This window comes from Hakea prostrata, chromosome 2, assembly GCF_041222555.1.
Source record: "Hakea prostrata isolate BN-2017 chromosome 2, UWA_Hpros_2, whole genome shotgun sequence".
In the NCBI taxonomy this organism is placed as follows: Eukaryota; Viridiplantae; Streptophyta; class Magnoliopsida; order Proteales; family Proteaceae; genus Hakea; species Hakea prostrata.
This window is the reverse complement of record NC_142601.1, coordinates 56,651,897-56,928,106: the sequence shown is the minus strand read 5'-3', so window position 1 is coordinate 56,928,106 and position 276,210 is coordinate 56,651,897. Positions and strand designations below refer to the sequence as shown.

The 276,210-nt window shown below is 38.0% G+C and overlaps 28 protein-coding genes, 1 long non-coding RNA gene and 6 pseudogenes across 52 annotated transcripts; 15 read left to right on the top strand and 20 right to left on the bottom strand.

Moving 5' to 3' along the window:
- The first annotated feature begins 3,960 nt into the window (after positions 1 to 3,960).
- Positions 3,961 to 5,395, top strand: LOC149025126 (glyoxylase I 4-like). Its single transcript, XM_089145344.1, has 3 exons — positions 3,961 to 4,477; positions 4,595 to 4,700; positions 4,872 to 5,395. The coding sequence occupies exons 1-3, from the start codon at positions 4,323 to 4,325 to the stop codon at positions 5,181 to 5,183; spliced, it is 573 nt and encodes a 190-aa protein (XP_089001470.1). The 5' UTR covers positions 3,961 to 4,322; the 3' UTR covers positions 5,184 to 5,395.
- Positions 5,396 to 11,732: 6,337 nt separating this feature from the next.
- Positions 11,733 to 18,270, top strand: LOC149025125 (uncharacterized). Of its 3 annotated transcripts, none has more exons than XM_089145343.1 (8): positions 11,733 to 11,905; positions 12,003 to 12,214; positions 13,283 to 13,344; positions 14,834 to 14,959; positions 15,719 to 15,804; positions 15,961 to 16,025; positions 16,598 to 16,680; positions 17,881 to 18,270. In XM_089145343.1, the coding sequence occupies exons 4-8, from the start codon at positions 14,879 to 14,881 to the stop codon at positions 17,971 to 17,973; spliced, it is 408 nt and encodes a 135-aa protein (XP_089001469.1). In that variant the 5' UTR covers positions 11,733 to 11,905; positions 12,003 to 12,214; positions 13,283 to 13,344; positions 14,834 to 14,878; the 3' UTR covers positions 17,974 to 18,270. The 3 variants fall into 3 exon arrangements, with proteins under 3 accessions (XP_089001469.1, XP_089001468.1, XP_089001467.1); XM_089145342.1 differs by having other exon boundaries at positions 13,267 to 13,344; XM_089145341.1 differs by lacking the exon at positions 13,283 to 13,344 and having other exon boundaries at positions 11,738 to 11,905.
- A 1,314-nt stretch (positions 18,271 to 19,584) lies between these two features.
- LOC149025124 (putative cellulose synthase A catalytic subunit 1 [UDP-forming]) lies at positions 19,585 to 28,861 on the bottom strand. The gene is made up of 14 exons (XM_089145340.1): positions 28,542 to 28,861; positions 27,455 to 27,650; positions 27,120 to 27,289; positions 25,711 to 25,822; positions 25,444 to 25,630; positions 25,018 to 25,284; positions 24,464 to 24,809; positions 23,621 to 23,758; positions 23,414 to 23,539; positions 22,068 to 22,280; positions 21,696 to 21,960; positions 21,269 to 21,465; positions 20,831 to 21,181; positions 19,585 to 20,609 (listed from the first exon to the last, which is right to left on the bottom strand). The coding sequence occupies exons 1-14, from the start codon at positions 28,617 to 28,619 to the stop codon at positions 20,022 to 20,024; spliced, it is 3,234 nt and encodes a 1,077-aa protein (XP_089001466.1). The 5' UTR covers positions 28,620 to 28,861; the 3' UTR covers positions 19,585 to 20,021.
- A 3,608-nt stretch (positions 28,862 to 32,469) lies between these two features.
- On the bottom strand, positions 32,470 to 41,120 carry LOC149025123 (cellulose synthase A catalytic subunit 1 [UDP-forming]-like). Its single transcript, XM_089145339.1, has 14 exons — positions 40,242 to 41,120; positions 39,259 to 39,454; positions 38,924 to 39,093; positions 38,389 to 38,500; positions 38,122 to 38,308; positions 37,696 to 37,962; positions 37,151 to 37,496; positions 36,275 to 36,412; positions 36,067 to 36,192; positions 34,954 to 35,166; positions 34,586 to 34,850; positions 34,137 to 34,333; positions 33,699 to 34,049; positions 32,470 to 33,322 (listed from the first exon to the last, which is right to left on the bottom strand). Exons 1-14 carry the CDS (start codon positions 40,320 to 40,322, stop codon positions 32,735 to 32,737), a joined length of 3,237 nt encoding a protein of 1,078 aa, XP_089001465.1. The 5' UTR covers positions 40,323 to 41,120; the 3' UTR covers positions 32,470 to 32,734.
- Positions 41,121 to 44,195: 3,075 nt separating this feature from the next.
- HY5 (Basic-leucine zipper (bZIP) transcription factor family protein) lies at positions 44,196 to 46,495 on the bottom strand. Of its 2 annotated transcripts, none has more exons than XM_089143077.1 (4): positions 46,312 to 46,495; positions 45,802 to 46,000; positions 45,479 to 45,635; positions 44,196 to 44,578 (listed from the first exon to the last, which is right to left on the bottom strand). In XM_089143077.1, exons 1-4 carry the CDS (start codon positions 46,406 to 46,408, stop codon positions 44,513 to 44,515), a joined length of 519 nt encoding a protein of 172 aa, XP_088999203.1. In that variant the 5' UTR covers positions 46,409 to 46,495; the 3' UTR covers positions 44,196 to 44,512. The 2 variants fall into 2 exon arrangements, with proteins under 2 accessions (XP_088999203.1, XP_088999204.1); XM_089143078.1 differs by having other exon boundaries at positions 45,802 to 46,017; positions 46,312 to 46,381.
- A 4,781-nt stretch (positions 46,496 to 51,276) lies between these two features.
- On the top strand, positions 51,277 to 52,920 carry LOC149025121 (Dynein light chain type 1 family protein). The gene is made up of 2 exons (XM_089143076.1): positions 51,277 to 51,827; positions 52,191 to 52,920. Exons 1-2 carry the CDS (start codon positions 51,447 to 51,449, stop codon positions 52,341 to 52,343), a joined length of 534 nt encoding a protein of 177 aa, XP_088999202.1. The 5' UTR covers positions 51,277 to 51,446; the 3' UTR covers positions 52,344 to 52,920.
- Positions 52,921 to 56,101: 3,181 nt separating this feature from the next.
- On the bottom strand, positions 56,102 to 56,476 carry LOC149025120 (uncharacterized protein At1g15400-like). The gene has a single exon (XM_089143553.1). It carries the CDS (start codon positions 56,474 to 56,476, stop codon positions 56,102 to 56,104), a length of 375 nt encoding a protein of 124 aa, XP_088999679.1.
- Positions 56,477 to 59,496: 3,020 nt separating this feature from the next.
- Positions 59,497 to 66,988, bottom strand: OCP3 (overexpressor of cationic peroxidase 3). Its single transcript, XM_089145338.1, has 4 exons — positions 66,753 to 66,988; positions 63,678 to 64,028; positions 61,241 to 61,549; positions 59,497 to 59,960 (listed from the first exon to the last, which is right to left on the bottom strand). The coding sequence occupies exons 1-4, from the start codon at positions 66,966 to 66,968 to the stop codon at positions 59,811 to 59,813; spliced, it is 1,026 nt and encodes a 341-aa protein (XP_089001464.1). The 5' UTR covers positions 66,969 to 66,988; the 3' UTR covers positions 59,497 to 59,810.
- A 742-nt stretch (positions 66,989 to 67,730) lies between these two features.
- On the bottom strand, positions 67,731 to 72,222 carry LOC149025118 (zinc finger CCCH domain-containing protein 32-like). Its single transcript, XM_089145336.1, has 3 exons — positions 71,957 to 72,222; positions 71,129 to 71,239; positions 67,731 to 69,694 (listed from the first exon to the last, which is right to left on the bottom strand). The coding sequence occupies exons 1-3, from the start codon at positions 72,026 to 72,028 to the stop codon at positions 68,114 to 68,116; spliced, it is 1,764 nt and encodes a 587-aa protein (XP_089001462.1). The 5' UTR covers positions 72,029 to 72,222; the 3' UTR covers positions 67,731 to 68,113.
- Positions 72,223 to 74,753: 2,531 nt separating this feature from the next.
- LOC149025116 (uncharacterized) lies at positions 74,754 to 84,221 on the top strand. Its single transcript, XR_016171693.1, has 3 exons — positions 74,754 to 74,958; positions 78,619 to 78,839; positions 83,720 to 84,221. It is a non-coding gene; the product is annotated as an uncharacterized LOC149025116 (long non-coding RNA).
- On the top strand, positions 74,967 to 78,612 carry LOC149025117 (pentatricopeptide repeat-containing protein ELI1, chloroplastic pseudogene; annotated as a pseudogene).
- A 1,237-nt stretch (positions 84,222 to 85,458) lies between the features above and the next one.
- On the top strand, positions 85,459 to 87,500 carry LOC149025115 (tail fiber). The gene is made up of 3 exons (XM_089145335.1): positions 85,459 to 85,830; positions 86,739 to 86,970; positions 87,200 to 87,500. The coding sequence occupies exons 1-3, from the start codon at positions 85,739 to 85,741 to the stop codon at positions 87,494 to 87,496; spliced, it is 621 nt and encodes a 206-aa protein (XP_089001461.1). The 5' UTR covers positions 85,459 to 85,738; the 3' UTR covers positions 87,497 to 87,500.
- A 322-nt stretch (positions 87,501 to 87,822) lies between these two features.
- On the bottom strand, positions 87,823 to 99,845 carry LOC149025114 (NADH-cytochrome b5 reductase-like protein). The gene is made up of 13 exons (XM_089145334.1): positions 99,520 to 99,845; positions 99,024 to 99,066; positions 98,650 to 98,725; positions 96,466 to 96,525; positions 94,943 to 94,993; positions 94,230 to 94,284; positions 94,028 to 94,098; positions 93,870 to 93,921; positions 90,092 to 90,169; positions 89,196 to 89,285; positions 88,985 to 89,098; positions 88,002 to 88,070; positions 87,823 to 87,911 (listed from the first exon to the last, which is right to left on the bottom strand). Exons 1-13 carry the CDS (start codon positions 99,685 to 99,687, stop codon positions 87,855 to 87,857), a joined length of 984 nt encoding a protein of 327 aa, XP_089001460.1. The 5' UTR covers positions 99,688 to 99,845; the 3' UTR covers positions 87,823 to 87,854.
- An 8,923-nt stretch (positions 99,846 to 108,768) lies between these two features.
- On the top strand, positions 108,769 to 111,899 carry LOC149025113 (aspartate-glutamate racemase family). The gene is made up of 2 exons (XM_089145333.1): positions 108,769 to 110,392; positions 111,298 to 111,899. Exons 1-2 carry the CDS (start codon positions 109,667 to 109,669, stop codon positions 111,586 to 111,588), a joined length of 1,017 nt encoding a protein of 338 aa, XP_089001459.1. The 5' UTR covers positions 108,769 to 109,666; the 3' UTR covers positions 111,589 to 111,899.
- Positions 111,900 to 112,792: 893 nt separating this feature from the next.
- On the bottom strand, positions 112,793 to 116,099 carry LOC149025112 (Pentatricopeptide repeat (PPR) superfamily protein). The gene has a single exon (XM_089145331.1). It carries the CDS (start codon positions 115,790 to 115,792, stop codon positions 113,852 to 113,854), a length of 1,941 nt encoding a protein of 646 aa, XP_089001457.1. The 5' UTR covers positions 115,793 to 116,099; the 3' UTR covers positions 112,793 to 113,851.
- A 1,270-nt stretch (positions 116,100 to 117,369) lies between these two features.
- On the bottom strand, positions 117,370 to 120,852 carry LOC149025111 (Zinc finger (CCCH-type) family protein). The gene is made up of 2 exons (XM_089145332.1): positions 119,696 to 120,852; positions 117,370 to 118,030 (listed from the first exon to the last, which is right to left on the bottom strand). Exons 1-2 carry the CDS (start codon positions 120,477 to 120,479, stop codon positions 117,783 to 117,785), a joined length of 1,032 nt encoding a protein of 343 aa, XP_089001458.1. The 5' UTR covers positions 120,480 to 120,852; the 3' UTR covers positions 117,370 to 117,782.
- Positions 120,853 to 128,353: 7,501 nt separating this feature from the next.
- LOC149025110 (RNA-binding protein csdA-like) lies at positions 128,354 to 130,663 on the bottom strand. Of its 4 annotated transcripts, none has more exons than XM_089143074.1 (4): positions 130,575 to 130,663; positions 129,428 to 129,791; positions 128,825 to 128,933; positions 128,354 to 128,715 (listed from the first exon to the last, which is right to left on the bottom strand). In XM_089143074.1, the coding sequence occupies exons 2-3, from the start codon at positions 129,784 to 129,786 to the stop codon at positions 128,840 to 128,842; spliced, it is 453 nt and encodes a 150-aa protein (XP_088999200.1). In that variant the 5' UTR covers positions 129,787 to 129,791; positions 130,575 to 130,663; the 3' UTR covers positions 128,354 to 128,715; positions 128,825 to 128,839. The 4 variants fall into 4 exon arrangements, with proteins under 4 accessions (XP_088999200.1, XP_088999201.1, XP_088999199.1 ...); XM_089143075.1 differs by lacking the exon at positions 130,575 to 130,663 and adding an exon at positions 130,282 to 130,528 and having other exon boundaries at positions 128,863 to 128,933; XM_089143073.1 differs by lacking the exon at positions 130,575 to 130,663 and adding an exon at positions 130,282 to 130,525 and having other exon boundaries at positions 129,428 to 129,795.
- Positions 130,664 to 138,524: 7,861 nt separating this feature from the next.
- On the bottom strand, positions 138,525 to 139,675 carry LOC149025109 (early nodulin-93-like). Its single transcript, XM_089143071.1, has 4 exons — positions 139,227 to 139,675; positions 139,074 to 139,135; positions 138,899 to 138,974; positions 138,525 to 138,771 (listed from the first exon to the last, which is right to left on the bottom strand). The coding sequence occupies exons 1-4, from the start codon at positions 139,315 to 139,317 to the stop codon at positions 138,683 to 138,685; spliced, it is 318 nt and encodes a 105-aa protein (XP_088999197.1). The 5' UTR covers positions 139,318 to 139,675; the 3' UTR covers positions 138,525 to 138,682.
- A 3,219-nt stretch (positions 139,676 to 142,894) lies between these two features.
- Positions 142,895 to 144,305, bottom strand: LOC149025108 (shikimate O-hydroxycinnamoyltransferase-like). The gene is made up of 2 exons (XM_089143070.1): positions 143,895 to 144,305; positions 142,895 to 143,781 (listed from the first exon to the last, which is right to left on the bottom strand). Exons 1-2 carry the CDS (start codon positions 144,303 to 144,305, stop codon positions 142,906 to 142,908), a joined length of 1,287 nt encoding a protein of 428 aa, XP_088999196.1. The 3' UTR covers positions 142,895 to 142,905.
- Positions 144,306 to 145,019: 714 nt separating this feature from the next.
- On the top strand, positions 145,020 to 146,611 carry LOC149025107 (shikimate O-hydroxycinnamoyltransferase pseudogene; annotated as a pseudogene). Its single transcript, XR_016171443.1, has 2 exons — positions 145,020 to 145,095; positions 145,221 to 146,611. The product of XR_016171443.1 is annotated as a shikimate O-hydroxycinnamoyltransferase pseudogene (transcript).
- Positions 146,612 to 148,539: 1,928 nt separating this feature from the next.
- Positions 148,540 to 149,927, top strand: LOC149025106 (shikimate O-hydroxycinnamoyltransferase pseudogene; annotated as a pseudogene).
- A 4,530-nt stretch (positions 149,928 to 154,457) lies between these two features.
- LOC149025105 (shikimate O-hydroxycinnamoyltransferase pseudogene) lies at positions 154,458 to 156,022 on the bottom strand (annotated as a pseudogene). The gene is made up of 2 exons (XR_016171473.1): positions 155,558 to 156,022; positions 154,458 to 155,447 (listed from the first exon to the last, which is right to left on the bottom strand). The product of XR_016171473.1 is annotated as a shikimate O-hydroxycinnamoyltransferase pseudogene (transcript).
- Positions 156,023 to 165,743: 9,721 nt separating this feature from the next.
- Positions 165,744 to 166,616, top strand: LOC149025104 (hydroxycinnamoyl CoA quinate transferase pseudogene; annotated as a pseudogene). The gene is made up of 2 exons (XR_016171442.1): positions 165,744 to 165,774; positions 165,873 to 166,616. The product of XR_016171442.1 is annotated as a hydroxycinnamoyl CoA quinate transferase pseudogene (transcript).
- Positions 166,617 to 169,508: 2,892 nt separating this feature from the next.
- On the bottom strand, positions 169,509 to 171,244 carry PID2 (AGC (cAMP-dependent, cGMP-dependent and protein kinase C) kinase family protein). Its single transcript, XM_089143069.1, has 2 exons — positions 170,641 to 171,244; positions 169,509 to 170,514 (listed from the first exon to the last, which is right to left on the bottom strand). Exons 1-2 carry the CDS (start codon positions 171,207 to 171,209, stop codon positions 169,662 to 169,664), a joined length of 1,422 nt encoding a protein of 473 aa, XP_088999195.1. The 5' UTR covers positions 171,210 to 171,244; the 3' UTR covers positions 169,509 to 169,661.
- A 2,819-nt stretch (positions 171,245 to 174,063) lies between these two features.
- On the bottom strand, positions 174,064 to 192,017 carry LOC149025102 (uncharacterized). Its single transcript, XM_089145330.1, has 10 exons — positions 191,707 to 192,017; positions 190,329 to 190,454; positions 190,095 to 190,182; positions 187,962 to 188,047; positions 187,660 to 187,875; positions 185,886 to 186,070; positions 178,089 to 178,247; positions 177,902 to 177,982; positions 177,748 to 177,802; positions 174,064 to 177,015 (listed from the first exon to the last, which is right to left on the bottom strand). Exons 1-10 carry the CDS (start codon positions 191,815 to 191,817, stop codon positions 176,806 to 176,808), a joined length of 1,317 nt encoding a protein of 438 aa, XP_089001456.1. The 5' UTR covers positions 191,818 to 192,017; the 3' UTR covers positions 174,064 to 176,805.
- Positions 192,018 to 196,295: 4,278 nt separating this feature from the next.
- LOC149025101 (uncharacterized) lies at positions 196,296 to 197,283 on the bottom strand. Its single transcript, XM_089143067.1, has 3 exons — positions 197,026 to 197,283; positions 196,788 to 196,922; positions 196,296 to 196,679 (listed from the first exon to the last, which is right to left on the bottom strand). Exons 1-3 carry the CDS (start codon positions 197,266 to 197,268, stop codon positions 196,554 to 196,556), a joined length of 504 nt encoding a protein of 167 aa, XP_088999193.1. The 5' UTR covers positions 197,269 to 197,283; the 3' UTR covers positions 196,296 to 196,553.
- A 1,058-nt stretch (positions 197,284 to 198,341) lies between these two features.
- Positions 198,342 to 199,200, top strand: LOC149025100 (uncharacterized). The gene is made up of 2 exons (XM_089143066.1): positions 198,342 to 198,474; positions 198,552 to 199,200. The coding sequence occupies exons 1-2, from the start codon at positions 198,421 to 198,423 to the stop codon at positions 198,972 to 198,974; spliced, it is 477 nt and encodes a 158-aa protein (XP_088999192.1). The 5' UTR covers positions 198,342 to 198,420; the 3' UTR covers positions 198,975 to 199,200.
- A 2,459-nt stretch (positions 199,201 to 201,659) lies between these two features.
- LOC149025099 (uncharacterized) lies at positions 201,660 to 209,241 on the top strand. Its single transcript, XM_089145329.1, has 9 exons — positions 201,660 to 203,770; positions 203,892 to 204,133; positions 204,250 to 204,348; positions 204,479 to 204,625; positions 205,227 to 205,390; positions 206,837 to 206,984; positions 207,152 to 207,274; positions 207,375 to 207,462; positions 208,725 to 209,241. Exons 1-9 carry the CDS (start codon positions 201,703 to 201,705, stop codon positions 208,889 to 208,891), a joined length of 3,246 nt encoding a protein of 1,081 aa, XP_089001455.1. The 5' UTR covers positions 201,660 to 201,702; the 3' UTR covers positions 208,892 to 209,241.
- Positions 209,242 to 211,588: 2,347 nt separating this feature from the next.
- Positions 211,589 to 219,802, top strand: LOC149025098 (WD repeat protein). 6 transcript variants are annotated; one of them, XM_089145326.1, is made up of 12 exons: positions 211,589 to 211,826; positions 212,390 to 212,494; positions 212,588 to 212,703; positions 212,939 to 213,093; positions 213,202 to 213,287; positions 213,366 to 213,855; positions 214,688 to 214,816; positions 217,834 to 218,066; positions 218,206 to 218,288; positions 218,646 to 218,757; positions 219,026 to 219,100; positions 219,183 to 219,801. In XM_089145326.1, the coding sequence occupies exons 1-12, from the start codon at positions 211,737 to 211,739 to the stop codon at positions 219,363 to 219,365; spliced, it is 1,857 nt and encodes a 618-aa protein (XP_089001452.1). In that variant the 5' UTR covers positions 211,589 to 211,736; the 3' UTR covers positions 219,366 to 219,801. The 6 variants fall into 6 exon arrangements, with proteins under 6 accessions (XP_089001452.1, XP_089001453.1, XP_089001451.1 ...); XM_089145325.1 differs by having other exon boundaries at positions 211,590 to 211,826; positions 218,643 to 218,757; positions 219,183 to 219,799; XM_089145324.1 differs by having other exon boundaries at positions 211,590 to 211,826; positions 217,825 to 218,066; positions 219,183 to 219,794.
- A 4,135-nt stretch (positions 219,803 to 223,937) lies between these two features.
- Positions 223,938 to 227,639, top strand: LOC149025097 (MAP kinase kinase kinase, putative (DUF1644)). Of its 2 annotated transcripts, none has more exons than XM_089145312.1 (2): positions 223,938 to 224,148; positions 225,756 to 227,639. In XM_089145312.1, the coding sequence occupies exon 2, from the start codon at positions 225,827 to 225,829 to the stop codon at positions 226,916 to 226,918; it is 1,092 nt and encodes a 363-aa protein (XP_089001438.1). In that variant the 5' UTR covers positions 223,938 to 224,148; positions 225,756 to 225,826; the 3' UTR covers positions 226,919 to 227,639. The 2 variants fall into 2 exon arrangements, with proteins under 2 accessions (XP_089001438.1, XP_089001437.1); XM_089145311.1 differs by having other exon boundaries at positions 225,807 to 227,638.
- Positions 227,640 to 229,405: 1,766 nt separating this feature from the next.
- LOC149025096 (deSI-like protein At4g17486) lies at positions 229,406 to 233,276 on the top strand. The gene is made up of 4 exons (XM_089145322.1): positions 229,406 to 229,931; positions 231,104 to 231,391; positions 231,874 to 231,954; positions 232,083 to 233,276. The coding sequence occupies exons 1-4, from the start codon at positions 229,775 to 229,777 to the stop codon at positions 232,220 to 232,222; spliced, it is 666 nt and encodes a 221-aa protein (XP_089001448.1). The 5' UTR covers positions 229,406 to 229,774; the 3' UTR covers positions 232,223 to 233,276.
- Positions 233,277 to 233,581: 305 nt separating this feature from the next.
- Positions 233,582 to 240,732, bottom strand: LOC149025095 (alpha/beta-Hydrolases superfamily protein). 9 transcript variants are annotated; one of them, XM_089145317.1, is made up of 13 exons: positions 240,062 to 240,732; positions 239,882 to 239,929; positions 239,667 to 239,739; positions 239,498 to 239,525; positions 239,293 to 239,390; positions 238,909 to 239,029; positions 237,823 to 237,859; positions 237,653 to 237,722; positions 237,425 to 237,529; positions 236,938 to 237,088; positions 236,671 to 236,753; positions 234,428 to 234,521; positions 233,582 to 234,191 (listed from the first exon to the last, which is right to left on the bottom strand). In XM_089145317.1, exons 5-13 carry the CDS (start codon positions 239,321 to 239,323, stop codon positions 234,107 to 234,109), a joined length of 777 nt encoding a protein of 258 aa, XP_089001443.1. In that variant the 5' UTR covers positions 239,324 to 239,390; positions 239,498 to 239,525; positions 239,667 to 239,739; positions 239,882 to 239,929; positions 240,062 to 240,732; the 3' UTR covers positions 233,582 to 234,106. The 9 variants fall into 9 exon arrangements, with proteins under 9 accessions (XP_089001443.1, XP_089001445.1, XP_089001444.1 ...); XM_089145319.1 differs by having other exon boundaries at positions 239,498 to 239,515; XM_089145318.1 differs by having other exon boundaries at positions 239,911 to 239,929.
- Positions 240,733 to 245,409: 4,677 nt separating this feature from the next.
- On the bottom strand, positions 245,410 to 247,347 carry LOC149025094 (putative receptor-like protein kinase At5g20050 pseudogene; annotated as a pseudogene).
- A 3,885-nt stretch (positions 247,348 to 251,232) lies between these two features.
- Positions 251,233 to 256,329, bottom strand: LOC149025093 (Rubredoxin-like superfamily protein). Its single transcript, XM_089145310.1, has 6 exons — positions 255,976 to 256,329; positions 255,801 to 255,880; positions 255,636 to 255,686; positions 252,382 to 252,448; positions 252,087 to 252,166; positions 251,233 to 251,921 (listed from the first exon to the last, which is right to left on the bottom strand). The coding sequence occupies exons 1-6, from the start codon at positions 256,145 to 256,147 to the stop codon at positions 251,859 to 251,861; spliced, it is 513 nt and encodes a 170-aa protein (XP_089001436.1). The 5' UTR covers positions 256,148 to 256,329; the 3' UTR covers positions 251,233 to 251,858.
- Positions 256,330 to 258,671: 2,342 nt separating this feature from the next.
- LOC149025092 (Cyclophilin-like peptidyl-prolyl cis-trans isomerase family protein) lies at positions 258,672 to 274,238 on the bottom strand. The gene is made up of 14 exons (XM_089145309.1): positions 274,130 to 274,238; positions 273,279 to 273,361; positions 273,051 to 273,105; positions 271,940 to 272,028; positions 271,600 to 271,624; positions 270,032 to 270,070; positions 268,076 to 268,196; positions 267,711 to 267,871; positions 267,245 to 267,611; positions 266,251 to 266,366; positions 265,291 to 265,495; positions 264,187 to 265,215; positions 263,996 to 264,073; positions 258,672 to 259,413 (listed from the first exon to the last, which is right to left on the bottom strand). The coding sequence occupies exons 2-14, from the start codon at positions 273,354 to 273,356 to the stop codon at positions 259,089 to 259,091; spliced, it is 2,688 nt and encodes an 895-aa protein (XP_089001435.1). The 5' UTR covers positions 273,357 to 273,361; positions 274,130 to 274,238; the 3' UTR covers positions 258,672 to 259,088.
- Between the last annotated feature and the right edge of the window lie 1,972 nt (positions 274,239 to 276,210).

Here is a 276,210-nt window from a genome sequence, read left to right as displayed (position 1 = left end):
AACCCTAGTTAAATATTAACCCCAACATATACATCCATTGTGGTGTTGGTGCAAACTAGCTAGTATTCCACTGGCTTCCACCCGCTTGTCTTTTCTGCTCCTTTACTTTTGTGTTCTTTGCTTTGTAGCGACCCCACAAACTAGTCGGTGCTCCGTGTGTCTGGATCTGTGACGTGGATGGGTGTGTTCTCCGGACACTTCTGGACCACAAAATAAAGGGAGGCCATAAGGTATTGGGGTAGGTCCTGCTTCCACTTATTCTTATTTTTTGTCCGTAAACTCCACTTGATTATATGACTGAAAAATGTAAGGAGAACAGGAGTGATGATCCAGACTCGTGCTTCTTCATCAGCATTTCGTCAAACACATGGTGGACAAATTGTTTTTTAACGGAAAAGCCAGTGGATACATTTGATGAGACTTGAATCAGAAAACTTTTATAAATGTTACATGTTGGGCATCTTACTAACATGCATGCGTGCATGCAAAAATGGACAAAAGATTGAAAAAACGTCCAAGGATTTGTTGTTAATGAAGTGTTGTAATCTAATGATTTGTCTTTTCAAACCCTCTTGAGTTGAAGTCATTTATCATTTGATCACCCATCCGGATAAGGAAGATGGCTTAGAGTCCAAATAATTAATTAACAGGAAGAGGATAAGGTGATCAGGGTACTTAATGAATTAATTAACCATATAATTACATGATACCTATATAAGTTGAAAGGTGCTAGCCTGCTAGGACTGTAAAGAGAATTCTGATGCTCTCTATCTTGTACTACCCTATATTCAACCATTGAAATTTTGAGTTCATGCATGAGAGAAGAAGATTTCGATCCTGTCACTGTTGGATACCTAGTAAGCTTATGCATTTCAATGACTACTTTTGACTTTGCATTCGCTGATCAAACGCAACCAACTGAATCAGCAATGGATCGATTCCGTATCAGTCAATGCTTATGCAACAAGATAAGATAGCCCTGGACTTTGTTGCACAGCAGTGAGAGAGACTTGTGCGGATAAGATTGCACCATTGATGCCTTCTGTTGATATATTCGGCAATGGTGGAAAATAATTTCTCTTCCTCCCTCAACAGAATCTCCCCATTACCTGCTTCATTCCATTTTTTTCTGGGTTTGATCCCCTCTGCTGAGCTCTTAACTTAGCTCATCACCCACAGAAGAAGATGATAGATGACGATGGAATTAAGTTATAATAATAACTTGAATGAAATTCATCGTGATGACATATTTATTACTAGATATCTAGTCATGCTTCACGCGCATTACAAACCCGTCTCTCTCTCACTCTCTCTCTACACCATTGAAGCTTCCAAGGATTTGAATATCTCTGCGTGTGATGTGGGGTTCTCAAATCAAAATGTGTTAAAATGTGAGAAACGTGTAAGATCTGTACACAAGCTTTTGATGATAATTGATAATATCCATGTTTGGCAAAAAAAAAATGGTAATATCCGTGATTTGTGAGGATGGTCCACTGTGTATTTATTCTTTGGCTTCACACTTCTGCAACTGATGGTTTCAAGCATGGCCCATTTCTAACTTCATTTTCAGAGTTTGTATCAAAACAGCTTTATTTTCATAGTTGATCAGCATCTTTTACTACGTTATTTTTTGTCAAATTTTCTTTTACTACTACTTTTTCTGATGATCGATGACCTTTCCCTTGTCCCTCTGTCTCCTTTGTCACACTCGTCCTTATCAGTGACAGCTAATTTTCACATATTGTTTTCATGGATCTGGTTCTCTGCATGTTAGAGATGTCAGGACCGGAATTTTGTAGTTTCTTCATTGAATAGGATTTATTGCTTTCACCTAAAAAAAATAAAAATTATTTATTGTGTAACCTAAAAATTGAGTGAAGCTTCATACATGGATTTGAGCTCCATGCACAGCACTGTGCTGCCAACAACAAGATCAAAATCTTGACCGTCCATCTCACTTTTAACCAATGGCAAGATGGACGGTCGAAATCAAAACATCTGGCAGAAGATGCGTGCAGCATTCAACTCTCCCCCATCAATTTTTCATGTGTTCTAAATTCTCAACACAATTTATCAAACACACTTGATAAAGTGGTGTCTCCATGGTACTAGAACCTTCCACCTTGCGAAAAAGCTTTTATGCTGAGCATTTACAGAAATTCCGATCCCACTGCCCAAAGTGCATGGCTTGATGGTCCTGCGCATTTATGGCGCAGGACCCAAGCAAGGTCGTCCACTCTGATACCAATACAAAAGAAACAATTAAGAAAATTCAAAGCTATAAGCTATCTTATTAACATTAAAAAGTAACCATTAAGAATCTGATCTACCATTGTCGTTTTATGGACTGAATAATAATTTTCGTTTAGTTAGCTGACTAAATAACTCTATATAATAAGGGAAAGTGCCCAATTATGGTCCTAGATACAGGCGTTTTAAGCCACATTTTAACATATTAAAATTCATGACGAGACACTTGGACTCAAAAGAGTGTTTTGTGATAAAATAGTTAATAATAATAATAATAAAAATGCACTTAAAGATACTGATCTTATTTCACTTGTAACAAAAACGATAAGAATCTAAAGTACAATAAAATTCTGGGGTTTAATTTTATGTGATTTCTTTACAAGGAACAAAGGTTGGTCTAGGGTCAATTTATGTAGGCCTTGATTATGTGTAATTTTATAATTATTTAAATATAATGTAGGGTTTCGTCTTAAATTTCAAAAAGATACGAATAACTTTGACATTTAGTTTCATGTAATTTACCTAAAAGCTAAATACTACTTAAATTCATCATGAAGGAGACCAAATACAATCTTAAGTTGATTTTACCATGATACATCAAAGAAAACTAAACTAAAAAATTACCAAAAGATTCCTGATTATTTCTTAACAATTAGGCGTTCATGTTCAATCATGTCGAATAACTCAACAACAAATTAAATTCTATTGGAATATTTTTTATTTTCTAAAGTCCATATCCTCTCCAAGGACTATAAAGTACCAATTACCAAAGTCTCCAACCATCATCAATGATCATCAATGAATTAGGACAACAAGGTTGGTCGGACAAAACCACTTGGACCCAAAAACCAAACCTAAACCCATCCAATGAGTCCGTCTAACATGCCAAAAGCAGTTAAAACCAATTCGGGCTTCTTGCCTTCGATTAAATCTGGATCTTACCTCTGTTTTAGCGGACAGTCCATTAAATGTATAGCACCTGCTGTCAACCATCGACCATCTGTCTCGCAAGTAGTTGAAGGTGAGATGAAAGGTCGACCATTGATAGTATAGTAATAAATGCGCCGCACTGAAATTGAACCCCTGCATTAATTAGCATTTATTTTATGTTGGTATAAATTAATTTAAAAAAAAAAACAAAAGAAATTATTTTTATTTTTTCAGAAAAGGTATTTCCAGCCTGGCACAGAACCCGTTCCGGTCCATCCTGCCTGAGTTGTACCTTGGAATCATATTTCCTGGATAGCTTGCGTGCTATATCGTGCAAATTCCCAACAAGGCACTAAGATAATAAGAACTAAAATAAGTAAATAAATAAATTGGAAGATTTTATCTGGTTTATGTATTTCGGTCTCTTATTTCGGAACGTATATCTACGACACCACGTCACTCTCGTGGCCTACTTCTACTTGTCGAAGGTTATATGATATTACAAAAATACCCATAGATACTCTTCGATTGTCGATATTGATAACACTGGCCGTAACGTAAATTTAGGGTTGTACCAGGTAGGAAAAAATAATTTTGTTGACAAAGTCATCGATGTGGCATCTACGTGTAATTTCACCGTCGCTATCCTAAAATGAAGGGATTAGTAAGGGACGATATTAGATTACGTGGCGTCCAGGCGAGGCCGAAACGGATAATGACACCGGAATCGCGTCTATAAAACGGGAACCATCTGCTAAAGTAAAGGAGTGCCATAAGAAGCTTTGTGCGAAAATAGCTCCCTTCGTCTTTGCTTCACTCTCCGTTTTAAATCCCAAATCCCTCCGTTCAAAATCGTTGTCTCGCTTCTCATATCCTTCACGCTCGATCTTTCGTTGAGTTGGCGAGAAAAAACCCGTTCCTTTCTTCCCAGATTTTTAATCTGAATAATCTTCGCCTGTAATCCTGTAATCCTGTAAACCTGTAATCCTGTAATCCTGTAAAAGATTGAAAACATAACCCTAGTTTTTTTAGGAGATTTGGGTGGATTTTTGTTGAAATTTGAGACTTTTTTTGGGTTTTGGTTTCGCTGTCTCTATCTCTATCTTGATCGCTTCCAATTTCGACTTTGAACTTCGAAGATGTTGAAATCATCCGCTAGTGCTCTGCCTCTGACGTCCTTGAATCACATATCAATCGTATGTAGGTCTGTCGAGAAATCGTTGAATTTTTACCAAGACGTTCTTGGGTTCTTCCCTGTTAGGAGGCCTGGTTCTTTCGATTTTAATGGCGCATGGTAATTTTTTTTTTTTTAATTTAAACCCACTCTCGATTGCGAGAAGATTAAATCTTTTCACCCAGAATTTCAAAACAAACATGATCTTGATTCTGATCTGTGGTTTATACGATTTAGGTTATTCAATTATGGAATTGGGATTCATCTTCTGCAATCTGAAGAACCTGAAAAGATGACCAAGAAAGGAGAAATTGATCCCAAGGACAACCATATCTCCTTCCAAGTAATTCGCTAGCTGTTCCAGGCCTAATTTCAGTTTTGGTTTCCTCTTTTAGTTGACATTATCACGTGGAGGGTTGTGGGCTCATATTAATCTTGTCTCGGTGTTTGGTACTTGATCTCCTGAGCTCATCAAATGTTGTTTTTTGGTTTGTGTTTGTGTTTGTGTGGACAGTGTGAAAGTATGGCTGCAGTGGAAAAGAAGCTCAAGGAGATGCAGATCGAGTACGTGCAGAGGGTTGTAGAAGAGGGAGGAGCCCATGTTGATCAACTGTTCTTCCATGACCCAGATGGTTTCATGATTGAGATCTGCAACTGTGACAACCTCCCTGTTATCCCACTTGCAGGGGAAGCAGTTCGTATGTGTTCCAGAATCAATTTTAAGCAGCAACAGAAACAGGTGCAGCAGCAAACTCCGGCTCAATGCTTTCCATCTACCACCCCGGCGGTTCATGTGAAGGAAGATGAGTATCTTTCCTGTGCCTAGAAGAATCAAGAGTACCTTTCTCTTGCCAGTTTTGAATGATCTCTCTTATTTTATTTAATCTTGGTGTTCCCATGGTACTGTAACTTATAATAAGGATGACCAAGAAGCCTTGTTTTTCCTACCTGAAAAAAAAAAAAAAAAAAGTGGAAAAGGAGTCATGTTATCAGTTTCATTGCTTGCAAATTCAATAGAAACTTCACTCTTTTTTTCAATCCTGATCTCTTCAGTCATCCTTCAAGCTCATGATTTCACTAACATACATAAGCATTCATCGTTGAATTTTAGGAGAAAGGAAAGATTAATCATTCAGGGTTCACAGGTGATGTTAGCTTTTTTGTTTGTTACTAAATGCACTGCACATGAGTGGTTCTGAAGTCCCCAATTGGAGCCACTCATCTGTTTTTCATGGGTAGGGCCTGGGCCGCCTTCGGGCCGTAACCACTTCAGCATTAAGTGGGCCCATCTCAAAAGACTTGTTTGAGCATGTTTTGTTTCAATCTGGGCCCATTTGATTTGTTTTTTTCCCTAAGAAAAGAGTTTTTAAGCAAAACTAGCGTTCCCTTGCACGGTAGAGTTTCCCCATAAAAGAAAATTGAACAAGTTGAAATTTGAAAACCCCTTTTTTCTATTTTCTTTTTTACTATAACAAGTTGACAACCTAAGCCATGAAAAAAGGTTCCAACAAATTAAGTCCAATATAAGAGTGACATGTGGGCCCTTTTGGCAATGATCATTTTTTGATGATAATTTCATTGTTCAAGAATGTCCAATAAAGACCTATAAATACAAAGTAGCTAGAATTGATTGAAATGCACGAATTTGTGCAGCAACACTATTCGTTGTTATTAGAAGATTCAAGAACATATACTTCACTAGAAACAAGCATGAATTGACCATATGACAAAAAAAGCTTTCACTTTGATGTGATTTCAAACGCTTTATATGTAGCAAAGCCAAGAGAATTGTCAAAAATCTTTTGATAAATAATACAAGTAACTCAATATCAACCACACAATAGCATTCTCTACTTTACAACTTCAATGAAAAAATAATAATTTTTATCTTAGAACCCTTTATTTGGTTTGTTGGTGGAATCTTTTTATAATTATTTTTCAGATTGTGGTTAGGTATGGCACTTTTTGAATGCTATAGATGATTAGTATTGAACAAAATAATTAATTCTTGTAATCCGATGACTTAATTACAATTTGTAAAAGACACTTGAGACACTCAAGAGTCATCAAGACGACAAGTTTGATAACTATGGACCATCGAGACCTTTATTTAAGTAAGATAAGTACAATTAACTGGTTAATTTATTCATATTAGATTCTTTTAATATATAGTTGTAGTCTACAGGTGTATCGCACCATCTTAATAATAATACAAAACCAGCCAAGAGAAGATGTATTTAATTTATCAATATTTGTTGTAAGTGATGATGACTTAGTTGTCTACTTATCTTCAAAAATAAATAAAGTAAAGAAGAAATATTTCTTTTGTTTATTTATTTACGGTAATGCAGAAGAAATCCTGATGTAATCTTGGTTGGTGATAAAGATATCGTATCTTTTTTATTTTATTTTATTTTTTATAAGACGTAAACTCATTTTTAAAATTATATATCATTATATATATAATAATAATGTTAAACTCCAAAAATTCGCTGATGTATAGGTGACACCATGCTTATAGAGTCTGGATCGTCTCCCCCGACAATTGTTGACTAGGAATTATAAGGGGCCTACAGGGTTTGGAGTTTTTTATATATATTTATTTTTATTATTATTTGTAGGTGTCACATAATTGGTGGTTATAACATTATGGGAGCAGTACAAAGTGCTCCTTGTCAGTAAAGATGATCCATTCTCGTCCATATACGACATCTCACCTTTTATTTTCTGGAATTTTGAGTGCGAAAGTTTGTTAAATGATGAGTTTTGTTTGGTATTGACACACTTAGGACCACAAGAGGATGCATGCAAAGGACCATGCAGATGAGGACTAAGAGAAGGTCAATAATGCGATAAACTCCAAGTGCCAACATCTCATAAGTAAAAAGTTAACCATTGAATTCTTCATTGGGGCTAGCAACCCATGCTTCTTCCCTAACATGTATATAAGCTCACCCTTGAAGTGGATGACATGAAATCTCAACCATAGAACCCCCAATATAAAGAACAATTTTGCTGAGCTTATAGTGTTTTGATGCCTATTTTAGTGTCTAAACAAGCATGGATTATAAATTTGCTAACATCTTTATCTTAAAATTGTGTGTTGAGCTAAGATCTTGAGATGACTAGAGGCTCCTAAATTTTGACAATTGTCAAAAAACTTTTTTTGCAAGGACGTTTAAATGATCTTTTGAGTTTAGGATTTTATTGAGGTGCGTAGTCTCGGTGAGATTTTGCCTTTCATTAGTTGCCGAAACCAACGAATCGGCAAAGATATATGCTGCACAATTCATCGAAAAGTTGAAAAATATGATAAAATAATAAGCCAAAGACTTAACTGTCAAGTCATTTTTACTCTTACATGTGTGGCTAGAAATGCCTAACGTCAACTTAAAATTTTCACCTGGGTGATGGAAGACAGCTACTTAGCTAGACAAGATGAGCCTTTTATCTCTTTTGATTATGAATTTATAAGACGACACTTGATGGCACAAGCACTCGTCTTCATCAGTTCTTTTTCAAAGCCAAGGATTTGGACCATCAAGCTCAACATGGAGACGAGTTGCTTCAAGAACACGGAAGCTTTGTTAGGTTGATCAAACCGAAGAGGCAAAGAAGAATACGTAACACGAATGTAGTATATAGTAGCAGCAGATCTAGGTGGCAATCATTCCGTTTCCGACAACATTTTCTAGGTTCTGTGGCAATTTTCACGGGTTTGGCATTTTTTTGGAAATATTCCTACAATTTTCCGGCAACATTGATTATTCTCATTTTTCCAGTGGGTCTTTCGATTTTTCAAATCAACTCCATTATAGTAGTCCAACAGATTTATTACAAATATGATTTAGTGGGGAATATTTTGTTGGACGAAATAGGAAAGTTATTTTCAAATAAATAAGTTTTACCGAGAAAATATAAAATTAGCACAACTCACACAAACTATGCCATGATCACATGGAAAGACCTTGTGATACGAGGCAATGGTGTAACCTTCCCTTCAAAAAAGGAAAAAAAGAAAAAAAATAATTAGCCAACTTATTTCAAACGCAATCTAATTAATCTTCTTTCATATAATTTGTATTTATTTGTGTGGGAATCCAAAAAACTTTAAAAATAATAATATTATATTGAATGGGCCAGATATGGGCCTTGGAGCTCAAGTTCAGGCTAAGCCTTGAATGGCCTAGAAAGAAAGAGAGGCCCAAACCAGAAAACAGAGTTACCATCACAATTCCACATTAGATTAGATCAGATCAGATCATTATCGAAACAGATTCCAACAAAATATAAACAACCACCATTCATGAATTTAAACACAGAAGGAGACTTAATTGAACAGGAGTGGAGTAGTTTTAGAGTCCCCTGGTCAACATTTGTTCATAATTTTCTAAGGACTGGAGACGTTGGATCTGAAGCTGCTTCCTGAATCTGCTGATAAACTCCTCAGCGCATTCATCTATGTTTTCTGGTGGAGGCCTGCAATCATCCTTCTTTTCATCCATGAGCACCAACTTCTTTTTCTCTTTGCTGCTTGTAATCACATGAGATCTCAATCCTCCAACATCTTCCACTCCTGACTCTGCAAATACCACCTGCTCCACAGCTTTCTTGCCTTCATGATCATCAAGCTGAGACCTCCCAGGTCTTTCTTTACTGATGGAAGGTGAGGGAGATTGCTCCTGAACACCTATTTCAACTACTTCTCTTCTTCTATCATTGAGGGTTGACATGATTGAAGCTTCTCTCTTTCTCTCTCTAATCTTTCAGGTTGATATGGCTGGTTTACTCTGAGCGAAAGTCAATATTTATAGAGGTGATTAGAGAAGGTGATCAAGGTCAAAGTGGAAAATGAGGATATTTTCTTCAAATCGAAGATTGTGAATAATGGCTTTATTGTTAAAGAAGGTCTAGATCGACTCAAGTTTGCCTTTCTACGTTTCCCTCACATGGCAGAAGCTAGAATTGAAGGAGACTTTGACTTGATGGTAGCCATGGATGGGTTTTGACTCAGCTTAGATAATTAATTTCAATAATAGCGTTGAAATAAAGGAGGTAGGAACCTGGAAGCAAGGAACTTATTTTGCCAAAATTCGGTGACTTCACCCCAGGCGAATCGAAACTAGGGGGCGAAACGATATATTGCAGATGTCACCGAGAAATCCGTGCGATATATCGAAAATTTTAATTTTAATTTTTATGTTATTTCTTACACTTTTTGGACGATTTCTCTCGCAATTCTATCCCAATGATTCAAGACTCAAAATTTAATGTGCTAAATGTAATTAAGAGGAGAATCTACATAGAATAATTTATAAATAGGAAGACATTTTATAGCAAAATCTTCAAGATTAATGAGCAAACTTACCAACTATATTCAAATGATCTAGTCTTCAAAAGTCAACATGCCAAATGTGGTTAGGGAAGAGTATATACATGAAATAATTTAAATTATGAAGGGATTTTGTAATAGAATCATGGTTAATCATTCCAACTATGTTCGAATGATTTAGGCCTTAGAAGGTAACACGTTAAATGTGGCTAGGCAGGAGATTTAAATGGAAGAGTGTATACATGAAATAATTTATGGAAACAATTTAAATTATTAATGAATTTTGTAATAAAATCTTCAGAGTGAATGGATAATCATATTCCAATTATGTTTGAATGATGTAGGCCTCAGAAGGTAACATATTAAATGTGGTTAGGTAGGAGAATTTAAATAGAATAATTTTTATGAAATAGTTCAAATTTACCACACATTTGCATCAGATTAGGATAGGCATCAAATTTATCAAAACTATCGAGTAAAAATACTAAAAAATCAGAGGCGGAATTTTCTATATGGGGAGTCGCCGAGATCTCGACGATATTTCGCCAGTTAGCAAACTCGGCGAACCGGGAGAAACTTTTTTTTTGGGTACAAAGGCGCTTTTTATATATAGGGATAGGGATATTACATATGCCGTCGGTAGGAGTTGAACCCATGACCTCTCCACTGAGAAGCAAGTTCCTAACTAGGGGTGTCAGCGGTGCGGTTTGGGGCGGTTTTGGGGCTTCGGTTTCGGGTGAACTGGCCCATTTAAAAGATAACGGTTTCGGTACGGTTTCGGTTTGGTGGGGTTTGGGTTCGGGTTGACTAACGGTTTGGAAATGAAATGGTGAAAATGAAATTTGAAACCCTGATGCCTGATTTCTCAAAAGCGAAAATGTTAAAGACTGAAAGTCTGAAACTAAAAACAACGTTAACGATTAAGACTTAAGAGTTAAGAGTTATCAATTAAGACTTTTAAATTTTAAAATAATAAAACTAAATGAAATTTGAAAATTAAAAAGTTAACAATTAATATTAAGACTTAAGAGTTAAGAGTTATCAATTAAGACTTTTAAATTTTAAAATAATAAAACTAAATGAAATTTGAAAATTAAAAAGTTAACGATTAAGATTAAGACTTAAGAGTTAAGAGTTATCAATTAAGACTTTTAAATTTTAAAATAATAAAACTAAATGAAATTTGAAAATTAAAAAGTTAAAACTTAAAACTTAAGCAACTCTCAACTACTCAAACTCGAGTCCCAACGCCTCAAACACCGAAATTTATGGATCATTAATTACATTTAAACAATTCCAAACAAAATTTAATTACATTTAATATTTTAATTTTATTTATGTAAAGACTAACGGGCTGGACATTACATATGCCCAGCCCAAAACCGTTCAGGCTGAGGACCTCAGCCCAATTACGGCCCATTAAGGATCGGTTCGGGCTGGTTCGGTTCGGTTTTAACGGTTTGGGTTGAAAATTGACACCCTTATTCCTAACCATTCTACTACTCCTCCATTGGCACCGGGCGAAACTTCATTCCTTGCTTGGAAGAAGGATGGATTGCTAGCTAGATTTTTTTTTTTTTTTTTTGGTTAATAAGAAGAACTTCATTAAGAATGACAGGATACAGTTTAGGAATCCAAGACAAGTAGGTCCTGGATCCAAGGGTTCGATATATGCAAAAACAGGGCTTTACTACTAGCAAGAGAGTCAGTACAGCTCTTAATCTCCCTGAGAACATGACTAATTCTACTCTCGATAAACATAGAGATAAGAAATTTAATATTCCCAAGGTTAAGTTTCAACTGCTTGGACAATTCCAGGCAGTCTGATTCACCCACACTCCATCATGACACTCTCCCCAAGATGCATTTTCTACATATTTTCGGTTAGGAAACCCAGTCCGGTTCCGTGATGCATCGGTATTAAGCTTCACCCATCCATCCATCCATCTTATGTGTGTTTCTTTGATCGTATGGTGCAGCAAAAATCGGATGGAAGATGTCGCTTGGAGTAGGTTAAGCAAGAAATCGAAACCCCTTAATCCGATTCGGTTCGGTTCGGTTCGCTTAGAATAGATAAAAGGACGAATAGGTTTTGATGAAACGGTTCATTCTTGTGTGTCCCAAAAACGAACCGATTGTAATTGTCGCTCAGATCCCAAATCAAGCCCATTGTCTTTGGCGACTGAGCTCTCTGCAACCCCCGGTGGACAGTGAAGGTAATGCTCTTTCCCTCTCTCATTCTGCTTAGGTCTCTCTTCTATATCTCGATCATCCTCTGCTGCATCTCTGAAACCCTATACTCTCTGATTTTAGGTATTGGAACCCCAAACAGAAGGTAAAACGTTGGTGCAAGTTACCAATTCCGTGATCTTCCAATCGCAAGGTTAAGCGCGGTCTCGGTTTCGCAGTAGGAGCTTACACTCAACTTCTTCTCCCTTCCTTGGTCAACCGTTTTCTCTCTTTTCATCCCGTACTTCGTCTTCGTTGCCATTTTTGCCTTCTACAGTTCTTGGTTTCTGCTAAAGGTAATATTCAAGCTGTCTCTTGTTTCAATGGGAAATGCATGGATCTGTTCTCGGTTTTTAATTTACATTGATTTCAATCGTGAATCTTCTTTTCTCAGACTACATAATTCTTTTGAAAATTTTGTCGTTTTCTTATCTAGATTACATAATGAATTTTCTATCACTTAGAGCACATTGAGCTCTTCGTTTTTTATTAGTAACTGAAAATTTTTAGTTTGGTCCTCATCTTGGCGATTTTGGGCCGTAGCATCTTAGTGTAACAGGTTATAGGGGTAATGATTGAAGAAAAAAATGATTATCAATGAAAAAGGAAGAGAACATTTGATATATAAACGAATTTAGGGGGGGGAGGGGCATTTAATAAAATCTTTCATCTTGGCATAAAGAATACACATTTCACTAGAATTCATCTTTTTTCTATAGTAACCGGTGATTACTTGGCTTAGTTGAAAACCCATAATCCAAAGTCAAGTGGTATCTTACTACAGATCAACAAGCTTGATCTTGCTAAACTCTTGTTGAAGGAGCCTACTACGAGGATTTTTTACACCTCAAAAGGTTAGGGTCTGCTTTATGGCACGCAGTACGAACTTCAGCAATTTGGAGCCCAAAAACAGGGTTGCCACCAACTGTTATTTGGGAATCTGTTGCTATGATTTAATCTCAATAGAATCTGAAACGCAGTACTAGTTGGTGAATACCCCTTCCAATATCAAACTCAAGCAAGGACAACAACAGTAGATAAATTTGTACTTTATTGAGAGAAGGAAATAGTATACACAGAAATGGATAGGATGTTTGATTATGAACCAATAGGCCTAGATCAGAATCTGATGTAAATAAGAAGTTGTTTGACCTGAAATATGTTAAAAGGAAGAAAACCTGTGCTGGTACTTCTCCAATTCATGAAGCAACCCCTTGGGCCATTGGACCAGTAAACCTTGAAAGGGCCAAGCCTATTTGGGTTGGGAGTATTAGTTTCTTTATTGGATTTTCCTTGCTATTGTATTTGCAATCTAGACTGAATGGGATACTTGTCTGTGTTGTCTAAGTTGTAGTTTGCTGCAGATTTTACTTTTGGAAGCTAGTTTCAGCCTTTCAGGTGCCTTTGATTTACCCTCCAAAAAAAGGTGACTCTGATTATTGTGTGTTGTTTGCTATCTTGAAAAGTTTTATCTGTTTGGAGTTTTGAAAATTTTAATCTGTTCAATAAAAGTTTTATCTTTTAATAGGAATAGGATTAATTTACTAATTCATCAACACCCATCATCTTTCTAGTTAGGATTTCTTCTACACATACATCACTTAATATACATAAGTGTTACACTACTTGTTGATTCATTTCATCTCACATTACTAAGTGTTTGGAATAGGCACTAAACTTTTACCCAAAAAAAGGCACTAAATCATTTATATCTCAAACTTGGTACTTTCATTATATTACCAATCTTCTTGTTCATTAAATATTTTCAGTACTTCTTTTTGTTTACTCTTTAGTAGGTTCAAAACTACATCTGAGGGTGATAGGGACAATATTGATCTTTCTCTCTGAAATACCTTAGGTGTGACTAGTTGTATTTAGATGATAGAGTTGCCCAAGATTTTTGCAAATGGGCTAGCATCAATTCGAATGTGGTAAAATTGATGTCATTTGTATAGGACTAGCTACCTGAAATACACCACTTAAATCATATCACTAACGTCGATCCTTTTAGTGAATGATATGAATAGTCAGAATTTGTTTTGGAGCCTACTGCTACCATTTTCTTCCATGGTTTTTCTGCTTCTTCTCACTTAATATTTTTGTTAGTTTATCTATTTACTGTTCTTTCAAAAGATATATGAGGCCAGCACTTGAAAATTCAAAACCAATTCATACTGTTTTCATATCGAAATCATACAATACCATTTTGTCACACCATACTATATAGAAATCGGTACGGTACAGTTTCTGGTATTGAAATTTGGTGTGGTACCAATACCTTCCTGAATTGCTGATACCATATCAATTTACACCCTTTGGATCATTGCTGGTGTTTGTTGTTTGACATGCTACTCATCCCTACCCTGATCCATGTCTTAATTAGATGATACTTATGTCTGCACCTATAATAGAAGTTCAGTTCCTTACCGTAAGTTAAACTCCCTTCCTCCAATTTAATTGAACGTTTAAGGAACCAATGGTTGACAATAGGGAAATATGTCTTTTTGTTTTTCTTTTCTAAGAACATTTTTTTTAGCTCAAGAATTGCTAAATTGAGTTAGACTTACTAAATGGAAAATTGAGTTGGGACGTAATGGTTAATCCCTGCTTAATGATTTATATATTTATTATTATTATTATTATTATTATTTTAAATTGTAGAGAAGGAGCCTGTAAAAAATTATTGTGATTTTATGTATAAGTTGACAAACTATTTATTGGGTTCTTTCTACTGCAAGTAAAACATTGTACTGACTATACAAAGGAGTTGATAAACTATTTATGTGCTACCATTCATATTATTTGAGAGAGCTTTTCACATTAGAATAAGTCTGTAACTTTTTCTCAGTTACTACTTGATCTTGTATCTTTTTGTTTGTGCAAAATCTCTGACTTTGCTTTACTTTGTTTTGAAGTTTGAAGCCCATCAGAGTGTGAAAGTTTTTCTGGTATAGAAGAATATGGCAGGTACAGCATGCTTCATTATTGTCAGCAGAAATGACATTCCTATATATGAAGCTGAAGTGGGCTCTGCACTTAAGGTACGCTTTCCTTTTTGTTTTTTTGTTTTTTTTCCTGTGTTCATTATCTCCATGTGTACTTTGCATAGGCATCTCCTTTGCCATATTTAATTTGACATCCTTATTCTAAAGGGGAGTGGTGTTATTTTTATGCGGTTTTGAGATGATATGGTGTCCAATACTTTGCTTGAGACTTTTTTCAGTTTCCTTTTTCATAGTTATAATACTGAATGGCTTTCCTAGTGAAATACTTAAATTTTCAGCCAGTTTACAAGTGGGGAAAGCTGACATTAATTCACCTTGCCTACCTGTGAAGAGTATGATAATTATTTATACCTGTTAGCAATTGAATTTGTGAATTTGAACTTTCCCTACTTACAGTCCAGTTTGTGGATTTGAATTCTTTTTTCAGTTGTTGGATGTATTAGATATGTTATTGAGAAATAATACCCAAACCTCATGCATTACATGGGAATTATGCAAAGTTCACCAACACAGTTTAAAATTCCCTACTAGGCTCTTCTAAGAATTTACATTTGAGTCTCCTAACCATATATTGTTCTAGATAGCACTGTGGAATGTTAAGTTATTATGTTCCTGTTGCGTTTTGTTGTCATTCAACTGTATCTCAACCAAAATGTGTTAGCAGTTTCACCATTATAATATGTGCTACTCCACTGCAACTTAGTATACGTTTTATCTTCAGTATGCTGATTTTTAGTAAATGCTGTTTTACTTAGTAATCATTAGGATTGATACTGATCTTTAGCATTGTGATAGAAAGAAGAAGCTGCTCATCAGCATCAATTCATACTGCATGCAGCTTTGGATATTGTTCAAGACATTGCATGGAATACAAGTGCTATGTGAGATTCTGTTGCTGATTTTATTTTAAATATTACTTAATTAAGAGGTTCATGTTAGCCACATTAGTTTCCTCTTTCAATAAAAGTGATGGTCTCATGGATTTCATAATCTTCTCCCCTTTCTGGTAATTTTTTCTTGTGATATTCTTCATGCAGGTTCTTGAAGGCAGTAGACAGGTTTAATGATTTGGTGGTGTCAGTTTATGTTACTGCAGGTCATATCCTTCCTATATTAAAAATTGATATGCAGAGAATAAATATTGTTGGGATGAGTTTCTGTCTGAGAGGGTGGGTGGGGTGCATGGCCTGTACCAGTGCCACACGAGTTCTGTTTCTCTCATCCCCTAAATAGGGCAGAGATGTCATTCATTAATCCGGATCCTCACCCCGTCGGGGTAGCAGAAAGTGCTCCCCCACGGGTTCCCGACCACACAAAACAGTGGGGCCCACGGATGAAATTAAAAAATTTTTTTCCAAAAAGTGTTTTTCACCGTGGGCCCCACTGTTTTGTGTGGTCGGGAACCCGTCGGGGGAGCTGATCCGGACTCGTCATTCATAGAGGGGAGGAAACCGACAGACAGAGGGGCACTGGGGTAGGTCATGTTCTGGGACAGAAAACATTTGCTTGTATTTTACTATTTGTCAGAACGAACGGATGAACCAGAGAGATTGTAATTCTCTTCCATCTGAGAAATATTTTGTTAGGGGTAATATTGTGCCATTGTGGCCTGTGTGCGTGTGTATTTTCACATATGACATTCTTTAATTTCTTTGACTGATCTTATCATACATACACGACTTATGCTACTTCATGATTCCCGTAATGATGATGGAATTAAGAGTTTCTTCCAAGAGGTTCATGAGCTTTACATAAAGGTATACTACTAAGCCCTGCTTTTCTTTTCTTTTTCTTCTTTTTTTCCATTCGCTTTAAAAATGTACTTCCACATATTTTCTTATTCTGTGTATGGAGAACGAGTTGCACTGTAGGTCTTTGCTGAACATGAATGCTGATACTTCATATAATGGGTTGCTGAAAGTTTATATTCCTACAAATTTTTTTTTCTTAATCTGATTCACTAACTTGTACTGAAGAAGGGGGTATTCACTAGTGATTCTATCATAACATGTCTGCCTCATTTCTCCCTTTTCTCTGCTTCTATAATTCCAGAACTCCAGACTTGGGCTGCTGAATAACAGCATGCCCAGATGACTGCTAGTAATAGGCTATTGCTGAAAATTTTGGGAAGGCTAGAGTATTATTTCAGGAAAACAAGTTGAGTTGTTGATCGCGATGATTGATCTTTAGATTGGGTAGAGAAAATCCTTGGATCTTCCCTCAGGTTTTCAGGAAGGCTTTTTGTTAGGGAGGACATCTATCTCAATTGAAGTTGCATCATATCCATGTGTGCATTACAGGAGAAACCCATCAAGTAGGGGTTCCTAATTGACACTGTTCTAGGCAGTTCACTGTCATGCTAATTTTCGAATGGAAACCATAGGCTACCATAATAAAAATAAGAATACCTTGAGGTGCCTTTTTATATTATCTTGACTTTGACATGTCTTTAAATTGCCCAACTTAGTCAGGAAGCTTCATCCCTGCCTCCCCCTTCTCCCCTCCTCTCCCATCTCTCTCTTTTCCCTTATCATTTAGAAGTAAATATGACCTGTCAATGGTTTCTAGAACCCAATTGTAGGGGACCTTCACGTAGAAAATTGGTTCCTTCAATTGTATTTTGTGCATTATCATTGAATATAGTTTCATTTATTTGAAAGGGGCGGGCCTTGGTGCAATGGTTAGTGGATCACAGTTATAGCCCCAAGGTCACGACATCGAAACAACCTCCTAGAAAAAATTGTGGGGGTAAGACTGTGTAGGAAAACTAACCCCCGATACTCTGTGTGGAATCCTTTGGCACCCAGTTCCCTCTTTTTTAGTTTCATCTATTTGTTTATAGTGTGTCTAGGAGAATTAGTGGATTTCATTTCCTTAATGTGAATACTTATGTTAGTTTGTGCAGTTTTTCTTTCTTTGCTAACATACAACAAAATTCACATTTGAAAATTTGGCAGATTCTTCTTAATCCCCTCTACTTGCCTGGGTCCCGAATTACATCTTCCCATTTTGATACAAAGGTTCGAGCGCTTGCCAGAAAATATCTGTGAAGCCATCATCCTAGCATCTTGGGCGAAGTGAATTAAGCTCCATGGAGACAACGTGAAACAGCTGTTACTTTCTTGCAGTCAGCATCTGATCTTGGTTTAGAAAACACAGTCTTAGGTCACCTTTCTATGGCCTGACGTGACGTGAAATGGTGTATTAGACAGTACCATGATCAGCTCCTCGAAGTGGTATGTGAGAGGGTGTTCATGGTATGATTGAGTTACTTGTGTGATATATTTGTAATACTTTTATGTTACGTTTAACATCGTCATTTAGTGATGGAAAAAACACGCTTAGAGTTTTAATGGTCCTCTAATAGGGCTTCTTTCTTGCATTCTCATCATCAGTATACCTGGTTCAGGCTAGTTGGTCATGAGGTAATTCCTCATGAATGCCATAGGAATTTAACTTTGAGGGAGAGCCCTGCTCATAACACGATCAACCATCAAGGATGGTGCAGTACCACTGATCTGTTGCAAGGAGAGGGATCTACTATGGGATTTATAGTGAATGAAAGAGAAAGATGACAGGTGAGACTTGCAGCAAATGCGTCTTCATTGGTGTACCGAGGAATCAGTGATCCTATGACGAAAAGCTGCATTCCACATGTGTGAGCAGAAGAGATAAGAAGCATTTAATGTGAATTTGTGGTCCTCTGTTTCCACCCTGTATCGTTCAAGGACTATAGTCAAACCGAAAGTATGGTTCTTAACTAATTTGGCAAGAAACCACGAACCCAGATCTTCTAAAACCGCCCAGAATATTACTTACAGTTGTCCAACTTCAAGTTAACGTCTCTTTTTTTTTTTATTATAAATATATTAGTTAAAATTAATACCTTAATCACCGTTTTGACTAAAAGTTTGTTGAGGAGTCTGCATAAACACTTGAAAGGTTATAATAATCACAAACTTAGAGGTATTTAGACACTTTGATTGTGTAATATTAGTACTAAATGTGTCTTCACCCCTAAGATTAGTCAGTCCAAATATGTTTAATCGGTTGTTTTCATTGCTTACCAGAAAGACAATAGAGAGAGGAGGGAAAAATTCATTGTAAAAATTGAGCTCAAAAATGAGTTTATAAATGACCACAAACGCTGTGGGTGAAAGGGTAAAGTTATTTCCCTTTCCCTTTGTGAGGGTACCTATTCAGCTCAACTCCCTACGGTAAAGTACTTATTTATTTGACTTCCCTAAAAGAAAAATGCACCTCTAATGGTATCTCCACACTTCCACCCAACAGTATTTAGCTCGACTCCCTACAATAAAGTACCTATTTAGCTAACCTCCCTAGGGGAAAGTGGGTCACACCAGGGTTCAAGCATGGTTCGCATTGCCTGTGACTGTGAGTTCGCATAGTAAGTCCCAAGTCCCAAGTAATATAGAATTATTAATATTAATTAATATATAACTATGATTGGATTATACTATGGTTCAGGCTTGGTTCGTGTGGCACATAAGTTCGCACTGTACAACATAAGTGCGATCGTTAACTCCAAAAATATATTACATAGATTCTTACAATATATAAACGAAATAATCAGCTCATTTCGGCCCAAATATAGGACAAAATTTTCCATTAGAAATCATAACATAAAAGACATATAATTGAAACATATATTTAAATAAAAAATAATATTTATAAGTTTTAAACATTTTCAACAAAATTCGGATCCAGCCTTCAAAGTTTTCCACTCCTTCAATCCACGGTACAAGAGAGACACAGTAATGAATGATTTGTATCTGTCTATCAGCAAATAAAATACAACCAACAAATAATAAAACTGAACCCATACATTCTGACTTCCATGGCATCTTACCTACAAGCCAATGAAAGCCAGATTAATAAATAATGGTGATGAAGCAGATAAGAAATTAATCATCTGATGCCATCACATCCCTCCCCAAAAACAAGAACAGGCCCCCCTATTCCCTTTTACAAGAAATTACATTGGAATAACACAAACTTCAGAGTGGGTTCCTGTTATTTACACAAATGTGAGCAAAGGGAGGCAATGTAGCTGTCACAACAAATGATTTTCCATGGATTAGCAGTCGATGCCACATTGACTAGTTGAACCAACATTGGCATCAGCAGAAGCGAAGGGATCAATTCGCACCCATAGCAAGGAAAAGATGGAAGCAAGAAGAATAGACCAGACTATGACAATCGTTGGGGTACGGTTTTGGCGACCCAACAAACCTTTCAGGAAAGGATAGAGATGGAGAATAACCCATATGGCGAAGAAAAGTTTGCCAAAGAGAGGCCCCCAGGTCTGGTATCCACTGTTCACTGCATATGAGACACCGGCCACAATGCCCACCAAGTTCACGATGATGAGTGTTGTTGGGGGTATCAGAAGTGAAGTCCACTTGAACACATAAAGTTCTGCAAAGTCTCCATCTTCATCATTAGCCTTGGACGTGACAGTGAAATTGGTATCAATCCCACCAAGCACCTTCAACAGCCCTTGGAACACAGCAAAGAAATGGGCAGATGTACCACCGATGACCCAGAACTGTTCATTTCTCCACCAATCCTCAATCCCAACTCCACTCCATCTGAGCTCTAGAATTCCAGTTGCAAAAATGGAAATGAAAAGCAGGATGAACCACATGCCTGCAATGTTACTTATCTGCATGTAGTAATTGTGACAGATCAGAAAGATTTTCAGAGTTCACCCAAGGGCCTAAAAGAACATAATCAAAGAAGTGCAATATCAAACATCCAAGCCATACCCGATAATATGCTAAACATTTAAACAAACATATGCCCCAGGATGCTGCCATACACCCTGGAGTAGGTATGCATGCACAAGAATAAAATGGTTTATACTCTTGGAAGAATTCTACTCACCTCTGGGATGATGAATTTATTTGTGAGAAGGCAAACAGCTGGAAGAACACAATATGCAATCAATGGAATGGAAGTGAGAGGGTAAACAATGGTATTTATGTAGGCCAGCCTCTCCAACAGCTTCAATCTTCCACTGTAACCATACCAAATAGGGCAATGCCTGCTCAGAAGAATTTCAACTGAACCCAATGCCCATCGGAGAACCTGATTCAGACGATCAGAAAGATTGATGGGTGCAGACCCCTTGAATGCAGGGCGGGGAGGCATGCAATAAATTGATATCCATCCTCGGGCATGCATCTTGAATCCAGTCAAGATATCCTCAGTCACAGAACCATAAATCCACCCAATCTGAAAGAAGAGAGAAGCTTTATGCAGTGGTGGAACAAACAAAACCCACTAAACTAAGAAGTGAAATGTGCTTGGATTTTGACTTACCTCTTTTCCCCATTCAGACTTGTCCTCGTAACCACAGCTAATTACGTGGATTGCTTCTTTTAGCAAAGTCGCGGGGTTGGTTGTTGGAGGAATGCCCCCCTGCTCCATGAAGGTGGATGCAATAAAAACTGGGGACTGACCAAATCGCTTCTCTAAGCTCTTTTGAGACATGAGAAGTGACTTCTCATCATCATAACCTGAAGAACATAAATAGATATGATAACCACATCAGGTCAGGTAAGTCTAGACAGATTTATATTAGAATAGGCCCATATAGGTAGGAATTTTGATATGTTAGAGAAGCTGAGATGGTGTTTATGTATGTATATGCTCACTGGACTCCATCTAACATTAACAGGATTAGCAACTAACATTCACTTTAAAAACAAAGAGGAAGGCTTGATGTATTTTGACCAAAAAAACACACCTTCTACACCCTCTTCAATGTCTTCCATATTGAAAATAGGAATTTGCGACTCAGATCGATTCATTGCTTGCTTCTTATCGTTGTATTTTTTATTCCCGCCCCTGCCCTTCTTTCGTGAACCACAGCAACCCCTCACAATGATGTTGGGTTCCAAGTCTTCCTCCGTCAAGACAGGATCATATCCATATAAAGCTTGTCTGTTGAAACAGCATCCTGTTCCCACATACTGTGGACCCTGAATGCCATCCAACCCCTTCAAATTGATCTGCAAGTAAAACAGCATAAAGAATGAATTCTTCACCTATAGTAAAAACAAATATAGTAGGCACTCGTAAAGTTTTTTTGATGATGGGACAGGAGATGATTTCATACATCAAAGAAGACAATATTGCGATTAGCATATCGATCGTGCAGATCAATCCCATCAAATCGCTGAGGGAATTGAACGTAGCAAGTTTTCCTCCCCAGGGCAGGATCCATCATGAAGCACATAGCCTCCCGAAGAGCTTTGCTGTTATTGAAGTAATGATCACAGTCAACATTCAAAAGGTAGGCGCCATTGGTCAGGACAGCTGATACTCTGATCTGAAAACGCAAGTTTAAGCCATGTCATTAAAACAGTAGTGCAGCTAGGTGGAAGCACATTTTCTGCCTTGCAGAATTGCTAACCAACAACATTTTCAGTTTCTAGAAGCCTCAAAACAAATCAAGGGGTCTATTTTATAGGTATACCAGGTTTAGGCTGAAACTTCAGCATTTTGGCACAAATTTCAATCTCATTTGACCATACAAAGCAAATATTCAACCTTTTAATCCAAACTGGTTAAAAGTTTGACCCATTTCATCAGTTTCAACAGATTCAGCAGTAGGAAAGAAACCAAACAAACCACCCCCTGCCAAAAAGAAATAATAAAAAGAAGATCCTCCATGCATGTTTTTTGGCAAATCACCTATATTTCTTGGTGGAACGTGCAAAGGTACTAACCAAAATCAAGGTTTTGAAGAATTTAAGCAAAAAAACAATTACCAAAGAAGGTGTTGGAGATTAAAATGACATTCTGGAACATGTACCATGCAAAGTTATTGATACCATATTATGCTTTTCATTTCTACTGCATGTTTTAGTTATTCTGATAGATTTTTGTGCCTTCCAGTATGAAATTATGTCTAGCATAAAAAATAATCAGAGTAAGTGTACAGTAGGGTATGGTACAAAGTCAACTAGCCAAACTACCAACTTGATTGCCCCCACCCCCTTTTTCTGTATTTAATAATGTAGAGGTACTGTAAATAGACGCTTAATAAGGATTTCTTAAACATTTCTACGGAAATTATCACCATGTAAATGGACAACCAAATTCTGACACACAACTAAACCAAACTCTGGTTGAAATTCAACCAAAAGCCAGAACATTTTGATTTCGAGACCCGGGTTGAGAGCGAATTGATCACATTTCAACCAAAATCCAAAATATTTTGGTTTCTAGAGTCAGGTTAAAACTTAGTTGATCACCTCAGGTCCTCAAGTTTGCAGTTCGTACAAATTAATATGATCAGTAAATGCAATTGAGACCATTAAACACAATTTATTGGCAATCTATTTAAACTGTAGCCCATTCAGATGCTAACCATTGAAGCATGACCAAGCTAGACTAAAGGCAGCATCAATTACTCCTAAAGATGTATTTATGAAAAACAAATTTTCAAAAAATGCATACCAAAGCATTCATAGCACCAGCCTTTTTGTGATGTTGGAAACCTGGTCTTTTTTCACGGGAAACATAAACAAGCCGAGGCAGTTCATTTCCATCGGTGTCAAGCCCTCCACTATGGCCTAAGAACACCTGTGCTTCCACAAAACAAAAGAATAAGCAGACAACAATATAATGATGGTGTCAAAATATATTTAAACAGCAAAACAATACCTGGATCATGCCTGGGTGATCCCTAGGATTATTGCCTGGCCAAGCAGTGCCATCCTGCATTGTCCAACCCTCTTCAGGCATTTTCTGAGCTTTGGCAACTAAAGCATTGATTCGCACCTTGAATTCCTCATATTCCCTCTGCGAACAAAAGGACCCCCATATAAGGTTGCAAAAGCCAGAAAATCATGTTTAAACTAGTTCCACCTACATATAGAAACAAAAGAAAGTTCCAAAGGTTTTTATGTAATGATTCAGGCAGTGGTGCAGCGGATATGCTAGTTGGATAAACTGCACACCTAAAGGTAGACTAGCAAATCAAAGGTCTATCCAGCCAACCTTTGCCACAGCAATCAACAAAATCTTCTATGAGCTATCCTAGTTTGCTCACCTGAAGGTCAAGATTCCTCCGTAATTTTTCGAAATGTCCAATTAAAATAGAGACTAATTTCAGTATTTGGTGACTTAACAAAGGGTAAGATCTAACAAAGGGCAAGATCCACAGAGACTGATTATCCAGGGACCCTAATATCGCAGCATCACCTATGAACTTTAGAATAATCCAGCCACATGAAATATACATACCTAAAGTTACAGTTATGGTGCCAAGGTGACAGCACATTTTCATGATGACTAGGTGTCTAATACATTCCAGAGTACTTTAGTTATTTAAGTATGTTCTCTATATCTATTATATAGTGATTTCTCTTTCACCAAAAAAATATAGTGATGTCGTTTAAGGTCCATATTTTATACGTTGATCTTTTTAATTTAATATTTTATAGTTATCGATTGCATCAAAACAACCAGGACAAGACTCAAACTAATGCACCTAGTCTAACTTACCTTCATTGCCCTGCGCTCTTTCACAAAAGATGGTTGTATCTTGTCCTTCAAATAATCAATCTTCTGAGCAAAATAGAACTCAGGGGCACGAGGTTCAATACTGTGCTTCTTACAGAAGGGAACCCACTTCCTTGCAAACTCTGCAGTCTCGGACAGAGCTTCAAAAGTCAACATGGCAGAACCATCATCAGATACATAGCATGAGACCTTTTCAACTGGGTAATCCACAGCAAGTATGGACAACACAGTATTGGCAGTCACAATAGGCGGCTCTTTGAGAGGGTCCACTGTACTGACAAAGATATCTATTGGAGCAAGCTGTGATGGCTCTCCTTCCCGATCATATCTGCAAATTTGAACCATGGATTATTAGAATTTCTGAAAGTTGGAAAAACAAATAAAACAGAATAATTTTCCATGCCCACCAGAAAAGGAGGAACAGTTGAGGGAATTAAGCATTTGTTAAGCGTTTAATCCTTTATCCCATATACAGAAGTTTCAATATGTTCAGAGTCTGCAGTAAAAGGGAAAAGCACACACAATATAGCACCAACCTGAGAGCAAGCCTGTCAAGGTATGTTTCACGGTTGACAGGATACCATTTTGGGAACTGATCCAGAAGCCAAGACAAGGCAAACCAAATCTCACAGATAACTGATGTCAGCCATAATGGATAAGCACCACTCACAGGGTGTGTCAGACGGTATTGCAAGAAGAAACCCAGGATAATAAGCCGTAGTATGATCACAACGCGATAAGGGGTGAGGTGAGAAGAATCAATTGGCACCACACGACTCATTGGTTGACGAGCATCATCAGCCCTGCATCAGAGGGATGAGTTACTGGTTCAAATGTTTGAATCAAATTGCATACACAAAAGATTATGTTAACTGAGTGTAAAGACATTCAGTACACTCCAAATAGACATCATTAATAAACAAGATAAAGAATTTTGTAATTTTGAACAATCCAGTGCTCACATTTGGAGCTCTTCACCATTTGAACCAGTGCCTTCCATTTCTCCCTTTCCTTCGGTGTATCTGTTGGTCATTTGCGTCACATTCTTTTCCTGTTTGAGTTTCCAACCTTCCACCCTTTCCTTCCAGTCAACACTCCCAAGCCCATACGAATTCAAATCCTTTGAAGGATCAACAATTCTCACTGGAACTGTTATCATTTAGAACACAATCATGAGATGCTCCAAAGACATTAACAGACTCAATAAGCAAGTATAAGTTCATTCATACCTGGTTGACATGGATCAATATAGTGGCCACGCTTCTCACCAGTATATAGAGGACCTGATGTAGTTCTGACAGATTGGTTGTCAGGTGTAGCACTAGGCACTTCTCCAGAGACCTGAAAAGAATTCTGCAGGGTTAAGCAGACAATGGCATTGAACAATATGTTCATATTCACAAATCTACCAAGCACTACAGAAGCCAAGATAGATATTCCAAACTTTTACAGAACAACAAATGATCCACAAATAATTGTAAGGATCTTGTCTTACTATGGGTCAATATCATTTTTCCAAATTCCAAAAGGGGGGGGGGGGGGGGGGAAGGACAAGGAATTGGGACATTTTAGCATAAAATGGGCTAGACAAGCTCCAAGGCACATGGAAAGTTTTTCTTAGAAAAAAATAACCAGAACACTTCATCGACAAGGCAGAACCAAATCTAGTTGTAGCCTCTACATGTAATTTTAAAAGACTAGTAAATCTTAAATGTTGACAGCAATTGGTGCAGTTTCCCAAGTGGCCAAAGTTTCAGATTTCCAGTAGACTAATGTCCACAAGATCCTCATTGATCAAAACCTGGCTGAGTCAAATACGTTGGCCGGGTTCAGGATCAGAGTCAGATCATCAAAGAATTGCCATGTGAGCATTACGTTCACCCGATAAAAGAATCAACAGAAGATCCAATAACCAATGCTTGTGTGGTTAACATGATCTGAAAACTTATTTCTTGATAGGGTGTTTCATAACCAAAAGGACACCACAACAGATCTATGCTTGTGGTTTGAATCAACCCAAAAATAAAAAGCTGGTGAAAGTGGAGATAGCCTGAGCTTGCTGGTGAGGGAATTCAACAGGAGGAAAATGGATTTTACAGCATAAAGATGAGAAATTTAGAAAGATGACATAAAAAGAGGTGTAACTCAACAAATATTGGGGGGGGGAGAGTAAAGAAGAAAAAAACCCAAACATTGGGGGGTGGCACCTGACGGATGAAAATTGGCATTCTGAATGCCCAATTAATGGTGAGCATATATTATAATCACCATTCAAGAAATTTGTGAATTGTATCATTTGCAAATATGCTCAACTTTGAAACAAGCATTGCAAATAGCATATTCTACGAAGAGAAGAAAAATGCATGTACTTTATATCTTGCCAACGATACTAATGGAAGTCACCAGTATGTTTCCTCATTATTCAATCCTCTGCAGTATTTTTCATTTCCAAAAGATACTTTTTTTAGACAAATTAGAAGTACACGTCAATAATAAATTAAACTACATCAATATTTAAAATCTATATCATATTTTCCATTAAACATAAGTTCCAGAAGTTGTTTTCTAACTATTATAATCAACCATTTTAATTCCCATTGTCCATTTTTCGGTTGAGGTAAGATATACTTTAACCTACCGGAATCCCACTAGTTAGCCGAGGAATTGGATGTTGAGACTCATGCCTTGAAGATGAAGAGAGTTCAACATCGTCTCCCTGCCACTGATGCTTTCCATGGGTGTAATTGAATTCATTGTCCAGATCATCAACATCCTCCTCTTCATCATCTCCCTCCACTCGAGGACTCCCTGGAATTTGTGAAGTCAATAACATGCTATCCAAAATTTGAGTTCCAAATCATCAACAAGTTACTGACAATATCAATAGAACTTTTGTTGCTCATAGTTGCAAAAGAAGTATAATTAAGAATCAATCAAAGGAACAGCACATTGGTACCGAGAAATGGAGCTAACCTTTGTGTCTCTTGTACCTAGTCTTGCACTGGGGACAAGACTGGTTACCATCTTTCCGTTCATACTCATAACAAGGCCGACACACAGGGAAACCACACTCATTGCAGGCAACAAAGACATCGCCGCTAGCATTATGTCCAACAGTATCTCCACAGATCTGACACACTTGCCCATTCAAATTCTTCAGGGGCTTGGGCTGCATCATCCACAGAGAGGAAGTGATGGGTGTTAAACAAGAGGAACCAATAAAAGACGCAAATCATTTCCAACCGGGAAAGTATCCAATTCATAACAACTAGTAGATCAGAACAACATCATCACGATGCAAGCAAGATTCACTTGGTAATGCGTATACGTGTCTGATCTTCATGTCTCAAATCTCAACAAGAAAATCTTCGAAATTGAAGAAACCCATTATTACTAGAGGCTAATTACAGAAGGGAAAACATAATTCCTTCAGAAGAAAGAAAGAAATATTCCAATGCACGAAGTAAACTTAACCCATACAGCTCAACACTAAAGCTGGAACTCTCACACTGTGTTGCAACTAGATTCAGTCACTGTAAGTAGATCTGAGTCAACCCACCACAAAACAGATAATTTAGCCATCTCCGCTAATAACACACGTAAGAACTATGAAAGAGAAAGAGATCCAAGCAAAAAAGAAGCAATAAGAGAAACGGAAGTGGGTGGGGAAGAAATTAATACAACTCTCGAAATTCATGTAATCGCGAATTGGAGGTAAACACGAAAACAGTAAGATTTATCAGAATCCGATGATCAAAAATAGGAAAAGAGAGAGAGAGGATGCAATTACTACATGAAATATACATCTACAACAAGATCACCACAACTGAAATCCAAAAACTGTGTCTTTTAGTAAAATTGTACAATGGGTATTGTAGTTCAACGAGAAAAACCCAAGATCAGATGTCCAATCTCAGTAAACAGAGTTAACAGGAACTCCAAACACCACATTCATAACGCATACCAACTAAAATGAAATCAGGAAGAAAAAAAAAAAAAAAAAAAGGATTTTGAAATAGGTGGGTTGGGGAAGCAAAATAAACTGAGAACACAAACACACCCCAGCTTCTCCTTGTCGAATCAGCACAAGCTCGTTCCGTTTGTGCGAACCAGCAACCATTCCTGCATTTGCTTCCATGGCTTCTCAACCCAAAGAGAAACAAAAAAAGTGAGAGCTTTCTTTCCCGTCCTATCAATAACTTTTGGATCTTATGAGTTTCATAGGAAGAAAAGGAAAGACAAGCTCAGATCTCTTTCTCTCACAATCTGAAAATCATCCGTCACTTCGTCCAACAAAATCCCAAACCCCTCATTTTCTCTCTCTCTCTCCTTCTCTCCCTTCTTAGAAGCTCACTTCATCTTCTGCCTCATTTTAATCTTTTCCTGCCTTGTTTTCTTTATTATTATTTTTTTGTGTATTTTTAGATTCATTTAAAGATTATTGCCCGATGAACCAGTAATGTGGGTCCCACCTACTGTCGGCGGCCTCTCTTCAACTTTTTTCAGCTTCTTTCTTTCGACACCATTTTCTCCATCTGAGTCCTAATTACTTTACAAATTAGTTGTTATTTACCTAATTTATTGACTAATTTTTTTATTTATTCATTGATCTAACAATTGGTGGTTGGTTAAATTACAAAAAAAAAAAAAAAAATGGTGGTAGGTGCTACTAGCTTATCAAGACAGCATTTGCATGCATGGAGTAATAATATATTAGTTGGATTTTAATTTGATAAGTAATTTTTCTTTCAGATCTCAGAGTAATTTTTCTTTCAGATCTCAGAATTATTACTCTCCTTTTCCTGACTTTTTCATTATTCTTTAAAGAAGAGTTCTTTTCTTGTAAGGAAAGCCTTCATCTTCTGTTTTTATTTTCTATTTTTCTGGGTAATGACAAAGGGTTCATTTTTGAGTTGTAAGGGCATGCAAGCTTGCACCTTTATGCCTCATTTTCTCATATAAATCAAAATTTGTTATTTTCATGTAAAAAAATACCACTTTGATGTATTCTGTTTTTTTTTTTTTTATACTGTCTACTCAAATAATCTTATTGTTGGAATTCTAGATATGATTTCAAGATTTCTTATTGTCGTGATTTAAGGATTATTAGGATGTTGACTCTCATTGAAATCCAATGACCAAGTGAATCTCAAAAGAATCACACATAGAATCAAATTTTCTATCAAATTAATAAAATGCTAAACTTTTTTTGGATAAGAGATAAAATGTTAAATTAGACATTTAAAAATTTAATTGCAAAAAGGGTACATGAAACAATATTATCAAAGTTTATTTCATAAAAATTAACACATGACAACCTCTACCATAACCTAGAAATTGTTTTTTTTACTAATTTTTAGGCTTGTTTTTATTAATTTTACTTATTTTTAAGATGATTGGAGATGATTTGTATTATTTTACAATCAATTTTTTTAATGATTTTTGTGGATTTTCCATATGGGTCTAAACCATCTTAAAATATATTATTTTGATTATGATGAATCTCATAAAAATAATTATATAAATGTTTGACAACCACAATAGTGGTTGCAACATCACTATAGGCATTTTTTTTATATTTTTTAATTATTTTAAAGTAATAATCACTTTCATGAAAGAGACATATAAAAGGAAGATTGTTGAATAGGACTTTAGATATTACCAATATCACTAGATGATCAATACATCCATCTTTTGATGTGTGTTTAGTTCCTATTAAACAGTTTAGTTGTTTCAATCGATTGCAAGACAGGTTAGAATATATAACTGATTTCTTTAAATACGAAATTAAATCATAAATTTGATAATAATATTGCAATTACAAAAATAAGAAATAAGAACCACTAAATTAAGTAATTAGTTTTGCAAATGAGAAAAAAAAAATAAAAGTTTAATCAAATTTTCGAATCAGATTCTTAATAATAACCCTATACAATTTGGTTATTAGTCATTGTCATTCATTGATGGAGACTAGATGCAACTACTACCAAAAAGCAGAAAAAGGCAAAAATAGAGACTGATGCAACACTTGTGAGAATTGAATTACAGTTACAATTGAATAACAATGACATTTATTTCTATCATTTGATGTATTGCATTGATACAATTAATATATATTTTTTTCAGGTAGAATGTTAGTTAAGTTTACCAAAAAAATGTATGTTAATTATGAATATCATTTATGAATCATATTATGAAAAAGAAGGTTACTTAATGTTTTAGGTATTAAAAAACTTAAAAATATGGTTTATATTTGATGATTCAACTTCTGATGTAATGGTTATATTTCTAACATAGTGGTGACAGCCTCTTATATAAAGATAGTAAGACTAACGAGGTTTCAAACATTTTTTTTTCTCTCTCTTTCTCCCCCCATCCGTCCCCTCCCCTTGAGTCCGGATCCTCACCCCGTTGGGGGAGCACAGACTGCTCCCCGACGGCTTCCCAACCACACAAACACGTGGGGCCCACAGGTGAAAATTTGAAATTTTTTATTTCCTTTTCAAAAAGTGTTTTTCACATGTGGGTCCCACGTGTTTGTGTGGTTGGGAAGCCGTCGGGGAGCAGTCTGTGCTCCCCTGACGGGGTGAGGATCCGAACTCCCCCTCCCCTCCCGTCTCCTGGGCCTATGGGTTCCCAGTCCTTGAGAGTAGGTCGATGATGACCCAAAAATAAATTCCCATGTTTATTTTTTGGGTAGAAACTTCTCAAATTCATTATGAGAAAGATTCTAGCTGGCTTTTAGCCTCTTACCCCACTGCTACCATCATGGACTAGAATGGTAGATGTGTGTTAGGTAGCTTTCAGTGTCGTTCTTTTGTGTTTTTTTTTTTTTGGTCAAAGTGTCGTTCTTTTGTTATTTAAGAATGAAACGATACTGGCGTTAAGGCCAACTAGGGGGCCTAACCAGGTTGTTGGTGGCCTAACCAGGTTGATTGAGAGCATCAAGGCTATCGCTGGGTTTGATGAGAGCATATGGTTTAGCCATGTGTGCTGGATCGCAAACATCGCTGCTAGTTGAGTGTCAAAGGTGCATTCCAGGTAGGTTATTCATATTTATTCTTTCAGGGTTTACATTCGGAGTCGATGGAGATTGTTCAGGCAGATCTGGCTAATTTGATGGTGTAGTTTTTCTTTTATTTCATTGGGCGTTGGCCCAGTTCATGTATCCACCCAAAAAAAAAGCATGAAATGGTGAGAAAAATTATCTTAAGTAATGGGTTTTACAAGATACATTTGTTGGGGAATAGAAACTTGATAAAATAATTCAGACAATGAAAGTCTCTCAAGACCCCTTCAACCCCTCTGTTGCTCGCAAACCTTTTACCTTGCCATCCTGCCCCATGACCTAGCTCAAATATTAAAATTCTACATTTTTTGGGGGGTAGAAATTAGAAATTTTACATTACAAGCCGAATTGGAAAGCTTCCAAAACAGGAAAAGCAAGAGAAAAACAAAGAATTGACAACTATACAAAAGCTATTAAGCTTGTGACAGCCCATCTCCAGTTGGTTCAATTGTCCTATAATTTTCTTCTTCAATTGTCCAAGAATTTTCTTCCATCTATATACACTAATATAATCCTGTTAATAAATAACTAATTTTATGACCTTGGATTATGCCAAAATTTTATTTATTTTTTATTATTTTGTCATAAATTTTTTTTTTCTGAAAAGCCAAGCAGTGGGAAATGGTTACATTGGGTTTTCTTTCTTGACACTGATTTCAACCTGTATTGGTGAAGAACAGATGATTCCAAACATTTTGCATTTGCTGGGATCAGCCTTTATTATAGAGGTATAAGAAAATGGAGGTGCACGCCAACCTGGAGAGGTGAAGAACCGCTTGACCAACCTGAAATCTAAAGTGAAGTGCCTATAGATTTCGTCCCATAGGAAACACAATGAATGGTGTCTGTATATGCTCTCAAAATATAAAATATAACAAAGAGAGAAAAAAAGAAAGATAAAGAGGATACTAATACATCATATCAATAGCATCTTAGTTAATCTAGTAGGAGCCAAATAAATTAAAAAATGGGGATGAGGAGGCAGGTAACAAATTAATAATCATCTGATGGATGCCATCACATCCCTTCCCCTCCCCAAAACAAGCTCCCTACTCCTAACTAATTCAGGAACTAAAATTAGATTGCAATACATACATACATACATACATACATTACATTATGTGCTCTCTTGATATTTACACAGAAGATAGGCATTGTGGCGAATCCAAATAATTTTCCAAGAACTAGCAATCGATGCCACATTGGCTAGTTGAACCAACATTCGTATCGGTAGAGGCGAAAGGATCGATTCGCACCCATAGTAAGGAAAAGATGGAAGCAAGAAGGATAGCCCAGACGATGACGATCGTTGGGGTACGGTTTTGGCGACCCAACAAACCTTTCAGGAAAGGATATAGATGGAGAATAACCCATATGGCAAAGAAAAGCTTGCCAAAGAGAGGCCCCCAGGACTGGTAGCCACTGTTCACTGCATACGAGACACCGGCCACAATGCCCACCAAGTTCACGATGATGAGAGTCGTCGGCGGTATCAGAAGTGAAGTCCATTTAAACACATACAGTTCCACAAACTCCCCGTCTTCATCATTAGCCTTGGACGTGACGGTGAAATTAGTATCAATCCCAGCAAGCACCTTCAACAGCCCTTGGAAAACAGCGAAGAGATGGGCAGATGTACCACCGATGACCCAGAACTGTTCATTTCTCCACCAATCCTCAATTCCAACCCCACTCCATCTGAGCTCCAGAATTCCAGTAGAAAAAATGGAAATGAAAAGCAGGATGAACCACATGCTTGCAAGGTTACTTATCTGCAGGACAGAAATGGTGACAGATCAGATCAGAGAGAGATTCAAAGTTCACCCAAGGACATCTAGTTATGAAAGAAAAAGCTGACAAATAAATATTTCTGTAATCAGACAAATGCAAAACATAATATGCAAGACACTTAGGGGGATATCTAATTCACTTTTTAACAAAATCTATTTTCCCAAATTCTCAGAGCTGGAATATGATGTCAAGTAAATTATGCATCACACATTCAAATATGTCAACATGACAAGCGGCTTTTGACCCCCCCCAAAGCGGCCATATGAGCAAATACCCTAGGATGCTGCTATACACCCTGGAGTGAATATGCATGCGCGAACATAAAACGGTTCATGCTCTCAGAAGAACTGTACTCACCTCTGGGATGATGAATTTATTTGTGAGAAGGCAAACAGCTGGAAGAACACAATATGCGATCAACGGAATGGAAGTGAGTGGGTAAACAATGGTATTAATGTAGGCCAGTCTCTCCAACAGCTTCAGTCTTCCACTGTAACCATACCAAATAGGACAATGCCTGCTCAGAAGAATTTCAATTGAACCCAATGCCCATCGGAGAACTTGATTCAGACGATCTGAAAGATTGATGGGTGCAGACCCCTTGAATGCAGGGCGGGGAGGCATGCAATAAATTGATATCCATCCTCGGGCATGCATCTTGAATCCAGTCAAGATATCCTCAGTCACAGACCCATAAATCCACCCAATCTGAAAGAAGAGAGAAGCTTTATGCAGTGGTGGAACAAACAAAACCCACTAAACTAAGAAGTGAAATGTGCTTGGATTTTGACAAACCTCTTTTCCCCATTCAGACTTGTCCTCATAACCACAGCTAATAACATGGATTGCTTCTTTTAGCAAGGTTGCAGGATTTGTTGTCGGAGGAATGCCCCCTTGCTCCATGAAGGTGGATGAAATAAAAACTGCGGACTGACCAAATCGTTTCTCTAAGCTCTTCTGAGACATTAGAAGTGACTTCTCATCATCATAACCTAAAGAACATTAATAATATATGATAAACACATCAGATTGGGTAGACAGATAAACTATAAATTCTAGACAAGTTTATATAGATTAGACACGTATTCAGAAGAATTTTGATACATTAGAAGTTGAGATTGCGCTTATGTATGTGTACATTCTTACAAGGAAACTGGACTCTGCCTAACACAAGTGGGCTTAGCAATGAATATTCGCTTTAAAGCAAGTAAGGATTGATGATATTTGACCAAAAAATAACACACCTTCAACACCCTCTTCAATGTCTTCCATGTTGAAGATAGGAATTTGCGACTCACTCCGACTCATTGCCTGCTTCTTATCATTGTAATTTTTATTTCTGCTCCTGCTCTTCTTCCTTGAACCACAGCAACCCTTTATTATGATGTTGGGTTCTAAGTCTTCCTCCGTCAAGACAGGATCATAGCCATATAGAGCTTGTCTGTTGAAACAGCATCCTGTCCCCACATAGACCGGACCCTGGATGCCGTCCAACCCCTTCAAGTTGATCTGCAAGCAAAACAGCATTAAAAATGAATTCTTCACTATAATAAATTCAAATATGGTAGGTACTAAAAAAAAATTGTTCATGGGACGAGAGATAATTTCATACATCAAAGAAGACAATATTGCGATTAGCATATCGATCGTGCAGATCAATGCCATCAAATCGCTGAGGGAACTGAACATAGCAAGTTTTCTTCCCCAGGGCAGGATCCATCATGAAGCACATAGCCTCCCGAAGAGCTTTGCTGTTATTAAAGTAATGATCACAGTCAACATTCAAAAGGTAGGCGCCATTGGTCAGCACAGCTGAAACTCTGATCTGAAAATACAAGATAATCCATGTCATTACCACAAAATAGGAAAACGAGTTGTGTGCTGCTACTAGGTGGAATCACATTTTCTGCTTGGCACCAACTGATGTCATTCATTTTCTAGAAGCCTCAACTCAAATTAAGGGTTGATTCTATAGGCATACCGAAATTCGACCACAATAGCATTTCAGCTCAAATATGGGTCTCATTCCAACCATAAAAAGCAATGTTACCTATACTAGTGGAAAAGCATTAGGGACTGCCATACTGCATGCACATCAACAATTTGAAGGATTTAAGCAAATACTAAAATTATGGAGCAAGGTGATAGGGCTACCATGCCAGTGTGGAACATGTACCATGTAATTTTATTGATACCAATAACAGATTTTTCATTCCTAATAATGCATATATAATTATTTTAATAGACTTTTCTGTGTTCTGGCAATAAATTATGTCTAGAGTAGAGTATATTTGAGAAAGTGTATATATGGCAGCGTATGGCATAAATTAGACAAAGCTATAATTTTGAGTGTTTTTCCCTCTTCTTTTGAACAGTCCATTGAGTATGGATAGGAATGCTTGATTAGGATTTTCCCAAAGTTTGTCAGGAAAATATAGCCATCCAAATGGCCAACCAAAATTTACAACAGAATCACACCAGATCTCCAAAATATTTTGGTTTCCAGACCCAGGTTGAAAGGTAATGATCACCTTGACTTTGCAGAAATGAATATGATCCGTGAATCACACAGAACCATCAAACTCATTTTATTAGGAATTGACTAGTTAATGCCTACCAATTCACACATGACTCAGATAGACAACCAGCAGCACCGATAACTCCTAAAGATGTACTTAGGAAAAACAGTGACACATCAAAACTAGAATCTTTAGAGAGTGCATACCAAAGCATTCATAGCACCAGCCTTTTTATGATGTTGGAAACCTGGTCTTTTCTCACGGGAAACATAAACAAGCCGAGGCAGTTCATTTCCATCAGTATCAAGCCCTCCACTGTGGCCTAAGAACACCTGTTCTTCCACAAAACAAAAGAATAAGCAGGCAGACAATATAATGACGGTGTCAAAATATATTTCTAAAGCAAAAGAATACCTGGATCATGCCTGGGTGATCCCTGGGATTATTGCCTGGCCAAGAAGTGCCATCCTCCATTGTCCAACCCTCTTCAGGCATTTTCTGAGCTTTGGAAACTAAAGCATTGATTCGCACCTTAAATTCGTCATACTCCCTCTGTGAACAAAATGACCCCCATATAAGGTTTCAACATCCAGGAAATCATTGTTCCACCTACATACAGAAACAGAAGCAAGTTCGAGTGGTTTTTATGTGGACTGGTTTGGTATTCACCATGCACCCATCTACCATATTTAGCACTAGTGATGTAATGATTAGGGTTTTTTTTAGTAGTGCAGCAGATATGCTACTCGGATAAACTGCACAACTAAAGGTAGACTATGGCACAAGTCAAAGATCTAACCACCAGCCTTGAAGTTAGCCACTGGAACTGACATATTCTTGCATGAGTTGTTCAAGTTTACTCCACATCTGAAGCCTGAAGGTCAAGATTCCTTTTTAATTTTTCGGAGAAGTCGAATTAAACATAATGATCAATTTCAAAATCATCATTCAGTGGCTTAACAAGGGTAAGATCCATTGAGACAAATTATCCAAGGACCCTCATACCGCCTATGAAGGTAAGAATAATCCAGCTATATGCAATATACATATCCAAAGCAATAGTCATGGTGCCAAGGTGATGACACATTTCCATGATGCCTAGGTGTTGACGGAAGCATCATATATTACATTCCAGAGAACTTACTTTAGTTATTTTGCTATGTCCTCCATATCTATTAGTCATTTATTTAAGGTCCATATTTTACATTTGAATTTTTAACTCAATATTTTATATTCTTCTGTGCCCCAAGCCAGGACATTGTTCAAACTAAAGCACCTACTCTCACTCACCTTCATTGCCCTGCGCTCTTTCACAAAAGATGGTTGTATCTTGTCTTTCAAATAATCAATCTTGTGGGCAAAATAGAACTCAGGGGCACGAGGCTCAACACTATGCTTCTTACAGAAGGGCACCCATTTCCTTGCAAACTCTGCAGTCTCAGACAATGCTTCAAAAGTCAACATAGCAGAACCATCATCAGATACATAGCATGAGACCTTGTCAACTGGGTAATCCACGGCAAGTATGGATAACACAGTATTGGCAGTTATAAGAGGAGGTTCTTTGAGAGGGTCCACTGTACTGACAAAGATATCTATCGGAGCAAGCTGTGATGGTTCTCCTTCCCGGTCAAATCTGTGAATTCACCCATAGATTAACAAAATTTCTAAAATATGAGAAAACAGAACAGTTTCTACTCCAAGCAAAAAAAGAGGAAACAGTTTTGAGGGAATTAACCTTTTATCAAGCATTTAGTGTTTACTCCAATCTAACAGAAGTTTTAATATAATTAAGATCACCAATAAAATGGAAGAGCACACACAGCATGACTAACCTGAGAGCAAGCCTATCAAGGTAAGTTTCACGGTTGATAGGATACCATTTTGGGAACTGATCCAGAAGCCAAGACAAGGCAAACCAAATCTCGCAGATAACTGATGTTAGCCATAATGGATAAGCACCACTTACAGGGTGTGTCACACGGTATTGCAAGAAGAAACCCAGGATAATTAGTCGTAGTATGATCACAACACGATAAGGGGTGAGGTGAGAAGAAGAAATTGGCACCACACGACTCATTGGTTGGCGAGCATCATCAGCCCTGTAATGGAGGAATAAGGATATTGTTCAAATGTTTATTTCAAATTGTATGCACAAAATGCTATGTTGACTGAGAGCTCAGACATTCAGTAAACTCTAAATAGACATCACTAATAAACAAGCAAAAGGAATTTTTAGTGTTGAACAACCCAATGCTCACATTTGGAGCTCTTCACCATTTGAACCAGTGCCTTCCATTTCTCCCTTTCCTTCAGTGTATCTGTTGGCCATTTGCATCATGCTCTTTTCCTGTTTGAGTTTCCAACCTTCCACCCTTTCCTTCCAGTCAACATTCCCAAGCCCATAAGCATTCAAATCCTTTGAAGGATCGACAATCCTCACTGGAACTGTTATCATTTACAACAGAATCATCAGATGCTTGAGAGACGCAAACAGAATTAATAAGCAAATATAAGTACAAAGATACCTGGTTGAATTGGATCAACATAGTTGCCACGCTTTTCACCAGAATAGAGAGGACCTGATGTCGTTCTGACAGATTGGTTGTCAGGTGTAGCACTAGGCACTTCTCCAGAGACCTGAAAAGATTTCTGTACGGTTAAGCAAACAATGGCATTGAAGTCATACACAATTTTTTTTTGAGAAACACATGTGAAAAGCATATTTTACAAAGATACAGGAAAAATGCATGCATTTTATATCAAGCCAACACTACTAGTAGAATTTAGCAGTGTGTTCCTTATTATTCAATCCTCAGCAGCATTTTTCATTTCCAAAAGATGTTAATATTAATCAAATCAGGAGTACATATCAATAATAAATAACTACATTAATATTTTAAATCTGTGTCATATTTTGCATTGAACATAAACCATCATCCTATTTTTCCTGTTCCAGAAGTTTGTTTCTAACTTAATATAACCAATCATTTTGATTCCCTAATCCTTTTCCAATTGAGTGAGTGTATGTGTGCGCTTGTGGTAAGCTATATTCTATCCTACCGGAATCCCACTAGTAAGCCGTGGAATTGGATGTTGAGACTCATGTCTTGAAGATGACGAGAGTTCAACATCGTCTCCCTGCCACTGATGCTTTCCATGGGTGTAATTGAACTCATTCTCCAGATCATCAACATCATCCTCTTCGTCGTCTCCCTCCACTCGAGGACTCCCTGAAATTTGTAAGTCAATAACTTAGCATCCAGAATTCAAGTTCCAAGCTCACTAACGAGTAACTGATGATAGCAATGAAACTTTTGTTGTTCATAGTTGCAAGAGAAGTAAAATTAAGAACCAATCAGAGGAACGGCACATTGGCATTGAGAAATGGAGCAAACCTTTGTGTCTCTTGTACCTGGTCTTGCACTGGGGGCAAGACTGGTTGCCATCTTTCCGTTCATACTCATAACAAGGCTGACACACGGGGAAACCACACTCATTGCAAGCAACAAAGACATCACCACTAGGACTATGCCCAACAGTATCTCCACAGATCTGACACACTTGCCCATTCAAATTCTTCAGGGGCTTGGGCTGCATCATCCACAAAGAGTAACTAACGAGTGTTAAACAAGAGGAATCAATAAAAGATGTAAATCATTTCCAACGGAAAAATAACCAGTCAAAGCAAATTCCCTTCAAAATACAACTATGATATCAGACTAACACCATCAAGGTGTACACAATATTTACTCAGTGAAAAAAACACACACACACACACTGCAGTTCTTCATGTCTCAACTCCCAACAAGAAAATCTTACGAAATTAAGTTAACTCATTGCACACAGCTCAACACTAAGGCTGGAGCTCTGACACAGGTATGCAACTAGACTCAGTCAAAAGTAACTAGATCTGAGTCGAACACCCCCCCCCCCCCCCCCCAAAACAAAGGAGAGAACTTAGCCATCCGCAGTAATAATACACGTAAGAACTCGGAGAAAGTCAGCAGATCCGAGCAAAGAAGAAGCAATAAGAATCATGTAACCGGGAATTAGAAGTGAACACTAAAACAGTGAGATTTGCCAGAACCCCGATCATCGAAAGAAAAATAAAGAACATGCAATTACTTCCATGAAGTATGCACATACAATAAGATCCCCGCAGCTGAAACCAAATACCAATGCTCTCTTGAGGAATTAAACGATACCCATTATCTAATTCCACGAGAAAACCCCATGATTAGATTTCCAACCTCAGTAACAGGGTTTACGAGAAACCCAAACACCACATATCATGCCAATCAAAAAAAAATTCAGCTAAAAGAAAGGATTTTGGAATGGGTGCGTAGTTCGGAAAGCAACAAAGGCTAAGAAAACACACCCCAACTTCTCCTTCGTGTCGAATCAGCACAAGCTCGTTCCTTTTGTGCGAACCAGCAACCATTCCAGCATTTGCTTCCATGGTTTCTCAACACAGAGAGAAACGAAAAAAGTGAGACCTTCCCTTCCCGTCGTATCAAATATTTTTGGGTTTTATGAGTTTCATGGACAGAGAGACAAGAGGGAAGTCCCCGGCAAAAGCAATTAATCTTCTCTCTCCTTCACAACCTAAACATCATCTGTTTCTTTTCTTTGCTGCCCACCAAAATCTCCGATAGCTGGAGCCTGATAGTAAAGCTATTCAGCTGTTGACAGCCTGTCTTGATGTCTCCGGTAAATGCCAGTAAGAACGATGGATTCTCTGTTTGTCCGCAACTTCACTATTTGTCGGTGAACGCGACAGGGAAGCTTTCCGACTACAATCACCACTTTGATTATACTTTATTGCTATTTAACAGTGTTAAATGGTCAAATTTTGACCTTAAAAAGGTATTAATGGTCAATTTAGTAGAAATCAATTTCTGATACAGAAAAAGATACAGAGGTCTCTAGTCTCCAGTCTCTCTAGTCTCTCCATCAGCACATCAAGATCCAAACCAGACCCTTCTTGCAAGTCACGAGCAAAGAAGAAATCAGAAGACGACTTCAACGCTGAAAATGGCTAAAAGGAGAAATGGGGTTTAAATGGGTTGGAGATGTATGGAAGCGCTTTGCTGTAGCTTCTCACAAAACGGAGGTTCCCTTCCCATTTCCCATAATGCATGTGCTTGTAGAAAATCCATTTTTTTGGCCCAAATGCAGCCATCGATTTTATTCTGTAGTGGTCGTCAGTTTGTCACTCTGGTAGAGAAAGAAAAACAGAATTATTCTCATTCTGGCTCTGCGATTTTATTAGTTTTCTGTTGTTGTCAGAGAGAGAGAGAGATTTTATGGCCGTCGGTGAGAGCAGAATGATGCCCATGGAATTTGTTTTTTTTTTTTCCTGGGTAGAAACCATGGAATTAGTTAATTAGGCAAATTCTCTTGAAGCATGTGATCATTAGTTTTATTTTTTTATTTCTTTTTCAGAAGATGAAATACATAAATTAGTAAATAGTGAAAAACAAATGGTAGAGTTGCATCAAAATTCAAACCATTAAGGCAAAATAGAACATTACATATAGTAAATCGGGAACACAAAGGTACATTATCATAACATGGCATAACTAAAATTATGTCTTGCACTTCCCAAATCGTCGGCAGTCATGCAACTAATGCAACTAATTGACCACCGTTAACTTTTTCCAGTAACTAACCACTGAAAACTTCCAATGGTATTGCAACGATGGTGTACTAGAATCACCATTTTTTTACAACTTTCCTTACCATCTTGTGATCATAGATGATTCAAATTCTACTTTACAATGGGAAAGATGACAATGTCTTAGTGACAGAAATATACTTTAGGAAGTAGAACTATGATCCATCTTGCAACAACCGCAAAAGATTAGACTTTCACTTGTGTCCTCACAAGAATGAGTGCCTCTCAAGCGCTGAAATTGAACAAATAAAAAAAAGGAAAAATGCATAAAAAATAAATAAGAAAAAAAAAACTTAATAAAATGACAAAGGAAAATAAGATTTACTTCCACCGCCGGAGAAGACCGACCCCAATCTCTCAGTGGTCATTAGTTTGACTCCTTATATCTTGAAGGTCATTTAGAAAGTTGAATAATTCTAATTTGATGTTAGTCAATGTAAGGGGTTATGCTTATAATCCTAAAGAGATTCAAACTAATGTCTAGAAATGTAAGGGGGTGTATCCTTATAATAATCAGTGTTTGAAAAGTTTTTAGTGACAAATTGGACAAATATATCCAATAAAAATCCAATTTTGGGGTCTTTGTGCTTTTTAAACATAAGTGGGGGTGGGTGTTAATGCTTTAAGGCCTCCATTCTAGGGTGCATGGGCAATTTACTCTATTATTTATCCTACTCTTTATTTCTGATTGATTATAATAAAAAAAAAATGTTTTGGAATTTGATTAAAAAAAAAATTTCTATCATATATAGATCTGATAACAACTTAATAATATAAATTTGAAAAAAAATATTTAGAAATACTCCAAAATGAAATAGTGAAACACACACCCCCCACAAATATGTCAAAATGGCAAATTTGTCCCCTTTTTCATTTGAGTTATAAATTGATTAAAGGAAAAGACAATATATCCTAAGCAATATTTGTGTACTAAAAATAAAAAAATATTAACTACACTGTATTCTATATATTGTAATTCCAAAATAGTATAGTTTTACCAAACTTAGATATTTTATCTCACTAATGACAACATTGTAAAGTTACAAAAAATTAAACACAAGGGATTAAGGATAATATTGTAAAGTCATAAGATATTAACGATTAACTTAGAAATTATGAAATTATCTAGTTACAACTTGACAAAATTTACTAATGGAACGTGCCATTGTGCAAAATTAAGAGACCCTTTTAATATTCAACCAATTTAAAACATTTTAGAAATGTCTTTGCTTTTTACCAATTATTTTGGAGTGTCCTACAAATTTTCATCAGATTATTTGTGCTTGTAGCAATGATGCATATTATTATCTTCTTTGCTTAAAGTAATAGGAGCCTCACTAAAAATTATCGTTTTCTTTTGTTAAATAATAAATAATAAATAGATAGTGATAATTGGTGATGAATGATTTAAAACAATCATGTTTCTGTTGAATCCTAAATTCCTAATCAAAAGTCACTTTGATGAATGAACATCCAATCAGCTCATTTCAAATCCTCAAATCCTCTCATAGATGGTGACCATACTTAACAATATGTATTTGATTGACATTACAAAACATATCCAAACTTTCGAAACCCAACCTCCAAAAAAAAAAACCTTCCACTAGAAGAGGGGAAACAATACCGTACCAAATTTATCAGACGGTAGGAAAACGATACGGTATGAAAACAATATAAAATCGGTACAAAAAACTGCACGATTCGGTATATCGTTCGGTTTTGTTACGGTATGAAAATCGATATGAAACTCATTCTTTTATTATAGATTTCTTTAAGCACAACAGTTGATGAAACAGAACAATTGACCATATTAAGAACCCATAATTTTGTTTAATATGGACATATTAAGGTCACAATCACTACATCTCCCCAAACCCGAGGACGGAGGGAATGTAATGGTCTAGAAATGATCGGTAAACACATCGATTCCTTTGCACTACCAGCATGATTGTATTGCATTTGCACCAACAAGTTTTAAAAGAAAAAGGAACGATTTTATGATTTAGCTCTCTTATCAGATATTGTTAAAACAAAGGCAATACTCTATGGAAATATTCACCACAAAAGCTTAGAGTTTAGTGCTTCGAAACAAATGGTGGGTTTCTATGGTTGAATCCAACAACTCTCATAAACTTATAAAAGTTGTTTATTTTATCTGGACCCACTAATGCTAATTTAGTATACAATACATAATTCGATACTCAATTCTGTATTTGGTAATGATGCGGTATATACCAACAATATGATACCTTATGAGACACCCCCCGGGGGCTATCCAACACGTAATCAAGTTTTCTTTTTCTTCCGACAAAGCCGTCCAGTCGGATTCAGAGGTGTGAATCTACGGAATACCCAAATTCGATTTCAGTACAAACCGTACTGAATTTTGAAACAGCACGGTTTAAACAGTTCAATATGCTACAGTAAACAGTTATGGTACCAAATTGCCACTCTTGGCCCCAAGTTTTCTGGGCGGCTTGGTTTGGCTCATAGGTTGGGGTATTGTTTCGGCGCCCGCCCGTGCCCGTGCTGCACCTGAGATGTTGCGCCAACCGCATCAAGCATTCATGAAAAATTCCCGACTCGCCTGGAATTTCCCATGGGGGGGGGGCCCCTTTTTTTTTGGGCCCCCGGGCCCCGGGCGTGTTTTTCTGTGCTTATCCATTGCCCATAAGAAAAAGGCAACAAACTGTGAGATTTACAGGAAATACGAATAGGATAAACACATCACATTAGCCAATAATAATGACACCATTCATTATCACAACTTATGACTAGATTTTTACATCAGTTAGCAGAACCCACCTCTATGCTTTTCCCCTTATAATTCTAATTGTACCCACTTAGGGTTTTTTTTTCTTCCTTTTTTTTTTCTGGGGTATTTGAAGAAGAACACTTCAGATCTTTCGCTAAATCATTATCACCTCAACATGGTCTAGGGAAGAAATAAAAACTAAAGAAGCAACTCTCTCTCATCCAGAAGCATCAACAGTGCCACTACTTCCGGTTCTCCTGCCCACGGTTGTGTTCTTCAGTATCTGCAAGTTCACAAAGCAAGGCAAGCAACATTGTAAGAAAATACTACAAAACAGGAAGCAGAAGACAGAAGACAGAAGACAGAAGACAGAAACACTAGCAGATGGGCTCTGTAAATTCTTCCCAGAATACCCACCCAATGACCTCTCCTCTGTTCTTAATCTTATCTATCTACACTTTCGGATATTGTAATACACAAACAAAATTACAAAGAGAGTGTCAAAGATGCATATGGCTGCGTTTGTTTTAATCCATTCTAGGGGGTATGCTTACATGAAGTTACAATTAAATCAATTCTAAAACAAACAGAAAAACACAACCAAGGAAGGAAGAGAAAATGCTTTATTGACAGCAAATTACTTAAGGGGACAAGAGGTAGCCTTCTGCAGGGGCAACTTCAAATTTTCCCTAATTATATTTTGTTCTGGGGGAGAGTAAATTTCTAACTCAGGTACAGTACCAGAACGCCAACTAGAGTAACAAACGGCAATCTAATTTTAAGGCTTGTACAGAAAATTTTCCATGGAAGAATGAAAAAAATATATTTTTGTGTCAAAGAATTCTTCCTCTGAGAGATTTTTTTCGCCTCAATTTGAGAATAAAATTTGATGATTGTGCACATAGGGTTCTAAGTATCAATAGCCTAATACTTGGAAACTAGACTCCCCACATATATTCTCTGTCTCTTCTTATTTGTGGACTCAGTTCCTCGTAATTTATCTAGAAGCTCTTGCTTTTAATTGAGAGAGAAAAAAAAAATCTGTTTCTGTCATTTTTCTACCCAAAAAATCTAGAAGGGTCATTTTAATAATCTACTAGGTCATGATGATGGATATTGGATAGTATGATGTGATGGTGCTGAGAGTGAGAGAGAGAGAGAGAAGGCATGGATGAATGCGTACATGTCTGAGCATCTGGTTCTCATTTTGCAACGTGGAGAGCCTCTCTTCCAGCTCAGAGTTCTTTTTCTCCAAACCCTTAACCCTCTCCTCCAAGTCAGTTAAGTAGGCCTTCTTCCTCTCCCTCGCCTGTTGAGCTGAAACCCTGTTCCTCAGCAACCTTAAATATCCCAACAACAAATGAACAAAGAAAAACAAAATTACCAATTTATTTTTTTCAGTTGAATTCAGGTATATTTGAATAACAATATTAAGGCAAAAGCAATATAATTGGGAATACTAGTGTAGAACAATGAAATGAAATGGAGCAGTGACCAAAATCAAACCTTTTTAATCTTTTGTTCTCTTTGTCAGCAGGGCTTCTACCCCTCTTCCGCTGAGCGCCATCTGCTGCTGAGGCCTGAGCTTTATCCTGATACCCTCCACTCCCTCCCACTGAACTAGCATCTCTGCCTGAAACGGACGGGCCAGCGCCCTCGCCGCCGATTTCTGGCACTCTTCTTATCTCATCGTCACTCTCCATCCCTACTCGATATATCACACTATCGATTCAGTATCAATCCAAGCAAGTAAAGATCGGATATCCCAAAAGCACAATCGGATTTTCGAGACAAAATTAAGGGAAATCCTTGATTACGAATATCTAACACTACCAGAGAAACACTATTTTATCCATTCCAAGGACTTATGAAGAAAACCCACATTCATCAAAATTAACTTCTAATTAGCTGAAAAACAAATCAGAACGATAGAAAAGAATCAACGAAAAACTCAATATATTGATAAGAAACCATGCCAGTCCATTAAGATCAACAGAGAGAAAGAGAAGATCCAACCTTCTATGACGCCGAGATGGAAAGCAGAGCTCGAAGACTTCTCGCTACTCGAAGGTAGCGAACTCGCCGCAACTGAACTCGTCGCCTGCTCTTGCATTTTGGTCCTCAAGGGGGCAACGTGAGAGGAGAGCTTGAGAGTAGAGAAGAAGCGTTGAAGCGGAGATCTTTAATTTTGTCTTTTCGAGAAGAGTAGAAAAAGTGGCGGGTTATTATTGTTAATGTTAGTTAATATGGATTAATGAAGCTGTTTCAGCCGTTGGTTTTCATCTAATCCAATGGTAACGAATCAGTGAGCGTGGAAGAACGAGAACCATAAAGAGTTAAATTATCCAAAGGTGAGGAAGAAGGAAGCGTGGTCAATCTAGAAACCGGTCGATTAGAGAGAGAGAGACGGTATTAGATTATGAGAAAGGACTTAGGAGGTGGGTGCAATGAATTCGGACTAGTCTCTGCTGAGCTGTCTAAAACTGTAACTTTCGATTTCCTGTTTCGCCACCGCTGTGGGGAATCTCCCACGCCACACCAATCATAGTGGAGAAAAGGGCATCTTTTAACGAATTTCGTCTAGATGGTTCACATGAATTTCAATTCAATCCGTCAAAAAATGGCGAAGACAAAGCACGTGGATTTGGGGAACTCGTAGGAATGCTTCACTTATTCTTGCAATGACAACGGAGAGACACAGGGGCCATGATTTCTCTCAACTGTGTGGTATCCCATGAAATCACTAAATGGGCTTCACCAAGACAAAAAAAATTGAAGGATTCACGGAGAAGGTGGGCCCCAACTTCCCATGCAACGTTACTTCTGGTATAAGGACTGGGCTCTTTGGGCCTGGTTGAGCTAGCCCATTCATCTTCTATCTAATTTCAGTGGCCCCATCAGGGTAGCCTCGATAGGTAGGGACCCCATGTCCTGGCCGAAGAGTACACAACTACCCAACGTGAGAAACAGAAAAGCCGAAGATTCAAACCTGAGATACATAAGGACTATCAAATCATTTGAAAGTAGGCTTAGGACCACAAGACCACTACTCCGGTGCTAACAAAATATAACTGAAAAGAAAAAGAAGCAAAAACAATGGGGGAAGGACCAATTAGTGAATAAAACCTATTAATGATACCCTAGCTTGTTTTTACAGTGTTTGTGAAAAAATTTGAAGGATCTAACCCAAAAATTGGCATTTGATTAATTCTGTCCTGGTTTCACCTACTTGAAATTTGGGCTTCTCTAACTTCATGCTATGATCTGCATCCTCTTGGAGAATTTCAGATTTCAAGTGTCAATCTGTCTCAAAATTCTTTGGGTTGTATAGCTGGTGATCTTCTTTGGGCTTACAAGCTGATTAAGAAGTTAAGACTAAATTTAAACTTTGTTAATTGGACTGGATCATGGAAGCTCAAGGATGTGCCACCGGATTCAGCTTCAGGGTGGATTATGGAATCTGAAGACCCAAAATGAGCCATGGAACCCTAAGTGGGTAACCCAGTGGCCAAACTACCAACACCTAAAACTGAAAATATGTAATAGGGAGTAAACAGAAATTGAGCACCCAGTCTTTGTTGTGTGCGCGATGGTTTGGCCAAATTCTGTTCCTTGGCTTTAAGAGTTATGCCCTCTTGATGTCTTGGCTGTAGCACCTTCTTCTTTTGAATGAAAAGTATCCGTACCCAAAAAAAAAAAAAGTACAATGAAGGGAAATACTATGTGATGCTTGAGAGCAAAATGAATGAACATCTATTAAAGGTAACAAGATATGATCAGCTTGACAACACAAAAGATGAACCTAAAACCTGAGCTTCAGTGTTTCATTTAACTCAACCATGATCTTCACTAGATGGTAGGTCTGTGAGTAGTGTTCATACATAATGACTCGAATTCAGTGCTGGCTTCAATTCACAGCTATATACTCCACTGAATCATTTACCTGCTAGACTGATCAAAGAAAATGATAACTGCAAATAATGACTTAAATAAACAATCTTGAGCATTTTGTTGGTAAAGTAGTAACATGCATGAAAAGATTTCTACTACTTAAGATGCAATTAGAAAGGTGAAATGAACCCCACAAGGATTTTAAGGCTCTGCTGGTCATTACAAGTGCAAATACTTGTCCAGGCCAGCTACCCCAGCAGCCCATGAGGAGCTCAATGAAGGAAAAGAGAAGAATTAGGAGCTCCCTTCAGTCCAAAGCAGCTGGTGAGATGATCATAGACTGCTTTGGGCTAAAAGGAGCCCCCATTTCTGCAATTTTCTAATTCCAACACAGAGGAGTGACAGACTTAGAGGGATACATCCATGGAAGAGAGAACTTCGAAGTAAGAAAAGAACGATGAGAATTTGTATTTTATATGGAGATTGGTTAGTTCTATAACCTAAGAAAGAGCTGCTTTGCTCTTTCACACTCTCTACTGTTAAATCAGATGTAAAAGTTGCTATTAGCCATTAATGGAAATGTGGCCAGAGACATACATTTCCATGGCTAAAGATAATCATGCAGTTGCATGGCCTGCTGATAATGCTATATTAACATGGCCTCACTGGAGGAAACCACAGAAACACCACCATCTCAAATTTTTGGATCTTAATGCAAACCTGCATCGTTTAGAAGATGAAAATCAAAATTGCATTTGAAATGAATCCATATTTTACTTTCTCTTTTATTCACGCAAAAATAAAGATAGAGAGGTGGTGGGAGGGGTTAGATTTTGCTAATAGAAGACATGGTAGCTATCAGAGTTAGGTTTCTCTTCATCAGCTGTGGTCCATTAAATCATCAATAGTGCCACACAATTTTCTTTAAAACCTACAGGACTTGTGTTGTTTCTTTCTTCCATACTAAGAATCTCCTCCTCCTTTTGATAAAAGTGACTATTTCCTTTGTTCCCTTTAGTGGAGGTATGCTCTCTCTCAAAGTCTAAAGGATTGCTTTTTCTTCATGCCCCCCATTTATGTTCCAAGTGATAGTGATTCACCTTTCTCCCTCTACCATGTAAACTTTTCTCCCTTTTCTCAATCCAATCTTTCTAAGTTGATTCTGCAAGGACCATCTTACTCCCATTGCTGTCAATCCATGGCACTATATCAACACTGGCTGGGCCAAAGTCTACTCAAGCTCAAGCTTAATCTAAAGGCTAACATAGGCCAAGAACCTAGACATCTGTAGTCATAAATGTTCCAGGTCCAGCTTTGCCTTTCAGAGAATCCAAGCATGCTCTTATAGCTCAAATCTATGCTGAGCTCTTGAATTGATGAAAATGCTATTGACCCCAATCTATATTTACTGTGATTTTCTTCCTGCGTTGTCCTTTATTGTTGCTTTCTTCCTCACCCCCAAGAAGCCAAAGAGAAAGCAACTAAGACCTATAAACCCCACATATATGACAGTAGCTAGACCATTCATCCTCATCCATATATATATTGGGTGGAAAGATACAGAACACCAGTCAACCTCAACCATGAAAGAATGCTCTTTCATGCTCTTATAGCTCAAATCTAGCAAACTTGTCGGCCCCACTGTTTACATCTTTCATTTTTTGTTTGGAGTCTCCATTGGAATATTAAAGATTTTATATTTTTTGAGTCCCTATTCTTGTTGGGTTTTCCCAGAGTTCTATCCACAACCATGAAAGAATTGATGGGGCCAATCCAATAAAGACATTCATTCCTTCTTCTACTTCTTCTTCCTTTAATGTCAAAAAGAAAGACATTCATTCTTAAGGATAGACATCGGTTGTGAAGCTCATGACATCCCATGATATATCAGAAGAAATAAAACAGAAGGCAGAGGAGAAGCCAATGACAGATCAATCAACAATGAGAACTTGAAAGTCCCAAACTGCACAGGTGAAAGTGAAACATCAGGCTGGAGCCAACCTGAACCCAATTGAACTTATGCCATCTGAAATTTGATTACTTTCTCAACTGTAACTTATTTCAAGAAAGCCAGAAATATTTCAGCTAAGAAGCCTTGTGCCTCTTCACTCATACTCTTCTTCTCTCTGCCTCAGAAACAGTAGCACCTTGCTACGATGTGAACTCTAGAGGTGTTAATAATTAAACAAATCTAACTAATAATATATTACAAATTCACATGGAAACCATCTGTGACTTCACTTCAAAAGAAGATAAGCTACCCTCTGCTTGCAAATCAAGTCCCTGGAAAATAATTTTCTAATCCCCAACCCTTGACCTTCTAAATAATAAACAAACATCTTACAAGCACTACTGTAATTGTAGATTCATAATTGCATACAGTTTAATATTAGGTTAACATAAATGAAAATGAAAATGTCAGTGTCATGACAATAAATAAATTCCAAGTCTAGATTCCAATTAGATGGCATTAGGTGGCCGAATAGCCAACAAGTCGCATACATTATTGGGCAAGTTTACATCATCTGAATAGATGGTAATGAATGTTATACATCATGATGTACTCTTGATTCTTAGCACCAGACAAGGGAGTACAGTGGTGTTGTGATAGAAATCTTATCTTACTGTCTACATTCATCTAATCTCAACAGATTTGAATAATTGAGATGTCTAAAAGATCCAAGCAGAACTTCACAAACCTGTAAACCCGAAAGTGATATGCTATTTCCACTAATTTTGGGGTTGAAACAAGTACATGAAACCATTAAAGCATTCCTATTTCCTAGAAGTGATGCTAATTTACCTTTCTAGATCTCAAATTCTACTTACCCTTACCATCATTAATTAACTAGATGGGAATCACAGAGAGGAACAACCCTGTGGGGTATTCAGTTAAAAGAGACATTTCTGGTGGAGTTGTCCCATATGCTGACTTTCTACTAGAAAATGATTTGAGGACAATCATGCTTTAGAGTCTAGACCAATTATCACCACAGAACCTGTTACTAATTCTGAACCAAGCAACAAAATATATCAAATATTGCCCAAGCACCTCCCACCATTTTTTATTTCATAGACCAGAAGCAATAACACATGGGTTGTTCCTCTGAACTATACAATCCCGTTCTACAAATTGATATTATCTTAATGGGTATATCTGCCCTGTATGGATTCATGATTCCAGGAAAAGGACCTTCACCTATTACATACTCTGTGAACTAAATATTCCAACCAACCTACCCATGTAAGAGTTTCCAGTAATGGACTCTCATGATAAGCAAAGAAGAGGCTTCTTCGGTTCTTACCGTTCCGGTGCTCCGGAATCAGATGCAGCAGCAGCCAAGGCAAGCAAACCTGTTTCACGAAATTGGGGTCTGAGGAAATCAAAGACTCATCATGAGAAGGAGAAAGCTGGCGCTGGACGAGGTGATACAGCCACTGTGGTGAAGCTGGAGGAGTCTAGGAAATCTGTATCACATGTGGAAACAAACCTATCATCTGTAGCATCATTTCTTCAAGTGGAAGTTCTTGCTACAGACATGCCAGGATACATGCAAGTTCATGCCTTCAGGTGTGCTAGAAGAACCTATGACAGCTTAGAGAAGTTTAGTGCTAAACATATGGCTTACAACATTAAGAAGGTGAGTCTCTTAAAAATCTTTATTATTAATCTCTTCCTTCAAAAATTTCTGAGAGTTTAATCAGCAAGAAGCATACATGGGTTCCTTTTAACTTGCCTAATTTGGATGGTTATTATGAACCACAGAGGACACAAGGTGTCTGCAACAAAATCTATTTCTGTTGGGTTCTGAATTTTTTCAATGAATACCACAGGGAAGAAGACATGATCCAAGATTTCAGATCTTACCCTGTTCTCTTCGTTCTTCCTTTTGGCCTGAACTTGGACCAACCAATACATGATGAACCAATCAAGCTTTTCTCTGTCTTCATTAATTATAATAATGAGGCTGACCATGGGTGCATGTGGGTTTGCATGGTTGCAGGAGTTTGATAAAGTATATGGGCCTGCCTGGCACTGCATTGTGGGTTCAAGTTTTGGATCCTTCGTGACACATTCGACAGGTTGCTTTCTTTATTTTTCAATGGAAAAAATATTTCTTCTGGTGTTCAAGACAAAGGTTCAGAGAGCACAGTGACTACAAAGGAACTTACATAATATAGGCCATAAGATAGGTTTGACATCTTTATGGTTTCATTACTATATAATGTCTCAATCGTAATAAAGCTTTATGATTTATATACGAAGATTTTAAGATCGGTAGATTTTTGTGAAATCACTCAAAACTGATTGTTTTCACAATTTTGATATCATACTTCCATGTTCCTAAGTATGATGAGGTATCAATAATTTTTTTTTGGAACATGAGCTTTTTATATATGTCATCCGCAAAGATCAAACCCACAACATCTCCATTGAGAAATATAGATCCTACTACTCTATTAACCCTACATTCGCAGTGAATTGATGATACAATAATTATGTTAATCAATCTATTTCTTTTTCTTTCTTCAATTCTTAATGGTTTGCAATTGCAATTGATTCCTAAAACAACTTTTCATTCATATGATCATGTTGATGAATGGAAAAATCAATTTGGACAGAAAACTAGGGCACTTAGGAATGATTTCAATCTGCAAAACCAAATACTAAGACCCACAGAAATACCTGAAGTTTCTGAACTATAGCCCATCACTCGGGTTAGAATGGAACTGACCAGTAATGACAAACATTGACAGCTGGTCTTCTTCTGTTTTTTTTTTTTTTTTTTGATAGAACAAAAATTTATTTATTTAGAGGGAGAATCCCCTATTACAATCTAGGCCTAATGTATCAATAGTAAAATCCAATGGAGGTGGGGGGTAGGTAATAGTTAATAAGGCATCGTGTGAAATGGCATTTTCCATAGCAAATACATCCGCTACCATTTTAGCCTTGCGATATATATGGCGGAACGTGAGTGAGGCAAATGACGCCTTAAGTTGCAGAATATCCGAGAGAATTGGGAATATCTTCCAAGGAACTTCATGTGGGTGGTGTTGCAAAATGTAAAATAGGGTTTGATTAGCAGTTTCTACTTTAATGTCAGTCAGATGAAAATCGCATGCCCACTGTAAGGCTTGACGTATTGCCATAGTTTCTATAGTGAGAATGTCTTAGAACTCAGTTCCTCTTCCAAAACAAAAGAACATGGAACCCCGATGATTCCGAGCAATATTGTCATAGCCTGTTGTCATGCAGTCTTTAAAAAATGATTCATCCACATTCAACTTCCTGTCTGTAGAATTGAAGACTTTTCCAAAGTTGAAAGGTTATCTAAGATGGCGAGTGACAGTGTCTTAATGAGACTAATATATGCTCCACTAGTAGTGTTTTTTCTTTCTTTTTCCTTCTTGGTAAACAAATAGCTCCACTTGTGTCAGTCATGGCTTATTTTAAATTTTGCAGACGAACTACAACCATGGAGAATGGTAAATGGTAATAAATCAATTCTTAATTTCTCCCTAGGTTCTGGGTATCACGACCATGAGAGAAATGTTTGTGTTCATAGATCATTTGAAGTTAAAATATTATGAGTGAAAGAAACCAAATCAAAATAAAAAGAAAAAACACCACCGCCCACCGCCCAGCATGTGTGGCTGTAGACTTGTCAGTGCTTCTGAGTTTGATTTTGACTTTCTACTGTAGATTCTGGTTGGCCAAAGATTAAACAGGAATTCTATTCAATCTTGACAACCTTAGTTGATCTATGACCTTTAGGTTCAAAAGTCAGGTTCAAAAGTCAGGTTCATCAGCTTGGACCAAACTTTGTGCAGGTATGATCTGATTCGATTCCAGAAGAATTTATTAACACCATTCAAACGTTAGAAACAATGATGGTTTGATGTTGAAGATACCAAACAAAATTCTAGACAACTTTTGTTAGTCATCTTAAACTAAACTTGTTAGTAGTTTAGGTTACTATGGAGAACAACGTTTACCATTGAAGAAAACCTGCCTAACTCTGCATATATATAAACATTTCTGTGCATTCATATCTTCCATGATCCTATGGAAAGGACGTTTTACCAAATGAGATTGCAAAAATGAATTTTCATGGAAATGACTCACTACCAATGTGTCATATGTGATTCCTATCTTTCTTGACTTTATTTCTTGACCAACCACGTGTCTCATAAGGTTAGATATTGATAATTTCCTTTTCACCAAAAAACTAAGAAAATAAAAAAATCCCCTCATTTTCCTTAATGATTTAAAATTGTTCATATTATCAAATTCTCAATGTAATCTTCAAAGAAGGTTTTAAATTTCGATACCACATCGGGATATCAGAGAATATGACATGGATCGACAATGGATTAATCCAATATCAATTTCAATATCAACAGTGATCAACAATATGATTAAAACACCTGCCTATATTGAAAAGGCAAACTTGTCGACAAGAATTTTCCATACAATCAAAGTCTAAGAAGGCAATTTTCCTACGTAATCTTATCTTAAATGCTTTTATTAAAAAATAATTTTGATGTCTTAATCTTAGACTATAATTATGATTCAATGACATAATCACCATTACACCAAGATCTATCTCTACCTACTTAAAAATTACTAACACCTTTATAAAATCTAAATAGAGAACCATGCTTTTGGAATTTGCCATGAATTGTCATTAATGTATGGCCTAACTGTAGTGAAAAATGACATATGGTATGAAGCACGGGTATCTAGCTTTACCTGATTTTCAAATTTAAACAATAATTAAAAGGATATTATATATATATATATATATTATCATTATTGTTATCCAATAGAAAGAAAAACAATGAAACTGATTCTTGACAGGCACAAAACGTCACCATGATCCAACTCCACGCCTGAAAACTGCTAGGTTCCACCACCTCTTATCTCTAATTAATTATCTCTAATAAATTAATAATTATATTACTTCTCTCTCCACCCATGCTCTAGCTAACATGCGCCTTCTGTCATATTAGATTTCAATTGTCTAATATGTATTATACAGAGAATACTTCAATTCCATCACTATACATTTAGGAGGAAAATTTATGTTGAAACACTGAAAATTTCCTTACACATATTCATCATATATTTAGAAAAAAAGAAAGGTTGATGACCCGTGAACAAGAATAAGGTAGACAAAGGATGAATCTATCTTTTAAATATGTAATGGGCAAGTATGATAAAAACATAATCATCCCAACTTGATTTTAAGATATTGGTATCAGATTCATTTGGTATTAAGACATACACATACCTTGTTGGTAGTAGAATGCCTGATTCGTAGATGTGCTTTTGGCACAGTGAAACACAACCTCTTATGTAAAGATAGTAAGAAAATTTTGATTTAAAGTTCCATTCCTCTATACCTTCCTCCCTCCCTTTTATTTTCCATGGAATATGAGCCCCATTCATGTGGAAATGGCTGGTTTGATGATGAAAAAAAAAAGAAGAAAAAAGAAACCCAATAGAAAAATGAAAATTTTGCTGCACAAAAAGAGAGAGAACCTCAATTCGCCACTGGTATTTGTTTATACATCAAAATCATTTCTGCAGGACCCAAAACAGAGACAGACACTCATATGCACAAGCATGACAAGTCCAGAAACATGAAACAGAACAGCAAAACCATGTCTACAAAAGAAACTAAGAAGGAGAGAAGAAAGAAGAGAATTGCAGTGATTTTTGGTATGTTTACATGTAGACCTGCATGTCATTCATCATCTCATGTCCTTCAGGAGCTTTGAGATGGATTGGTCTAGTCTATCTCTCTGTGTATATGCAATTGAGAAAACCAGAAAAAAGAAAGGAACAGATGATGGATCTCCAAGCAAACAAAGCTGGCCGGCCAGGCACAGCATCTAACAATTAATCCTAAGACCTGCGCTTACGAGGTGAATGTTTATTATCATTCTCTGGCTTTTTGAAGACAGTACAGAAACCACAGAAAGATACCTTAGGAGATGGTGGGTCTGCAACAGGTAACACCTCTTTTTCTGTCCGGTGCCGGCGCCGCCCTCGGCTGCCCTCGGATTGACTTCGCTCCAACTTTATCTCACTGGATTGGTGGTGATCTATTCTTGTTCTCCCTGCTCTTACACTTCTGCTTGTTCTCAACTCCCTGTTATCTGTTCCATCTTCTTTCTGCTTCATCTGATCTAACTCCCCAGAAACAATTTTGTCATCCCATACCAACCCTGATGAACCTTGCCTCCTAAAAGATATTGTAGACCTTTGCAGACCAGCCATGCTCACAGCCCTTCTCTTCTCTGATCTATGGATTCCTGCTGTGAATTATGAGAGAATTGAATTAAAGGCTAAGCTTCTTGTTTAGACAGCCTTTATATATGTAGAAAGGAACAGAGAGAGAGAGAGAGATGGGGGAAAGGGGAAGAGGGGAAGAGGGGAAGTGGGCATGTGTGATGTCTCCACTAATATAGTAATTTCCTACTGCTAATGATACAAATATGACTTTGCTATGCATAAGAAATCGTTTTGTAAAAAAAAAAACAATTTCCAGTTTTCTTTGATTTATTCCTTGTTGCTTGTTTGACTGGTTATCAGTACTGATCCATAAACCTATCTTTAGGTATGATGAAGATTTTTACCAAAAAAAAAAAAAGGTATGATGAAGATATCTACTAACCCAGATATATCCAGAGAATTCCCCAATAATTTGGATCCGTAAGTCAACTAGTTTTATTTATTGAATCTGTAGAAATTTCTAAACCAGAACAATAGTTAATTTTTTAAATTTTTTTTTAGTGTCTGGGCCAATGTGCACACTTCGATTACATCCTCAAAGGAAGCTTTGTCATCCGCAAAGATCGAACCCATGGCCTCTTCACTGAGAAATATGGATCTTACCAATCTACCAATCCTATATTGACAAATTCAATAATTAATTTGTACAACTTAGGTTTACAATCACAATGGGTTCCAAAGGAACAGAAGAGGACCCATGGGAGGGAGTGAAAATCGTCAATTTCTTGGGAAGTTTGAAATCGATTGATGTTATGTCAGGTAACCGTTTTAAATATCGGTGTCAAGCATGGCCGATATCGATACAATAAATTAATACAGAAGGGTTATATCCGTCCATGGTAGATGATATTGCACTCATCTTCTATTAGGTAACATGAACTCATGAGAAGAGATCTATTGAAACAGGACTGTTATGGCAAGTTGGGGATGGAAAGTCTATCAACCCATGGATGGATAGATGGATCAATCAATATCCAACGGATGTGGGATGCCTACCTTTTGCAATGTTAGCACCAAAAAACCTTTCATCTTTTATTGACGAATGCACACATAATTGGAAAAGGATGAGTTACTAAAATGGTGGCAACCAGAGGTAGTAAATAAAGTGTTGGAAATTCCACTTCCTGTATCTTAGATTAAAGATTGGAAAATATGGCAATGGACAACAAATGACAAATTCACAGTTAGATCGGCTTATTTGATGGCGACAAGTATCACTTCAGATACTCAGCAACCACCTCTCAATTGGAAAGTTTTCTAGAAAGTACCACTTTTACCTAGAGTTCAGCATTTCCTATAGAAGTCACTTCATGGAAAATCACCCACGGCATCCTTATTGGAACAGAGGGGTTGCAGCTGCTCCATGCTATGTCTCCATTGCGGTGAACCACAGACAACTCCTGATCACATCTTGATCAATTGTCAGCTAGCACATGCAGTGTGGGAATAACTACAGTTTCCTGTCTTAGCACAAACAGGTAATCTTGTGGACAAAATCATTTCACTTATCACACAATGGAAACAAGACCAAAGCAATCAAGAACCTCTGACAATACTTACAACAATATGGCTCATGTGGAAGGCTTATACTAGTCTCTTTGATAGGCAGGAAAGACCGTCACCTGATTCTATAACTTTCGGTATTTGGAAAAGCTTGCACTTCTACAATCAGGGGCATACCAACAAGGAAGATACATAGGCCATACCATCCATTATAAGATGGGAGCCTCCGCAGCCAAACTTCGTGAAATTAAATGTAAATGGCTCTTTTCTTGAACAACGCAAACTTGGAGGCATTGGCGACATAGCAAGAGATGATAAGGAAAGATGATCTTCTGTTTTGGAAGGAACACAACTTCAAAAAATTCTCATAATTGAAGCGTTAGCAGTACGTCAAGCGCTAATATGGGCCCGTGACTTTAAGTTGACGAATATCCAACTAGAAACGGACAATCGTGCATTAGCACATATTCTGAATCACGACTCAACCACAGCTCCTTGGAAACTCTTTCCCATCATGGCTGATATCAAGGGGATCCTACCATCGTTCAATGAAAGCGCACTTACTCAAAATGCCTTTCTTAATATTGCAACCCCACCCCCTAATATTCGATGATTACTGTAGTTTGATCAATTAGCGGTAGGATGTAATAGAGGCTTTTCCTTTTAGTTAATAGAATTAACTTTCTACCCAAAAAAAAAAAAACATGAACTCTAAATCCAATTTTACCCTTGTTATGAACTGTCATGCTGGTAGCAGATTGTTGATATCTGACCGATGGAAGGCTTGAAAAAAAATATCTATAGTACTCAAAGAGGATTTAAAATATAATTAACTTCACAAGTTATATTTTTAAGAAATATTTTCTTATCTATATCCCTTATTAAGGTGTTAAAGAATTTGTAATATATTTTTCAAGATATTGCTTGGTCGCTTGGGTTGGCACCTGGTTGCGTAATCCCTGTCGTCTTGTATCTAAACCCCCTCCAACACCTTGAGTTATTTAGACTTTCTCTCTAAACTATCATTTCAGATGTATACTTTTATATTCACAAAATATCAAAAAGATAATAAGAACTATTTACACCTAAGCATAATAAAATAAGAAACATGGAATTCCCTCTAGCATTTAGAAATTAGAAGGAAAAGGAGGAAGAAAAATAAAAAAGGATCATCATCAAACGAGAAACTAAAGCTTTTGAGTTTTTAAGGTTTAGGTGGTCTTCTCCAAGCAAGCAGGATTAATAAAATGGCAGCTCCAAAATGGGTCAGCAAAGTTGCTAAACAACTACTTCCATACAGCAGCTTCGTCCACCAAGTGGCAGAAAGATAGCTACTTCTTTGTACTATCTGCAGAAAAAATAACTCTAAGAAAATTAAGGAAATTTTTCAAAGACTATAAAATATCCAAAATTTTCTGGGCAATCTTCATTTGGAAACTCTTAGAGGGCCTCCACTCAGCTCCCACATTTTTAATTTCGGTTCTTGTTTTTGTATTTGGTGGTAATCCTACTTAACATCATGGGTTTAGGTTCCAACATATTGTACATGGAACTAGATGAAGGTAAAATCTGGAATTCTGGACAAGGATGACATTGTCAAGCATAATTAAGCATTTTATGACAGAAAATTTGTGACCTGAAAGATGGGAAGCTAGTGCTTATGAAGAGCTAGAATCTACCCTATTTATGTAGTCATTTTAACAGACAGCAATAAATCGGCCAAACAAGAGATGAAGATACAAAGTGATGTATAGAATATAAACAAGACATTATGTTTATTGTTTAGATACATCTAAGCCAGTTTTTAAAGGTAAATTTAACTGCTAAAGACAGTTTCAGGAGCAGACCGCTTGTATGGGAGGTAGTGATCAGGTACCCCTTCCTCCGCACGCTTGTCCTCAAACCACTTCAGCACCCTTTTGCGTGGCAAGTTGGTCAGATGAACTATGCTGCTGATCATTGTATTCTGCATGGTCATTTTTGTGCAAGGTGTAAGGATCAAAGGATGATAACCATACAGCTAATGCATGTTTCAGAAAAACAGCATAGATTGGATAATAGCCACATCACAAATGTAACCCATTGAAAATAGGTGTAGCAGAAAAATAAGAGGGAAAAAGGAGGGTTGGGAAGAATCATGGAAATGCATGCAACTACATTGAATCAGTAAAATAACTGATAGGAACGCCAAGGGACCCAAGACAAGCCCCACCATCAAAACTTGCAACATGAAAAGATGAGTCAACTGAGAAACATCTACTTCTGTTCTTGAGATGGGGGGCTTTTTGGCCTCCCTTACCATATTCATGCAAGGTAATGGGCTAGTCCACTGAACTTGGATGTCCAATTATGAGAGTCATCCTACTATTTAATATTACAGAATATGGATAATAAGAGCTTGTACTAAAGCAGGAACAAGCAACCTTACAAAATCCACTTAGTACGACTACACTAATACATGAAGATATTGGAAGAGAATAAACATATCCTGCATAAAGCAATTGAACATTCAAATTGACAAATACAGGGGAAAAAAAGAATAAGAAGATCTTCTCAGCACATTTACAGTGTAAAAACAGAAGCTGCAAGGGAGTTAAAAACTACGGTTGTAAAACTTTTACTTTAACTCATCAACTCGCTGTAAAAAATTAATAAAGAAGAACAAATCAGAGACCGTGGATGTGCTTCTAGCACAATGGGTGGCAGCCTCCATTTAGAGGCTTAAAGTCCAAGGAGGTCAGTGGTTCAATCCTCCATTCCTACCACACCTTTCCCTTCCCTCTCTCCATCCCCTTGGGCCTGTGGGCACCCAGTCTTATGACTGGTATCAACAATGCCACCCCCCCACCCCCCCCCACAAACACACACCAAAAAAAAAAGGGGAGAACATATCAGGGATCAATTGATGTTTTCAGTCAAAGCAAGTCAATCCAAAAAAAAAACTCATCAATTTTTTATGTACCCACTTGAACACTAGCTTAAAGTTTTTTTAGAAGGGTTTCAAATTCTTACAGTTGAATATTAAATAGCCAACATGAATTTCTGTATTGTTTTTCAGCTGACTAATGATTTGTGCTATTTATTCACATAATTTCTTAGCAACAAGCAATAATTCCATAAAGAACATACTGGTTTTCAGCTCCTTTTTTAAATTTCCTTCTTCTTTATCCAATGTTTTGACTGACATGTTTTTTTTCCTCTACCACCATGCAATATTTGTGTGTAAAGGAAAAGAAATTTACTCACAGAAGGACGTTTTGTGCGTCTATAAACTCTTTCAAAAGTTTCAACATGCACTTTCTTCAGCCTCTTCTGCGCGGCCCATCTACTTTGAGTAGCATGTACTGGTTCTCTCACCTTGGTCTCAGGTTTTACAACATCAACCTTCTCTTCTACAGAAGAAGGCTCCATGCTTTCAGTTTCAGGCTCTGAAATTGCCGTTGCAACTTTATCAGGTAAAGCAGCAGACATCAATACAAGGTTGGGAGGGGGTTCACGAAGCAATTGAAGGACAACTGCCCTGTCAAGACATAGCTCAGCTGCAAGTCTTTTGATCTGCAACAAAAGAAAATTTCTGATATAGAGTGTTGAAGTTAGAATGCATTAACTAGATTCCCATGGGATGAAAAGAAGACCCATATATATATATAGGAAAAACCATGCATTTAATCATGGAACTAAGTCTTGGTTGATGCTGACCAAAATCCGCAAATTGTTTTGGTCTTGGGCCTGGCTCAAAACAAAAGACAAAGTAGTAACATTAAACAAGATCTCGTAGATCTTGAATTCAGGCCTGACCAAAACCAACCTCAAAACTGAGATAAGAACTTGTCTTTAACAATTACCAACCTATGCATAATAAGAAAATGCAGCAAATGAGGAATTTAATAATTACCAAAGTATGCACCTCAAGATAACATATAATTCCATGGGACCAAATAATGTTTTCCACCTTTGCTACTCAGGACCATCCATACAGTATTTTATTCACACATGTTCATATTTAGATTATTTAGCATCTGGAAATGCGTAGACACGTAAAGAATAAATAACACAAAAAACCACTGCTACCACACTTACACTCACCCAAAACCTGTTTTTCTCTATTATGATTTTTCAAGAAGGCTGGCAAATCTTCTGTTTGCAGAACGGAGGTCAAACATGAAATATGCAGTAACTTCTATTAGGCTAGCCAGGTGTTCAATTTCTGGCAAGGATGCTTGTAGAATCAAGTTTCATAGTGTAGTGCTTATGGAAGAAGTCAATAAGTGTACATTCTCCTCCTCCTACCTCATTGAAGATCAAGTCTTCTGAAAGATTTTAGTCATGTGATATTTTGATCAGTAATTATAAGCAGTTACAAGGGTGCATATCATCCGCCATTCAAAGGAATGTGGAGTATCATCTTTGACCATGTATAATTGTATATACTAGAGTAAATTAGATTGAATTTCACAGATCCCCACATTGTTGACTCATTCATCATTTGCCGTCTAAATTTTTAAATCGTTGGCAGATTGCATCATGATGATTTCCAAAACCAAAATTCACATGATCTCATGAGACCAACCAACAACTACATCCCCAGGGCAAATGGCCCAAGCAGAAGGAAGCTTACTGCATAAGGATGGAATTTGCACTCATCAGTACTTTACTAATACTACACATGAAGCTTCTTAATACACCACCTCATCTGAAAGTCATCAGAGAGAAGACGTATCATTTTCCCATGTGAAATGCTTCAGTGCTGGAAGTCATTACATGTCTATAGGCAATATGGATACTCTGCCCAAACTCCTTAGGCATGCCAACTGAACTGAAAAATAAATTTGATCCCAATTTTCTTGCTAGATATGACCACCAGCATAACAAGGGTGAACCCAGTACCAAAGGCCTCCGCACAAGCAGAGTCTGAGGGGGGGGGGGGGCACAGTTTTCCAATGCATTCTTACCCAAAAAACTATTGCTGAGAGGCTGTTTCAATGCTTCGACCTCTGGATACCACTAATGGTCCACTAACCATTGCACCAAGGGACAAGTCAGCTCCAAAAAGGATCCACAATATCCAAACTATTTTACTCTCTGGTGAATTTCATCACAAAAATGCTTCAACCATGAGGCAAAAAGACAACCATGTTTCTTTCTCTAGTTTATGACACATCCACATAGAGCTTCAACAGATACCAATAAATTTTAATGCTTGATGCCCCCTCCCTTGTAACAGGTATCTTGCTCATCAAACATCTGCCTGTGTATAAACCAGATCACTCCTTAGAAGAATACATACAGCAGCTTAATTGGGCAGACAAAAGTCTCTCCAGTCACCATGCAATAATTTAACCCCGAATAATACCCTATCAAGTTGAATTTCTAGATTTTTTTAAACCAGCCCTCATGGTAGCAAACCTTTTAATAAACAGGACTTCAAAGCCTTAATTCCATATTGCTCTAAAAATTAGTGTGTTCTAGTGCTCAGAAACCATATGTTGTAAGAGATTACAAGAATAGTTCGGTCTAAAGGGAGCTTGGAGGAGAACAGCCTCCGAATTTTGCAAGGCACGTAGCCAGACATCGAGTCTGGCTGACAGATGCTCCAACACCTAGAAATCCCATGCAAAACACTAACAAACAAACAAGATTCACTAGATCACCAAATTTAGAAACAAAGTATATCAGGTCTTACATTTGTTTTACGTCGACCAATCTTTAAAGCAGAAGCCAACTGTCGAAGCTGCCAATTTTTAAGCTTCAATGGTTCTTCCTCTTCCTCTTCCTCCTCATCGTCCTCATTTTCCTCCTCAACAATATTACCACCTGTTGCTTGGTCCTCAGCCAAGTCAAGCAAACCCGACAATTCACCATCTTCACCAAGTGCCTCTTCCAATTCAAGTTCCAGCCTAGCTAGATCTTCCTCACTTATCTCATCATCACCATCATCCATGGGTAGGTCATCATTTTTAAGATCTTCTTCCAGCTGACGGAAAAGAGCCTCGATAGCATCTTCGTCCTCCAGATCTTCACCTTTAGGCATAGACTGTTGGGGAAAACGAAGTGAACAAGTTTATGTAGTTTTGAATACTAAAACCGCCACCATTTCAAACAATAAAAAACACTCAGCAAGTGTCCAATGTTAATTTTTTTAAATATAGAATCCAAGAAATTAGAGAAACCAAAAGGCTTCAGCAATAACCTAACCAAGCATGTGATAAAATGACAAGAAACTAGTAAGCCATTCATACATGGTATCCAGAAATATGGAGAATGCCCATTATCAAGCAACTAAGATAAGGATATTGAATTTCTTTTATTCAGTCTACATGTCTGTCTAACTCAGGAAATAGCAGCTTAGAAAGAAAATCAGATAGTTTTGAATGCTGGTTTCTCGTCCATAATGAAACCGCAAGACAGGGAGCAAACAAAAAAATCTTAATTTTCCAACTCATTGAGGAAAATCCCCCCAATATAAAGCAAATAGGTTAACATTCAACCAACTATTTGGAATAAAATAAGTATTATTTTGTCCAATACCATACTGAAAATTCGTTTATACACAAAGAACCTAGACTTCGAACCAAGAACACAATTAGGGACATCCAAAACATACATGTTTAACAACTCAGCAACTCTAACAGGGACTTGGAATCCTGGAACTGGATCAGGATTGGGCTTTGGAGAGAGATCATCACCTAATCATAGTTATCAAGGCCCATTTAGGCAGCAATTTTTTTTGGAGGCTTGGGGGGGGGGGGGTATGTGGTTGCCACCTTAGTCATATTGAACAGCTACACAATTATTTATGGAAATATTATCTAAGCATTCATTTCAGATATTTTCATTACCGTCCCACCCTCTTGACCTATTTCAGGTCCAATTAAAAAAGTTAAAAAATCAAAATCCAAAAAGGATGAGAAGTGTTGCCCCACATTAATTATGAAAACTAGATTTTTAACAGTATGTGAGATTGCAACCCTCGAATGAGGTTTTTCTCAAATCTAAAGATTCAATAAATCCTAATATGGTATAACAATGCTAAAATCCAAAAAGGCGGTAAAGCATTCATTTGTTTTAGTATTTAACAATATGCCTTCATTCAATGCAATTTTGATAGCACCCGCATTCACCAAACCAAATAGAGTTTGACTAGAATATAAATCCTTCAAGATAAATCAGACTTAAGCAATCTTAGATTTAGTGGAAAGCTTGTTTGGTGTTCTACCTAACACAGAGATCCTCGTTTAGAGAAGAAAAAAAACATTTGACTATTAAAAGTTCTTAGAGAAGAACATTTACTTTAGATGAGATCATCTTTCCTGAGAAAATCAAAGCCAAATGTGAGACTGCGTATATCATGATAGTGACCAATTCCAAGAACAATACAAACCTACTGTATATTTTAATTGTTTCAAACTTCCAATACTATGCTTCTTCAGTTCTGTTGTCTTCTAGCCCCATGTTGATTTTTGTGACTTTATGTATCATAGTGACGATTTTGATGATTTGAAGTAGATTTTTTATGATACAAGGTATTTATTGTAACATGCTAACTTCAGTGGAAATGAGGAGAGAAAAAAGAGGGGGGGGGGGGGGGGGGAACACTATGAGCCCTTGATTACCTAAGCAGATGCCTTGTTGCCTAAGCGCTTATGGATCCCCTCCACCTCCTTGGATCGCCTTAGCACAGTCATAATATGAACCTAACAAAAGACTCCACCTGATGCGAGGATGTCACCAGGACATAACATCCACAGATCACAGTGTGGAAGACCCAGTCAGTGCTCTCTTTGACACCCTGCAGTTCATGGGGGACTTTGCCAAGGTAGTCTACAGTAATGGTTGACTTCACTTTCAAAATCATTTCACCATCAAACATGAAGCTAATGGAGAGCATAATGATGGAAGAGTTACTGCGATCAGCTCCAAATGAGAGACTTAAAGGTATTCATTATTAAAATGCCCTCTCACACACTTATGTTGTGTGTTTGCTCAGGAAAGAGCTTGTCTGTTCTCCAGGGCCAGCATAGAGTAAAATCCTGAGATTTAAAGTGTACTTAGGAAATAGTTACCTTTTGGGGCCTAGCTTCTAAGGGATTAGAAAGATTATCAGCAAGTTCTGCGGCCTCCAGTTCGTTCTGCGTATTGCTTTGAATCTTCAGAGTCCTTATTGTTTCTTGTATTAAGCTTTTTGCCATCTTTCTTCGTCTAAACCTCTCAATACAATCATTTACACCCCCCCCCCCCACGGGGCCAAAAGAAAACCAGACCACCCGGCCTCAAAAAAGATCAAAGCATGAAGAATGTTGGTTTCAGTTTCCTTAGAAGGGTAGTGAAATTGGTATACAATTTGGAAAATCTTAGTATTTTCCGTCTTACTGCATACGGCATACCACAATGGCTCCTCCTGTAAACGATCATTCATCAATAAACCTACTATAGTAACTTCATGTTCTTTATTCCCAACTCTCATACCCGCCGAACCCACAAAATAAAAGAAATGTGGACACTTCATTATCTACAAAAAGAGACAATTGAGGAACACTAATCCTCAAGCAAATCAAAGCATTGCCCACTAAGCCCTTTCCAAACAATGAACACGGAAACCAGAAAAGAGGTTACGTAAATTCGCAAAACTAAACCAAGCGAACACAGAAAATAGTAGAGCGAATCTAATTGCCGGCTAGGCAAGCGTCGTGTGAGATTAGTAGTTAAGAGCAGATATAGAAGCAAAATTTCCATAATATGAATTGGAGGAGCTCATTACCTTCTTGTTGTCGTTGTTTTTCTTCTTCTTCTTCTTCGAAGATGTTACCACGGAACCATCGTTTCTACGCCGGGAGAAAACGAGAGCAGAGCGAGGGAACTGGAGACGTGGGAGAGTCAGGTAGGTTCTGGGCTGGTTCGCCAAGAAGCGTTCGCTGAGTCGGGTTGCCGTTAGACCCCCAAGTGACGAAGCAGAAGTAGAGCTCGCAGCAGCCATTGCTGCCCTTCGCAAACTAATTTGCGCTTCCGAAAATCGGAAAATACAATAACGTGGAAAGGTAGGGGTATTTTAGACATTCTTAATTATGATTACTAATATTTTTTTATTTTTTTTGGTAAAATTACTAATAACTAATGTAACAAATCGCAAATGTGCGCCGATACGGCGCCGTTCCGTTCCGTTACGCGAGTAACACCGCCGAGAACTTGAGTTGAGGCAGCATCCTACGGTGGGATTGAGACCCATCTCATAAGGGAGACACGATCCTACGCTTACTTTATCCTTTTCAAGGTCGAGGGCTTATCGGATGGGCCGGGGCCCAGGCCCAGCTCATTCCGTTTGAAGATGCAAATGTCTTGCAATAGTGGACCAACGGCCAAGGAGTTCTAACCTTTGCCTTGAAGCTTAAGCTGCAGAGTTCATGCCCCAAAGGGCACCAAAAACGTTTCAAAACTTATACTTGATGGTTTATCTCAACCTCATGGTGAAACCACTGGAAGAGGCCACACCAAGAACTGCAAGTGTTGAGAAGCACATTAGCTACATTGTTAAAAGATGCTTTGAACTAGAACCCAGAGTGACATCCCAGGTGAATGACCATCAAGATTACAGAGAACAATACGAGAACCTTATAAGATAGCTGACTGGCTCTAATGCAAAAGAAAATTTGGTGTGTTTTGATTGAAATGGAACCCAAAATTTAAGGGTCATCAGAATGGAAATCTCTTTCGCCCTTCATTTACTTAAGGTTGGGAGGGGGATTGGGGGTGGCTTGTATAGACAAAGAAAGATTTCTTCCATGATGGTACGAGGAAAATTAATCTTCGTTTTACCCAAATTTTGTTATGCAGGAGAACCCTGCAGGGACCATCAATTGTCAAAAGGTTCAAAATTACAATTTTCATATGAGACTCCAAAATGAAAACGGCACTGTACACAAAATGAGGAATCCTGATGTAATTCAGTAAATGTTGTAAATCTAAACTGCAGCCAAACTACACTATGATAAAACTCTTTAATACTAATAGGAACCAAAGAGCCCACGCTGCCAGGCATGGCGTGGGGGACTTCCCATTAATCCGCAACAGATTCTGCTAGTCCTCAACATCATCAGGCCAATTAAGTAATGGGGCTCAAATGATTCAAGAAAATATGGCAGCAATCTTCTTCTGAAGCCCATCATCATCTTCATCATCCCCGTCTACATAGTTCTCATCTTGATTAATATAATCATTCCTTCTTGCAGGCTCACCATTGCCATGCTTTGACCTGCTTCTGGAATCTTCGTTGTCAGCTGACCACACTTTCCCTTTGTCCTTGAGGATTTCACTGAGAGGTTTAGGCCCCTGGAAGTCCACAGATGTACTTCTATTAGAACGAGCAGTGCCCCCGAAGCCATTTTTGCTTTCCCTCGCTTTTCTCTTATCTTCTTTGATTTGGTCAAGGGTTTTTGGTCCACTGAACTTGGAAGAATCCTGCATATGTCTCCTATCCCTAGGAGCTGTGCCCCTCACACCCTCAGAGGCAAGAAATTCTGGCCTTCCCTGCCTCCTCCTTTCTCTGTCTCTTTGCCTGGACCGGACATGCCTAGGTTGTGAATGCTTAACTCCGCCACCTCTGAGGTAATCATTTGGCCCAGCAACGTTATCACCATGTGATCCTATCATGTTCTTCCCCACTTCTGATGCTAGTCTTCCATGAAGAGGAGGATCACCCATTCCATTCCTTCCGGGTCGTTCCCTCGTACGGTCATTCAGGTGAGATGAGCCATGCCTTCTTGGGTTTCTGCACATAAGACGACCATCCATCCTCCTGCGTTTCCTCAGGCGGTCTCTAAGATCCATGCTATTGTTTCCATCAATTTCTGGATCCCTAGGCAAGAATTTCCTCTTCTGGAATAATAGAGGATCTATCATCCTCTCCCTTGAACAGTCAGAGCCTCTACGTATATAATCAGAGACATGATCATCCTCCAAAGGTTCATAAGATACATGGTGACCATGTTTGTACAAATTTCCAGCATCTGTGTATTCCATGGGATCATAAGCAGCTGGATCTTCATAATCATACTGAAGCAAATGTCCATGCAGATCCGTTGCATCCCTATCATGGGCAAGTAAGTACTCAGGATCATCCTCATAGCCCAAATTTTCTGATCCATCATCTACAAGTACATCAAATCCAGGAGAAGACTCCCACCACTCCTCTGGCACAATGGAACCAGCAGCTGCGTGCTCCTCAGAACTTTGTTCTTGACATGAAGGGGATCTACCTTCAATAAAATCTTCGGCAGGAAGTGGGATTTCTGATTTAGTTGTTGCCACTTCACACTCAGGCACAGGTATATTGGAGGATGGGATTTGCTCCACAACTGCAGTAGGGACTGATTCTTGATTATCACGTCCAGACTTTATGCTTGACACAAGCTTAGGAGTGATTTCAGATGGGTTAGGAAGGGCCAGTATTGATCCTGGACCAGCATCACTTCCTGTAGATGTCTTATTGTCAATATGATGGACATCAGTGACCACACCAGTAGTCTTTGTAGATTTAGAACCAGAATTAGCACCACTAGGAGGACCATGCAAGAAAGAGCATCTGTCACCTTTGTTGCAATACCCACTGAAATAAAAATAACAGGGGACACTCTTGTTTGCCGGCACAGATGGCTGATGCAGTGAGGGAGCAGGATCTGATAAAGCTTCAGTATGCGCTTCTAATGGCTGTGAAAGCATCGTCAGGAAATAGGTCAACACAAGCTAAACCAAATGATCCCAACCACAACCCCCCCCCCCCACCCACCCACCCAAAAAAAAGAAAAACAAACAAACACCAAACACACACACCTCAGTGATTTCAAAACATTAAAGCCAAGAATATTATCATGCTTAAAGAATGTCATCCTTATCATGTCTCAATGAGCAAACATGAAGCAGAAGTAACAATTGTTCGCAGGCCTCAACCAGGAAGATATAACATTCACAGGTGAAGCTCCAGAGATACATTCCAGAAAGCTTTTGCAGCATTTATTTGACTAATAGACCAGTCAAGAACCCTCTTGGATCTATAGTGAACCGTTAAGGCGTACATTTGGGGTGATCATCATTGGATTGCACAAGGGACAAGTATCATCACCCAACCCTGTGTCTGTCTCCCTGGGGTGGTTGGTACCTAAACCTCCATTTTGTATCCCTTTCATTATCTGTTTCCTTCTGTTTTTTAAAAAGGGGGATACAAAAAAAAAGGAAAATTGGTATGTCTTGTTCCATCCATGAAATCTGTTTTGGTCTATTTGATAGATCTTTTCAGCCTCATCATTTGCATCGCTGTTTCTGGAGCTTTCCCTCTAGTTAAATCCCAATACCAACCCTCCTTCCCCTGCTCCTTGTGGGCTACTATTGATCCATAAGGATTTGGGAGTGCAATCTTTCTCTCTTTAACTATTTAAGAAATTAAATGCACTTAACAAAAAGTTCCATCAGATTGCATCATTAAACACTAGAAAACAACCTTTAGAAGGAGGTGGTACATTAAGTAGAGAGGCAGCCTCTCTGGAAGTAGAACCTAAGCCTCTTTGTCCTTAGATTAGCCCCAGTAGATAATCTCCAATAGATTAGTTTCAATTAATCAAAGGAAATATGTTAACCCAAGTGCACCCTTAATGCATGTTGAGAAATGAAAAAATAATAATAATAACAATACTAAATCAAACCAGATGTTTTGTAGCCAAAAGAAATGTTCTCTTAGAACACTTTTCTGTGCTCAAACAAGGAAATACCATGCTTATCAAATTACATAGACTACAACGAAGACTAATAAACCTTCCTTGAATCCTCCGGAAGATACCGTAAATAGATATCAACTCAATAGAAGATACCAGTCAAGCTAAGAAAAAAATTCCACTTTTTGGCAACATCAGATTGTTAAATGCCATCATTTCATTTTATCTTATTTTAAAATGATCTTACATTTAAGAAGGAAAATATATTAAACATTGAAGAAGGAAGATACTAATACCATGAAAGTGGCCAGTTAGAGAATGAAGAAACAAATTCAAACTCAAAGTTATCTAAATCCAGTACAACTTTGAGAATGTAGACAGGTAACCTACTGATACTAACACATAAAACATGAATAAAATAGAATGAATATCTTACCGGATGTCGAAAAGCACAGGTTGGGTTGAGGCAATTCCCAGTTAACCAGTACCAGCAATCCCTCGGATTGAGCCTTGCAATATCACTATGCCTATACTCACACTCAATCCCCTGTGAAGGAACAAATAGGAATTCAATATGCATACCGCATAAAGATATCATAGAACCCTAAAATTGACATGTAAACACAAAATTTGAACTGGGCAAAAGCAGGAACCGGCAGAAAACAACCGGGCTGAACGCCCAGAATCTGCGGCTATTTAAGTACGAAACACAGTTTAACATCGGGGAAGTTAAACAAAGGCGTTAACAGGAATAGTACACACAATGCGCGAATAAATGCGTTTTAAAGGCCTCAAAAAAATATTCAATTACCGAATCAGAAAAACCAAACGAGGCATGGTTTCACAATACTTGTAAATTTTCATATCATTATTAAATTTTTTTTCGACAAAAAAAAACCTAGAAACAAAGATGCCTATTCGATTAAAATACAAATGATTAATTAAACGATAACTCGAGAAAGCAATCTCTAAAGCATCAAAAGGCAGAATGTTCAAATTTCCCAGCATTCCATCCAATCTCGTTGGAGAAACAAAAAACCCACATCATTCCATAAAATAAAAATAAAAAAATGGGACATAAACAAGATCCCTAATAGGGTTCCAAGAAAACGGAGACAAATCAAAGGGGAAAATGCGCAAAAATTAAAACAGAACCGGTTACATTCATACAATTAGTACTAGAAACGTAATCTCACTGATACGCGTGTAATAATCAAAGAAGAGCCAGAAGACTAATAGCGATACGATTTCAGAGAAGACGAACCTTCTTGCAGGTAAGGGGAGAGGCCAAGAAGTATACGCAGTCAGTGTTGCGCTTCTGTAATTCATCTTCCATCTCGAAAGGAAAAAGGGTATTATTTCAGAAAGAGATTGTACCCTGGAAGCTCTTCGAAACTGCATTCATGGCGGAGACATCAGATCGCGAAGAGAAGGAGAGAAAGCCTGGTTCTAATCGTGAGTTTTATGGTTCCATGGGGTTGGCTCTCTCTGGTTATTGCCATCACAAGCCTCAAAGGGTAAGGGGTTTTTCAGTATGAACAAACCAAGTGCAATTGATGCACTTGTCCACACAAGTCGCTAATCTACGCTTTGATGCCCTCTGCTATGAAATATTCCAATCCAAGCACTGGAAAGAGTTTAATCTTTTAACCGTTGGATCTATGAAGCCATAAATATGCGCCGTTTGATCAATAGATCTCCAATAAATGTTCCCTTCCAACTTAGCCTAGACCTGTAAGCTGGTGGGCTTCTTCTGTAGGCCTTTTAAGGACTTCCTCTGTAGGCCGAAAGCTTTACCAAACTAAGAAAAAGGTCATGGCCTAACGGCCCACTGCGGTGTGATGATGTGATCATGATGTATGGTGTATGTGGTGTTGCTTTAGCTAGATGGATTAGAAATTGGGGATTTGCTTCAATCCTCACACATTTTGGTCCGTTGGATCGAAATCTCGGTTGAAATGAGATTTTAGATCTAACAGACCAAAATCTCGCTGACTCTCAAGTGCATTTAATGTGCTTGATTGAAGCAATTTCGTAGAAATTGAAGTTACAGAAGATGAGTCTGATTTAGGGTAGAGGATACCATTATTCTAATTATCTTCGTTTGTAATATTTTGAGTGGGTTTATCTTGTCAGGATTTAGAGGTAGGTTTCATTCCTGAATGTATGGTAGAGTGAGGATACAAACCATTAAGATCAAAATCACTACAACAACAACAGACGTTGTATCAACTAAATGAGGTCGATTTTACATGGACTCTTGCCTTCTAATAAGTAGGGGTGTAAACGGACCGGATTCGGATCGAATAGTTGTATATCCATATCCGCATCTTATTATGTTCGGACGGATTCGGATAATATCCTATCGGATTTTAAACGGATTCAGTCGGATTCGGATGATAATCGGATAGTTCTTTTCTTAAGTAGATTCTTGTAAACATACATTAATATAGATTGAATACAAGTTTTCGACTACCTGTTTACATCTTTAACTTTTTATTTGTGAGGGCTAGGTTTGAAAGTTAAGAATTTAACAATTTTGATAGCTATTTCAGTAGAAAATCTAGAAAAATAGTTACATACATAAGCAAAATTTATAAAAATAATAATAATAAATCTAAATAAGTAAATTAATCGGATAATTTTATCGGACGGATAATATTCGATAAAAAAGGGGTATACCATATCCGCATCCTATTAATAATCGGACGGATTCGGATATCCCTAAACGGATGCGAATTCATAAACGGATTTCGGTTATCCATTTACACCCATACTAATAAGCTCCATTTAAAACCATCATAGATACAAAACCAAAGCTTTGCATATATTTTCTCACCATTTCTCTTAAGTTTATCTTAGGTCTCTGCCTTTAGTTATTTTAATGGGATTATTTTGAAAATCTTAAAGAAATAAAAAAATTGTCACGTCATTACTTAAATAACGGAATTAAATGGTAAGAGACAATAGTAATACAAGTAAAGCCTAAGAGGTTAGATTAATAATTTTAAAAAGTATAGAAGATAAATAATAATTAAGTCATAGTACATAAGATAACAATAAATGCCCCTACTAATAATAATAATTAGTGGAAATGTTGTGGGTTCCACCCTTGCCGACAACACATGTAATATCCCCAATTTCCCTATATGCCTTTGTATAAAAAGAAAATCTGATCGTACTAGAACCAATTATCTAGTTGGAACCCAGGATTTTCATTAGGTCCATTTATGACATTGACTACGATTGGATAGGGTATTTAGTCCTATAATTGGGATAGGACTTGGTAAGATTTGGATCTCTCTTTCATTGCTTGAAATTTTGAAATTTATCGCACTAGAAGCAATTATCTGGTTGGAACCATAAATTTTATTAAGTCCATTTATGACCTTTAGATAAGTGATACGTATTTGAAATTTATCACACTAGAACTAGAAATTTTATTAAGTCCATTTTTGACCTTTGTATTAGTTATACGTATCTATGAGTCACATCAAAGGGCTAACATGAAATTAAAATAAAAAATTTGTATATTTTAAATTTGGACTCAACCTTTCAATGTGATTGATGGACATGTGTCCCCCAATCACAAGGAATCAGAAAAATGATCTAATAAAATTTCGTTGGAACCATGTGGCCTGTATCAAATGGTGCGCACTGCAAGCACCATCAAGTTTAATGCACCACATAAGAAAGAAGACAAAAATTTGTATTTTAAGTCTGAAAATTTATATTTATTTCCCTAAAAATCTTCCTGCTAATGTAGGGTTGCGAAGTTGTAGGTCCGTTCTTCGTTGATGGTATATGTAATATTTCCATTCCATATAGGCTGTACATTAAAAACTCCCTTACTGAAAAAAAAAAAGACTAAAGAAATTGGTTTGAACATGTAAAATATGTTTTTTTTCTTTGACCCAGAAGCCCAAGCCCAACCCGATAAAATAGAAGCCTCCAACTCAATTGTGGGCTTAAAACGTTCTGCCCGGTTGCGCCTACTCGGAGCGTTCAAAAAGTCTCAAACCCTAGACCGTCTTGTATTGGATTGGGCTTGGTCTTGGTCTTGCTTCTTGCGTTGGCTTCGAACCGCTCGTGCTATCACCGATCACCAGGTTCCAGGAGCCATTAAACGCTCTAATGCTCGTAACCTAATCGGTGCAGAATCAATGTCTTCGTCGGCTGTTCTCTCCCCAAAACAGCTACTTTGAGCATCATTCTACGGACTCCGCTGACCTTCCTATCGGATAAAGTATCTCTTGTTTATCCAAGGTACTTTTGACATATTTTCGTGGAATTGAAACTTTTGTTTGTGAGTTTGTATTCCAGTTATTTTCATTCAGTCGAGATTCAAGTTAAGAAGTTTATAGTTTTGGTGTTTCGTGAATTTGAATGGTATTGATGTTCACTTCTTGCTCCTTTTTTCGTTTTTTATTTCGGGGGTTGGGGTTTATCCTCGTTTGCGATTTGGGGTTTTAGATAGTAATCACAGTGGTCTTACTTTGTCGTAGCTTTACGTTTTTCTTGATCAATGTCATGGTCAGTGGTACCCATCTGTGTTTGTTTTATTTGGTTAAATTGATGCTCTCGTATGACTTGTTATAGGTTTGTTTATCATAGTGTTCACCCGGCTTCACTATGAATCTTCTATCAGTCTATGCACCTGCTTTTTACTCATCGCACAGCTGGTGGATAGTGGACCTATCTTAAATATCATAATCCAGAACCTAGTTTTTTTAGCTTATTAACGCTGCTTACGGCCTGATGCTGTTACATCCTCTCGGTTTTGAAATTGTACAGGGCCTTTTCAGTCTTTGAAATTGTACCAGTCACTAGTATCACCTTCGTCATGCATGGCATACCTTTCCACCAACTAGGTAGGAAGGGGAACCGATTGGTAGTGTGCCTTAGGAAAAAGGAAATCAGCACTTACTATTCTTGCATTTTCTCTCATTTTTATTCTCTCTCCCTTTCACTACGAATTGAAACACCTCCTAAATGGCATTGTAGTGTCCAAGATGCAAACTTGCGCTCCCTTTTGGGGCCCATTGGGGAAAGCCCTCCCCAGTTGCTTCTATATGTACCAATATTCCAGTTCTTAACCGGTGCCAGTCTGCTCAAACTAGGCCAGCAAGTCCATGCCCACTTGATTCTTCGGGGCCTCCAACCGAACGCCTTTCTTGGTGCAAAGATGGTTGCAATGTATGCCAGCTCCGGTGATATTGATTCAGCTGTTGTGCTCTTCAATCGAATTCAAAGTCCTTCAGTGCTTCTGTATAATTCAATTATTCGTGGGTATTCTCGATCTGGGTACCCTGAGAGGACACTTATCACTTTCCTTCAGATGCTCTTCATAGGCCTTCAACCAGACTACTTTACCCTCCCCTTTGTCTTAAAGTCATGTGCTGATTTGTCGCTTCTTCGAACGGGAAAATGTATCCATGGGCAGAGTTTAAGGATTGGTTTGGAGTACGATTCCTATGTTGGGACTTCATTGATTGATATGTACGTAAAATGTGGTGAGATAAGGGATGCTAATCAATTGTTTGATAGACTGCCTGTTAGGGAAATTTCCTCTTGGAATGCACTTATTGCAGGTTATATGAAAAATGGAGTGGTTGATGTTGCTGAGGCATTATTTCATTGGATGCCAAAGCGAAACATTATTTCTTGGACGTCCATGATATCTGGGTACACCCAGAATGGGCTTGCAGACCGGGCATTGTGCTTGTTTGAAGAAATGCAGAGGGAGGATTTAGAAATTAAGCCCAATTGGGTGACCATATTGAGTGTCCTCCCTGCTTGTACCCACTCGGCTGCTCTTGAGCAAGGGAGAAGGATACATAATTATGCACGTCGGATTGGTTTGGAGAAGAATCCTTCTGTACAGACTGCACTTGTAGCAATGTATGCTAAATGTGGAAGCCTTGCTGATGCACGCAGCTGTTTTGATAAGATACCTGAGAATGAGAAGTCTTTGATTGCCTGGAACACCATGATAACTGCTTATGCATCTCATGGGTATGGTATGGAATCTGTGTTAACTTTTGAGGACATGATAAGAGCAAAAGTTCTACCTGATTCTATTACATTCACAGGTTTATTATCTGGTTGCAGCCATTCAGGTCTTGTTGATATAGGCTTGAAATACTTCAATTCTATGAGTGTTGTTTACTCTGTTGAGCCAAAAGTGGAGCATTATGCTTGTGTTGTGGATCTTTTTGGCCGGGCTGGTCATTTGGTGGAGGCAAAGGAACTCATTGATCGAATGCCAATGAAAGCTGGTCCTAGTGTATGGGGAGCTTTGTTAGCTGCTTGCCGTACACATAAGAACTTGGAAATTGGCGAAATTGCAGCCAAGGAACTCTTTGTGTTGGAGCCAGAGAATACTGGAAATTATGTTCTACTTTCGAACATGTATGCTGAAGTTGGGAGGTGGGAAGCAGTGAACAATTTGAGATATCTTTTGAAGAATCAAGGTATGAAGAAGAACCCTGGATGTAGTTGGACCGAGATCAATGGGAAAGCCTATCTATTTCTTGGAGGAGATACGTCACACTCACAGACAAAGGAAATTTACATGCTCTTGGAAGCCTTGCCTAGCCAGATCAAGGCAGCTGGATATATGCCAGATACTAGTTTTGTGCTGCATGATGTTAGCGAAGAGGAGAAAGAACAAAGCCTCAGTACACATAGTGAGAAGCTGGCCATTGCTTTTGGGCTTCTTAATACCCGGCCTGGAACAATTCTTCGGGTTACAAAGAATCTTCGCATCTGTGGTGACTGTCATACAACTGCAAAGTTCATATCAAAAATCTATGATAGAGAGATTATTGTGAGAGACGTCAACCGATTCCACTGTTTCAAGGATGGCTCTTGTTCATGTGGAGACTATTGGTGATTACCATGGTTATATGTAAATGCTCTGATACACGAAGAAAATTACTGCATCAATTTCCTGAAATGACTTGCTGATCAGAAAAGGAACACAGAGAAAACTGGATTTGACTCGATCAAATGTTTTATTGAATATCCAGAATTGCCTTTGTGGGTGGGTAATGCTGGGTTTACTTCAACTATTGCGATGGCTTATCCATCAGTTGTGACTGGTTTTTCCCCAAGTTTGACCTTATGTAGCAATTTCTCTTAATGCTATTGAGTTGTATGACATTGCAAGGAACAATATTTTGACCAAATTGCTAATTTTGTTTTGAAATAAAAAAGAGAATTTGTAGGATTAATTAGCTTCCAGTAAAATGATCACCCGGGTGTCCAAGGTCCTTCACTCTAATATGAACTTTTAGATACACACTAATTTACAAGTAGACTCTTGATAAAGCATTCCTTGCCCATTTGATGCACCACTTTGAGAAACTCAATGCTGAATAGTGTCTATCCAACAGTTTACTTTTGCTTAGTAGTAGTTACTCCAAGGAAGTTTTTTCTTATGCATCTTTATTTGGGATAATAAATGCAAGATCTCCGTATTTTATTTGTGAACTGTTTTCTCGAAGCGCTGTTTAGTGGCCCGTAGGACTATCTGGCTATTTCAGTACACCTACCTTTTTAAGGTTTCAGTATAAATTTGCAAAGAGAGTTTTTCTCTGTAATCAAATTCTGAGAGGGTAGTGAGGAGGATGAGCAGTTGTGTCTCTATTCTCCATTGGTTTGATACTCATCTGGATGTAAGCAATCTTGGCGATCCTTTGTGTGCATTGTGTGATTGTGTGTTTGCGGTTTGTTTGTTTGCTGCATTGTTTTGTGCACTATGGTGTCCCCAAATTTCAATTCTTCTATGTTGCTTTTGTTGCCGTGTGCAAAACAGGATTTTTGTAACACCCGGATAAATGGTATGCATTTTAGTTGAGTAGTTGACTTTTCAAGACGTCCAACTTTTAGTATAGTTGCAATTAATTGAATTCTGACCTGCAGTGGTAAAAGAGTTCAACAATGGCAAAGTCAATGAGATCAAAGAGGGAGAAGAGATTGAGGACTCTCAGAAGAGAGATTGTAGAGCCCTTCTTATGAAAAGAAAGATGTTGCTAAGCTTGCTGCTCAAGAAGCAGCTCTAGCTGCTCCGAAGCTTCCTGTCCGTCCCATCAAGAGCAACAGTACTAAGATGGAACTCACCACAGATTCGAATGTGAACATGGGTACTTCGATTATTCTTTATATTCCATTTTACTTTGGGATTAAATTCTATGATGTTTTCTGTAATAGGAAATATGCCTTCTATTTTCTTTTTATTGCTTTTGCTGTCCTATTTTATTTGTTTCTCATCATTCTGCTGCTTCCACTCAGTGAAAATGGCTACTCAGGTATTTAGTTCTATGAACAATTCCATTTTAGTTTTAAATATATTTTATAAAAATTTCCATTTATAGTTTTAAATATATTTTATAAACATTATTTACATTTTGGAATTGCTATACTTCTTTTTCCATCGGAAGTCAAGGTGACCAATATGATATGGCTGATATCATGGCCAAGAAAGTGATGTGAGAAGTGAGAACTAGTTGGTTAGTTGGTATTTCTGACCTTCATGATCTTTTCCGTTGTAATAGAACAAAAAAGAATTTCTAGCTTTAGATTGCTTCCTTTTTTTTTTTGGTTGGCATTCTTTACTTATTTATTTATTTTGGGTGGTGAGTGGGGGTTGGGGGGGTGGGTGTTGGGGTTAGATGATGAAGCAGTTAATCACAACCCTGAAGAAGGCCTGAAGGCCCTAAACAGGAGGGGTGATGTTCTTGTTCTTCCATGGAAAAGAAATGGTTTTAGAATAAGAAGTATGCTTTTCTGTTCTTCTCCTAATCTTATAAGGTATCAACCGTAGCTTTCTCTAGGTTTTTTGTTGTTCCAAGATCACAGACCATGCCCACTATCAGAAAACAGCCTGTATGTTGATTGATATCTTTGCTTATAATGTAGGACTGCAAACCCAAGGGTAGCAAACCCAAAAAATTGTTCAAACTCCAATGATTTAATAGGGCTCACCTTGGCATAATTTATATTTATGTTTAGGATCTATTTATGAATAACCAATTATGATAATAGGTTATGAGTGATAAACAATTTTCATTTGGTTACTATTAAATTTAATATATTATATAACAAGAAATAGGTTTGGTTCCATTGGGTGAATAATATACTATGTATCATCAGTTTGTTTTTTTGTTAGTTTTCGTTTACCTCGTAAAATATGTCAGCTTTACTTTTGGTTTTATCTTGTTTTTATTGGTTTTGGGTAGTTTTTATTTTTAAAATATTGTTAAATGGAAATGGGAGCAATGTGGAGGGTAGAGAGAAAAAAACAAGGTTTTGTTCTAGTTTTTTGTAATTTTATCTTTTTACCCCTAAGTAAATAGTAAATATGCTTATGTTCATTAATGGCACCTGCATAAATGGAAATTAACAGTTTATGGTGATAAATCATAAAGAGCTCCTGACCTATTTGTGAATTTATGTTTAAATAGATTTATTTTAATGAAAAATAAGGGCCATAAATCATACCAAGTACATCTATTTTTATTATAGGTCAAATAATCATAAATTTAAATTTGAATTGTACCAAATGGAGCCTAGGAAAACAAACTTTCAAAACTAAAATAGAAGCAGATCAGAGTTAGCAACTTTAGTTCTCTTTGGTACAGCTTAAATTTTATGTTTATTTGACACAGACATAAGTAGATGTGTTTGGTATAATTTATGACTCTATGTCTAATTTAATATAGATTGATATAAATTCATAATGATTTTGGGCCCCACAACCACCTCAAGACTCAAGAGGACCCCCAAGGGCCGAAAGGGAGCATCGGGTTGCTGCCCAGCAACGTAGAGTGTTTTTCAACAGCAGGGGTATTTTGGTCATTGTGGGCAGTCCAAGTCAGGCCCAATTGGGTCTAGTTACAGTCTGAATTTTATTTTGAGTCCAACTAAGTTTTTGGTTTGTTTTTTGAATCAGCCTATGTTTATTTACGTAGCAGTTGTACTCTAGTTAGGAATTCTATCTAAAATAGAAGTCCTTTTAGTTGCAGTCCTATTCTTTGTTAGGAGATCTACTTAAAACAGAATCCTTTTCTTTTGGGTTTTGCTTTCAAAGTTGAGTGCTGTTGGCAGTTTTAATAAGTGCTATAAATACATAGCCTATTGTCACGGCCTTAGTAATCGACTAAGCCAACCATGCTGGCACTTAGCGCCAACTTGTACTAAGTCAGACCTTAACCCGGAAGTGAGTGAGTAGGAGAGAACTTAGAGAGAACCTTGAGAGAAATAATGACTTCTATTGATCTAAAGAACTTGTACAACTTGAGTGATTGTTTCATGGTTTGTACAAATGAAGCTCACCTTTATTTATAGGTGAGGTCCTATACACCGAATGGCTAAGAGTATGTCCACGTGTCCCATCTAATGGCTGAAAAACTTCTACTGGTTCTAGATATTTCTAAGGTAGTGTTTTGGACCTAAGATATTTTACAAGACTAGGATTCTTCCAGATACCTCCCCCTTTCTAGAATGTGCACTAAGCTTGGCCCATTAGTAATCTCTAGGCCATGTGTGGCCCTCCCATGCTAGACCTTTGGTCCTATGATGAACCGGGCTGTGTCATTCTCCCCCGCCTAGTCTGTTGACTTCCTTGTTGAATCATCTTTGTGGAATCTCCGGATTTGCTCTTGGAACTGCCACACTCTAAGACAAAGACACAAGGAAGATGAAAAAATGGGCCGACAAAGATAGATGGTCCGCGACATTCGAAGTTGGGGACAATGGTCATGGTGAAACTACTACCTCAACAATTCAAGTCCCTAAGGATGGTGCACAAACAATTAGTCTATCGATATGAAGGCCCATTCAAGATCGAGAAGAAGGTGGGCTAGGTTTCATATCAGGTGAGCCTACCACCCAAGTTGAAGATACATCCGATCTTCCATGCAAGCATGCTCAAGCCTTATCGTGGAGACGTGGAAGATTTGAGTCGTGGAACATCCATAAGGGCACTAATGAGCGTAACAACAATACAACATCCTATGACAAGGAGGGGGAGTACATAATGGCGGATCGAATTATGCAAAAGGGAGGAGTACCTCATTGTTGGGAGTATTTGGTGAAGTGGAAGGGATTGCCTGAGAGCGAAGCAAGTTGAGAACTAGCTGACTCTTTGTGGTAGTTCCAAGAGCAAATCAAGGAGGTTGCATGAGGACATCGGCAGATTAGGCAGGGTAGAATGACACGGCCTGATTCATCATAGGCCCAATGGTCTAGCATGGGAGGTCCACACATGGCCTAGAGGTTACTAATGGGACGACTTTAGCCACATTCTAGAAAGGAGGAGGCATCTAGAAGAATCCTAGTCTTGTAAAATATCTTAGGCCTAGAACACTCCCTAGAAATATCTAGAACCCGTAGAAAATTTCCAACCGTTAGATGGGAGACGTGTACATAATCTTAGCCATTTGTTATATAGGACCTCACATATAAATAGGGTGAGCTTCATTTGTACAAATCATCGAGCAATCACACAAGTTGTAAGAGTTCTCAAGATCAATAGAAGTTATTCTTTCTCTCAAAGTTCTCTTCTACTCACTCACTTTCATGTTAAGGGCCGACTCAGTACCAAGTTGGTGCCAAGTGGCGGCATGGTTGGCTTAGTATATAACTATGCTTGTAACCAGAACAGTTTTTGATGAATGAAAATGAGTTGCAGACTTGCAGCAGAGAGAGTTGTTCAATTGAGTTGTCTAGGTTTTTAATTCAGGAGAAATCCTGCAACAGCCTGGTTTGGTGTTTCTTCTTCAGCAGATATTCATCTCCTAGCTTTCTAAAGCCACTAGGTGCTCATCCCTAACCTCCCCCACTTCTACCATCCTCATTGTACCCTACTACTCCCCTTGCGTGTACATCTTCTTCCCCAAGCCCTAAAATCCATCTCTCTCAATTCCCCCGTGAATTCCGGTCCCCTTTTGAATCATCCTCTCCGCACTCCCCTAGCACTCAACTACAAGTATCAGCCCTGAGCACTCCACAGAAAGCCTAGAAACTGAAACTCTAATTTTGCCAGAATGCTAACCCATCTGAACTGATTTAAGATTCAGGCATCCTAACCCTATACCCTTATAGCTGAAGCTTGTATACCCATTCAACCCTAGAACCTCCTAAACCCTTAGAAAACACTAGCTGCAGGGTTTTTGAAGCCATAATTTATCTGCTGTTTCCTTGAATGATCTTGGATTTTGACCCTCACCTGAGTGAGGTACAACACAAACAACTTTAGAGTTGTTTTTGATTTACCACCATGAACTGTAAAACTTCTGTTTATGTGGATACCATTGATGAACATGTGCAGAATTGCTATTGTTGTAGGGGGTAAAATGGTAAAATCAACAAAAATTATAACAAAATTTTCATTCACTCTCTGACCTCCACCCCTCCTACCTTCTCTTTGATCATATTTTAGGGTGTCAAAACTAGCCTGAACCAATGAGACTGAGCCAGACCTATAAAAAGAAGAGGTGAACCAGCCAAAGTGGGATGAAACACCAAAACTTAACCAACAGAACTTATTGGTTCATGTTCTGATTAAAGATTTTGTTAGTTCAAAACCGTATGGGACAGCACCAAATCTTGAGGATGCCGAAAAGAACTTAAAGAATTGAGTCAAAAACCTATGTAGTCCAATTAGAAACTAAAACCAGCTTAAAATTCATTATTACCATTTTTCTTCATGCTTCTAATATATTTACCAAGTAAACCGAACCAAACCACATTATCAGAAGAGATTTTGGATATATTTTTTAAAAAAAACTTGTATTCTATATTTTATTGTCCATACGAAATAATGAAATATCCATATCGTATTAGCTCATTTACTAGTTTGTCATGTCTGTAGTGCAAGTAACGTCTATGTTATTTCTAGCTTCTGTTCTCTTTAAGCACAGCATTCGTAAAACTGCTATTTTATTTTTATTTTTTATTTTTTGGGGTGGGGGGTAAACAGTGCTATTTTTCTGTTGGAATCTTATGAACCCTGTTTCAGCAGATGTGGAGATGATGGATGAGGGAGAATCAAAGAATCAGAAGTTGGGCTTTTTAAAACCCGTTGGTGGTGTAGGGAAGAAGTTGAAAAAGAAATTGAAGATAGGTAAAGGCAAGCGGTATGGAAAGGGGAAGAACAGGAGGAAGAATAAATAATTATGGTATTCTACCGATGATGTTTCTTTCCTCGTTTTATTTGAGCTTAATTTTTGTAGGATATGACAGTTTCAATCCAAATGTTTGTAATATTTTTGGTTTGATTTCAGATGTAAAAAGAAAGTTTTGTCCTTGAAAAGACGCTACATAAAATTTCTGTGATCAAGTTAGCTAGTAAATTTAGTATTTTGTGTTGTCTTTGTCTCGATAACATATCTTCTCACCTAATTCCCGTGAATAGATTTCTGGAATCAACATCAGATGTTTTGAGTTTTGTTGCTGCTCTAGAGAAAGCCTCTTCCAGACTAAATTTGTAAGGCAAGGACATTCTGGATCTTCATAATCTCTACATGTAGGGTTATCGGGAAATTGGACTTTGTTTGGGTCTTGCGCATTAAATGTGCAGACCGTCAAGCCACCTGTTGGATCGGAATTTTGGTCAAAATTTTAATATTGACCATGGAAATTCAACAGTTGAGATTCAATTTCGATCGAGATTTTGGATCTGATGGTCTGAAATCTCGGCTTGATGGCGCATTGACCCAAAAAAATTATGGGAAATCGTAGTGGTGGATGAGAGAGTTCAAAAGCTAGTTGGGCGACTTTCGTATTTAGTGGAGTTGTTTGGTGATTTATTAATGGTTGCAAGGGAAGTACAGTCGCAAATTTCCCCAGCAGGAACCGATTTGTGGCTTGATTACAAAACCATTGGCTTTGCTATTTTTAAGTTGTTGTCGAGGCCTGATCAAAAGAAGCTGCAGGGAAGAAGTGAGTAAAGTCTAGGGTTAGATTAGAAATTAAAAAAAATATTGAAAATAAAATATTAAGTTATAATACAGAAAACAATGATAATTATCTAATAATAATAATACTAAGCATTCTAATTTTTCTTTATAAATTTTTTTTTTCATTTTGGTCCTGATTGCAATGGAAGGACTAATACTTGGAAACACTTCAAAAGAATGGAACCCATGTCTCTCACTTAAATATTAGTAACAAAATGAAAGAATCTTTTTCTTATTTAGAAAATTAATGATTGCAATATGTTTTTGTTTTTATTTTTTTTTTTTGATAAGGAAATAAATTTATTCAAAAACCTTATGTTGAAGAAGGCAAGAATTCCCAAACACAAAGAACAGGGATCCATGAAATATAAATGGACTAAGATGTCTCATATGAATAAGACAATGCCCTTCTGCCACTAAGGAATCAGCTATTAAGTTCTATTTTCTACAAACAAAAGAAATGTCAGCAACTTATAAACCTGGGGATAAGCTGTCTAATAATATCACTAATAAGAGATCTTGGCAAAAGCTCTTCGTTGATCAGAGTTACCAATTCTTGGTTATTCTACAGTATATAACATTGTAACATTCTCCAATAGCAGTATTGTTAAAATGGATTAATAAAACCAACATTGAAAGATGTAAGGGTTGAAAAAGGGGCAGAAAAAAGAGGGAGAAACGAAGAATTTTTTTGTATTTTTGGGTAAAGAGAAAAAAGAGGGAGAAAAAAGAGGGAGAAAAATAAGGAGGGGGTGAAAGGTGGATTATTTTATTTATTTTAAAATTTTAAATGACATGGTGTGGAACATGATTAGCATGGGAGTAAAGATCGAGACTTCGACAGAGAACAGGGGGACATTGAAAAATCTAGGGTTTGAAAACCTAATGTTGTTTTTATTGCCAATTTCCCAAGATCTACACTACAATCCACAAAATTTCTGATAATTTCACCCAATCTCATTTGTCATATGACAGAACTAGACATCCGAAACAAGTTGTATACCTTTACGGGCTGACCAGAGAGAAACGCAAGCCTGAGAAGAGGAGGAAGGGAATCTCTGTTTCTCTCTCTCTGTGTGGCAATGGCTTCTTCGAGCAGATGGATGGGCAACTTGTACTCGATTGCTTCTCGCATCTTTTTCTTCCTCATCATCCTTCAGATTCCTCTCTTCAGGTGAGTTCTCTTCCTCGTCAATCTACAAAACATTTAACCAAATCACGTCCTGTTTTTGGATCTGTATATATTTCCTCATGGAATGTTCTACAATCTGGGTCTTCTATTCGGTCCGTATACTTCATGTTCTCGTCACACTGGAGTATCTCAATTTCCTTCAAATTTCTGAAATTTCAACTTTTCATATTTGATCCACCATGTCACCCGTGCCCAAAGAACTTTTTTTTTTTTTTTGCCAACCAAACATTACGTGTTACTCTCCTTAATCGTGTCCTATCTCTCATGATTTTGGGTATTTCGAATCTAGTTGAAACAAGAAGCAGCAAATTCACCTGTTCTTGTTCTCTATTAACCTTAGAAATGTCTGGGTTTCCTTTTGTCTTGGGATTTCTTTTTTCTACCAGGCTTAACTCGATCTAACAATCAACTCTGAATAATTACTGGGAAACATGCAATTCGCTTCATTCCTTTACTGTCTAGTCTCATTATTTTGGAAATTCCACTTCCAACCGATCTTAGATTGATTCTGGGCAAGGCATGGCACCATGATGTTGTTCCTTGATGAAACAAATTACCTGGGTTGCATCATTTCTTGGTTTCAAGATGTGTGCTTCTTTCACTCTCAGAATTTTCACTTTTGTTGCCCTTCATTAATTTCAAATCAATTTTTATATAGAGAATTTCCCCTTTTTGGACCTTGTTAGCTTGATCCATCCATTGATTACCAACATTATTTTGATCCATTGTAGATTTTGTTTCCCCTGGAACTTAGGCCTCAAATTTGATCTTGAAATTCAGGAGTTGATATTTGACCTGGGCTCTTGAGTGTGTTCAACTCCAAATATTCGTCTCCCTTCGTTTAAGTTGCTTTGAACTAACGATTAAATTCTCTCCTCTTCAATTCACAGGGTCCCATGTCGATCGGGGATGTGTACCACGCCAATTGAAGCGACTTCTTCACAGTTGATGGCAACTGAAGCATGCCCTGTAGCTCTAGTGAAGGCTCTTCTTTACCCCGGTGCTGTTGCTAATGGCATCATCAACAATAGAACCATTCCTAAATGGGATAACATACTAAATATCTACAACCTGACTAACGTGAAAGAATCCTCTCCCATGATTGATCTCAAGCGCATTGAGGTTTTACATCTCAACTTTTCAACCCTCTTTCAAATTTCCGGAAATACTAATCAGTGCATTTGAAGAGGCCACTCTCTATTAATGAACAGATAACAAGAAAGCCTTCTAAACAACTCAACTGAAGAGCATTTTCTCTTGTATATCTTTCATCAAATGTGACAGCCTCGACCAAATTCTATTTTCTTCTTATTTGTGTTTCATCTCAGAAACCGTCTTTCCCTCTTGCCAGGTCCTCGCAGGGAGCTACTTTGCTGTGGCAGGAGCAATTGCGGGTTTGCTGAAACCAGGAAGGATGAGCATGTTTGGGACACTTCTTATTATTTGGGGTCTTGTAAAAGAAGGGATCTTCGGAAAACCTGTTAACACAGATCCTACACAAGGAGTTTATATGTACCCAACCATGGTAATCGCGCTGGTCTGTGCATTTGCATCTGTTAAGTATGATTTGAACAAGATAACCAGAAGTGCACCAGCTCGTCCCGTTGCCAAGCCTCTGAAGAGCTCAGCAAAGTCAAAGCTGCAATGAGTTTGCTTTGTTACAAAATGTATCATCTTCTCTAGGAAGCACTTTCTTTCAAGGCCCCTGTTTTGGAACTATTTTCATATGCTTGTTGTGTGCATTGCAAAATTTTTCTTCCAACATCACCCCTCTTTATTTAATCATTTTGTCATTCTCAGCTGTAAAATTTTACATAAGATGCGCAATGGACTACAGGGGCAAATTCTATTCCCCCTTTTTTGTGCTGTCACAGCATTTCCAGACAATTAGACTTCGTTCAATACCACTAGAGGAAGGGCTAAATTCCAAGTGTCTTTCATTACAACCAAATATCGCCATTACAAAATTTTGAGATTAATGGGAAGGCTTTGGCATTTTAGTAATGTTAAAACTTGTATACCATCGGCTCTGTGTAACCAAGCTCTTTCAATAAACCTGAGACCTGCGCATGTAGGGGATAAACGATAAGCACATTTAAGACATTTTTAGAACCTAAGAATCACCAGGTAAAACCATAAAACGTCCTTAATACCTCCCCTTGTGAACGGTCTTTAGCTTTGTCTCCAGAGATGTGTTTCATCATACCAGGGGGGCCGCATACCTGAAAGGAAGAGTAGCAAAATTGAATATCCTTAATGGAAGAATACAACACAACGTCAGTATTTTTGCCTGCAACCCACTAATCGTATAAAAATTTACAAACATAACTTCAAATACAGGATTTGGGGGTCATGGTATTTGTCCGTGTTTCTCATTCTTTTCTACCGGATGCCATCATTTTTTACCCTTCTCTGGAGTCAGGATGTCACAAATTCAGAAAATCAGAAAAGCATATTTTTGCAGGAAAGGAGGGATGTTTCTCATTAGCAAACCGTCCTGTTGGCACGTATTTCATCAATGTCAATTCTGGAGGTTTCTCTCTGAAAGCTCATAATAACCATGCACACATAAGCTGAATCTCCCAGAGCGGGACGAAGGATGGTTTGGGACTATGGGTAAGATGGTAATCCAATGCAGCTGTCTATCCTTCTCTTTGGATGTTGAATTGAACCAGTGAATGTGGAGAAAATGTCCTATTGCTTAAATGCTCACAACCTTCCATTTTTCTCAAAGCTAAAAGAAAATATCTTGTAATATGAGGATTTATCACAAAATACCAATTCAGCAAGGCCAGGCTATACATGGGCAGTTTAGCCACCTGGATGATCCCTGTGGCCAATCTGAATCATTAGTAATGTTGAGCCAGAATTGCTTCATTGCAACACAGTGGTCATGGGTTAGACTTTGGTAACAGCCTCTCCAGGAAGGAGGGATAAAGCTGCAAACATTATGAACCTCCCCAGAGCCTGCACTGAGAGGAGCCTCATGCAGGGGGGTATACCCTTTATTGAGAGGAGTGAGAAAACAAAAAGGGGGGGGGGGGGACTTGCTTAAAAAAGGTTATGATGCCAAATATTGTTGAGTTAATGAATAACGGCAAAGCTTTGAGCACAAAAGGTGAAAATTACTACTCACAAGGATCAATGTGTCTTCACCAGGGCCAGGCAAGCCTTTCACTATCATATCCTTTGAAATGTACCCTTTACCTCCCCTCCAATTCTTTGAAGGATTATCTACTGTGTAAAATACCTGGTATTTCCAGAAACATCAGTTAAGAACTACTTGTTTAAAATAAGCAATGCCAATGGCTCCAAACCGGAACCAGCATTCTGGTAACTATAGCTACCTTCAGATTAGGATGGCTTTTTGAGAGAATGTCAAGTTTTTCTTGTAGTAGTATGTCATCTGGAGATACGTTAGCATAAATCAGAGACACCTGAAAAGAACAGAAAGCTATCCCCCTTAGAATGCTACTACTCATGCATCACACTAGATATTTTGGAACTCCACAAATAATTGAAACATCAGATCTACAAAACTCTTGGGCAGGACCAGTGCCAAAGAAAGCTCAAAAATGTGGACATATTACGATGAACAGTAACAATCATCAAAGATAACAAATTTTTTTAACATTTCACCGGTAAATGCAAAATCAATCACTAATGCCAGATATATGCCCATTGTTGTTCACAAAACATCCAACTTTATACGGACATGCTATTTTACTGACTAGAACGAATTTACTCAGCCAATCCTACAACGGACATGAAGTTATTATCAGCTGTAGATAAAAAATGATAGATCTCCAACCCACCAAAGACTTCTCAAATTTCAACTCAGCCACATGGATCCCATCCCATTCCCATCATTCAAATATGTCTAAGAACATTGAATTTGAAACATCATGGTACTCTAGTTAATAAAGAGGGAAGTGGGAGTGGTCATAAAATGGATCAGTTAAGATGAACCTCAATCAAGATTGACCAAACAAGCATTGACAATTTTGTGGAATTGGATCTTAATCAGGATTAGGTGATCCAGACAAGGGTGAATCACCCAATGAGATTTGAGTTTCTCATGCAAAATGAGTATATCTTCCTACATCTCCATTGACTGTAAGATTTGCCACTGCAAAGTTAAAGTATAACAAGAAAAGGTAAATGTGTTCTTAAAAATATCCTGAATGGCCAACAAGAAGTACCATCCCTATTTATACCTCTGTAGCAGAGAAAAGTGGCTTACCTGTGTGTTGTCATCCGGGTTCTTTAGAATAGCATCAATTATCTGCAGCATTGGTGTAATGCCAGTACCACCTGCAATCTGCAATGAAAAAATCTCTAAGTATTACATGGCCATGTCCATCAATTTAATTTTCAGTTGGTACATAAATACTTATATCCTAGATTGCTTTATATTTAGTTGGTAGGTTCCCTAGTTTGGTTACAAGGTCTAAAACCTGTCACATTGAACTAATATGTTCCCATGAAAAGGTCCACATATAGCCAACCTCACCTTGTACTCAGCTGTGAAGTTTCAGCTTGGACGCAATTTGCCATGTGGCGGGATTAAGCTTTGGAAAATGGATGTTAAATCATCATGTTGAAATGGAAAAGGCTTTTGGACGAGCATGCCTCTTAGATGGTAGGCCATACAGTAGAGGTTGCCCCCAATTTTTACCAAGAAGAAAATATAGAAGGTTTCCCTATCAATCCATCTTGATCCACGGAGCTCAAATTAATAGTCCAAAGGAAAAATGTTGGCTAAGTGGCCGCTAGTGAAATAGTGAACTGGACAATACTAGAGGGATCATGTAGCCATTCCATCTTGGCAATATCTGGCCCATTTCATCTATATGATCAATCATGTGATTGAGTTTTCCTCTTGTGGTAACTGTTGGAGAGTTTACATTTTCTTTGATAAGAAACAGTCCAGTAAGGCGTATTTAAATACTCCTAAGTCCATTAATATCTATTGCAAGTCACAACTTTCTGAGGAGAAATTCAGTTCTATTGCAAGTCACAACTTTCTGAGGAGAAATTCAGTCCTTAGCAATTCCTTGTGATTGTCCCTTAGTTTAAGAGGTTTTAGAGCAATTTACGGGATGGATGAGAGCAAAACTAAGAAGGATAAAGGAAGGAATGGTCATGTAAGTGCTGGCATCAGCGTATCTCTGATACAAGATAAGCAACGAGAAAGTCGGTTAAAGTGGCATGCCCATGTTTAATGGAGGCCTTTGAATGTTCTAGTACGGGAGAGTGATCTAATCTAGATTGAAGGAACTAAAAGAGCTAGGAGCAGAACTAAAATAACCTCAAGAGAAGCGGTGAGAAGATATGCATGGCTTAGGCCCAACATCTAGTATGATCTCAAATAGAACTGATTGGAAGGCATGGATCAATGTAGCAGATCCCATTAAGGCTGAGCTTGTTATTGTACAGACTTAAGCTGTGTTGAGCACTTAGAGATCCAATGACCATCTCGGTAAATTAGGTAAGCTGGCATTTTTTTTAATGCTGGCCTACAAAAGCAAGAACTTTGATTTTTCAGTACTGGCAGTGCATCATGGCTTGTTGATCTGAAATGGAACAGTTGATTTTCGAGAGACAGATGAAACCAGCAAACAGGGAAGCCCAAGAACTGAGAGAGAGAAGAACTCAAAATTGAAAAAAAATCAAAAACTAAAAAAATGCAATATGTAACTCACAACTGAAAGAACCTTTTGTGTAGTTACAGGACTACAGTTTTACAGATCACATATTTACAGCAATTATATGGTATATCATATACTTATAGACTTATAGTTGGGAGAGCTTTTTTTGTAACTATGTGACCAAAGATAGGCATATTCATATGTTTGGAGATCTCTTGGACTTCTGGTCTGGAATGAAACAACCAACTTTTGAGAATCAGTAGGTTGTGAGTCCTGATCATAAGGCAGTGCAAGAGTTGAGGAATCACTGGGATCTTAGGCCTTGCAAAGTGGTATGTAGGTCATGATTGGCAAAGCATCTTGTGTGGTTGTGACCATAGGCTGGCATGGTTATAGCTTATATAGCCCCAGTAACTGTCCTGATGATGTATGGCAGGCTGAAACAAGTCAATTGCTAACATATCTAGGCAGTCACAGAGATCAATATGCACAGAATATGTGGGTAGGATATAGAACAACAATAACTCCTAATCTGGATAATGGATAAGGCTCATGTCGCAATTGAAGGTAGGCCTTGTCGGATTGCTTACATGCATAAAATTCAGAATCATTCAATGGAGAAATAGGGAGAAAGGAAAAAGGGTGAATCCAGTGGTGAAGGTTTCTGCACAAGCAGAGTCCCGGCAAGGGGGGGGGGGGTGCAACTTTAAACGCAAACTAACCCCAGCAACTAATGCTAAGAGGCTGTTTCAACTCCTTGTCCTCAGGCTACAACTGTGGTCCACCGACCATTGCGCCAAGACCCGCCCCTTGACATGGGGAGAAAGAATCAGGGATAAAATAGGAATTAACAAGAAACTAATGCAGCTTTGAATCCAAAAGTCAGATGGTTAGATCTTCTGACATCAGATCAGTCAGATGATTAACAAGAATCGGTGAATTCCAGACTAGGATTGAAGGGAGTAAAGAAGGGAAGGACCAGCTTATCAGAATATCAATACAATCAGATAGTCGGATCTTCTGAAATCAGATCAGACACGAAAATTTAGCAGATACTGGTCTGACCTGTCGCTGGCACCAACAGGACTAATAACTATATCAGAACTGATTAGAGACTGAAAGGCAGGAATAATCAATGAATCAGCAGGAATAATCAATGAATCAGCACTAATGTTACCTATGGGAACCACAAAAATGAAAGTCAGTATGCTATAGTACCACAGGACAGAAAATGAGTAAAACAGAAAGAAGAAAAGAGAGAAGAAAAGGGATATGACCTTTGCTTCACCACAATAGGGGCGCAGCTACTACTTCACCCTAGCGCACACTTGCAAGAGCATACTTTTGACAATATCAAAATTGTTTGGTAGGGTGTCTCCCTTCTTCCTTGATAAATGATAATAGAAGCAATCTTACACAAGGGATAGAAAGGGGGGGGGGGGAGGGATTGAATCCTCCCTCCCATAGGCATGCCCTAGCCCGTACGAAAGCCGCCAACTGAACATAAAATCACTGCCCTCTTCTTACAATTATAAAGGACAGAAAATACAGAGCCAACATAATAGAAACTCTACTTTCCTACTACTACAAAAGGATAGCATAAAAAAAATAGACTAATTCAAAGAAACAGAACGAATTTCTCCAAATACCTCATCAAGTCTCTTTCATTTGGGCCCTACCAAGTAGTGCACATAAGACAAACTCATGGATTTCCTTTTCCACGCACTGGCCTATGCCTATGGGAGCTGCCAATTCTGCGGAAAAAGATATCCAGAATCCACTGATAGTCAATCACCACATAAGGGCAGAATATGGGGCTAAGAATAACCCATATATCCCCAAGAATGGCCTGCCTAGGAATTAAATTGACTGCCTTATGCAGCATCAACTCCCTTGACACCCCACAATCCCCTCCCTGCTAAAAAAAGGAAAAGAAAAAATACATAGGGGAAGTTCTAAATATCAATATCTACCACTATCTACTAGAGAAGGAATTAAAAATTTGTTTTACCAAGCCATGTAAAGTTTTTCTTCAAAAGTTTTATCATATATCAGATGTTTGTATCCTCACATCAGGTTTGCTTTTAACTCTAAGAAGTTTGATTTCTGCTGTATTTTTGGTTCCCAACTCCCCTACATATCTCACCACGCATAGCAAAGAAAATGACAGTCAATTGACTCTTTCCATGCTTCCACCCTGATGCAGTAATATGTGAGGTCATTGTTGACTGTGATCACCTTTTTCTTTGTTTATTTACTAATTTATTTATTTTTTTCAAGAATTCTTTCTTTCTTGCACTTCCTTTCCTTCAACCTTTGAATGATGAAACTCAGAAACTGATCTTAGATCCGCATATACCAGTCCCTTACCATGCCAATGTTTTTCTTCATGTTTGGTGTGTATCTGAGTTTTTCAATTGGCCTGCCAATAGAATGTCCACAAATAGTAAGAATCAGAGGAGGAGGAGAAGAAGAAAGAGGGAAGAGGAAGTTCTCCAGATAAGAACACTGTACAGGAAGAGGGTTACCCTTTAACTTCTAACAAATCGCCTGGATTTAGGCTTGCTAGATGCTGACTCATTTTACCTTCAGGATAAATCTGCACCATTTTATCGGAAAAACCAATCAAGATACACGAATTAAAAGGGCTTTGAGGCAAGAACATTATTAAATAGGCATAAGCAGAACTGGAAAGTAATAGAAGTTAAGTTTCCATCGATAATGGCATACCTTAATCAATAAATCAAAATATCCCTTCGCATCTGGGTCTGATATGGGTGTATACCTGAATATAAATCATATCATATATAAGAAAAAATAAGTTTGTTTTGCAAGCCACCCATCTCCCTCAATTAAAAAAATGTTCCATGGAGCAAAATATATGACTTCTTTGTAACATAAAAAAACAGAAAAGCATTACAAATTTACAACCAACAGGAATGAACAATTGTTCCCAAACAAACACGCTACCCATGCACATCATGTGAGAGCATGCACAAAGAAATTTATGTAAAATCCTACTCTATACATTCAAACTAAAGGACCACAAAAAGATTTTATGACTACTCCTCACTTGAGTTCATATACCCATAATTAATAAAAGATACATAAGACTATCAATATCATATGCTAACCAAAGTATCAACTTGACAACTAATTAGAAGACACATAGCTATTTCACTCCCCTAAAAGATGAAACGTACATTTACCTTCATTTTCAACCCTTATAAGGCCCCAGGAACAAAGCTAACTTGTCATGGTTTGGTTCCATATAAATTTAGACCTTGCTCATCTCTAATCAACAAGTGGCAACATCAACAGGCAAGCAGTTGGCTAGTGTGTTAGCAGTTTTCTAAGAAAGTGTGGTTTAAACCCAGATTAGTGGCATCAGAGACACAGACATGGTCACATCAAGAAGGTACGATTTGAATAGAAAAACTTACGGCCGAATCACATATTTCGTTTTTCCTTCATCATCTTGTCCTTGAGGAGCCCTGCAGTAACAGGAAAACATTAAATATGATCAGACCATTCAAGAGATTCCAATCATATAGGCCATCTTTTTTCTATAAAGGGACCATTTACATAGACTATAATCATTTGTTTTTATACAGGGTAAGAATGTAAAAGGCCAAAACTTCCTTAGGGTTTTATCCCTTTGGGTTATACTACATAGCTTTGAACTCCATTATCATAAATAAAGATGAACTGCCAACGCAGGGTTGCTCGATTGGTAAGACCAACACACCTTCATGAAGAGATTATGGGTTTGACTCTTGCTGATGCATATGTAATATCCCCATCCCCTATATATAAAAAACACCTTTTTACCCCAAAAAAAATAAAGATGCAGTGGTGTTGCAAAGACAAGTCACAAATTTCCAAATTCAACGTGGCATCAGAGCAGAATTGATCTCAGGATCCCAAAACCTAATGACCTCTCCCTCTTCCTCTCGATTTTTTCCAAGCCACCCCCACTGCCTCTCCTTCACTTAGGATGTACACTTTGGATTTGCTATTTGAGACTGGCATGTTGGGAAGTAAACCATCAGATGCTCCTCTTAAAACAAATTACTTGCTTCTTGGGAACATTGGTGACCTTGTACACAAAATAAATATCAAAGGTTGGAAGGGAAACTGATCAATTTGTCTTGTACACATTTGCAATTAGCATGTCAGCCAGTATATGCATGAACCCTATGCTTCCCATTGGAAGGTTGGGATCTGCATTTTACATTAATTGAATGCTACCCCTAGGACAGGGATTTTGCCTTCTCCAGACAATCTTTGCATGGGGACCTTTATTGACTCAAATTGGGCAACTTCTCCCGATGATAGATGGCCAACTTTTGGATACAGCACTTCCGTTGGAGGCAACTTGGTCATTGGCAAAATAAGAAACAGACTTGTTGCTTGATTAAGTGCTAAGCCAAGTTCGTGCGATGACTCATGACGTTCATAAATTAATGTGGGGGGTCCAGAGACTGTTGAAAAATTTGGGACTTCCTACATCGCGGTCAATGATGCTTTACCGTGTAAACAACTCTGCCATCAGCATTGCTCATGATCCAATCCAGAATGACAGAACCAAGCATGCAGAAAGTGATCTCCATTTTATCAAAGAAAAGTTGGACAAGGACTGACCTGAATTCCTTTGGTCAAGCCCAGAGAGCAGTTGACTGATGTTTTCAGGAAGCGTTTTAAGTAGTAAAGTTTTTTATCATCTCATATGCAGGTTGGGCATATGTGATTTTGATGCACCAACTTTAGGGGAAGTGTTATAACATGGGCTAGAAAGGGTAAAATTGTACTAAGGGTTTTATTCATCAAGGTTTAACTTGGGACTCCATTATTACAAATTATAATTAAAGGTGGAGTGATGTATCAAAGTCACAAAATGCCAAATTCATCCAGGAAAAATTCCTCCAGTTAAAAGGCAAAGTGGCTCATATTCCATGTATAGTACCTTGTTATAATGCATGAAGCAATATCCAGGCCCAACTTAGCAGTGGGATCAAATGAGAACCTGTGAATGTGAAACATCAGTCAGGCTCACAAATTGCTGCTTAGAATTCCATTAAAGTTCAGATGATTAGGATGAAAAACGTAAGGAACCACAAATATCAGAGATGTTAGAATTCTGAACAACTGATACACAATAATAAATAGGACGCTGTAACCATTTAAGGGAATTCATGGAGCAAGGTCAAATCCGCCAGATTCAAGAACATCATCTATAAACCATTTAACCACTACGGAGAACTTCACAATACAAGATCCCCAGAACATCTAAAATTGGTATTACCTCTTTCTTTTCATGCATCTTCCAGGCTTTCTGAAAGAAATACCACACAACCCTAAATATTGATCCAACCACCTGACTTTCAAATTCTATTACATAAGTCTCTCAGAACCAGTTTAAATGCATTTTTGCTGCTATTGATCTTATGAAGTGATGGCACCAAGAATTTCATATGCCTCACTGAGTTGCCCAAATTTGTTTTAAGGTCTTCCATAAGATTGGGAAGCACTGCATACAGCTTCTTTGTATATCATAAACCTCAGACATCTGAGAGAATCACTTGGCAATATTTCTCTCTCCTCAAATTAGGTTTAATAAAGTGACACGTCATACACTCAATCTTTGATATACTAATCTTAAGGCTTCCTGATCTATCTTCAATGACTCAAAATTGCACCATATCATCCCCATGATAACCATTAAAGAAATAAATATACCATAAGGGTGTTTTAGTCTTTCTACTTTATTGTTTTATTGTTTTATGTTCTTGTGAAGATATACACATGGAATTTTGCACGCACAACTCCGGTTAGCAGAGATATGCACTTATTTCAATTTCAATCAAAACAATCCAACCTCAACCATTGGTTCCACCAAGTATTCAAAAAGAAATCAACACCTACTCCTACTCCTACCTTGAAACTGAAACAGAGTTTGACAGTATCTTGGCCTCACACTGAACAAAACTCTAGTTCTCAATGCACAGCTCCATCAAGAATAGATTAAAGGGATAATTATTGTTGCCCCCCTGTACTATAGCTTAATCACTACTTTATCCCTTCTACTTTTTGAAATTACTAATCCAACCTTAGCCTTTACCTGTAATTATTGTTGCCCCCTACCATTAAACTCTATTAGTTAAGTGATAAAATGGCCATTTTTTTATATTTAAAAATCCCAAAATAACCTGAGGTTTTATTCTACTTATTTACACTTTATATTTAAATTACATTGTTACCTTAGTAATTAGGAAAAAATTAACCCTAATTTGGTAGCTCCATTTTTTAGCTTTACAATTTGGTGTTAATTTTGAGTTTTTGTTAGTTACTTTCCAATTTGATGTTATCAATTTTAAGAAGTTCCTACTTCCATTAGGTTTTCATTTATTTACTATCTGATTGGGCATGATAGTTCCTTTTCCTAGCAGAAAAATAATAATTTAGGTAGTTTTTTTTTTTGGAATTCAAAATAATAAGAATACAACTTTAAAATTGGTACTTGATATGGGATTTTTTTTTCTTAAATGAGAATAATATTGTGTTTTGACTTCTTAATTTTAGAAGGACGAAATAGACATTAAACATTCAACTGTAATAGTCTCTTAACACTGTTAGAACTTGGGGGGGGCAACAATAGTTTCATAAAGAGCAGGGTCCTTTTAGTAATTAAGCTATAGTACAGAGGGGCAACAGTAACTGCCCCTAGATTAAAATAAGATAATTACGAAGTATAACTCAAGATAAATCCTAATTCCTATGAATAACTGCATCTGACCTCTTCCCTATGTCTTCTTGACGATTTTTCTTATTTGTGTTGCCACAGTGAAATTAGCCAGAGATTTTAAAAAATTTGCAGAAGCCCATGTATTACTACCACATAATGGAAAGTCACTGTCACCCAGGTGAGTAAGGATATTAGTGATTGCAGAACTCAGCCCGAGTAAGACAAAATTTTTGCGCTTTAATGAACTGCTGACCTTTAAACTTGATAAGCTTAAAACTCAGTCGTTCAATCAAGGTCAAAAGGCCATCAGTTCCCAACATTTTCATATTATCTTTAAATGATGCAGCATAATCTGTGGCTTAATCACATCTAATGGAACATGAGAAACATGAGCAGAGAATTAACCTGAATAACTTTGTGTTGTGGCTGACCCTTGCAGTATCTTGCAGCTTAAACTCGACCCACTTATTCGGATTGAGTGCTGGAAATGGAACAGAAGCACCTAATAAGTCATAATCTAATCTCCGGAACATATACAGAAGGTTAGGACAAGGATAAGGCAAGATAAGAAAGCAGAAACATGGCATGGGAGGCACACACATTTTGCCTTTATGGACTTCTATTAGCATAAAAAAGTATACAACAAGTAAAAAATAAATGACTCAACCATTTTCATATTCATTTTACACATTCTGGGGGTGCCTAACATTGGATTCATTTTAAAATAAACTAACAAACCCAAAAACAGATGAAGGAATCTGAAAGGAGAAAGAACCCACCAATTTTTGCACCACCTTCTTCTTTACTGTTATCGAGTTGAACCTGAAACCAAAATAACTCTCACCTATCAACACGTAACCAAATAACAAGTATAAAACCAAATAACAAGTATAAACATAATAAATAGAAATTGGAGAACATGAACTATCAAACTGGATACGAATAAAAGTTATGATGCGCAGAGGAACCTAAACTTCTCACATAGCTGTGGATCAATGACAGTAAGAAACCAGCGTAACAGTTGAAACAGGGCCATAGACCTAAACTCCTGCAACTTTTATTGATGTAACCGGTATAAAAAAATAAATGTCCCACACATAAAACAGACTAACACGAAACCCAGATCAAGATTACATGGGTTAACCCAAAAAAAAATATAATAAAATAAAATAAATAAATATATAAATAAAAATCAAGATTACATGAAAACGATAAACTTGAACCCGATATTTCCAAGTCGTATGCAAAGAAAGGAGTAAAGGGTGCAGGAGTTACCATCTCAGGCGAAGAAAAGTAGTAGTAATACGAAATTCCACCGGAAACAGCTGCAATTGCCCCATAAGGAATTCGAAAACCGCCGAAATTCGATTTGGATCCACCTCTGAATGCATTGGACAGTGCTACGGGAGCAGCCTTTGCTAATCTTCTTAGGAAGAGTGACATTTCGATATTCGATCGACGAGAAAAAATAGGCTACCTTGCACAGACTCCTCTCCTAGTGCTTCTCAGACTCTCAGTTGCTCTTTTCCTGTCGAAATCCGAGTGGCTTTCGAAGGGAAAACAAAAGTTACAACACTATAAAAGAAAACAAATCAGAGCGAGGGAACGACACGTAGAGCAGTGTGGTGGCATGTTAGCAGTTGCATTCGCCATTACATCCGCCCGATTGGGATCAAGACGGTGTTTCGGTTAATCTACTGTCGTTTTTACCGAATTCAACCCTATCCAGAACATTACCCAAACGACAAAATTCCTTTTTTTTTTTTCAAAATATTCCTTTTTCCTTGTACCCTGGCCTTTTTTTTTTTTAAATGTACCCTGGGCTTTGGTGAATACGTTTTAATGATATTCTTTTATGTAAATAATTGCAAAACAAGTTTTTTTTAAGCTGCCAACAAAATACAAAGAGTAAATTGTACAAAGAGTAAATTGTAATGTCACCCAAAATAGAGGCTTTAATACACTGACATCCCATTTTATATTTAAAAAATACTGAGATTTCAAAATAGGATTTTCATTATATATATTTGTCAAATTTATCACTGAAAATAACTAAATTATTGTTTATTTTAAAAAATATCCCTATAATAAACATGTTTGAAATGTTTTCAATAATAAATTGGACAAATATGTCCAATGAAAATTCAATTTTCGGGTCTATGTGCTTTTTAAACATAAAATGATGTGTCAGGCTTTAAGGCCTCTATTTTGGGGTGTCAGTACAATTTGTTCAACAATTGGGGCATAGTTGTTTACTAGTTGATCATTTGTATGAAAAGAGACATTAAGCATATTTTTTTTTTCTGTTTTCTGTGGTTAGCAAGAAATGATCCACTTTTATGGGAAATAACCCAAATCAAATTGTAGAAGAAATCAAGAAAGCTTATAAGACTTTTTTGAGGTTTATAAATTTAAAATCAAACTTTAAATCTCAGCATGTGATTTCGTAAAAATGTAGCAGGTTTGGGCTTCATGCGCAACAGAAACGTTGGTGCTTTTGTGTATGCGGCCACTATTCCTTGCTCGGTCTCTTCTATTCTCCGGTAAAGCTTTCTTGCACTATGGGAAGCTCTTTGTTAATCCTCACAAAGGTCTCAAGACCATAGTGTTTGGGATTCTTTAGCCTTGAGTCAGGAAAAACATATTTACCCCTTGAGTTGGATGCTATTCATTTGGTAGAATTTATAAAAAGTTTTTCTCTTGAACCAATTAGTCGGTTCAAATATCTCTTTGAAGTGGGCTAAGCTGATTCCCTAGCTAGGAAGGCCGGTCCCCCATGGTTATGGTCTCATTCCGTTCCTTGGCTTCTTGAAGCTTGTAATCAGGATGTCTTGGGTTTTTCTTGCCCTTTTGCTAATTAATAGTATGTTTACCAAAAAAAAAAAAAACCATCCCCTTCCTTCTCCATCTTTGCCTTCACCACCATTGTCGTTGCTAGACCATGAAGTAATCAAGATTGCCAACCTTTAAAAATCTAGGCCACTACAATGAAGTGTCCAAAGTTCAACCCCTATTATGGCTCTTTTTTTTTTATTTTTTTTTATCAATTATCATTTTTTAAATTGTTTGGCATCTATTATCAATTTTATTTTTATTTAAAATAATAGAAAAACCTCCAAAATCTATAATAGACTTTTTGTCTATTATGGATTATGGTGAGAATTTCATTATATTCATTTATATTCAAGTTTACTTAAAATTTTATAGTTAAGAAGAAGGTAAAATCGTCAATACACATTTTTTTTTATTTATAAAAACCATACTTTTTCCTTCTTTTATCACTTGTTTACTATTATTTTTTAATAATTTTTTATTTTGACAACAAACTTATTTTTCATTCCATAATTTATTTTCAACAAAATTCACCGGACAATTTTTCATTCTTGACCAATAATGATTTCTCATACTTATTTCTTTTAAATAAGCATAATAGAGAATGAGAATTTATATAAAAAATAGCCTATAGTATACAACTATGTTATCTCGGATTAACTTTTCACTTACTTCGAATTTGAAATGACGATTTTGCCCACAGAGAAGTGGTATGACTAAATTACCTTCCCATAACCCTCGCTCCCATCATTGTCCCTGACTCTCTCTCTCCTCCTTAAATTATTGGCATCACCTATGTACTTGTTTTTCCTTTGCTCCTTTAGTTCCTCTTGTCTTCCCTTAAAGCTGCGTTTGTTTGCAAATGTGGGGTGGGAAAAAAAAAACATGTAGGCCCATGTGTAGTGGGGTGAGGGAGAAGGAAATGAAAGAAAATGGTTTTGTGGAAAAGTGATAGTGATGGGTCACACTTTTTACTTTTCCAAACTTTACCACAAAATCCCACCAAATTTGTGAGGTTTTAAAAAGCCTTGGGGTGAGAAAGTTGGGCTGCCACCTCGACAAGCTTTCTTGAATCAACAAGCTTTCTTGAATCAGGGAAGCTTGTCTCTCACTTTCCCACCCTAAGCAACTAAACAATCTACAATTTTATGATTCAAAGGAAAAGTAAGAAATCTACACTTTTTTCAACAATTTTCCAATCCCACCTTTATTCCAGAAAACAAAACCCAGCTTTGGAAAACAGAGCTTGATCACTCTCTCTCATTTTGTAGTCTCACAGTTTTGTTTTTCTTCCATTGAAGCACAGATCGATCTGGGTTTACATTGGATTCCCTGTTTTTCTAGTTTCCTAAACCTCAGAGCTTTGGCAAGCCTGAGGGATTCCTCTACACAAATCGATTTCTTTTTCTATCTTCTCTTTATTTTAGTATTATTCTGGTGTTCAATCTTTCAGTTCACGTGAAGTTAAACTCTCTTTCTCCGTGAGTTTTGCATGCAAGAAACTCGAGAAACAATGTAGGATCAGTATCTCTTCGATCGACAACTAGATCAACTCTGTGTTTTGAGTTTCAAAGCAACCTTGATCTCAGGAGAAATCCCTAACTTCTCTGGTCTCAGGAATCTCAAATCACTCTCTCAACAACAGCCAATTCTCTGGTAGTTTCCAAGTTCCAGTGCCTTCATCACTTTTATTTGAGTAAATTACAGTGACACCCCAAAACACAACCCCTGGTACACAGACGCTACATTTTATATTTAAAAAGCATTTGAGTTCGGTTCTGTTAAAACCGTTATCCGTTCGTATTAAAGATAGAAAGACCAATGTGCCCATTGACAGAACTCTTTGAAGGTTTCTCGTGACATCTTCTGCCGTCGTCTCTGCCTCCTGATCATGGTGGTCATCGTCTTCAACCGAAAAATAAAAATAGATAAAAAGCCTAGAACGATCATGGTGGTTAGCGTCTTCCACCGAAAAATAGAAAAAAAGCCTAGATGATAGCTTCAAAACATTGATCCACAATTCCACATATGAACAAGGTCAAGTAGAAACATTTACACATTACGTTTTAAGGAAACCATCCACTTTCATACCACTTCTTTGGCCGGAGTAGCAATTAGGGTCATCAAAGATCTTAACATATCCCATGTTCTTCACATCATTGTTGTTGAAATATTCACTATTATCACCATCTTCACCTTTCCACTCAAAATAATTGAATTCATTCAAGCCTGTTGGTAACAATTAAGATATCAAGCCAAGTACATGGCAGCAGAAGTTAAGAGCACCACAGCCGACACCAAAGAGTAAAGAAGCCACAACACCGAGAACGTCCTTGGTTCGGTCATGAGGGGAGCTGATATCGGAGATTAAACCCTAGATCTTGATTTCCATAACCCAGGATCATGGATGGACCCAAGAAGAAATTTCCACAAAAAAGGTGTTAGAACCAGAAGACCAGAGCGCGAGCACAGACAAAATAAAAAAAAATATATATCGAAATCTTTATGTCGTATCACTTACCCGATGTAGTAGAATGACGAAAGGAAAACAAACACTTTCAGGGTGAGTTGAGGTGTCTGGTACTTTTCCTTAAGGTATTTGAACGCCCCTTTATCTTGTTGGGTCAGGAACTTTCAGGGTGAGTTGAGGTGTCTGACCTTTTCCTTAAGGTATTTGAACGCCCCTTTATGCTCTTGGGGTTTGCCTTGAGTTCTTACCTCCAAGATACAACAACTCTTAGATCCGAAGGCCGGAGTCTACTTGCAAAGGAGATACAACAACTCTTAGATCCGAAGGCCGGAGTCTACTTGCAAAGGAGATCCGAGGTAATACACGACCGAATGAAGAAAACAAAAGAAGGAATTTTCTAACACTAGATTTTCAAATTCGGTTTTTTCACCAAAACGGAATGGCCTCTTGTTCGTAGCTTAACCTCTATTTTACCGACTCGTATGGACACCTTCGAGGGGCTGCATATGTACGTAGGTCATCTGCAGAGAGTTGTGATCGATGATCGTCACCTCTCTCTGCCAAAACACAAAGCCGGGTTTTTTAGATCCATGACCCGCGCTCTAGATCCATGACCCACGACCCAAGTCCCATCATAGACAACTTAATATTATGGTTTTTTAGATCCATGACCCGCTTTCTAGATCCATGACCCATGACCCACGACCCAAGTCCCATCATAGACAACTTAATATTATTTATATAATATTAAGGTGCCCCATGGCTTGGCTAGACTAGGGTCGTCGACCCCGACCGCAACCACGCCCGACTTGGTCCCCATTGCATACGCCCGCGTGATCCACCCATAGCTCTCTACCAGGCATACACCCCACTTAGGAGCTATATACGATTATATAATCATATAATCATTAGCTCCATCCGATGTGGGACTAAACGCATATGGTAATCTAAATCACCTAATAGACATCCAGAAGAGTCCTATAGAAACAAGAGTCCTAAAACAAAACTAGGGAGGTAGAGTTTTAATGATTTTGAAACTTATCTAAATAGTATATTATATTATATTATATATTTTTTAAAACAAAATCCAACAAAAGGAAAACGTATCCAAGAAGAAACATTTCTAGAACCCAGGTTTTAAGAATAAATTTCTCTGCACCATTATAAAATCAGAGGTACTTGATTTTTCAGCTAAAACCAGAGGTATTTAGCATTTAGAATGCTTGATTCCAATCGTCCAGCATTTGCAGTATGCCTAGAAGAATTTTGATCGGAGGATTAGAATTGAAGGGAGTGAGTCAGAGACTTGGAGGATGGACTCATCCTCCTCCTCGAGAGGATTCCAAGTTTATCAATCCCACTGCAGAGATTTGCAGTTATTTCCATCTTTGAAAAGCTCTGATCCGCTAGTTTGGTTCATCCTTCCGGCAGCAAGGAAGAAAAGAACCCGATAGTTGCTCTTGTACAAGATGAAAAGATTTGATTAATTTAATTCGAGGGTATTTTTAAAATTAGAAAAAATGAGACGGTGAGTCGGTGATTTAACAAAAACTAGTAATGGACTGGACTAGTGCGTCCAATGCAAATCCTACTTTGGGGTGCCTATAATTTGCCCTAAAAGTTATTGTGTTGCTGGGAAACCAAATTTTCGGCATGAGAAAGGTGGGGGCGGTGGTCATAGGTAGGGAGAGGGATGTGGGGATTTCGGCATCGGTGGACAGTTTCTGGCAAGGAATATGAAGAAAATGAGTGATCTAAGGATTGGGTAGAAGAGGGACAAAGTGGGTTGGTCAAAGTGGTAAGTAACTTAGTCCGCTTAAGCAAGGTTCCGGTATCGAAACCTTGTGGATGCAAAAATCCCCGGCTAGGAGACTCACCTACCACAGCCTAGGTGTGCGACCGGGTCGAACACCGGATTAGTCGGGACAAAGCCTTGAAAACCGGGGTTGGCAACCAAAAAAAAAAAGAAAAGAAGAGGGACAATGTGAGAGAGAGGGATGGGGGCATTATGGTTATATTATCCACATTAAGGGTAACAACGTCATTTTAAATTCATACTAAATAATAAAGGTAAGAAAACTTAATAGTGGGTAATAGATAAATTTTAGGTTTTGTTGAAGTGTGGGCAACCAATAGTTTTTCCTATTTAAATGGGCAATAAGTAACAAACTCTTGTAGTTGAGGTGTTTATTTGAGTTTGGATAGCTTCTTGTCAAGGACAAAAAATGTGCTCCCCCGCCACACAATAGTGGTATGGCCCAGGTGAGACCCATTGAAGTCCCATCTAAGGATTTATTTTATTAATATTCATAAGTAGGCTTTACTCTATTGTATGGTGGGAAAACATTAGGGGGGCACACTGTTTTTTTTTTGTAACAAAGGCGCTTTTTTTATATATGGGGGAATTGGGGTGGGGGTAATTACATATGCCGCCGGGGATGAACCCACATCTCCCCGGGTGGTTCTCACCCCGCCTTCCTTCCATTGGCAGGGGGGCACACTGTTCTTCCTTGACAGAGAGGTGATCCAGACTCGTGTTATTTGAAGTGGAATGATAGGGAGCTAGAGAATGAAGGGAGTAAGTATTTGGCTCCCCTCATGGTGGAGAATATCTCAATGAGTGCTTTATGAGTCGTAGGATTTCGTCATGTGTAATATTCTTTTTTTAGAATTGAGGTTCTCTTGAACCAACTTATACGCATCTTGACTACAACCTTAGGGGGTAGCTTCTTATATATAATTTAAATATAAAGTAGGAATTCCCCCTTTGCCTTAGGGAGTCGAACTCTTGCCCTCATAGTTATGAGGTGTTGTCCTCATGTGCATGTGTAATATTGATGGTAGAACATTTTGTTGAAATTTAGCTCGGTCATTTCGAATGCTACCGAAATAAAAAACTCACCGAAATCGATATTCACAAAAATCGCCGGAAAATTGTTGATTTTTCGGTGAACCATAAAAATTTCGAAAACTTCATAGAAGTTGACGGACTTGAAAAGAGAATTACAAGGAAATAATGAAGGCACTTCGAAGGTAAGGGTGAAACCTAAAATCAACAAATTGATGTACTAAAATAAAAGTTAGAGTGGGAACTGTTGGCAGCTGAATGTAAGAAAAAGAAAAGGAAAAAGAAAAAAAAAAACCAAGAAACACATGCAAACTAGTGGAGCTTTAAATATGTACTAGCAACAGTGAAGAACAAGAGATACACCAAACGCAGAAGGCAAAACTAGAGAAAAGCCAGAGTGGGAACTGTCGGTATCGAAATGTAAGAAAAATAAAATAAAATCCAGAATCAGATGCAAACTAGTTGAGCTTCAAATCTTTAGTAACAACAGTGAAGAAGAGGATGACATGGATCCGATTAAGCTAAAATGGCGGACCAAGCGAGAGGAGCCCGACGACCTCATCAACGTCTATGGTTGAAGAAGCCAAATGGGAGATGTGATCAGGAGGAATAGCGTTTTTTGATTGTTTGAGGCATTTTTTGGTTACTTTTGAAGGTTTTATTATGTTTGTAGCTTTGTACAAAGGAACTCAAGAAGATTCTAGCAACGGAAACATCAAAGCACGTCGAAAGACTAGAAACCGCCCTTGAAATGTAGGTGAAATTTGCCGGTTTGCATAGGTTTGCCACGGGGCAAACCGGCAAATTTTGCCGAATGTTCGTACTTTGGTAATATTCTAATCCAAGGGTGCTATTGGATTTATTGTAACCTCAGAATTCCATATGATTGAATCGTATAATTCATTAGACATTCATCGAAAGATTTCGTCCAAGGAAAGGATCCAAAGTTTGAAAACATTTCTCTATTCACCCTGAGTGAAAAGAAGTCCTTAGAATAATTCTCAACTTGGTGGGTGTATTCAGAAAAGGACCACAAGCCAATGTTGATGCACCATTTCTTGTCCCTTGTTTTTCCCTTAGCTTTCATTAAATCAAATCAGACAACCTACCAGAACATGCTCTTAAGAAAAAGGTGTATTATTTACTAAGGAGACGATGAGTTAGAGTCAGACTTTTCTTTATATATAACAAGAATGGGAACTACTTTCAAATATTAAAATGAAAAAATATGATGACCAAAGAATAATACATCGAGGCTGACGTGGACCCATTATCTCGTATCAATCCTAATAGTCATTCTAGTTTCTTCTGTTGTTGATCAATGCCAACCTTATTTATTTAGTTCAATCCCTTTCATTCCTGCGAAAGATATGATTTTTTTTTTGTGATCGCTGAAGATATGATCAAACTTCAAATAATTGGGTTTCATAGCCATTGCCTAGGCCAAGTTCACGAAGTGAGAGTGTATCATATGACACTTGTTGATTACTACTCTAGCAAGATATTTTCACAATAATGTAGCCAAATAAATCCAATTTTCCTGGCACATCATCCTTGAAAATTGGTTTTTAGAAGTTCTTGAAGTTTATAGGTCGTTTACCAAAAAAAAAAAAAAAAAGTTTATAGGTCTAATAAATTGACTGATACCAACTTATCCAATGTAACTTGGACACGTAAATGACATTAAGGTACATGATACATGACACTGTGAGGGAAAAAAAATCATAGATAAGTAAGAGTATAAGTTCGCAATCTAGTATCCCTTTCGACCCCAAAAAAAAAAAAATTTGCTACCTCTATGGGTTGAAGATTCAGACTCTTAAAATATATTAAGAGATAGAAAGAGAAAAAAAAAGGGGAGGCAACATCATGTGCTCTTTTGGTTGTAGTCTCACAATTTCTTATTAGGAAGATTCTCAGGTCATGTGAGTGTCCCCTACAGAATATGGTTTTACTATTCCTATGTTTTTCAAGGAATCTAGTGTTGAAGATCACACAAATTAACAAAATTATAAGGTTTTGAAATCAAAATCTTCAATCTGAAAAAGAAGATTGAACATCCAGTAAAGTGGTAGTTGGAAGTTGGAACTTGGTAGTGTAGAGTCGACATATCTCCTTTGAAGGCCCCGAACCCTGTTGGGCCACCTTAATACACAGGGGGTACAGAAGCCTGAAGGGCTTAGCCCTCCTGTGCTTATCTTCAGCTTCTTTTATTTATTTATTTAGGGAAAAGAGTGTTCTGCAGCTTATTCACTTGAGTTTGGAGAATAGAATATGGCATTTTACATGTCTAGAACCCTAAACCATTCAATAGTCGATGGTTTTGGTCCTTTTGGAGCCCAAACAACAACCAAATATGTTGAGACAATTGATAAAAGGGTTTATTCACTGTATCTTGTTTGATTGGGAGATTGAAGATGGGGAAGAGCCATTCGAACGACCACAATACAGAGGTAGTAGAACTTCTTAGTATATTGAAGACATGAGGAATTTTTGGTTTAGTTAGATAATTCAGTACAGAAAGTTATGTGGGTCTGCGGAAAAAGAAATTTACGGCAACCGACAGAGAGATAAGCATTAAAGAGGAATGTTAGAGTAAAACCGGGGACAAACGTCCACGCTTATCCTTGAAGCTTCAGAATTTAAGATTCATATTTGACCGAGAAGGACAAGAAACCAGGGGGTAGTCTCTGTCTTGTGTGGTTTTGATTCCCTTCTCTCTTAAATTATTTTGTATTTGAAAGGTAGACAGTGATGAGATAATTGGGTGGGTAATGGGTGATTGAAAGAGAAGCATGAAGATTCATCAGACTCCATCAGACTCCATCAGACTTCATTGGTCTAGTGGCGAGCCCTAAACGCATTTAAAAATCTCCCGGGACTTGGAGAATGTTGGCTTCACTTGGGTTCTTAATCTTGCATCTATAAGAGAATTCCATTTTTTTATGCTGGGCTTGTGTTTCTCTGTGGCAGTTTTGGAGAACTGACAGAAATTTATAAGTTTTTGTGCTAAACTTTTAGTTTTGATGCTAGCTTGTATGGGGAAGTTTCAAAATTTACCACTTCTGGAGTAGTATTTCGTTTTGTTTGTCGAGGTTCTCTGGGTCTAAGTTGAATCTTTCAGGTTTAGGGGTTAGTTTTAGTTCAGTGCAGTGGTTCTCGTATTTAAAAGCAGATTTGGAGAGCCAATGACAGTTTTTTTTGGGTTTTTCCTGGGGAACTTGATAGTTTTCAAGACATTCTGCTTACAGTAAGTAGTTTTAGGACCGAGTATGTTGGATGAGAGCATGAGAATGTCTTTCCATCTATTGATCCGCCCGTCACATCTTCCCAGTAATCTAAACAAGCATTCAGTCCTGTATAAACCCAGGCCCAGTTCAGCTTGGGCTGTGCAACCTTCTGCAGTTATCTTACATGCTGATAAGGGTAGTAACTCATCAGAATCTAAGAGAAGTTCTGCTTCAGGTTTGGCTCCAACAAACATTGAGATAACTAATCCCCTGCTCAGCCAAGCCAGTACAATCGGTATTATTGGAGGTCTATCAGCTGTTTCTACTCTGAATTTCTTGGAAAAACTCGTCACATGGAGTTCAAGAAATGGAAAAGTGAATCTCCCTTTCATAGTCTGCAATGATCCAATTTTGAACAGGGACCTTTTGTCTTGTGAGAGGAGTTCGTTTCCATATCATATTGCAAGACATGCTCGTTCTCAATTGGATCACACTCCAATTGTGGATAATTTACGACATAAAAGAGTCTTTCTTGAGCAATCAGGAGCTCGGTGTATTGTTATGCCTTGTCATATCTCACATGAGTGGCACAATGAGATAGCTAGAGATTGCTCAGTGCCTTTCCTTCATGTAGGTGATTGTCTTGCTCACGAGCTTAAAGAAGCAAAGATGAAGCCAATTGTTCCTGGGAGTAACCTGCGGATCGGTGTTCTTGCCACAGATGCAACTTTGACTGCTGGTTTTTATCAGGACAAACTTCAGAGTCAGGTATTCACTCTTCAACTTGTCCAATATGGTTGAGAAATCTAGTCATACCCTGGATCTTGAACTCAGCAGCAATCTTGTCCCATAAATGAGAGAAGTGTCTAGTAACTTTGATGAATGGGGTTTTCTAGTTAGGTTTGTGTGCATGAGGTTGGGTCTGAAGTTTGAACCCTGGCTTGGTGTGTACTTGTATAGTAGCTTTTAGGAATACCAAGTTATAATGATACCAAATATACAGCAGACCATGAATAGGTTAGATCTGATTCTGATCAGACTTATTTTTTGGGATGGGGTAGTGGGTTATTTATCACATCTTCATTTTTCTCTCTTGATGCTGAAAGTGCTGTAGTTACATGAGTTTCTCATGATTATCTTCAAATTATATTTGACATTGTGTTTACTCTCTCACTCATTTGCCAGTGACTCAATTGTGTCTGGGACAGTATTTTGAGTTGGCTTATTGATGTGGGAGATGTTCCATTTTTATGAAGTTGAATTGCTTCCTGATTTCAAACATGATGAATTGGTGTTCAATAAGTTAAGGACTTCTTTGATGGCAGTGGAGTTTATAGGAGAATCCAAACGCCATTGTGTCAAATGATGCTTGAACTCATTCTTATGTAGATGGCGAGTATATAGTTAACAAGTATTCTTCAGTGTGAGCTAATATTTTTGGGGAACATGTTCACAATCTGCTTAAATTGTGAAATCAGACAGAATATAAACGACTGAAAAACATATATCTTCTTGTGCATTGATATTGACCACTCTACCTGTTTCTTTCTTTTAGTAGGCTTTTCTGGACAGTAAAAATGAAATTGGGTTAATATGCATTACATGAGAAGTGTAAACAGAGACCATTTTGAAATTCATTTTCGTCACTCATATCCTGTTCCTGTACCATGTAGGGATTTGAGGTTGTGCTGCCGGACAAAGACACCATGGAACATACTGTAATTCCTGCCATTGAAGCTTTGAGCAGGAAGGACTTGGAAGGAGCAAGAAATCTCTTGAGAATTGCACTCCAAGTTCTTCTGGTGAGGTCTGTGAATGTGATTGTTCTTGCTTCTGATGACATGCGAGGTCTTTTGCCCAAGGATGATCCTCTTCTCAAAAAATGTGTAGACCCTATTGATGCTTTAGCCAGATCAACTCTCCAATGGGCTCAATCTACCAGGGAGCTGCATGAGACCTGTTAATTAGAGCTGATTGGCCAGTGTTTTGTTCACAACCCCCAAAATTACGAGTGGATCTTGTAGTCAGTCATCTGTAAAATATTGATTTGTCTGCCTTGCTTCTTTTTGTTTCATATGATATTGTAAACATTGCAGATCCATTATTTCTGTATTCTTTATGTCAATAAATAATCTGTTCTGCAAGGTTGAGACATTAGGCAGTAAGGCACCATTTGTTTCAGTGTAAAACTTTATATGGAGACATGTTGCCATGTAAAATTTGTCCATTAAATTTTCATTTTTCGATGTTTGTTTTTGTTGTGAGTTAAAATGTCATTGTTACTCTTCCAATGTTTGTTCTCCAATTATTTTGGATATGGAGAGGCTTATGCCCTGATATGGTATGAAAGTAGAGGGGGTGGGGGGAGTTTTGGAACGCTAAGATGTATTAATCTCATAAAAGAATACACTAAGGGGGGAAAATAAGCATCACCATCAATTGCTATCTCCATCTCTCGTTCATTATTGTAGTCAGGCTTCATCCAGCTGCAGAAACAGGTCATTGTTCACTTGATGATTGAGCCAGTATTTTCTGAAGAAAACTGTACCCTATAATAGAAAATTGAGTAGGATCTTCAACTAACTGGACAGTTAATAAACATCACAGGATAATCTCATTTCCTGGACGATAAGCCAGTATTTTCGGAAGAAAACTCAACCCTATAATAGAAAATTGAGTAGGATCTTCAAATGCCTGGACAGTTGATAAATGTCACAGGATAATGTCATTTCCTAAGGGCAGAAAATTAACATATCAATTGCCGACTCTTTCAGGAAACTTAATAAAGTCATCACTTTCATTTCAAATGCCAATGATGCTGCATCTGTCATTCATTCATCTTCACTGCAACTTCTCACAGGTGCTTCACTGAGCCAAGGGAAATGACAAGTCTCTTACAACTTTGCAATTGCAAGAGTAAAAAATAGCACAACAAAGAATAGTTCCAGATGAGTTCAGCACAACAAGAAACAGTTTACATATTCAAGGAAGCATTTACATTTTGAATGCCAACATTATCCAATCTAAAGTCTCTAAGTCAAGATGAGTTCAGCACAACAAAGAATAGTTTTCTTGTAAGGAAAACACGAAAAGTGGAAGTATAGAACAGATGACTTATGATACTTTGGAAAACCTTTAAGTGCACGGATCATCTTAATACTTGATTCATTCAGCAAGCTTGTGTAGTGTCATTATGTTATAAAACCATAAGTTTTCTACCATAAATTTTCTTTTGAATCTATCAGTGTATACAGTTATGAAGCATAGGTACCAGCAACCATATCATAATATATAATCTACTTCACGAAAAACAGTCTTTATCTTTGAAAATAAAAATTATCCAATGCCATTTCATGTGCCCATCAACTCAATGCTTCACATATACACCAAGCTATGCAATATTGAAACAAATTGTTTAAACATGAATTCAACAAACAACCATTTCCAATTATGTGCAACAAAGATTTGATGTGGGCTTTGGTTTTGAGATACTATGTTTGTATCTATACACACATGTTGTGATTGCCACCCCTTCCATCCTACATGCTGCCTTCAAATATTTTGTGGAGGACCAAAATTTTGCTGCAACATGAAGCAAGGACCTTCCCCACAGAAGTAGTTAATGCAAAGGGACTTGAGTACTGTCCCAAGATACCATGAACTAAGAGAACAATGATATGCTCCACAGACCCCCTTGCCACAGCTTCATCCCTACCTGCTGACAGGAATTTTTTAGTCACAAACGAGACCAAGGTGCATGCATGTTTGTTGCAACACAAATTCCCTATTGGTCTGTCTTGGGATTTTGTATTCAGACTCACCCTCAAAGTTGTAATAGCCAATACCTTCCATTACTACATGCTGCATTTAGTATTTTGTAGAGGCCAAAAACTATGCTGCAACCTGAACCAGCAACCTGAACAGAGCAGTGTCACTGCAAAGGCACTTGAGTCTTGTCTGTCCAAGATACCATGAACTAAGAGATCATGATTATCTCTAGAGACCACATTGCCACAGCCTCCATCTCTATCCACTGACAGGATTTTTCAGCGGTGGAACACCCTTACTGCAAGAACAGAGTCCACTGCTTTGGCCATTAGAGTTATTTAAACCATATTCAGTGAGCATGGACAATCTCCATTCACCTGAATGTCCTTACTCCAAGGATTTGGTATTCTACAGGCTGCAACAGCTGGCAATTTTAACTGTGAATTCAACTAACAGGCTTTACCAATAGTCATTGCAAGAACAGATTCCATCTCTAAAATGGTGAAAACGACTTGCATCTCTGACAATAATCTTCCGATTCACAATCTTGCTAATCTGCTTTATAAATAAGTGACAGTCCCCACATACCCTCAGGTTCTTCATCACAACTATCTCTGCCCCTGAATGACTATTTAAAAGCCCAAACACAATTGCTAGCTTCTCACTATGCATCCCTGCACCTTCACCTATCTTTCTGCGGCTCTGCTTCCAACCATCAGTTTCCTTTACTAAATCCTCTAGACCATACAGCATCGAGTATATTTCCTTAGTCTGAGGATGAGATCTATCATCAGCCAAGAAGAGGTGAACCTTTCCCCCATGCTCAACGTAGCTACACCCTGGTTCCTTCCTGAGCTTGCGTTCCCTCATCATCACTCGGATCCTTGCTACCCCATCCAAGTCCTTAGCCTCGGCATATATGTTTGATAGCAACACATAGTACCCTACATTTGTGGGCTCGAGTTTAATGACATGCTCGAAAGCCACCTCTGCCAGCTCAACATTACCATGTATCTTACATGCAGCTAGAAGGGCACCCCAGACTGCACCGTCAGGCTCTACTGGCATTGATGCAATAAGGTCTTTAGCTTCCTGAAGCTGGCCAGCACGGCCCAAAAGATCTACTATGCACGCATAATGCTCAGGGCCAGGTTTCAGCCCATAATTCTTCTCCATCTGAGAAAAATACTCCAAACCTCTCTCCATCAGTCCTGCATGGCTACAGGCAGACAATACACTCACGAATGCTGCTCCATCGGGCAAAATTCCAGTCTTCAGCATCTCATCGAAGAGCTGAACAGCAGTCTCTCCTTGTCCATGCATTCCATACCCAACAATTAGTGCAGTCCATGACATGATGCTTTTTTCAGGCATGTCATCAAAGATCCTGCGAGCTCGAGTCAAGTTTCCACAGCGCGCATACATGTTAATTAAAGCATTAGTTAGAAAGAGGTTGAACCCCAATCTTTTACTTGCTATCTTCTGTTCAATTTCACGACCAACAACTTGGGCCCCAAGATGAGAACAAGTGGAGAGAATCCCAACAAGCGTCACAGCATCAGGCTCCACTCCAGAAGATTCCATCTTCTGATAGAGATCCAATACATGGGTTGCAAGTCCATTTTGAGAATATCCACTAATCATAGCATTCCATGAGATCAAATCCTTCTTAGGCATTGCATCAAAGAGCATCCTTGCATGGTCAACTGACCCGCATCTCACATACATAGTCAGCAGACAGTTTCCAACAGATGGGTTGGCGTCGAGGGCCCACTTAACATTGCAAGCATGAAGAGACATGCCATAGCCAAGGTGCACAGGAAGGGTACATACAGGGATTAAGCTAAGCATGGTGATATCATCAAATGCCACACCAGCCCTCTGCATGCGACAAAAGAGCAACGAAGCATTTGGAAATTGAAAATTAAGGGTGTAGCCAGAAATGAGGGCATTGTAAGACACAGTTAGATTTCTTGTTTGGGGACTTTGGTCGAACAGTTTCTGACCATTTTCAACTAAAGAGCATTTGCAGTACATTGAGATCAGTGATGACTGGACATATGGATCAGACTGGCATCCAGTTTTGACGACATGGCAGTGGAGCTGTGATCCAGAAAATGGCAGTGAAAGAGCTGCACATGACTTCAAAGTGAAGGGGAAGGTGAAGATATCTGGGAAGGCATTGGATCGTAGCATTTGACGGTAAAGCTCAATACCCTCCCTGAAAAGACCCTCCTTGGCCAGTTCTCTCAGCTGAGTGTTCCATGTGATGCTGGATGTGCTGCACTCCCTGATGGTTTGAAAATGGAATATTTTCATATAATGAACAATGGAACAAGGTCTGATGACAAACAGCTTGCGCTTGGTGGAGTGCAGGGGTACTACTCGGGCTTCAATCATTCAAACCACTTCCAGGATCAGAAGACAACCAACTTCTGTTCTGAATATTGAATCATACTAAAGGAAGAGTTCGTCTTCTTCTTCCAGGGGCCATTCTGAAATGGGGAGCAAGGGAGCCATTAGCCAAAGGCGTATATTGAATTAAAATGGTTTGCTGGTTTCGTTTCAGTTTGGCTACCGAGTGTGTTACCGTTGATGTGATCTTTAACTGAATTGAGAACTGAATCAGTTCTCAACTTCTGGGATGAATTTCTTAAGAGGGTGGGACTGACATCGCCTCGACTGGTTTCATATTTAAAACAACACAGCATGAGCTGATGATTAGACCAGTAAACGAATCAGATTCGGCTTGGATGGTGCTTAAATCCGATTAGCAAAACCACCATCTAAATCGAATCTAACAGAGATGTGGAGAATGCATCCGAATTAGAATCCGTTACATATTCAGATAAAAATTGCTTATCTGATCGGATAATATCTGGATAGAAATTGCAATGTTCAGACAAGCTCAGTCTCTCACAAGTAAGGGTATAAATGGATAATAGAAATCTGCTTCCGAATTCGCATCTGTTTATGGGTATTCGAATCTGTCCATTATTAATAGGATGCGGACATGGTACCCTTTTCTTACTGATTATTATCCATCCGATAAAATTATCCAATTAAGTTACTTATTTAGATTGATTATTCTTATTTTTATAAATTTTACCTATGATATGTGACTATTTTTCTATATTTTCTACTAAAATAGATACCAAAGTTATTCAATTCTTAAATTTCAAACCTAGCCTTCACAATTAAAAAGGTAAACAGGTAATCGAAAATTTGTATTCAATCTATATTCATGCCCATTTAGAAGAATCTACTTAAGAAAATAACTATCCAAATCCGACAGAATCCTTCCAAAAAGCGATAGGATATTATCTGAATCCGTCCAATATTATAGAATGCGGATATGGATATACCACTGTTCGATCCAAATCCGGTCCATTTTCTCCCGTATTCACAAGCACTATTCACAAGCACAACTGTCTGGCCATTAGTTGCTCCTTGGCTTGTTGATCCTTCAGCTGGCCATTAGTTGCTCCTTGGCTTGTTGATCCTTCAGCCTCGGCTTCGCTTGTTGTATATATTCGGTCTTTTACCAAAAAAAATTTTAATTACAATGTTATACTTCAATCTTCTTCTCAATAAGATATAATTTTTTAACTAAAATAAATAACAGTAATTTTATGCGCAAGTTAATGTGAACATGACCTGCAATAATGATAAATCAATTTTTTTGGGAGCAAAATGATAAATCAATTTCAAATTACTCTCTGAAAACCCTTTGTACGTTAATGCCAACATTTTGCCAAGCTCCAGAAATGCCTAATAATTCAAACAAATACTGAAAAACAAGTTATTACCTTTTTCTTTGGTTAAAAAAGAAAAAAAGTCTTTACTTTCGTAATATATCAATATGGACCATGTAATAAGTACCGGTAGTTCATTGCTAATGAAGATTTTCTTGGCACCATCGAAAACAGACACAAAAAAAAACCTCTGATAGACACCATGATTATGTGAAGATATAAATCGAATCTTGCCACCAAAAAAGGAAAATAAGAAAGATAAAGAATATGAATCATCAATAAAAACTTGGCCATATCATATTAATCAAACATTTCATAATTTCCGACAGTAACTTTCAAAATTTTATCACCCAAAATCTATGGAGGAAAGAATACAACATTGATGTTCAGAATATACATTTTCCATTATAGTCGACATTCAATGATTTGAAAGAAAAAAAATTCATATTAGTGAGATTAATCAACCCACTAATTGATCAAAACAACACCGAAAAAATTGCACCTCATCTTTCCAGAATAGAAGAGTAGAACTATACTATTTTGCCTAATCTATTAGAGAAAAGTAGTTTCCATGTTCAAAGTTGAACTTTTCTAGAATCAGCTCTCAACTTTGGTCAAGTTAAGCTTCCATAGAATCAGCTCTCAACTTTGGTAGGTGAATTGCGAACAAGCGGCACATCTTCAATCCAATCGGCATAAATGCGACTGATCTTCTCAGCTCTCCAATTCAGCAGACACTTCTTACCCTGCCCTTGCTGCTTATAAGCAGCCACCACTGTTTTAGTGGGTGATCCATCATTAATGGGATTTACAAGAGGTTTTGTGGGAACTATGCTTATATTCCCTGCGTCTGCTTCAGAGGGGCCAACAAACTTCTGCAGTTCTGTGGTCAAAGTCACCAGGCAACATAATTAGTAATGAATAGTTTCCTTAACATAAGTTCAAACCATTGTATGAAACTAAATACGACCCTTCGATGAAAGCTACCACACAGGACTGGAACAAACAGACAGCCAATGACTACAAGATACTCTGCATGGAAGGCATCAAATCAAGATACCTTGACTATGACTTATTAGCAATGGCTCTGCAACTATTAAATTATCTTATTTAGACAACCAAATTTAACAAATAAATGAAGCATGTACACAATGATACTGATGTGCAAGCATTGCAGTGGAAATGGCTCATGTTACAATTTGAGAAATTTTACACTTCAAATTATTTCTTGATTGTTGTCTAGATTACTAGAAGTTTTGAAATAGTTTCTCATCACATTTAAAAGCTTTAGTAGCCTCACCCATTACCTAGAGAGATTGTGAAACAGGTATTTCATTACCTATCACACGGAAACTAAAGTCATATGTAGAGACGAGCTTTTGTTGGACAGACATTTTGGTACAACTGACATATTACCAGAATAACAAAGTCACACCAGTTGTTTCTGACTATCTGGAGCAATTGGCCACAAATGTGATTCTACAAAGCAATCCTCCAATTCTGAAGCAAAAAATCTATTTGCTTCTCATCTTACATTTTATTGTAAGGATCATTTACTTCATAAGGCATTACTTAAACTAAGTTGGTTATTGGTTACTGTAACAATCATTTGTAAGGACTAAAGAAGGAAAACATCCATGCAATCATACAGCGAGCCATCTAGATGACCCGACAAAATTGAGAACTCAAGGGCCTGTTTGGTTATCTAAATCTAGAGATTTTAAATCCCTGGATTCATGAATCGGGGATTTATACCTCTTTGGTAGTAAAACATCCCTGGATTCATGAAATCCAAGGATTTCACTTTTTTGCCTAAATACGATGAATTAAGCACATTCTTGGGTATTGGGTGAAATCCATGGATTCCACTATTAGTATAAAATTGATGAAATTTGCAGATTCACGCAAACCAACGGAACTCTATGAACTTCGATAGATTTGAGGCTAACCAAACAATAATTTTTTGAACCATGAATCCATAGATTTGAAATCCCAGGATTCATGTAACCAAACAGGCCCTAATGGAATCACGAGTTCTGGTTCCATTGGGGGATGGGTATTGTGACTCTCTTTACCTGGGGTACTAGTTCCTCCCTCTAGCCTCCCTCTTGAATGCTGGTTGCCCCCCACCCTCACCCCTCTTCTCCTCTTTTCTCCTTTTCTGTTCTTTTGATCCCTTGTATATGCCTTCTTTCTCTTGTTTATTTAGTTATTATTCACCCACAAAAAGAGAGTGAAAATAGCAAGCAATTAAAGAATTTCTAGCCTGGGAGACAGTAAGACTAACAACAAGGCTAAAAAAACAATACAAAGTCAAGCAGAAATATGGTATCTAAAAAGCGATACTGCCAATATCTTCCTGGTCTAGCGGTTGATTAGATCAATATTATTCTTAGAGAAAAGTACTACAAAATTATCATACAAGCAAAGGCAAAAACAGTACAAGAGCTGGGTATACAATAAGCAAATATCCAGACAAACATAACGAATAAGAAAAGAGGAAACCATCATAGCATATTAACAAAAAGCTTGGTTGCTGCATGAATACCTGCTTCCCCGTGAGCAAAATGACATTTATCGCCGAAAGGGCAGGTCCCCGTCATCTCCCACTTGGTACAGATTCTTGTCTTCCAATATACAGGCTTCATGTTGATCCGATTGGCATCGGAACCGGAATTCACAAACACATTAGTTTCCTGGTGATGATTATTCCCACTTCCATGACTCCCAGGAGATCCTGTAGTCCCAATGCTGATTGCAGAGCTCTCCCTAAACCTCCCAGGATCATCCCTGAACTTGGCTGGATCTTCGTGAAGAAAATTACACCTATCCCCATATGGGCACTCCTCCCCATTACAGTACTTCTTACAAAGCTTAAGCCTAGTGATTATTCTCTGATCCTCATCCCAATGCCCAGCGGCTCTTTCTTCCTCACGGGCTTTGGCAGCAAGAATTTCCTGCCAGTTGGGTGGAGGTTTCCTCAAATCGTCAGGCCCATGAGCAAAATTGCAGTTGTCTCCATAAGGGCAGGTCCCAGCGTAGAATTTTGCGCATGGACGGGTCTTAAAGAACATCCTGCCAACCCCTCTCGGAACAGGAGGGTTCGACGATGGCGGAGGCGGCATTCTTGGAGTCGCAGGAGGGTTTGAGAAGGAATTCGAGGGGACATCTTCGGAGTTTCTGGGTTTCTTGAATGGTGGTGTCCAATCGGCACCAGAAGCAGGCTGGGCTTGTTCGTTGTCAAAGGGGATTTGAGGCCAGAATCCAGTAGGTTCTTGCCTGACAGGAAACGGCGGAGGACAGAATTGACGGGAAGGAGCAGGAACACTCATTCCTTGCAGATTTTGAAGGCGCTTAATCAGTTTTTTTCTGAAACTTAGCGGAATCCACAGGTAATCGAGATGGATAAATCGGAAAGGCAATGAAACATATATGAAGATGAAGATTTGACCAGAAACCCCCAATATCAATGAGATTCCCAGTCAAAATTGGATCACAAGAGAAGGACTAACGTATTGAAGCCAAGATCCAGTTCTTAAGAACAAAACAGAGACTCGCAGTCAGTCGGCGGGAAAGAATGTAAAGAATATAAATCTGAAAAAAAAAATAATGTGCAACCGAAAACCCTAAAAATTCAGTGTAAGGTTGCTACCATAACTAAAACCCTAGTGAAGTCTAAAACCCTAAAACGGCATCGAAACTGAATGAATCCGAATCGCTTTCTAACTATAATTTCTTTATTCTATAATTTATAGATCTTTCAACGAAAAAATAATTTATATGGATCGGGTACAAATGATGTTTTCTAACTTTTTTTTTTTATCCTTACCCTCCAAGTCCAACCTTACTCTCCCCGTGAGAGATGGGTACGGCAGGATATGAGGGAATATCTAACAGGCGGAGGGTAAAAGTCTAATACGCATACCAAACCGGTTGGCTAGGCGGGAAAAATTCGGGTAGGCAAGGCCGGTTACGGGTTAGATCTAACTTTTAAAAAATCAAAGCCCAGTCCGAGATTCTTGTAGCCCAAGCCCGTTCAGACCCAAGGTCTGGTAAGGGTGAAATTTCTAAAGCTTAGCCCAAGGCCTAAGAACTACCTATTAGGCCCGATCTTGGGTTGAGACATCTCAACTCAGGCCCAGAAATGCACATGGTGGGCTGGGTTTGGCCTTACATACTGTCATTTTCCCGTTAGTTTTTATAGACTTAGATATGTATGTATGTGATGCAATGGCCCTTAATATTGCATACATCAACACATATATAATATACATGAGGTAGGGGCAGGACTCAATCCAAGTTCTCAGCCTAAGCCGGCCCAATCAGATCCCAGAAGCTGAAAGTTTGACCCGGATTCAGGATTCAAAGAGTCCGGATCCTCTAGGATGATAGGTAGAGGAATGTGCTCCCCTCACACTCCTGCACAACACGTTTAGGAAGGAACCCATCTCTGAGCATTAGTAAAATAAGTCATAATTAGCTTCCCTCCTAATATGTGGTGGTGAAGGTGTGACTTGTGAGGAGAGCACAATCCTCTACCTCTCAGGATAAAAGATCCCAACTTAGAAGGTACAGATTCACTAGGCCATACTGCCTTTTCTTATTCATTAACTATGTCAACTTCATATGAATGCCTGTACTTGTACTACTCATTCTCAAGATATGATGATTCTAACTCATATTAGAGTTTATAGAGCACTCCAGTGCATGAGGCTCCTACTACTAAGGAAGGGCAAACGTATGCAACCTTACCCTCTCTGCTTCACAGGAGAAACTGCTTCCAAGTTTTTATCTCCTACCAGCAGGCTCAATAGTGTATAACTATAAGAATATGTGCAACAGATTAAGCTGGAACTAAAGAGCTTGTTGAAGAGATAAATTTAAAAACACAATCCCCATAAACCAAAAAGAATGACTGTAGCCTACCTCTTGACGTGTGATCACATTTCCCCTTTATGGTCTGACATCTTCTAAAATATATTGCAAAACCTCAAAAAATCGGAAAAAGAAAGTGGTGGGCTAGCACTTAACTAACCCTTGGCGATTGCAACAAAGCCAAACCTTCATCTTTAGCTTCATCAAGTAAGGTCTGCCGTCTGTGTTCTCCCTAAAGATGCCTAAGAGATTATCAGACGCCAAACCTTCATCTTTAGCTTCAGATAAGAAACTCAAAAGGTAGAGATTATCAGACGCCAGAAATCTTATAAACTTACAGACATATGACAAGTATAAAAATCAATGTACTAAATAAAGTCATAGATCATTGTGAGGAAAAATAAAGCTCATCATGAGTATAAGCAACAACCACATTACTATAAGAATGAAAGTTAAAGCCTTAAGCCCACTCTCTAATCCTTATCCAGCTACTCAGTTTACACACTTCCCATGTTATAGTTCTAACTATTATTACCACACCAAAGTCCTTCTCTCCATTCAACAAGCACCATATAAAATTTTCACTGACGGCTTCATCATCATGGTGCTACTCCATACATGGTGCTTCTGGATCAGATGACTATGGATGATCCAGACTGGTATTTCCCAGCACCAATCCAACCCATTAATTCTCTGTTAAATAGGACAAATTAATTATTTTCCATACAGCCAAAACTTCCTAATGATGTTGATTACATGCATCACATGATAATAATTTATGGAATGCGGGTTGGTTCCTCCATGGCCACACGGACCATCAGTGTGAATAAGAGCTGAACACACTACAATGCAGGTTGATTCCTTCAACTTCCCCTGTTCTGTTATGGCCTAACTAGATTTCCAGTAACAGTGCTCTTAAGTCTTAAGGCTACTTCTTAATATTTGGGTATAAATTCAAAGCTAAGCCTCCAAAGAGTAGAAAATCTTATGTAGGCCTTTAAACTCTTTTGCTTGACAAAATTGGAGGATAAACAAGGGATTCTAGCATAGGTCTTGAAAACCCCAGGCTGTAGAGCCCACCTGGTGATGCCCCACTCAGAATAAGCCCTTCATTGGCCAGCCACTGCCTCATTATCACTCCGCTATGTATGAGGAAGTTTTACGCAGCTGTGTAAACCCGTTGAAGTGACCGTACTGGAAAAGAGCTGGTCGGCAAACCTCTGAACAATAGTCAGCTACAACCATCCTTGTGACTGCACCGTAGGTTTAGTGCTTAGGTGGAGGGCGAAGAAGGCCTCCTTCCGCGGGGGGGGGGCTGAGCCATCAGTGAGATACCACTCTGGAAGAGCTAGAATTCTAACCTTGTGTCAGGACCTACGGGCCAAGGGACAATCTCAGGTAGACGGTTTCCATGGGGCATAGGACTCCCAAAAGGTAACGGAGGCGTGCAAGAATTTCCTCGGGCCGGACGGAGATTGGCCCTCGTTATGAGTTTCTTCATTATGGTACTTATCAGTGAACAAAGCAGGTTGTAAACAAGGGATATCAAACAAGTTGAGGGCTTAAGTGTAGGAAACATATCGATGACTGCATTGTACTCACAGACAATTACAAATGGTAACAATAAATACAACCTTGTGATCACAATTCTAGGGTCTGCAGAATACATGGAGACTAGGAATTGTATCATCATAAATCTATGAACAACAAGAATAGAAACTATGGAATTTGCAGATAATTTAAAATTAGAACATACAGGCATCAGTTCTTCTGTTTATGTTTAATCTCCTAAGCAAAAGAAACAATGAAATTTCTGTAATAATGGAGCTCAGCTCATGACAGGAAGACCCTTCATAGCATCATCAAACCTATTCAGTCACTCTTATTCATACACACAAACCCTATTCAGCAAATGCCACTTACTCCTAGATGAAAAATGAAAAATAAAAATCTCCATGACTACTTCATAGAATAGAGTCAAAAAGCACAAGTTAGGATTATGAATGAAATACCAGACACCCAACTTCATTACACATGAGGATCAGAATCTATTTTCTAATTCAGAAAACCTCTGTTAATAGCACTATGAGAGAGAGAGAGAGAGAGAGAGAGAGAGAGAGAGAGAGAGAGAGAGAGAGAGTTCCATGAAACCATCGCAACGGGAGATAAAACCACACAATGTTTGGTTTGGTGTTCCGGGTTGGACCCAATTGGGCTCCAGATTTCGTATATGAGTCGAACCCGTACCAATTGAATAATGAACCAATGACAGCCCATTTATTACTGGGCCAGATATGGACCTGATAGGGAGACCAAGCCCAACCCGCGTGTTACGGTTGCATTGGGCCTATATTGTTTCTATTGGAAGATCCACTGTAAGTAAATCTGGGCAAACATGATAGTTTACCCAGGAATGGATTCTTTTTTGTTTTTGAAGTTTTGATTTGGACCAATTAAATGGCAATAGGCATTTTATAAGTTTTCCATTCGGTTCATAAAATTGGGCAGCAATAAGGTTGGGCTGGGCCTGAATTTCTAAAACCCTTACCCTGAAAACCCTAGCCTAATTCTAAACTTGTCAGGTTCGGCCAAATTTAACCAAGTTTCTAACACTCAACCCTTACTCTATCCTTAGACCTAATCATACGAAAAAAAAACTAAAGTCATAATTTCATAGTATTACTTTATATTTACCAAAGATATCTTACAAGGTGATTGATTAGGGTGCGGTAGCCTTGGGACCAAAATTCTCGGACCCTAAGAACCCTTTGGGCTTTTATGAGACTAGACCCTATCAGCTTTAGGGCGATGGATTTGGACCATTAGGGCCAAACTTAACCTGACTCGTATACTTTTATATTTTTAGGAATACCTACTTATTTCATTTCATTGCTTACAAGCAATTAGCAAAGGAATCAAGAACATTCTTACTACCTAGGAAGTAGGAGCAAACCTACCTAGGTAGCAGCAAATTTTGTTCCCTCTTCTTCAAAACAAACAAAAGAAACTTGGTTCAACCACTCAAAAAAAAAAGGAAAAAAAAAGAGGAAGGTAAAGAAAGAAAGAAGAGGAACAAGGAGGGGAGAAAGATAGACAACCATATGTGGAAGAGAACAACTAAGCACTCAATACTTTGTAAGGTGAAAGAAACTTATCTTTCATATCAACTCTTTTTTTATGGACATATCATCCATATCAACTTTGTCTTTCAAAATGATTCCTTTGAGCCAATATTACAGTGCCAATATATTTTGTGTCCAAATTTGGACTGATAAATTATATTGATGTAGTTTATTCTGCATGATTACAAAGGAGTTATGGCTGTCCTTCGATTGGATAAAATCACATGCCCTCAGATCTAATATATCATGTAATATTGTTTAAGACTAATATGCAATTAATTTTTTTTAGCTTTTGGGACATAGCGGTATCAAATTTATTTGATACAAAATCATTAATTAGGCAAATAAAGGGTTGGTAGAGTGGTAGAGATCCATGCTTCTCAATGGAGAGGTCGTGGGTTCGACCCTTGCAGACAGTGTCTTCCCCCCCGAGGATATAATCAAGGTGCGTGCAAGCTGGCCCAAATGAACCACAGCTTCCCAAAAAAAAAAAATCACTAATTAGACTAATGGATATTTTAAGTAAGATATCCGAGGGGTTAATTAGTTACATATATGATGAGAGTCTGAGACTTTGCTCTGATCTCAAGGAAATTTAAACTCATTAACTTCATACTATGACATGGTGATGAAGATTTAGTTGGAAACATAACATAGCTTCTCTATCTCCTTTAGATTCATTGTTTCACTGTGATAGTTTTATCCACTGGGGAAGGTTTCCCATATAATTTAGTAGATTTCATGGGTCAGCCATTTGATGGATGTCTGTGTTGGGCATGTCATTTGTTCTCCTAAAGGGATCGATGGACAAGTTCTGTTTTAATATCTTATTGAGAATTTCCATATGTATGGCATGCTGTCTTTCATTCCTGCCTTTCTCCTTCTCTTAATTACCTAAAGCACGAGAGGATTGCATTTTCTCTCTCTTCTCTTTGCCTTTTCCTTTAATGAATTATCTCTTGTGGCTGCCATTGACCATAACTGAGTGATTTTGTTTCAAAAAAAGAGGTAATTTGACCAAGAATAAGATGGATGCTTACGGGTCTGCATGTGTACTAAAGCTACATACAAAGATGTGTCTAAGGGAAGGGGTTGAAATGCAACTGGTCCAGGTAGGGATGGACCCCATATCCAGGGGGAGAATTGACAACCCATGGAGAACTGGTTCACTCCAATGGAGCACTTGAATAACATTGGTAAAGCATCTGAAGTAACATAAAGCTAGCTTAAAGGAGGACAAGAATCCTGCTAAAGCTAAGTAAGGGAGTGTAGGAGGAGACACTAATGAATGTATAGTTGCTTTTTGACCAATAATCTACAAAGGCAACTTAAGCCATGAGGTCAATAAAGGGAACAATGTAAAGATCTTAGCTCAAAAAGATACAGAATCCAATGCCAATTGCATCTTAAATTTCCTAAGTGAGGATATTCATGATTGGAACTACTTAGGTAATCAGCTAATTGGGCTTCTCTACGCATGTAACTACAAATTAGCTTTAAAGACTAACTGAATAATACCACCCTTCATAAAAATTAGCTGTAGTTAGTAATAGTAACCTGAGCATTTATCTTCATTAAGAACATTACCGTTAGCATTTTCCTTTAACATCATTCTATTTCCTTGCCGTATACTACTGGTGTGTTTTTAACTTTCAGATCAACTAAAGCTTAAAGATCCAGAAAGGAAAACAATAATACTATGTTGATTATAATATAGCATGTTTTAATCACCAACATCACCATAATTGTTTTCATTCACAACTGTTACTGTCATTTATGTGTTGTCCTGTACATAGCAAAAGAAAGGAGAGACATACGATTAGTGTTTGATGGTTAATTCAATATTGGAGAAGCTTATCGATCTGCTAAGTTTTCAGGCTGCACCTTCAGTTTCTTAGGTAACATTTACTGACTGATCATAATTCTAATGGCTCACTGAGAAGGTAAAGGCTTTTGGTCATCCTTAGTTAAGGCATGACAGCAAACCTAGTATGAGAAGGGGAAGAAAAAGGGGAGAGAGGAAAGAAAAGAAAAAAAGCTTCACCCCCTTCCAGCTTTGTGAATCATACTTAATGACAAGCTTCTTACTTGCTAAATCTATGGCTTAAAAGAGTTTACAAAGGCTAGGTGAGCTTGCTTTCTTGCATAAAAGCTTAAGGTGAAGGTACATGCCAAGTAAATTAGTATGCCTTTACAGCACATCAAGAAGACCATTCAAAACCCATGCAAAGAAAACAAAAGAAAAGAGGAGATCATTCAAAGAACTGGTCCTCATGATTCTTTGGATTATCTTCTTTTGATGTACTGTAGAGTTAACTTTAATATACAGAGTTCTAAAATAAATAAGAAGAACAACAATCACATTAATCGTCTGGGTGTTCAAAAGTTTGAGGATCATGGTTCTATTTTATTCCATGTTGACAAAATATTTTATTTATATCATTAAAACAATCATGTCCTTAAGGCTTTAGCTAACATCTGGTTGTCTTCCTCACATATCCTAATATAAAATATAATCAGTGGTTAAGCACCATGTTATGTCTCCATATATACACTAATAACCTGTGATTGCTGTTGTCATATTTTACAAAACTCCTACAGGGATATAGTAGAAGGAAAAAATTATTTCAATATTCTGTCTTACTATTGCAATTTGCATTTTAAAGGACTGTAATCCGATGAGGGTATCTCATGGCACAAACCCCATTGTTTAAAGAGAATTTGACCAAATATGTCTGTGACAGTATAACAGTCTTAAAAGTTGAAAGTCACGCTTCAAGCTTGCTTATTCAATAAAAATTTTGGAGAAAAGTGTTGGTTTATTTCACTTTAGAGTTGGTATTGCATCTTATACTTTAAAGCACTGCATCTGGTTCTTATCTTTATAATGAATCATCTTTAGGGACTCAATCTGATCTTAGAAGAATCATGATTCATTGCTCTCAATTACCTCTGTTTAAAGCAAACATATAAAACACTAACAAAGATATTCCTTGAATCTTTAATCTAATAATTCTGTTGCATTGGTTGAACCCTTTGCCCTAATGGTGGTCCAAGTTATTCTTTGATGAAATTTATGAATGCAGAAGTGTGTTGACAGGCATCCTTTGGACCACCACTTCACAAAAACAGTCTTGCATTATAGATGTTAGAGCTCAGAATGTGATGTGAGAGAGAGATCAGAGAGAGAAGAATACTAGATTTTATACTAAATATATCATCTATTGATAAAAGAGAAGGCTTTCATAAGCTTCTTGTAAGAACACCATGCATCCATCATACAATGAAGCTAGAAAACTCTTCCTCCAACACATACAAAGACACTGAAGAACTGAAAATTTTGATTGAAGAAACACCACAACTGAATGGCCATAATTTTTATGAGAAAGCTAAGAAAATGCAAATGGAAACTGCCCTGCAGACATGGGGGTCTTCAACCAAGGTTCACAAAATTAAGAAGAAGGAAGAAAAAAAGAAAAAGAAAGAGACTATGCTGGCGGCGGACAAAAACGAGTAACTTGAGCTATTATATCAGGCGATTCCTCTGTTGGGTTCCCTCAAACTGCAGTACCTGAAACCGATGCAACATGAATGTATAAGTACATGGAATACCTATCTACAGCAATTACTTTAAAGGCATTAAAAATTCAGTTTGAGCTATGGTGAAGCTTTGCTCATACTCAAAAAATGGAAATCTATGAATATGAAGATTTGTCACCAGACTCCCTTGGTGCACTGCATCTGAAGCACTCCATCCTGCTGGCAAAGTTATGCTCATTGCAACCCGACCTGTCAATATAATAATAATAATAATGAACAAGAGAATAATAAATCAATTAAAACTATATAAAAATAGTATTATATTAACCTTTATAAAAGAATGAGTAAGTTGGTCTGCCCATTTGTATTTATAGAATAGTTTTGGAGTATGTGACTCTGGAGTTTCAAGTTATGTAAATGATTATTTAGCTACAGAATAAGAATATAAGATGTGAAGAACAGCCAGTGCAACTAAATACTATATTTTATGTTATTATTTTCAGATCTTTAGAGAGAACATGACAAAACAAAACAAAGAACATGGTCTGATCATGGAAGATACAGACGCTTTTTCTGTATTAAGAAAGCTGCTACTCCAAATTTCTTTTGGGTGTTCAGCATCTTATCTCTTTTTAATATTGCTTGGAAGTAACTTAGTTTCTATTACCCAAAAATAAAAAATAAAAAAAATGTACCTTTCCTCATCTACTATCAGAATATGACTTAGTAGAACTGAAGTTTACCTGGTGCAAATCCAGTCACCGGATTTCCAGCCGGAGCGGCCGGCACCACTGCTGAAACCATAGCCTCTTGAACGTGGCATGTCACCTTCATAGCCACCAGAAGACTCATCCTTGCATGCACCACACTTGAAGCAGCTAGAGCGACTAGCAAAATTGTGGGCACCGCAGTTCACAGCAGAGCAGTACCAGTCTCCAGGTCGGACGTCGGAGCCACTAAATCCAAAAGATGATCCAATTGCTCTAGCACCAAACCCTCCAAAGTCACCGGACCTTGGCTCCCCACATCGTTGGCATGAATCTCGGCGGCTGAAGTTCAGGTGCTGGCATGACCTGCAGTTCCAATCTCCTGGCCTGCTCATTTTCTCTGTCTCCATCATTCATTAAACAAAACAAACCAATGAGATAAAAGACAGACAAAAGACAGACAACTACTCCTGTTTTTACTCTACCACAGTAGTAACCCATAAGACAAACATCCATACTTCCATGAAAAAGCAAAAGAGACACAAGCTGCCCCTCTTCTTTATTAGGCTATAGTAACCCCTCACCCTTTTAATATTGCTAGTATAGTCAGACCAATACTCGAAAGCTAATCTGTACTAAAGCCAGAGAGAGAAGAGCTAGAGCTTGTGAAAGTTCCACAAAACCCATGAATGGGTTAACTCCAGTTTAGTTCTTCTATGGCAGTGACATTGAGTCTTAACCCAAAAATTGCATTCAATTACATCTGAACTTGAATGCAGCTAACTGGGTTGCCATGAGTAGGAATTGCAAGCAAGGGAGGGGACCAACTGGGACTGAATGAAAAAAAACAGATTAGAACATTGAAGAGGAAGAGTGTTTAAAAGGCTTACCTTAAGGGACTGAAGGAATGGAATGGGAGGAAGAGTGAGTTGTTGTGATGTGGTGGAAGAAGAAACAGAAGAAATTGTTTGAGTATGATTTAGTTTGTGGGTTGGGGTGGTTTATATACTTGCATAAGCCTCATGGATTGGGAATCCTGTGGAGGGCCTTAGATGTTCTTTTTTCGTGTTCTTCACCTGGCCTTCTTGAACAATGGAATCACAAAAACCCAAAAGAAGAAAAAGAGAAAAGAAAATGGGATTCCAAAGATAGAAAATTTTGTGAAATTAGATAAAGCTCTTACAACTTCTTTTAGGGCTTCTAGAGTTGGAAGTGCATGCAGATCTACATACACTCAAAGTTTTTCATGTCCAAATCCCATTAATACCCCCTCTTTATAGGATTCTTCTTGTGTATATCTGATTTTAGTTAAAGCTCTGAAACTTAATTAACCATATCCGTTTCTGGAATTGTATTATGCGGTGCTATATGTTCTTGAGTGGGGTGGGGTTTTCGAGTGTACCCTCCCTCCATCCCTCCTTCACATGGGCGGCCATTCCTCTCATTTGGTTGAAAACCCACACGTGTATGAGTTAAAAACTATCATTTTGGTTTTGTTGGATTTTTTTGAGATGAAGGAATTGGTTCAGCACTCAGTGTTGCACCAATGACACTATTAGAGTTTAAAGGAAGAATTTATGTAGAACAGTGGCATCAGTGGTGCAATATGAAAGAAGGCCAGTTAAGGATTCTTATCTCTCCTTCTAAAACTCCCACTTGTACTACTTAATTATAAAAACCTTCACTGGATGGCTTGTGATTTAGGGTTCTATAATGCAGGTGCATATGGGTTAGGTCCAATACAAGCTAGAAACCCCCGAAGAATATCGCTTCTGGAATTGATTCCCCTTTTTCATGAAAATCTATCACCAAAAATTTATTCGATACATCGTCTTCCCTGATCTTTTTCGCAATAATTCAAAAGCCATATATGCATATGTAGCCAATGGCATTCTTCACTTCCTGAATCATGATAAGGTTTGGAACGACCGACCCCAAATTCTTGATGTGCTCACGTCTATATTGGTGTGTGTGTGTGGCTATTAAGTATTGGAAGCATCAGGCAGTACTGCATGTATTGAGTCTTCCTGTGAAGAGATACTATCTGAATGCTCAAAATTGGTGTCAAGGTATCCATCCAACTGAAGGAAAAAGAAGATCAAATTGGCCTGAACTGGTCATGTCTCCATGTAAAGTGAGACAAGATAGAGACAGTAGTAGCCCCTTATCAGAACATACTCTTATTATTCAATATCTGCAACTCGGGTCAATCAAAGAAGCAAAAACCCACTGAACCTTAGGGATCGAACACCCATTGACTAGGGAATTTGGGACCCATCTCTCAAATGATGTGGCGAATCGAATCCATGTCCATGTGGGCAGCATTGCTCGCATGTTGACCAAGGATTGGATAAGAAAGAATCCAATCACCATATCTCATCTGACAAGATGAATATTCCTCATTTTTAAAAATAAAATAAAATATCCAGAAAAAAAAAAAAAAAAACCCTGAGACAATTAGAGGACCCACTCTCCACCTTATTCTCATCACTGATTGATTTCAATGTGGGTCATCATGTCTTTTTCTTCTTTCTTTCTCATTTACACTTTGAGAACCTACATTTATAAACGGTCACTTAAACGGAAAAAATCTCATTACTTTTCAATTTTGAATATTCCTCTTCAGTACTTGAACTTCATATTTCTCATGCTAGGTCAAAAGGGTTCTAAAACAAACCTAATTTTCATAAACAACTTGTACAAATCCTTCAACTCACTTTATCCATGTTTCCAAAATTTTGGGTGAAAACTATAGTAGTATTAGCTCTTCGATCAAAACTTATTCTGATACTGCATAAAATTTCTGTCTCAAATTTAAATCAACGAGTAGATGGACTCCTAGGAGTAGAAGGGGATTGTCGATGTAAGAATACACTTCAACACTTGAAGATTTTCTATCATCGTGAGATATGGTAAACCTCTACTCCATGATAATAATGATCAAAAACAGCCCTAGCAATCTTCAATGTTCAAAGCCGTTGAATACTTTTCAAGATTTAGATATGTATGTGAGTCAAAATTTTCGACTTTGGATCTTTGAAGTGGACTAAGTGAATAGGTTTTTATCAACATGTATATACACTATCTTTTTGAGCGCACACACAGAGAAAAAAGAAAAAGGATGAGAGAAGAGCCGGCTGAAGTTAGAGCTGCATGGCTTAGGGAGTTGTAAGGGATGGGAGGGTGGGGGGGGGGGGGGGGGTTTATCTTTTGAGATTATTATGATGAACAGAGATAATGAAGAGATGTTTGATGGTTCAATTCAAAAAGGGAAAACAAAGGAAGGAAAGGAAATGGTGAGTTTCGATAAAGATAGTCGAAGCTGATGATGGAAGAGGAGTCTTCGAGGTTATATTTGACCATCTTTTCTTTTTTCTTTTCTTTCATGTTCCTTCACTTCTCTGTGGTTTCCTCTCTGTCATTAATATTGTTCCTCTTTACCCTTTTTCTGACCCTCTCTCGTTTATTCATATATTCATTTTGAATAGCTCTTTCTCTCTCTTGCTCTTTTGCTTTTCTCGTCTGCAAAGTGAAAGAAGCTTAGAAGCTGACAGCCCACATCTCTCTTATGAAAATTTCAAAACCAGAAGAAGATCTGCCTACCATTTTCTTGGGTGCCGTTAAAGATGGCCGTGGCAAACTGTAAAAAAGCAAAAAGGAAGGGGTTGATTCGATTCCCCTTGGGAAATGCTGCCATGCAGGACCATGACACTATACCCCAACACCAAGGTTTCATTTGTCATTTACGTACACCATCCCCCCCCCCCCCTCTCTCTCTCTCTCTGTGTCTCTGTGTCTCTCTCTCTCTCCCCCCCCCCCCCCCAGAGTAGTGTTTGGATGGTTTTTCTTCTCCCTTGAAACCCTAAACTTAGATATATATCTCGATCTCTTATGATCTTCACCTATCTTTTTCTTTTGTGGCACTCTGGTTCTTCATGATGTTCAAGTTTCACAAACCCAAATTTATGAAACAAGACACTGTTCAAGAGGTCTATAGTAGTATTCCATGATTTTATCGCTTTCTTTCCCATATGGGAGAGAGACAGATACATGTAAATAATAGTAGAGACATAAAATTACTTTCCAAATCAATTTACTTGGAATCTAGCCCACAGGTTAGTCTTGGAAATCATAGGGGTTAGAGTTACTAAATCTAATTGAGATAGATAATTATATATGAACTCAGGTTCTAAGAAACTTCACAAAGACAAAGTTGTTCCTATTATCAAGGGGTGGCCGTGGATCTGTTACTATATTTTAATTTAGTTACACGTATGAGCAGATTTACAGGTAACTGGAGTTGTTATTTAAAGTTGGAAAGCAAAGATTGAATTCTCTCTCTCTCTCTCTCGTGTCTGTGCTTGTGGGTTGCATGCACGTGAAGTGGTGGTAACTGCTAAGGATTTGGCTAACGTCATCACAATGATAAAATTCCCCACCTTTAATTTTTCACTTCCTTTTATCAACTCCAACACATCTTTTTCATTCTACAGAGACTCCAACCAACTTTAAATAACTTATTTCTAGGGCACTTTGTTATACTACAGAATCCACCTTAAAAAGTTTCAACAAAAATATCCCAATAGACCTTTGGCCAGGCCTCAAAGATGCAATAAGTTCTTGTTCAGGATCACAAGAACCTGGTCCCAGGCTTGTCTCAGTCAGACTTCAATGAATTTGGGTTCAATCAGACTTTTTTGGTCTTACCGTCTCTATATAGAAGACTGTCACCACGTCAAAGCATATCTATTTTAGCTCAAAACTAATTAGTTAACCTACTAAAAGCTTGTCATGCTTTGAATGTTCATTTGAAATAATAACAAGAGGTTAAGAGGTTAAGAAAGCAAAGGTAATAATTTTGCTTTCTCACCCATGCACTCTTGCTGGAAGCTTTCAATGCAAGTGAAGTAGATAGGTATGAGGTCCGTTCAATGCAGGAAACTGTAAATGGAATCTAGGCAAGCCCAATGTATCTTTTCCTTTTTGTAACAACACTATTGCTGGCCAACTCTGGACATTCGATGATGTTCGCTCCATTATTGTTGAAGAAGCTAAGAAGTCTGCTACATGATTACTCTCCATGAAACAGTGAGTAATTTTACATTCAATTCCCTCTACATAAGTTCAACCTTTTTTTTTTTGTAAGAAAGAGATTTATTTATTATAAAGTGAAACCTCTATTACAACCTAGTTCTAGTATATCAAACAAAAAAAACCAGCAAAGATGTGGAGGTGGGGAAACATAAGTTCAACCATGAACAATGGTTTCAGTGAATAGTATAAACGGTTGTCTTTTTCACAGAAACCGGTAAAGTATTTATTTGGTATACACAGTATCCTTTCAACAATCCACACTTAACTCCGGTCGGTTTTGGTTTCTTGCGAACAAAGAAGGGTGAGTACGGGTCTACTTAGGTGGCCAGGATGACGACTCCAAAGGTTAAGTTAGATTCGATTACAACTCCACCTTGTGCTAGGGTTCAAAAGTTGTTCAAGTAGTGAGACTTAAATAAAGTTGTTGGAGTAAATGAGCATTACCATTAAATGTGGTAGATGAAAGACATTTATATTTGAACTTAATGTTTGATAACCATCGGATTGTCCACATAGTAGTGATCCTTTCCTTGAAGTGCCATGTCATAAAAATGGAAGCTTCATGGTGTCCTATTGTTTGCTGACAATAGGCATAGCTTCATAGAGTCTGGATCATCTCCCCTGACGGTTTGTGCTCTCCCCTTACATTTTTCAACCACAAAATCATGTAAGAACTACAAATGAAAAATAATTAAAAAAATAAAATAAGATAAAGAGGGTGAGACCCACACAGTGATACCCTGTGCTCCCTTACATTCGGAGTCGGCAAGCGTCCGGAGAGCACTTTGTACTCCCTGTCACAGTTGCCAATCCGAACTCTAGCTTCATAGGCTACATTTGATAGTCTCTTGCTCCTTCAGGCAGGCAAAATGGGTTCATGCATCCCAAGGAAGATAGTAGAAGAAAGGTCACACCACTGTGTGTGTTCAGTATCTTCTTTGTGGGCTCCAATTTAACTTGGGAGATTTCCTCCTCAAATTTGTTCGAGGGGTTTCCCTTTAGAGTTGAACAACTCAACATGATTTGGTTGAGTGTATCGAGGATTGGTCTACATCTAGCCCCCAGCTAAGCTTACTTGAAGGGTTTACTCGGGTTCAAACCCAGTTCATTATACTTGGTGTACGTATTTATGCACAACAGTATGTTAATGGTATTAGATAGATAGAGCTATAGTATTGATTTGATACAAAACTAATACAAATGATACAATATCAATTTGTAAAATTGTAGGACCAACTTCAACCCTAAATACAAGCAAATTCACAGAGGTAGGAATTTAAAAACTGCTTTAGTTGACAAAAGACCAACGTCTCATGGTATGAATAGGGTTTGAGTCTCCTTGAAGCCAAGGGCTAAACTCTGTTGTATATTTAAATTATATATAAAAACTATCGATGTAGTCGGTGTTAGCCAAAATTGATAATATAATGAGGGAACAAAGAATTAAGAGAAGATCCGAAAAAACAGAACTTGAACCGAAAAAGAAGAGTAAAGGAAAACTGTCGAGGCGCGTCAGACGCTTTCCTTAAAACAAATTCGTCCTCTCCACAGTGTGCTTGAGGATTCAACGGACGTCTGTCTCCCAGGATACAACGACGAACAACGATGTACTTAGCATAAAGTATATCGCAACGACGAACTTGACATGTGTCTTCCTTCTATCACCACATGATTCAAACATGAAACCAAACTCGAAGCCAAACTCAAACCATTGACAACACTCACAAATCGTTTTTAAGAAAACCCTTAAACACACTTAGCATTCTTCTTTAATCATAAAAGAAAACACAACATAGCTACCTATCTTCACCAAGGGGGGATCCCTATTTATAGAAGAATTCTATGTCTCTTTAACTAGCTTGAAAGATGAAAAGACATAATCATTATTCCCCAAACTTAATGAATTAAGTTATGGACATGAAAAACTTATATTAATAACCAAGCTAGAAACGAGAAGTTTCTTGGAAATCAAGAATCCCCAAAACCCTCCATAATTATTTTAGGGAAATGAGAACTTTGTTGTTAGGAAATAGAAGGTCCCATAACCTCCATTCATGAATTCTCCTTGGGAGATGAAATACCCAATAGTCCATAGGTATTCCCATAACCCTTCATTCATGACCTCTCCTTGTGCAATGAATTACCAAATAGTCCATTGGTATTCCATGCACTTATTTTCACAAATTCATTTATTTCCACAAACTCTTTATATGAATGATTTTCATTCACATTCACTCATGCTCAAAGAGCATATTCCAACAGTCGGCGTGTACATAAATTGACTTGGATGAACCTCAGATTTAAAAAATGTATATATATATACACTTTTATCTTCCTTCTTTCATCGTCCTCTCAACCATGGCTGCAACACTTTTTTCACTCGCGAGCCTTTCTTCCCTGGTTTCTGTACAGCTTGATGGATCCAACTATCTATTGTGGCGAGAAAGGTCGAGAACGACTTAGTGTGGGCTAACAGCCCTTGTGCCTTACTTATTCTCTATGGGCCTTCATATGGGCTGTTCTCCAATTGTTTCATTGGGCTTCAAAACTAGTCGGCGATTGCATTACCCATGGTTCACTTTAGCAGGAGGCGAAGACCATTATTAAGGGGGAAAGGTGACTGTGGGCTTCTTTCGAGTGGGCTGGGCTCAAAATAAGTAAGCTTTAATAAGTGGGTCGGAAACAAGCTTCAACGTGGTCAGCCGTACCCTCTTTGTATATGTCCACTCCTCGTGAAAGACCAAAAGATTAATTTGGGATGCTTTAAGGAGTCTAGTAAATACACGATGGAATTCGGTTCTTTGAGGGTAAAGGTGTCAATCGGTACGGTTTAGGTAATTCGGTACCATACCAACTTTGAATACCAAAAACTAGAACCGTACCGTATGGAATTTATAAGGTACGGTTTCGGTATTTGCAAAAAAGGTTCGGTACAGTTTCAGTATTAAATTGGTATGAACAAACCCATGCCACTTTTGTTATTAGTTCATTAAGTTCCTAAAGAAATTGCGACCAAATAATCTATAGAGTTTGACATTAACAGAGATAAAGCAAGAAAATCTAAGAAGAGGGGTCAAGGACGAAATGAAAAATTGAATAGGGAATTATGGTTAGGGTAAAGGTAAAGTGTTTTCATTGTGAAATTACATTTATATCCCTTAATTTGATAAGGTACCAATTCGATACATACCGACGGAATGAGTACCTGAAACTGGAATCGTACGTAAAAAATTCGATTTCAGTACGGTTCAATAGTGCAGTGCGGTTCGATACGATTAAACAATTTTGGTATGCAATTGACACCCTTATTTGAGGGGTGAGCCGAATTGGGCATCCAATGTAAATTTGGACCGCATTGAAAGGGAGTCAACTAAAACTGAACTGAGTTCCTATTAGACCTATAAATAAATCGGATTCAGCTCGGATATGTCAATATCCGAATTCAAATCCCACCATCCAAATCCGAATCTGACAAAAATTTAGAGAAGACATTCGAAGTCGAATCGGATATCTGATAAACTATCCGATTATTCATTGGTGATTGTCATTTTTTTATTTGTTTATTTCCGGTTTTCAATTTCAAGTTACTGATTAGCGCTTTCCGAAACCAATTATCTGCCTTTTTTTAAGAAAAATGTTTAATACTTTACTCTAGCTAGATAATTTCCGATTATCCGGTTACCGATTATCATCCATTTTCGAAAAAAAAATGTTGAATACTTTGTTTTATCTGGATAAATTTTTATTCTAACATTATCCAATAAGAAATTATCCAACACCAGTTGTTGAGTGGCAAAAACAGATAGTTTTCGATAAGATACCATGCTTATCAAACCGCTCTGCTCTTGCTCCATCGGCCGGCTTAATCGGGTTTCGTTATATTTTCACCTTGCACTGTGACCAAAGGTTTTAACTATTCGGATCTGCATTAGTCAAGCATGCATGAGATCCCTTTATAAATAATCATGTATGGTGTTGATTGATATCTCACGCAAAAGGTGTATATACTGCCATGCCATAGATGCATGTAAGCCATAAATATGAAAACCAGTCTTTATTTATTTATATATTTATTTTTTTTGCGAAATTTACATACACAACAGAACCACCGATCTAGCAAGAAGCAGAAGCTAGGGGTCTCAAGACTGACAACTCCATTACCCTTCTCTCTCTACCTAGTAATTAATTGCAGAGAAGTTAAGCTTCCATATTGGACTTGAAGGAGTTCTTTCTTGCAGTTGCCAAAACAGTCTTGTCTGCAACTATGAAATAAGCAGCACCGGCCACTGAAGATCAATGAATGCACAAATTAAAAAGACAAGTTAATTCCATGGCCGAAATGCAATTAAACTCTGTAATTGGGAAATGAAGATAAGGGAAGAACTCATGAGTGATTAATATGAAATTAATTACCAGTTGAAATGATAAGAGCCTGTGCAGTGTGATTCAGGTTGGCTCTAGCCCATGGCAGCATTCTCGCACTGGCAATCTGCATTTGGGTTCAGATCAACTCTCACTTCATGGGCCTTGGAAGTTACAAAGCATTGAAATCATGATGCATAAGAATTCAAGAACAAGAAACACTTACAGTAGGAACTGCAGTTGCAATGCCTGCAACAATGGCTGCCTTTGCGCCAGCCTTCACACCCTCTGGTATAATCAACCAAGAGAAACAAAATTTAAAGTTGTGGGTTATATTAAAAGGGGGCCAACAGAAAGAGGAAAAGAAAGAAAGTAATACCATAAGAGCATTGTTTGGCCATGGCCAGCCTCTGATCCAGTGGAGCCATCCCGTTAATTTCCAGTGCAGACTGAGCTACATTTTTCGCCATTATCTTTGTTTGGAAGAAATCTACAAGTAGAAGGAGAAGAAGCAATTAAACTGTAACTGCAAGTATGCAATAAGTGTGAGTGAGTTCAGGCTGAGAATCCTAGGATGGAAATTTATAATATGTGGGATATGATGAATCTGAAATGGGTATCAGGTGTGTGGGGACTTTGATGGTTTCAGGTTTCAATTCCAACGTCGGAGTCACCTGTTTTCTGCTGTTACAGTTTCTGGTTTTGGTAGTTGTGACTTGTGAAGCTCATTTCGATAAATCCTGCCAACCTAACTGACACGAAAGGCCGAAAACCGAGAGAAAATCTTGTTTGCTTTTCCCTAAAATCTAATAAAACCTGAGTTCTGGAGTAGATCCTGGGTTTAGTGGTGGTAGCCATTGGTTTCGATAAAGCATTCCTTAAAACCGTGGGTCGGTGGTCTCCACTGCCGAACCTGGGCTCTGCTTGTTTTGCTTGGAATATCAGAGTGCTTGCACTACTTGGGATGACACGTGGTATCAATCTAACTACTACCGGAAACACTGCTACAGCCGTGCAAATTCAATATTGTAAATTTTCTTTTTTGTTTTTTAGGTGGATCATCCCGTCATATCACTTTACAAATCACAAATTATGTGGGACTCACAAGTAAAAATAATAAAATATTTATAAAAAAAATTATCACTTTAATTTTGTGGGGCCTTACTTTAATTTGTGGTAAACACAAGTCCCGTCAGGGGAGCATAGAAAATTTTCCGTTAATAGAGACAATACGAACTCGAGGAGGGGTGAGGTGGTTGGAGATGACATGGAGTTGAATATTTTTCACACATACTTCACAGTTGAATCATGCCTCTGGGGTTGATTTTAGTGATGTGCAATTAATGTCCAACACTGTGCTGCGAATGCTTGAAATCTCGACCGTCCGTTTCTCAAAAATGTGAAAATACACTTTTCAGAAATGAGTGATCGAAATCTTAATCTCGATAGTTGGTTGTTGTTATTATGCATAAATTACGTAGCACCCAAGCAATTCCCATGCCTCATCTTTCTTGAATTTCGCTAATTCTTTTTTCATTTTCCCCTTTTTCTTTGATAAATCTTGAATCTAGCTAGCTACTTCCTTCGCTTAATTGTACGTTTATTCTATAATTATAGTAAGCTAACAAGTAGAATTTTGATCTTGATGATCCTAAGTACGTCTTGAGCTAAACAGGATTTGGGTTAAAATTAATAAATAAATAATTTTTATTTAAAAAATATATTTCTTTTTATTGGTATCATAGCTTTACATTCAAAGCTCCTCTTTTAGACACAAAACATCCTCTCCAAATAGGCAACTAGCATAATAATCGATGAAAAAATATTGAGGCTTATTAAATTCGAACTTATAATTCGCGGACTTAAATGACAGGGGTTGGTCCAAGTGGTAAACAGCTTGGTCCGCTTAAGCAAGGTTCCGGTATCGAAAATTTGTGGATGCAAAAAATTCTCAGCTGGGAGACTCACCCACCACAACCAGGTGTGCGACCGGGTCGAACACCGGATTAATCAGGACAAAACATTAGAAATCGGGTTGGCAACAAAAAAAAAATGACAAGACAAGTACCTTTTTCTTTTTCCTTTCTTTTTCCTTTGTGGATAGAAAAGTAGTATTCTTTTTTTTCATCGATCACTATTGGCATTTTGACTTACCACTACCAAAGATAGAAAATATTGAAATTACAAAGTGAATCTTATTTTCAACTCAATAATTTAAAATATTAAAATAACTTTGCATCATGAACGATGATATCAATGGAAGAACTTTTACAAATGAATTATTCATAAATCATAAGATCACACACTAGTTTCTTTTGATAATTCTATTCATGTTTGTCAAATGCATTGTTCACACATATGTTAACAAAACACCATAAACAATCCAACAAGATACCACAAATGTATCGATTGGAATGGGTTGAGAACTCAATATTAACTTGAATTAAGAACTATGTCAGTCCTCACACCATGGTGTTCATTTTTTTATATTTTTTTAACAGAGAGGATGGAGATATTATATAATATATAATTAGAAATAATCGAATTCATGATCTCTTCACTAAGAAAATCTTAATTCATTGTGTGAAAAAATAGTTGATAATCAGTCTCACCTCTCATAGTCGTGCAGAATCGAATCCACCGACCACATACATAAAAATTGTGTTTAGTATCGATACCACTTGAATTTTTTTTTCTTTCTCTCTCTTTTATTTAATTTTTTTTTAAAGCAGGATTTTACTCAATCTTTGTCCACCAAAAAATTTCAAATTCGAATCCTTTTGTCCCTCGTCTAGTTTTAGGTCTCACCAACTCTTATGTCTTTTCTACTAATCCAACCCATCGAGAAAGCTGATTCCATCTTCTACCCAAAAAAACAAAGAGAAAAATCTGATTCCATCTCCCCCCATTGAAAACAATAGCTTGACAGTTACGAGTATTATTAAATCCGAAAACGATCATTGGTTTTTTTTCCCTTTTGGTAAAAGAAAGAATTATTGGTCGATAATGATGATATAAGATTATAAGCATGGGTGGCCTATATTCGATTGATCTGTCCCACATTGAAGTCAGAATGGAGAACCCACTCGGCCGAATTTTCACCCCTTCCCTTGGTCTTGCAGTTGTGAATTTTTATGTGATGCATCTGGGATTGCGGACAGTGATGCTACAAAAAGAGAGTGGGCCAACCCGGGTCACTTGATAGTTAAGTCAATGAAAGCATCACCGTAAAGCTCTGGTTAGTTGCAGAGCTTAAATAAAAGATAGAAATGAGGGAGACGATTCAGTTACCTCCTTCATGTGTTCGTTGTTAACTTATATAGATCTTACCATGTTGCTCTCGACCGTCGGATAAATTGGCAAATCTTCTTCTTAGCTGCACAATCATAGGAATAAGTCTCTATTTGCGAGTTAGTAATGGTTCATCCCTATTTAAGCACGATCGCCTATCCAAAGTTTATTGGGACCACGTTTCTTCCCTCAGTGATTGGATTCCTTCGCCCCAAAAGTAATGCCTTGGGTTGTTTGTTTGCAGTGGTTCCGTTTGACATGAACCGATCGTTACCAAACCCGGCCCAGCTAACTCAAGTTCAACCAGTTAGATCATTGTCATTATTCGTATTAATCAGTCATCACCAGGCATATACTTGAAACCGATGGATGTATCGATCCACATGCAGAGATCAAACCCAAACCCAATCGATCCGACCTCTTCTGGGCCAATTATTTTGTAACTCAAATGTAGGTTAAAAAAGCTGGGCCGGAATCATGTCAGGGTAAGAATGGATATGTGCAAATTCGGGCCATTAGGGTTTTATGACATCCTACAAAGAAATCGATGAAATTAAGAATTCTTACAAATGAATTATTCATAACCTCACACTCTAATTAGTAATTACCAACAAAAATAAGAAAAACCTCACACTATATATTTTTTTTTAATGCTCTAATTCTACTTATATTTATTAAACGCCTTGCTCACACACACAGAACAGTAGTAAACTCCCCTCCCAACATTGAGGCAACCCAAACTTATCGTCTGGCATGGATTGGAACCTCTAGAACTGATACAGAATTTTTTTAAAGACATTCATATGTTCAGATTGCAAAGAAAGAGTAACCAATAAGCTCCCATCATTGGCGGAGCTTGGTAGGACGAAAGTCTGGCCTTCAGAAGGGATCCAAGTAGGGCCCACGTATATGGGACGTCCCCACCCAAAATCTACGTCGTAAATCGGCAGCCTCGCCCAACTAGTGATCCATGGAGGGTGGTTCCCTGGACAGATAACCGTAGGATTAGGCTGTAGCTCCAAGTAATCGAGGGCTGATCTCACGTACTCGTCATCCATCCGCATCAAGCTCTCATGGATCTTCGACGCAGCGTAGCTCAACGGGTTGTTCAAGAGGTCGCCGACCATGGCACTCGGTGTGGCGACGAATATGGCGTTGCCAAGGTAACCAGGTGGAAGGGGAGGGCGCAATCTGGACCGTCCATCGACGGGCACGTAGAACTTAGTTTCTTGATCATCAGGGTATCCTCTTGCCTTGCATAGGCAACGCCACAGGTGGGCAGTCAACATCTCATAGGAAGTATAGCTGTTATCAGACTTGGCCTTGAGGATGTGAAGCTCCTTGCGTGTGATTTTCAACATTTCAATGGCGTTCCTGTCGGGATTTGCAGAGGACTGTTTGATAGGTAAATGCGTTTCGATGCAGGAAGGATGAGGGAGCTGGTACTCCACGTGGGGAAACTTAGGAGTTGGTGGGTCCCTGCAACGCAAAAGTGTCCGGTCGATGAATGGTGGAAGAGTGATGTCAATGCCACGTGTCGTTTCAGACCAAGAGCTGGTGAAGTGGTTTCCGGACAATCCATCACCCACGCAATGCTCCATTGCCACACCCAGGCAAATTCCACCGCAACCGAACCGTGTCACCTGTGTAACAGTGTAAGTAGTAGCTAGCAAAATCAATAATGTGCATGCGATTTTTGGTTTTTGTATGTTGTGGTTCTACTTTTCTTTTCTTTTTTGTTTGTTTTAATTCTTACCTGAACGGCAACGAGAGGATAAGAAGAAATATCGGCGCCGTAGTCGCTGAAGTCCGGGATGAGAGAGTTGAGCTCCATGGAGGGTTTAAAATCCTTTAAATCATCGAGAACCGAAGTGGTATGAGCCTCCACAAACAGCACTCCCTCTCCATTGCAGCTGATCGCGATACGACCATTCACGTCCCGGCTCAACCTCCCTCCCCATGGATAGAACTCCACCAGAACCTTACTCAGAGCCTCCTTCAACAAGTTGGAATCAAAGAAGTTGGAACACCCGTTTGGCCTATAGAAGTAAACGCTCCTCACAAAAAATGTTCCTCCCACCAGGTCGGCATTGGAGCTCCAGAGCACCTTCTGTGGTGTATCCTGCGCCGGCCTCACCATAATCGACTCCCTCACCTCTATCATCATCACTCACACCTGCAAGTCTGCGCGCAACAGTAATGTTTATATTCACCGACTTCAATTGAGAGACCTCACATGAAATATCTCTGGGATTTCAGTGGGAAAGACTCACTTAATTCTTTCAATTTATGTCTTTCCACTAAACCCCTCCCCGGCCCACTACCTTCGGTTCCACAGGTTTTTGAATTAATTGTAGGTGGCTATCCTCTTAAATGTGATGAAGAAATGACAGCTAGTTGTTGTTTTTTATCAACTTCATGACACTCACCTGCAAGTCTACCACAATTATTTTGATAATGAAAGTCTCAATTATTCTGGAGCAGATCCCTCACGCACCACTCAGATTTTGCTACTACATATATTCTAGTGTGCCGATAATTGTCTTTCCCTGTGGATTGAAAACGAGGCTATTCTTTTTTCTGTTGAAGATAGAAAAGAAGAGGCAAGATCCAAGATTTTGTGCTTTTTTCTGTTTGGGTAATAGACATGATACTTGATAAGGGACACACGGAATCTTATAGCAAGGTAAGGGAGGACACGTGACACGCGTATTTTGTTGATCCACTAGCTTTAATTAATTAATTTGAGACAAATGGAGTAATGGAACTGACATAGTTGATCTCATATCACGTGCATGGACATCAATTAGGTAGGGTGATGGGTTACCTACCACTTGTGTCCTATATTAAAAGAAAGAATGCAGAAGCCACTTGGCCGACACAGGCGATAACCCTTTCCTTCGTCTCTCGGTTGCGGGTGAGTCTCCGGATCCCTTCACTTCGTCTCTCAGTTGCAGGTGAGTTTCCATTCATCTATCTATGTTGAAACTGATGGATATATCGTTCCATATGCATGCAGAGATCGATCAGATCCAATGTTTGATCTATTCTGGTTGTTGATTAATGTTATATATATGTACAGGTGTGAGCGAAGATGTTGGCAATAGAAGTGAAAGAGTCAACTATGGTGAGGCCGGTGCAGGATACACCACAGAAGGTGCTCTGGTGCTCCAACGCCGATCTGGTAGCAGGGAGTGTTCACATAACGTCCGTTTACATCTATAGGCCAAACGGGTCTTCCAATTTCTTCGACGCCGGCGTTTTGAAGGAGGCGTTGGGTAAGGTGCTCGTACCATTCTATCCATGGGCTGGTAGGTTGAGGCGAGACGAGAATGGTCGTATCGAGATCAACTGTAATGGAGAAGGAGTGTTGTTTGTCGAGGCTGAGACCAGTTGGGTCATCGATGATCTGGGGGATTTTACACCCAGAGCGGAGCTCAACTGCCTTGTCCCAGCCATTGATTACGTATCTGGAGATATCTCTTCATATCCCCTTGTCCTGTTACAGGTGACACGCTTTAAGTGTGGTGGAGTCGCTCTTGGTGTGAGCATGGAGCATTGTGGGGGCGATGGACTCTCGGGTGTCCACTTCACCAACTCATGGTCTGAAATGGCGCGCCGGTTAGATATTACCGTTCCACCTTTCATCGACCGGACACTCTTGCGAGCCAGGGACCCACCAACTCCGACGGTCCACCACGTGGAATACCAATCCCCTCTTTCTCTCAAAACACCTCAAGAAACCATAAAATCTCAGTCAGATCCCAACACCCCAAGAAATTCCATACCTTTCATGACTAAGATTACCCGTGACCAGCTGAACATACTCAAGGCCAAGTCCATGGAAGGGGACAACACGACAGGTAAAAGCAACTACAGCTCTTACGAGGTGCTGGCTGGACACATATGGCGTTGTGTATGCACGGCACGTGGACAAAACGACGATCAGGAGACCAGGTTTCACATACCCATCGATGGACGGTCTAGATTGCACCCTCCACTTCCACCTGGTTACTTGGGCAATGTCCTATTTACTGCGACACCGATAGCCGTGGCCAAGGAACTCTTGAACAATCCATTGACGTACGCCGTGAAAAGGGTCCATGACGCTTTAATGCGGATGGATGATGAGTATTTGAGATCAACCCTTGATTATTTGGAGCTCCAGCCTGATCCGATGGTCATTGTTCCAGGGGGCCAACCCGCTTGGATAACGAGTTGGGTACGGCTGCCGATTTATGATACTGATTTTGGGTGGGGAAAACCTATCTATATTGGGCCCACTTGGTTGCCTTTTGAAGGGATGACATTCCTCCTACCAACCTCCACTGGGGATGGGAGCTTATTACTTGCCATTTCTTTGCAATCTGAGCACATGACGGTCTTTCAAAAGATTTTGTATGAGTTTTAGAATTTCACTCGTCTGGGTTGGTTGGGTAAACGGTTTGCGTTTTGTATTTTGATGAATTGGTATCAAATATATTGTTACAGATTTTCTTTTAAATAAAAAAGTATTCCTTCCATGCGTGTGTAGTTGCCCCAGGCCCCCAATTTGATTGGAATATCATTAGACACAAGCGAATGTTGCATGGGAGCAGCACTTAATTTGGACTGTTATACATGCAACTTAATTGCACGGTTCACTTTTAAGACACCATTCATTTTTATCTATTTCTTGGTAAATGGGTGTTATGTATAAAATCTAATGGCTTAAACTAATCAATATAAAATAAATTTCTTAACATCCAAATTACATTCTGTCCTCCTAAAAAGTAAACGTTCCTCACAAAAAATGTTCCTCCTACCAGGTCGGCACTGGAGCTCCAGAGCACGTCTTCTGTGGTGTACCCTGCGCCAGCCTCAACTCTATTATCATCTTCATGATCATTCACTCAAACCAGCAAGTCTGCAACAGTAATGTTTATATTCACCGACTTCAGTTGAATCCCACCTCAGTACTTGAAATATCTCTTGGATTTCAGTGAGGAAGACTCGCCTAATTCTTTCAATTCCCTCTTACTTACCCACTTCACTTTTATTCTCTCTCCACCAAACACCTCAGGCCACTACATACCCTCAATTCCACGGGTTTTTGAATTTGTGGGTGGCTATTTATCCTATATATTGAATGTAATGAAGAAATAATTGATGATGGTGACTACTTGTAAGCTGTGGTTTGCTTATCATCTTCATGACTCTCACCTGCAAGTCTATAACAATTTTACACATTATGATAGTCTCAATTACTGAAGAGTCGATCATTATTGTATCTCAATGGTTTTGCAACTACATTCCAGTGGCAAGTCTCCAATTAAGTAGCTGTACCAACAATTCGCTTTCCGTGTGGATTGAAAAGGAGACTATCCTGTTTTTTTAGGTGATCAGAGAAAAAACAAGAGACAAGAAAAGGGACAAGATTATTATTTTTAGTTAATAATTTCTTTCTCTTTTGATAATTGACATGATTAGATGTTTTCCGAAATGAATAAAAAATAAAAGCAAATTCATGGCATAACAAAAAATGGAAAATGACACTTATCTCTCCTCTTTTAGTTGGACAAATTTATTTAGATTCTCTCTAAAACAGGTGGTTCTATGCCCTGAGGGGAACCATGGTCCCTCTTGATTATTCCAAATTTACTTCTTGCTCTTTCAATTTCTCAAATTTTTTCTCTGGAGTGTTTTCATGTCTAAAATTTTAGAATTTGCCAATGCCCTCCCTAAGTTTTAAATTTAGTTCGCTCGTTCGGGTTTTTTGAAATGTCATCCCTAACCCTCCTTCCATGTGTGAAATATCAATATTTGTCAGCCTCCCTGATGTTCGTTCGTGGTTGTTAAAAAATTTTCCCTAACATTAACTTATATTCATATTTTAATCTGAGCTAGAGTTAAAATCTACCCGTCTCTTTTGCATCTTAATCTGTCCACCAAAAAGTTAGAAATCTGAGTCCTTTTCTGTTCCTGGTCCAGTATAGAATTCCCCTGGTCTGGTCTAAAGTTCCCCCAACTCTTATCCACTACCCAGCTCCACTATAACAAAAATATATATTAAAGATAGAATATGAAATTAATGCATTATTGGCTGCAGATATCATATGCATGGACATTGATTTGGCTGGGTAAGCTCTTCTGTCCTATATATAATTTATATTTAAGATAGAATGAAGAACCAGAACCCACCTGGCCGACACAAGCAATAACCCTTCCCTTCGTTTCTCTGTTACGGCCTGCGGGTGAGTCTTCATCCCTTCACTCCGTCTCTCAATTGCAGGTGAGTTTCCATGCATCGATCTATCTATGTCGTTGAAACTGATGGATATATCGATCACATCCGATGATTGATCTTTGTCCAATTGTCCGGGTGTTGATTATTGTCATACGTGCAGGTGTGAGCGAAGATGATGACAGTAGAAGTGAAAGAATCAACAATGGTGAGGCCGGTGCAGGATTCGCAGCAGAAGGTGCTCTGGAGCTCCAACGTCGATCTGGTTGCTGGGAGTTTTCATATGACGACCGTTTACTTCTATAGGCCAAACGGATCCTCCAACTTCTTCGACGGCGGCATTTTGAAGGAGGCGTTGGGTAAGGTGCTCGTACCATTCTATCCGTGGGCTGGTAGGTTAAGGCGAGACGAGAATGGTCGTGTAGAGATCAACTGTAATGGAGAGGGAGTGTTGTTTGTCGATCGAGGCTGATCAGACCAGTTGGGTCATCGATGATCTGGTGGATTTTACACCCAGAGTGGAGCTCAACTGCCTTGTCCCAGCCATTGATTACACCTCGATCTGGAGATATCTCTTCATAATCCCCTTGTCTTGTTACAGGTACGTGACACGTTTTAAGTGCGGTGGAGTAGCTCTTGGTGTGAGTATGGAGCACTGTGTGGGAGATGGAGTATCGTGTATTCACTTCATCAACTCATGGTCTGAAATGACACGCGGGTTAGATATCAGTAGTACTGTTCCACCTTTCATCAACCGGACACTCTTGCAGAGCCAGGAACCCTTCAACTCCGACAGTCCACCACATGGAATACCAACCCTCACTTTCCCCCAAAACGTCCCAAGAAACCATAAAAAATTCTGAATCGGATTCCAACAACACTCCAAGAAATTTGCTGCTGGTTCCTTTTATGACAAAGATTACTCGTGAGCAGCTGAACATACTCAAGGCCAAGGCCAAGACCAACTCCTATACCTCTTACGAGGTGCTGGCTGGACACATATGGCGCTGCATATGCATGGCACGTGGTGAAAACGATGATCAGCTGGAGAGCAGGATTTATATACCCGTCGATGGACGGTCCAGATTGTGCCCTCCTCTTTCCACCTGGTTACTTGGGCAATATATGTCGTCTTCCCTGCGGCACCAATAGCCGTGGCCAGGGAACTCTTGATCGAACAATCCATTGACGTACGCCGTGAGAAGGGTCCATATATGACGCCTTAATGCGGATGGATGATGAGTACTTGAGGTTGAGGTCGGCCCTTGATTATTTGGAGCTCCAGCCTAACCCGATGGTTATCATTCCACATTCCAGGGTCGACCCATCCCTCCTTGGATTACAAGTTGGGTACGACTGCCCATTTATGATGCTGATTTGGGGTGGGGAAAACCTATCTACATGGGGCCCACTTGGTTGCCTTTTGAAGGGATGGCATTCCTCCTACCAACCTCCACCTCCACCTCCACCTCCACCTCCACGATGGGTGATGGGAGCTTATTGCTTGCCACTTCTTTGCAATCTGAGCACATGACGCTCTTTCAAAAGATTTTGTATGAGTTTTAGAATTTGACTAGTAAAAAATGGGTTCACATCCTCTGTAATTCCTTTCCCTACAACATAAAAATTGACATGGAATTTAAGTAATCCAAAGGTTATCCAACAAACTAGAGTTTAAATAAAATTCAAATTTATGGGTGGGTTTAAATAAAATTCAAATTTAGTTTAAATTGGATAACCTTTGGATTACTTAAATTCCACATGGCACAATCCTATGAGGGAATTATAAGGAATTGTAGGGAAAGGAATTACAGAGGATGTGAATCCGTAAAAAATGGGCATTTGAAATAGTACATACAAATAAAAATTGACATTGAATTGAAAAAAAAATAAATCTTAGCATTTAATACATATGAAGATTAATTAAACTAATCATATCTTTCATTTTTTTTTTACATTTATGTCTTCATTTTAGTTCAAAGAGATAGCTACACATTTCCTTATATTAGGGAATAGAGAATGTTATTGTAGTTAGCCATGGAGCTATAAGAAAGGAAAATTTATATTTCGAATATTTATTTAGTGATAACATTATTAATTAATTCTAATTTTTAACAAGTGCATTTGTAATTAATTTTTTATTATTTATGGAATAATAGATGTAATTAATAACAAGCAAAGGGGTCTATGTAAAATTTGTTTTTTCTTCTTCCTCTTCTTTAATATATTGGAAAATGATTTGGCAGATTCCTACTCTCCCAAAGATTAAACAATTTTTGTAGCGATCCTCACATGAAGCTATTGCAATTGGGAGCTCCTTCTTCTCGAGAAATGTTTCACTCACCCCTCTTTGTTTAATTTGTGGTCATAGTTCAGAGAATGTATGTCATACTTTGTTTTTTTGTCATTATGCTAAAGAGTGTTGGAGACTATGGCCACTCTGTATTAATACATCTGATTTTTTTAGGGACAAATTTATTTGATTGGATGGATTTTATCAAAATCAAGTTCCATGGTTTTGACAACTTAACCCTAGTGAATCAGATGTGGAGTGCCTTAGCTTGGTGTATATGGAATGCTAGCACTCTTTAGAGGGATTGAGGCCTCCATAATTCATACAATGACTACTTTCTCTTATCTATGTGCATATATACAATTTCATATAATGAAATCTCAAAGGGCTCATGGGGATTTGTATCCAAGGCCTAGTCACATCATTTCTGAAGAACTTGCTCTTTTTCAAATTTTTATTGATGGATCATGGGATAGTACTTCACACAAATGAGGTCGATGGTGTATCATGTGGAATTATAATGGTGGTTTTGTAGCGGCTCAAAGCAGGTTTGGTCATAGTGCTTCACCAACCTTAATTGAACTTGAAGCAATTAGAGATGGCATTATTCTGGGCTCTTCTTTAGGAGCTGTGGATTTGCATCTTCATTCGGACTGTTTACCCGTTGTTAGGGATCTTCTGGGTCTCCAATCATCCTTGGATTGGATGTGTCTCAGTTTAGTAGTAGATATTTTGAAGCGTTGTTCTTTTTTCCATAGGGTTTCTTTTGGTTATATTCCTAGAATTGGCAATGGCTATGCGGATTTTCTTGCTAAGGGTGCTTGCAGGTTATCTCTAGATAGATCTTGGTGGGGTATACCACCTTTGTTTATTGTGGATCCCTCCCGTTTGTATAGGTCTTATGACCTTAACTCTTTCATTTAATTTAATCGCTACTTGTTTGTTTTGGCCAAAAAAAACAACTAGAAGATAAGAAGATATATCGGCGTAGTCAATGACGGCAAGGATGAAACAGTTGAGTTCCATGGAGGGTGTAAAATCCTTGAAATCATTGAGAACCCAAGTGATGTGAGCCTCCACAAACAACACTCCCTCACCATTGTAGTTTGACCTCGAAACGACCATTCACATCTCGCGTCAACCCTTTCCTCCCCATGGATAGAACTCAACCAACACCTTACTCAATCCTTCCTTGAGTCATTCCTCCCCATGGATAGAACTCAACCAACACCTTACTTGAGTCAGTTGTGAGCCACTTCATCGGTCAAAAAGTCACATAAAATAGTTAAGTCAATGAAAGCACCACTTTAAAGCTCTGGTTAGTTGTATAGCTTAAATAAAAGATAGAAATGAGGGAGATGATTCAGTCATCTCCTTCCTGTGTTTGTCGTTAATTTATATAGATCTTACCTTGTTGCTTTCCACCGTCTGATAGATTGGCAAATCTTCTTCTTAACTGCACAATCAAAGGATTAAGTATCTATTTGCAAGTTAGTAATGGTTCCCTATTTAAGCACAATCGCCTATTCAGAGTTTATTGGGACCACGTTTCTTCCCTCAGTGATTGGATTCCTTCACCCCACAAGTAATGATCGATCCACATGCAAAGATCAAACCCAAACCCAATCGGACCTCTTTTTGGCCAATTATTAATTGATTTATTTAGTGATGATGTTATTAATTAATCCTAATTTTTAACAAGTGCATTTGTAATTAATTTTTTTATTATTTATGGAATAATAGATGTAATTAATAACAAGCAAAGGGGTCTATGTAAAGTTTGTTTTTTTTTACTTGAACAACAGCTAGAGGATAAGAAGATATATCGGCGTAGTCAATGACGGCAAGGATGAAACAGTTGAGTTCCATGGAGGGTGTAAAATCCTTGAAATCATTGAGAACCCAAGTGATGTGAGCCTCCACAAACAACACTCCCTCACCATTGTAGTTTGACCTCGAAACGACCATTCACATCTCGCATCAACCCTTTCCTCCCCATGGATAGAACTCAACCAACACCTTTCTCAATCCTTCCTTGAGTCAGTTGTGAGCCAATTCATTGGTCAAAAAGTCACATATGATAGTTAAGTCAATGAAAGCACCACGGTAAAGCTCTGGTTAGTTGCATAGCTTAAATAAAAGATAGAAATGAGGGAGATGATTCAGTTACCTCCTTCATGTGTTTGTCATTAACTTATATAGATCTTACCTTGTTGCTTTCCACCGTTGGATAGATTGGCAAATCTTCTTCTTAGCTGCACAATCAGAGGATTAAGTCTCTATTTGCGAGTTAGTAATGGTTCCCTATTTAAGCACAATCGCCTATCCAGAGTTTATTGGGACCATGTTTCTTCTCTCAATGATTGGATACCTTCGCCCCACAAGTAATGGCTTGGGTTGTTTGTTTGCAGCGGTTCGGTTTAACATGAACCGATCGTTACCAAACCCGGACCAGCCGACTCAAGTTAAACCAGTTAGATCATTGTCAATATTCGTACTCATCGCCAGACGTATATGTTGAAACTGATGGATATATCGATCCACATGCAAAGATCAAACCCAAACCCAATCGGACCTCTTTTGGGCCAATTATTTTGTAATTCAAATGTACCCGCCCTCGAGGTTATAAAAGCTGGGCCGGAATCACGTCAGGGTAAGAATGGATATGAGCAAATTCGGGCCAAAGAAATCGATGAAATTAAGAATTCTTACAAATAAATTATTCATAACCACAAACTCTAATTACCAATTAAAATAAGAAAAGCCTCACACTATATATTCTTTTTAATGCTCTAATTCTTCTTATCGTCCGGCATGGATCGGGACCTCTAGAACTGATACAGAAATTTTTTATTTTTTTTTGGTTTGTCAACCCCGGTTTATAAACCAGTGGTTTGACCTGCGTCGCACACCTGACTGTAGTGGGTGAGTCTCCCAGCGAGGATTTCTTGCATCCACAAGGATTCGATACGAAAAACTTGCTTAAACTAATAAGCTGCTTACCACTTAGACCAACCCAAGTTGGTATCAGGGAAAGAAACTTCGCCGAGATATGGTCTTTCTTGCAGCTTACAATGTTAAATCTCGGTTGATTTCGCCGATTCAGGTGAAAATTTTCTTTAAAAAATGAATACTCTGGTCTGCGCACTAAAGCTACAGTTTGCTTTACATTTAAACTTTATCTCTCTTCATTTAATGCTTTATCATCTCTCTTCATTTAATATCTTTATACAGGTACCACGTGGTTGTCTTGTGTTTTCCTTTTTCTTTTTTCTTTTAATATTTTAAAAGCAAAGCTGGTTTGAGTCTTCAGTCTTCCATTCTTCCATTCTTCTGCAACTACACCAGCAGAAGTAGAAGTGGAAGAGTCGGTTGCTGCGGCCGCTCCGGCAGAGGTTGACATGCGAACAACAAAGCCTTCCTTGGAGATATCACTATACATTCTTCAGTTTCTGTTCTTCCAATGATCTTGTAAACGTGAAGGCTGCAGCGAAATCGGTAGACTCCAGAGGATTTTTTGAAGCTCCGCTCCTTGGTGACGCTTTGAAGGAGCCTGTTGAGAGAAGTTGAAGAAGATGGGCTAGTGGTGGTAGCGAACCGCGATGACACCTTCGTTATCCCGGACTCGGTTTCCCCCGCGCCTTCTTCCTCCTCCGATCTCCTGTCAACCCTTACCTTGACGGTCTCATCCAACACCTCGCCGAACCTGATGTCGCTCGTTACCACCGTCCACCACCCATCATCGACTCCGGCTTCTAAATCCTCCGTCGAGAAATCGGTATCTCGCCAGTTTCGGTTAGAAATCAGCGAGAAATCCCCGAAAATCGGCGATATCCTGCAAGTTTCGTTTCGGCCCCTGGTTTCGTTTCGCCAGGCGAAAAGCTGCTTACCGATATTGGACCAACTGAAATTTTTCCTTGGTTGGTATACAAAATTTTTTTAAAGACATTCATATGTTCAGATTGCAAAGAAAGAGTAACCAATAAGCTCCCATCATTGGCGGAGTTTGGTAGGACGAAAGTCTGGCCTTCAGAAGGGATCCAAGTAGGGCCCACGTATATGGGACGTCCCCAACCAAAATCTACGTCGTAAATCGGCAGCCTCGCCCAACTAGTGATCCATGGAGGGTGGTTCCCTGGAAAGATAACCGTAGGATTAGGCTGTAGCTCCAAGTAATCGAGGGCTGATCTCATGTACTCGTCATCCATCCGCATCAAGCTCTCATGGATCTTCGACGCAGCATAGCTCAACGGGTTGTTCAAGAGGTCGCCGACCATGGCACTCGGTGTGGCGATGAATATGGCGTTGCCAAGGTAACCAGGTGGAAGGGGAGGGCGCAATCTGGACCGTCCGTCGACGGGAACGTAGAACTTGGTTTCTTGATCATCAGGGTATCCTCTTGCCTTGCATAGGCAACGCCACAGGTGGGCAGTCAACATCTCATGGGAAGTATAGCTGTTATCAGACTTGGCCTTGAGGATGTGAAGCTCCTTGCGTGTGATTTTCAACATTTCAATGGCGTTCCTGTCGGGATTTGCAAAGGACTGTTTGATAGGTAAATGCGTTTCGGTGCACGAAGGAGGAGGGAGCTGGTACTCCACGTGGGGAAACTTAGGAGTTGGTGGGTCCCTGCAACGTAAAAGTGTCCGGTCGATGAATGGTGGAAGAGTGATGTCAATGCCACGTGTCGTTTCGGACCAAGAGCTGATGAAGTGGTTTCCGGACAATCCATCACCCACGCAATGATCCATTGCCACACCCAGGCAAATTCCACCGCAGCCGAACCGTGTCACCTGTGTGAGTAGTAGCTAGCAAAATCAATCATGTGCATGCGATTTTTGGTTTTTGTATGTTGTGGATCTACTTTTCTTTCTTTTTTTTTTTTTTTTTTTTTAATTCTTACCTGAGCGGCAACGAGAGGATAAGAAGAGATATCGGCGCCGTAGTCGCTGAAGTCAGGGATGAGAGAGTTGAGCTCCATGGAGGGTGTAAACTCGTTTAGATCATCGAGAACCGAAGTGGTGTGAGCCTCCACAAACAGCACTCCCTCTCCATTGCAGTTGATCGCAATACGACCATTCACGTCCCGGCTCAACCTCCCTCCCCATGGATAGAACTCCACCAGAACCTTACTCAGAGCCTCCTTCAACAAGTTGGAATCGAAGAAGTTGGAACACCCGTTTGGCCTATAGAAGTAAACGGTCCTCACAAAAGATGTTCCTCCCACCAGGTCGGCATTGGAGCTCCAGAGCACCTTCTGTGGTGTATCCTGCGCCGGCCTCACCATAGTTGACTCCCTCACCTCTATCATCATCTTCATCTTCAGGATCACTCACTCACACCTGCAAGTCTGCGCGGAGAAGTAATGTTTATATTCACCGACTTCAGTTGAGAGACTCGGGGATTTCAGTGGCTCACTTAATTCTTTCAATATATGTATTTCCACCAAATCGGGGCTTGGATCAAGATTTCGATCTCAACAGTCGACTTCTCGTGCTACGCATTAAATGAAATTCTAGAGGTTGTTTCGTTATCATCTTCATGACTTTCACCTGCCAATCTATCACAATTATTTTGATTATGATAGTCTCAATTATTGTGGAGCAGATCTTTCACCCAGATTTTGCTGCTGTATTCTAGTGGCTAGTCTCCAACTAAGAAGTTGACTCGTCTGGGTTGCGTAAACGGTACCGTTTTGTATTTTGATGAATTAGTATCAAAGATATTGTGATAGATTTTCTTTTAAATAAAAAATTATTCCTTCCAGCCCCCAATTTGATTGGAATATCATGACACAAACGGAACGGATATTGCATGGGAGCAGCACTTAATTTGGACTGTTTACATACAACTTAATTGGCACAGTTCACTTTTAAGACACCATTAATTAATTTTTATCTATTTCTTGGTAAATGATTGCTATGTATAAATCTAACGGCTTAAATTAATTCAATATAAAATAATTTTCTTAACATCTAAATTACTTTCTGTCTTACTAAGAGCGTTTTCACTTTTCTTCTTCGTCTTTACAAATTAGGCAAAATCTCATTGGAAAGGTTATTGATCGGGAAAAAAGTTCTTTGTTGTGCACAGCCCTTTATTGTGTATAACAGTGCATTTATATGCCAAATAAGTGATTGTGATTAAATATTTAATTCTAAATTTTTTAAAAAAATATATATCTTAATATATTTTTAATTCTGTAAGTCTTCTTCAGCCACTTATTTAGCATATAAATACACTATTGTGCACTGTAGAGATGTGCAATGCCGATGATGTTTTTCTGACCTAATAGCAAAATCAGTTTTATCTATGGAAAAGAGTCCAATTGATTCATCATAATTAAGTATCTTGAGACTTGTTTCAACACTCCTGATCCATAATGGTTAACGTGTTAGAATTTCGAGGGTTTACTTAAAACCCTAATCAATAATAAAACCAAGCAAGAACTAAAATACGATATGATATTTAAAAAGTATTGAACATACTTTACATCAGGCGTATGTTGAAGAAAATTAATCCAAACCTTGAATGCCGAATCTGCAGAATGACGAAACCTTCTCTAATCTCTTCGTCTTTTCTACCGTACCTCTTTCTTGTGGAGAGAGAAGAGAATAAAAGAACTTAAGTGATTGGAGGGACCCATCATAACTATTTATAATAGCAATCCCAAATCCTAGTCTACTTCCACAATTAGTCGGTTTGGCCCATCTCAATACTAATGGCAAGGCATCGGCCCCAATGTATTGAGATCATCATCAATTATTAACCCCAGTAATTAATTCAAGCCTATATATTGCTTAGGATAAACCTAACATAACGTGCAATGGTCATTTCAGTTACCTCTTCCACGGCTTGATCCACATTTACGTTGCCACTCCTGCAACACTCTTAGCATTCTAACATTACAATAAGAGAAAGTAGAGGAAATCCTCCATGCTAGAGAATTCAGTATTTATACTAGTAAAAACCTTAATTTGAGCTCTACGCTTTTGAAACCAGAGTTTGACTTGCCTTTGGAGCAAGACCTAGTTGCTTGCTCAATTGCTGCCATTGTTTCTCATCTCGGTGAGGTGATTCCCTAAATGGACTGCAATTACCAATGCAAATGAATAGATAAGTCTCAATCCTCATTATTTATCCATTAAAAACCAAATAATACTTGAAAATAATTCAATGTTTTAGTCTTATATAGACTCTGCGATCAATTTAAGTAGAAAGAATTCGCGGTGGAAAATTTTGTAAAGAAATAAAGAAAAAACTGAACTCAGAAGCAGGGAATTAAGATATTGGCGCTTCCATGTCTCTGATTTGCTCTGCCTTGTGCTTATGATACTCCTTTCTCTTCTTATACTTGTGTTTATCATCATCATCGCCTTGTACTGCATCTGCATGGCCTTCTTCATTAGATGTTACTGGACCAGTATTCTCACTGCTAATCTCCAGCATCTCATCTTGGCATCCACCACCGCCAATGCTCTCTTCATCTCCTTCCTCTACCTAAACGCTCCTCGTTGCCGCCAGCATCCCGACTTGAAAGCCTTTTGCAGTAGTAGCCAGCAAAATCAATCTTTCTTTTGTTTTCAATCATTTTAAGGAATAAGTACTCACTCGTTTTCAGTTGGTTGCCTTCAGACTTTGGCTGGCTCGTGCATGCATTCATGCATGAGATTTTTGGCGAGAGGATCAAGTAGAAATGTCGGTGGTGTGTAGTCGTTGACATAAAGGATGTGGCAGTTGAGGTCCATGCAGGATTTAAAATCCTTAACTGTTTGGTTATATGAATCCAGAGGATTTCAAATCTTTGTATTCATGAATGCGAGATTTATACCCATATGATTGTGAAAATTTTTGAATTCATGAAATCTAGAGATTCATCTTTTTACACTAAAAATATGAATTTGTATATTTATGGGTATGGAATGAAATTCAGCCCTACTATAAAAGTGCTAAACATTTTGACGTTCACAAAGATCACGTTGTTCAAATAGTTATTCTGATTTCATTCTACAACCAAACAGTTAATTTTATGGATTATGACTCCATTGATTTGAAATCTCCAGACTCATGTAACCAAACATGCTCTAAAATCATCGAGAATGGAAGTGGTGTGAGCCTGCACAAACAACACTCCCTCACCATTGCAGTTTGACCTCAATATGACCATTCACTTCTCGCGTCAATCCTTCCTCCCCATGGATAGAACTCCAGCAGCACCTTACTCATCATTCCTTGAGCATGCTTGCATTGAAGAAGTTATTAGAACACCCGTTCGGCCTAAAAAGTAAATGTTCCTCCTACCAAGTCGGCACTGGAGCTCCAGAGCACCTCTTCTGTAGTGTACCCTGTGCCACCCTCACCATAGTCGACTCCCTCACCTCTATTATCATCTTCATGACTCTCACCTACAAGTCTATGACAATTTTACACATTATGATAGTCTCAATTACTGAAGAGTCGATCATTATTGTATCTCACTGGTTTTGCAACTACATTCCAGTGGCAAGTCTCCAATTAAGTAGTTGTACCAACAATTCTCTTTCCGTGTGGATTGAAAAGGAGACTATCCTGTTTTTTTAGGTGAAGAAAAAAAAAAAAAAAAACAAGAAAAGGGACAAGATTATTATTTTTTTATTATTTTTAGTTAATAATTTCTTTCTCTTTTGATAATTGACATGATTAGATGTTTTCCGAAATGAATAAAAAATATTAGAATTTGTCAATGCCCTCCCTAAGTTTTAAAATTACGCTCGTTTGAATTTTTCGAAATGTCATCTCCTAACCCTCATTCCATGTGTAAAATATCAATATTTGTCGGCCTCCCTGATATTCATGGTTGTTACAAAATTTTCCCTAATGTTAACTTGTATTCATATTTTAATCTGAGCTAGAGTTAAAATCTACCCGTCTCTTTTGCATCTTAATCTGAGTCCTTTTCTGTTCCTGGTCCAGTCTAGAATAATTCCCTGGTCTGGTCTAAAGTTTCCCCAACTCTTATCCACTACCCAGCTCCACTATAATTAACAAAAATATTTATTAAAATATGAAATTAATGCATTATTGGCTGCAGATATCATATGCATGGAGATTGATTTGGTTGGGTAAGCTCTTCTGTCCTATATATATATATATAAAGATAGAATGAAGAACCAGAACCCACCTGGCCGACACAAGCAATAACCCTTCCCTTCGTTTTTCGGTTGCAGGTGAGTTTTCATCCCTTCACTTCGTCTCTCAGTTGCAGCCTTGCAGGTGAGTTTTCATCCCATCCTGCTTGGATTACAAGTTGGGTACGACTGACTGCCGATTTATGATGCTGATTTGGGGTGGGGACGACCCATTTACGTGGGGCCCACTTGGATCCCTTTTGAAGGGATGACATTCATCATACCAAGCTCCACTGGTGAGTGGTGATGGGAGCTTGCTGCTTGCTATTTCTTTGCAATCTGAACACATGAATGTCTTTCAAAAGATTTTGTACGAGTTTTAGAAAACGGACTCGTCTGGGTTGTGGACGTACGGCATTATGAGTTTTGTATTTTGATATAAAAAATATTATGACAGATTTTCAATTCTTTTACTTCAAATAACAAAACTACTTCTTCCAACTGTGTGTGCTGCCCCAATTTGGATGGAATAGAGTTTCACCCCCTTAAGGTAGCCCCGGTAAAAACTCAAAGAATAATTAGAAGAAAAAAAAAAGGAACATTTTCAAAAAATCCTAATAAAAGAGTTAGAAAAAATATCTAACAAGTGATACGAAAAAATAAGGATAGGCAATCATGGAATGGTATTGATTTTACCGGGAAAGTAACAAGTATCTTGACCAAGGTTCGACATGTCGACCCGTGTCGCCAGGGTCAGACACGGCGACACGGCGACTCTGGCGACAAGTCGTCAAAAGTCTGGTGACTTTTGGTTGGGGTTCGATGAAAAATGGAACCCCTATTTCGAAGGGTATTTCAGGTCATTTTGACTTGAAATTTGACGTGTAGCTTAATTTGAGGCCAATAAACACATTGGGAGTGTTATTTTGACCTAAAACATCACCTAAACTAATGTTCTTAATTGACCCATGTCCTACTATAAGCGGACAAAAGCCCCAAACCAAAATTCTAAAAACTCATAAAAACCAAATTATCTAAAGTCTACAATTCATTGTACAAATACATAGAATCAACCAACCATATAAAGTACAAATACATAGAGTCATCCAATGATCCAACTATATAAAATCTCGAACTCTCAATACCAAGTACTGTGCCTAGGTGGATCGAACTCCTGTGACTTAGACTGCCTCCAGTGATGCTCCCCCAACAATCTCACATAATGATCCCATGTCATACGATACTGATAGTGTTCTAGATAATCATTAATTGCACCTCTATAACGGTGATCTTCTGCCCCCAAGAATGGTTACTTGTTTGATGAAAAAATTCCCAGATTCGTGAAAAAACATAGCCTAATCAACAGAAACAACGTGACATCCGGCAATGATGAAGCAAGATGTACTCATAGATGTCGAAGATCGGACCAAAATATGGTGAAAAGTGCGAAAAATGAGAGAGAGAAGCTCTGGAGAAGGGAGAGAGAAAATGTAAAAAAATCAAGTGGGAAATTTCGGCGAAATTCGCCCGAATCCCCCTATTTATCGCCAGAAGTCGGCGATATGGCAATATATCGCCGAGAAATTGTTAAGTCAGTGTCGCCAAGGGGTGTCGTGTCACCCCAGCGACACCTCGACATATCACTTCCACACGACAACCCCTAGCAATATATCGAGGAATTCAAGGATTTTTATTGCGGCCGGTCCGCACATCTTAACAAAACAACATTTATGGTTGGGTTCGGGGCCGAATTTTTCTTTACCGGTTCGTATTTACAACACCCTTCCGCCCCTCCCGTCGGTAGACGCTGTTTTCTCCTCGTCTTTCCCCGTGGTTTTCTCGGCCTTTGGTGTTTTCCCTGGGTTGCACCCTGGTCTCGTTCGCTCGGTGGGTGGCGCTTTCCGTTGTGTGGGTTTTCGGTTTGTTCCCTCTTTGGTGGGTTGTTTTTTTTTTTTTTCTCGTTGTTCCCCCCGGGCTGCTCCTCCTGGTTTTTGTCCGTCTCCCTTTCGGCTGTTTGGGTTCTTCTGGTTGCATCGTTGCCTTGCGTGTGGGCCTCGTTTTGGCCTTGCCCTTTTTGGTTCTGGGGTGGTTTGGCGCGCGAGCTCGTTCGATCCTGGCCCGGTGCCTCGGCCCTTCTCTTGCCTTCCTCCCCCCTCGTCCCACCCGTTTGTGTTCTCTCCCTCTCTTTTGCTTGTTCCTGTTGGTTCTTCTCTTCGGGCTTTCCTCGTCTCTCGGCTGGTGGCTGGTGGTGTCTTGGTCTTCCCTGGGGCCCCCGTTCGGCCGTGGCTCCGCGACTTTTCTCCTGTCTCGGCGCGGTGTGTTGGTGTGGTTTTCGGCCTCCCGTCTCGTGTTGCCGTGCGCCGTGTTGCCGGCGGCGGGCTGGTTCGGGCTGGTGGGCGCTGGGTTGTGGCGTGCCGGTGCGTTCCCGTTTTCCCCTCGGTTTCGCTCGCCCGGTGCCGTCTGCGGTGGGGGTTTGTTTGTTTTTTCGCCTCGGGTGGTTTTTTCCCCGGCCCCGTGCCTTCCCCCTTTGTTGTTTGTTGTGGTGGTGGCGGCGCCCGGCTCCGTCCGGAATTCAAATGCTACTACATTTTTCAAAATACAAATTGCTATCATCTTAATTTATATATTTTTTTTGGTAATATTTGTTATAATCTTAATTATTCATCGTTTCCTTACAACTTCATTATATCTAAGAGTTACCTACGATTCAAGAACTTTTCTAAAATAATGCTTATGACATGGAGGTGGAACAGAAGCAGGATCATAGCCAATAGAATATTTCTTTTACATAAAAAATAATAAAATAATAAAATAAGGTGGCATAAGTGGAGAATAGTAGGTGATAGAAATAAATCCTTAGAATTGAAGGTAATCGGAAGAAATGAAGACGAAGTCAGGTGTGTTGAAATTTAACTAGGAGACAAAAAGATTTGCTGGATTCTAAAGAAGATTTTTTTTTGCATAAATTTTTTTTTCATTTAATTGAAAAATCTAAAAAAGTATATGAAACTTGTTTCTCATGATAAATAAGGAAATTATAAAGATGAAAGAAACGTGGGACGAATCATGCAGTAATAAATAAGGAACGTTAATAGTCAAGGCAGAGCTGTTCTAGTGGTGAAATCAACACTTCTTAGTAAAGAGGTCGTGGGTTTGACTCTTGCTGCGACATATTAACATCCTCATCCCCGGCTTAAAAAATGAACATTATAGTTATTTCTTATATTCTTCTGAAATTAATGTTGAATCACTTGCATTATCATTTGATGATGGACTTGTTTTTGTATTTCAATCCTAGTTAAGAGTTCAAAATTATTAATATCCTTTGACCATGGGTTGTTGTCTTCTCACTCTAATCTATTCATTCTCTCTTGTCTCTAACTCTGCCTCCCTCACCCCACCCCTCCCCCTCTTCTTTTGATACTCTCTGGTTGATGGACTACTTTTAATTGAATTGTGATAGTAGATGTAATTTAATAATTTCTCAGTAATTTGGGGTATTAATAAGTATACCTAAAAAACATGAAGTTAATTTAACCAAGCACATTTAATAAAAAAACAAAAAATAAAGTGTTGGCCTATTAATTATTGTTCCTAATCAAGTGCAAAAGTCGAGCCTAGAGCTCTTCTGTAAAGCCTTTTCCAATTTAATTAGAATAAATTATGTTTACATCCTCCATGTTTGCAAACAATTAGGTTTACATTTCTTCAAATTTATTCTATTACAAACCTCAATTTTAATTAGAATAAATTGCATTTACACACCCTATTTTTTATGGTAAAAGATAGTAGACTTTCTTTCTTTTTTTTTTTTGGGGGGGGGGGTTTCATGAAATAAAGAAGGGTAATATTGGAATTTGTAAAATACATTACATGCTAACTCATCACTTAATTTTATTATTCTAATAGTAGGCCTATGGTTTTTATATATAATTCAAGACATAAGGGATAGAAATGTAATATAATAAATTTGAGAAAGTGTAAACACTACAAACACAATGGTAATTCACTGTTTTAATTATTAATTAATTATGTAACATCAAACTATAGATGCTAGATAAATGAGTAATTCCCTTCATTCCCCTCTTGATGGTCAGATTTTAAAAAAAATTACTCAATAAGAACTTGTAAAAAGTAGTTACCAATTCTTTCAATCTCTTGGCAATTCTAGGGCCAACAACATCTTGTTTTTTGTTTGTTGAATCCTCTCATGATTAATCAGTTCCATCATTTGTAATGATAGAATATTAGTTAAGTGAGAAAAATTATCACATAATTTGAGGGTGGATAATTACTTTATAAAATAGAATCCATTTGAATAAAAAATTTTGAAAATATTAGGTAAATATTTTTAAAATCTGATCATCTGAGAAATTTAAGAAGACGAAAACCGTTATTTTTTTTTATTTTTTTTTTAATCAAACAATGACATTAAATTAACCAAGCTGGGTTAAAGTACCCAGCAAAATAAGATACATTGTTGAACAAGCATAAAGGTTGTTGCAACCACCCAACTTTAGAAATACCTAATAATCTAGATCCTTTAGCTAATAAATCAGCATTACTATTAGCTGATCTAGGAATAAAACATATATCTACAAAGTCAAACAAAACTAATAAGGATCTAATGCTCTCAGAGATAGAAAGACAAACCCAATCTAAGGAGTTCTCCTTTTCTAAGAGACTTAAAACTGCCGAACGACAATCAGAATGTAAGTGAAAGTTCTTAATCCCTAGTGTCCATGCAATTTGAATTATATCCCTGATAGCCTCCAGTTCAACCTGAGCTGCGGATAACGCGCGACCTGACTTGATTTTTGCCGTTAAGAAGCTGCCATTAGGTTGGTAAATGATACCAGCCCTTCCTCCCCAACCTTCATTGTCCTCCAATGAAATATCTGTATATATTTGGAACACGCTTGAAGAAGAAATAGGCTGATGTTCTGGGGACAATCGAACTTCCTGCTGCTGAAATTCTGCTATCTACCTGAATTCGGTCGTCCTCGGAAGCCGAAATTGCATCCAGTTCACCTAACAAATTATGAAGATGAAACATTAAACTTTGAAGATTAGGAATTTTAGCTGAAAAAAGATAATCATTTCTTGACTTCCATATAAACCAACATAAAAGACACCATATTGTGTGTACTCGATCAATATTTCCAGAATTTTTGAATTTTTCTTCAATGAAGTCCCACCAATCTAACATGCAATCTCCAATAAAATCATTCACATCTAACCTTAAGAGGGATGCTTTCCAGCATTGTTGAGAAAAAGTACACTTAAAAAGTGTATGAACTAATGACTCAAATGCAGACTTACATAAAAGACATAATGGAGAGAGAGTTCCACCTTTCTCAAAAAGAGCCAATCCTATTGCAAGAGCATTGTGTCCTGCTTTCCACAGGAAAGACCTTACCTTGGGAAGTGTTTTGATTTGCCAAATCCTCTTCCAAAAGAGTGTTCCATAGGATGTAGATCCTCTATTTTCCTACAACCTCAAATTATTCAGTTCCATATAGTATGCAGATTTTACATTGAAATTTTCCCTTGAGTGATCCACTCCATATCCATCTATCTTTGGTATTGGGGTCAACAATTGGGATTTTTTGAATTGCTGCCACTTCTACACCTGAAAATAGCTGCCTAAGTTTAGAATAATCCCATGTATATGTTTGCCAACAAATAAGCTCACTTACTTTGGTTGGGCCCCCTTGAATTGGAGGGCTAAAAGTACATCTCAAGGGGAAGGATGGGCCTCCAATCCCATCTTTTTGGGTTCTATTCCAAAAATGTATTATGGATTGATACTATATTTAATAATATGCAAGGACAAGGGATTAGGTTGGATCTGGTTCACAAAAACAAAAAGAGAAGAATATTAGGTAGGAATGTAGGATCACCTGTAGATATATTATATATAATATACAGTATGAAGAAGACCCATGCCACCCGGGGGAGTCAGCAGCGATAACCCTTCAATTCACTTCATCTCTGCGTTGCAGCCTTGCAGGTGAGTTTCCATCTCTGTTAAAGGTGATGGATATACTCCATATATATATATGCACAGACGATCTGACTATTGATCTTTTTTTATTCTTACATGTACAGTGTTGAGCATGGTGAGGCCGGCACAAGATACACCAGAGGAGGTGCTCTGGAGCTCCAACACAGACTTGTTACAACGCAATATTTATGTGACGACTACGACTGTTTCCTTCTATAGGCCAGATGGGTCTTCCAACTTCTTCGATGCCAAGGTGTTGAAGGAGGCTCTGAGTAAGGAGGTGCTGCTGGTGGCATATTATCCATGGGCTGGGAGGTTGAGACGTGACGAAAATGATCGCTTGAATATCAACGGCAATGGAGAGGGCGTGTTGTTGTTCGTCGATGCCGAGACCACTTCGGTTATCGACGATTTTGGCGGAGAACTCATATATGCTCTCCATGGAGTTCAACAGCCTTATTCCGGCCAACTGTGATTACTCTGCAGCTGCTTTACAAATTTGAATGACTCATGGATTGGTAATTGACCAATTTGTTACAACAAGAGAATATAGCGTAGTTGACTCTTTGGTTAATAATAGGGTTGCCTCTGTCAATCTGTCATGGTAGATGAACTACCCTATATTCTCTTGGTTATCATATATGTTCCTTGGAAACCCTCTATAATTCCCATTCTCCAATTATTCAAAGCAACGTACGTACACACCCACAATTTTAATTTATGTTGGGTTACTTGGGTAGGCAATATTATTAGTTTGATTTCATATTTCGACAACATTAAAAAGACCCTAGCTAGGTGTATTTGTCATTTACTATCATAACAGCTGATTGATCCAAAACTTTCTTTTAATTATAACTATCACATAACTCTAATTATATGGACCAACAACATAGTACTAATAGACAACTAAACCCAACAAACACTACTTTTGCTTAAATTCTTTCAATCATCATGATGAAGACCAATGTTGAAGTCAATTTGCTACTGTTTTTGTTTCTCTGTGTCTGCCACACCTTCTTTTGGATACCTTTTTCTAATTGTCATTTGTTGTGTGTTGTAATATGGTTCAACCACTCCTATATAAAAAAGATTGAAGTCATGATAGTTAGTTGATCAAACATTGTGGGATGTACGAATGTACGAAGTCTAAGCAACCTTTTTTACACTAAAACATGACTTTGTAGATTTCTGAGTATGGGGTGAAATCTTATAAAAGTACTAAATATTTGCGCATTTACAAAAATCACGTCAACCAAACAGTTTTTCATAATGAAACTTCCACAAATTCAAGTTAACCAAATAATTAATTTTATGAATAATGACTCCATAAATTTAAAGAGCCCGGCCAATATCATCCACCATGGCCTGGATGGATATATATGGGCGGGCCTAATGAGCTCAGATTCAATTATAATATTATCAAGCCCATGGGTTTGGTTTATATATATTTAGAGTTATTTAAAAACACAAAGAAGTAAGAACCCACCTGGGCAACAAGATAAAATGTAGAAACACATAAAACCTCAATAGTCAATATAACCCTTTCTCTCAGTGAGTCACTCTCCTAGAAACATCGCAATGTGGGTCCTATCAGTTCAGTATCAATCCTCTCAGAGTCAGCTCCCATGGAATCAGGAATCAGGAATCGGTTCCAAAATAATGAAATGAAATGTGGGTGAGTCGTGGTTGTTTCCTCACCATTCACAATTCAATCCGAATCCCAAGGTTGGGAATAGCACAAGTTCACAACACGCAACCCTTTAAATCATCACAAAATTTGTGAAACTTGTAGAAGCTGCTGCTGCTGCCACACTATTTGTATTTGTGTTTGTGTTTGTGTTTGCCCAGATTACTGAGTACCAACTTAATTGTCTTATTCTTTCTCTAACTGCAACCCACCCTCCATGCACAGTTGCAGTCGTTGGCCCATGGCATCTCTCCCCTTTGAGAGCCACCATCCCAAAGATAAATAAACTAGTTAGTTTATTTACTGATCAGTTTCTTGTTTCTTCTGTCCTCAAATTTTTGTGGACATGCTTCTTTTTTAACAATTTTCGGTGGAGTTACTCTCCCCACAAATTTGTTGGCCAAAATGTTCATCTTACTTTCCATCACCTACAAATGATCCAAAAACACTGGGCCTCACTTCTGTTTCTTTCAAGTTCCATCATCATAATTTCGCAACCAACCAGAACACATTTCCCATGCTAAATCGAAGAGGATGACATATATAGTGAAACCAAGCATTTCCATAGCTGTTCGAGCCCTCTTGTTCAGGAAGCAAAACACCTTAGCTTTCTCATTCGCATCAATCACTATCCCAGCTGGATCGATCTAAAAGAAACTTGCAGAACCAACGCATCTGGGTCTACTTGATTGAAAACAAAAGTGCTCGACCAAGAATCTAGCTATGATCTCCAGACAGATTTATTATGAGCTTTCTGGATTGAAAGGTAGAAGAAGAACAATTGTCAATCTGCAGTAACTGAAACTTGGAATACACATTGGCCGTTCAACTGTCCCAAGGTCTTGAAGTGCATGAATGGCCACGTTTAACAAATTTAAGCCCCTTGCTTGGAAGAGTACTTCTCTGTATATTTAAAACAATACCCATTAAAAATAAATAAAAATCAGGTTGTATAATTCATCAATACATAGAGAGAATCTACAGGGCAAAGCAAAAAGCTGTGAACTGCTTGAATGCTTCATGAAAAGCTTCAAATTTCTCATCATTTGCAAAACCATCTCACTCTCACCCCACCCATCAAATGTTAGAGAGAGAGAGAGAGAGAAAGAGAGAGAGGGAAGTTCTGTCACAGTCCTACTTTCAGGAAATTAGACCCGCGTGCAGTATGAGCTGACAGTCTGAAGGGGGCAAAAGTATCACAGATGACCATAATACCCCTTGACTTGTTTAGTCCTTTGTTGACTCATTGGCCTTTCATCAGACAACAAAAAGCTCCATACTAATTAACTATAATGATCCTTATCTAATCCCAGATTAAGGATTAAAATCTACTAATTGCTTATGATGTCAAGAAATATACTAACATTGTTCAAATCAAAATCTATTTTGCCCATCAATTGTGCTAGTTTTATCCTCTTTTATCTTTTCCTTGTATAATTTTCTTGTGAGAACCTTTGTGATTGAGGTGTGAGTGCGACTGTGACCTCAATGGCTGGATGCAAATTCTAAGTGAGCACTCATGTAAAAGAGGCAAGTGAACATGATGGGCTTGTTTCTTTCTTTCTTTCTCTTTTTTTCTTTTTTCTTTTTTTTTTTTTTTTTTCCTTCTTTTTTTTCTGAAAATGGGTAAAAGAAATCTGTGTGGTGTTTGTAGAGGTGAGTACCCACTAGCAATATAGGGGAAAAATTAATTAATACAAGAATGGGGTTGGTTCAACTTCACTGTAACTTTTCCTTTATTATTTTTTTCATCATTCACAAGAGCCATTATTGTCACCACATGAGTTCTCATGAAGATCTTATAAAATTAACTTCTAATTCATGAAAAGGATCACAGACAATCATGGGTCCTCCTTTTTATTATTTCTTTCCTCTCTTTCTGGTAGACTAGAAGACATGCATGCCTTACTTAATTCTTTTTTTTCTTCAGCCAATTCCCTTAATTAATTCATGTATAGGGGCAAAGATATCCAAAAAAATATATTAACATTAAACAGTTGCAGAGAAGCAGAAACATGAAATTAAGAAAGATACTTTTAATTAAACCCCTTGATATTTAATTAATTTTTTCATTAGTTCGCAGCAGTGGAGAGCAATGAAGTGTAGTATAGAAAAGTAGAGAACAAAATATACCTATTCCATTAGTGTTAACACAAGACTAATTATATGCTTCCTATCCACTGCTAAATTTATTTCTATACATAATTTAGAAGTAATCAAAATGGTGAGGGATCTGATAAGTGGCATCTCTTTCTTTCTTGGTTAACTTGGGTATGGAAGCTTTGCTTTTGATCTTCAGTAAATCTCTAGGGACTTCTGGTGGTCTGACTGATCTTATCAGAGCCCAGTTGACACCCTTGAAGAACTCGTGCCTCTTGATCTCAACAGAGCCCATGGAGCTCCCGAGCCTCTTCTTGGGGTTCTTCACTAGAAGTTTGCTTATAAGATCTTGAACCTTCACCATTTCTTCAAACTCTTTAGTACTACTGACACCAATCCTAGGGAAAGTTAATGGCTGCTTGATGATGTTTATGAGGGTCTTCTCATTGTTTTCACCAATAAATGGCGTCTTCCCATATAAGAGCTCATACAAGAACACACCAAGAGTCCACCAATCTACAGCACTTCCATGGCCAGATCCTGAGATCACCTCTGGGGCCAAGTACTCATGAGTTCCAACAAAGGATTTAGATCGAGCATTGATGGGTTCTGCCACCAATTCTGCATTAATGTCTTGCAAATCAACTTGTGTTCTTTCCATGGCCGTTCTTCCCTCCTTCTTCCTGTTAGGAGATGAGAAACAAGAAAGTACAGGTTGCATGGGTGTGGCACATGAGGGGAGAGAGCACTTCTCCTCAATGGGCTGAGAACTTTCATCAGGATCAACCTTGGTTCTAAGAAGTCTTGGAACAACATCACACTTGAGGGAGAGATCAAAGTCAGAAAGCATGATGTGCCCATCTTCTCTAACCAACACATTTTCAGGTTTAAGGTCTCTGTAAACAACACCCATCATATGCAGATACTCCATAGCCAAGAGGGTCTCTGCTGCGTAAAACCTGCATGATTAATTAATTTGAAGTTTAAGTAGGTTTCATTATCAGAGTCATGAACCAGCGATCCAAGAACTCAACTAGGTGAGTCATGGAACAATGGGCGAGCGGGGGGAGTGGAAAATGACTTACTTGGCTGAAGAGATACTAAAGCGCTTCCCTGGCTGACGTTGTCTGGCAGCGTGGAGGTCACCACCAGGGCAGAACTCCATGACCAAACAAGAGTAGTGAGAAGCGTTGAACTCGGCATACAGAGTTGGGAGAAAAGGGTGATCAAGGATACCCAGAATCTCCTTCTCCATATCTGCCCTCTGAAGCTTCTTCCTGAACGCAAGTGCTTCTCTGTCCACAACTTTCATGGCGTACAGGCTCTCTGGCAAGCCCACGGCTGGGGTTCGGAGCTGGCAGAGATAAACATTGCCGATGTCACCGCTGCCGAGTCGACGTATCAGGCGGAAATGGTCGAGCCCAACTCGGCCTTTCTCTCCCCTTAGGAGTTTCATGGCCTCCCAGGCGGCTTGGTTTGCCTTATGTGGCTTCTGACCACCACCACCGTAGAGGGTGTTGTCCAAGTTGGAGCAGGCGGAGATAGAGCTCCGGCAGCTAAGGTCACCACTGATAAAACTGTGACCTGATTCCGGCACCGTGATCGAAGAACTGCTACTGTCATAATCAGATTCATCTCGGCTTGTGACTTTCATGACTCTCTCTCTCTCTCTCAGTGTGCTTTTTTGGTTTCCTTTGCTGTTGTGATTTGTAAGAAGTGAGGAGAGACCTATATATACAACAGTATCAAACCATATGATAACCAAATTTCACTATTACCCTCCAGACTCATTACATTTTACAATGCTGTGCAGATCCTCCTTCATTATTTTTTGTTGATTCATGATTGGAAGCAAATCCAATATTGATTCACGAATTATTAGGTCACTTGGGAATGAATTACCCTATGAAGAAGTTTTTTTTTATTTTTTTGGGTAATCACTCTATGAATAAGTCTGGAAATACTCATTTTGGACCTCTGTGGCATTTTGGGTATTCCACTGTTTCATTCCTCTGCACCATTACTCTTCATTTTTGTAAAATAGAAAAGTTGAGAACCACTTATGTGAAAATTCAACCATCATTCTGAAATGTAAATTGCAGAAACTAAAATCTTACTATAGAGGGATTCTAATGTAATTTTGAGGTGAAGTTGTAGAGAGATATTTGCAAGGAGTGGGTGCATGAGTTACCCGTGCCACATTAATTTCCACCTCCAATCCAATATGGTAGGTGAGCTATTTATCCCTTAATGGTATACTCGTGTGACATGTGAACTGTGAAATTTAGGGTTCAACTCCCAAAAGAAAAGAAGAAAAAAAAAGCAGCCCATTTATGGGGCTTTACTACAATTTTAGCAATGAGTTTCAATGTATTCTCTCCATTTTTATTTTTTTTTATCTTATTTAATAACTTAAATTGAAGTAAAAATACTAAAAAGTTGTTAGTCGGCAGTCGCTTGGCCTATGTGGTTCTTGTTCATAAGCATAACGGTTGTGAGAGGTTGGCATTGTCTCGCACGAGAAAAGTAGACATCCCGATTACATACGTTGTACTTCCATTGGCCAACACTTTTGTTTAAATGTAGTCCTACAGTTTTTAAAAGGTTTGAAGAACATATTTTTAAATTTTACCAAAGAAAAGAAAAATAACATCTTTGCAAAAACAAATCTAATAATCTTTCCAATAACCCTGTGTGGCTGTGTGCATCACTGTCTAAGGCTTCATTTGGTTCGTAAGATATGAATATGATGACAAGAAAAACCCATTGATTTATTTTCCCTCATGAATAGAAGATTTTGTGTTGTCTTGAGAAATATGAAAATAACATGAATATAATGAGTATCATAAAAAAATTTGTGAAAAAGAAAGTCACTACTTGTGAAGTGTTGTTGTGGAATACGTGCCGTTTCATATAATTTTTTGTAAGTCAAATATGTATGTTTTCGACTTTTCTCCATTGAGAACCAAGCACCATTGGGTCTCTTTTCTTTTCTCGTTACTCTCTCTATTCATTTCATCTCTTATGTTGGATGCAAAGAGAACGACAGAAATGAAAAGAACAAATGAAAAATAAACAACCATGATGTTTAGTTGTTAATAGGAAAAAAAAGAATACAAAATTTTGTATATTTGAATTATTCAAAATTTATAGGAACCATGGTAATATTCACTTTAAACACAAGTTCAAAAAAATATACATCACAAGCAAAAATAAGACTTCTTATCAAATGACAAGAATTTTTGGGGCTGCTCATGATAATTCCCCCACTTTCAAGAAATAATTCAAAAACAATCAAAAAGAATGTCTACTAATCTAAATATCATGGAATTTTCAATCCATGAGATATTAGTATAAAATTTGTTTTTGTTATTATTTCCATTCATTTCTTGTCAACCAAACACAATCTAACATGACATCCATGCTCTAGAAAATTTCATGGATAATAGCCTGAAGGATGTAAGAAATTATTTCTCTCAAACTCTTAATTCAGTTTCTTACCCAAAAAAATATATTTTAATTCAGCTAAAAAAATAATTTCGTAATAATTCAGCTAAAATCAATTCCAGAAATTACTACACTTAAAAGGAAAATGCATTAAAATAGGAAGTATATACCATAAAAAGAAATGGAAAAGAAGGGTCCCAAAAAAGTGAAACCGAGGGACCTGAATTCATTGCACTTGATGGGAAACAGTTTCCCAATCAATTCAATTGGCAAGTAGTAAAAATCAGCCAGAAAAAAATCATTTTCAAATTTCTAATTTCACCATTGGATTTCTCTCATCTTCTAAAGCTTTCTTTTCCACTCAAATCCTTATAATAGCATCATTCCACTATTCCACATGAACCATCAATAGTCAGAAAGAAAAATCTCTCACTACTGATTAGACAAACTAAAACTATAACTGATAAGTAGAGATGGAAATGATTCATGAAGTGGGGTAGATCATAGCAGATCTTTCTCTCTCATTTGAAAAGATTTGGATTATTCAGATCACAGAAGGAAATTTCATATTATAATACCATTCTTCTTTTCATGTTTCTTTTCCTGCAGGATCTTATCATTTCCCTTTTTGGTTTCAATATCAGGCAGCAAACCCAGCAAAAACAGCAGCATCGCAGAGAAGCAAATACATTGGAAAACTCAAAGCTCCATTACTTGTTTTCAGTTTTCACTTCTGAAGCAAAATCGCCCATCCAATCTTCCTGTCAAGAAGACCTTTGACCCCATTGAAACAACCACAAGTACACTCACTATATATATGGTCCAGGTTTGGCCAGACCGGCTTTATCGGATGGTTTGGATTTTTCTAAACCATGGCCTCTCCATCAAGGATATCCCTAGCCCTTCTGCTCAATAGGGTATTCCTTTGATTTTTTATTTATAAAATGTTTCGGACCCCATAGCTTGGAGCTTCCATGATAGTTGCACCCACCACCCTGAAGAGGCAGAAGCTGTTTCTTGGCCAGATCAATCAATCCAAGTCCCTATGAAATCAGTCCACTTTCATTATGAAATTTTTTAAATGATCCGTCTGGGGTTTTTCCATAAACTAGTTCTGTAATGTGTTGTGGCCTTGTGGGTGTCAGCTTGGCCATGCTTGTCTTCTCCAGTGTTCTTTGAATCTTTCCACAGAATTGGAGTGGGGGTCTGCAAATTGAATATGATTTTCTGGAAGAAACTGCTCATCTTCTCAGATGTTGTCTTCGTATTTGCTTTGCTAAATCTTCTATGATTCTGAGTTGAACCGATAACATGTTACTTAGAAGATGTCCAGTAGGTATGCCACACGTCATTTCAACCATAACCCATTTGGGTTATGCCCATTTCTCATCTGAGATGATTGGCTGCCTAATAACATTACTTGCAGGTGTTTCTATTAAGAAAGAAGCTTTGACACTGCAAACATGGCGTGGCGATATTAATGATTTTCCTGACCCAGCGATGGTAATGTATTTGGAGTTTCACTCTTACTATGGCAAAAAAATAGAGCTAGAACAACTAGGACGGGGTAAGGTTAAAATTCTGGAAAACTGGCTTGGAAAGATCCATTGGCAAATTCACCAGAGAGGAAGTTTTCTATAGAGGAATGGGGAGCCGAGAGTGGCTGTTTCCCACGCAGAACTCGCCAGAGAGGAGTGCCAAATCCAGGGTTGCATGTGATTTTCTAATGAGAAAATGTTCAGGAAAAAGCAACTCAAGTGAGTTCGTGATAAAGAATTTTACACCCATGATCCATCATCTACAGATCAATCGAACCAGATGAACAATAATCTCGCAGGTCAATATAAACATAACTCAAAACACTAAAAAAAACCATCAAAAATGAGTTTAGATCCTCTAGATCAGCCTAAACCTACATCAGCATACATCAAAGCTTCTGTAAATGACAAAAGGAGTGGGTCCATATTAGAAGAGGACTTTACATCATCTGAGAGGTCGAATTTAAGCACACAAACACAATAGATGGTACCAAATTAATTCTATGAATTGGAATCTAGAGGCCATTCTGTACTTCTTGACAATTCAATCTCAAATTCAAGACACTTTTTTGAAGCACAATTCCTTAAAGCAGAAATCTGGAAAGATGTCAGGTCTTCTTATATCATAAAGAAACCGATTTTCATCTTTTCTTCAATTTGCCACTCTACATTCACTTTCTCGACATCCTATCAGTATCTCTTTGCCTTTTCTTTTGAAAGTCCATCATTCCACACTTGATCCAATTGAAATGGGATAGCAAAGTTCCATGGGTCCAAGCTAAACCAACAGGGAAAAATATGATCCCTACCTAGTCATCGAACAGACCCATTCGGTTCGTTGATACTATCATGATAGTCTGGGGGATCAAGTGTTCATCCATGCGCATAAGAAAGCATCTGTGTCTTTCACCATTCTCCCATCCTGCATTTAGCACCTCCGCTTATATTCAGTTTACAACAGCACCATTCTCTGGTAAGAGGTTAAGAATAAATCAGGTGCAATATGGTTCCAAACTATTGTTAACTTGCTTAAAGGGATCTTCCAGATTCTCTGGCAAACATGCACCTTATGTCAATCTCCAATATGTGACAACACACTGACCCATGTTCTACTTCCATTGCTATCATAGTAAACTTTCAACTTTCAAGGCAAAGGCTGCAGTTCAAACTGGTTTATCTTCTGTAAAACCACAAATAGAGATTCAAAGTACCAACTCCAAGTCCTCACAGGTTTGAAGTTAAAAGAAAGGTTTGGTTCCCTAAGGAATTGGTGTTACCAGACAAACTAAGCCATCAGTATTACTAGATTACCAACCCACAGGGGGAGTCTCTGACTTACAAAACGAAGAAGAAACATGATTTCCATGCTTTTTATTCTTCAACTGGACAAATATGTTAACACTCCACACTGACAGTATCCTAAGGGATAGTGACAGTATGTTCAGCAGATGTAGCTCTGATGAACAGTTACATTTGATAGACTAATCAATTTCAGAACAACTTATGCTTCAGTTTAACTGCATTTCTCCAACCTAAATGGGATCAACTACATAGATCCTATATCACAATTCCAACCTATTTTAAGCCATGCTTGTAGCAAACAAATGCTGCTAATATTTTTTGCACATCAGACCATATCAATTGTGTGCTGCCCCCAGTACATTTATATTGTACTTCGGTCATCTAACTACGATGCCTGCATGTCTAGTTTACTCATGTTATTCCCAAAGCAACATCTTGGTTTATTCATTTTCTGTGAGTTCCCTCCCCTTTTTTTAATTTAATTTCTCATTTCATCCAATTCCACAAATTCAGAGCATAGTAGATTATGATACCAAAATATCAATTCATTGCAATTGACTTCATTTACTCTAAAATGTTTTCTGTGTATTCCTATTCCACACCCAATATTGAGGATTTTTGTCACCGATACTTCTTTATAAGCATATCAAGCTCCAATCAGAAACAATGAAGTTATGCAAAATCTTCCCAATAGTTGTGGAAGCCAATATAAACAAGGTCATCAACATCTTCTCGGAATCTTGATAAAATAAATAGCACCGATAAGCCACTTCACAACATTTACAGGGGTTGGAATTTCAACAAATGTGCATTTGAACAATTTTTGTTTCCAATTTCATACAATCAGAATATCTGCAGGATACAAAAGAAAGAACAGGGAAGAAGAGAACAAGAAAAAAAGGCCATACAATCAAACATGAAACTTACATAATGCATGAGAAAAGAGATTTAACTGCTGTACATTTAAGAACCTTTTCTGCTACGGCTAAAAGCAGCAGCAGGACGACTCAGCTTACTTGACTCTGCTGCTGAGGAATACATGTCTCTCTGACCCATGTGTGCACCACTCCGGAACCCATGTGCTGTTAAATTCCGAGGAGATTCAGTTCTGGATTGACTCCCGCTTAATGTTTCAATCTCCAAACTCTTGGCTTCCTCTGTCAGCATGGCTAACTGTTTTTTAAGAAGTGGGTCAATCTCCCTTTTTAAAACATTTCTCAAGATCATAGCAAAAATGTATGTAAGATGAGGATGTGGAACTCATTGATGGGTACAGGAATTCTCACAGGGCAAGAGTATACTTGAATGGACTATCCTTTCTAACTTTAAAAGTTATACCTGGTTTTGGCATTTCTTTTCATTTTTTAGAATATCTACCAACATCCAAAATGGCGTCTTGAAAGCAACCATTCAAACCATTGAGATTGCTCTTCAAGACTTCAACAAGGGTGAAGTAGTTTAACTGTAGAAGCCAACTCCAGATTGATGATTGGCTGGCTTCAAGATGGGACTGAAGGACCTTCAAGATATACGCACTTCATCCAGAAAACTCAGAACTGTTTGGCTGTGATTCTCTTTTGAGTTTGTTAAGCAAGGAGTTACAAGGTAGGGGGTCTTTATAGCTTATATCTGGGACCTTATCCCACTATTTATTTCCTAACTGAGGGTTCTCAGTTGGTGCCATTGTATTTTCCGTATGTTCTTTCTTCTAATGCGGCTGGCAGCCTGGTCTAACAATCGGCCTACAGCCTCAAATTGCCCTGAACACCATATCAAGCTATGGTATTCAATCAACACCCTCTCCATGTGTACATGAAACACAGCATGCATCACTACAGTATATAAACCATTTAACTAGTCTTCTAGAACCTCATATTTCACTAAAGAAAGTAAATATTACAATACCCTAATTTCGTTTTCTCTCAGACGGTCTTGAAGGACACTGATAGCTGGACTTAAACTGCATTGACAATAAGCAAGAACAGCAAGTATTAGAACATAATCTACTCTCAAACCATAATCCATACTAAGTAGAAACAAAACGAGGAAATGTTCTAACCAGTACTCCATTAACTTGCACATGGAAGCCTGGTATGTTGATGTGTGATGAATGAAAGCAAGGGGATGCACTTTCCCGTCGCTAGCAATGCATCCCAATGAAATAAGAAAATGAAAAAGAAAAAAAATCATTAAATGATTTGCAAAATACTTATGACCATTAGTAAGATTGGGTATCATTTGCTTACCGCAAGTTCTGTAAGATGGCCTGGTTATACGCAGCATGCTCCTCTTCAAAAAGTACACGTTGCAACTCTATGAATGAAGTTAAAGGAGTATCAAGCTTCAAGAGAGCAGCGGTTGGCCAAACTTGAAGATGAATCTCTTTTCTGACATACTCTGCACCACTATTGGCCAAGTAGCAATCCAACTATTTAGAGGATAAAACTATGTGCTTCTAATGAGAAAAAGGTTCGAACATACAAAATATTCTGGCACAGATGATCAAATGATCGGGACATGAAGGACTTGGTTGGGGCTGGCAGGGAAGAAAATGAAAAGTTGCAGTAGAAGGGGGGAAGATCATGAAATCACATTTACAGAGTCTTCCCACAACATTCTATTCATTTCAATGCCCAATGTTGGGTTACAAGCAAGAATTCAAGAAGAAAATAACTCCAATTCAAACTACAAAACTGAATTAACTTGCAAGTCGAACTCAAAAACTCCCACATTTCAGTCAACCCAAAACAATTAGAAGACGAAAATGATTAAGTAAACTAGTATAAAGATCTCAACCCTTGTTGGACCAAAGTCCTGGGGTGTACCAGTGCTACCTAGGTTTGGAGACCTATCATATGCTGGACCAACTGTCAAGTGATTCTCATCGAAACTGAGATAAATATAACATCTTAAACCTATCTTATAACCAAAATAAGAATGACAATCCAGCATCATTCTTTAGCAAAGACCTACACATTGTTTGAATTATTCATTTCCCATATTTAAGTATAAGGTCACCAAAATAAGAATGATAGCCCAGCATCCTTCTTTAGCACAGACCACCTATCCAGATTGATTGGATTATTCATTTCCTGTAGTGAAATATAATGTCCACACACACACTCGATAATAACGCAGCATCATTCTTTAGCAAAGACCTTCTGTCCAGATTGATTGGATTATTCATTTCCTGTAGTGAAATATAAGGTCCACACACACACTCGATAATAACGCAGCATCATTCTTTAGCAAAGACCTTCTGTCCAGATTGTTTGGATTATTCATTTCCTATAATGAAATACAAGGTCTACCCCCACAAGAGCGAGAGAGAGAGAACTTTACGCACCACTTAGTTCCTACATACCACAAACTTACTTTTACAACTAAAGAACCTTAGACACCACTTACTTCCTACCTCCCTCACAACTTACTTTTGAAACTGATGAACAAGCCACAGAAAAAGAAGAAGAAAAATAATATATATATATATATATATAGTATGCTGGCTTGGAAGGGACCTCAATTGGACCAACAACATACGTCATTGAGCATAGAGGTGGCATCCAATGCGCCTAATAACTGTGTCTGGTGCAATTTTATTAGACATTAATCCCGTTATGCAGGCCTACACAAAAGCTCGGAAGGCCCACAAGGAGTTGGTAGCAACATAACAGGCTGAAATTGAACTTTGGATAGTCATAAGGTATATTGAACCTTTCATCTTTACGGGTTTCATTGCAATAATTCTAACTAAATAAGCCCATTAGATGGCAAATAAGCTAGTATACTAAATGAATTATTAAGTCAAATATTTGAGTTAGATTAGGATGCTCAATATAGCGCTTAAGAGTTGTATTGAGACCATTACTTCCATTACTTTAACACATAAAAGTGACTAAGAGTCCTCTATTGGTCAATCTAGGAATTCTAGAAGGCCTTCATACACATAACCCAACCCCCCCCCCCCAAAAAAAAAAAAAAAAAGGAAGAAGAAGAACAATAATTAAAACAAAGGATGATTCGAGTAAAGAACATATTTTTTAAGAATGTTGATGTCATTGAGCGGTGCATCCAAGATTGGCATCCTCAGACCTAATGCCTACCTTCAGTTTTTATCAGATTCAATCATACCCTCTTCTCTATTTACTCTTACTCTTATTTTTAATTTCTCTTGATTCAGCACCAAGCAGGACCTATGTTTTTTGGTTCAAATTCGGATTGCTCATCAAATTTTGATTCCTCTTGTCATATTATTTCTCTGCAGATCTCGGTATAATTATGGTTCCTGCTTGTAGAACCCTAAACTGCATGGGGTTGCATCACAAGGAGGTACCCATGTTCAATAATCCTGTTTGTAGAACCCAAAACTGTCAGCTCTAGTATTTTGGTTAATGTTCCTATTAGAGATAAAGAGAGATAATATGATGTAACATGATAGGGGGAGTCCCCCTATCGTGGTTTCCTTATTGGTTTAGGTTTTGGTTATTAGTGTCCTTAAGTGAGTTTCCTACTAAGGTTTAGGTTTAATTAGGCAAGAGTTAAGAGTTATATTTGAGTTATATTTCCTTTTATAATTCTATTCAGTTTAATACAAATATGTGCTTGCTAGCACGGTAGAATATATAGATTTTATCACCCAGCATTGTTCTCCAATTATTCTCTCTTCTTCCCCCCCCCCCCCCCCCCCCTCAATTTCTCTTTCTTCTTCTCTCAACCCAATACTGGTTACAGACCTTGAGATTGTTAACACAATATCAAAGGCAAAGTTTGGTGGATTGTCACCAGAGGTGTGCGAAGATCCAAGAAGGATAAGAACAATGCAAGGAGAACAGAGAAGGCTTCAATGGATTGATTGAAGGAACGGCTCTCTAATTTAGAGATCATGAAATTATGTTTTTTCTTATTTTCACAATTGTTCAAATCACAATCGGTGTGGAACTGGATCATGGAAGGGGAAAAAAAAGAGGGCGGAGGTTGGACAAACCATGATCATTGAGGGGGGGGAAAAGAACGGTAAAGCCGTCCGGTGTTTTGAGCTTCCGCAGGTTTTGTTTGAAGTTCTTGAACTTTTTTCTTTAGAAGGTTGTTTAATGTAATGATTACATTGTAAAGTATAAAAACAAGGGTTGAGGTAAAGAGGAACATGGGAAGAAGAACCAAGGGGAAAAAGGGGAAGGGGAGGGGAGAAGGGTTCAATGGAGGGGAAAAAGTTGTTTTTTACTATCAGTTTCGTACAAATTGTTTCTATAGGATCTTGTGTAAAGATTTTTTGTACTAGGTTACGTATTCCTCAAGTTTTTAGGTGTTCCAGACTCGGTGAAAGTGACTAATCGATAAGCTTTCGCTCCATTGGTATTGATCTTGTGGATTCTTATAGAGATCAATGAACACGTTATTTAGGTTGACGACAAATATGAAAGGCAAAAATCAAGTAAATAGGATGGCAGTGAAGAGTTCTAATTTCTCCATAGAACTTTTCAATGGTCATAATGATTTCACCTTGTGGCGACAACGGGTGAAGAATATTCTTACACTCAAAGGTACTATTAAGCTCTCAGGAAAAAAAAAGGCCAGAGAAGATGAAGAAACACGAGTGGCAAGAGTTGAGGGATCAAGCAAATAGTACGATTCAATTGTATCTTGCGGAAAATGTTCTTCGTGAAGTCATCGAGTTGGCAAATTAGAAGAAGCTTGGGCAAAGCTGGAGAGCAAGTACAAGTCCAAATCATTGACAAATTGGTTGTTTTTTAAGAAACGGTTATGTGGCCTTAAGTTGTCAAAGGGAGTAAAGTTTGACGAGTACTTGGATGAGTTCAACAAGATTTTGACAGAGTTGTTGGCTCCTGAGGAGATCAAAGAGAAGGACAAGGCATTACTCCTGTTGGCATCACTCCTTTAGTCACTTGATCACACTATTCCTATATTACTTTTTGGTAAGGATACTAGAAGCTTGATGATGTTGTTACTACACTGCGGATGAATGAAACACAACGGAAAAATAATGGTGATAGGGAGTCAGATGAAGGTAGTGCCTTGGTTGTAAGGGGTGGTCATAGTAGAGGAAGATCAAATGGGAGAATAGAGGGGTCTAGAAAGTCAAGGGGTCGCTCGAAATCTGTTGGTCGCAAAGAGGAAGGTCATATAAGGAGGGATTGTTCAAGGCATAAGGAGGACGGGGAGAATGAAGAAGCATTTACTGTTTTCTTATGGAGTGATGATGGAGGAGATGATGTCCTTCTAACTATATCATCAGGTATGGATACTACAGACTGGATCTTAGATATTGGGTGTTTGTTTCATAAGTGTTCAATCAGGGATCAGTTTGCTACATATCATGCATATGAGGGTGGTACTGTCAAAGTGGCAAACAATGCAGAAAGCAAGGTTGTTAGTGGGACTGTATGGATTCACATATTAGATGTGATTGTGCGAACTTTGATTAGGGTTTGACATGTTCTAGCTCAAAGGAAGAATCTTATTTCATTGGGAACTCTAGATTCTAAAGGACTTAAATGTTGATCTAAAAGTGGAGTTCTCAAGGTTTCAAGAGGGGTCATGGTTGTGACGCAAGGAAAGATGATTGGTAAACTATATAGGCTTGCAGGAAGTGTTGAAACAAGTAGAGCTCCAGTTAGCACTCGAGCAAGGGGTACAGGCAGACAGAATTTGCAGGTAGTACAAGCGCCAAACAAGGGCAAATTTGGGAAGAAGCGAGTGACTTTCACTTCGGATTAGGTGAATGGCAGTGATCTCGAAGCCATGTACATTGTACGACAACAATGAGTTGTACAAGACACCTTAGGGGGGGTGCGCATCATGCTGGTTTAGGTTATGGCAGTCAGGAAAGTATCCCTAGAGGGAATGTGGACTATGTAGTAAGGTGTGGCGGATACACAAAGACGGGTGATTGTAAGGAGACATCAACAAATGATTTTCTTCAAGATAGTTTGCAAAAATTCAAGCCAAGGTGGAGATTGTTGGGTTTAAGTGTCCTGTATTATGCAAGTCCATATAATCATAGTTTGGTTATATTTTTAATTGGATCAAGGTTGGGTCAATTACTTGTACAACGATAAAATTATAACTATACAAGGATTGGTGTTTTAGGTTTCCCCATAAATAATCTCTATGGGATAACCTAGGGAACAAGGCAAGCAAAAGGTAGCACCTTGTGAGGTGTGAGAGTGGTGAGTTTTTCAGAATAGTGGAAACTTTTTTTTCTCTCCGACAAAGCTAGGCAATCTTGCCAAACCACATTAGATTCCTTGTTGTGAGTGTGTTATGCTTGTGTTCTTCCTCGTGCTTGTGCATCCATCCCCAACAATTCCCAACTCAAAGCTCCACAGGAACCATAAGAATCTTGTTTGTTTACATCAAAATTGAAGAAGGAGAAACAGGAACCATGAGAATCTTGCTTGTTCTTCGTCACTAGATTATTGAACATGGGATTGCATCACAAGGAGGTAACCCCTCCCATGTTATAAAGAACCTCCTAGAGTTTGTTATTCCTCACTAGTTTCAAGATACAGATGCATAATTGTAATTCACTTCATTTATAAGCCGTAAAGTAAGCATAAAGTCAGTATATGAAATTTGTAATTCAGCTCAGTGTCTAAGTTAGATTAGTAGGAATCTGAACTCCATAACTTAGGTGCACCATCCAGTTCAGAGACCACCAGATACCCTGTTTATAGCTTGGTGGTTTTGAAACATTTATGCCTTTTACTATCTAAAAGGGTCCTCCAAATTAAATGTTTGGATGGCTAAAAAATTCAACAGTATCTACTCACATGTCTTAGGCCACAGACAACTAGCTCTGCAGACACCTACTTAACCAAAACATAGTTCTTTGATCTACGAGGCCGACTTTAAAAATTAGGAGAAACCTTGTAATAAGGTAAAGGACCGAAACCTGTATATGCAACTTGACTTTCAAGTTTCATGATAACTCTTCCCCCCCCCCCCCCCCCCCCCCCAAAAAAAAAAAAGAAAAAAGAAACCATAATTACTCCACTCTCGCACTCCATTTGGGGCAACACCTTTGAAACTAAACATCAACTATACCATTTAGTAATGACCTTTTGATGCAAAACCCTAGTCACATACCCTGTTGGCCAATCAAATACCGTAGTCAAAGCTGATGGCAGTTTCATAACTATAGAAAGAATACCACATAATGGGGAAGTGAATTCTTGAAAGGAAAACTGAATAAGGCTTAATGGGAACAAAAGATGGAAGAATACGGCACTACAGGAAATAGGATCAAATTAAAATAACACTTCAAGCAAGAGATCTTCAGCCTTGAATATCAACAGAAACCAGAAGAGGACCGGTTACAACTTACAACTGAGGTGGAAGGACTCGTTCAATTCAATGTCAGGAACAATGAAACTTCAAGCAAAGATTAGTAAAGTCGCATCTCTGTTGAACCCAACACAAAAATTTAAGCAAACAAGTATTAATTGAACAACAGATTTATGAATTATGAAATTGCTCCAGGGGACAAAGAAGTTGCAAGGTCTGGTTTGCCAGTTGGTTCTCAATAATGATGACTGAACTTGGAGGGTTGAATCATCTACAGCATCAGTTCAGTTCCTAGAAGTCTGAGATGAATAACAAAGAATTGGGAGGGATCCGTGTAATGGTTTAAGGAATTCGGACTGAGACACATGTGCAGCTTTATTTATAATTAAAGAACAATCGTCTAGAATGATTACAGGACAGAACTACCCTTGACGACAATTCTACCCTTGTACACATATTACAACAAAGGCCTCTTTTGTTGGACTGCTGTTCCAGGAGAAAGGAAGAAAGTAAAGAAGAAGAGATCACAGAAGAAAGTGGAGAAAGGGAAGATCACATGCAACAAATGCACACCTCATCAAAACTCACAGTCTCATTCTATTCAATCTACTTTTGATGATGAGGATCACACCATACTTACAGAGAAACAAAAGATTCCTACAAATAAAGACGATATTAGGAACACATCAAATGATGGAACTTAAAAATAATTCTGATGTCCTACATAACCCATCAAGTAAATAGCAACATGGTCCTCCCAATTATTCTAGTTATCCGAAACCCAAATTGAACGGTTCATCTTCATCTGGGTCGCCTTGCATCACCTTTCTGTTCTTTTACTTTCTAGTCTCTGTTTTCTTCTATTATTTTGTTTATCACAACAAACTATTATTGTTGTCTAATTCCTGTAATGGATAACATTGTCCAAATTGGGGAATTCCAGAAGCAACATGGTGGATTTAATTTTTCTGTCACTATTAGTTTTCTTCCACAGGTTCACTTTATACAAACAAGAAACAAAGCATCAATGTTATCACCATCATCACCATCACTGCAAACATTACAAGTTGATTTTATCTATCCGATCTGGTAGTAATTAGTAACATATCACGACTGTCAGCACCGTAATAACTGAACATGGATAACAAAATCAAAGACCATTACATTGATTGTTAGGGGAAAGAAGAACATGATTGAGTAACTGAAAATGGGGAGCCAAAAAAATCTGTGGGTGCTCACATGCCTGGGATCATGCAAGCAAATTGACTCATTAAAAGTTTCTGAATGAAACAAAGAAAAACAAAAGATAGAAGGGTTGGGGAGTGATCTTTAGGATAAAATAAGAAACATTGCTACTGATTTTCCTTGTCTTTATTGTTTTTTTTTTTTTTTTTTTTTTGGGGGGGGGGGGGGGGAATATTGGTAGTGACTTGAGGCAAGAAATATCAAACCAGAACTCATGCCTTGTGCAAGACACTGATGGAAAGCAAGGAATATTGTCATATAATTGGTAAATATAGGGCAAAGCATGGAGAAGTACTAGGGAAGCTTGCTAATCCCATTAGATAATCAGTAAGATTTTTATTGTCTTTTCTCTCGGGAAGATAACACTTACGAAGCTTACCTTTGTATCTTCGATGATTCACAACAAATACTTTATTTTGCAACATTAACAGAAATATACTTAAAAATACAAAGTAAACAGTCGTTGGGTGATCAAGTACATACTCAAGTACTACCTCATGTCCAAAGTTGAGCGATGCATTGCTTCTTGCATACTTGCTGTCATATCCATGGAGTCTATATCAATAACAGCATTTTGTAACTGATCACCATGGAAATCTGATACTGTTTTCTCTTTCCCAAGATAATTAACATCTGCATGAGCAAAAAATCCCTCCAAATCTGCAGCTTTTCTTCCACCCTAGCCAACCATATAACATTCAATATTTACAGTGAAGAAAGTTACCGTAACACAAGCACACATCTTTAAAATCAAAGAATGAATACAGGGCTATCAAACAACCGTCAGAAAAAGGAGCAGGGGGAGGCAACCTTTTTTAACTTACAGACGATCAAGATTTTATAGAAAATAGAAGTTTTTCACTAAGGCTGGGTCCAGTTGTTGTCTGAGGTGATAATAAAATAAAAAATAAAATGAAAAAACAAGAAAGAAAAGAAATAACAAAATGTCCTTCACTGCTAGTTTGGTTACATCAAGAAAATCAAAAGAAAAGACATGATTAAAAAACCATATTTGTTGTTTGATTGTCAATGGACTCTAGTCAATCATTTCCCACCTTGAAAGCAGGAGAAATGAAGTCAGATATGACTAATTTTATCTCAAATTTCTTTTCCTTGTGTTTTCCCACATTATGGGTGGGACAGGAAACAAGGGATAACTTTTCTTCAAGAAAAAATAACCTTTTGCCTACTTTTTCGCCCAACAATGCAACTATATTACCAAAAAATAGCATCTGCAAGTCTTATCCTATCCCCACATTTGAAAAGCAACTAAGCAGAGATTAAACCTTACAATTGAATACGTCTGAATTACTAAATCCATTCTCAGTACTACTTGAATTCTGCATGCAGTCAGCTTCCACAAACCAATAAAAATGTGGTGAATATATTCAGAACTTCGAAAGAGTCCTTTATTTCTTCAACATTCACAGGCCATTGATTTCAAACATCCTCTGACTTATAGCAATACCGAAGTAGCTCCCAGAGCACATTACTGCCATAAATCTGAACTGAAAACAACCTTTCGGGTACCAATTACTCTATAAAGACTACATAAGTACTCGTCAAACATTAGAAATGGAAGAGGGGGGAAGAAAAAAACACAAAACCAAAAACAAAAACAAAAAACCAAAAAAAAAAACACACACACACACACAAAAACAAAAACAAAAGAAAACAAAAAAAGAGAGGAAAACAGAAGGCGACAGTGTAGCAATAAACACCAGATGTGCCCACATGTCTTCATCGTAAGAATGGTGATCAAAAACCATATTTAAGCAATTTCTCTTTTGCTATTTAACACACTATATGGCATTTCCCTAACATAGAAGATTGTAAATGCATCCTGTGTACTAACATCTTTTGAGTGTAATATCATGCAGTAAGTGATATTACATACAAAGATGCCTCAGCCCACATAGCAGCCTCAAAGTGCAGAAATGTAAATTGGTGTTTAGTGTGGCATGAACATGGCATCCAAGTTTTGAAGCTAAAACTGTAGCACTCCTCATGGAGACCCATCAACTAGCAATGGTATCAGATAAATTTGTCTTCTTTTCTAAGTAGCATATGTTCAATAAATAACCAGACCACCCAAAACAAGCAATTCAGTTGAGTTTGAAATTTAAAAAAGCATATTTATACAATTGTTAATCATTTGCTCTCTCATGGTCAAAACAGCCACCAAGTAATGACGCCTGTCGTGCAAATGCCAGTTGATAAACAAACAAGAATTAACACATGAAAACTCCATGACAACTTGTGAAATACCTTGGAGCTTCCAGCAGCTGCTCTTGAATCACCAGTGTCCTGTTCAAGGCTGTCTAATCTTGAAGACCCAGATCTAGCTGATGCACTGTCAGAAGGGCTCAAAGATGTTTCAATTTCTATAACTGAACTGTTGACAGGTGACACTGAAACAGGTCTAGGTGTTTGCTTCTGCCTCCCATCCAAGGATTGGAATGCGATGACCTGGATTCTTCCAACCTAAAGTAAAATATAAATGTTCCAATCAAGATGAAAGACAATTACACCCTTAAGGTTCAGAGAACACATTAAATTTTGATCCAGACCTTTGATGCATCTTCACTGAAACATGAAAATATGAGCCCAATAAACCCAGTATCTAGAAGTTGATACATGGACTGAGTCCGCACATCTGCAGAATTAGATTTCAGAAACAAGACAATTTCCATGTCAACGAAACTATGACATTTCCAACTAATGTAGAAGAAAAAAAAGAATATGTCATCTTTAGGCCACAAAAAATGCCAGGCAATGATATTATCCTACCATTAACAAAAAATAATGTTTTTTTTGGATGAATAAATAATATACTAACGAAAAAGGAACAAACAAGAACGGTCTTTAGGAAGAAAACCGGAAAGAAAGGTTAAGGCCCCTAAAGACAACAATAAACTTGTTCCTTGGGGTATCATCAATCAGGGGATGGGGAGTAGCTACAAGTCTAGTAGAAACATAAAAATAGATGGCATTCCAAATCATATCTTTCAATCGAGATTTGGAAGTCCATCTCCGAAGATTGGGTTCCCACCAAAGATGATGGACAATGGCACAAAACACGAGCTTACCAACCCGATCGCAAATAAAAGAACCTGTGAAGTTTCTCAAAATCTAAGACCACTCACTAGTAAAGCCAAAAAATCGCCTCGAACGGGGCCAAATATAGGATAGGGTTTTTTCCCAAATAGATCTAGAAAAAGGGCAAGAAAAGAAAAGGTGATCAAGGTCCTCCGAGCCATTCCAACAAATGATGCAACTTGGGTTAACAAGGATATAGCGGCCAATAAGGAAGGATTGGGTAGGGAGGGCATGGTGAAGGGCCCTCCAAAGGGTAAGGGAGTGTCGGCAGATGTGTCTTCTAAACCAAACCAGGGGAGGCCGGGGGGATTAGGGTTGTGGGTACAGAGAAGGTTCCAGACTGAAGAGGTGGAAAAGGTTTTGGTAGGGGATGGGAGCCAAATGGTAGTGTCACTGGGGGAGCCAGAGAAGGTAGGGGAGCAGGGGACCAAGAGCCATAGGAAATGAAAGTAGACAAGGGGGTGGTTTTGGGAATGCGGGACTCATAGACAGCACGGGGAAAAGAGAATGCCCATCGAATGCCACGGGTCTAGCCAAAAAGAGGTGGAGGAGCCAGTGGAAATGGAAGTAGAGATAGCGGAGAGAGCACGGGGACAAAGCAAAAGGATTTTCCTCCAGATCCAAGAAGGATTGGAGGGCACGGGGACCGTCCAGAGGGAATCTAAATGGAGAAGGAAGGAATAAACCCAAGTAACCCAAATGAAGTCTTCTTGCTTTGAGGCAATCTTCCAGATAAGCTTGAGAAGGCAAGTCAAGTTAACATCAAAGATCCGACAAATACCGAGGCCACCTTCAAAGATTGGCCGGCAAATGGTCGACCAACAGACAGGATAGATGAAGCAGGAAGTTTTATGCCCTTTCCAGAGGAAGGCAGACAGGGACTCCATGGCATGGATGGTGGATTTCGGGATGGAAAAGATACCACAATGTTAGGCAGGGATATTAATCACGTTCAGCAATTTTACAAAGACTATTTGTCAGCTCAAATCTTTTTCAATTACTTCATCTTATTTGTCTAGTGGAGTTTGGGTAAATACTTTACTTATTCCTTGACAAGAAAGTCTTACCCTAGGTCAATCCATAATTGAAGTTTAGCCAATGTAAAAGGGAGAAGAGGGGAGGAGGGCAGTGAACCACTAACTGAAGAATAACTTGAATTCAAAATTTAGATAAAAAAGATTTACAACTCATGCTTTTGAATATTCTTTCCAATCCCAGATCAGGTCACACAACATACCTTGTTAAAACAGTCAAATATGTAATAACCAGACACTCTAACCCTTCTAGTTCATGTAGTAGGATAAAGAATTTCTAAGCTAGATATAATGCTCAGTTTGAGTGATGTATGTGATCCCGTGCTTTCCTATTTTCTTGGTAGACTATCTCCCCTCTATTCTTTTTTCAGTTTCTAGACTTTTTGTTTTGTTAGATGTTCAGAGAGTGTTGTGCTACAGACCAGAAAATCGGTAAATACTTCCAGAAATGAATAAAAGTTGAAAAAGAAAATAAAGAAAAGAGACAATATCTGGGATAGATATAAATAAACAACTTCAAGAATGATAAGCAAAGATTAGCAGAAAATAATAATTGTAAATCTTCCTTACCAACATGGGATGGAAGAACTGTAATGTGTGGATGTGAATGGTACCACCCAATCACCCTTGTTGTTCTTCCTGTAGCTAGTGTCATTCTGTACTATAGGATTAAGATAAACAACCAGAAAACCTATCAACTAGCCTCAATTATACAGTTTGCAGTTAATATAAGAAAATGGATCAGCCAATCCAAATTACGTCAGCCAATGTAAATTACATAGACGAAAAGAAAGTCAAGGATATCTCAGCCTGAGCTGATGCTGCAGCCAATTGCTCAGGATTCGTCTCTACTCGATCCTTACGTCGATCAGACCGTGTCTGAGGTGATGCTCCCCAGATTAGTGCAGTGGCACTCCCATTGTTTAAGTACTGAAAACTTCCAACATCAGAACCAAAGTAAAAGAAGGGAGGATAACCAAATTGGTAACATACTTCCTCTTTCATCTTGAGTTATCTCTAACTGTATAGCAGTCTCCAACAAACTCAAGAAAATCAGAATTCAGTAAAGATGTTATGATTGACCAAGAAAAGCAGGAAATCTTTTACAAGCCAATGATAGAAAATTGAAAATGCAATGATAATTAAGTCCACCATTTCACAAGCCATATTCAGAGATACAATAAAGTCCAAGCAGTGTCATATACTCGAGAAAACTTATGAAAAATTACAAAACTCTTACAAGTTAAAGAAAAGCAGAATGATATCCAATTGGAAGTAAAAAGGAGCCATAATAAAGTTGCAATTAGTTCACCATGGCTGAGGCTGAGTGATTACTATTCTCAATGGATACCCGAAACAGTCTTTACGGTGAAAATTGATGGAAACATAATCTCTAAAACAAATGACGTTGACATGAAAGAAAAAAACTTCTACTCGCATTCAAGAAAAGACCCATAAATTAATTGAGAGAAACATAAAGATTTGTTATCATCAAAAACAAGGTTCCACTCCCACCACGAATAAGATTCCCCCAATACAATACCCCATCTAATTCACATCTAGAATAAAAAAAATAAAAATAAAAATAAAAAGTGTACCCAATTTGCAGAATTAAGTCATTGAGAATTTTCCTTTTCAATTCACATGGATTATGCTCAAACAGAGAGGGGTCTGTTGCCATTACATAGGTTGACCATATGAAGTCCTGTTCGACCAATCCACCCAAATGAGGAAACAATGATAGCTCTAACAAGGAATTCAAAACGGTCAGCACACGGAATTCAAATAAAGAAAGCAGGAGAATCAACGACAGCCAGTATGTCAAATTAGCTCAACTCTGCTCAATCACTCGCCCCAGAAACCTTGACTCTATATACTATATCCGAAAAAAAGAAAAACCCACAAAAGCGTATGTGATCTTCTTTATAATTCAGTTCAGTTCATATATAGCAATATAAGTAGCACTTCTCAAGAAACTTGACACCAAAGATTACCCCAATGACTGAAACCCCAAACCCACATAAGAATAGTAATTCCAATCCCATTTCCAAAAGAACTCGTCGTACGGTCCTACCTAACAAACGCAACATCCCTTCCAATCCATCCACAAACCCCGATAAAAGAGAGAAGGAAAAAAAGAAATAACGAGAAATCAAGATTGAATAAAGTTAATCAAACCCACCTGAATGTCTCCAAGGAGAAGACCCATAATCTCTTCCGTCTCCGTAGACAATGCATGAGTAACACATGTTAACCAGACATCCTCCGACATTTTCACGCCCGTCAGAGCCATATTGTATTTCCTTTTCTTTTCTTTTCCTCCTCTTCCAAGCTTTTCAACTCTTTCTTCGAAACCTGAAGAGAGGAGAAGGGACTGAGACCCAGATTCTTAAGATCTTCGGAGGACCCCTCTTCCTCGTTATGCTCTTTATGGGCTAGACGCGCGATTTCAGCAAGGGGACAAGGGAGCGAGTTGGGCACTGGATCTGTGACTGAGACTCGGTAACCTGCTTTGTTTGATGATGTCATGAGACTTTAAACAGTACAATAAAATGACACGAACGCATGTTGTCTGCTCGATCAAAGATGAGATGATCTTATGCGATCTAACGGTTTAAAAAACCATATATTTTGAATCTTTTGATACGAACATAATTAGTTTTTTTTTTTTTGAGAACATACATTAGTGTTGCTTTCACCGTAGAGGAGGATTACAGATGCACCCGAACTTTTAGAAACGTTAAAGAAGAGTTTTAGGCCAGCTTATGAGCACATCCCTAAAGAAGTAGATATAACTTAAATATAAGGCTGGAATTTGCCTCTAACCCTAAGGCTGCGTTTGTTTGCTGGAATAAAGGTGGGGTGGGAAAAAAGGGGTGGGAAAATTCTTGAAAAATGTGTAAATTTCTTACTTTTCCTTTAAATCCTAAAATGGTAGAGTATTTGGTTGCTTGGGGTGGGAAAGTGGGAGACAAGGTTCCTTGAATCAAGGAACCTTGTCTGCTGATGTGGCAGTTCAACTTTTCCACCCCATGCTATTTTAAAACCCCACATATTTGATGGGATTTTGTGGGAAAGTTGGGAAAATTAAAAAGTGGGACCCACCCCATCACTTTTCCACAAAACCCTTTCCTTTCCTTTTCTTCTCCCTCACCCCACTACATGTGGGACCCATATGTTTTTTTTTCCCACCCCTTTTTTCCCACCCCACCTTTGCAAACAAACGCAGCCTAAAAGAATTTGAACTCTAACTTTCTACTTAGAGAGATTACTTGTTTACCAAGTGAGCCACTCGTGAGGGTTTACCTATCTTTTTTTATTCTTCACAATGCCTCTTATGTGGTCTACGGCTTTTGTTTGTTATGTTCTTTAACAATCCATGGATTTGCTGAATTTTAATAATCTCTTGAATTCTAGAACTTCAACACTCCTGGAAAAATAAAATTTTAGAACATTGTTGACATTACATCCATGGACACTCTAGTGGATATACGTATTTCTAAATTTAACAACTTTTGTAGGAAACTTGATTGGGTTACTATTGTTACTGTTTCCAAAACATGTTTTCAATTCATATGTAAGGTTTAATTGTGAAATCCCCTAGATTTCTAACCCTTTAATCCATAATTTCAAGACCGTGAACCGCGCCTCGAGTCGACGACAGCTGTGGGTCATTCGAGTCGAGCCCGAAAATTCTAAAGTGGACCCAATGCAAGTGGATGAACCTTATGATGACTTGACCTCTCTCCTAGGGTTTAAGAGGAGAGAGAATGCCAATTACAACGGCGTTAAAAGACTATTTTGGCATGTCCGTAGACCGACAATGAAGAACCCGATCAACGAGGTAAATATACCCAAACAAAGATAATTGAAAAACCTTTCTTTCCAGCCATAAATCACAGATTCGAACCTTAGTTGAGGGGTCAACCAAGGCCGGTCGATTGGACCGGTCGAATGCCTTGCACCGATTGCCCCTCCCAAGTGACAGACCAGAATCGCGAATTTGTGTTTTAAAACCCTATTTTAAGCTCCTATTCACTCATACACGCATTTTATAATGCTAGTATGAGGCTGAGACTAAGGGAGGAGGAAAAACCAAAAAGAATGGTGGATTCTACCCACACGAAGGCATGCCGGGACCTAAATCTTAGCGGAATCATTGGGAAAGGTAAGAATCCTTCAAACCCTCTTATTTAAACCAAGTTTGTGGGTTTCCATCATAATAAATGTGGGATTTTGGTAGTTGAAGCATGTTAGGTATATTGAATGCTCATAAATAATTGTATTTATGCTTTCCTTTAGTTTGTGAGTAGTTTGTGCGAATCGTTGCAAAAGATTTCGCATTTTGGCTCTTAAAGATGTGCAGACACTCACGAGCCAAATTTGAGCCTTTTTTATTTAGAACTAATTGGGTCAAATTGATGATACCTTAAGAACCCTATTGCCGTCAATTAGGCATTCCCAATGTTTTGTTTCGATTTGACTTCTAATCGGTGGCGGAATAATAATTTTTCGCCGAAACTAGGTTGAGATCGGCGGTTTTGAACCCATATGACATATTGGGTTTTTGTGGGATAATTTTAGGATACCTTTTGAAATCCATTTGACTTATAATTAATGTCTATTAATTTTTTTACATGATTAGGTTTATTGTAAGTATAACCACTAATTATTATGAGCGAAATTGTGACTTTGAGGAACAAAATCAAGTTGGAAGGTGATGAATGACTAACCATGTCGTGTATGCTTAAGTATTGCTATTTTTATTCTATTGATGATATATATTGCTTTAAATTAATTTCTATCATGATATGTTTGTGTGTGACTTTGCGCGAACGGAATGTAAGGTTACATGATTGTGTTTAATTTTTTCTTTTGAATCTTATATTATCAATATAAGAATGATATGAGAATATATGAGAATGAATGACATTGAAGGAGATTACTCCTCTTATTCTATTTTACCAACTAGGGTTGTGGGTTTGCCCATTACCCTAGTGACCTTATGTGATTGCATCTAGACCTTAGTACATGAATGTTAGGAGTCTAAAAGTGTTGAGCTAGGTATCCTTATGAGTGTTACTATCATTTCGGTAGGGGTATTGAAACCAGTTAACTTGTGATGTCAATGGCTGGGTTCTGAGTGTCAAGCGACTCACTTGTCATTATAGAGCGTAGGGTTGCATATAATAAATAAGGGCTCCTGGGCGCTCAAGACCGGTAACCAACCCGTGAGAGGACATGGAGAGCATCATGTCTATTATATGTAGATGACCACTAGGTTAAAGAATGAGATCCAACAAATGCCTCCCGTTGATGATACCATTCATATGTGAGAAGATATCGAACCAAAAGGGCACTAGGCATGAGAGGAGATATCTGGACCATACGTAGTACTGGACTGTATGACTTTGCATTGGACCCATGTATAATCTGCTTAACAAGTGTCAAATCTCATACCAAACTGTGATGTGACAGAGTGGTGACTTATAACCCCAACCAAGGCTTGACAAGACTTTACCCAACAACTGTAGATAACCTAATAGACGTATCTTGTGGAGGGAGAATGATTGAGACTACCTAAAAGCAATTAATGTTCCACTTAATGCGTGTCTACCACAGAGATCGACCTCATGATATAGTTAGTAACATAATATCATAATCATGCATTTATTATATTAATGTTATTACTTACATTATTATATTGTGGACGTGATGTGAAAACTGTGATTAAATGCATGAGATGAATGTTAGTTAACATCACTGAGTTCTGTGGAACTCATTCATTTATTTGTATGTGTTCTTTAGACTTTTCAATAGGTTATGGGGATCCCACTCCCATGGAGGATCCATTGCAGTTAGATTACCATGAGGGAGCAATCAGAGAAGAAGTGGACGTGCGTGACGCTTCATACCCGTGTCAGGATTGCTCTTATGAAATAATATCAAAATGTTTATAAATAAAAAAAAATTTAATCAATTTTTTTTTTTTTTTTGTACTGATGCTTTTTTTTAATACTGGAAATTTAATGCCATCCGTAAGGGTCGAACCCACAATTTCTCCACTGAGAAGCATGGATCTTAACCACTGAACCAACCCTGCATTGGCTTTTTTAAAGGGGGTGCAACACGAGGACTTCCCAGGAGGTCACACAAGGCTTTTTAATCATTTTTGTTTTAATTGGTTTTCAGCTATTTGCATCGAACCGAGCAATTTTCATTTTAGATGTGATTATTACAATCTTGATAGGTTCATACGTTGTAAGCTTTCCTCCATAATTAATGGCATTTCTATATATTGACTTACTCCCACCTTGGTTCTAATACTGTTTCTTAGAAATTTGTGTTGAATTCATCTTTAAAAATAACATTTGAATTTGTCATATTGATGTAAGATTTTATTCTCATACCATCCATGGATGAGGAATGTGTTTCTATTTACTCGTCATTATAATTTCTACACAAAGACAATGTCTAATGTAAACCTAAAATCCTAATTTTCATATAATTGTAATTCTAATTTCAGACGTGTAATTGACTCTTTGTAATTTTCCTCTTTCTTGGAGAGAAAGAATGATATGAATAACTTGTATTGTGAAAATTTCCTATACCTTAGTTGTGTCATATATATTGTTACACCATATACTGAATGCAATGAAAGGGATTATATATTTGATTTTTTTTTTTTTCTTTCTTTCTTTTTTGGTAAACAATTATATATTTGATTCTAAGAATTAAAGTGCACGTATAATAGAATTGGATGAAAGAGAAGAAAGAAGAAGATCATAGGCAACAACAATTTCATTAACCCAAATGATCAATTCAGTGGAGGATCCTACCAAAAAAACAAAAATTCAGTGAAGGAGAGCACATCACTCTCTCTTATAATGTGACCGACAACAAAAATTAGAGATAAAAACCGAAAAAAGAAGAAACTTCTTGGTAAGCATTGCTGAATCAGGCAGCAATCTCTCACATAACTTGAAAATAAACACCAAACGATCAAAAGGGAAAACCATTCTGAATTTCTTAAATCCTGTTGGTTGGGTTCCTTGGGTTGTTTGTGTTGTTGGGATTGTTTTCAGTGTTCATCCCCAACGTGTTCTTCACTGCATCAGCTGCTCCTTGTGCCATATTCTTCACTTGCATCCCAGTCTGCAACAACATGCAACTCACATGTAAGAATTATCTGGATTTGATGACAGCAAAAGCACAACCCTAGCTGAGTCTGACTTCATGGGTTGGGTTAATTTCTGTGTATACCTGTTGAAGGAAACCAGATGCTTGGTCCTTGCTTTGCTGCATAGATTCTTGGCCAGCCTGAGTAGTTTGAGATGCCTTGTCCATGGCATTTTGGGCAGTACCAGAGGCGCTATCCATCATCTGATCCGTCTTAGCCTATTTCAAATGGGAAAGCCCATTCAGGTGTACATGATTAACAACATACATGCATATAGATGAAAGGAATGACTATATTTTCAAAGATGGTGATCCTGGTTACCTGCGCATTACCAGCAGCCTGACCAGCTTGGGATTTGAGTTCCTGTGCCTGGGAAGCCATTTTCTTCTTCTTGTTTGGAGTTTTCAAACAAAAGCTTAAGCTGTAGAAGTGAATTGAAGTAAATCTGCTTTGGTGTGTTGGAGCTATGTTGCCATGGGATGGATTTATAGCATCCTTGTGTGGTACATGTGCATTTGATGACCTGATTGTTAGGGAAGAAAATTTTCCTCTTGACCAGGGCATTGTGGACGCACCTTGAAGTGAGGAGTAGAAGAACTTGGAACGAAGAAGTTGTGGATTGAAATCCTCTTGAATTCCCTAATCACCAAGGCAAGGCTCGGGACTGAGACCTCAACATCGATGCGAAGTCACGGCATCCAAAGTCTGGATATTCTATTCGTTAGGATAGAGTTTGTATTGCCCTCACAATTTTATATACATAATAGGACTGTGACCCACTTATAAATGCTGATAAAATGAATAAATGATGAGATTTTGGTAGATCCTACATAGATCTCCTCTTAATATGTGGTGAAGAAATATAAAGAGAGAGCAATTGAGAGCACAGACCTCTACTCAAACAAATAAAATATCTGAATTCTTACATCTAAGCATCCGAATCAAAAAAAAAAAAAAAATTCCAAGGAGATCACCATCATTAATTCTCACAACTTCCACTTGTTAAGCTCTCAGGCCACCTTCAATTACACTACCCAGTTAACGGCGTTAGATCAATTAGATTCTGATTAAATGGTTCAATTGATTTTCAGTTTCACGAAAATCAAATAAATTTGAACCAGATTACAAACCGTTTTGGGTTATTTGGCTTGCAATCGGTTTGTCATACCATTTATTCTCAGTTTTGTTTGTCTAATTAAAAATGAATTTTTTTGTTATACAATTCTCAGTTTCGGGGTCATAGTCCAACCACGTCACGGATAACTATGACCGAGTTGTTGATCGAGGAATCCAACGGACAAGAAGTCACCCACGTATGCAAGTATGTCCTATATGAATGGAACAGACGAGACGACAACACACGTGTTCAAGCAAACATTGAACTATCCCATGAATAGTGTTGGATCAACCGACCTATCCTCCTTAGAACGAAGAGTAAAATAAATTAATAATGACAACAATGAGATTATCGATACGTTATATCTTGAAATCCATGCACACGTACCGTTCACTAACCATTGCTCGCCGCGTGTCATATACGTGTCACAATGCATGACACGCATCAACCTTGTGCTAATCACCAGTCTCTATAAATCTCCATGCGCGAAACTCTTCAGCCTCACATTCAGATTGTCAATTGTTATCGAAATTGTTTTCAGCTTCCAAATCAAGAGTCCTTTGTTCATTAAGTATTTGACAAATTTCCCAACTGAGAAAATGTCGTCCCATGATGAAGCTTACAACAGAGGCCAAGCCACTGGCCGTGCCCAGGTGAGTGTTATTAAGGTTTTTTTTATATCTGAAAACATCTGTTTTCTCAGAGATTGAAACTTTACTTGTTTATGCAGGAGAAGAAAGATAGTATGATGGATAAGGCAAGAGAAAGCGCCCAAGCGGGGAAAGAGCGTGCGCAGGAGAAGAAGGACCAGGCAGGTAGTTTCCTGGGTGAGAAGACTGAGGCTGCCAAGCAGAAGGCTTCTGAGGCAGCCGAGGCTGCGAAGCAAAGAGCCTCTGAAACGACCGAGGCAGCCAAACAGAAAGCCTATGAAGCAAAAGAGGGGACCAAGGAGAAGACCTCTGATGCGGCGCAGAGAACAAAGGAGACGACCCAGGCTGGGCAAGAGAAGGCAAGTGGGATACTGCAGCAGACTGGAGAGAAGCTGAAAGAAATGGCTCAGGGTGCTACAGAAGCTGCCAAGCACACCTTTGGGATGAATACTGATGAATCTGAAGATGCACACAATACTCGCACTAATAGAGGCAGTGAATGAATTGAATAACAGCATTAAAGAGCATCGAGAGCCAGAATAAAGAAAAGCTTCGGTTATAGATCAGCTGCTTTTTAGTTTTTTACTTTTCTTCTACTACTATTAGTACTACTACTGTTTAAGTCCTGTATCTTAGGTTTAGTGAAATTCAGGGCGGAAGGACTGTAAGTCTCTCATCATTTGCTTGTCATTTATAAATGAAATCTTAAATTTCCCAGTCTAATGATTCCTTGACCAACAATGGACTTCTAGTAGTAGTTTCTTTTCTTCTTTGACTGGAACTGTCAGTAGACCCATTAGATCATGCAAAGTTGGGTAAGGACTTACGTGCAAATGTTAAGTTTGGTTGTGGCTCTAGGGAGCACATGAAGGCTGGGTGTGGCTTTATGTGCAAATGTTTTAAGATTCCCCTCCCTGAAGGAAAGCATTTTAAAGAGGCCCATCATCCACATGGAGGGCTTGGTTGAATCGGAGTGTGGTCTAACGTCAGACCACTGTGAGGTGGTTTGAAAATGACTTGCGCGCGAGCCGGATACGGCAAAGGATATGATACGGTACACCTGCATGAGCTGCTCTTTAAGATACTCCTACCTCGTTGCATAGCAGAATGGGATGGATCGCTTTCTCTGGAAGGTTGACCAATCGAATCACATCCAAAATCCCAAGTGGATTGAGTGATTTGCTTCGATTCATGGGGGGCCCACACACCCAATGTCGACCGCATCCGTTATATGGAAGGTATGGCAGGTGACTTTCCTCAACTCATCCACGTGTCCAACTGAGGATATGGAAATCCACCTGCTCGAGGGAAACCGTGTAGGAGACGTGTAAAGGAAGGAGGAGGGCTGTGTACGTTAGCACCGTTGTGAATTGATGACGTGGTATCCCACCCAAACTGAGTAGAGATGGGTCCCATTTGCGGCTTTGGTTGGCATTTTGTGGGCCCAACTGAAAGATGGAACGTTAATCGGACTGAATGAGGAGAGTGAGACGGAGAGAGCTAGGCATATACACAAAGCGACAAGTCAATCCTGTGCTTATGCTAATAGAGAGTTACTAGAAGGATTAAGAACTTAACTTCTTAATGGAAATATCGTGAATTTGGCCCTTGCTGTCAACTGTGTTTTCAACTAAAAAGTGTCAATTCGATATAGATCGTGATCACATGTTTCTCAGTTCGATCAATTTCTCCAGGTCAGGTGAAGCGTCATGGTAGGAGTTCCACGCATTATTTTATTCCTTATAATATATATATAATTTAAAATAAATTAACCAAAAAGCAAAGATCCTTGCAACCGACTCTATTTGATTACAATTAAACTATATAATGGTAAAGGAGCATATAATATCATTGAATTTCAAATGTTTTTCTCACTTAGACATATGGTGAAGTTTGTGTTTTTTTTTAATTGCATAAAATTATAACAGGCGAGATAGTGGACATTATAATCACAAAGAGATCCAAAACATATTTCTCTAAGCAGTAAATGAATCTACTTCTTCCACACACCCCGCTCCCCTACCCAAAAAAGAAAAGAAGAGAAAGAAGATCTACACTATTGTCAAAAAAGAAATGAAGAAAACTATTTAAAATAAGATTCTATTAAAAATTCTTATGAAATGCTGTTATAATATTTTGTAAGACGAAGTTGGCACATTTGTTTAAAACGATTTCACCACAAATTTTGTTTGATATAACACGTGTCTCAAGTTTAAATATATGGTTTACTGATAACATAAAAGATTATAACTTTTAACACTCAATGTATATACGCTGATGTATCTAAATAATAATGGAAAAAAATTATGTGTTATGTACATTTATTTGTTTTGTTGTGTACAGTAGTGCACGTATATGCCAAACAAGTAGCTGTGGTTAAAGATTTATTATGTAATTAAAAAATTCATAATATTCTTTTAATTTTTGAGTTCTTTCAACCATTTATTTGACATATAATTGCATTATTGTGTACAACAGGAAATATTTTTCCAATAATAATTCATCTATTTTTAAGAACGAGGGTTGATGTGAATCCCATGACCCATATTGATCGTTTTTGCTTTGAATCTACCATTTTTTTTTTTTTAAACCTTTAAAAAGAAAAATTCTCAGAATATATATATTTTTTTACATTTTTGGTATAGACTTGGAAGTTGGAAATTGGAAGAGTCCGAATCATCTCCTTGATGCCTTTACAACCAAAAAATACAGGGACAACAAAATTAGGTAACTTTATTTTTTATTATTTTTTACATATGGGCCCACTTTGTGGTTATAAAGCTCATAGGAGAGCCACAAATTTGGAATGCTTGTTTGCTACCACATTTATTATGCTAGGGAGTTTTTAGGTATTAAATTAAAGTTTATTACTTGCTTTTTAGAGGGTTATTATTCCTGTGGGGGGGCCATTCCATATGTGGTGTCCACGTCGGCCCACCAAAAAGCCCATTCTCCCCTATACGGAAACTGCCAACAACTCAAACATGTCACAGGATTCCTGCCTGGCCCACGCTCCTCTTATGTGGGGATGTCCCAACTCCCAAGTTCCCAACTCCCATGCAGGGGTATTTTCCGTAATTTAAAGCACTCAACCAGGGTAATCACTTAACGTTCTCTCCAGTACCGTAACAACAACTATAAATGAACGCTGCCAGTTTTTCCATTCCACAACAATTCCACACCTGAGCGACTGAGTCTGAGTCTGAGTCTTCTCTCTCCCTCTCTGCGGCAATGAAAGAACAACTACTCTGCCGCCACAAGAAGCCTGCAACAGTGCAGAAAATCAAGCTTCTTTGCAGCTTCAATGGTGCCTTTCAACCCAGGCCACCCTATGGAAAGCTTCGTTACATTGGCGGCGAAAATCGTATTATCTCTGTTGACAATAATATCGGTTTCTTGCAACTTCGATCCAAGATATTGGAGCTTCGCCCTATAAACCCCTCATTCTCTCTCAAGTTCCAGATTCCTGAATCGGACGGTTTTAACGGAGATGTTCCCTTAATCTGGATCACCACGGATGAGGATGTTCGGTACCTGGTCGATGAATATGACAAAATTCAGTCTCGCAGAAAGCCTCGCCGTCTTTGGCTCTTTGTCTGCAACGACAACGTGTCTGGGGTACCCAATACTGATTGTTCTTTCCCTGGGTTTTGCTCAGAACTTGGAAATCTTAATGTGGGAACCATGGCTGTTCCTGGAAAAGGTAAAACAGAGACGAAAACCTGCATGAATGGGGCCGTTGGTTTTGGACCTTTTGGTGATCGTTTGTGTGGGTTTACGAAACAAACCGAGTCCTCTTCGCCACGAATGGCCAGGATTCAGAATTCTGGTCACTTCTGTTCGACCCACTCTTTAACACCCAAGATTCCAGTAATTCAGAATGTTGAGCTCCGTTCCGATGGTTCTGCCAGTAACATGGTCTTAGAACAGCAGGTTATCGCAACACAGGAAGCTAGGTTTCAAATTCCTCCTGGGTTTTTCACTTCGAATGCCTCTGAACGGGAGATTCCGTTTCCGTCTACCTGCTCTGTCAGAGTCCAAAATTTGGTTAATTCAGTCGGGGAAATCGCCTTTGAACCACAAGTTCCATCAAACCACCCAACCACTATTCATAGCATACTGGGTCCGGAGTCTTACTTGCAGCCCTTCAAGCGGAATGGTGAACACCCAGCTCTGCAGGGGAATAGTTCTGTTCAATTTCTGCCGAATAGATTTGGTAAAGGTTTGGCTAATGGTGGTAAATTCACTTCTGGCAATTATGGTCAATCGTTTGCAACAGTTGAGATATTGAAGCAAATACAGAGTCCTAATGTAGTATCAATGACCGCTGGGATTGATCTTAAACAGGGTCGACAAAACATTGGACGTGTTCCTGTGGGAGTACTGAATAGGGAAAATATTATGCCATGGACTAGCTGTGATGATTTAGTAGAGACATGTAGAATCCCGGTTGCATGCCACGATCAGTTCATTGGAGGGCTCTCTGCGTTGAAGCCTTCTATTAACCACAACAGGGCATCGGGAAATTATCACTGCGGAGTTCGATATCATCGATTTGGGGCTGCTGATGTGAAAAATCAACGGATGAGTATGCGAAACAGTCGTGGTAATCCCCTGCTAGAGATAGGGAACCGTCGAGCCACTGGTCTTGAAGGCAAGCCTTCTTCCTGGAAGTGCTATCCTGTGCTTAGGCCGAATTCAAACATTTCAAAACATGGGCAGGCTGTGCGATCACATCATTCCCATTTTGGGAAGCCTTGGTCAGGTTCCCTTGAGCATGCCCGAGAAGGTACGGCTTGGATGATAGAATCAAGCAACGATGCCCAACCTTCCTTCAATCTCAGAAGTGGTCGAGGACTTTTAAGAGCGCGAATTTTGCAGCCATCTGATGGGAGTTATCCGAATGATCATGCAAGTAAGCAGTTCGGCCGTTTAGCTAAAGGAAGTCCAAACCCTCCTCCTAAGGACCATTTGGTTTCTCATGGTGTATTCCATGACTCATGTTACCAACCTTTCCAGCCTCGTAATTCAATTGACCACCCAGTTCAATGCTTCAAGCATACGACTACTGCAGAGGATTTTTCAAGTGATCCGCTTCACACAAAGTATGATGCTCATTCGCAGATAGTTTGCAACAAATCCCATGCAATTCCAGTCGATAGCTCCCATAACCCTTTAAGTGGTAAGCAAAATGGTCATGATTTGAGCAAGAAACTACTACTCATGGATCTACAGAAAGATGTTGAAGTTACTAGATCTTCCATCGACCAACGTTGCTTCAGTGGCTCCAAGTTGGAAGGTAAGTGTCGATATCCAATTTCTGGTAAAATAGCAGGACTAGATTCCAAGGCAGGTGTTGAAATCCCGACTGTATTGCTTTTTCATCTGGTGTGCATCTAATTCTTGGGATAATCTTCCAGTGTCAATATCCAAAGAAGTCGAGCCCCCTCTTCTTCCATCTTCTCCTGGCAGAGATGCTGATCTGGAATCCTCACCTGGGTGCGAAATGGATTTCCAACAACGTTCTCCATATGCCATGGATGAAGGGCACTTCAGTTCGAACCCAGGCACTGGAAAATCAAATGCACCTGTATCTAATTTTTCCATCAATAATCCAGCTACAAAGTTGACAAAATGTCTTGTACTCGGAGAGGACAACCAGGTAGGTACTGAATCCAGTTTAAATATTTCATGAAGAACTCTATAAATTCATCTCTTAGCTGGTAAGAGTGAAAATTCCTTTGGGCTTCGGTTTAATTAATTTGTCTGTGGTGGCAGGCTGAGCTCAAGGGATCTAACACCTGCTCTAAGATAGATGGTGGAATTGGTAATGATCTTCCAGCCTTTTACGGCCATTTACCTACTCAAGAATTGCAGGTAATTTATTGTTATCTCTTGGTTATAGATGATCTCCTTTTCACTGAATTCTTAAGTTGAATGGATAATGAAACAAAATGCTTGTTCTTTCTATTAGTCTTTTCAGTCTGACATCTCATGTGTTTTGCAGACAATTAGAAATTCTGATCTTGAAGATATAAGAGAACTTGGTTCTGGTACATATGGAACTGTTTATTATGGAAAATGGAAGGGATCTGATGTTGCCATCAAGAGGATAAAGCCTAGTTGTTTTACCGGTGGTGATGAGGATAGACTGGTGATTATTATATCCTTCCTTTTTGCATTTTATAATTTGGAAAATTGTATCTAGTTTTCCATTCCTTCCTTCTTCCCCATCTTGACGTGATTATTATTTTTTTCCCCTAGGATATTACCATATTTTCATGTACTTCTACTGAACTTTTACCCGTAAAGCATGGGCTTTTGGAGTCACTTCCCCAGTATTGCAATCCTCTAGAGTTGAACTCTGAGGGTTGACATTTATGTTGGATTACATGGATATGATCTGCATCATGGAGTGTGTAGCTTTTTCTGCCTGATCCAGCTTATAGCCTTCCAAAAACATTAGGAATTCAAAATTCCACGTAGCCTCTTATAACTGCAGGAACTGCCTACTGTATTCTGCCAATTAAAGCTTTTTCTATGACAATTTTTTTTGAGTCCTGCTTAAACTGACTGGAGTTTCACCTCAAACCATCCAAATACAGCCTTATGTTGTTGGTAAAATTCCTAACAGCTAAAGACTGTGTTGGTCAAGTTCAAAGTTCGGCAACTAGTTCTTGGACTTTTGTTTGCCTAACTTATCTCATCCTTTACGTCTGATCAAAGTCAGTTTACTTTTTTGATCGTTGATGCAGATTGCAGATTTTTGGAAGGAAGCTCATTTGCTAGGTCAGCTTCACCATCCAAATGTAGTGGCATTCTATGGTGTGGTTACTGATGGACCAGTGACAAATTTAGCAACAGTAGCAGAATTCATGGTGAATGGCTCCCTTAAGAATGTTCTGAGAAGAAAAGATCGGTGAGCTATAACTTTTTGTGATTATTTGTTTCTAGAAAAGTTCAAGATTATCGCTCCTATGGTTGTGGGATTTGGGTGATGCTTTTTATTCAAATAGTCTCTTGTATATTATGCCTCAACCTTACTCTATTTTACTCTCCTATTCCTCCCTTGGACATGGTAGCAAATTTTTGGGCAAAAGAACCCAAACATATTGGGTTGTACAATTTTGCTTTGTTTTTGTATGGATTAATTTTATGTACCATAACAAAAATGAGACTGAAAATGACATGATAATTTATTCAAAAACCTGCCATTCATAGAAAAATTAATGACAATTAAAACAACACAAATTAGAAACTTTGGAGATGCTGCTTCCATCTGTAGGGTGTCAGTAAAGCAGATTTATGGTTCAATACACATAGACATGACAGTATAGAAGAATTAAATCATGTAAATCAGATGGTACAGAAGAGCCAATCCAAATGAGAACATCACAGTTGCAGTCTTGACAAATATACAAAAGATAAGTGGGAATTTGTTTATTAATAAAAAAATTTGACTGGAGGATGTCTTGTTGAAGAATTTTATCTTTCCAGGGAGAGGAAATTTTGAGTTGTGCCCCATTTTAATTATATTGCCATAAAGGAGTTAGTTGGTGAAGTACGTATAGAAAATTTAAGAACCCAATTGAGAAAGTGTAATAGCTTCTGTGGGAAGAAGCGTGATATTTTCAATGTAATTGGCCGACAGAATGTTCTCAACATGCACATGATTTCAGACTACCAAAAGAGTTCTCATCATGCACACGATCTCAGACTACTCATCATGCACACGATCTCAGACTAACTTATAGCAAAAATACAGGGGATTACATCAATGCTGAAAATAGATGAGTCTTGGGGTAGCATCAACAAGGTGGTGAATTCCACCAAAGCTAGCTATAGTTTTTTCTTTTCTTTTGGGGGCAGGAGGGCAGGGTTAAGACCAAAACTGTAGTTGAAAAGTTAAATGTAACCTTTGCCTACAAGTTGATAACCATCCTACACAATGAATCCTATAAAAGATATTGGAAAATCTAGAAGGCTGTAAGATACAGGGCGCTGAAGCCACAAAAGGTTAATGATGAGGAATCTAAATCAGACACCAATATATGGCCATATTTGTGGTTAAATTTAGTAATATGACATCATAGTTCCCTAAATGGGTTTGGCAGGTTCTAGAATTCCCAGGATTAGTAGCCATACAATGGCTGCAGTACTCACTGTAAGTATCATGCTTGAAGTAACTGATCTGTACTTATTTAAAGATGAGTTGTTGTCTTATTTTTTACTATGCATAGTTCTTCAGCATTAATGATTCAGAATAACGTCCTACCTGCAATGTGTAATATATAAGTCCTAGAGTTGTCACATTCTTATTATTTTCATTTGTCTCTTTTAAATCTGTGAGTATTCATATCTACAGAACAATTGATCGTCGGAAAAGGCTAATTATAGCAATGGATGCGGCCTTTGGCATGCAATATCTACATGAGAAGAATGTTGTCCATTTTGATTTGAAGTCTCATAATTTCTTGGTGAATATGAGGGATCCTCACAGACCAGTATGCAAGGTAATAAACTTAATATCTGTGGGACAATTTGGTCATTCTTTGTGTTCGTATTTGGCCTTCCCTGCTTTAAATTACTGTGAATTGATGCTAACATGTTTCTGTCTTGTGGTAAAAAAATTCGTCCGTTTAAACATTTAATAAATCTTCGAAAACAAAAAAAAATTCAGATTGGGGATCTGGGCTTGTCAAAAATTAAACAGAGGACACTAGTATCTGGCGGAGTAAGAGGAACCATACCATGGATGGCTCCTGAGCTTTTGACTGGTAAAGATAATATGGTAACTGAAAAGGTATTTTTTGGTCTATGCTTGAATTCTCCAGTAAGTCAATGTTTCTTTCTATTCCTGCTAGCTTAATGAGTTAATGGTATAAAAAAATACTTCTCTGTAGGTTGATGTGTACTCATTTGGAATAGTTATGTGGGAGCTTTTAACTGGGGAAGAGCCTTATGCAGACATGCGGTCAGAGGAGATAATCGGTAAATTTCGAATGGATTATTTTGGATGCTTAACCAGGCAAAGGTGCCTCTATGTTTCAACTATTAATATAAACTGGAAAGAATTGACCTACTTATCATAGACTCTTGGGTCTTTGCTGAATATTCTTGTCAACCATTGAACTAATTTGTGGTTGTCTTATTAGGCAGCCAATGTTGATTTGGGCTTATTACCCACTGGTTCCAACCCCCCACACAATTTGTGCAGTAGTGAATCTAGTATTTGTATTTCATCATTTGCTTATTAAATGTTGCTTTTGAATCACAAAATGCATTCACGAACCTGCGTATCTGCTTCATAACATTAAGGTGTGTCATATTGTCTGTTATTCCATTTGCATGATGCTAGAGATAGGTATGAATCTTATTATGGTCCCTTCCTGAAGTGTTGGTCCAGTTTGTAATGATCACCATCACTGCAGTAAGCATATTTATAAGATGCTTATGGTCTGTCAACCTAGTGAAAGACCTTAAGGCTGTTTTCACAAGGAACTTTTAGTTTTTTAACTGACAACTAACAGGAGCATTACAGCTTGAAATATATATGCAGGACCTGGTTGCCATTGTCCTCTCTGCCTCACAAGTGTTGTATCGGATACTTTTGAAGTTTATACTGATTTCTGGTGGATTCAACTTCCCTAGGGTATAACAATCAGCACAAAAATTGAAAACTATCTTATTCTTCGTTTCAGTAATGAAAAATGTTATGGCGAATATAGAAAGTGAAGAGAAGGAAAAATGGAAAATAACACACAAATAGTGAAATAGGAGCAACTGTGTTGATATTTCTGGATGACCTGGATGATGATTACTCATTTACTCTCACCAACTGCCAGCTTAGACTGATCACATTGATAGAATAGGAAGGTAGTGCAATGTTATCAAATTCTTTATTTAATAGAGAAGCACAGTTTTTCCATGTGAATGAGCTCTAGACCACCTACCCATGCAACTCCCAAGTAAAACACCTCAGCCAGGAAAGGAAGTCAGGAGCTATGAGTCTCAGCTAACAACAGCCACTTACCATGTACTTCTTGTCTGTTGAGTGGCCATTTTCATGTTTGCCATTTATTCTTTAGCATCTAATATGTAACTTTAGATTTTCTTCTTAGATGTTATGTTTATGTTTTCATCATAACTCACTTTGAATGATTGTTTAATGTTCTCTTTTACATACTTGAGAAGATGGAAATATATTATTTGATGCTATATATTTAAATGTATTAATGGGCTGGCATTCTCAGCTGGTATAATCAAAGGTGATCTACGACCTGAGGTCCCTAGCTGGTGTGACCCTGCATGGAGGTCATTAATGGAGAGGTGTTGGTCGTCTGTTACTGAATCAAGGCCAGGTTTCTCAGAGATTGCAAAGGAGCTGCGTGCCATGTCAGCAGCCATCAACATCAAGTGACTACAGAGCTAAGCCACCGAGTTGAAATGGATAGAAAGCATACTAACAAATTGTAAATATGATTAGAACAACACCGAGAGAAGCATACTAATAACAAACTTGCGGTCCAGTGTCTCATGTTTGACCTGAACGCATCTACTGGGTTCTATCTGCTAGGGATTTCATTGTATAGGAACTATTTCTGCGGCTTCATATTTGATGTTGTAGTAGCAGAGAGGATTACTGGAATTTGAATATGTACTACAGAATTGGTCCATGGAAAGGGAGAGCTTGTATGTTTCCCAGACTTTCTGGCTACCGATCCTAAAATTTTGTATAGAATGATTGCCTAATATTCATTAAATAGTGATTTCAGCATTCTCTTTTTTCTCTCTCACACGTATTAAAACTAGTAAATTCATACGTGCATGTGCATGTGTAGGTCTAGATAAAATATCAAAGGATGCAAGAAATATATCATATCTATGACTTGATAATTAATTAGTTTCAAGATTTGTCTACAAAATTATTAATAGGTTTCATAATACTTTGTCTGCACTTCCAAGCAGAGTTCGAGCATTTGGTAAAACTGGTCAAAATTAGTAGATAAATTCATCACAAGTTATACTTATAGATAACCATTAGTTATAAGGTTGATGGATATATGATCATGAAATCAAATAATATTTTGAGCTATAATGTATATATAGTAAATGAAAGTTTGAAACAAAAAAAAAATAAAAAAGAAGAAGAAGAAGAACAAGTAATGAATAAAAGTGAACACAAAGCCACCTCCGAAATTATATTAATTTCTTCAGGATAACATGTTGGTTGGGCCAATTAACATATATATTTGAATATTAATTTTGTATAATGAACTATGCAAAATTTACTTTTCGATTACATATTTTCGAAGTTGAATTTGGACGAGCTTAATGTTTTTAAGGATCAATTTATATTACCATTAAGTGTACTTTGATTATTAGTAATTATTTTTATGTTAGTCATCAGATTTTTTTCTTTCTTCTAATGCAGAATTTCAACGCTTTGCTAGATGTTGAAATTTTGGTGTGCATAACTGGATTCCTCCACATTGCTAGATCTCGATGTTTTTCTGAAGAAAAAACGATTGAGATAATTGATAGCTGGTAGATGACCATAAACTGTTATTATTTATTATATTTTCTTGAAAAGATTGATAGCCTTCCCATAAATCTTTTCGAATTTTGAATATAATATTTTTTCAATATATTATTAAAGAATAAATTTTTAATGTTTTATCATTATTACATTTATTAAGTGGTATTCAAACGTTTAGATGTTTGATTGATTTTTATTAGTTTAGTCTTCTTCAATTAATATTTCCTAGTTTTAAGGAGAATCTCTTCCTATACCTTAGGCGAGTTGTTGTTAATTATTATTATTTTTTTAAATGAGCGGTATTATAACGTTTAGATGCTTGATCTTGATTAATTTCTTCTTCTTCAATTAATATTTTTCTAGTTTTTAGGAAAAACTTTTCCTATTCCTTAGGCTTGTTATTGTTAATGATTTACGTAAAACTGTAATTAATATAATATTATTGGAAGTATAAAATATGAATTTATGATTTTAGATGTAATTAATTAGGGAAGAAGGCTATTTTGGGAAGTAAAATGTAGCTAGCATTTTCAGTTTTGGTTGAAAATAACAATACTTTCATGGTGAATATCTTATCTATCTTGATTAAAAAATAAAGCAATAAAAGTTAAGAAGAATGGCATCTTTCACCCAAGGCTATGGATGCCAAATTATAAGAGATACAATTATTTAAGGTTGCGTTTGTTTGCAAAGGTGGGGTAGGAAAAAAGGGGTGGAAAAAAAAATATGTGGGCCCCATGTGTAATGGGGCGAGGGAGAAGAAAAGAAAAAGATTTTGTGGAAAAGTGATAGTGGTGGGTCTCACTTTTTATTTTTTCTAACTTTCCCACAAAGTCCCCCCAAATATGGGGGGTTTTAAAATGGCTTGGAGTGGGAAAGTTGTTCTGCCACATCACCAGACAAGGATCAAGAAAACTTGTCTTTCACTTTCTTACTCCGAGCAACCAAACAATATACCATTTTGGGATTTAAGGGAAAAGTAAAAAATCTACACTTTTTTCAAGAAATTTCCTACCCTTTTTTTTTCATCCCACTTTATTCCAACAAACAAACGCAGCCAAGCCAAGGGATTATCATTCTATCAGAGTTTTTGCCAATCATTGTCAAAGTTAACGGATCTAAAAGCTCAGTTAAATGATCTTCTGAACCTATTCTTTTGGATTCTATCACTACTATTTCAAGTTCTGTTCAGCTCGTCAGTTTCGATACTTCAATAAGTCATAAAACAAATTGGCTAACTTTTTTGACATTTGAAGCTAAAATTTTCAAAACTTAGGTGTTGATTCCACCACGTTTCTTTGAGTTCTCCATTAATTGGCCAATCAGAAGTTTTTCCTCTAAACCATTCGAATAATTTATTTTTTTAAATTCTAAAAAAGCATAAGTTCTATTCCCCGTAAAAATATTAAACCTTTAAATGTAAAATAAAAAAACTATATTTATAATATAATTTTTTACTTTAAATTTGAACCGTTAGATTAAACTTGGAAAATCTGGCGGTCAGCTGCTGGCCATCCATAAGAATATGGACAGAAACGCTGGACGGCATAAATCCGACCCACCCGGAACCGGGAGGGCTTCAAAACCCTGCTTTCTCTTTCGAGTGTTAGATTCCTTTCCTTGCTCTGGCGCGCGCTTTGGGGGTTTCGGAGACTGGAAAAAGTTTATTGCTTGAAGTAGAGAATACATAGGCACTGAAGCGCCTCACTTAGCCTGTGTTGCAGCCATGGGAAGGGAAAATCTGAACTCTCTCGTTACTTCTTTCACTCCCGACGGTGATTTCTTCGCCGTTTTGTCTCCAACTGGAAACGTTAAGGTGTGTCTCTCTGTGATATCGTGTTTTTTCTGGTTGTGAAGTTTAAGAAACCATGCCATACTTGTGGTTTTATAATTGCACATTTTAGTTCAATCCTTTAATTGATGGTATTCAAACTTCATAGAGAAGGACATGTCTTGGATACGTCAAATTTCTAAAGAATAGTTTTTTTTTTCTTTCTGATTTTGGAAAAGTTCTACACTTTGAAATTTGTTAGTGAAGAAATTCGTCTGGAAATAGAAGGAAATAGAAGACGCATAGGATACTTCTGTAGCTCGGATCATGTGCCAATAAGTATTGCTGCTATGTGATGAATTCTTGTGTGTTAGTAATGTCAAGGATTTTTTATACTTTGGCTCCGAATTCTATTTTTATTTGTTTAGCTTTTGGGCATGTTCTAGCCTGCTAGTTTATCTTCTGTTCTCCTCCTTCCATATTACACATTCAATTAAAATTATGCTTTGACCGTAAAGATGATTTTTTTTAAAAAACTTTTATTTGTTAATTTATAACGCACCATTGTCCATTGAATTTTTGAAATAAGCCTAGGTTCTCAATTGCAGATCTGGAACACAAGTAATGGAGATCTCTTTGCAGAGTGGAAGGAGCTAAATGGGGACTCTGATATGACTTATTCTTGTTTGGCATGCAGTTTCATTGGAAAAAAGGTACTTTCGAAAATTTATCTTTCCATTCTTGATATTAAGTTGTTTTGTTAAAGTAACATGGACTTTTTTCCTTCGTTACTTTCAATCTTTCAGCGTAGCAAAAAACAGGGCACATTCTTACTTGTTCTTGGCACAAATGCTGGTGACATTTTGGCTATTAATGCTCTCACTGGTGAAAGGAAGTGGACAAATGCTGGATGCCACCCTGGGTATGTTAATTTGCTCAACAATCCTTTTGGAAAATTAAATTGTATTAGGGTAGGTTGAAAAATCTGTATCTTGACAAGTCACAATGTTCAGGTCTGTGGAAGGTCAAATAATTTATTTTGAACACATACAGTCTCTTAATTTTGTTCAAAGCGAGCTATTTATGTTTCCTGTGCAATGGTCTTTTGAGTTCTACATTCCATCTTGCCTGGTCATAACTTTATCTCCCCTCTTCAGTGGAACTGTGGGTCTCTCTTTTGCAAATAAGGGCCACAGGCTTTACACTATCGGCTCTGATGGTTTGGCATCCGAGATGGACTCTAAAACTGGGGAAGTTATTCAGAAGTTCAAGGTTTCAAAGAAACCCATCTCCTCATTTGCCATTTCTAAAGGTTAGTGGTTAAGTTATCCTAGTTCTATACTTCATCATGTAGAACCTTTTTTCTTTTTCCCTCCCTTCCATCTTGTTTGAAACAACTACTTCTGTTGCATTTTTTTAGATGAGAAAATGTGTGCTGCTGCAAAAACTAAGATTCGGGTTTTAAGTCTGGAAAGCAAGAAAGAAATTTGTGCTGTTGCTGATCTGGTAAGTATTGCCCATGTATTCAAAAAGTACAACTTTTATTGTGCTGGGTAGAACTTCTAATCCCATTTGTTGTAACAGAGACCTGTGCAGTATATTGCTATCTCTGATGGTACCAAGGCGATTGTTACATCCAGTTTCGGTGAGAAAGAACTTCAAGTTTGGGAGTGTGATCCCAGCAACAAAACTATAACGGCTGGATCTACCCTTTCCATGAGACATGCTCCATTAGTTTTAGATTGCCAGAACTCATGCAATAATGCAGATGGTTTGGTCATCGTCTCAGTTTCACAGTCGGGTATTGGGCATGTATGGGATTTGAAAACCCTTTCACAGGAGGAGGCAAACCCTACTAAGATAACGGTCAAATCCGTTGAAGCAGAAGCAAACCAGCGGAAGAGTGGAAGTGGCAAGAAAAGCCACATTCCTATTATTGCTGCCAGATTACATGGTTTGGGAAAGGATGGGCTAGTTTCTGTCCTTTTCGCTTATGGGCCTGTAGATCATCCGCAGTTTGATCTCCTTGATATTGCTAATATCGGGGAGGACATTGTTATAACTGCTAAAATAGGTATATTCAAATCGTCTTACTCCATGACATACAGAAAAGCACCCCTCCCCCCCCCCCCAAACAAAGACGTACATGCATAAAAAAATCCTCCTTATATATCTAGCATTTTGTATGCATAGGAATTGTGCTATTATATGCTCTTTTTTGGTCTGTTTCAATATTCAAGGAGTCATTTATATGCTCTTTTTTGGTCTGTTTCAATATTTAGGGAGTCATTTATCATCAAAAAAATTATTCTTCTTAGGTTCTCCCTGTATGTTCATGCTATAGTTACTTCATAACTGAAAATTGACCATCTTGGATTCTAAAGAGAGAGAAGCTTTGTCTGATGCTAAGCTTTTCCTATTGGGATGTTTTATAGTTTCATTGATGCAATTTGATAATTATTGATATCAGTAATCAAAATTTTGCTAATTTTTTTCTTTGTCATTCTTTGCAAGGGTGTGACCTGAAAGTGAACTGTGAATCTTATTTTTATAATTTTTTGTATCTATGAATCTTTGGATAATTTAATTTCCTTTGTTTATGTATGTCATTAATGTTGTTGAGGTTGTTGAGTGAGACTGTTGGGTTCATTCTCAAGTGATAATCAAGGATTTCATTTTCATGAAAGAGATCGATTCAGAAATGTTTGTGCGTTTTTATTGCATTGGGTTATACTTGTGTAAAAGAACTAGAGAAGTTAGAAATAACTAGTGCATATTGAAGGATAAGTTGGACAGTTGGGATATTTCCATTTTATTATTATGTATCATGGAAAAGAGCACTTAACAGTTGAACTGCTGCGTGTCCATCTTGATCTCTATCTGATCGCTTTGTTTATCTACCATAGAAAATTCTGTGAGAGATCTCCAAAATATGCAGTCTGGAGCAATAGATACGCCAACCCAGAAGGAAAGAATGAGTAAGAAACGAGCAGCATCGGATCCAGAACTTGCATCAGAGAACATTACTGATATTGGTATGGGAAACTTCAGATGCTGGATTTGGTTTCTTTTAGAGTTTTTAGTTTCTGAATTTTGAGATTTTGTAAAACATGTTTAATGCCTATTCTGTACCCAGTGTACAATGTAGCTGCAGAAAGCTGAACTACCTCTTCACCATTCCTACATGGACATGCCTGATCTTGTTGTGCATGACATTGCTAAAAAGAAGTATTAGAGATTTGTGGTACATGGACCCCAAAATTGTGAATGCATTAGCAGCAAAATATGAAACTGATGAACATTATGCCTTCCTGCCATGCTATATGACCAAGTCATAGGGGTCTCCTAAATCATAATTTATTCTTTGTTAAGATGATACGAGTATACGACCATATTTTTGTTTGAAGAACCATACCAGTAAAACTGCGTCTGGGAGCTTGTGCCTTTGTCTATTCTTTCAGGGAAAGGTAATAATGTTCAAATTGTGGTTCTACTCCAGAGATCATATTTTGTGGTTTATTTGAGTCTGGAAATGCCTCTGTGGAAAAACAAGTGTACGGCTGTGAAGGACACCATGTGAGGTTGTAGAGGCAGGGCAGTCTAGGTTATCAAAATAATCCATGTGGAGGTTCACATGGGAGGGGAGTTTTTTGGGTCTTTCGGGGCCATATAACGTGAGAATGTAAAGTGGAAGAGGTGGGAATGAGTTCAGTTTTTAGGGGAAGCTTGGCTTGCGGTAAGTGAACTGGGGTGAGTTCACTGGTTTTGTTAGGGGTAATCATCGTTGAGTGATTTGGAGAGAGTTTATAGAGAAATATAGGAAAGTTATTATACTTATGTTCTGCTGTGTTATTTCCATATCACATAGTTGAATGAGATGGTTACAACTTTCTAAATGTCACCATATTTCTCCCTTTTTAAATTATCCTTGTACTTCGTATTGATTCAATGCCAGTGCACCCTTATGATCACTTCCAAATTTTGTACCCAGCTAATAAATTGTAATCTCTTTTATGTCCCTTCTTCTTTACATTCCTAAAAACATCTTTGGATTTCTGAAACATTATGAGATTGCCACTGGTTATTATACTTGGTTACTAGTTGATTCGGTGGGTCCATAAACGATCTGAGTTGGGTTTTCTGGCCTGATCCACCCCAACTGGGTATGCCCTTAATTTGCTGTATTCCAATAGTATCATTATTATTCAATAATAGTAGAATTTCACTATGAAGAAAGTCAACAACTACCACCACCACCACCACCACCATAACCTTATCCAACTTAATGGGGTTGGCTACAAGGATCCAAATAAAATAAAAGAAAGAGGCTATGATAATGCATGAAATAGAGACATAAGAAGAGGACAAGGAGAAGGGAGAAACAAAGTAGTCTTCTTAGCTGCATCTTAGGACCATCCCCCCATAGAGTGTCAATTGCAGAAGTCCTTGTCTTCCAACAACTCTTTTTAACTGCCCAACATTCTGCTTCATATATCATAGTTGGTCTAGTTACAGACTTGTAGAATTTTCCTTTAAGCTTAATTGGCATACATACACTTGTTGCATAACACTGACAAAACGCCTCTCCATTTCTTCCATCCTATTTTAAGTCTGTGCACAACAGTAAATAGGTCAATGTCTGAGTTCAGTAGGGACAATAGGAAAATCTATTATCCAGGTGCAATGGCTGGATCCAAAGTCAAGGCATTGTCCTATTATTACTACTAAACTAAAACCTAGAAAGAACAGTACAGATCAATGGAGTGATTTAGATATCTGAATTGAAATCAATTAATGATTAAGCAGTGAACAAGAATCAGGTTTAGCTGAAGTATACTTTAGCTTCATATTACCAGAATTTGAAGGAGGTGAAATCTATTAGGAATTAGGGTTTACAAAAGAGACAAACCAACCTAAGATCTAGAAAATAAATCAATGCAAAATAGATCAGTCTAATATCAATATTTGACTTAACATTTGATGTTCTGATTGAAAGCAACTTAAATGAGAATCAATAGCAGGGTAGAGATCCCAGTTTAAGTAACCAATAAATTTTGACCTGTAACTCAATGGAGAAAGAGAGAATAAAGATAAAGGAGAGATGTTGATTAAGAGTACCTGATTACAGGCTTGGAATCCCACCAAAGTCTAAAACTTGAGTCTATCAGTTTTTGCTACTAAATCCACAGCAGCGTCAGTCAGAATCCCGCGAGCAGAGTTGGTCTGAAATCCATAGATCAGAATTTCTTGAAATTTGTTTTTGAGGCTATGGCACCTTGAAAACAAGACTGGATTTATCAAGTCCTAGTCCGACCGTACTTAAAAACTACTAAGAATACAATGAGGAAAAGAAACTCAAATTGGAACTAACTGATTATAAGCAGTATCTATTGGCTGTTTTGGTGGCTGCCGTACTGAAAAACAGGTGGTTTAATTGGTTTTGAAAGTTTGTTTCTTCTCTTTCTTCTGTTTACATGTCTTTAATTCTGTGTCACTTTTACTTTCTTGTGAGATTTGGGTAACAATGATCAGATGCTATTGTAGGTGTGGGCTGTGGTGCAATGGCCAGTGTGGGCCACAGTTGTAGCCTGAGGTCCAGGCATCGTAACAGCCTTTCAGCATAAATTGCTGGGTAAGGTTGTGTAGGAAATCCACTCTCCCCCCCCCCCCCCCCAAAAAAAAATAAATAAATAATAATAATAATAAAAAACGACTCTGCTTGTGCGGAAGCCTTCGGCACTGGGTTTGCCCTTTTTGATCAGATACTATGGTTTTAAATATATCTTACTTTCTAGTTCTCAGAGCGATCAATTTGTGTTGATATACATTGTAGTCCATACCTAACAGCTCATGCTACTAGTTGGATAATCTAATCAGATATTAACAAATCTTCTATGCTGTCACTATTGTAATGTCATTTGTAGGCTGTACATAGTCATTTACTTATAAAGAACTGAATGTCTTCATTCCCCAAGAAAAAACTGAGGGCCTGGAGTGGCGATTGCATGTGTTCATAAAGTAACCTGATTGTGGAATTTGATAGGTCATGCAGAGACTACTGATGGGTTCCATGTGGAGGATGATTTGGATGAGCCAACAATGGGTGAGAAGCTAGCAAGACTAAATGTACATGACGACGACAAAGCCAACACGTTGGAAAATCATAGTTCTCCTATGGAGGAGAAGGTTCCTAGTGCTGATTCAGTTTATGTTTTGCTTAAGCAAGCGCTACATGCTGATGATCGGGTTCTACTGTTAGATTGCTTGTACACACAAGATGAAAAGGTGCCTCCTCCTTTCTCATGAACTGAGTGTACAAATAAAGTATTGTCAGTAGCTCCATGATAACTATTATTGTGCTTAACAGTTGACATGTATATCCAATTTGTTCAATAAATGTTTACAACCCATTACTGGTTTGCAGGTTATTGCAAATTCAACTTCATTGTTGAATCCATCTGATGTTCTCCTACTTTTGGACTTCCTAGTATCCATAGTTCAGTCAAGGTGAGACCTAGATACTTTTGTGTAGGCAACTTCAGTCAAATGAATATTCTATATTGAACTCAAATTAGAATGCATTTTGTGCAGATTAAAAAAAGTAAGTTAACTATGATACTTGGCTGCATTTCTATCTAATAAACTATCAATGCTGTAGCCATTTCTATTCTTTCATGATCACTTTGAGGTTCTTACTGGGAGTTAGATTGTATTCTTTTGACTCTGCTGTAAAACTCGATGTGGACTTGCAATTGATGTGTGTAGCCAAGTGCTTGTAACAAAGTTTCTGCTGCTTGTTTCACTGAACTGTAAAAAATACATATCATAATGGGTGAATATGTGGCAATTTTTTTCTTACAGTAGGGGTGCTGTGTTGGCCTGTGCCCTTCCATGGCTTAAAAGTTTGCTTCTTCAGCAAGCCAGTTGCATATTATCTCAAGAATCTTCTCTACTCACTCTCAACTCTCTATATCAGGTCAGTACCTAGCTTCAGCAGAGAACAAATCATTCTGGGCATGAGAAGGGTAAATAGGGAAGGTGTGGTTGATGGAGAAAAGAAATTTACTTTTGCACCTAGTATTTATATCAATTTTAGGATCTATATATGTTCATCTAGTCTTGTGTCTCTTCTCATGCCTACACCCACCCCCCCCCCCCCCTTCAAACAAATGCCAAAAAGAAAAGATTAGCCTGCTTTTCCATCAAAGGTATTTGAATATGATCTAAAGAATGCTCTTTTCCAGCTGATCGAGTCTAGAGTTTCTACCTACCAGTCTGCAGTCAAGCTAACAAGTTGCGTAGACTTCCATTTTGTAGGGGTGAGTGATGAAAAATTTTCCCCCCTAATTGAGATTGTGTGGTTTTTTGAGGATGAACTAATGTTGTTTTTCTCCCTCATAGATTTCCAATGATGTGGCTGATGAGACAAGCACAATAATTCCAGTAATTTATCATGACAAGGATGAAAGTGATGAAGAGCAGCCTGAGGATTCTATGGAAACTGATGAAGAGAGTGAAGAAGCCATGGAAGCCACTAATGGGTTTAGTGATCTTGAAGAAAGCGATGATGAAATGAGGTTATAAGAGTATTACTAGCCCATTTTAGAAAAATCTGAATTTTGGTCCTAAGAAGAAACAGGGGCATTACCAAAAAAAAAGAAACAGGGGCAATGCGAGGATCATGGTTGCTCACTTGCATTGCAGAGCCACAATTTGAGAATTTGATCGCCACTCATTGCGCTGCTTCAATGTATCAAAATGTTGTACTTGCACGAGTATGTGCTGAAATTTTGACATGAATTATTTATCTTTTAACTGAAACTAGAGATCTCAGCTTAACAGGTTTATTTGTTACCCAGGTTAGTGATTAGAGAAATCAGAAAATCCTGATTCAATTTATGAAGTAAAATTTGGTAATTTTTTTGAAGGGGACAAAACTTGATGCGGCGATTTTACTGCAATCATTAAAAGGGGCGTAACTTTTCATCATGAAGAGTTATGGGACAGTCAATATATCCTATCAAAAGAAATGGCTTGACGAGCCTTTACTGGCCCTTGAATTTTATTGTTTAGTGGGAGTTTTCTAGGATATTTTAGTTTTTCAGTTAGATTTGAATTTTGAATTTTGAATTTTTGTTTTGTTTTATTTTACTTTTAATATTTTTATGATTTCAAGTTATAAATAGGAGAGACATTTATTGATGAATTTTCCTCTTTTTCTGTTTCTTAATCTCCGTGAATAGGAGAGACATTTATTGATGAAGTGAACACTTTTCTTGCACCTTCGGTTGGTTAAATACTTAAATGCCCTTCCCGTCTCCAACTAAATTACAATAAAGACTAAAGAGCTCAGCCTTCGCACGCTTCAAGAGGAGCCTCCAATGTCAAGTGATTCTGACAGTCTACCTTCCTCCAGTGATTTCAAGTCACTTCAGAGGATTCATGGGCCATGAAGCTCATCTGTTTTTCGGTGTCTCTACACTTATAATGAAATTATAAAGGGACATCCCACGGTTTCTGGGTACCCCTAGAAAATTGAAGTAGATGTAGTAAATTAGTAATGGAATTAAAAACAATAACTTCATGGATGGTGTGTGAGCAATAATTTTTTTAAATTGAGGTTTGTTTGTCAAAGTTTATGCTACCTTGATTATATTTTCTGAGATAATTTTTAAAAATATTTAAATATAAAGAAAGACTTTATTTTTTTATGTGTGGGTCCCTTTAGTGGATCATAAATTAATGTCGGGTCTTCTTAATATAATATTATTAAATATATTCAAATTTTAAATTTGAAAGGATAAAATTGCCCCTCAAGTTATTTAATACATTGTGTTAAGGGTTTAAAAAGAAATAATTGGTCATTAAGAGTTAATTATATGGTTAAATATATATATATACTAGCCGGGCAGCCGCTTCCGATGGTTAAGTCAGACAATGAACAGATTAAGATCTCATAAGAGCTACACAGGGTTATATTTAGAATGTATTGGGTGCTTGCCGGAGGGGTGAGTCCTCGCTTAAATAGTGTATGTGTTACCTTTTCTGGATTGGGCAGGTTCCCTTACGAAAGCCGTTATTTCTCCCTAGACTACGCTTCCTTGTCGTCTGTCCCGCCTAATCATCCTTGTAGTTGGCCTTCTATCTAGGCGTCACTGCCATATAGGTCGAGCGTAAATGACACTCTTCTTTGGTTAGTCGGCAAAGGGCCCGACTAAGTATTTGGTTTAGCCCCATCCGGGTTCCAAGCCGGTCGGTATAAATCCTCCCTGTATCACTAGCGCCCTATCCTGTTCGATAGGTGCATCGTGCGGGGTAGTGTTCTGGACCTGTTTGACGGGTTTATTAATTATCCTCGCTTGAAGAGATTTTCCGTTACGATAACGGTTTCCTCAAAGATCGCGCCCAATCCCATGTCGCCACGTCAAATGGCAGAGTTAATGGTCATTATGGTAGCCTCGGGAAGGCCAAGCTTCTCTTCCTTTGAACCGTTGATCTCGTTACGTCGCAACCGTTCGATCAAGATCAATAACGCCTCTTCCGGTAGTATAAATACCCCCTTTCCTTCTTTGTTTCGATCCATCGCTTTCATCGCTCTCAACCAAGACTTACTCCCAACTAGATTTTTGAGTTCAAAATGATCTCTCACTAGTAAGTTTTTCTTTCCCGATCACGATGCCAAAGAGGGGTTTTAGGTTTCATAACAGCATTCCCATCCCAGTACATCGTGAGAGAAAACGTCGTCCCGATGAGAGTTACTTCAATGTGGGTGATAGTGGTCAAACAAGGGTTGTTAACCTCATCGGGGATCGTCTGAAGGACTTGCACGAGCAATCCTCGGATGAAATGTCTGGCAGCTCCCGGAGTGATGCTCCTCTTGACGATGATTCTAGGCCTTATATGGAGATCGTCGAGTTAGCCGAGCAGACTGGACAGTAGAAAGTTCAAACCCGAGGGTCCTGGCTGGGAAGGCTCGAACAAAGGGATCCCGGATGATGAAGCTCCTTTAGAGGGTGCTTCCAAATCTGAGGATGAGTCGGCTACCCTTTCTGTTTCTGCCAGTACCCTTCATCCCGAGTCAGTAGCTACTTCTTCTCACAGTTCGTCCACCTTTAGGGTTGCTCCTTCCCGATCAAGAGCATCCCTTCAAAGTACATAAGGACTTGAGTTCTACCCCTGCTCCCTTTCTTCTATTGATCTGGATAGATTTATGTCTTCTTTTTCTATTCCCGATGGCTATGAGGTCATCCTCATGAGTGACTCCACTCGGGTTAACAGTCCCCCGAGCGGTTTTTACTCTCTTTACTATGATGCCTTCATCGGGGGGCTGCGTCTTCCCATGTATGAACTTTTTGTTGATGTTTTAAATCATTTTTCTATCAGCCCGTCCAACCTGAGCTCGAACAGTTGGCGCAATATCATCGGGTTTTCAGGTTTTTGTCATAACTTGGGAGTTGTCCCGACCTTCAGATTGTTCCACAATTATTTTTCATTGCACCCTCATACTCAGCGAGGCTGGTTTTACTTGGCCAAGAGGGTCTTTTCTTCCCTTAACTTTCAAGGGAATTTTATTGAAAAAGATACTCTCCCGTCCACGACCAAGAAGTGGAGGGAGTTTTATTTATTTTTCCGTCCCCATGCTCCCGAGCCATTTCTCACTGATTTCTAAGAGACGCCGAAGAATGAAATTGATCTTCTGAATACCCCGTTCGGTTTGGACCCCGAGGAAGAGGACATAATCGGGAGAATTAATTAGGTTGAGGGGGATGAGTTTTGCCGTCCATGGTTATTCCATGGAGTACAAGCCCGTCCTTCAGTTGTGGGGATTTTCCTAGGGTGAGCTTTTGTTCTGATTGATTTTCTTTTATGTACTCTGTTTTTTGACCTGATTAACTTTCTCTGTTGTGCAATGGCTAATGATGTTCCCATGGGTGATTTGTTTGGCCGTTGCGAGCAAGGCTATGTCCTTAGCCCGGGCGAGGAAGCTACCCTCTAAGCTGAAGGCCCCTTCTGCACTTGCCACTGCGGCCAAGTCTTCTGCGGCCATGGGCCAGACTTCTGCAGCTGCTGCCAGGACTGTTAAGAGTCCCAAGAGAAAGGCCCCCGAGGGGGAAAAAGATCCGGTGAGGGAAGTGGTTCGAGCTCCCCGAGTAAAAAAGGTTCGAATTTTGGAGTCTGACCCCCACGTTGGGTCTTCTATTGTCTTCGTCCGTTATTCACTCCTCGCCTTGCCATGACTAAAAATTGTCTTTCCCACAGACGGTGCCAAACTGATGCGTCACAATTATTATTTAGATGCCTAAGCCCCTTCTGGTTCCTGAGACGATGAGTCCTGCAAGAAAGGTTAGACACGGGCCGACTCGTATGTCGGGCAACCGCCTCCGATGGTTAAGTTAGACAATGAGCAGATTAAGATCTCATGCAAGAGCTGTACTTGGTTATGTTCAAAATGTATTGGGTGCTTACCGGAGGGGTGAGTCATCGCTTAAATAGTGTATGTGTTACCTTTTCTGGATTGGGTAGGTTCCCCGACGAGAGTCGTTATTTCTCCCTGGACTATGCTTCATTGTTGTCTGTCCCGCCTAATTATCCTTGTAGTTGACCTTTTATCTAAGGCGTCGCTGCCATATAGGTCTAGTGTAAATGACGCTCTTCTTTGGTTAGTCGGCAAAGGGCCTGACTAAGTGTTTGGTTTAGTCCCACTCGGGTATGAACCCCAAGTGCATTCGAACTCTTACCATTTTACACGGAAGTGGTGGTTTTTTACCAATTGACATAAAAATCTGGACCGTCCAAAATTATTTGTTGATCAGGACGGCCGTAATTTCTTGGTAGAAGAAGACCGTTCTAGTAAATTCAAACGGACAAATCGAGAGATGACTGCTGCAAAACGGCCGACTTGACGCTTGATATATTATTTTTTTGTGAGGCGGTGCTCCATATGAGTTGTAATTTCTTGACAGTCAGATCGACACGATACCAATCCTATGATAGATGATGAAATTACGCTTACGCATGTGGAACCGCAATAATGAAATCGAAACCTTCCAAAAATTTGAAAGGGCAACCACAGATCCATGTCAGCATACAGCTCGGAAATGAAGCCATATATATATATATATACACACTTTCTTGCCTTCTTGTTCTCTTATTTCGTCTCTTCTCTCGCTCTCATTCTCTTTCTTTCTCTCTCACCGTGAAAGAAAGGATTGAGGGAGCCCTAGAAACCGCCTGCTCCTTCTTCAACCTTCATAGTCAAGGCCGAATCGAGGCTTGCTCAAGTATTAACAATCAATTGGATCCTGCGAAGCGTCATCCTTGACCTAGATCTAATCCATCTTCCCAACTTCAAACCCTGAACAACCCGGTAAATCTCTACACGATAATCATTTTAACTCCAAGTTTTCGCTTTGAGTCCTGCCAGATCTGGAGAATTCCTGCAGATTCTAGCTTGTTACCGGTTCCGATCTTCTGTTTGGGAATTCTTTTCCTTCTTTTTTCGATTCTTTTTTTCTCTTCTTCTTTGGGGGGTGGGAGGGGGAGGAGGGAGGTGCTGGTGTGGGTCTCTGTTTATCAATTAGGTTTTGCGATGGAGCGGGATTGGGATGTAAATATTGGCGAACTGTTGATTCTTCGATTTGGGTTTGAGATATGATGTTTGTTTCCACGAGATATGTTTTGGGAAGTTGCTTTAAAACTTTTGCTGGTTGGGGAGTGATGTTATTGATAGAGGTGAAATGATTGGAGATGGTTGTATTCGCTTTAACAAAGTTTTATATGTTTATAAGGTTTCTACAGATTTTACTTCTTGTTATGAAAGAAAATTAAATTTCCGCAACTTACGGGGAGAGACGTTATGCTTCTTGTATTGGATATCGACGACTACTTCAAAGTTTGAGATTGTTAAAGTAGCTGTTCGTTTCGTTGAAATCTGAATTTGAGATTTCTGTCCTTCGACCATTTCCTGAGTTTTCATCGTTGAGGAAATTAACTCAGGAAATTACTTTACTTTTGTCCTGGTTGGAGTATGTTGAGGGCTGAACTCTACGAACACTTTGTACTGACAGGGACCTCCCACCGCTAACTTTCATAATTTTATTGTGAAAATTCTTTCACCATCAGGGTGCAAGCATCTGAGTAAACCCACTCTCCAGTCTCCACCTACTGAGGTTAAATGCTGTGTAATCGCATTAGGATACCACTCATGCTGACTGCTGTGTGCCTAAGTATCCTAACTTACTAATTCGAGGAGGAATCTGCTTGAATGCAATCATTAATTAGATATTGGATCGATTTAAGATAAAGTTAGTACTTCCTTATTTTATCGATTAAAGGGTTTGCCTGAGAACTCTTATGGCATATAGTGAGAAAAACTTCTGTAGTTCGGAGTTCTTGTGGATTTCAGATCATTACTTTGTTTGTAGGTGAAAATTTTCTGTTGAATGATTAGTACAGTTTAAACTGAGCTATGGTGCCATCTACTTCAGCATGTGCTGAATTATCTGTGTGAGCTTGGCTCAGTGTGCCCTTTGCTTCTGCATCTGTTGTCTGGATAGGTATATTTTTTGATAGAATGAGCCTTGACATGATAAATTTTCAGTTTTTGGTTAATCAGGATTTTTTTCTCGAATAAATGACTATCATGAGTATGTTAAACCTTTCTTATAGTATACTTCTTCTCTTTTACTTCACAGATAAGCTCTAATTCTCTGGAAATAGTTTAAATTTGTAAGCTTGACTGAATTTCTGGACTAGTTTATTTAATCCATATGTTTCTATTGAGAATGGTTTTTTAATTTCTCATGTGTGACCTTAGATCTCCACGGTGCTGCTTTCCTTCCTGTATTTGACGACAGGATATTTGGTTTGTCTGATTGTCTGATATCCAGGAGTATTTTTGAATTGTTTGGCCTTTTGTTCTCAAGTCATACACAACTAGTTAAGACTAATTGGTATTTTGATGAAATGTCCCAGATCTTCAGCTTCTGCTTGTCCATTAACTGCTGCCAATATTTTACTGTTTAGGCATCTCTGAACCTACCATAATGCCAAAAGATAGAAGAGGCCGTTCCGTGTCATCTGAAAGGTCTAGGGTATCACCTTTTCGTTGCAGTTCTAGTCACAGTGGACGCTCATCATCAAAAAAGCCTTTAGAACCTGTGGAGGATACCAGAGAATGGGAAGAAGCGAGGCAGTTAGAGAGTGAGAAGTCTTTGGAGTCTCCTGAAGATATAAAAGAATGGGAAGATGCTAGGTGTCCCGTCTGTATGGAACATCCGCACAATGCGGTACTTCTCTTATGTTCCTCCCATGACAAAGGTTGTCGCCCGTATATGTGTGATACAAGCTACCGACACTCTAATTGCCTGGACCAATTCCGTAAAGCATTTACAGACGCCCAAACAGCTATGGTACAAGAGTCTAGCAGCACAGTACAAGACTCAAGCCCAAGCATGGTAAGTTCGGATGCAACGGTCACGCCACCTTTGGGTACGCAAGATGCAGCAGTGAATGAGCCGGCCTCGAACAGCTCCACCCTACCTTCTGCAAAGCACTCACAATTGGATCTTGTTTGCCCTCTCTGTCGAGGAAAGATCAATGGTTGGCTTGTGGTGGAGGGTGCTCGCCAGTTCATGAATGCCAAGACTAGGAGTTGTGCTTGTGAAACTTGTGATTTCTGTGGGACATATTCTGACCTCCGGAAGCATGCGAGGCTTGAGCACCCTCTTGTGAGGCCCTCCGTTGCAGACCCAGAACGGGAGCGTGACTGGAGAAATCTGGAGAGGCAGAGGGATCTTGGGGATGTGCTTAGCACCATCCAGTCGGCATTCGTTGAGGAAAGGAGTGAGGATGAGATGTTTGCCATGGACAATGGAGGATTACTTACTGTCTTTTTCCTCATTCGGGTATTCCGTCCTGGGTCTAGTCCTGGTGGCAGCTGGTCTGGTGCCTCAATACTACGAGGCCAGCCAAGTCGTAGAAGAAGAAGGGTGCACTGGGGAGAGAGCTATGATGTTGATACAGGTTCTGCCTCTGGAGAGGAAGAAACCAATCCATTGGAAGGCATCTCACAAGCCTGGCGGCGACGGGTTCGACCTCGGAGACGCCCTGCACCAGAGAATGAAGAAGAACCTTGAAAGCGATGATCATTTGTCATGATCTTGCTTTTAGCCCTGGGGTCCTCTTAAGGAAATTCGTGGAAGAATTTTGCACGCGCGGCAGATTTCATGCGCTGTTTCAGTGGTTCGGTGTAGTGGTTCAGGTGACACAACAGGGAAAGAGAGGTGTTGTGGGGCGGGCGGGCACTTAATTCAACGCTTGCGGATCTGTCCAGCCGAGTGCCGAGCAGGTCTCGAGCTAAATTGGGTGGGAATTTATATTAGTTGGAAAAATAGACACAATGAACAAATTTACAGATTTCAAATTGTACTCTACGTCTCCTCTACCCCCATTAATTTTCTTCTTTTGTTATGAATTCACTTGTATTTTGCCTGTAGCCCCGCAGAATTGACCTTTGATTGCTCAAATTTCAGTCCAACGAGAACCAGTGCAACATGCGGTTGTAACTTGTAACTAATGCCCAACCTATTTCCAAATTCAATCTTTCGAGTACCATCTCCAAGCTAACTGCCAGTCTTCCCTCCCATACATTGGGATTGGGGAGGAAGGAGATATGCCATGAATTTGCTTGCTTGCTTATCACAGTGTGATAGATTGATTCGTCTCCTTCTCAACAAAATCTCTTCAGACTGGTTTTTTGGATTGAGGTAGATAGGAAAAGCGCTAGCACGGGTAAAGAACCAAACCCTACCAATCTGTTCAGTGCTTAAGTAATCTAAAAACTGCCAATCAGATACAGCTTATGATGAAACGCTATTGCTAACATTGCAGTGCTCGATTGATATTCTTTTTCCTGTTTTTCGGGTAAGAAGTGTTCGATTGATAATAACTAATATCTTTTAATGAAGAGGTCGTCAATCTGACCTTTGTTAATAGTATATGTAATATTCCCATCTCTTATCTGCTTTTGTGCCAAATGGTCATCTACCAAACACCACAATTGGGTTAAGATTTCAGGTAGATGAGGATGAAGAGTGAAGAACTGTTATACCTTATTCCAATGAATATCTCTTTTTCAGCAATTAATAAAATATAGACAAACGAGTATCATATTCATGTGGGTTGTGGTGGATAATTACCATTCTACCCTCGTGTTAGGCTATCACACGTGGAAACGCACAATTGGAAAGGAAGACTCTGCCAAATCTTTCCCCTTGCCAGCAATTTCTTACGGACACGGATTAATATTAATTTATTATTATGCTATAATATATAATTAATCACCACTTTTCTCTACAAAACATGATCACCACATTTCTATTAAATAGTCATTAATATCTCTATTAATAAAAAAAATTCCAGCTAATCCAAAAAATATAGGAACCTTGAACCAAACCGTTGAAATGGAACAGATGATTAATTAGTTTCAATTTTAGATAATCAAACTATTTTGGTTTACTCTCCAAAAGAAAAAACCATTTGATAAAACTTTGGTCAAACTGATTAAACCCCTTGGCAGCATGATCCACAAGTCACAACTCCCACAAGTATATATGTACAAGTCACAACCAACCAACTGTGTATGTAGGTAAAAGATGTTCGAAGTCAACTACAAACCTTCGATGAGCGGATCAGAATGCTCCTAATTACTTGATCATTCTAATAGAACAGATTTAGTGTTCTTTTGTTCTTCGAGAATGACAAAGGATTTACATAAAAACCAATCTCCCAGAATGAAAATGTTATAATTTTTCATTTTCTTTGCATCTAGGCTCAAAATAGATAGAATGGTTGGTTGCTTTTGCTTCTCATGCTTCATATTCCACAAATGGGATGACCCAATGCCAAAAACAAAATTTGGGTAACATGGCCAAAGGCTATTACCACTGATGTCCCACGAGGATTTTGATTTTAAATCAACAACATAATATCCAAAGAGGTTCTCTAGGAATGACTATACATTTGTCATTTTTAAGGATTTTTAAAGACTTCTCTTTTTGGTTAAATAGGTGTTTATTTAAATTTAAATTTCTAAGATTTTATAGATATTTGCTGGTTTTAGATGGTCAGTGCGAGTTAATTCAGATTAGAATGGATTACATTAAATTCTATTCTAGTCGATTCTATAGATATGAAGATTCATCGGTTCTTGGGTTTAATCCAAAACGAATCAATTCATGACCAAATTCATTTGCAATTCTTGTCTGAACAAACCTCAGTTCCAAAAAGAATAAAAACAAAAAAATCTGCTTTAGTTCGGTTGGGTGGTATACCATTTTTTTTTTTTTTTTTTGGGTTGCCAACCCCAGATTGGGGTTCGACCCGCGTCGCACACCTAGCTGTGGTGGGTGAGTCTCCTAGCGGGAATTTTTTGCATCTACAAGAATTCGATACCGGAACCTTGCTTAAGCGGAATAAGCTGCTTACCACTTGGACCAACTCCCGTTGGTGGTATACCATCTTTGAAAATTCGAAATTCGGGTTGGAATGTTGTGTGGGGACAGTGTGGAAAGATAAAAGAAAAACAATTATTAAAAGATGCGCATCTTGTTTTTTTCTTTCACTTTCCTTTAATTTTGGGTAGATAGACAAGAACGCATGTGAGATCAATCAACAACACCTTATTTTCAGTTTTCCTGTTCGATTTTGCTTTGTAGTGAAACTTTTCTTCTTCAGCTCTCACGAGATCTCTCTTCGCCCTGAACCCTGTTTTTGTTTTTCAGATGTCACGGAAGATCTGATTTCTCATCGGTTGGTTTGCTGTCCTTTTCCGCTGTTACTCTCGAGTCCTCTCTACCTCTGGCGTGGTGCCATGAGGGTTTTTAGGGGGTTGAGGAGCTGAGGGGTATCGTGGAGAGTTGCAGAAGGAACCCATTTTAGCACCCCTCCCAAAAGAAAAAGGAAAAGAAAATCAGGGCAGAAGGAATTAATTAATGGGGATGATGACGTCCACCAATGTTCCTAACGCAGCATCTGGAAGTAGTGATGGGGATAACCAGACCCAGGTGTGCCTTAATGTCTATGATCTCACCCCTATGAACAATTACATGTCCTGGTTTGGAGTTGGAATTTATCATTCCGGAATTGAAGGTAAGACATCGTATTTCTACCTTCTGCAATCAATTTTAAGGATTTAAAAGAATTTGTCATGTTTTTAAAACGGGGAAGATCTTTCTTTTCTTCTTCCCCTTTGGAATAAACTGCCTTTGTTGTGGGTGTTGAAATTTCTTTTGGGTTATTTACAACCCCCCCCCCCCCCACCCACACCAAAAAAAAAAAAAAATGGAATGAAGGGTAAGAAGTTGCATCAAATTCGGTTCGATTTGTTTCGATTCTATGGAATCTAGGTTATGGTTTTCTTCTGGACTTTGCTTAACGAAGAAATGGTAGTTTCTGCTAGATTTCTGGTAGTTCACTTTGGGAACCCCTTAAAATTGGAATCGTGTTGCTAAAGTTGGGTTTGCAATTGGTCTGTTGAGTGCTAATGAAATCCATCACATAAGTCTTCTTCTGGTGTGGACGAGGGATGTGGTGGGAGCACTGCATCTATACCCATAGATGTATACTCTGTTATGTTGAGGTTTATTGCATCAGTGTTGCTTATTCACTGAACGTGCTTGAACTCTGATCTAGGAAAGCTCTGTCTATGTAATAACAATAACCATCTACTGCAATTGTTCAATGTGACTTGGTAAATGAATTTCAGACAGGGTAACATTCCCCCCCCCCCCCCCCCCCCCCAAAAAAAAAAAAAAAAAACCCCAACCCCCAATAATTACAGAGCAGTTAGTTTGGTGCAATTCTCTTCCAAAGTTATCTGATGGTGATTAACATAGGATGTAGGGGATTAACCAAAAACTGCAACTCAAGTATGATCGTGAGAATTGAGACAATAAAATCCAATTTGATAGTTCGTTTTTGTCCATTAGTCTATAACCAAATGGATAAATGGGAGAGTCGTTGGAAGGGTAAATCTTCTGGTTGAAGGGATTTGTTGCTGGGGCTGATATCTTTCATCATCCATATTTTAAGTTTTTAACTTTGTCTCAGACATGGGTATTGTAAATTAAGTGAATGGTTTTTTGACCATCTACATTTTGCCACAATGTTGTTTGTGCAGCTGTTGCAGTCCATGGTAAATCTATTTCTAGAGCAGAAAAGTGATATAGAAAAGCTGTTTTTACTGAAATTTTTTTGCTTTGCTTGAACTTGTTGCATTTGATTTTTGAGTAAAAGGATTGGTTCTAATTCTGCTTTTACAGTACATGGCATGGAATACGGATTTGGAGCACATGACTTCCCAACTAGTGGAGTGTTTGAAGTGGAACCAAAGAGTTGCCCAGGTTTTATCTACAGATGCTCAGTTTCGTTGGGTCGTATAAACATGCCCCCAAGTGAGGTGCGCACATTTATGGAGAATGCTGCTTCAGAATATCATGGTGACACTTATCACCTCATTTCCAAGAACTGCAACCATTTTACAGAAGACATGTCGTTGAGGTTGACAGGAAAACGGATCCCTGGGTGGGTGAACCGGCTTGCTCGACTAGGTACTAATATCTTTTGACTCTTGTAGGTAGTTAATTTTCTTGTATTTAGCATAGTTCATTTCCTTCTTGTATTTAGTTGGGATCAAGCTGAGTAGCTGTTGCTGCTGTGGTGGTGGTGGTTGTATAGTAGAGTTCACATCCTTCTCGTACTTTCAGCTGTTCATTTAATCATCCCCACTACAGCTGTTCGTACTTCTCGTACTTTCAGCTGTTAAGCAACATGTTTTAATTTGCTTGTTTTCTGTGATATGCTGTTTCCCTGTTAGTTCTTATGTTTTTTTTACAGGATCTTCAATGTGTGCCTAACATCATGTCTTTGACATTTTTATTCCCTTAATAGAGAAGACTAAGTATCTAGGGAATATTTAATAACGTATAGTTTTTGTTTTTCTCCATTTTGCCTTTGTTTTACTGAACGTGAGGGTGCTGTATTGTGTGCAACAACAGAAAGTTGCAGAAAAAGAATCTGACTTGAATTTCAGGTGCCATGTGCAGTTGTTTGCTTCCTGAAAGCCTACAAGTAACCACTGTTAAACAGCTGCCGGAGTACCACGCATGCTCAGGTTAGTAGGCTCGTGATATTGGCTACCTGAAAGCCTTCCTCCACCTTATTCATAATTACATGGCAACTGCATTGCATTCTGTGTAACTGTTAGACATTTTCGGCTCATTGCTTTTATTTGGCATCCAGAGGAAGACGGTTCCGAGTCTCTCTCTACCATCACTCCGCATGAGACGGCAGAAAGTGATGATACAGATCAAGATAAACATCTTCTTTCGGCTACAATTGTTGGTGGAGAAATGTCTTTTGTGAAAGAGGTCCCAAGGTGAAGTTATAAGCTATCTATGGGAAACAACAGATAGATGGTGATTTGTCATGACCCCCAATTTAAAGAGGGTATTCCCATTTGCCATTTTGGACTCAACTGGGATTTTCACATTATCTGCTCATCAATGTGTGAGTCCTACTATTTTGTTGGTTTGTTTGATGCAATTTGTTCGTATTTGATTATTTGTCACAGAACAATACTTGTTAGGTGATTGGGAAATGTTTGGATTACGAACTGGGGACGAAATGCGTTCTTGTAATGAATATTGATGCTTGCGACTTGGTGGTCAAAATTTCCTTCTTGTAAGTTTGCACATTGTAACTTGACCATGGAATAGACAGTTGTTTCTACTTTGTTGATGCCTTGATGATTCATTTCCCATAGGAATACACTTCCCATGGACCCTAGAATAGATTAATGGTATTACTAAACTCTATCCTTAATCTATTGGGAGGACGTGTGGACAGCCTTGTTGGAACAATCCTTATTAAACGCCCACCATCAATGGAGGTAGGTTTTTGATATACATCTGCCAGTGAGATGGAATGGTCAACTCTTGGCTGGAAAAGATTGTGATCTTGATGCATGGCATTCTTCATGCCTTGAGTATTTTGAACAAATGTTTATCTTTTCTATTCAATGCCCAAGTGGATCCGGTTGGATGGATTTGATTTGCCTCCAGTATATTGCCAGTGTGGCATGACTAATGAATCTGTTTGACAATTTCTCATGCCTTTTGTCCCTTAAGCTAGCTTAAAATCATTCTCTATTGCCTAGAACAACCTTGCTTGAAGCTTCTGTGTTCTGGCCTTCGATGCCAATGAACCATTATTATCAGACTTGATTAAAGCGTTGTTTCAGTGCCGACTTATATCTCTTCCCCGATCCATGGTGGAGCCATGTCAATTAGTAGTGTGCCCTACTGCAGTGAAGGCGGCTCATATATCTCTGGCTTTTCGCATATTTTTGTTTCCCAAGAATCAGGAAACAGCTCGGGCATTGTAATGAGAAATAATTGCTTGAGATACAGCTCTCTGACACAGGTACTCAAATTGGCTAGAGGACCAGGAAATCTGTAAACTTCACGGCCATCTTTGTTATGTGAGGAGCTTGTGATTCTACCACTAATTCAACCATAATTCTTATTAGAAGCACTCAATCCCAGGTCTCAGCCATGAGAAAAGCCAGAGACCTTAGTGGCCAACACGACTGGCAACTTCAAACAAAGCCATTCCAGGAATGTTAAAGACAATCAAAATGCCCAACAGGAATTCGCATTCAGGGAGCTCTATAACATTTATATTATTTTCCTTTTGAGAGTTGAGGGGGGTTGTCGAACTCAGCTCTGAATCTTTTACTGCTAAGTTGCTGAAGTAGGTAAAAATGAAAAGTTGGCCAAAGGGCACAGATTTTCAATCAACTGGAGTTTCTTGTGCTATCTATTTTCAGTTTCCATTCCACTGATCTGGAAAAATCTGTATAATAATCCGACCAAAATATTGCATGTAAGGAGCACACAGCATCCTTCGAAATTACACACATTACAGAAGATATTTGCAGTGTCAACGAATCCCAAAATTCCATATCCATAAAATTTAAGATTCATATTACCAATCTCATCTAGGAGCAACAAGCCCTTCCCAACCACAATTCCCATCCCCGCAAAAAAGGAAAAAGCAAATTCAAAAGTTTCTTTAACAAAGGACCAATTATGCCACTATACCATATACCCAAATCCATATCTACTCTTTTAAAAACCCACTTATACTCCTACACAGCTTTTTGTTCCTCCCCTCTGCATCCCCAAACTGAATCGCGAATGCCTTCTATCTTTCCTGTCTCTTCCTCACTAGCTATTACTTGAAAACGAGAAATTGTTCTGCAATTAGCGAGACCCATCAAGCCCCAGTGTTGAATTCAGCCAATTGCAGACCTCATCCATCTCTTCTGGCACAGTATAGTGGCCAAGCCTGCACAGTAAAATGAATACTCTAAAAAACTGCACATTAATTTTCACTCAATTTTTGATAATGACATAAAGACAAGTCATTTTCAAATTATTTCCAAAGACCCTTTCATAACTTTAACTTAAAGAGATAACACCAAGGGCAATCAAATGAGTCTAAAATTTTAAATACACCTTTGAAGGTGTCAATTAGACTATCCTTAAAGCAAAATGTAATTCTTGAAAAGGACAATTTGATACCCATTGTAGGTTCTGAATGTAAGATTACGAAACCCAGCTGTATCCAAGGCCTGTGCAGATTTCTCCCCATACTTGTAGAGGACCACATCATCAACTGCAACAGGAAACAAGCATACAATTCACGGTGAAATAGCAGTATAAAAATGCTTTCAAAGACAACAGAACGCAGAATAATTCATATCATAAAAGGTTGTGCAAAAACACACTAAACGTAAAATGATGGATGCCTATAAGTAGTGGATTCATTATGAAGGTTCCCAAATCAAAGGAGCTAGAAGAGCTAGGGGCAGATCTAAGATAACCTTAGGAGCAATGGTGAGAAGGGTTATGCATGACTTAGGTCTTGTATTTAGCATGAACTCAAATAGAGCCGATTGGAAGGCAAGGATCCAAGTAGCCAACCCCATTTTGTTGGGATAAGGCTTGCTATTGTTGTACAATTGACTAGGACCATCGCCCAAACCATTTATCACTAAGGGCATTGTGCTAAGCAATGGACTCCTTTCACAACTAAGAGAAATAAATCTAAACTAAAAAGAAAATAATTCACACATAACAGTGACAATGACACTATATCGAATCCTCAATGAGATAGTTCCTGAAGACAAAGTAGAGGGGAAGCTAAATATGCTCTCTGCTATAGCCACATAGATTTAAGTTGAAGGGCTCAAAGACTAACTGCATGCTTTATGGATGTTATGCCCACTAAAGGGAAAAGGAAGTATCAGCTCGGTAAGTTATGTCTTCAGCAGTTCATACCTAGGCTCCAAATTGTCTTTACCTGCTAACAGCTGCTAACTGAAGCTAAGTATACCCCCACCCCCCCTTTTGAGTAGGCGCTGAAGCCCAAAAATGCTTCTTGTGGATGTCATGCACTAACTAAATGGAATCTCTGCTTGTAAGTTGATATATGTTCTAAAGTTCATACCATGAAGGCATGAACCTACACTCAGTGCTGTTTGTACCTGCTAACAGCTGACTAGTAACTTCCTTCAAAAACACAGAGAGGAAGAGGAGGGACAGGACATACGGTACGTAAAAAAGTTGAGGACTCTTTTGACAAAGCAGAATGTTTAAAATCAAGAGATTACACATAAATAGCATCGCATTGCCAAGATGACTTGGCCAAAGTATGGTAGGAGTAGCACCAATATGTAATAAAATAAGGAAACAGTATCATTTGCAAGAAAACCACTGACAAAACCAGTGAAGACCACTACCATGCAACCTGCCTTGAGGGGTAATAGTAAGGCTAAGAAGGCGTTAAGTAAGCTCATGAACAAAAATTTCAAACATGTGCTTTCACCAAAGAAGTAGCCCTAGGGAAAACAAATCAACTTAAGTTAATTCTGTGGTCTAGATGATTACAATGAACATAATGGATTGCAACTGGTTTAGAATCTTTAGATTGCAACTGGGTTTAGAATCATTAGATTTCTCCTTAATTCCACCTTATAGCATTTTCATGCAGGACTGAATTCTGTGTCCTGATTTGGTGTGGTCAAGCATATACTGCCTAATTTGGTTTTAAATAGCTGCAATTCAGGCATGTTCTTTGAACATTGGAACAATGCTCAAAGACATCTAGGTTAGAGTCCCCACAAGGCCATGGTCCCTGGAAGTCAGTTGAATATGTGCCACCCCCACATCAGCTGGGCTACAAGTTTTCAACCTTAGCAAACCCCACGTGCTTTTAGGTGGTAGGGACCATGACATTTTTTTTATTATATAATACATTTAATACTTCCATGTTCACTTCTCTACTCACCTAGAAGAATAAAGTAAACTTAATATGGCACGGCTGATTCCCAAGGGTGGCTGAACCATCTATCTTGAATCATCTAAGCTTAAAAAGGAAAACAAGATGTAGACGACCTAATAATGAAGATTATAGAACAGAAGAAACAGCACACCAGATCTACCAGTTAGAATGAATTACAGGAACAAAAAGGAGCAACAAGATTATCAAAATTTGAGCTTAGCCTCTAAGAGTGAACAGATTTTCAAGAAAGAGCATAGTTGTCCAGGCAGCTAGGTGACCCAAAGGTGGTCAAGGTGGGGAAAAACCAAGGCCATGCTAATATATCTGGGGACTAAAATTTATGTTGGAAAGGAGACAAAAGTAAAGGTTTTTTTTCCTGAATTTGTTGCTAAGAACAACTTTTCAAGTGACATAATTGTTTCTATGAAAGAGCATAAACATACCTCTGCAATTCATCCAAAAAAGAAAAAGAAGAACATACCTCTGCCATGACATAGCAAAAGAGGCAAGGATGAAGCACGCCTTGCAGCCTCATGTGAACCTTCCATCTTGTTCCTTAAACTCCTGAAAACAATAGCTTTTTTTTTGTGAACATACATGCACAGCAGTACTCTATATAGAGGAAATGAGCACATTCCCTCTCCCCTCCCCCTCCCCCTTTTTTCTTTTTTCTTCTCTCCCTTGAGGGGTCTCAATTTTGCTGAAAGTGAGGGCATCATTGAATTGAATAGAATCAAGAAATACAAACCTTGAACATGGAAGCCAACCACTTAAACCAACAACAGCACTTAAGTTGACTGAGTAGGGGTTGCCATTTCCATACTTCCCTTGAATATAGCTAGTCGCAGAGTGAAGTCCAATGGCAGCACCCATGCTGAAGCCTCCAATACCAAGTTTGACTGTTTATAAAGAAAGCACCACAGTCATAAACTATGAAGTTACACCAATAACATATATGTTATGAAAAGAGATTGTTCTCACTAAATTAGCAATGACAAATAATAGGCTAGAAAGTCAGCAATTGAATCACAATTGCCTCCCTGGCCAAAATTCACTCAATTATCTAAGAATCAAATATACCAACTTTCTACAAGAGCAAGTATACTCAGGGTGGGGAAGCATAAAAGTTAGAGACAAATAAATTGTTAGCCCAGGCTGAAACTTCGAAGTCTAAAGCTACTAATGTCTTTTAGAGGATCACATATATCACTCATCCAGAAAAAGAAAAAACTTACTATCAGCAGGTTCTGTCGACAACAAGTTTGCAACATGTGCTGCAGAAGCATCTAAACCCTCCACATCGTCAGGAGCATCATCTGACATGTCTCCTACATCAAACCCTGAACAAATCAACAAATAATATTAGAACCTGTTTTAGTGCTCAGCTTGAAAGCAGCTCATGCATGAAATCACAATGAATGAACTGTAAAAGAAAGCATCATATCTAAAGTAATTATTCTTACATGCAGTGCAAGGAAATCCACCAAATATTGCTACAGGTCGTGTAGGAGCAGTTGGGCATATCCATTTAATCTGTGTCATGATAAATTTATTGGGATAGGAAATCATGTTATACAATCATATGAATGAAGGTACATAGTTATGCAAAATATAACATCCTTATTATCCTTACATTTGGAAGAGGAAGTGTTTCCAGGAGCTGAGACCAGCTGCACAAATTTACCGCAAGCAAAAAGGAGAAAATCTGTTAATCTCACTGAATATAATCAGTAGTACTGGCATAGGTGCTGTCAGTCTTTAAGAAGTTTGAACGCTATTGCAGCAAAATTTCAAAAGCCACCAGCTGGAATTTTACTATCTTATCTACTTTTTTAGATGACAGAGCATAAGCCTCCACATTAAATAGAAACATGCCAAATTAACACCCACAGCTGAAGCATGCAAATGAGATGAACCCAATTGAACTGGACTCAAAATTTTATTCATCCAGAGAATTGGTGTTAGTTGTGTTATACTTTCAAAAAGGAAAAGTGATTACTAGGTACTCAGATAAATATTAGAAGAATAAAATTTGGTAAAAGCTACCTAGAAGACCAACTTATCTCTTTGCTAGGTTATTTGGGCAACCCCAGATAGTGGACTAGTGGTCCCCTCTTAAAGCCTTTGGGCATATTCACTTCTTCCGAATTGAAGTTCAAAACAAAAGAAAGAATGAGAGAAAGGACAAACAATCAGGTTTTATTTAGTTCATTGTACTGCTGCACTCTCAATACAGAATCAATCAGAATAGGAATTTTGACCGGAAGGGTGTGATTCAAATTGGTTAATCTTAAAGTTGAACAACTTGCCAGGAAAAACAGGACAAGGCCTTGACATTCCCCTTACCCATTTTCTCTTGTTTATGCAATAAAGAGATTCTACCATTTGCAAACAAGGTATACGCCTGGTGCAAACGGAAGAAGAATAGAATCTCAACAAAGTTGCTAACAGAGCACACAACAAGCACAATAATGATGATAATTATATGGACTTTCTCCAGTCTCTATCTCATATACTATTTATTAGTCATGCTCATGCATGTACGTCTAGCAACCCATGAACTATCAAACTACTGGACAGTACAAAAGATACAAATATTACTGAAAGAACTACAAGATACACTGAAGCATGAAGATCTATTTAACCAAAGACCTGGTGTGCATTCCATCCCATAATGATTGGTATTTTGATATTGGCAACCGAGAAACATGAATAATACCTTGATCCATTATCACCAAGACCATGCAGCCAGACTATAGTGGCCTGGTGTCTGCCTTTGGGCCTGACCACGTGGGTCCTTCCAAATTCGAATGTCCTTCTACCAGTCCTACTACCTGAAACTTCGCCTCAATTCAGTTACAGTGAGCCCAAAAGGACCAAGGAAGAAGATGAACTAAATATACATAAGCATAGAGGCCAACACTCAACAACTTCACTACTCATTTATAATTATGCGAATCCACCATAAAATGTTACAAACAACATTAAGATGAGAAAGAAGTGGGGGAAAGGAAGAAACCATAAAAAGGGTTCCATTACAAGCAAAAACCACACTTAGTACCAAAACCCAATAAACATGAGAGTATAGAAGTAAAAGACTAACCTGAACCAAGAGAGTTGGTAGAGAAGCTCATTTCCACAGCCCGATGAAACGCACTAACAAGTCCCCCTCTCCTATTCAGCAATGATTGAGAACAACTCCTGCAGTGAAGAAAAACCCAAATTGGCAATCTCTATTTATACCCTACTGGTGGGTGAAAAAGGGAATAAAATCCATGAATTTGCATCAGCTACTCTTCTTTGCTTACACCAGCTATGCACCGTTCCTGAAACCGCCTATAAGCTCAGAAAGAGAAAGGCACCGATCGCACCCACAAAAGGAAAGATAAAGAAAGGGGATGAAAAGCAAGAAATCTTTTGTAAGCAGAGAATCCACAACACATCAAAGCACATCACGCATGAATGAGGCCCACCCACCTGAGAGGATCTCCAGAATTGAACTAGAGAGAGAATCTAAGCTGGTGGCGGTGGGTAAATTAAAGCATCCCAACTGCAACAATTCAAGAATATTTCTATAACATGAAAAGAATAAAACCCAATTTCGCTTATTTCTTAATTACTAAGATGATTGATGGGCACCCTTAAACCATAGATTAAAAGTTTCAATTGGTCTATTAACAAATATACATCACCTCTGATTAAGAAGAAAGCGGCGCATTACCTCAGAGATATAGGAAGATCTGGAAAAGGATGAAAGTAATCAAGAGCCCTCGAAAACAGAAGAAGAGAGAAAAATAAAATAAAAACATTTGAAGATTGAAATACCAAAAATAAAATAAAAAATAAAAAAAGTTGGCGTTACACTTCCTTACCAGAATTTTTTATGGCGACCTGAGTTTTTTGCTGTGGACGAGACAGAAAAGAAAAGCATATGATCTTTTTCTCCCTTCCTTCCCTTTTGCTTTCTTGTGAATCTTGTGCTTGTGCAGTTGTGCTTCAAACTTTTGTTTGTTTAAATTACAGTGTCCGACAGAGTGAACGAAAAAGTCCAAAACCAAGTCATTTCCCACGAGACCCTCTCAGGATCGTGATCCTCTACTTCCTGACAAGCCATGTTGCTTGTGTTATCTTGTTATCAGATGGTGCCACATGTACACCCTAGGATCTGATGGTTCATATTTCAAAATTCAAAATCAAAATCAGTTCTTGGTTCAATCAACACCAAACCAAACTTGATTGCTTCAAACCCATTTGATCATCGTCGTGTTCTTCCCTTTTCTGAATCAGAGACGCCAATCCTTTGAAGGTCGGCTAGCAGAGTAGAAGAAACGATGTGGGCTGGTTTTTCTATTTTATTTGCTTCATCCTCCATCAAAATTCCATGCCTCGTTTCAAACCCAAATCATTCAAGACCTCTAGGTTCTCAACTTTCCATGATCGGACATGAAATTTGCTTAACATTTACCAAATCCAATCAGCTTTCGGACTATTAACTCCCACGCAGCAGAAGGAATATAATAAATCAGAGGATCTTTCTTGTTTTTGAATTTTTCCTTAGGATTTGAGGCAAACAAAAAGATTTGTTACTGATTGAACCAAAAGGATTTACTGCAGTAAAGGTATCACTATCTGAACTATTCCTGAGGAAACCAACAAAACTCCGCCCAGTGTAAGTAACAGTGAGCATTTTCTTACAGAGGTGCAGCTAAAAAGATTCCATCACCGTGAAGAAGTTGTCTTGTTCCCTCTCTCTCTCTCCTCCATGAGTGACAATCTCTCATAACTTTCTCTTTTCTAGACAATAAATATTCTCATGGTCTTCTGATAAAGAACTGAAACCCCCCTTTGGATATTTTTTGAAAAGGAGTTCTGACCATGGCCAGACGACAAGATATTTAAAATTTTGAAGATTTTGATCGAGAATGATATAATTTAATTTAGAATAAGAAATGTCAGAGTAGGCGATTTTTTTAAATATTAAGAAAAGAAAAAAACAAAATTTTGCACATTTGGCTTGAATTTAATCTTATTTTTATAAAAACAACCAAAGATTATAATAGATAATTAAATTAAACAAAGATGTTACATCTAAACAAAATATACAAATGACTTTTAATGAAGAAGAGAAATCTTAACTAAATAATCAAAAGAATTAAGCAACTATTCTCGATGTTTAACATAGAACTAGAAATCTATTGATTGCTAATATCTTCACAGTGTGACATTACTTTGGAAGGTCAATTGGCAATTATTAAAGTAGGAGAGAAATCCAAAACATCTTGCTTACGGCATAAAGTCTCCTTTGATATGATAGTGAAGATGATGAGTTTGATCATCTTTTGAAATACAACAACACTGGCCTCCACAAAAATATAAAATTTCATTAAACCTGATTTTGAGTCAAGAAAAGTCCCATCCAAAAAAATTGCAACAGATTATGCAATCATACACAAATTGTAATCTTCAAACAAGAGAGGAAAGAGAGAGAAAAAAAAAAGAGCTTTGATCAATTAGCTGATGAAGTCATGACTGATTAACATTACTTGATAATTATCTCAGGTCAGGTTTCATCTTAGTATGTTAAAGATTTATTGGAATGAAGAAGATGAAACAACAATCCGTGAAGAGAATTTCAGTTCTCAATCTGAAAGTCCTTGCATCCAAAATACATGAAACTCTCTTTTTCACACATTGCATTTTCTAAAACAGGTTTTTCTCACGTAAAGAATCTTTGCCATCACAATACCATACGTCTCAAAGTGACATACGTATGTGTGATAAATCAATGCACCATTTATCCGATAAGATTCTCTGTTATGACAATTGTTATGCAAAGAACACTGCCACTTGGCGTTTACAATAAAATTGATGGTTGATGCCATAACACTACACAGTTCATGGCATATACTTTCTTAAAGGTTTTATCATGTAAGGTCGTTTTCTGTAATTTTGCTAACAGGCTCAAGGCCAGGGTTTGTTTGGAGACAAAAGGGAAACTGCTTTTGCAAATCCTTCCTTTTTCTATGACTTTTCAGATATGCCTCATTAGAAGAAAAGAAAAAAAGAAGGGGAAGATATAATTTAAGGTTTTTCTTTTTCTTCTTTGGGAGTGGGTGGTGGGGAAGGCTGGTCATATGTTAGCCACTGACATTGTCAAACCATTAACAAGTAGTGAAACAATATATAATGAGAAGAGAGATTAAGATCACACAATCTATGTATTGTCTGTTCTTCCATATAGTTGATATTATTCTCTGTATTACCATTGGTGTAGCATGGGAGATACTCCCAGATTGTCCATGCCTAAAAGAATATATAGAGCCACCCTAATGGAATATATGTCTGTATGATAATCATTGAATATAACTTAAGATTCTGAGAAAAGTGTAAAATCTAAGGCATGCTTTTAGTTTTTCAACTGTTCTCCTACCCCCACCCATAATAGAAAACAGAATAATAGCTAGAGTATAAAATCTCCTATGTATTTAAGAGATGGTTAGAGAGCTGTTTGTAGTTCTGTCTTCTCTTTTATTTATTAGTGAGACAACATATGCTGTTGCCACTAATACTTTATAACAAGTGATTAGAAGTTTCATGGGTCACTAAAATAATTGCTCAAGAATGGTCCAAATTTAGAGATTACAGCAGGATCTTTATTAAATATGGGATGTAGCATTTGCAGTTTTCTCAATTATGTCATGGTTGATATAACCAAAATTCAGATTCTTGCATCTCTACACACATTGGGTTCCAGTTTGTGACCAGGTCCTTCTAGATGGTAGATAGATTGACAATACTGCAACTCTAAATAAATAAATAAATAAAAGAAGAGGAGGAAAAGCAGTGCTTGACAATATTACTTGATTAGTTAGTATTAATCCATTGGATTTGATAGCTAAAGATATAGAAAATTCTTGTAGTTCTCAAATACTGTAAGGTTAGCTGAAATAATCTTTCTTTGGATGTTATACACTTATACTTCACTACACCATTGTTTCTTTCAACTCATAATTTGAAGCCTTTGGAGCCTAGCCATCCTTTACCATTTGTAGGGCTCCCAATATCTGGTAGTTTAAGGTACAATCTGTATCAGGGGACCCCCTATGATGGGTCATTCGGTGTCGGATTAAAAAAGGGATAAATCCAAATCATTATTGTAGACTGTTCTTTATTTAGATGTTACTCTTCAGTTTCAGTTTGTTTTTTGCTGAGTCCCTGGTGATCAGCAAGGTGGCTGGGAACAATAATTTTCAGGTACAGCTGGTGCCAAGTTGGAAAAATGTGATTCTTTCAAGATTGGATTTATGCATTTAGGTGTACCTGTGAAGCATGTGAGAAATGGAATCATTTCAGTTTGTCCTTCCTAGCATAGTTCATCTCTTGAACTTGTATGTACAATATCATAGATAATCTCAGGCTTCACACTGCACAAAGACAATTAGATGCTTTTCTCATTTCTGATGTGGAGTTAAAAATGAAAAGTATTTCAAACTGTCAAAACTGAATATGGTCGCCAGTTTAGTGACTGCATAAAGAAAAAAGTCACCATGCTCCATACTCAGCTTGTCTTCCTGCTTTCCAACCTGGATTGGGAGCTTGCTGAACCCACTTGGTCTTGTCTTCTACCTTCCATTACTTATCTCAGATGTTGTTCTGAACTATTCTTGATTTTCTGACTACTACTTCCTATGGTTTACATTTGAAAATTATGTTAGAAATTCGGGGATCCTGATCACCCCATATTTGTGAGCTTCCTATGTAGTCCTTGAATCCTGAAAAGGCCGAGGCACATGCCTGAAGCCATGCACAACACTGTAACTAACATGGTGGAGTCGTTTCCCTTTTTCTTGGTGGGGGATATGACCAAATTTAACTGAAAATTGAGTAACCACAACCATCCAATTTGGGTAGGAGGAAAAAGTTTAGTAGTGGTAATTTTTGTTCTGCTACTGTTTTTGATAAGGAAAAGCTTGTTTTACACATTTGAGCCAAAACTGTCACTTTAGTTGAAAAGTCTTTTCCATCTACCAGTCTATTTGATTCTCATGGAACCCAAATCTATCCCATTCTTCTGCTTTTCTTTATAAGATTGAAGGCTGTGTGAACTTTGAGCCAATTTCACAAATGAAAAGTTATCTAGAACATTACAGAGAAAACAGAGGAGACTGATGGTCTTGGGGGTTTATAAGATTGAAGGTTGTGTCAACTTCCACACACCCCCCCCCTTTTCCCTTTTTTTCTTCGCAGGGGACTGAGAACATATGAAAAAATCTGGAGAGTCATCCTTCCGTACTATCTGGAAATGGAATTGAATTTCCAAAGAATAGCAAATGTTTGAAAACCTTGCATTTGCTGCATCCTCTACAGCTCATTTACTTGAAAGATTTGATCTATTAAAGAGGACCCAGATGCCTGCAATGTATGAGAAATTACGAGAGAAGGGAGAAAATACTCCATCTTTAACAGATCAATCATTAGTGCTAAACCCAATGCTGCAAATATGAGAAATAATAACAAAAGCATAGGGGATGTAACATCACAAAATAAAAGAATATCATCAAGTATTTCAACTGGCCAAAACTGAATACGGTCACAGGGTTAGTAATTTCATCAGGAAAAAACAGTCACCATGCTTTCATACTCTGCTTGTCTTCCAGCTTTCCAACCTGGATTGGGAGAATGCTGAACCCACTTGGTCTAATCTTCTACCTCCCATCACTTATCTCAGAAGTAGTTTTGAACTGATTGTAATTTTCTGACTACTACTTCTAATGGTTTTTATCATAACATCAAAGTAGGAATTCACTTGGTATCCTGATTGACCAGGATGTCACATGACCAAAGTTCAGTTCAAATGCAAGTAACCACAACCATCTAATTTGGGTAGAAGGAAAAAGTTTAGTAGTGGTAAATTTAGTTTTGCCTGCTGTTTTTGATAAGGAAAAGCTTGATTTGCCAAAAAATGTCACTTCAATTGAAATGCCTTTGTCATCTACCTTTACCTGTCTATTTGATTCTTAGGGAATCCAAACTTATGCCATTCTTCTGCTTTTCTTTATATGTGTGAACCTTGAGCCAAGAACTTCACAATAAAAATTTATCTAGAATATTTACCAAAAAAAAAAAACAAAACTGGATGGAGAATGATGGGTCTTGGGAAACCATTCAAGTACCTCCCCAGAAGAAGAAAAAATGAGATCTCTAGTGAATATTGCTGTGAGATATGAAAGAAATGTCTTCTGTAGTGTCTTTCTCATCTTTTCTCTATAGGAATGATCCGGAAATAACTTGGTTTATCAATTAAGGGAATCTAGCTGAGTGATATCATATCAATTTTTTCTCTGGCTCTCTGTCATCCTATGGAACAGAATCAAAAAATATTCTCTCTTATAGGGAAGTTTTTGTCTGTAGCATCCTTTTGATCCAATACTATTCTGATTCTCATCAAGTTTGTGTCACCTTGATGAAAAAACACAGAGAATTTAATGCAGAGAAAAGGCATTTAGATGGTTCTCCCTTTGCTTGAATCAAGTACAGATATGAATACATTCGAATATTCAAGATGTTCATACTTGAAACAACAATATATAGCTAGTGTCTGTATTAGATACCCTTTCAACAAACCAAAGCATTGAAGCTCCCAAAGGAGATCAATCTACAAATGAGGACCCCTCAAAGTAGGAAGTAATATCTACTACCATAAAAATGTTACTGAGTGTAGATAAGAAATTGAAATCAAATCAATAGGTCATACTCAAGCCTTAGAAGTTCTCACTGCTAGCGACCAGATTGAATGGGCGTGTTAATTGTGGAGCTTGATGTGGAAGGGGTCTCATACTGAACACCAGATGTTGTCTTCATTACTCTAAGATGACCAAGGGTTGGCTCATGATTGATTGACAAAAGGTCGACGATGATCATTTCAGTTTCAGGAGGTTTCTCCACCACCACGCGCCCTTCAAGCATCTCAACTACAGTAGCCATGCTTGGCCTAAGCTGGGGGTCCTCTTGAATGCACCACTGAGCGACATGAACTAAGAGGTTAACTTCCCTCTCATCAATTCCTCCATTTTGAACCAGTCTCTGATCAACAATCTCCATAAGCCTTCCTTGTCTTTCCTTCTCATACACAATCCTTGGGAAGTAGGACCAGCACCTTTCATCTTCAACTTCCATCAACCGCACATTTCTCCGGCCACCTATTATCTCTAGGACCACCATACCATAGCTATAAATATCAGATTTCTCAGAGATACCACACTCCAAGATCCATTCAGGGGCCAAATAACCCCTAGTCCCCCGGATCGACATCATAACTCTGCTCTCATCCTTACCCATCAATTTAGACAATCCAAAATCAGCAACCACTGCTTTGAAATTCTCATCCAGGAGTATATTTTCAGGCTTGACATCAAGGTGTAAGACCTTAGACCGGCAATCGTGATGAAGGTATGCTAGTGCCTTAGCAACATCAATTGCTACTCTGAACCTCGAGTCCCATGGTAAGCATCCACGCAGACCGTTGTGCTTGCCTCCATGGGGGAATATCCAAGCATCCAATGACCCATTGTGAATGAATTCATAGACAAGGAATTGTGGCCCTGCGGCTACACAACAGTACCCAAATAATCTCACAAGATTGATATGCTGCACGCTTGCAATGGCTGCAACCTCAGCCCTGAATTCCTTCTCTCCCTGCTGCTCTCCATTTAATCTTTTCACAGCAACAAGCACGCCATCATCGAGTTTCCCCTTGTAAACAGTAGCAGAGGCACCTTCACCGATCAATGATTGGAATTTATTTGTTGCCACCTCAAGCTCTTTGTACTTAAACTTCGTGGGAACACCAGCTAATCTCCTGAGGAAGCTGTATCCTAATGAAATTGAATTACTCTGTACCACTCTCCTAGAATTATCCAAATCTCTGCGGTGTTGGACAAACACCCATATAAGGATTGCAAGAATTGCTGCAGTACCAGCTCCAGCAATCAGGAAGAAAGCATTTGAGAGCTTAAGGAAGAATCGCGCTACACCGATCACAATAACGAGGAAGATTACTGCACCCACTGCAATGATTTTAGCCTTTTTAGATTCCATCATGAGTAGAATGATGAAGCAAAACTTTCTATTGCTTTGATGATCTCCATTTCTTTCTTCCTTTTTGTCAAACCATATTAGTGTTGGGAAGGTCCTTGCTTTCTTGAAACAACTGTAAGGGGTGGGTCACTTTCATTTGAATATTCAAATTTAAAAACATTAGGTGACCCTTTCAACCTTCAACGCTGCAATTGTGGCCTTTGGGATGCAAAAAACACTCGCTATATTTATTGTTTAGTAGAGAAGAAACCAGGAATGAGTTTTCCTGACTCTTTCAAAGTTCATGTGATACACGTATCTTTAGTTAATATCTCATTTCTCTTTCATTCAAAAGCCCACATCTTCATCTTAAGTTTTCATCTTCTTTGTACATTAGATATCAGAATTAAAAGTTGTATTTTAGAAACAAGATTGCTGATTACACCCCACATCTTTTGGTAATAAAAGAGTGTTAATTTAAACTTTCTTTCAGAAGGTCATCTGCATGGAGGGGGGGTTTTTTTTTTTTTTTTACCGATTTTATAAGTTTCTTGAGCGGAAGATTCTATGGGACAGGACATGGCCAAATACTCAAATATAGGGAAGCAAACGGATAGTTGAAAACCCCATTCAGATTAAAAAAATTTCTATCAATTCTATTGCATTGAATTCGGATAGAATATTATTTGAAAATTTGCTTAACTATACAAATTCGAATTCAATTATAAATTTACATATCCAAATCAAATAGGACAAATAACAACTGAGGTGGTTTTCCACAAGTTTAGCAAAAAGCCTTGTAGAAATTTGGTTGGTAGTACCATTAACATTAAGGACCATTTCTAACTAATTATTTAAATTCAAAGAAAAATCGATGGTACCAAAATGCTCTTTATGTTTACACAGTTACACTGAGTCAAATACTTCTTATATCTTATTTTCAAAATTATAGAGGTTGATGAAGAGAGAGAGAGAGAGAATTCTTAGGTCTTTTTTAATTTTTGTCAAAACCTGAATTACAGATTCTTAGGTCTAGTAAACGTAAACATGATCATGGATTTGTGGGCGAGCTTCTGGCTGCAGTTTCAGAAAGAGCAGAAATTGGGTTTTCTTTTCTTCCATATTGATGGATCCGGTTGTTGTTTGGAATTTGAAGAAGATGGGTGAAGAGATACACTTTACCCATCTTGTAAAAGTAAAGAGTTTTTGGGCAAAAGAAAAGGTAGAATATGAACTTTGTTTAATATTCTTAATCTGGGTAAAATGGTAATATCCTTTGGGCAGTTAACAGGCTAACAGCCAAGGTGACGGTGTTAACTGTTTTTCTTTTTTTAAAGTATACACTTTGCTCCTTGCTTTCATCTTTCGACATAATAAACCCCATTTGGGGAGGAAATTTGAAGACTGGAGCTAAATTTGCATACAGGATAATATTTCTAAAGGAGGGAGGAGTTCTAAGTCTGAACTTTTTTGTTTCAGATTTAATTGAAACTTTTGATTTTAGAGAGTTGAAGAACTAATTTCTCAAACCTCTTTGTTATCAAAATGACTGAAAATTGTTTATACAGGTCTCGAGATTGTTAATAGATTGTGGTTTTGTCCATTTAAAATGAGAAATTGTGAATTTTGGAGTTTTTGTTAAAAATTTTTTTTTTTTTTTTTTTTTTTTTTTTTTTTTTTTTTTTTTTTTTTTTTTGGTTTTTTTTTTGGGGGGGTTTTTTGGGCCCCTTTTTTTAAATAAGAGAGTTTCTCTTCTTTCCTTTTTTCAGTTTGTATTTCTAATATAATAATGGAAAATTTTCCTTTCGATTTTGGGATTCAAAGAAACATTGTGAGAGGAATTGTATGATTAATCAAGATTTTATGATGGGGAATGATTTGTAAGGGTATTTAGGTAATTTTACAAGTTATTTAACAATGAAACTTAACTATGGATAACTTACTTAATATACAAACCAGCTTGTAATTTGAACTTTTTCACCATATTTATTATTTTTATATTCTTACCACATTAATATTGGAATAGGAATTTTTTTTTTTACGTATGGGTCCTCTTAATAGAATGCAAACTAATATTGGATTCCCTTAATGCAATAAATTATATATGGGTCATTTAGATTAATTCATTAATTTCCTTCATGGCTGCATACTCATAGGGTTTTGATTCCCCTAATAAGAGTTTGGCAGGATCACACCTCATTCCATAATTGTCGAGTTCCTTTGTGCTCAAGGAACTTTTAGGTTGGCTTCTTGTTCTGGTCTCAACCTGGATTAACCAAACAGACCATGGTCCAACCTGGTTGGGTCGCGATCATTATTTTTACTTATCAAATGGGTTTAAGCTTTATGCTAGCAGCAAGAGGAGGTACTATCAGGGCTTGGTGGTCACATTGGAGCTTCAAAATTGGCATTATTTAATATCTCAAGTTTGTAATTTGATTATATACACTAAGGATGAGATTTCTTCTCAGATTTTTATGAATGATGATGACATGGATCATGTTGTTTTTGTGCTTGCGAAGAAGAAGACTTCCAAAGTGATGCAGAAGGAGGATAGGGATTTCAGGTGTATGCAAATTTGGTTTCACCACTAATTAATAGGAAATGGGTTGTTGAGGAATTGAACAAATGACCGTTGGTGCAATTCTCCATTTTATATGTGGTTCTGGCAATGGTTTTCGACGGTAGTTTAGGCAGGAAGAACGAAGAATCCCTTCACCCACATGTTTATCGGAGGTGGATTTGCAAACATTGTTGGTGACAACTGCTACTTTGCTGTCGTCTCTAGTAGATGCATTTCTCTCAATTTCCAATCCTTGATTGACTGACTCCCTCTCTTCTTGAAGTTCTCCTTCCAAACCCATCTTTGCAAACTTGAAGTTTCACATTTTATGTCACCTACAGTGACATTATAGCGCAAATATTGGATGAAATTCGCTGTTTTTCGGGTTCCGCTAGAGAGCGAAATGACGAACGTCGCCGAAAAGTCACAAACTCAGGCCTAAAGAATATTTTGTTCATTCTTGTTTAAAATATAAAAATAACTTAACGGTAAGAAAAGATATTAGTTGCTATAAGACCCAGACATAATTTATTACACTAAAGAAAGCCAACCTAAAGTTTATGCTCTACTAAGAAGACCTAAGCGTAAAAACGTTTTTGTTTTATGATGCATTTACAAATGTAAAAAAAAAAATCATATTTTTTATTTAAAACTTGAAAACATTTCATACATATGAAGCATCATTGTTTATTATTTTTAATATATAATAAATACGATTATTAAACAATTGCAACTAGAGTATAAACTTTGACAATAACTCTTTTCCCCACTTGGAGAAATTAGTTTTTTTGTATGACTATTAATGATGGTCCAACTCCAATGTCTACCAAAAAAGAGGAAGAAAAAAAAAATGATGCCCAATGTTTATTCTAGGAATTATACTTTAATTTAAGAAACATTAAAGAAAATATTCTCCTACGTGGCACGACCCTGACGTTTGTGCGACTGAGATCATGCATGGTAATGCAATATGCCTGTGAGTCTGTGACAGTGAAAAAATGTGGTTTTGAAACCCAAACTCGTGAGCCAGCTTGAGAGACGACGCAGGCACAAACCACCAAACCATTAACCATATCTGCTTCCACATCTGGCAATGGTAATGCCCTCAAAAATCAGTAGTGGATGGAACAAGGCCCGTTTCAGAGTGGCTACCCACAAAAAAAAAAAACCCATTTGTGCACAAAACAGAGCCATATTTAACACTTTGAAGGCTTTCTTGGCTTCAAGTAAGTCTTAGAATTTGATAAACTGCTCACTGTGATCAAACAAAACAACAGTAGAGATCGATCAGCGATCTCTAAAAACACTCACTGTGTGTAGATACGAATAGTGCAACCCACTGCAAAAATGAACTCACGAAATGCAACTGCAAATCTATCCTGGGATCTCTCTGTTTAAAGGGATTGACCGTATCACAAGTAAAAAAGAATTGCCTACATCTTATGTGCGTTTTAGCAAATGATATACGTGCTTCTTAAAAACCTCTTCAGCTTGTAGTTTAGCATACAATCCCTCTGTTTAAAAGGATTGTCTGTCAATTTTGGAATCTCGGTTCCGGTTTCTAAATCTTTCTGTGCTCTTGTCAGCAATCTTATCAGCAATGCACCCGATAACTTAAGAAAGAAATAACCATGGACAAAGCAATGTTCTTTTCCACCCTTTTTCTTGCTAATTGATGCTCTAGTTGCATCTATAGCTGTGTTTAATGTTTTCAAGTCTCAAGTAGACAAGAAGTATAATATAGTTTGTACAGGTTCTTATAACTTGAAGACAAAAAAATCTTCCCTGAAGAAACACAATGTAGCTACCAATTATTTTGATGATGTATCTAAGAGGCTAAAAAAAATCCAAAGGTTTTAGTTATGAAGCCAAGACAACAAAAAATCACCAACCCCAAACTTGGTTGGACATGTGCAAGAGAAGTGAAAATGCACCCAACAAACCAAAGAGCCGTTTGTAGCTACAATGTATGACACAAACCATCTCAGCATCCCACCAATCTTATTTCAGCAGGAAAGTTGCACAATACCTCAATGATGATGATCATCATCTCCATGTCCATCAGGTGGTCCTCCTGGACCTACCACTTCCAGCTGCAAACATTAGGAAGAAAAGAAAATCAAGAAGAATACTAGTAAAAAGCAAATTGATTTATGAGCCACAACCTGAGCTTAGATCAACTTTATCTACATTCCAATTGAACTACAGCACACTTCTTCACTTTTTGGTTATCTTTAGTTACTCATTCATACACTTACCTCAAAATATTGACCACACACAGGGCATTCATGTGGCTTCCCTTTCTCCAGCCAAAACCAAACAACATCATGCTCATCCTCTGGAATATATAACGAGAACTTGATGTTATCAAGACGAAAAGATCAAAGATTCACAATAAGATTTACTTCTCATCAAACTTGCCACCCTGGTAAAAGGCAATACAAATTATGGTTTCTACTTGAAAACTTTCCTTTTACATGGTTTTTACTGGAAAACAGGCAAAGCCTTGTAAATGAAATTGACGTCAGTCCATAATACACCAACGGCACTTACCGCCTTCACCACCAGGACATCCAGTAATTCTTTTGTCAAAGTATGACTTGATAATAGCAGGTGATTCCTACAAGTAAACAACATGACAAGATGCTAAGTGAGATGAGATTATGGTACAAGAACCACCACCACTTACTTGTCAATGTCAATGAATACACTGCCATAGAACATTTAACAACGTAACAGGAAATTAAACAAGCATCAAAATTTTATTCCTTTTGTTACGTAGCTTAATTGGTTAATATCAATAGGCCCAACATTTTAACCATGTAAGTACAGGGCACACCATTCATTATCCATTACAAACACAAATACACTTGCCGCATACATGCTTAAACCCAGTTATTACTCCCTTATCATGGACAAATCAAATTTCAATTTGGACAATTCTCAGGATGTTAATCAAAACCAGAGGATGCTATCTTTTAATTAAACAGATGGGTAAGAAAAAATTATATTGATAGCATCATGGTCAATTCACATCCAATCCAAGTTGCAAGGCATCCAAGCATATCACTAAAATCAGCCCTCTAGTCTTCTACAGATCAAGTATCTTCTTTGCCATCTTTGCATAGAATAAGAGGATGCTATCTATTTATAAAACAAACTGGATGCATTTAAAGAAAAATGGCATTGATAGCATCAAGGTCAATACACATCCAATCCAAGGTGCAAGGCATCCAAGCATTCGCCACTAAGATCAAACATCTAGTCTTCTACAGTTCCACATCTGCATCATCTTTGCTCATCACTTTCCCCTCACCAACGAACAAATGTCTAGAATACCTCATCCTCTTCTACTGAAGTATAAGCCAATCCCATGAATCAGGATACCAAGAAATGAATATACAGATACACTATCAAACTCAATAGTACCCCCAAAAAATGAGCTTGGGGCAAATCTCTATGCCCATCAAGATCTAAATTTTAAAAGGCTCCTGACTATCTTTATGTGAAATAATTGGAAACCACAATGTGATCTCATTCAGCAGGAGACGACACTAATTCTATGGCAACATTATTAAATACAAAACATGGATTAGAAATTGAAATGCTTGAAGGAACATCCATGAAGAAGACAAATATTGCTGCTTTAATAATTTTAGTTCCCCCAGATCTAGAAAGAGCAAGACAACAGTCATGGTTTGAACTTGTAAAGACAGATCAGTTTAGTTTTAATTTAAAAAACCAGGCCTCAAAAATAATTAAAAAAAGGAACAGACAAGCACACAAAAGCTTATAGAACAACAAAAGAAAAAGAACCAGCATATTCAAAAGGTGATTACAAATATACCACAGAATTTCAAAATTTATTTAACAACCCTTCAATTCAACAGCCAGTAAAACACATTCAGAAGCCATGATTACAACCGCCTTACAATTTCTACTCCCATAAGCTTTCAAAATTTGGAGAATTATTTTATGTTTTTTTATGGTGCAAAGGATAATGCAACTCCAGCGATTAGTTTGCAACAGGACAAACTATCCGTATAGAAAACCAATAACAAGTCTGACTGGCCAAATAATGTTGGAATTTTTTTGAAAAGATTTCTGCAAAGTATGATCTAGATTTGATACTCAGATTCACGCGAATGGAGTAAACCAACTTTGGAAATATCCTAGTTACAGTAGATTTTATAATTTATTCAAAGGTTTGAGTTTTTTAACTGTCAAGAGATTCACAGCTAATAGCACAACAAATAACTGAATAGAATTTAGAAATCAATTTTACAAGAAGAGATATGGAGAAATTCAAGTCAAAGCAGGAAAACAGAATTCAATGTGAAATAAGAGAAAGGATTCAAAAGATCTAACAGAATTCACCACCAATAACCCCAGCTTGAAATCATCAGAGCAGGATGCATTCAGATTGCCAGAGACCCAAAGGCAAGAAGAAGCTAAATCATGAATCAAACTCATGTACAGATTTGCTACCTCTTACAAATTTATATAGCGGCCCCAAAAAAATAAATTTAAAACTCAAAAGAAAAGACAGACCTAAAGCAAACCATAATTAACAAAGAAACATAAACTGACTTAAAAACTAAATAATGAAAGCAACGGACTCTAATTAAACTAACAAAGTAAATCCCATATTTCTGACTTTTTGATGCATACTTTAGGCGCTTAAAGCAGAATACTACAAAGACACACTAGAAAGCCCAACGTATGTAAAACTCAACCAAAAGCTTATTCCAGAGGAAAATGCCCACTTTTCTAATTCATCTACATCAAGGAGGTAAAATATCTCAGATTTAAATCATCCAAGAAGTATCTGCATTCACCAATAAGAATCAGCAACCAAGTTGCATTTGGAAGCATATATGAATATTCCATTAGATTCAAATATAAAATATCTCAAATTACTAACCAAGTCTGCAAAAGAATATTCAAAAAATAACCTCCAGACCAACAAACCAAAGCAGGAGTAAGTATAAAATCAGTTACACAATAGATAATGAAGACTAAAGCCATTTTCCAAACAAAGAAATGACTTGGTGCTTGTGACAAACTGGACAAGCATCTTTTCACTATCATCACGACTTCAGATAAAATCTGTTTTATCAGAAAGATATCTTTCAATTTTGGTAGGAAAAAAGAGCAAATTCCACAGGGGCAATAGCAGTCCCAAGTATCAAATAAATCCAGCCAATAGGCCACTAACTTGAATAACATCAAAAGTGGTTTGTCTAGTTTCAAGGCTCCAACTATGGACATCTCCCAAAATATCCGCTTCAACTACATTCAAGGCTGGGCAAATATGGCATGTTTATCTCCATCTCCTTCATAAACAAATACTATGGTAGCCTTCATCGACACCAAGTGAGAAGACTACTCTAATAAATCTTAATTGAAAAAGGTGCCCCTAATCCCAGGGAATTTGAAGAAACGTAGAGAAATTTCATGGAAGATCACGCTTTAATTTGATAATGTATCAACAGAAGTGAAATACACAACAAGTAACAGCAGTGCCACCAAAGATACTGCAGTACAACCTTAGAAGTAACAAGTACGACAATGAAAACAAAAATATTTCATTAATCATCGAATACAGTGAATCAAGGATCAACCAGCACCACGAAGTTAAGGGGAAAACCGATTTAGGAGACTAACAGCACTCTCAACTTGGGCACTCATTCGGGCAATTTCAAAAACAATCCAATTTGGCCATCTTGCACGTAACAACAATTTTACTTCAAACCCAAAAATCAGACATGAACTTGAGGGGGATAACAAGTCAACTGCGTACTAACCTTGGTGCCAAAAGGCCCTTCGAAATTATCAATGTCAACAACTTTCCGCCCCTAAAAAGAAACAACACATAAAATTACTACAATTTCGCAATCACCAAATTATAAAGTCAAAGAACTAAATGAAATAAAACGAGGAAAAAAAAGGCGAGAAGGAAAGTTGTCAACCTGGAGCTCCGCCTCCAGCTCTTCACGCTCATGCCCGGTGGCAATAGGCATTACATCTTCAACACTCTTCTTCATGGAGGCTGCCATGGATCCAAAACAAATTACACGTCCGTCCACAACAAAGTATTAACGAATCAACAGATCTAAAAACATAAGGGGATTTCGATGATGTTACCGGAATCAGATGAGAAAAGACGGACAGTCTTCTGGAATGCGGACGGCGATGACCCAGAAATGAAAGCTCGATTTCTCAATGTTCTGTGTCCAGCGACAACGGAACGATTGATATTGAGAGCAGATCGCCATGTCACTAGGGTTTGGAGGTGAGAAGAAGCCCGTCTCCACATCGTGAGATGTATTTCAGATGATCGCAGGTCACCCCCAACTCCTCTTTCTCAAAGTCTATCTCTGTGTCTCTCCCTCTCTCTCTCTCTCTCTCTCTCTCTCTCTCTCTCTTTCTCTCTCTCGCCCTCTGACAGACTGAGTAGGGCTTAAAAAGAGAAAAACTACACCGGTTCACCCCTTTGACGATGAGGATCGGAAATGAGAATCAGGCTCTTACAATGGCATATTTATATTTAGGACCAATTTAAGGATAATCAATTATTTTGAACAAATTTTACTACAAAAAATTTATAATAAAATGGTATGAATGATAAATAAGATCCGTTTGGTTACTATTTCAGATCCTCTTTTAAGATAATATATTACTTAATTAGAAATAAGTTTGGTATGATTGAATAAATAAAATTTTTATTATGTGTACGTCCCTTTAATAGACCATAAACTAATGTTGGGTCCCCTAAAACCAAAATATTACATGTGGGTCCCAAATAGACTAATATTATTAGCGGTCGTTAAGTATATTCAAATCAAACATGGAATGACAAAAATGTCCTTCAGATTATATAATACAATGTGTTAATATATGATTTTAAAAATAAATAATTGGTTATTAAGCATTAATATATGATTAAAAATATATATATTTAAAAAAGAAAAAATATATTAAATATAATATGATAGGTATTTTGGTCCCTCTATATTTGAAATTTATATGTACTTAACAGCGATTAAAGACCCACATGTAATATATTGTATTAAGGGGACTCAACATTAGTTTGAAGTCTACTAAAAAGACCCATAAGTAAAAAAATTATATTAATATCATGAAAGTGGCTTTGAATTGGTTTTGATGTAACACTAATTCTAACATCTTAGAATATTATTAAAAGAGAACCGCATCCAATATCAATATTGATTGTTCCTAACTATTCAACGATAATGTGAAGGGAAAACAAATCTGTAAAAGGAAGTAAAACTTGGGGACTAGGTAACTGATAATCAAACGCTACTAGCAACTGATGGTGGATTTTAGATAGTAAAAATAAAAATAAAAATAAAAATTAATTGGTATCGAGTATCGATAAGGTAAGGTGATTTTAAAGAGACGTATCGTCCTGTATCAAGTAATATATCATTTTGGCTAATGTATTTTAGTGTAATTTAATGGAGAGACGTATCGAGATGTATCGTATCGGTTGGGTCAAATATAGATACGTATCGGCTAGTATCGTATGGTATCGTGGGATATAAGAACGGCGCGTTCACATCTTCTTAACCCGAAATGGCTTGAGGAAAGGTTCCTTTTTTAGGGTACTCCCGGGAACAGATCCAGTGGAGACTGAGTGGGGCCTGTAGCTCAAAGGCCCTCCTCAAATGACGGCCTCACAAAAAAGAAGGTGGCAACTAAACTTTTTTTTAAAGAAAAGGGAGGCCGAAGTTACCAGCCTAGCTTTTTGCAATACCTCAAGCTTTAGGGGTTCTTAAGAACAGCATTTACAGTTTACCGAAATCAGAAAAAAAACAGTATTTACAATTCAGTATTGTTATAAAAATAATAACTTTAAAAAAATACCATAAATATAGGGGAGAAAAACCAAAGTGAAACAGAGTGTTATATGGAGGAGTTCATTAGTGTGGATCATTCTTCTTAGATGAAAATTTCCAGCTCATATCTTCTTCTCCAAATTTCTCTTTCTGCCTTCTCAAGTCTTTCACCTCCAAGGTGTCTTTTGTTAATTTATGTGACAATTGGTCACTTCTAATGGAGTAATGGATTGGACGGGATCATTGAATAGATCAATATATTCCTCAACTAATCACATTTTACAAAAATCTTAACTATTTACAGTGGTGGCAGCATGGAACAGATTTTTCTTTTTTAAACAATAAATAACTATATTAGAAAACGAAACTAAAAAGAAGCAAAAGAGACATTAGGGGAGAGAGAAAATATAAAAGAGGGGGAGAACAGCAGCCAATCAAGAGGGTGACCGAAAAAAAGAGGTTATACTCTAAGAACTAACAATCAACCTATTCGGCTATTCCTCCGAGAGTCAATAACTAAATAAACGAATTGATTTGGAATCAATAACTGAATTTATGTCCACTAACAACCAACCTATCCCTCCAAGAATCAATAACTGAATTCAAAATCAATATGATTGAGCAAGCTTTATGTTGTTTGGGAAATTATCAAAATTCAACATCTACAAGTTGAGTAAGGAAATTCAATTTTAACCACTCTTCCGTCAATCTCCTTATCCTTTGATGATAAATTAAATATTTCATTATAAACTAAAATTTTATCAATTAATATGCTTTTCCCTCTTGCAATTTGTCCTCCTGTCTGGATTACTAAATTAAAACTGTTTCCGGGGATATATTTACATTTCCATTCTAGCCAAACACCAAAAATGACTCCTTATAAACAAAACTTTTCCTACCTTCCATGAAAATATTTACACTTCCCTCAACCAAACGGAACAGAGTGGACTGGGATGAGATGGGTTATTCACAGTTTTAACATTTCTAAATCTACATTTTTTAAAAGGTAAACTTACTGAATCGAACCCTAATATGAACAGGTGGCCTGAACATTCTGAGGGTTCAAAATTCTCATCATCAGACTCCAATAGATGAGTTAGCAGGTTAATCAAAACTTCATCTTTGAAATGCATGCAACTTCAGATGATTCTAGCATTCAAATCAAATGAACCCTCCCACAGGCTTGGTCTGGATCAGCTCTCATAGTCTCTGTATAATCAATGTCATAACCACTCAAATCTAAATTTATATCCTAATATACCTCTAATTATTCTAAAAAGCTGATAGATCCATTCAGAAACTAAAACAAACCTCAAGGTACTCCCTCAAAATGGAAGGAGAAAAAAACATCCAGCATCACATCTAAACATTATCTAGACAACAGCACCCGGTAGTTTCCTACCTATGTCCAGAGTCAGGCGACCCGTCTCCATACGAAACGAGACCCTTCTTCCCATCAGGACTGCCAGAAGGAGACCTTGAATTGTCTTTGCTTGCCTTTCTTGGAGATGGTGAGCCTGATGATGACCTTGATACTGAAGGGCTTCTGCTCCCAGAAACTGAGCGTCTCTCTGCTCTTGGTGATCCATGTGACCTAGATCTCTCATCAGGTGAGCGGCTGCGCAGCGGGCTACGGCTATAACGACCTCTTCCCCGGCTTCGGTAGCGGATTGGACTGCGTGATACACTTCTGCTCCTTGTCCGGCTTCTTCTGCTTCGGTATCTGCAAAAAAATATATAAAATTAAGGCAAATTGCATCTATACAAGTCCTCAAGGATCCATCACTTCATATGACTGTTTTTTACTGGTCCATATATCTAGTTTGTTGTTAAATAACCTTGAGATCATCCCAAATATCGTTTCCACCCGCAGTTATACGAAGCTATAAATCAGATGGTTTCCCATGTTGTCACTCCAATCCAGTCTTTAATCAAACAGAATTGCGCTAACAAACAGGTTATTGCTAAATCACCTGATTTTTATTTTTTCATGATTAAACCTGTTCATATACTCTGTTGTTCCGTCAAATGGATTCTGAACACAGTTTTCAGTTACAACTTTTCAAGTTCTGTAAATATCAAAATCACAAGCTTTGATCGACTACAAAGTGTTGTGCACGGCTATAAATTTGAAATAGCCTGCAACAGCAGCAATCTGCCAATAAGTAACTTAATCCTTTGCCAACAGTCGCTGGGCATACCCTGCTATATTAAGATAGACAAATTAGATACACCAATAATGATACTTTCCAATTGCTACCCTCATATGGCGTGAATTATGGAGCTCCTTCTGTTCTTTTTTTTCTGGTAATTTATTTTTATCTGCAAATATTCTCACTGCAAATATAATACTCAGGAGTTTCAGTTACAAAACATTCAATCATCGAAGGACGAAATTTGCATCATGTAATCAAATGCTGACAATTGCAACTTGGAAGATGATTGGACAATACAATTCTGCAAAATCTCCATTTTTTCAATATCCTGTATGCTATGCTTATTTTTGTTCACAAGAAGGATAAAACTTTCATCCTATTTTGTCTGCCTAGCACGTTTTCAGTGATGCATGATATACAACTGTCATGAAATAAGATCTCTTGCACCTATAACCATCAGAAGACAGCCCAAATTGCACTCATGCTAACATATACAGTTTTTTTCATGCTACCCACTTAAGTTGGGCCTAAACTCAGGTTTGCCCACTTATGTGGCCAATATTACATGCTGCCCACACTAGTGAATTTGAAAAATTACAAGTTAACTACTGTTACTTTTTTACCATTTGACTGTTAAGTTTTCAATTTTTGAAATGTGTTAAGACTCAAATACCCCTACCCGATCAAATTACAGTATTGCCCCTAATATTCAGTTTCCTCCCAACATCCCTCTCATCTCGGAAACTACCCACCACCTCCCCCTCCCCCTCCCCCTGCCGGCAACCACTGCCCCACCTCCCCCCTCACTGCTGCAACTCTTCCCCACCACCAAAGTCTCCCTCAGTCGCCCTCAAAATCAAAGGTAGATGACATTTTAGGTTTTGCAGTCAACAATAGTCTACAATGAGAGATCTGTGAAGGCATTTTCTGCTTCCCTTTTTTTCTCCTCACTCTTGCTTAGCTCTAACATTCATAGGAGCAGAAGCCAAAAAAATCACGTAATGGCTTTTGGAAGCGAGTTAGTGACAGATCAATGAGTTGGAAAAGGGCAAGACTCAGAAATCAGAAGTTGCAGAGTTTCTGATCAAACGGAATCAGATTTGGGGAAAGAGAGAAGTCTACCAAGACAATGAAACCCCAATGAACTTGATTGCAGGTTTCAGAGACATTTATCTACCTCTCTCCTTCGGTTTCATGGCAAATAACAGAATCCATCACTCAACATCAAAAGAATCAACTGCTTGAGGCGATCGAATCAGAAGGCATTGGAAGCAAGCATTGCAAGAAACATGGATAGGTCGAGCAAAACAAAAATTTCAAGAAAAAACAGAAACCCTAACTCCACCACAGGTAGCACCATTTCTCAAATATCAAACTCCACCACAGGTAGCACCATTTCTCAAATATCAAAGAGCCCTTGGCATGAACGGCATCTACCACCTTCTTCCAGGCTTCAATTTGCTCATTCGAGGGTTTTCCGTCACTGGTGGCTCTCGAGTGAACAGGGAGTTTTGTTCGTAAATTTGGAAAAACTAAGTGAATTTTGTAAGATGAAAAAACTTATATTTCAATTCAACCCATGGGCAAAATGGTCATTTCAATTTCGAAGTTAACAGAAAAGTAACTGTGGGTACTTGTAATTTCTGAAACTCACTAGTGTGGGCAGCATGTAATATTGGCCACATAAGTGGGCAGACTAGAGTTTAGGCCCAACTTAAGTGGGCAGCATGAAAAGAACTCCAAGATATATCTTGTGTTCAGGACCAATAATTCATCCTGCTTTTAATTCACAAACATTAAATTTTCAACCTCCACTTGATCATGTTAGCATGTTTTTGGTGATGCAACATATACAACAGTTGTGGTTTAAGATCTCTTCCACTCATATTGTACTCATGTTAAAGGTCTTTTTTGGTTTGAAATGATCCCCCTTCTTTAATTCTTTTACGTGTTTGCGTGCGCATTTTAAGATTGTTTTGTGGAGGTGTTTTGTGATTGTTATGAATATCAGTCAAATCATGATTACTGTCTCTAAACTCTTTTTCACTTGCGAGCTTCTACCCAACCCCTTGTTTGTTTGAGCAAATCGTTAATGAATCAATCAAGACCATCCAAGAAGAGGCTACATGGTGTATTCTCAATGCGGATGATAGTTTGGAGGATGAAACATGATACTACATTAGAGATGTGGAGATCAGAAGTGGAAACAAAGATTTAAGATGTAGTAGTATGATTTGTAACTTCAATCATGCAAACATGGATAATGATATGACAAAAACTGAGGGAAGCGATACCACCAAGTGACTACTTAAGATATTTAGGGTCAACCATAAATAATGAAGATGTTAATGATGTTTCATAAGGAATTGAAGTCAGACGGGTAATAAGTGGAGAGGCATAGGAGAAATGTTGTCAGACCAACGTACTCCTTTAGTCCTTTGGCTTAAAGAATAGTTCCACAGGACTGCTGCACGACAGGATATAATATGTAGAGCAGAGTCTAATGTACCAAAGATGAGCATGCCAAGTTGAACGTGTGAAAAAACTGGAGGGATAGTTTACGTAATGAGCATATTATAGCTGACCTGGAAATTTCTTGAAACAATGATAAGCCCTAAGAGGGCCATCGAAGGTAGTATGACCACACATTGAATGGATGCCTAGGGTGCCTTAGTAAGGTGGAGTCATATGATACCAACTGAAGGAGCTAAAAGATCTAGAGGCATGCCAAAATGAAAAATAAACGAGGTTGTCAGGAATGACATGCATAGTTAGGGTTTGTTCCAAGTGAGAGGTCATATAGATCCATGTTGTGGACCAAGATTTTCCAGACTGCCTGGGCTGTAGCTCTTACCCCTTAATTTCACTTTCCCATTTCTAACTTGTCTCTCATTTCTTCATTCTTCTTACTTCTTTTCCCTTAGTGTGGACTTCACTTTTCGTACTTCGTTGAGGAAGAATCTACTTGGCCAACCCCATTTAGTTGAGACACTGCTGAATTGTTGATGTTGACATTGGATCTATACAAGATATAAACTGAGGGGTAATCCTTAGTTTCTAACCTAATACATGTCATCTAAGAAGATAGCCTAGCAAATGAGGGAATTTTAAATGTTATTCCAATATAAGCACTAAACACTGACACTTAGCAGTTTCTAACCTGTCAGGTGTTGGGGCAGTATCTCCATGTCATAAATAGGACCCCTACCTTCCCCCCACCCACCAGTAATTTTCCAGCCCCAATATGAGCAAGAAAATTTTTTCTAATTTTGGGCCACTTTGCTCATTCCTTGCTGAAAGTCTTAACAATAATCTGAATGCTGGGTCTGAATATCACAGGCCTACCAATATCCTACCAACAGGCAAATGGCATAGCATTAAATGTTACCATGCATAGCGAAAATTCCCATAAACCGCCATAAATATCCAATCACAAAGCACCAGGGATAATGGTGCAGGGGAAAAGAACAGGTGAAAAATATAGCAAGTACTTATAAGAAATAAAAATAAAAAAAAAAAAAAAAAAGGTAGCAATCCTGTTTTACAACATGGGAGTTACCCCAGTAATGACAAGCTTCAGGAATTTGTTACGATGGTATTGTGTCCAACAAAGGCCTAGGGATGACGCAGTAAAAAGGAGTGAAGTGATCCTGATTGAATGAGTTAAAAGGGCCAGAGGCAGGCTTAAAACAACAAGAGGAAAAAGGACATACAAACCTAGGTCATATTCCATGTATGACCTTTGGATAGAGCCTATTGGAAGGCAAGGATCCATGTAATAGACCCCATCCAACTGAGATCATCCTAAGTTGCTGGGCTGTGACTTATCCTTCTAACCCCAATCTTTCATTGTTTTCTCTTTCCATTTTTACATCTTTATATTGTCATTTTTAAACTTTTGTTTTCCAATCCCTCTTTTCTCCTTTTTTCAGTTTTTACTATTTTGTTTTGTTTGGATCCGTGTAGTCAATCCCATTAAGTTCAGATAAGGCTGAACTTTTTTTCTCTTCTTGTTGTTCTACGAACAGAGAGAGGAATATTTGTTATCATTTCTTTTTGTGTGCAAGAACGTGTGGGGTTGTGATCACCGTAATTTTGCCCTAATTACAGACAAAATGAAAAATAAATGGAAGCTAAAATGATCCAAACCTTGGGGGAGTTCTGACTCGAGGTGGGCTTCTATAACGCCTCGGAGAACGATTGGAGTAGCTTCTGTAACTAGAATATCTGGTAGTACAAACAAAAACACTCGAGATGAAGTGCAGCATTTAAAAAGTAAAATATAAAACTATGCAAAGTCAAAAGAAATTCTGAACTACTTACAAAGGCCAACTCCCTACCTGTCACGATCACTTCTCCCACTATAACGATGTGGTCTAAAAGGAGAACGATCTGGAGATGGGGTTCGATACCGCCGTGCATAAGAATACCGCTGGCTGAAACCCCGCCCCCTTCGTATGCGCTTAGGTGATTCATCTGGAGAAGCACTTCTTGACAAGCTCCTTCCACGCCCAGGACTCACAGGGCTCACTGAATAGCTACGGCGATTATTTCGGCCGGGGGCCCTTACTGGACTTCTGCTAATGCTTCTTCGTGACACCCCCCTAGCCGGACTTCTGCTAATGCTCCGTTTTGATGATCCCCTAATTGGGCTTCTACTTATGGTCCTCCGTGCCCTTACAGGGCTCCTGCTCAAACTCCTACCAGCAGATCTAGCAGGGCTCCTGCGAATTATCCTCTGAGGTGGGGCTCTCATTGGACTAGGACTCATGCTTCTCCGTGAAAGAGACCTCAGTGAACTTCTGCTTACACTTCTATGTGGCTGGGTTTTTGCAGGGCTCCTGCTGATACTTCTCCGAGACTTGCCCCTCACTGGACTAGGACTCGGGCTTCTCCGTGAAAGAGACCTCCCTGAATTTCTGCTGACACTTCTGTGTGCCTGAGCTTTTGCAGGGCTTCTACTGGTACTTCTCTGAGATCTAGCCCTCACTGGACTACGACTCATGCTTCGCCGTGAAAGAGACCTCACTGAACTTCTGCTTACGCTTCTCTGCGACCGAGTTTTTGCAGGGCTCCTACTGGAACTTCTCTGAGATTTGCCCCTCACTGGACTTACGCTGACACTTCTAGCAGGGCTTCTGCCACCCACACTTCCAACAGGGCTCCTGCTGCTACTGCCTCTTCTAACCGGGCTTCTGCTAATGCTTCTGCTCCTCTTTGATGTCTGGCGGGGACTTCTATCACCACTTTGTGCTGGGCTCCTGCTTGTGCTTCTTTTGGGGCTCACACTTGGGCTCTTGCTCAAACTCCTGCGCGGACTGATACTCATGCTCTTACTCATTGCCCTTTTAGGACTCACACTCCGGCTCCTGCTCATCCACTTGGCAACATAAATGACAGAAAACTAAGCAAGCATAAAGATAATAGAAAGGCTATGGAAAGACCTAGATTTGCTCGGGCGATCATCAACAACATCAGGTTGTCTATCAGCACTTCGGTTTGTCTTACTATCTGCTACATTTCCATTGCCCCGTAGCTCTCCATTTTCCCTCGGAGATTCAAGGTTTTTGGCAGGCATATTTATCGTATCTCCATTCTTTTGCCAAGGAGCAGTTACACCTTCATTGATTAACAGAGATTCTCCCCTAGCTGAGGATAAACAAACTCAGCAAGCATCAATAACTGAAGCAGATGAGGATGTACAAAACATCCCACAGAAAACAGTTCTTAACTAGAACTAGAAAGGCTACATGTACAATCTCTCAGACAGCAAAGTGGGACTCTATGAGGGTAAAGTGAAAGTGCAAATCAGATGCCAAAAGGAGTAACAACTTATATGCCAAAAGAAAAAATGTATTTCCAAAAGATTAAAGAGATATTCAACAAACATGCTCCAATCATTTTTTTTGGGATTGGGGGAGGAACCCACCAAGTTTCATGATGTAATTTGGGCTAGGTCACACTGATATGTTTGGCTAGTAAGGCGGGGATTGGAACCATGAGCTAGGCATCTCTCACAAGAGTTGTATGCAAGTATGCATAATTTCATAGCATCTATAACTTTGAGATGTAAATAGATTCAGATAACATAATATACAGTATAAAGTGTAACAATTCAACAGTTATCAGATACCAACAACTACCAGATTTTATAAACCAAGACCAAACCACAGCTCATTGAGATCTATCGTTACCAAGATAAGATGTTACCCTAAAACTCACAGGACCGCATAAACCATCTTTATCAACAAGATGACATGTATAAACAGGGAAGATTATGATCCATGATTCACGATACTGTCTTCCTCTTTCCAGTAAAGCAAAGAAAATCAACTAGCAGCAAGCCACTCAAGGAATGCTCCACACAGAAAAAGAGGATTGGAGAGTGATACTTCAATGCTTACCAGAAACCTGGGAAGAGGTTTTAGGCTTCCGAGCAGGCCTACGAGAATCAATCCCATCCTCTGAGCTATAGTCACTTGTACATCCAACCTCACTATCACTGGTACTCTCCTGCGTCCTGCAAAATAAATAAAAAATTAAAAAAAGAAGAAGGCACAAATCCTAGGATCCGAAGCAACTCCTCTAGATCCCAACAAAAGAAAAGTAATGGCAATAGCACCAGCAGGAGAAACTCGGTAAATCAATCAGGTATATTTGTCCATCAAGCCAACCAGTTTCACTTTTCAGTGCAGAAAATAACAGCCACATAATTAAATGAACACCCAACCACCCATCCCTGCGAGAAGGGGGGGAACCAAAGGAGAAAAAAAATTTGGAAGAGACTTCATACCGTAGCTATCAACTTATTAAGAAAACAATCTCAAAATAAAAAGAATATAGAAGTATAAAACCAAGCACTGTATAAATGGCACTGGTTATAATATAGAAGTGTCCATGATAGAGGAGACTTCATCACTGACTAATACCAATCACAATCACCCAACCGATCAGTTCAAGCATTTCTGATCAGATTTATCGTAAAGATGGATCAACTGAATGACTGACAACAATAGGTTGTTGCCTTGCAGGCTACCATTCCTCCCCGCCTGCTTGGATCAACCAACATAGCAGATCGGATAGCAAAAACTTGCTCTGACACTTCTAAAAATCGACCTCTTACCAAAGAAGTTGATCAGAAGATTCAGAACTACTAAAAAGAATATTCTAAAATACAACCATCAAAATCAACCAACAAAACAAGAAAGAATATTTTTTTAATACCACAATAACAACCATAACCTTATCCCAACTCAAGAAAGAATAGTTCTAATTACCATGTTGTAAGAAGTAACAAGCTTTTCTATGGAAGATTAGGAAGATATCTAGTCTTAAGCCTATCTAATTATCAAAACAGTACGCTTATATACTATAGCAGTATCAAATAGTGAATATGACCTTCTTGATTTGCGTTTTGATTTCTTATCACGCTTCCTGCGTTTCCTCTCACGGCGTTTGTCCCTTTTCCTTTTTTCACGTCTATACTTATCCTTCTTGGAAGATCTCTTTCTCCTCCTGCGCCTGTCATCACTTGAAGAACTAAGGTAAGAGGATGACGAAGAATATGAATCAGAGTCACTGTCAGAGTCTGATGTTTCTGTTTCCGCATCCGAAGAGGCATCTGACTCAGATGTGTGGTGCCTTCTTCTCTTTTTACTCCTCTCCCGTGAAGATTTCTTATCCTTTCCCCGCCGTTTAGTTTCAAAACTATCAGAATCAGATGAAGCATCCTTCCTTGATTTAGATTTACTTGTTTTCTTCTTATCTGCAGAAAAAGAGTGTCTGAGTCACCAAAAGCTAAAAGAAAGGAGCAAATCTATGTAAAAATATGAATCAAAATAGCCCATATCAAGAAGCACAGTACCACTGTCCAACATAGCTGGTCCGTGATTTTTACTTTCACATAATTCACCACAGTGAACAATTTTCACTGGAGCAGCAGGTTTTCCTTGATCTGTACCCACACTTTCAATCTTCTTCAATGTGTCATGTCCTTGCAAAAGCTTCCCAAAGACCACATGCTTCCTATTGACATTTAAAACCAAAATAAAGAAAATGCAAGTCCAATTCTATCAACTACTAAGGAGAGGCAATCTTCTACATTTATCATATTTATGATTTAAGTAATAAAGAAACACAAAATATGTTCCGTATGAAGGATGTGAAGTTCAAAAATAAAGAAGTCAATGAACCAACATAAAATAGTAGATAGAAGACCAAGTGACCAACCCATCAAGATGGTGTGCAGAGTTGAAGGTGATGAAGAACTGAGAACTATTCGTATTAGGGCGACCAGTATTTCCCATGGATAGAAGACCCGGTCCATCGTGCGTAAGCTTGAAGGACTCATCTGGAATGACATTCAATTATCACCAGTTAGCCACAAAAGTCAGAACAAAAATAGATGATAATTTTGCACCTAGCAGAGATGTTGACATGAATTAGCCCATTCAACCAGCATTAAAGACATAAGGCACATAAAAAACCCAAGGACAAACAGTAAAATTATTAAATTACGAGGTATAGGCTGTATGGCTCCCCTGAAAATATGCCAGCACATGTATGGTCAAGCGCCAAAAAATCTTCAATTGTGTTATACAATGAACTGCACCATAGAAACATGCACTGGCACATTCAAGAAGCATGTCATTGAAGTTCTTGTATTCAAACAACTGAATGCTAAAAATGCCAAGCAAGAGAAACCAGCTGATGAAAGTTCCATGCACCAAAAACTCAGTTATTGCAAAGACTCAAGGTGGGCAAAAGGATATCAGACATAAAAAGACACGACTACAAACAAGGTCATGATCTCAAATTTACCCTACCGATGCAGTTAAGATTCCATTTGAGTCAATTTGGCCCCAGAAGACTTTATTTTGTCCCGTGTAAGTCCTATAAGCCCTTATTATTGGAAATATTGATCTGATGGACCTAATTTATAAGCCCACAAAGTGGGGATAATGTCGGTGTTAATTGAGTGCTTGAGTTGGATTAGGATACTTGATAGGTAGACAGAAGTTCCTTTTATGGGTCAAAAAAAGAAATCTTTTACGATCTATATGTATGTAATAATTCCCCTCACCCTACAAGCCACCCCCCCCCCAAAAAAAAAAAAAAGAGATGATTTAAGTAAAGAATACAAATTTGATCTATTAATTGTGGTGCTATTGACCAAAACACGTGGGATTGATACTCAAAACCTGAATTCTTCTATTTTCCACATATCTATTATCTTCTTCTCCGTTCTGCTACGAAAAAGATTGATCTAATCTCTCCCCTTCAATCCAACTGATTTTTTCCCCCTTAAAACTGTAACAGCCCTTTCTGATAAACCAGAGTTTGAGTGAGAGACAAACTCTTTAGTTTAAAGTTTGAATTATATTTCACTTGGTTACTTAAGAGTTGGTATTCTGTTTAAGTTTGTTTCCCTGTATATCTCAACTTCCTATTCATGTAATTGATTACACTATAAATACAATACTCAAGCTAATGTGAAGTCTTGAGCATTCAAAACCAAATATCAGAATTCTTTCATGGTATCACAGCCACTGATCCTAAAACCCTGCAATTTTTTTTTTCTTCCCTTTCAAACTTCTCAATGGCAGTAGTTTCCTCGTGGAAACCATAATGGCGTCGTATGAACAAAGCTAGACAATCTACTGAAGATGCCAATTATGGTTTCCACGGGCATCCACAACTTCAGCAGCCTCAACAGTGGGCATGCCTCCCCACAGCAACAGATCCAACCAGCTTAACCACTAGAAACCGTAGAATCCTTAACCACCTTCTTTGAACAAACCAGAAACCTAATCCTAGCTACAATTCAATTCCAGCACACTTTCCAACAAGACCTAATCAACTTCACTGATAACCTTGCCTTCATTGAGGTAACCTAATACTATCAATAAAATCCTAGGACTCATGAAATCCTGGCGGTAATTGGAACTAAAACCTCATTCTTGACCTAGCGTGCCAGCCAAACTTACTATTTCATAGCAGATCCTGGTTATTAGCTTCTGGTTGGATACTTCCCAAACTAGAATCACCTATGTGTAATACCAACACATGTTTCATGAATAGAGGAATGCTGTAAGTTGAGACAAAAACCAAGACCACCATTATATAGTCAATAAGCAATTCAGAAATAAGAATGAAACGTAAAACCATGACCAGCAATGTCCTCACCTGCAAATTTTTCCCCATATATGCTCTCTCCACCAGTGCCTGCAAATCAAGAAAAAGGAAAAGATTACATGAGAACATCATAAGATAATCAAAACTATACTCAGTTTGTATAAATATGAATGAAAGCCTTATCAATATCATCAGAAAGTGTAAACCCAAGCAGTGCATTTAAGAACGTAACCCACTTGACTATGATTAAAGATCAATTAGCATCAACTAAAGGAGGATTAGCTAAATCTTCTTGACAAAATATAATGTTCTTCGCTAATATTTTGTGAAGACTTTTTCACCATTAGTAAATAAAAATTTTTGTCTTGAGAAAGCCAGGACTAAAATTTTGGTCACCATTAATAAAAAGCAAACAAATCTGGTGAAGCTTTTCTAGGATTTTAGGTCAATTATGATCATTGGAACAATATTGCATGTTCTAAACTAAAAAATTTTGTACAGGTAATGTATCTTCATGAACGAGAAAGTATTAATACCATCCACGAGAGTTCCTCTTCAGATAACATTATAGTTGGTAACTGATGAAAAAGAAGCAGGTACATGAATTCACTGAATGTAACTCATCAATAATATAGAGAGTTTTGTCTTCCCAAATGATTATCACCATTTTCTCCCTCCAAATGTCCACCATATTCATTCATTGCATGCACATTTTTGCCCTTGCTATTATCAATGACAAAGTTTGTTCTTTTAAACTAAGTAGTTGGTTAACAAAACTATCAGGTGCAGGCATCTCTTTACAAAACATAATCTTGGAACATAAAGACAAACAACTAAACTTACACAAATACAAACATAATGACCGATTTTTATGAAGTCTGGGCGATCCAGATAAGGATCCACAAAGGCCAATGTGTAGGGATGGACTAGGATAGCTGAACTCATTTTGAATAAGCCAATGCATACAGATTTTGATCAATCAAGATTAAACTGATCCAGTTTCCTCAATCTTTTGTTTTGAGAGATTTGCTGGATGCTAGTTCCTCAAGTAACTTTCTTAGTCTTATCAGAAAATTTACCGACCTCCATCACAATTGTCATCAAAATATTTTCCCGAAGTGATCATGAGTTTAGCTTAAGTAATGAACTCGTATGACTGAAATGGTAAAATGACACTTCTTTTATTTATTGAGCATGTATAATGAACATCTTATCTTATCTTAGCAAATAACATTCTGAACTGCCAGAATCATCAAGAAAAATACGGTTAGCGATGATCAATGCTGACCTATTGACTTAAAAATTCAGCAGCATGCAGAGTGTAAGAGAACAGCCCCCCACCCCACCCCAAAAAAAAGTCCTACACTAAAAAGTTGCATTACATGATTGCTTGTGTTTACCAAACCATTAAGTATTTAAATTTATACTTAGATACTATTCCGAGAAAGCTAGGACAAGGCAAATACAGCACATTCTATTCCAGAAAATTGACAGTTTACACATGCATAGGACGAACACTATTAGATGCACTTTCATAGAAGACAAAAGAGAGAGAGAAAAAAAAATTAAAAATATAAGACATGACTACATGGAAATCTAAGCAGCTGAGTAATACATACCATCACGTTTGGAAATATCGCCCCCCTACAAAACAAAAGCTACTCATTAATCCAATGAAGAAGCAGAACAAAAAGTTTTCATGCAAAACTGGCTCAGGTGGGATGAATATGAGTAAAATTATAAGGATGGACAACTTAGTAAATACAACCTTAAAATCTATATCACAAGAAAAGCAGTCGTGACCATCAGCCCTGTATCCTACAGCATAAACAAGGTAACTGACTGAAGGACAAGGCCATCACTTCTAACTCATATCCAGAAAACGTAAGCCCAGTTGCAATCTATGGTAATCCAAACTCAAGGATAAGAAGCATTAGGAAAAAGTAATCAAGAACATACCTGGGCCATGAAACCTTTGATAATTCGGTGGAAAATTGATCCTTTGTAATGAAGAGGCCTTCCAGTTACTGTTCCAATTCCTTTTTCGCCTAGGAAATCACATCATTTCAGAAATTTAATTCAGGTTTCTTGACACTTAGTTCATTTTCAGGGATGCAGACTAGCATGTACAACAAAGAGTAGCATTCCAATAAGCAAACTAATAGTTAAAACACCCATAAAGTATAAACATTAAAAAGTATAATAATAATAACAATAATAATAAATAAAAGCAAAAGAAACACTGAAAATGTATCAAATACACGTTGATCTTTAGAACACTTAGGCTTGGTTATTGACACTCAGTCAAATTGCTGAATCACTTCTGTTTTTAATTTTCCTAGGACTCAACTCAATATCAAATGATTCAACTTACTAACACTAAAGATTAAAACCAGCGAAACAAATTGGAGGCCCATGCAAAAGTGAACTGATCTAGAAGAACTTAATATGCAGAAACTTTAATGTTGACTGTGACTATATATTTCACACATTCTCCTGCACATTGAGTTTTGCACCTTTATAGCACTTGCTTTAGTGCATGCTTTTTTTTCTTCTTTTTTTCTTCTTTTTTTTTTTTTTTGGGGGGGGGGTTGGAGGTAAGGAGCAACCATTGGTTTTTTTTAGGTTTGAACATCACTAAGCACCTGCAGGAAACAGCAGAGAACCAAACAAGGAAAAAGCACAAACAAGAAACTCATCATATGAGAATATGAGATAGGTCATGTTTCCATAGTTTCTCACTCATAAAATAGCTCCACAGTTACCAAATTGAAGGCCATAGAAACAGCAGAGAAATAAGTAGTGGGCAAAATACCTATATGATCATCCGGCAAAATGGATATCTGAATACAATAGACATAAGCTGCATGGGGAATTTTTGTACACTAGAGCTAGCAAATGGGAGGGGGGGGGGGACACCCACACACACAAAAAAAATTACTGCAAGTAGTATGTACATACACTATAACAAGCAATATCAACAAAAAGTTTCAACAATGAAGATACTGAGAGTCTGGAACCACTAGTCAAAGCCTCAAAATGGACAGGTCAATTTTACTAGAGTTATCACCTGTACAGAGAGCTCGAAAATTTTCTGCAGTCTTGGGAGCAATGTCGTAGAAAATCTGAGAAACCATTAAACACTGATAAGTAAATTATCCTACCATTGACTACTGCATGCTTCCAGGGAAAAGGATAACAAAAGTGTAAAATAGCATAAACAGGACCACTAAGAAAGAAAAGATCAACTACCACAGTTGATTATTCCAGCCAAAATAAAAAACAAATCCAACATTACCTCAAATACCATTCTCTCAGCTGGGTCTCCATCAACTGACACATCTAAGAAGACGAGCGGATTCCATGGGTTGGTCATTTTTTCTGTTAAGAAATGTCACATGAACAAAATCAGCATCATTATTCAGGAGTGATCGTAGACATACTCAAAAACAGTTGGCTCATTTTAGTGCCGAAAGAAGAAATAGTAACAATAATCATTGACCAAAGTCGATAGTTAAAACGCATTAAAATCCTTCAGGCAGCTGCACAGACCACAACAAAGATATACTCTTTGAAAGACCCCACATGCAAGTTTAAATCAAGAAAGGCATTCCACGGAGACCCAATATAAAGTGCCCGATTAATCAAGAAGGGAAAAAGTTCACGCAAATACCTATGCTCGCCTCACGGATCCGTACTAATTAAAAGTGAAACGATACCCAGTGCCAGAATTTGTCAATGCTTCGATTTTAACCAAAACCAGAGGTAGAATATTATAGCTGTTAAGTACTTAGGGTCTCCCAAATATGGTGGATGTTGAAGCCTAAACGAAATGAAAAAAAGAATAATTGAACCACTCTATCTACACTAAAACCCTAAACCCTAGCTTACTTCAAAGACCGCTCGATATGAAGAAAACGAATAACCTGACAAGATTTTGACGAAATTAAACAATAATACGAATAGAGAATAATCGAAACCTAACAACCGAAGTAGCTGGAAATATATTAAACTTCATCTAGATAACAGAAAAATAAGGATTGTTGAATGGCGATCACAGAAAGAAAGAAAAAGAAAAAAAAGAACGCGATAATTACAAATTTAGCTGGAGAAAAAAAATGAAAGGTTGGTAAAAGAACCCTAACTCACCTGAATTATGCTGCTGCAGCTGCCGTTTCCGGTGCTCCACATAAAAATAAGACACCAGGGATGAACACTTGCAAAGAAACCTACCGTCAATTATGCCTTAGCTTCTATATCTGTGCTTTTACCAAACTATCCCATCTTGATTTGTGCTGCCCTTAAGATTTTCACTCCTCTGACGAAAAGACCCCTTATAAGTGTATATAATTTTTTCCTTTTTCCACTGTCCTTTTCGGACAAACACAAAGGGTGTATTCTTCTCATTTACCTGGTGGAAATTAAGATCGGGTGTATTCTTTTCGACAGCTCTTTCCTAAGAAGATATGGACATTATGTCTCATACTTTTTTCTTTTCTTTTTTTTTTTTTTAGAATATCTTATACTTTTAAATGGTTCGAAAAAGAATAATATCATTTGCACCCAAAAAAAAATATTAAGTAATTTTCTTTTTCCCTCTGGAAATTGAGGTGCCAACAAAAAAACTAGTCATGTCCACAATTGAAAGCATCGAAAAAATGAAAAAGGGCAAAAATGCCATTTATCTCTAGTTATCTAATGCTTTCAACCTTGTCTAGCTTTGTTGCTATCTATCCTTAGTTGATTTTACTTACTTTTCTTTTCTTTTCTTTTTTTTTTTTTTTTTTTTTTTTAAGAGCTTCTTATATACCGCTATACTGGGATGGAAATGAGAATATTAATACAACCAAATGGGAGCAAACCCAATACCTCCCCGTGAGAAGTTGGGTGTTTATCCCCGTGTGAATGAGAATATCAATGTTTTTTTACAATGTTTTTAGAATAGTCCTAATACTGTTACTTTGGCCAATCTCATCATAGGCGCAAAGTCCTAAAAATACTCGAGTCAATACTCTCATACACGCGTTGTTTATAATGATGGAATCGAAATTTGTTTCCCTTCTAAGAGCTTCCAGTAGACCTCAAGTTTGGGGGTTTCCAATTGGTATCATAATTTTGTACACTTGTTCCATGAGTGCTACCGGAAATTTATCAAGTCCATTTCCTTGTCATAAATTGACCATCCAATGCTTCCACATAGGAAGTCAAAGTTCGAATTCTCTCGAGGCCAAGGGCGAAACCTCTTTTTATATTAATTATATAAAAGCTCCCCTGAGGATATAACCACTGTGCGCGCAAGCTGGCTTAGACGAAGCTCAAATAAAAATAAATAAATAAAATGACCATTCATTTTCTTGTAGATGTGTGACATGTGCCCCAACATCACATCAAATGGTTGAAATCCATTTATAAATCACATCAAAATAGTTAATTGATGTGACTTGTAAATCAATTTCCACCATTTGATGTGATGTTATAACACATGTCACACATCTATAAGGAAATTGATATGATATTAGTCTTGGACCCATGCAAGAAACAAGTGATTATATGACGACATTAACGAATGTACTAACTTTAATGTTGTATTTTTCTAGGGAACTATGTGCAAAGTTTTAATTTTGCATATCATGAGTATTTATTGAGAAATTATATATTTTTTAAATCGTATTGGTAATATTACATAAGATTGGGAAACAACTAAAACGTTTTGCAAATTCTCTATATATTAAACATGAATTAGTGTAATAAACTCCACTTTGTTTGTCATTGCTTTTAAACTAAAAATCTACTAACCGTGTTCTATCAAAAGAAAAAAAATAAAAAATTTACTAACTGCGTCTTTGTCTCATATTTGTTCCTTCGTTAGAATGCCAGTAAATGATTATAATAGAGAATGTTGTTGTTGGGTGCAATGTGGTTTATTGTTGGTCCAAACTTGTTCCCAGTAATCAAAAAAAATGAGAATTGGCTGCCTATGAGGATGGGAAGCCATCTCCAATGATTAAATCAAGCTCAGTAAAACACAAATCCTCGTATGAATGAGTAAATGCTCAAATAAATAATGTCTTATTTGGAATTTGCAAGAGAATAAATGCCATCATTATTGTAGCTGGATTTATCCTCATATGTGCTGAGTTTATTGCCTATATATCAATTTCATACCTCTGATGTTGTAAAGGTGCATCGTAGCCTTCCAATCTTTAAGATCATAATGAATGGTTGAAATT

Coding starts and splice junctions, on each gene's coding strand:
- LOC149025126 (XM_089145344.1), top strand. CDS start 4,323: ATGTTGAAATCATCCGCTAGTGCTCTGCCTCTGACGTCCTTGAATCAC. Junction 4,478..4,594: donor TTCGATTTTAATGGCGCATG/GTAATTTTTTTT, acceptor TATACGATTTAG/GTTATTCAATTATGGAATTG. Junction 4,701..4,871: donor ACAACCATATCTCCTTCCAA/GTAATTCGCTAG, acceptor TTGTGTGGACAG/TGTGAAAGTATGGCTGCAGT.
- LOC149025125 (XM_089145343.1), top strand. CDS start 14,879: ATGGCAGGTACAGCATGCTTCATTATTGTCAGCAGAAATGACATTCCT. Junction 14,960..15,718: donor AAGTGGGCTCTGCACTTAAG/GTACGCTTTCCT, acceptor GCATTGTGATAG/AAAGAAGAAGCTGCTCATCA. Junction 16,026..16,597: donor TTATGTTACTGCAGGTCATA/TCCTTCCTATAT, acceptor TTATCATACATA/CACGACTTATGCTACTTCAT.
- LOC149025124 (XM_089145340.1), bottom strand. CDS start 28,619: ATGGAAGCAAATGCAGGAATGGTTGCTGGTTCGCACAAACGGAACGAG. Junction 27,651..28,541: donor TTCGACAAGGAGAAGCTGGG/GTGTGTTTGTGT, acceptor TGGATGATGCAG/CCCAAGCCCCTGAAGAATTT. Junction 21,961..22,067: donor GCAATATTGTCTTCTTTGAT/GTATGAAATCAT, acceptor TTTTACTTGCAG/ATCAATTTGAAGGGGTTGGA.
- LOC149025123 (XM_089145339.1), bottom strand. CDS start 40,322: ATGGAAGCAAATGCTGGAATGGTTGCTGGTTCGCACAAAAGGAACGAG. Junction 38,309..38,388: donor TGTTGATCCAATTCAACCAG/GTATCTTTGTAC, acceptor AAATGATAACAG/TTCCAGTGAGGATTGTCGAT. Junction 34,851..34,953: donor GCAATATTGTCTTCTTTGAT/GTATGAAATTAT, acceptor TTTTGCTTGCAG/ATCAACTTGAAGGGGTTGGA.
- HY5 (XM_089143077.1), bottom strand. CDS start 46,408: ATGCAAGAGCAGGCGACGAGTTCAGTTGCGGCGAGTTCGCTACCTTCG. Junction 46,001..46,311: donor CCATCTCGGCGTCATAGAAG/GTTGGATCTTCT, acceptor TATATCGAGTAG/GGATGGAGAGTGACGATGAG. Junction 44,579..45,478: donor AGAACCAGATGCTCAGACAT/GTACGCATTCAT, acceptor GTGAACTTGCAG/ATACTGAAGAACACAACCGT.
- LOC149025121 (XM_089143076.1), top strand. CDS start 51,447: ATGGACTCTCATGATAAGCAAAGAAGAGGCTTCTTCGGTTCTTACCGT. Junction 51,828..52,190: donor TGGCTTACAACATTAAGAAG/GTGAGTCTCTTA, acceptor GCATGGTTGCAG/GAGTTTGATAAAGTATATGG.
- LOC149025120 (XM_089143553.1), bottom strand. CDS start 56,476: ATGGCTGGTCTGCAAAGGTCTACAATATCTTTTAGGAGGCAAGGTTCA.
- OCP3 (XM_089145338.1), bottom strand. CDS start 66,968: ATGGCTGCTGCGAGCTCTACTTCTGCTTCGTCACTTGGGGGTCTAACG. Junction 64,029..66,752: donor AAAACAACGACAACAAGAAG/GTAATGAGCTCC, acceptor TTTCCCCAACAG/TCTATGCCTAAAGGTGAAGA. Junction 59,961..61,240: donor GACGCACAAAACGTCCTTCT/GTGAGTAAATTT, acceptor ATGACCATGCAG/AATACAATGATCAGCAGCAT.
- LOC149025118 (XM_089145336.1), bottom strand. CDS start 72,028: ATGGAAGATGAATTACAGAAGCGCAACACTGACTGCGTATACTTCTTG. Junction 71,240..71,956: donor CTCCCCTTACCTGCAAGAAG/GTTCGTCTTCTC, acceptor GTTCCTTCACAG/GGGATTGAGTGTGAGTATAG. Junction 69,695..71,128: donor CCTGTGCTTTTCGACATCCG/GTAAGATATTCA, acceptor ATGCTTTCACAG/CCATTAGAAGCGCATACTGA.
- LOC149025115 (XM_089145335.1), top strand. CDS start 85,739: ATGGCTTCTTCGAGCAGATGGATGGGCAACTTGTACTCGATTGCTTCT. Junction 85,831..86,738: donor CTTCAGATTCCTCTCTTCAG/GTGAGTTCTCTT, acceptor TTCAATTCACAG/GGTCCCATGTCGATCGGGGA. Junction 86,971..87,199: donor TTGATCTCAAGCGCATTGAG/GTTTTACATCTC, acceptor CCCTCTTGCCAG/GTCCTCGCAGGGAGCTACTT.
- LOC149025114 (XM_089145334.1), bottom strand. CDS start 99,687: ATGTCACTCTTCCTAAGAAGATTAGCAAAGGCTGCTCCCGTAGCACTG. Junction 99,067..99,519: donor ACTTTTCTTCGCCTGAGATG/GTAACTCCTGCA, acceptor TTTTGGTTTCAG/GTTCAACTCGATAACAGTAA. Junction 88,071..88,984: donor GTGAAGACACATTGATCCTT/GTGAGTAGTAAT, acceptor TCTTCCTTTCAG/GTATGCGGCCCCCCTGGTAT.
- LOC149025113 (XM_089145333.1), top strand. CDS start 109,667: ATGTTGGATGAGAGCATGAGAATGTCTTTCCATCTATTGATCCGCCCG. Junction 110,393..111,297: donor AGGACAAACTTCAGAGTCAG/GTATTCACTCTT, acceptor TGTACCATGTAG/GGATTTGAGGTTGTGCTGCC.
- LOC149025112 (XM_089145331.1), bottom strand. CDS start 115,792: ATGATTGAAGCCCGAGTAGTACCCCTGCACTCCACCAAGCGCAAGCTG.
- LOC149025111 (XM_089145332.1), bottom strand. CDS start 120,479: ATGAGTGTTCCTGCTCCTTCCCGTCAATTCTGTCCTCCGCCGTTTCCT. Junction 118,031..119,695: donor TTTTGCTCACGGGGAAGCAG/GTATTCATGCAG, acceptor CTTTGACCACAG/AACTGCAGAAGTTTGTTGGC.
- LOC149025110 (XM_089143074.1), bottom strand. CDS start 129,786: ATGAGCAGGCCAGGAGATTGGAACTGCAGGTCATGCCAGCACCTGAAC. Junction 128,934..129,427: donor GGTGACTGGATTTGCACCAG/GTAAACTTCAGT, acceptor TTATATTGACAG/GTCGGGTTGCAATGAGCATA.
- LOC149025109 (XM_089143071.1), bottom strand. CDS start 139,317: ATGGCGAAAAATGTAGCTCAGTCTGCACTGGAAATTAACGGGATGGCT. Junction 139,136..139,226: donor GGCCAAACAATGCTCTTATG/GTATTACTTTCT, acceptor TGATTATACCAG/AGGGTGTGAAGGCTGGCGCA. Junction 138,772..138,898: donor GGCTCTTATCATTTCAACTG/GTAATTAATTTC, acceptor ATTGATCTTCAG/TGGCCGGTGCTGCTTATTTC.
- LOC149025108 (XM_089143070.1), bottom strand. CDS start 144,305: ATGATGATAGAGGTGAGGGAGTCGATTATGGTGAGGCCGGCGCAGGAT. Junction 143,782..143,894: donor ATCCTCTCGTTGCCGTTCAG/GTAAGAATTAAA, acceptor ACTGTTACACAG/GTGACACGGTTCGGTTGCGG.
- PID2 (XM_089143069.1), bottom strand. CDS start 171,209: ATGAAAGTCACAAGCCGAGATGAATCTGATTATGACAGTAGCAGTTCT. Junction 170,515..170,640: donor TTTAGTATCTCTTCAGCCAA/GTAAGTCATTTT, acceptor TTAATCATGCAG/GTTTTACGCAGCAGAGACCC.
- LOC149025102 (XM_089145330.1), bottom strand. CDS start 191,817: ATGGCTCTGACGGGCGTGAAAATGTCGGAGGATGTCTGGTTAACATGT. Junction 187,876..187,961: donor TCAGTGAAGATGCATCAAAG/GTCTGGATCAAA, acceptor ATTTTACTTTAG/GTTGGAAGAATCCAGGTCAT. Junction 178,248..185,885: donor CGCTCAACTTTGGACATGAG/GTAGTACTTGAG, acceptor CTTGGCCAATAG/TGGTGCAGAGTATGTCAGAA.
- LOC149025101 (XM_089143067.1), bottom strand. CDS start 197,268: ATGCCCTGGTCAAGAGGAAAATTTTCTTCCCTAACAATCAGGTCATCA. Junction 196,923..197,025: donor AGGCTGCTGGTAATGCGCAG/GTAACCAGGATC, acceptor CATTTGAAATAG/GCTAAGACGGATCAGATGAT. Junction 196,680..196,787: donor CATCTGGTTTCCTTCAACAG/GTATACACAGAA, acceptor ATGTTGTTGCAG/ACTGGGATGCAAGTGAAGAA.
- LOC149025100 (XM_089143066.1), top strand. CDS start 198,421: ATGTCGTCCCATGATGAAGCTTACAACAGAGGCCAAGCCACTGGCCGT. Junction 198,475..198,551: donor AAGCCACTGGCCGTGCCCAG/GTGAGTGTTATT, acceptor TTGTTTATGCAG/GAGAAGAAAGATAGTATGAT.
- LOC149025099 (XM_089145329.1), top strand. CDS start 201,703: ATGAAAGAACAACTACTCTGCCGCCACAAGAAGCCTGCAACAGTGCAG. Junction 204,134..204,249: donor TACTCGGAGAGGACAACCAG/GTAGGTACTGAA, acceptor CTGTGGTGGCAG/GCTGAGCTCAAGGGATCTAA. Junction 204,626..205,226: donor GTGGTGATGAGGATAGACTG/GTGATTATTATA, acceptor TCGTTGATGCAG/ATTGCAGATTTTTGGAAGGA.
- LOC149025098 (XM_089145323.1), top strand. CDS start 211,737: ATGGGAAGGGAAAATCTGAACTCTCTCGTTACTTCTTTCACTCCCGAC. Junction 214,817..217,824: donor AGAGAACATTACTGATATTG/GTATGGGAAACT, acceptor GGAATTTGATAG/GTCATGCAGAGACTACTGAT. Junction 218,067..218,205: donor TGTACACACAAGATGAAAAG/GTGCCTCCTCCT, acceptor ACTGGTTTGCAG/GTTATTGCAAATTCAACTTC.
- LOC149025097 (XM_089145312.1), top strand. CDS start 225,827: ATGCCAAAAGATAGAAGAGGCCGTTCCGTGTCATCTGAAAGGTCTAGG.
- LOC149025096 (XM_089145322.1), top strand. CDS start 229,775: ATGGGGATGATGACGTCCACCAATGTTCCTAACGCAGCATCTGGAAGT. Junction 229,932..231,103: donor TTATCATTCCGGAATTGAAG/GTAAGACATCGT, acceptor CTGCTTTTACAG/TACATGGCATGGAATACGGA. Junction 231,955..232,082: donor GGAGTACCACGCATGCTCAG/GTTAGTAGGCTC, acceptor TTTGGCATCCAG/AGGAAGACGGTTCCGAGTCT.
- LOC149025095 (XM_089145313.1), bottom strand. CDS start 239,907: ATGCGCCGCTTTCTTCTTAATCAGAG. Junction 239,391..239,881: donor CGCTTTCTTCTTAATCAGAG/GTGATGTATATT, acceptor TCTTCACTGCAG/GAGTTGTTCTCAATCATTGC. Junction 234,192..234,427: donor ACATTCAGAACCTACAATGG/GTATCAAATTGT, acceptor TTTACTGTGCAG/GCTTGGCCACTATACTGTGC.
- LOC149025093 (XM_089145310.1), bottom strand. CDS start 256,147: ATGTGGAGACGGGCTTCTTCTCACCTCCAAACCCTAGTGACATGGCGA. Junction 255,687..255,800: donor AGCTGGAGGCGGAGCTCCAG/GTTGACAACTTT, acceptor GTTTCTTTTTAG/GGGCGGAAAGTTGTTGACAT. Junction 252,449..255,635: donor AAGGGCCTTTTGGCACCAAG/GTTAGTACGCAG, acceptor GTTTACTTGTAG/GAATCACCTGCTATTATCAA.
- LOC149025092 (XM_089145309.1), bottom strand. CDS start 273,356: ATGACCAACCCATGGAATCCGCTCGTCTTCTTAGATGTGTCAGTTGAT. Junction 272,029..273,050: donor TTTTCGAGCTCTCTGTACAG/GTGATAACTCTA, acceptor GTGATTTCCTAG/GCGAAAAAGGAATTGGAACA. Junction 267,612..267,710: donor ACCAGCTATGTTGGACAGTG/GTACTGTGCTTC, acceptor CTTTTTCTGCAG/ATAAGAAGAAAACAAGTAAA.